This window comes from Lipophrys pholis (assembly GCF_963383615.2).
Source record: "Lipophrys pholis genome assembly, chromosome: 1".
NCBI classification, from domain to species: Eukaryota; Metazoa; Chordata; class Actinopteri; order Blenniiformes; family Blenniidae; genus Lipophrys; species Lipophrys pholis.
In genome coordinates this window covers 53,650,732-53,939,089 of record NC_137635.1, presented here as the reverse complement: position 1 = coordinate 53,939,089, position 288,358 = coordinate 53,650,732, and the positions used below count along the sequence as shown (strand labels likewise).

Sequence of the window (288,358 nt, the reverse complement as noted above, 5' to 3'; positions counted from 1 at the left end):
TGACCCCCAAACACACACACACACACACACACACACACACACACACACACACACACACACACACACACACACACACACACACACACACACCCTCCCTTACCAAAGTTGGACACACACACTTAAAATCAGGATTAAATGACCTAATACAATATTAATGCAGATTGAGGAACAGAGGGGAGATAAGTTGTACTGCAGTGCACCAAGGCTCTTTTGAGATTAAATGTTTTAATGGTAAATGTTTATTGCAGAGAGAGAGAGAGAGAGGGAGTGAGAGTGAGCGAGAGAGCTTTACTGCAGTGGAGGGAGGTATAGCTTTAGTGATTAAGAGCTACTCGGCTTGTATTGATGTCCCTCGGCACCGACGTCGTGAAGCTTTCCCTCTTTTCTGTTTCACTGGTTCTGTCTTGGTGCACAGATAACAAGCCAGTGGTGCAGCCCCCCCCCCCCCCCCCCCCCCCCCATAACGGACAGTCATGTCGTTTGACGGACGACAGCGAGGTCCACTCGAGTCCAACAGCCAGAATAATGAAGGATGAGGAGGCATGCAAGGCGGGGAGGGGGCAGCGACTGTCATCCAGACAGACGTATTAAATGAAATGTCTTGCAGCCTCACCAGACAAACAATATCAGCGCCAAAACGGTCAGAAAATTGCTCAGCCAGAAAAATAATAAGGGTGTGACTGTTGGTCAGGTAGGTACCCCCCGTCTATTGACACCAGAGAGCAGACAAGATGCCGTGTGTCCTCAGGTGATCGTCCTCACTATTTCCACACGTGATGCCTTGCCGTATATTTTCTCATGAACAGCCGATACATTGGAGAATTTAATGAATTCTGTCTGTTTAAAAGACTGTTGTTTTTCCTTCTGTCCTCCCCCCTTCGTAAGACGCTCCCTCGAAACCTCCACAGGTGTCCCATAAGGGCTGCAGGCTAGGTCAGTAGCTCAGCCTCCATCCGTGTGTGCTGTGTTTCTTCTCGTCTCCACCCCATCTCGCGTCCATGTCGACTCTCCCTCGGTCAGGGAGGGGGAGGGAGGGAGGGAGGGAGGGAAGGAAGGGGTGGGGCTGGGGGCTTCAGCACCTGTCTGAACAGCCGACGACCCTCTCCCTTGCTGATTTTCTTATTTTTCCTCTCATTCCCTCTTCTGTGTGGCTTTTAGTGGATTTCTTAAGCTTAATTTCTTCCCTGTTTCTCCCCCTATAGCTAAAGCCAGTGGTCTGTCGCTCGTCTGTTCTCTCCCCCTCTGCCTTTTTTTTACTCATTTTGTTCCTGCCTCATTCTCTCCGTCGGTCACTGTCGGATCAGTCTTGTATCTCCCGCCCCGTGTTCTGTGTCTGTAAACATGTGTCGTAGAGGTTTCTCCTTGATGTATATGGATATGACGTGTCACTTCCTGTCCAACACTTTATCAGCGCAGGTGATCATTCACCATCTCATTGGTCATGATGCCATTCGTCAACCTACCTAAATGTTTTGTCCTTCTGTATTGGTATGAAGTAAATCAATTGACGTTCTGAAGGCTCACACACACACACACACGCACACACACGCACGCACACACACACACACACACACACACACACACACACACACACACACACACACACACACACACACACACACACACACACACACACACACACACACACACAATGCTAAATGATTGGAACTGATGAGCCGTCAGGGATTGGCTGGCCCGTGCCGAGGCCTTAATTTATGGAAGTGTAGTTATCACATGTGATTTACTGATGTGTACACTCCCATGTGCTTACACACACACACACACACACACACACACACACACACACACACACACACACACACACACACACACACACACACACACACACACACACACACACACACACACACACACACACATCCTCCCTCCCTCCCTTGGCCCATGGTGAATGATGAAGGGGTAGGTGAGTTGGGGATTGATGGTCAGGATGATGTACAGCTGAGCAACGTGAACCCGCTCCCTCCCTCCCTCCCTCCCTCCCTCCCTCCCTCTCTCTCTCGGGGCTTCGCTCCTGAGCTCAGGTTTTATATTATCTCCCGTCTCAACGCACGGGTCGTGCATACAGTGTAAGTGAAGCTCGGGACAGTTATTGCAGTCGTCAGCATTCAAGCAAAATGCTTAGCATCTGTTGAAGAGCGACCTGGGTGGAATGTCCTTCCTCTCCTGGTGCCGAGAACGTTTTCTTCCTGCGAAGTCATGCGAAGTTTTATTGCTCCCGACTGGACTAAAACCCAGTAGCATGTCCTCCACGTCTGGTTCTGACCTTGGAGAAAGCACTGGGCTCACTACTTTATTCCGATCACATACATGACTTGTCTGAACTCGAAGGGCTGCGCCTGCAGCGCGAGCTTCTTCAGCTGTTTGCTCAGACACATGAAACGAGGCGCCGCACAAACTAAATTGTGGCAAAATGCATAATTTGTTTTCCTCTTGTCAGACTGAGAATAAACAAAAGGATTAGAACCATCCGACGTCCATGTCGCCGTCTGCTCTGTGAGCGGAGCTCGGTTCAGGAATCTGCCAAACATATTACTGTTTGGCTGCAGTTTCGTTATTCATTGTGAAACCTCAGAGAAATATGGCAAGTAGTTTTATCTAGTAAAGGTTTGCTGGAGTCTCAGGCCCAAACTCTCTTTTTTCTCCATTTTTAATGACGACACCATGAAAACTACGTTAAAAATTGTGTAGTACTAATGCCAGGCCTATAGGTGGCGCTGTAAGAATACAGAAATACAGCAAAAATGGAGAAGAAGACATGAAAAAAACAGAGAAATCGAGAAATCCACCACCTGGCCTCATTAAAGCGACGAGCATCAGTAGCTTCTGCAGCTTGATCTAGAGCAGGCAGTCGGCCATGTTGTTGCTCAGTGACGTTGTGGGGTTATCGGGTCGAGAGGTTGGGTGATGACATCACCGTTTTCGGCTAATGTGCTTCTTGTCTGTCCATACTTCGGAGCCGAGGCGGCGTTTTCAAATTTCTCCACTCTGGAAGCCATTTTCAGGCTCCTAAAACGCCGCGCCCCGTGGACGATGGCACAAAAACGATTCGGTTACATGTTTACACGACGTTTTAAGTGAAAGAAGGGTCGTTTTTGTTACAGAAAAGTTTCACGTCCAAACAACATTTAAAAAACAAAAAAAAAACCTGATATCCGTTTCCACGGAAACAGCAGAAACGCTGAAAACAAAGTAGTTTTCTGTTTCGCCATTAGTGGGTGCTGTTCGCAGAGAACAATGAGCTCTAAACATAAACAATGGGAGAACATGGACATGGTGGATTGTTATCACGGTGACTGTCAAATTAAAAAGTACCAAGTCCCTGGAGAGCATGTGCAAAACTACGAGTTACTCCGAGCACCATTGTCGCGTAAACGCTTCCATTTTCGCTTGAAATCGTCGGCGTGCAAACGGCCCCCCGAGTCTCGGTTATATCGTACGGTGCCATCGAACTTCGACAGACACCCTGGTCATTAGTTAAACACTGGCAGCTGTCTGTACATTTTCCCCGAGATAAACAGTTTTTTGAGATTTTCTACACACATCCTCTCTCTGGTGCCTCCGGAGGCTTCTTCGCCCGCAGCCAATCCTCGTTTCCACCTGCTGCCGTGAAGTGGAGCAGTTTGAACAGCGTGCTGGCCTCGCGCCAGGAGTCATACCCTCCAAAGCTGGAGGTGGATTCAGCGTTATCGCAAAAGTGTTTAAAAAAAAAAAAAAAAAAAAAAAAGGCCAATAAACAGCCGGTTGAAGTGATTTGATCTAATGCTGGTCACATTGTCATGATCACAGCATTGCTTCATACCAAATGAAGAAACCACTGGCATGTCAGTGTGTGTTAATGTGATGTTTTTTTAATTTAAAACTTTTTTTAATTTAAAGAAAGGTTTTCAATGCTGGAAAATCTGTCACTTTAACAACATTCTCATTGATTCCCTGTCACGGCGTGCTCACTATGAAGGCCCTCCAGTCCTTTACCTTTTTACAGGATTATGTGGCGCAACAGATGATTCACACTGTGTTTTTGATAACCAACGTCTGGTAAGAGTTAAGAAAAGACTGAAGAGTCTACGACTGTACGTTTCTTTTTGTTTATTTTTTACTCTAGTCTTTTTTGTTTATTTTTAAATTATCGGGCAGATGTGGAGGCTGGTTTGTGTCAAAAGAAAGAGATGTGTAAAAAAATGTATATCTTCTTGATTTAAGAAACCAATTTTTATCAAGAAATTATTGAATTGTAAATTATATCAAAACGAATTAACCCCTTATCAGGCATGCGGCCATGTTGTGGTCTTTACCTGTTTCTTTGAAACTGATAAAGGATCTTTGTTTGGTCATTGTTCTGGGTCAATAGTGGAAAGACTCGTTATTTTGACACCCGTTGCTTTATTGAAACGTGACTCCACTGCAACTGATTGATGCATTTCTTTAAATAATGTTGAAATAATTCAAAAAGACACTTAAATATATGCAATAATTCCATTAACACTGTTAAAACAAGCAGAACAATTTGCTCATTATTTTGTAGTGCAGAAGTTCTCATTACTGAATATTCAGATTTTATTGGAAGATGATAAGAAATTCTATGATTCTCTCATTTTCTAAAACATCACAGGGAAGACAAACACAGACTGTCGATGATTGAACCTTTTTCTTTTTTTGCGTTTTTGTTGCAGAAAAGTTTTGTGTTTTACACGGCAGTGTTTTGAAAACAATGTTTGTTTACATGAAATCGGCAGACACGCTGAAAACAATGTTGTTTTCACATTGGGCCACTAGTGGGTGCTGTTGATAGTTTTTATGATCAATCGACACACACAACATTATAACCATTAACATCCACAATCCCTATTTGTGGGAGGCAAACTGCACTAAACCTGCAAAAAAACACATTTATTTCCTATAAAGCCGTCCTATTCATGTCTTAATACAATATTGGCTGCAGTTATTACGTCTTATTTCAAATACTACTCCTTTATGTTGTAACTTAGTAGGGATTTATGACAAAAAAATCTGGTCAAATGTTCTATTTAACTATTGGCAAATTATTACATTATTGGGTTTATTAGATTCATAATCATTACATTATTGGCAGGTGTTACTTTAGTTTTCTTTTAGTTTTTTTGCGGCTAAATAGGATATGTCAATGGTAATAAAAGTTTTTAAGGTAGAATGACCACAAAATCGGTTCTTTTTAGTTCAAGATTGATAAAATCTTTACAGATAGTGTTATGTATTGACGTAAAACGCTATTTGCAAAGTCAATTAAAGAAAAAAAAAAGTAATTCAACTTGGTTGAAATCATATATTTCCAGTGATTCAAGGAGTGCCGTATAAAGGGTTAAGCAGTTTTAATACCGAGAGAGTTGAATTCTGCTGCCACACGCCACCGTCCACAGCCAACCTGCTGTATTGGAATTAAATCGACATTACATTCTGTGTTTGTGGAACATTGTCTGTGTGTCGGTTCAGAGGATAGCCTGGATTGAAGCGTAGAGAAACATCTCAGGTGTGTTGACGTCGTATGAGACTGCTGTTCTGTTCTGACACACTCTTGTTGGGGGTTGTGGGGCTGCGGCGTGGCCGGCGGCTCGTGTGTGTGTGTGTGTGTGTGTGTGGGTGTGCGTGTGTGTGTGTGTGTGTGTGTGTGTGTAATGTGTGTTTTCAGAGCCACAGCTGAAAGGCATCGTGACACGACTGTTCAGCCAGCAGGGCTTCTACCTGCAGATGCAGCCGGATGGAACCATCGACGGCAGCAAGGACGAGAACAGCGACAACAGTGAGTGGAGCGTCGCGGAGGCTTCGGCTTCCAGCATGAAACGTTTAAAACGGCTGTGAGTCAGTCCGTTATATAACATATCGGCACATTTCAGATGCTTTATCATTTTCCATTCTTATATAACCCGCGCTCCAAAATTAGTTAAAGATGCCCTCCACCAAATTGGATTATCTGAACATAAATGGTGAGGAACGGGGAACAATTCAGCAGCTTCCACGCAGCAGGATAACCTCCTTTCTGCTGCTGCTTACGCAACAATATGCACACATGTAACCGTCAAAACCTACTCAACTGTATTCTCAGATGGTCGCCGCACATTTTGTGTTTCACAGCGAAGGAGAAGCTGAACTCTCCAGTTATAGTGACGAAAAAAAAACAAATTCTGTTCGCAGTATTTCTGGAGCCTTTAGCAGGACAGTAGAATAATTTCTCCTGATGGCTGCGCTAAGTAAACCTGTTCTGCTGTGTACACGACGTGATTGTAAGTGTCGCCCGGTGTTGATTGATGTTCCCCCAGAGCTGGTGTGATTATCACAGCACAATTCCCTTCCCGGAAAAAAGGGAAAAAAACCATAGCCTGATACAACTGCAGCCCCTCCGCTTCACTTCCCAGAGCCACTTCAACGCCATATTTCACCTCCCATCGACTTTCCATACTGGACGACCAGCAGATAAATAGTCCCCGGGGTATAGTCTCTCTCAGGCCCCGCCCCCCCAGACACACAAAGATAAAACTTGAGTCCATACATGAATACGTAAGAGTTACAAGGAGGGGATATACGTCGGCGAAGAATGGCCGTCAAAGTGATAATGGTGACGCTCCCAGTGTGGAGAGGGGCCAGACAGGTAACCAATCACAACCTTTCTTCTCTAAAACATCCTGCCAGTCTCAGAGGAAGCCCGAGCCAAGGCCGCTGGACCGCAGTGAAAGGAATGCTCTCTCTCTCTCTCTCTCTCTCCCCCTCAGTCACTCCTCACTTTATTTATTTATTTTTTTCACGAGGAGATGTAACGTGACTCGAGGCATCAGGACAACAAGCGTGACAGAGGAGAAAGCCCAGTCTGTTTGAACACCGTGAACACACGGCGGTTCTTCTTCTCCTTCGTGCTCGGGAGGTTCTGGCTGGTTGTCGTATGTATGGCGAGGGTTTCCCCGCCTCGAGGTAATCCTCTGGTTAAAGCAGCCCCGCTGGCCCGGGCCATGGAGGAACTGCGGTGAATTATTCAGCCACTGCAAACTAAAAATACCACCTTTTCCGTTTGTACCCGATGAATAATTCTCTGTGTGTGAGGAGCCCGGGGCCCGGTCCGGAGGACGGCGCTGAGCGAGAGCGCCGGGCGTTGTGAGAGGAATGTGATGCGTTTTCAGGAGAAGATAAGCGACAGGAGGAGGAAAGCAAAAAAAAAAAAGACATTGGTATTCAGGTCCCTCACAGTATTGAAGTATTGATTACAGGGCTAGATTATTAGAATAATAGATCCCCCCCCCCCCCCCCTTGAACCAACGTCGCCCTCTGACCTGCAGCATGGCGAGCAGCGGCAGATGGATTTCTGTAATTTATTTTCAGGGGTGGTTCAGAGGAACCGATTGGGATTGAGCCGCGTGACGCCGCCTGCATGCAACATACGACCTGAGCGCACTCCACTTCTATATCTTTATTATTTACTATGTTGACCGAACAGAAAAAGTAATCTCGGACGTAAAAATATAAGATGCAGTATATATGCAAAAAGACGTGCGGCTCCAATGGGATCGGTTTTTTCAAACTGTGAATTCAATAGAAAGTCTCATTTTCAGCCTCGCGTGTACAATTACCTTCGGCTGCAAGCGCGACTGAGTGGTCGGGCCACGCTTTAGTAACCGGCGGGGCCGTGAAACAGCAATCCATTAATTAACGTTCGTGTTCAGATTTGAACAGTTATTAATTTGATTGTCATCAGTTGATCGCCTCCAGTAATTACCTGCACACTCCGGAGGCTCCGAGGAGAAACCGCCGGTTATGAGACACCTGCTGTATCAGACTCCATCTATCCTTCCTGCTCGGAATCTGATTGATGGGCTGAAGGAAGGAGTTTTACAAGCTGCAGCAGGGACGTCAAACACGTTTCAGTTCAGGGGCGACATGCAGCCCGATTTCCTCTTGAGTGGGCCGGACCGATAAAATAGTACTATAATAACCTTTAAAGGGGCCCTATTATCCAGCTGTTCACTATCACATGGTCTCACTGGTCCAAAAACGTTGCAAAATCCTGCTTTTCCTTGATTTTCCTCCATTTGAATATTGGATCATAGGAGCTGCATTCAGAATCTGCTGTGTCTATGTGAGCTGCACTGGCTCCGCCCACACATGCCCATCTTGGGAAGAGGAGGAAGTACTTCCTCTCGTGGCGCCATGTGCCAGAGCAGAGCTGCCTAATTGTGGGAGGAGTCAAAGGGAGGGTCTACCTTGATTGGGATTGGCTAAACCCCCGATGACACTATATAGGGTTTGATTTCTGATTGGCTGGTTGGAGCAACACACTTTTTAAAACCTGAAACAAGCCAGGGAGAGAGAGGACAGACTGTCTTCACTTCTGGGGCGTCAGTCCAGGTATGGGGACGATTAATACTGCTGGAGAACCTAGAAAGTGAATTTTGCATAATATTACTGCTTTAAATTATATTTTTGTTTGTTGTGACACAGAGTATACGTTAACGTCTATACTTTCACAAAAACAAACGATGACAACAGAAAATTGCTTTAATCTCAACAATAAAACCGTATCGTGCTTTTACATTCTCAAGCTTTTTACAAACTCTGACTCTTTACATGTTTTAAGTGAGAATGGATCATTTCCGCATTTTTGTTTCTGAAAAATCTTGCGTGTACACAGAAACATTCAGAAAAGAATGTAATAAACATGTTGGGCCACTAGTGGGTGCTGTTGTTTGTTTTGATAATGAACCCACACCGACATGAAGCAGAGAACAACACTCTATAAACATTAACACTGGGAGAACACCGACATTACACCGACAGAACAGACGACAGAAAACTTTATTTCACTGATTTTTTAATACCTTTTATTTTCTAAGGCGCAGTGAGGTAGAAGTCAGATGAAGACCAGATGATCCAGCAACACGTGCTAATGTGCGACTCTGGATTTGTGTCATCCGGGCGTGCAGACTCGCCCTTGGCATTTGAGTCGTGGCTTAATGTCTCCTTAAGCCCTCAGCGTGAGGTTTATTTCCCGCTGTGCCAGTCTTCCTCACATAAAACACACTTCCCTGAGCTTCACCTGCAGGATCTGCTCGCAGACGATTACCTCCACTCTGGAATACCTGTCGCTCAGAGGATTTTGCGTGATTGGCTCGTTTGAGCCTATTTCTCCCGGAAATCTCCGAACTCTGGGTGCCCCGGCTCGGCTGCTCGCTGTCCTCGGCGAGAGATAGGATTCAGGTTATTACGGAGGAGGAATTGCCTTCAGGACAGTCGTCAGGTAGTGTGGGAGCGGCCGCCGCGGCTGTAATTATGGACTCCATCAGCTGCTGCATCTCAAGATGGAAAAGCCGAACGTTTAAAAAGTAGCCTCGAATGACGGCTCCGATCAAAACTCAATTTATTTTTGGCCAGAAAACAAGATCACTGCCAGCATTTGGTAATTATAGTGAGATAGTGTAGTAGTGCCACATATTTTCTGTCCTTTTTTTTTTCTTTTCTCTTCCTTCTGACTTTTTAAGCTGTGGGTGGCAGCTGAGAGAGAGAGAGAGAGAGAGAGAGAGAGAGAGAGAGAGAGAGAGAGAGAGAGAGAGAGAGAGAGAGAGAGAGAGAGAGAGAGAGAGAGAGAGAGAGACTGAAAATGCAACTTTTCGAAAACGTTCTGTCTCCATGGAAACTGGGAAAAAGTCCACATTTTAAGAACACACCGACTCCGTCTCCATGGCAATGAGGAAATCACAACGTTTTGAAAATGCTGAAATGCTGCTACTGTACACCACGGCCACGATAACAATGTCTTCTGCACATGCTCAGTAGATGGACATGAGGACAAATGTCCGTTTACTCCCATTGTTTATGTTTATAGCATATTTTTCTCTCTACGGGCATGCGTGTATGGAAACAACAGCACCAACTAGTGGCCCGACATGAAAACTACATCATCTTCAGCGTTTCTGCCAATTTCGTGGAAAAGGACATGTTTTATTTCTTAAATTTTTTTTAAACATTGTGATGTAAACGGTGTCTCAGAAGGCGTCTTTCCTCTGTCGTGGAGTCGCCCGGTGTGTCTCGGCCTCGCCGGCGTCCTGGAGCCAGGTTTGGTCCATTGGCAGGCGAAAGCAGTACGTCGATATTTATTGAGTGAAATTGGATCTGCTGGGAGGACATGCCCGCGCTGGCATGTCCTCCTTTATCTGATCGTCCCCGTCGGCACTCGCGGAACAATCATCCCGGTGATGCATGTGGTTCGCACTCCACACGCTGTCCTCACCCTCGCAGCCACGAAAGTCACGACCGGAGTCGAACGTTAAAACGGCTCAGGCTTTGTTTGTTTTTAATTCAGAATTTCAATTTGGCCTCTTTCATTAGGGTCTTGATTAGTTTTCCAGCGCTCTCCTGCACAGATCAGGGTTCATTAATAACCGAATATCCCTGAAATCTCCCTTTATAGTGAAAGACGTTGATGGGTCCTTAGTATTACAACTTCTATTTGTCCCGATTATATCTTTGATTTTGAATTATCATGTTTTAGAGACGCGAGTACAGCGTTTTAGAAGCAATCAAAAAACATTTCTTGGCACTTTTAGGTCCAAATTAATAAAACATCTGAGTGTTCTTCTTTATGGGGCGTCTTCTTTAGATTCACGAGCAGCTGGAGGATGTTGAAGGTGCTCCGCCGTCATTCTGGTGAGCCTGAGAGTTTTGGAGTCCTACTTTAAATATTAATGTACCTCACAGTAAAGTGTGCCAGCGTTCCCTTCGTCCGTGTCCTGTACTCTTCACTTTTCTGCTGACGGACCCCCCCCCCCCCCCAAAATAAAAACCTAAAGAAACGCAGACCTGACACTGTTGTGTCTACGAGAGTTACGTGAAAACTCAGTCGTCCTATTCTGTCCTTTCGGTTGTGTGTCTCTGCCTCTTTGTAACTCTCTTTCTCTGTCTCTCTCTTTATCTCTCTTTCTCTCTCTCTCTCTCTCTCTCTCTCTCTCTCTCTCTCTCTCTCTCTCTCTCTCTCTCTCTCTCTCTCTCTTTCTCTCGCTCGCTCTCTCAGCCTTGTTTAATCTTATTCCTGTGGGTCTGAGAGTCGTGGCCATCCAGGGGGTGAAGAGTGGCTTCTACATTGCCATGAATGGCGAGGGAATGCTCTACAGCTCGGTAAGTAATCTGTAATCTGTAATCTTAGGTTGTGTGTGTGTGTGTGTGTGTGTGTGTGTGTGTGTGTGTGTGTGTGTGTGTGTTACCAAGGTACCGTCGTGTTTTCTTGTTTTAACGTCTCAGCCCGTCCAAACCCTTTCATCATTTCAAGAAGTCTTTCGAATGTCTTCTGCATCTCATCCCACACTTGCAGTTGCAGAAGCGTCACACGCGCGCTCGGCGTTTGACTTCAAGTCGAGTTCGACGCTCGTCTCTTTCCTCTTTACCTCCCGAAGCTCATCGTGATGCCGCTTCAAACACAAATCCCGTCTTTCCGTCGTTGCTTTGTTCGACTTTCATCCTCGTCTGTGTTAAAGAGTCCTGCTGTCATGAAAAAAATAAAATACTGACGCTGCTGTGAAAATTATCTTCCTGCAAATCACGGCAACGCAAGCTGTGAAAAGCTTTTTACTTTTGACACGTCAGACACATTTGGGAGTTCGGCTGCAGCCTTGATGAGGAGGAACGTTTCCCAGATCATTAGATGAAAAGGAATGAATCAATTCTCACTGTTGGTTCCGACCAGTGCATCACCTGACCCAATGTTAACGCAGTCGGTCTGAATCAGCTCCCAGTTTAAGAAACAACACAATCATCCATCCATCCATCCATCCATCCATCCATCCATCCATCCATCCATCCATCCATCCATCCATCCATCCGTCCAAAATGTCTATATTTTCACAAAGCCAAACATTTACACCTGATTAATCTCAACATAAAGCCAATTTGAATAAAACCTTCTGGCGCAAAATCCAGTGAAATGACCAGGAAACTTCTCCTGTAGCCGTTGCATTGTGGGTATTTTTTTACAAACTCAAGTCAAGTCGTTTTATTTGTCACAACCAATTATACACAGTATATTGCGACGTGAAATGTTTTTAGCACTTGTACCACACCGAAATGACAATTTTACTAATAGGAGTCAAAAAATTTAAATCTAAAGCATTCAGTCATGTTAATTATAATAATGAAAATTAAATCACATTTCATATATATATATGTATATATATATGTGTGTGTGTGTGTGTGTGTGTGTGTGTGTATATATATATATGTAGGTCAATCACTTACATTGTTGATCAGTATTTGGTGAAACTGCGCCTCCTCTGGACAATCTTTTATTAAAGATTATTTGCTGCATAAAGTTCAGGGCCCATTGTTAGTTTGTTGGCATAAACATATTTTAACATTATTACAGTTTATTATTATTTATTTGTACTGTTTTTTACTGGGGGGGGGGGGGCTCTATTGGGCCGGCCACCTATTGATGTGTGTGTGTGTGTGTGTGTGTGTGTGTGTGTGTGTGTGTGTGTGTGTGTGTGTGTGTGTGTGTGTGTGTGTGTGTGTGTGTTTTGACATGTTTACCATTTTCTTGGTGCGTTGGCCAGAATGAAGCCTCTGGCCGGCCGGTTTTGGCCCACGGGCCTTATGTTTGATACCCCTGATGCGAAAGTACCAAACTCATCACTGCTGCTCTGAAAATAAAGACGCGCTTCAGGGAAATGCTTCGGCAACAATAGATCCCAAGGGAAACGGTGAAAGAGCCAAAGAGAAACTGGGATGGAGGCTCGAGCCGGAGACACCGAAGCAGGACGAGATCCCAGCTTGACACGGTTACATAAACCTCTAGTTTTACGGTTTGTAATCCGGTTACAGATACCGCTACTGAGGGGAAAAAAAACAACTCCATAATCCATAAACCTGTGGTGAGGGAGGCGGTGAACGCTGCCAGAGATCCATCATGAATGAGCGGTCAGACTGCCCATCAAACTCTTCACACTCTCATAAAAGACTTGAAGGACGCAGCGGAGCCGCAGCCTGCTATAGTGCAGTATATATATATATATATATATATATGTATATATTTAAGGGAGTCCCTTTAGAGAGAGGACTGACAGATAAAAGGTGAACGCAGGTGAATTCAGTCTCATTATATTGGAGGGGAGAGGGAAAGAAAGCATCTTTATAAAAAACAGAAGTTGAACACGACTTCAGACGTGCGAGTTCAGAGAAGGAGCTTTAATAGACGCCGTGATGACTCAGCCAGGTGGACGGATCCATTCATAACACACACACACACACACACACACACACACACACACACACACACACACACACACACACACACACACACACACACACACTCCTCGTCAGCGTACGGGTTCGTTAATAATTTCAGGTGATTCAGCGTTTCGGGGTCAAGTGGCGCCTTTCAGCTTCACGACCGTCCTCGAATCGTTTAAACCGTCACGTTTATGAGCGCAGGAGCAAAGTTTCGACCTTCCAGTCGCAGGTGGAGCGAACGGAGTCGAGACGTTTCATCGGCCGCAACAGAGGAAGGAGCGTCTTCCTTTAACGCGGCGGGGGGAAACGCCCTCCCCGGCCATGTGGAGCAGGTCGTGGGGTTGAGCTCCGTCCCGGTGGAGGATCATAGATGGACTAAATGAACGTGAACGCCCGTCTCGCTCCATCACCCATTATTTACTCTTCTGAGCAGAAGATGTGTGACGGCCAATATGAGAAGACGGGATGTTTCTGCTCCTTATTCGCACTTTGCTGAGCGGCTCCCAGAGTGCAGCCACGTCTATGTAAAGCCTCTCGCTCCCAGCATTCACACTTTACTCACAGTTATGTTTGTGAATGTTATTTTCCTCCGCCTCCTTCCCTCCCTGTCTTCTTCTTCAAGATCTCCAGCATCTGTCTCTCTCTCTCTCTTTCTCTCTCTCGCCCCCCCGGGAGTTAATTACTGAGGGATGCCCTCCTACATCTCCATCGCTCCCTCCATCGCTCCCTCCATCGCTCCCTCCATCGCTCCCTCCATCGCTCCCTCCATCGCTCCCTCCTCTTTCTCTTCCTTCTTCACTCATTAGAGGAGAAACTGCAGCGAGCTTTATCTTTGTGGTGTTTGAGAAGTTGATATCCGGCTGATGTTCAGTGTTAAAGCTGATGTTCAGTGTTAAAGCTGATGTTCAGTGTTAAAGCTGATGTTCAGGCGGATGTTAAGTGTTAAGGCTGATGCTCAGTGTTTAGGCTGGTGTTCAGGCTGATGTTCAATGTTCAGGCTGATGTCCAGGCTGATGTTCAGAGTTAAGGCTGATGTTCAGGCGGATGTTAAGTGTTAAGGCTGATGTTCAGTGTTTAGGCTGGTGTTCAGGCTGATGTTCAGAGTTAAGGCTGATGTTAAGGCTGATGTTCAGGCTGATGTTAATGCTCATGTTCAGTGTTCAGGCTAATGTTAATGCTGGTGGTCAGGCTGGTGTTCAGTGTTCAGGCTGATGTTAATGCTGATGTTTGGAGGCTGAGCTGGCTGATAAAATGCTCCTGTGGCGTGTTTAGAGATAAAGTGTGTGGGGGAGCTGAGCTACAATGAAGAGTTCCCTCCATTATTTATAACACTCAATATGACCTACTTTACTGCACCGCAGCAACCACTGATCTATCTATCTATCTATCTATCTATCTATCTATCTATCTATCTATCTATCTATCTATCTATCTATCTATCTATCTATCTATCTATCTATCTATCTATCTATCTATCTATCTATCTATCTATCTATCTATCTATCTATCTATCTATCTATCTATCTATCTATCTATCTATCTATCTATCTATCTATCTATCTATCTATCTATCTATCTATCTATCTATCTATCTATCTGCAGAGGAAGAATTCTGCATTAATGGGATTTTGGACAATTACTAGTTGGGAAATTATTCACTTCCAACTTGGGAATTATGCGGTAGATAATCCAATCTGATAAAACTCTGCAGACTCTTGTTGCAATGAAAACCTAAAATAAGCTTCGAAATGTAAAAAAATCCAACACATTGTGTTTAAAGCCTGCAAATTAGGAACTGATGAATTTCAGCTTTTAGAATTAGTTTGTTAATGACCGGTTGAATAACTAAAAAAATAGGATTTCTTATGTGGATGCGCTAATGTTGTTTTAAAGTTTTTTTTTAAATGTCCCATCTTCAGAGTCGGCTGTATCTTCTCTACCTCCCAGTCCCTTTATGAACGCTTGATAAGAGACGTTCAGCTGGAGGTTCAGGTTTGTTGCTCACCGCTGACTTCTCGTGCAAAAAGAACACAGAAACAAAAGATGTGCGGGAAGTTTGCGGCCGGAAAGCGAGTATCTTAGTTTTAAGGATGTCTCGACGATCCCCGACCTGAATCTCTGCAGTGATGATATGTTAAGCAGCTCTGCCAGCGTCACACCAGCGGCTCACGTTTAATCCAGGTCCTCCCTTCATCCTCTCTGCCCGGGCGGAGGTTTCACCGCTGATTTGGATTCTGGAAGCGTTCAGCTTCCTTCTGTCTGCAACCTACTTTCACATCCATTACAGCTTGTTCCCCCCCTCTCTGTTCTGGATTTCACAATCCCAACAATAACCTGCACTCCGTCACATGGCAGCGCGAGATAGTCCCTTCAATTCAATGCACTTTAATTCAAGTCAGATTAATTCTGTTCTAAACATAAATCAGCGGAATGCACGTCAGACAAACCCAATTCGGTTTTGTTTTCGTTCAATTCAAACTCAATACAGTTCAGCTATATTCAGTTAAACCCGGTTTTCTTCCGTTCAATTAAATAGAGTTCTGGAATCGAGGACGTTTCATTTAGTTTTGTTCGATTTCATTCAATTCCAGAATTTCTGGTATTTCAAGCCCGTTTCATTCAGTTCAGTTTAGTTTCCATTTAATACAATTCTTGTGAGGATGTTGGGCTTTGTGTTCTCCTACAGCCTAAAAACATGTATGGGAGGTTAATTGGTGACCTTTAATTGGCTATAAGTGTGTGTGTGTGTGTGTGTGTGTATTTGGTTTTAGAAGATCAGAAAACAGCAACAGGTATTTTCTATTTTAATATATCACCGTTTGAGTTTATCCTATTCTTTTTCCAGACACTTTAGCCATAGTCTACAATCTAAAGCATTTCATTTGAATCTATATATTCAGCTTTATTCTTTATTTCATTTTATTTAACGTTCTTTTAACCAGGCAAGTCATTAAGAATGTTTACGATGATAACCAGAGAAACTGAAGACCTAATTCAGTTTCATTCATTACTAAGAATGAGTGAACTCAACTTTTGACCTCTGAGTCGTTTCCCAACGTCTCATTAATGGATAAATCCGTTTTACTCAATTTCACTCCTTCATTGTTGCCAATTATTTTAGGTAAAAACCACAATTCAAGCACCGAACCATCAGAGTCCACTAATCAACATCCTTGTTTCTGCAATCAAACACACATTTCAATGAAAAGCCCTTTTTTTTTTTTTGCCATGATGCAATAATGTCATTGAATCAGGTCACCTGCTCTTAAAAGACTCTCATCCAAGTGGATCCATCAGTTTATAGGCTGGCTCGTCTGATTGAATATCTTTGTAATATTTTCTTTGTGTTATCTTGGGAAGAGGAGGGAGTACTTCCTCTCGTGGTGCCATGTGCCAGAGCAGAGCTGCCTAATTGTGGGAGGAGTCAAAGCGAGGACCTGATTGGGATTGGCTAAACCCCCGATGACACTATATAGGGTTTGATTTCTGATTGGCTGCTTGGAGCAACACACTTTTTAAAACCTGAAACAAGCCAGGGAGAGAGAGGACAGACTGTCTTCACTTCTGGGGCGTCAGTCCAGGTATGGGGACGATTAGTACTGCTGGAGAACCTTCAGGAAGTGAATTTTGAATAATATGAGCCCTTTTAAATTTATTTTAAAATATATTAGTGTTTTTCTTTTCATTTAATATGGACATGTCTTCCATCTCTTGAAGTAGTCCCATGTGCACAGATTTACTCCAAGCCAAACTGCAATTACCTGGAAAAACTTTGCAATGGGGGAGATGGATGGATTCATACGAGCATCGGGATAAAACATTTTAGCACACATGCATAGTAATGCAGGATTGCATAATGCATGCAAGATTGATGGCAGAATAAAGTCAGGACAGGCCGCATTAATCCGTGACTTGTGGATGATGGATCACTGAGCCAATGAAGGATAAAAGTTTGTCGATGATGGCTGATAGTTTATAATATTGCATGCACGCGGCGGGCAGATGAGATAGAAGTACGATGGCTCGGTGGTAATGAGCAGCTTATGTTGGGCTACTGCAGGAAGATCAAGTGTCTGTGAGGCAGCAGCAGGGAGGAGAGCGTGGAGCGGGAAGGGAAGGAAGCCCGTGCCTCTGTGAGTTTGTGATGGGTTATGGTAATGGCGAACGATGTTATCACATCCATCAGCGCTGCTGGGCAAGAGGTCGAGCTTCATGGAAAGGAACCGAGAGAGGTTAACTGTATCCCCACACACACACACACACACACCTACACTGCATAATTACTGGCGGTGGCCACAGGCGACACGAGCGCTTCAAGTATAAACAACATAACTGGATATGAAGTGCAGAGCGGGGGAGAGGTGGACTGAGATGGTCGAGTGGCGGCGCGGCGCCGTCGAGGTGTCGCTGCCTCTATTTTCACCGGGAGGCACGAAGCAACGTTTTTACGTTTATTCTTCAGAAAAGAATGTTTTCCATTGAAAACGGCAGAAACACTGAAAACGATGTAGTCGGCATGTTGGGCCACTAGTTGGTGCTGTTATTTGTTTTTGTAATGAAGCCACACACACACACATGCAACATGGAACAATGAGCTCTGAACATTAACACTGGGAGAACGCGGACATTCTAGTGGACAGACCACCCAGTTGGATTGTTATTATGGTGACTGTCAAAATAAAAGTACTCAACTTTTTTTTTATTGTGCATTAAAAACAACCACAGCCGATCCAAGGCGCTGTACATAAGTAGACGTGAAAATCTAACAGCAGGAGGGGCCAAACGGTGAAAAACAATAAAATGGCAACAGATTAAACAGGAGCTGGGGAAAATGGGTCTTAAGATTAGTTTTAAAAATGGACACTGATGTGCAGTCGTAGTTCGTTCAGAAAAAGCTCCGTCCGCTCTGAGCTTCTGTTTGGACCTCGGTTCCTCCAGAAGCAGCTGATCAGCCGACCTGAGGCAGGGCGAGACCTTTCAAAGATCTAGAAACAAGTAAAAAGAACCTTAAAATGAATTCTAACGTGGGAGTTCAGTCAAGCAGCGTCGTTCGGGACACAACTGGACACGTGCGAGGGAGGACTGGCCGGCTCCGACTTAAAGTGCCGCTGCAGTAATCCAGCCCAGATGTAATCAAAGCATGAATTACTGTTTCAAAGTGCTGACGTGCCAGAATGGGCTTCAAGTGTGCCAAATCTAAACTACCAAGTCTCCTGGAGAAGACGTGCCGGAGGTCGTGACACTCTGGACGCAAGCATTCTTCTTGTTGTCCGTCTACTGAGCATGTGCAGAGGAAAGCGGTTACTGCGGCCGCTGTGACCAGGACCAGGAGCGGCGTTTCGGAGCGTTCTCATCGAGCTTCTGGTGGCGCCGAGCACCGTTGTCATGGAGACGGCAAAGCGTTTGATCCTTTTGGGGAAACCTGTTTGAAAACTGGCTTCACTCTGTCTCGAGTTTGAGCCGGATGATAAAACGAGGTAAAGACGGGACGCGTGTCCACCTCTCCGCCTCCCAGCAGGGGGTCGGCCGGGTGATTTCCGAACACGCCGCCTCCCGTTAAGCTGTTGATTCACTCGGGATTACAAGGAGACTCCGGCAACAAAGGCGTCCCGCTGGGCAGCCGGGGTCTATTAGCTTTGTGGAGTAATTTGGAGCAAAGCCCTCCGCAGCTTTTGTATGTGAAATCAATTCTACTTCCGACAGCAGGACAGTCAGGGAGTTCAGGTTGTGTGTGTGTGTATTATTTTTAGGGCTTGTAAGTATCGCAGGCAAGCGGCTTTAAGGAATAATTGGGAAGCCCCGCGGTGAGCCGTCGCTACACCCCGACAGGAGACGGTTTCCAGTTGTGAAATAATGAAAGTGTTGAGTTGTTTTTGTGCGTCGTTGAGGAAGCTGAAAGTGGCAGTTCGGTAACTGACATTCTCTTGCATGTGTCCCAGAGCGGCAGCCGCCTGATAGCCGTTATGAAATAATGTGTCACGGCAGAAGAGTTTTACAATGACGTTCTCACTCTGGTGGTGCAGTGGAGCCATTTCTCTTGCAGACGTTCCCCGTTCTGAATATTTATAGCACGTGCTCATGCATGTGGGAGACGTGAAGCACGGTCACGTGTTCCAGCGGGAGACGGGATCCGACAAACCACCTGCAATGTGCAAAATAAAAGCATTGACGTTTGATTTTGATAGAATAGTGGTTTGTTGGTACTCGTACGTGGACTCGTCTTTTGAAAATCCCACTGGTGACTAGTCTTCAAACGCTGTAGATAGCAGAAAAACTAATATTTGAAAGGAACTCCTAGGTCCTCTTAATTTCCCATTTTCACATCTGCAGGTCATCGATGTGGCGTTTTTGAGCTTCTTCTTTCTTGTGGGTTGAGTCACTAACACCGGTCTCGTTATATTTTATTCATTCTGTTTATTTGTCCACCTGTCACAAACAATCTGAGCTCACACAATTAAATGAGCTCAATTAACTGTACAATGAATACACTTAATGTTAAAGTACTGCCTCGGACATCACTGCGCCAGTTAGAATTGTGAGAAACAGTTAGAAGTGCACATTAGAATTGTATTTGGATTTTTTTTTTTTAACATTTTTGGCCGTTTAGTTTTTGGTGGAGTCAAATTAAAGTGTTTACGGGTGGTTAATTTACCGTATTTTCCCGAGTATTAGTCACACTTGAGTATAAGTTATATCTGTCAAAATGAATCATGAAGAGGGAAAAAAAAACCCATATGTAAATCACACTGATGTATATGATCTATTTATTTTTCCACCCTCGGATGTAACGGCGCCCTGGATAATCTTTGACTTGCCTAAATTTGTTCCTCCGGCTCAGATCGTCACACTTTTAGCTCACGATAAGCCTTCTTGTAGGTTTCTTCATCGCCCTTTCTCCAGTCGTTCATGAAGCTCTCACACACTCTGGACTTATTCTGCTGCAGATTTGATCGTCTCGACTTTAAGTTCTGCTTCGTAGATTCTTCTTTTTGCTGACGTTCTGTTTGCGCCATTCGTCCAGTACTGTGGTAATGGAGGATCCATATTGGCTCCAGACGTATAGGAGATAGATGAAGGGAATTATTGTGTCCCGAAACAGTTGAAATACAATATTCAGCCCGCGGTATAACGTCTGAGGTAAACCTTTTGTCTTTATTTGATCGTTGCTCTTTGTTTACATCTCTCACGGTGTCGTATGAGCGCTCTCGCATGCTGAATATCACCAACAAGTCTTTTCTCCTTCAGATTACCACAGAATATTAACAGGGTTCTCGGTAATTACTTTACTGTCGGAGCCTGTTCGCTTTGAAATGTGCCACAGCTTTAATAAAAACAAAAACATTAAACAGTTTTTTTGGGGCAGGAAAACCTTAAATTGATGGCGTAGTTTCCCAGCAGAGACGGTGTCGAGGGCAAAGCTGCTCGGGTGCATTTTAATGTGTGACAACGTGTGTGTGTGTGTGTGTGTGTGTTGCACAGAGTCTACGGTGCACATGTGCACACTTGCAAATGTGTATTTTTGCGCCCCCCCCCCCCCACACTGCCCGTGTGTTCCCCTCGGTTCATGCCCATTAAGGCGCCGCCATTAATCACAGGAGACTCCGACCCTGTCTCTTCACCTCCCATTTCTACTCAGTCATCCACAAACAAGGTGCTCCGTCAAAACACTTCAAAGTCACTTACATTCCACCCCTATCGTTCCCCGAGCCGCCGCCGGGCGCTCTCCAGACCGCCGCGAGCCTTTTCACGGACAGTAACAGAGTGTTGTCCTTGTGGAAAGGTTTGGAGGGGAGCGTACAACATGTCGGCGAGCCGGCATGGCTGCTGGTGAAGGGGGTGGGGGTCCCGGCGTGCAGCACGCTATTTCTGCAGGTGTTTACGTGGACCCTCCTTGATTTGAGGACAAACCCCTCTGCTGTGTGATCTATCACAGCCCCCCCCCCCCCCCCCCCCCCCCCCCCCCTTCACACACACACACACACACACACACACACACACACACACACACACACACACACACACACACACACACACACACACACACACACACACACACACACACAGACAGTCACACTGTGACCTCCAGTGACCCCCGCAGCCAGAGGACCGTCTTCGGTCTGACGTCCATTCAGCCGCAGAGCTCGTCCTCCCTCCCGCTGACCGCTACAACGTCCCTCACACGGGCGGCGGCCACGTGACCTCACCTTCCCCGAGTCCTTTACACAGCCTGCGAAGCACCGTGGGGTTTTATAAATGAGCGGCCGTACGCACACACACACACACACACACACACACACACACACACACACACACACACACACACACACACACACACACACACACACACACACACACACAGTGACTCACTTGGCAGGACCGTGGCGTTCCCTGCAAGCTGAGACGTCGAGACACACGCCATTTAACCAGAACACACACTGAGCCTCATTTCACGGGACTGCAGCTCCACATAACATCTCACCTTCCGTAAAGTGAGGCAACTTCATCAACTACAGTTTGGACATTTTACTTGGTGAACAATTTGTGACACTGCGTTTATCATTTGCTCTCCGTACTTACATTTGTTTGCAACTAGAAAAACATTTACGGGGCTTTTTTTTTTTAAATTGTAAAAAATACTATATATTGTAGGATTATATGACTTTACAGTGCAGAGAAAGGCAACATCCTCCTCTGATCACTGATTTGCTTAATCGTTACAGTGAAGGCAGAAAAATGTTTAGGAAATGTTTAACTTTAAAGTAGATTTAATTCTGACATCCTCAGAAGAGCAAAGCCTTTTTTTTAAAAAAAGGCACTTTTGTGTTTCTAAAAGGCTCCTGGACAACTGATATAGAGGTTGTGGGATCAGTCCACTGAGAATATCCTGTAAATTATTATGAACCCATATATTGTGTGATTTATTAAGGAGCGTCACATTCATTTATGATGGTCGGAATATTATTTCTGGTGACTCTTATGTCTGTCTTTATCACGGAATCTGTGATCTTATTCATGAATGAAACAAAAATCGTATCGCCTGTTGACGATTGTATGAATTCCAAGTTAGGTAGAGCAGAAAGAATTTCAGTTGATAAAAAGTAAATGCTAATTTAAAAACAAGTTTAGAGTTATTTTTTTTCTCAAGCTAAAATCTCGGTGCAGCAGACGAAAGGCATTTTTAAGTGAAAACGCAAAAGTTTCATAGAATTTTGGAGGCCCGATTACACAACAACGCGCTCAGCCACTGAAAACTCCATTTTCTGAGAACTCTCTGACTCCATGTCTGTGGAAACTGTGGAAACTCTGCTCCTGAGCCCGGTCACTGTGGCCATAGTAACGAGTAGTTCTGCACATGCTCAGTAGAGCCAATCAGAACAAAGTTTCCTACCAGTGTCATGGCTCTCAGTCCATGTTCTCCTGGGACTTGGTACTTTTATTTTGACAGTCACCGTCATAACAGTCTCACTTGGTCGTCTGTGTACGAACATTATTTATTTAGAGCAAATTGTTCTTTGCTGAATGTGTGTGTGACTTCATAAGAAAACAACAGAATTATCATGTAAACATGAAACTTTTCTAAAAACAAAAATGCAAAAATCGATGCGTTTTAACTTCAACATTTGTCTTGCGAAAGAAGTCCGAGTACTCAATCAACATTTAAACTTCTTATACTGTCAATCATCACTTCTAGCAGAAGGATCCAGGATGATTGGTTCCTCTCTAAGTTCAGCGTGAATCCAGCCGTAATCAGCTGTAATCAGCCGGCGCAGTAATCAGAGGTTATAGATCCATAGCAGCTCTAATCAGAGCTGAAGTGTCAGTCCTCAAAATGACGCCGCAGGCGGTGCTCTACTTGTGCAATCTCGCCCTGAAAAACAACCCCCCCCCCCCAAAAAAAAACAACAACACACGAGCGAGTGCTTCAGATTTGGCACAGAGGTTATCGATGCAAATCTGAGTTGGCGCAGTGGAGGACAATATCAGCCTCGGTGGACGGAGAGAACAACCTGTTTTCTTATCACAGCAAGAAACTTTTCTTCCAAAAGCCTAATAGGCGCAATTTCACTTTCATTGAAGACACATTGATGGATGTGAATCTGGAGGGATTATAGAGGTGAGAGTTTAGTGTAATTAAACATCCTGAGCACTAAAGGAAGAGTCTCCCTCTTCGTTATCTCGCCAGCAGAGAAACTTCCCAGTGTGACGATGATCAAAAGCACAGAGCGAAAAATCACTCATGATTTCCTGAAGGAGTAAAATGATGAAACCTACAGTCTCGCTTTAATACCGTAGAGCGTGACTGGAGGGAGCAGAAAGATCCAGATAGAGGGGAATAAAAAGAAAATGGCTTCAGAAACTGTAACACTGGTACTTTAAACAGTGAGCCTGAAGATGAAGACCGTCGGTGAATGGTGTTCAAACACAAAGCAGCTTCGCTTGGAATGCACATTTCAGCAACACTGCTGTTCAAAGTGCTTCACATTAACACGTATTTACAGGGAAATGGTGAATAAAACCACCCAGCAGGTTAGTGAGATGTGAATCAATCTGGAATGAAACGGCACTTTACTACGATAACGTCTGACACACATTCGATCTGCAGGTGACATTGTAGATTAGACGTTTTAGGTCAGGCTCCATAAACAGTCTGATTTCCAAATGAGTCGGTCGGACCAGGGAAATAGTGCAATAATAACCTTTAAATTTATGCTTTATCCAAAATAAATGAATCTTGAAGTTGTCATACTATCCAGCTTTTAAACATTTGGATGTTTCTAGCTCCTCCTTGATTTTCCTCCATTTGAATATTGGATCATAGGAGCTGCATTCAGACTCTGCTGTGTCTGTGTGAGCTGGACAGGCTCCGCCCACACATGCCCATCTTGGGAAGAGGAGGAAGTACTTACTCTCGTGGTGCCATGTGCCAGAGCAGAGCTGCCTGATTGTGGGCGGACCCTGGAAGTGATAGTAATGAATGAAATACAAAACACACACACACACACACACACACACACACACACACACACACACACACACACACACACACACACACACACACACACACACACACACACACACACACACACACACACACACACACACACACACACAGCTCCAGCATCCTCCTGACCAGCTGTTCGGCCTCCGCTGCGTCTGTTTTGGACGCTTGCGACGTTCCCGCCCTTGAAACTGACTGTTAATTTAGCATTCAGATGAGGAGGAGGAGGAGGAGGAGGAGGAAGAGCAAGGTCAAGGAGGTGAACATCCACCTTGTCAGTACACGCTTATCAGCACATCTGGTTCAATGAGTATAGATTTATTTTTTTTTCCAGAAGACGAGGAGCACGTTGGCCTCCCGGTTATGTCGCTGCCATTTTCCTCATTATTAAAATAGAGCAAATTACTGAAATCTGTAATGGATTAAAAACTGAAGAGCTTTGTTTCTCCTCTGTCACAGTGATAATCTGGCACTGGCCTCCGTCCCGACGCTGCTTCCAATCTCTGATTCATTCCATATTTTATTTTATTTTTTATTTTTTTCAGCTAACAGGCGTTTATTAATAAAATGTATTAATTCATAAATAATTCTGAAAGCATTCCATAAATCAACACATTCAAGTAGCAAATGAAATCCAACACGGAGATCTAATCTATTAAACAGCAAACACTATGTACAAAGTGTGTGTGTGTGTGTTCTGGAGGGGTGAGGGGGGTAATGACCTCGAACGTCCACCAGGTGGAGGTAGACGTCCGCGGGTCAATGGAGTGGGTGTAATGACCTTGAATGTCCGGTGGATGAGTTGGGATCCTCATCCAAGATGGCTGCTCTGCTGCGGTTTCAAAGAGCCAAAATGGCGGCCCAGTTGCGTTCCGCGGAGCAGCGTTACCGTGACGATTGGGAGACGCTTTTCGAGGTCACGTGACGACCGGACGACGCTGTCAGTCCGGTTCTGAGCTGGAGTTCTAACTTTATGTCGGAGTATGCAGTCAGAACTCTGGTGATCTGTTGTTAGCGGCACAAGTTAGCGGTTCGGATGCTAATGTGGTTATGTGTATTGAGCTTATCTGGAGCAGATAAGACGAGCAGCGAACGGGGTTAATGACAGAGAGAGAGAGAAAGAGGAGGAGAGAGGAGTTCTGGCGCGGTTCTGCTAACACGAGAGTCCAGCAATTATCAACAGGAGCTGGGTCAGCTGTTCAGACAGTCTCAGCTTCTGTTAGCTGCGGGATAGCTCCTGGATGCTCGTGGAGCACACGGTGATTTTCGTAAATGACTATCTACCAGCGGGCACAAACTGCTTGGAAACGGAGGAGGAGATCAGCATCCCAGAGTCTTACGAGCACAAAATGAAACACACAGCAATCTCAACATAACATCATTCTACCTATTCTGCCCAGACAAAAGCTCTTATTTGGTCAGAAGGTGGGTGGAACGAGCCTCCGTTATACATCAACGTGTGTGTGTGTGTGTGTGTGTGTGTGTGTGTGTGTGTGTGTGTGTGTGTGTAACCTTGGGATCAAAGCCATTAGATCCAATTTACACCCAGTGATGTCATCAAGCTTTGCTTTCAAGAGCAAAGTGGAATGTCTTCAAGATGAAAAGGTGATGTCATCACGTGATGTGTATATAAGAGGCCACGCCACATTGTATCAGCACAAACATTTCAACTGCGGACTTGGTTAGACATAGCACTAGTTGGTACAGTAGCCACCATATTAATAGTTTTATTTGAAAAAAGGTTTGAGAAATAACACTAGCTTGCACAGCAGCCACCACATTATTAGTTTTACTTTGAAAAGGTTTGAGAAATGGCACAGAGAGGCGGAAGCTGTGAAGGTTTTAACCAGGACGCTGCAATGGCTCCTACGCCTAAAGCTGCTCGTGAGATGATGGTGCTGCGCTGTGAAATCGGTGAACTCGAGAACGCACGTCAAGAATTATTCAAGGAGAAAAATCCTTTTAACAAACAGGAATTACGAAAAATTGAAGAAGAGCTGGACGTGAAAAAATCCAGACTGGGGCATCTCCGGATGACTGGTGGACTGTTGGAGGAAGACAACCAGAAGTCCCAGGCCTCCTCAAACAGCCAGTCACGGCAAACAAACAGTAACTTCCAAGGAAATGTGATCCAGCTGAAGGCGCATCGCATTGGAGCTGATAAAGGCATTGCTGAACTCCAGAAGGAGAATACGAGTCTCTTTGCAATGCTGCACACCACCTCAGGTTATCTGGATGAAATGCAAAGGGAGAGCCTCCAGAAAGAGAACAGGGGGACGGAGAAGCTCAAAGCTCTGGAGGAGAGGCTCCAGCAGGTGGTGGAGGAGAGAGACAGGCTCCTGGCTGAGAAGGAGACCCTGCTGGAGGGAAAGGAGACCCCGCTGGAGGGAAAGGAGACCCCACTGGAGGGAAAGGAGACCCTCCACAGTCAATACAAGACCCTGTTGGAGGAAAAAGAGACCCTCCACAGTCGATACAAGACCCTGTTGGAGGAAAAGGAGACCCTCCACAGTCAGTACAATACTGTGCTGGAGGAAAAGGAGTCCCTCCATCGTCAGTACAATACTGTGCTGAAGCAGGAGGGGTCCCTCCATAGTCAGTACAATACTGCGCTGGAGGAAAAGGAGTCCCTCCAAAGTCAGTACAATACTGTGCTGGAGGAAAAGGAGTCTCTCCACAGTCGGTACAATACCGTGTTGGAGGAAAAGGAGTCCAACCAAAGTCAGTACAATACTGTGCTGGAGGGAAAGGAGTCCCTCCAAAGTCAGTACAATACCGTGCTGGAGGAAAAGGAGTCCCTCCAAAGTCAGTACAATACCGTGCTGGAGGAAAAGGAGTCCAACCAAAGTCAGTACAATACTGTGCTGGAGGAAAAGGAGTCCCTCCAAAGTCGGTACAATACTGTGCTGGAGGAAAAGGAGTCCCTCCACAGTCGGTACAATATCGTGTTGGAGGAAAAGGAGTCCAACCAAAGTCAGTACAATACTGTGCTGGAGGAAAAGGAGTCCCTCCAAAGTCAGTACAATACCGTGCTGGAGGAAAAGGAGTCCCTCCAAAGTCGGTACAATACCGTGCTGGAGGAAAAGGAGTCCAACCAAAGTCAGTACAATACTGTGCTGGAGGAAAAGGAGTCCCTCCACAGTCTGTACAATACCGTGCTGGAGGAAAAGGAGTCCAACCAAAGTCAGTACAATACTGTGCTGGAGGAAAAGGAGTCCCTCCAAAGTCAGTACAATACCGTGCTGGAGGAAAAGGAGTCCCTCCAAAGTCAGTACAATACTGTGCTGGAGGAAAAGGAGTCCCTCCATCGTCAGTACAATACTGCGCTGGAGGAAAAGGAGTCCCTCCAAAGTCGGTACAATACTGTGCTGGAGGAAAAGGAGTCCCTCCACAGTCGGTACAATACCGTGTTGGAGGAAAAGGAGTCCAACCAAAGTCAGTACAATACTGTGCTGGAGGAAAAGGAGTCCCTCCAAAGTCGGTACAATACCGTGCTGGAGGAAAAGGAGTCCCTCCAAAGTCAGTACAATACTGTGCTGGAGGAAAAGGAGTCCCTCCAAAGTCGGTACAATACCGTGCTGGAGGAAAAGGAGTCCCTCCACAGTCGGTACAATACCGTGTTGGAGGAAAAGGAGTCCCTCCAAAGTCAGTACAATACTGTGCTGGAGGAAAAGGAGTCCCTCCACAGTCGGTACAATACCGTGTTGGAGGAAAAGGAGTCCCTCCACAGTCGGTACAATACCGTGTTGGAGGAAAAGGAGTCCCTCCAAAGTCAGTACAATACTGTGCTGGAGGAAAAGGAGTCCAACCAAAGACGTCACAAAACTGCGCTGGAGGAAAGGGAGTCCCTCCTCTTTGAAGTGGAGAAGCTCTGCAGTCAGTATAACACCCTGCTGGCTGAGAAGACCAGGCTCGAGGAAAAGAATAAAAGAGGCTTCTGGAGGCGGCTCTTCAAAAGGCACTGAACAACAACAACAGAGAGAAGAAGGCCAGAGAGACGATGGAAGAGGACAAGAAGATTTGAGGTCGAAGAACTCAAGGCAATGCAGATGGATAAGACCAGTGGTTAATTGGAAACATGACATGAGACACACAGGGGCAGACAGTCACAGAGACAGGGCATACACAGACAGAGACGGGGCAGACAGACACAGAGACGGGGGTAGACAGACACAGAGACGGGGCATACACAGACAGAGACTGGGGCAGACAGACACAGAGAATAAGGCAGACAGACACAGAGACTGGGGCAGACAGACACAGAGAATAAGGCAGACAGACACAGAGACTGCAGCAGACAGACACAGAGACTGGGGCAGACAGACACAGAGACTGCGGCAGACAGACACAGAGACTGCAGCAGACAGACACAGAGACTGGGGCAGACAGACACAGAGAATAAGGCAGACAGACACAGAGACTGGACACTGGTGAACTTATTCTGTTTGTTTAGTGAAATATATTTGGTTGTTGTGAATTAGTGAGTTTGATTTTTGATGTCATGCGCATATAGACTGGGGCAATGAAGGAGGAGACAGGTGTTGACCCCGGAAGGGCACACAGGTTTTTGACCGCTCTGGCGGAGTTTATCGGAATATGTTTGTGTTTTGTGTTCTGGTGAATTGAACTTGGATGTAATAAAACTTGCACTGAAATAAAGAGATTGTTTTGTATCTTACCGGATCGTTGGACTCAATTGATGGACACAAAGCAAAAAGGTAAACAATAGCCGCCTAGCGCGTCAGACCCACCTACCGAGGCAACAGCTCACCAGCCCAGTATTAGGCTGGCTGGTATACTACCTTCATTCAATATTTTTGAAGTGTCGCTCTTCCTCCTCCTCCTCTTCTGCTTCCTCCTGACTTTGGCTTATTGCTTTGATAATGATAATAAAAAAATAATATCCCCAATGTTTTCTAGCAAGACCATCCTTCTCATTAGTCGGAGATTGTGTGTGTGTGTGTGTGTGTGTGTGTGTGTGTGTGTGTGTGTGTGTGTGTGTGTGTGTGTGTGTGTGTGTGTGTGTGTGTGTGTGTGTGTGTGTGTGTGTGTGAGTGTGTCAATACCGTATGCTTACTGACCTTGGCAGCGTCCACAGGCTCGTAATCAGAGCCAATATTGGCAGAACAGAGCAGAATCGGTTTTCCTTTTTTTTACCTCAAGTGAGCCTCCATATAAATAATAATAATAATTTGTGTGTTTATTTGTTTCCGATGTTTTTTAAAATAAAAGATTTTTTCCCACATCGACTTGGATCCACTCGCATGTCCTTCCTTCAGTCGAACTTCATCTTCGTCCTCCGTGTGGTCTCCTTCGCAGGAGATGTTCACGCCAGAGTGCAAGTTCAAGGAGTCGGTTTTTGAGAACTACTATGTGATCTACTCGTCCACTGTGTACCGGCAGCAGGAGTCGGGCCGGGCCTGGTTCCTCGGCCTCACCAAGGAGGGCCAAGTCATGAAGGGGAACCGGGTCAAGAAGACCAAACCCTCGTCACACTTCGTTCCGAGGCCCATTGAAGGTACGACCAACCCAGACGTCTCTGTGTGTTCTGAGTGTGTCGCTACTGCAACTTCTGGAATTTTCAATTGACGTTCTTATAGAACATGTAGAATTTGCTTCATATTTACTGTGAATGCAAAGATGAACGACCCAACATGCAGGAAGTGTGTGTAAGATTTTCACCGTATTTTTGAAATTTGCAGCGGGCCTTGTGTCTGAGTTTACGCAACTCCAAACTTTCGTAGTGTTTCGTCCGTTTCCATGTCAACAGGGGGTCAGCGCCACTGAAAACACAACTTTTTGAAAGGTGGAACATTTTTTAAACATGCCCATGTAGATGCTGGAAACGCAGCTACCGCATATGTGCAAAACCAGTAGTAAACAGTTGTTCTGCACATGAAATGGAGCAATTTTCTGCAAATAATACTTTAATACAAATAGTAAGGTAGCTTTAAAATGACATGCTACTTCTTCAAAAGTTGTGATCACTGTTCCACGTCAGCGCTTTCAAACCTTTATCCACTAAACCACCCAAGTCTAAGAAAACTTCTCTGATCTCTGACTTCAAAACTTTACACACACACTCTCACAAACACGCAAAAACCTTCCAAAAGAAACCGAGAGGCGTTTCCAGTTCCCTGGCTCTGCTCTACATTCTGCCTCAGAGGCGGTTCACAGCAGCACGTAGCCTCCGCATATCGTTTGCGTTTAGACTTCGTGACATTTAACGTGCAGTCGCATCAGTACTCAGTATCTGCAAGTAGCTAAAGGTTAATACTCATACTTGTACTTGTCCTTTGAGAATAGTGGAATCGGTACATCCCTATAGGATGAATACAAGTTTGTAGTTTATAAACACAAATATCAACCTTCATGCTCCGGTTTCACCCACACTGCCTCATTCTTGCTGGAAGCGTTTGAGAATTTTAAAGCCGTTGTCAGAACCTTCTCAACGACCACCAAGTCATCGTTAATCTAGAGCTACACTCGGTAGAGCGCAGGCCGTTACCAATGCCACATTTGTTTGGAACCGAGTTAGCATCGCTAGCATGATAGCTGTTAGCTCACATTGATGCTAACTAGCCTCTCAGGTAGCTACGTCACTGTGTGAAACACTGAGCAGGGAGCGTCTCCATGGCAACAGACGCTGATCTCCTTTGATCTCCCCCATGAGGTGCCCCTCTCTTACGCTTTGTATGGGACATTTCACTCAGTTTTGTGGGATTTATTCAGAAACGATTAGCTGCTAACGTCCCAAAATTGGATCGACTCGTCCTTGGATGATGATAAATCATCCCTGACAAGTTCATGCAATTCGGGTGAGCAGTTCTTGTGAAAAGTTGTTCAAATACACACAAACAAAAACCTAGCCGTCCTCCAGTGTTGGTTGGTGAAGGTAATTATGTGTGTAATGAAGTTGTATAAACTCAGACTGCCTTCTGCATCGCCGAGCCAAACTCATTCCTCTGCTTCCAGCTCCTGTTGTGATGCAGAACTCAGCGCAACACCAGGAGCTGAATGACATTCAAACTTATTTCCCCCCCAAAAATAAACAAATAAAAAATCCCATCTAACTTGGTCTTTTAAAAAAATGTTGCGTAATATTTTCCTCTGCGTTTGAAAATTGTAAAGTTTTCAAACTATTGAATTCTGGCTCAACCCGTAACCTGATGCCCACATTACCAAGTGTGGGCGTGTGTTTTAGAAAAAAAAATTGGGCATTGATGAGACCAGGAGGGTTTTATCTATAAATAAAAGAAATATAGCGGAGCTGGGAAACAGTGCAGACGGATAGACAAAGACAGGATTACTTGTTTTCCGCTCTACCTCTCCAGGCTAACGTTTTCAACAAGGCATCACATTCAAAGTATATATTCATTAAAACATCCTTGAAGCTTTAAAAGAGGATTTTTTAGCTGTTGGATCAAGGTTTGTTTAAAATTCCACTTTTTAGATCTATCCAGTGCGAGCAGTCCTATAATATCTGATAAGTTTTTATCACCAAAAACTTGTGAAGCAGTGTGATTAAATAGAAAAAGTGCTGACATTGCCCTAATTCCCTTCGCTTCTCCCTCTCAGCCTGGTATAATTGTCCCGCCTCACACCTGACCTTGTCCTCCGTCTGCACATCCATCTCTCCAATCTGCTCTCCATTGTCCCGTCTCCGAGCTCCTCCCCCCTTCGTCCTCTCCCTCACCTCCTCCTCTTCTTCTTTCTGCATCAGTTTGTATGTACAGGGAGCCGTCGCTGCACGAGATCGAGGACAAGCACCGCTCCAGGAAGAGCTCAGGGACTCCCACCATGAACGGAGGGAAAGCTGTCAATCAGGACTCCACATAGCACCGGGGGCAGGGTCCTCCAGCCGGGCGGGGTGGGGTGGGGGTGGGGGGCCTCATCCTGACACTCAGGGGTGGGGGTCAAAGGTAAACTCACCCCTCCTCCCTGTTCGATATACGCCCCCCCTCCCCGTACCCTCTGGGGTAAAGCAGGAGGGCGATGATGAGGAGCTACAACAAAAAACTGAACTCTTGCCTGTGAAAACCTTTTAGATGAATTAAAACCAGAGGATATATATATATATATATATATATATATATATATATATATATATATATATATATATATATATATGGAAAAAATCATTTTCAATCAGGACTTGACCAACATTTTATGCAAAAAAAAGAGAAAAAAAAGCTGTGATAAACAAACGAATGGTGGTCTCCCTTCACAAATATCGGTCATTTCCAATTTATGCTGTGAAAAACAAGCTTTAATACATGTGAAATTTTCATACATAGTTTTTTTTTCTTTTCTTTTCTAAATGCTATTGCACTCTCATATGCATTATTGTGTTATTGCCGTCAGTAAGAACTATACCATCAGCATTATAACCATCAATACTAATCTGTTTATTCCATCATTCCAGTTACTTTTTAAACCTCACTTTGATTTTGAGACGAAAAACAAAAAAACTAAAGAAGTTTTGTTTTCTTTATAAAAAGAAGAAGAAAGAAAATATCAATTTTTTTCCTTGTGTTTGATCTTGAATGCACTGTTGCGCCGCTCGCTCCGTGTGAGGCGACGACTGAACGTATTAACGGTTCTCTGAGTTCGGACTTCACTGGGAACAGAGCGCTTTAGGGTGGGATGTAATTTACTCAGGTGTGTATCGTAAGTTAGACTTAAAAAAAAAAAAACTGACTCAAGCTTCCCTATGTTGTCCCGCTGTGACGGGATAAAAGCAATAGAAGACAAAGCGGTTTAGTATGTCTCCACGTGACGGTGTGTGCAGCCGACGGCACGTCAGAATAAAGACTGGCCACGAAAAGTTGTTAAAGGAGGAAAAAAAAGTCAGAGTGAAAGTTTTGATATGACTTCAGTGTGTGATCTTAATTTGGTTTTGAGCAAAGAGATGTCCAAACTTGTCAAAAATGACAAAAAAAAAAAAAAAAAAAAAAGAAGTTTTCTCTCCAAAAGCCGAGAGAGAAATAAAGACCAGCATCAGCACTACGAGCCATGGCCGGGGAAATGGCCACTTCCTGTTTGCGCCTCAACAAACAGATCGATTTCTCTACTGTTAACTCTATAAAATAAAACCACCAAATTTAAATCGTGAGATTATCTTTGGTTTAAAGGTGTTATTTTTATTAAATTTTTTTGGGATTCTAAGTAAAAGAAGGTTATGCAGGTTGTTTTAGCAGGTTTTTGGCCGTGAGGAGCTCTTCTAATTCGGTTTGTTTCATCGGGAATCGTTTGTTTTTCTCTTTTTATTCCAACACTGGTGGACAGGGTTCCTGACTGTTTAATCAACCACTGACCTGACATGGTAAAGTCACAATCATCAGCACTTCCCCGCCACAATGGAAGCACCATGTTTCATTGAGGAGCCAGTTGAACTGGATGGAGCCGTCTTGGTGGAGGCTGTCCACACACACACACACACACACACACACACACACACACACACACACACACACACACACACACACACACACACACACACACACACACACACACACACACACACACACACACACACACACACACACACACACACACACACACACACACACACACACACACACACACACACACACACACAGAAGCCTCCACCATCTGGTTTCGTGACCCATGAAATGAGCCATTTGCTGCGTTGTGGAGGGAAGGTTTTTCTTCTTTTTCAAAACTGACGGAGCAGAGTGTTGACAAGGCGACTTGACTGGCGCACCACCTCGGCGCTGCTGAGCTCGGTCCTAATCTCCAATCAGGCCCCGTTCGCACGACAACGTTCCAAGTTAAAATGCATCGTTTTATTGTTTGTGTTTTCGTTTCAGAAAAAGTTTTGAGAATGACGTCCGTTCACACGGCAACGGCAGAAAAATTTAAAACGATGTCGTTCTCATGTTGGGCCACTAGTGGGTGGTGTTGTTTGCTTTTGTAACGAAACCAACCTCGCATGCAGCAGAGAACAACGGGCTCGAAACATTAACAATGGGAGAACACGGATGTTCTGGTGGACAGACCACCAAGTTGGATTGTTGTTTCGGTGACTGTCAAAATAAAAGTACCAAGTCCCAGGAGAATATGGACTGGGAGTCATGACATAACAAATGTTATTGTCCAGCTACTCACGCCACTGTCGTCCAACTTCTCACCATTGTCGTGTGAACAGACCCTCAAAACACAATCAAAGTTTTGTGTCTTCACTTGAAATCGTTGCCGTGCCAACGGGCCATTAGTTCGTCTAACTCAGGAAGTCCTCCAGGCGTTTCCGCGGCTGGGGCCAGACGGGCCCGTTGTCCAGCACTCATTGCACAAAGGCTGGCACCGGTGTGGTTGTTCCTAAGTTTTATCATTACAGATGATATGCAGCAAAGCCGAGGAGGGCTGAGAAAACAGGAGGTGGATGAGGAGAAGCATGACCGCCGCATGACCGTAAAACTTACTGCAAGTGTGGACTGAGGCGAGATCCAGTAAGATTCCCTCAAATCTGAAGAGGATAGGTCCGAAAAACCTTGTTATGCAATGACCTAATCTGTATTTTAACCAGAGTTTGTACATCTCTTCTGTACCTGGTTGGAGATGGCGCGTTGGGTTGGTGGTATGGACAGTAAATAGCACACATTCCGTTGCACGAAATCATGGCGGCTCTTCGAGGGTTCTTCCACCGGCGACCTGCAGGAACTAACGCGGGATTAGTTCACCTTCCTCAGCATCAGCCAGTTTATTAGACACTGGACGTCAACAGGCAAGACCAGCGCATATAAATATCTTTTTATAGAGGTTTATATCAGTGCAAGTGAGGAACGTGTGGACTTAAAGCAATGCATGAAATTGGATGTTCTCGATGCCAACTGTTGACGGAGAAGTGGAAGGATTTGGGGGGGGGGGGGGGCAAAGAGGTGAAAATGAGCTGATGTGAGGAAGCAGTAAAGCACTTTTTCTTGGAGGTTATCGACATCTGAAAGGGTAAAGCTCTGATTGTATGAGGAATTGCATATGATTTAATATTTTTTATGTTTGCAGATGATTTCACTGCATTGGAACACGCTCATATATGCATTATGAATTGTGAGATGACATTAAAAATATGCATTGATTTAAAAAAAAAAAAAAAAAGAAAAAGAAAAAAAAAGAATGAAGTTAGTGATTGTTTAAGAATAAAGACTATGTTATCAAAAACTTTGAGCTGCGCAGTGACTGATTCAGTGTGTCGTCGATAACGGCTGAACGGGTGAATTGACATCGGGACGAGGAAGCCCGATCCAGCGTTTTGTGGTCGAGAATCAGAAAATCCAATCGGTTTCCCATCACTCACCAGGGGTGATTTATCGTCTCCCCGGCCCCTAAATACGATGTGTCATTTTGGGATGGCGCTCCTTCGCCCTTAATTCTCCAGTTGTCATGGAAACAGACCTTCAGTGCCGTCTGCAAGGAGAATGAGGAGGAGGAGGAGGAGGAGGAGGATGAAGGCTCCCCTGACTTTCAGGACGTGGCTTGTAATTCTCTCCTGCATCGTGGCTGCAGCACAGAACAGCAGCATTCGGCTTTTATTTTCTACTGACGGTACACACACACACACACCCACACACACAGCTGGGAGTGTAATCTCTTCACAATAAGACAGAAAATGATGAGAACAAAGGGACATATCGAAAGATGGTACATCAATTCTTCATTCTTCATCTAAATCTACTGCAAGAAACACCGAAACCCACAAACTGAACATTTCTCTGCCACTTTTCCTCTGTGCTGTTGACTCTTTTTTACTTCCGGGTATTTTTCACTTCAATTAAAGCTCCCCGGTATATCGTAATTGAAAAAGTGTTCCCTGGCAGCGTCCCGCCGTCGTGCCAGTGGCTCCATGAGGTTTCACAGTAAAGCAGCAGCAGAGCTTTGAGGTAATGAAGCTGCTTTATAGCAGAAGTCTTCAGCTTCAACACACGAGGCTGGTGATCACCTGCTTTTAACTTTCCTGGTACAATAAGTAATATTTATAAACCGATGTGAATATTTCATCAAGTAAAATATGTGTTGTACCCGTCGATGTCTTTCCTTTCAGAACGCTGAGGTTCTGACCCACTTCGGTAAAGTATTTTTAACATATCTCTGCCTCACTTTTAACTTGGACTGGTAAAATAGAGTCATAACACAATAAAACTTTAAAGTTTTTCCTCGTTGTGGGGCAGAGTATACGTGTTTTCACGCTTGTGAAGTCTGATTGAAAGGATGAGAACAGTTATGGATCCTAAATAAATGGATGAAATTGAAGGAAATCAAGTCAGATAAAAGTTATCTTAAAATTACAGAAAGAAATGGAAATTTAATTCATCTTATGAGACAAGTTCAATAATGACCTGCGTCACGCCAACAAACCCCCTATTGACCTTTGGCTAAGCCCCGCCCCCGGATGCAAACGAACCAATAGCATTGCACTTCCTGGAACTCGGACAAACATTCCTCAGCTTCAGAGCTGCAGACAAGCTTTCTGGGTGATTTAAGTCATTTTAGAAGCAATGAAATGGTGAAACGATGTGCCTGCGGCTCAAGCAACACCGATACGAGACGTCCTGAAGGGATCAACGACTCAACGCGACAACTGGAAACAAGGAACGTCTGCATTCGCTCCAAGGTGCCGGTAATGTCTGGGACCATTTGTTTGTTTTGTTAAATTGATTTTATTACAATTATCCCTATGACCAATTTTACCTAATGTCATTATCTGTTCCTGGCATTTTTGTTGGAAGGTACAGTTGTAAATGCATTGGTTTGAGATCTTTAACAACATAGTTGTTTTAGTGTGTTGGTGGGAACGTGCGCGTTTGAAATGGACATTTGGGTAATCAAATTGCTGGTTTTGGACTGATTTTGTTGACTGCAATTTTTTTGTCTCGTGAGGTTTGAGAGTTTCTTGCCTAAATTATCATTACTGATGCTGCTGCTACTATTAATAGTAACAATAGCAATTAGATCATCTGCACATAAATCACTAATGATTTGGGGAACCCTGAACTATATAGAGGCTTCACAAAAAGTGAAAATTCACCAAATCCACCCATAACTTCTCTTTCATCCCTCTAATCTACTACACATATATTGTATAAGGGACGAGTGCAATGGAATGTACTCTTGTGTGTGTATGAGTGATGAGTATCTGTTTGTTTTATCGCTCTATTTTTATATTTTAACATTTTGTATTCGTGCTTCTATTGATTTTATAATTCACTGATCGGTTGGTACTTTTTAATCCTGTTGTACTGGTGACAATGACAATAAAGCTTCCATTCTATTATACTTTTACACATTTAAAAAAAAAAAAAAAAAAACAGTAATCATTGTTTATCAGTAAAATCACAAATCCAATTATATTTTTCACCTTCCTACTTCAATACATTAACACAGATTTTGCATTAGCGTTCCTGCCAATTCCAGGCCTCAGTATAATAACCATGGGGATTATCCCAATAAAACAAAGGAAGACTTCAGGAAAAACAAAGTTTAATTAAATGTGACAACGAGACTCGTTTAATTCAGTCACCATGTATTTACGTGTAAGGTAAAAAATAAAAACCATAAATGCTGGTTCAACCTTCAGGTGTTGATTGAAGACAATGACATTTAGTTTTGACAATCAATTAACTGGAAATGTGTCATATAAACCAGGACAAAAACATTATAGTGAAACGTACTTTTCCTTCCATCCTGACGTGTCTGAGTTCTAAAACTGCTTCATCGCCATTAATATTCTCTCTTCATCTATAATTAATATTCTCTGTGAGCAGGAACAAGTGAAGGTCAGTTGTTTTGACGTCTGGTTCTCTGGTCAGGGTCACACAAGCAAGGCATTTCTTCTCCCACAAGTCTGTTTTCCTCCTCTCCTCCTCACCTTCAGCTTCAAAACAGCAAATAATTTACCTGAGAGAAAGAAAAATCGAACCTCTTTCGAAACACGACCACGAGCGAGCTGGAGAAGGTGAACAGAGTTCTGGATTTATGTCTCCATCACAATACTCTTGTATTTCTAAGACAAATAATAGATATCCAGCTGACTGGCTGCTGCCCAGAGCTGCACAGGAAACTGGATTATCCACAAAACTAAATGTTGATCATGGAGTTGTTTCCGTTTTGTAACCTTGACACACAAAAAACAAAACAAAACGAGAGCGCAAGTATTGTGAGGTCCAGAATGTGTTTTTCACTTTCATCATTTAAAATCAATTGAACATGTTGACTTTTACGTGATGAGATGAAGTTGACTCGTCTGGATGAAGGTCGCCATCATTTTAATGAGAATCTTAAACTCGTTTTCTGATCTCTGTATTAAACAGCTTTGCTTTGTCATTACAGACTTTTTAAAAATGTTTTTTTAGGCATCAGATTGAGCAATTTTTTACCTTCGCCGACAAAGACGAAGGTTATATTTCCCCCTTGTGTATTTGTATATCTATCGGTTTGTATGTATGTATTTTACCAACTTTACACAAAAAAAACATTGACCCGAATTGCGTGAAATCTTCGAGGATGATTTTTCTTTAACCAAGGATGATTTAAATTTCAAGAGTGATTGGGTCAAAGGTCAAAGTCAAGGTCATGAAAAGGTCAACGACGTATTTTCGTCATAACGCGGGCAGTTTTAATCCCATTGATGTAAGAGCAAAATGTTCAGTTTTCCTTATCCTCTCACTAACCATATGATGCAGTGACGTCATTACCCTGAGGGCGTTTTGATGATGGAAGCAGTGGAGTGGATCAAATAGCCTTGTAATCCTTTGGTTTCCATGGTGACAAGTGTGGCGTTGGCGAAGGTCTGCGCTCTCCTGCCCATTCTAGTTTGTCACATGTGACTGTGGGAACGAGCAGGAACAGGTTTAAAGGTGAAAATTGAGAACTGCTGATCACTTTCCTCTGTTATTTAGAAGAGAAATCTGTCGAGTTAATGAATTTAAAATAAACTAGAGTGGCTGAAATAAAGTCGCCTTTTTAATAAACACCCTGGATTCTTTTTAACAAGTGTGTAATTTTCTGAATATTCATGTACTTGTACTAAGTTTTTTCCAGAGCCAAGGCTGATGGGATAATAAAGTACTGGAAAGATTAACATTTAATTCCTATAATCACACTGGACTTAAATAAAACACAGTGTAATCAGTCATTGTTTTAGGACCATGTTTATTCTTCTTTAGCCTCGTTTCCAAAGTGCCCCTTGGCGCCGGTACGGGTCAGGTCGGAACCGGTTGTTGTGCGTTTCCACTGATTCAGAACCGTTAACAACCGGTACCATTGGTAACCATTTCTCGCTACCCCTCGCTACCCCTCCACTTGGGGTACCAGGCGCAACAGGCCGGCTATGAGGGGGAGGAGCTTCAACACTGCCGTCTGCTCATTGGTCCGTGACGACCGCTGTTCTCCCAGCAAGCAGCCATTTCCAATCAGTTCTTCTGCAGCAATCAGGAAACTTTTCTGAAAATGTCCACGTGTAATGGCGTCACATCCTGCGTGATTACGCAACCGTTCATAACCCCGCCTACATTTCAAACTGTTCCCCGTGTAATGGAAACGCGGCACTGATATGGGTCTGATTACGGATAGCCGACCCCACCCGACCAGCACCGGCACCAAGGGGCACTGTGGAAACGAGGCTATTGTTTTCTCTGATTTGACTCAAAAGGTTTTACTGAGTCAGCATCAAAACCTTTTAGAGTAGTTAAAAAAAAATATTGAGGAAAACGCCACATACTGTACATCTGCGTAATCTGTGTTTCTGCCTTTTCCTTTTCTGAAGTTATTTTTAAAAACGTTGCCGTGTAAAATTAAGTGTTTTCACTTGAAACGTGCGAGCGGCGCCTGAAGGCCCCTGTAGACTTCCATAAGAACAAGAAGAATAGTTGGGCTGTGATGTCAGCCAGCTGCCCAAAAATACGCTTGTTCGTCAGCAGAGTTCATATTCCGGGGAGAAACTGTCGAACTCTCAGGCCACGCCCCTTCACTGCAGGCCACGCCCCCTTACCGCAGCCACACGTCTGTGAGGCGGCGTTTTAACTTTTCAGTAGCACAGCTTATTTGTCTGCATGTTTTCAGAAATACATTTCGCTGAACTGTTTCAGTAATAAAAGAGAAAGTTTGTGTCCGAGCCGCCATGTTGGTTTTAACTGCAGGAGCTCACAGCCCTGAGTGATGCGTTCTGGGGCATCACTTAAACGTGTGCTACGTGCTAACAAGCTGCGGGGCTCACGCAGTAGCGCGGCTACATGCCAAACATGATTAAAATATGACTGATACAGTCATCAGCCAGCTGGAACTTGTGTGCAAAGAAGGGAGCTGGCCCAAAGAAAATGACGTCATTGTGACTCTAGATTGCCAAACGTTCTTCCTATGGAGTATGAATCGGCCTTTACTCTCCTGGTTTCCCTCGAACCGTTCAGGTGCTAACAGGCTGCAGATTTGTGGCAGAGCTATAAAGGTCACAGCTGTCACAGTTTACAACATCTCATCGACATAAAATCCCTTTCGCAGGGTTCTGTCTAATTAAATTCAGTTTGAGGTGTTATATTTCAGGGTTGAACTCCGTCCTCTGACACGGTGCACAACCATGAGACTTCCTGCTTGACGCAGGGATTCGCTGGGGTTTGCCTCTGTCTGGGGTAGAAGCACCTCCATGTGAATCTGGTGTGTGTTGTTATTTATCCTGTTTCCTGTTTGCCTTTTGCAGACTCGTGAGTGCAGCAGCGGCCTTTCTTCTTCTTGTCCCGTTGTTTTCATTCCCGCCGAGCCTCTGGGACTCCTCTCGCCTCTCTTCTCGTCCTCGCAGGGAGAGAACGAGGGAAGTCCTGCTCAGAAGTGGGACGTTCAGTACAGCTCATTAAAAATAATTGGTCCGTGTTCAATTAAAGCTCAGTGATGCTCCTTTGATCTCTCCGGTTCGTTTTTTTAATTTATTTTTTTAATCTCTTTGCCAGGGAGCGATAATAAATGTTTGAATGAAACGAACTTTGATGGTTGAAGCTACTGACTTCTGTCTTTGCCGCCGCCTCTTGAAGAAGAGGTCGCCGTCCCGAGATCGTGTCTACAGACGGCTTCACCTTTTGACCCGGCGACAATTTTTAAGTGATAACGCGAAGCTTTTGGACCTTTTTGGGTTTCCGTTTACACGACAACGGAAAACGAAACTTTTGGGAAAAGCTCGGACTCCTTCGCCATGTAAACGGGCGATAGTACGATTTTCTGGAAACGACTGAGACCCGTCTCCTTGTTGACGGATGTGCACCATCTCCTGGGACTTGTTGCTTTTATTTTGACAGTCACCGTAATAACAATCCAACTCGGTGGTCTGTCCCCTAGAATGTCTGTGTTCTCCCAGTGTTCATGTTTAGAGCTCATTGTTCTCTCCTGCTAGTTTCATTTTAAAAAAAACAACCAACAGCACCCACTCGTGGCTCAACATACTAACTACATTGTTTTCAGACTTTCTGACGTTGCCGTGTAAAATGGACATCAATTTAGAAATGTTGATGTCAATGGGAAACTTTTTTGAGACGAAATGCAAAAAATCATGTTTGAGTGTATCCTATAGTGACTTTAGAGAGTGTGGTGTTGTCAAATAGGCCTTTGTTTCACCTGACGTCTTTGTGTAGTCATCTCAAGTTTGTAATGGATTGATATTGATATTTTCTTGGATTTCATAAATTATTCCATCAACGGGTGTTGGTGTTTAAGTTGTGCGTAGAATCAACAGTTTGTCTGATATTTCATGTGCACTGACATCACTTAATAGAGAAAGTATGGGAAATAGGTGAGGTGTGAAGAACAAAACCTTTTAAAGTTGAATTTCTCAAAATGGTTTTTTTAAACTTTTTGTGAGGAATTGAAGGGGAGACCTTATACTTCATTGACTTTCAGATTTCTTGTTGCATATTTTTAACCCTGGACTTTGTTCGGGAGCAGTGTGTCCCCGAGAACGTGCTCTCATTGTGGCTTCATGACAAAAAGATAAGATAAGATAAGATATCCCTTTATTTATCTCGCATGTGGAGAAATCTGCAGTGGCACAGCAGGATTGTACAGAGAAGGAAGCACACATAGCAGGAACTAAAAAAAAAAAAAAAAAAAAAAAAAAAAAAAAGCAGATAAAAATACAATATAATAGAAAAATACGTACACGGTGCCTATAAGTGTGGAACCAAGCATACTAACTACATGGTTTTCAGTGTTTATCAACAGACATCATATTTCAAAGTGATGCTGTGCAAACGCATAACTTCTTTTCAAACAAAAAACGCAAAAAAAAACTTTTTTACTTTAAGGGTCATCATAGAAACGACGCGCTCTCTCTCTCTCTCTCGCTGCGATTCTCCTCCTCTCTGTGCAGGAATACTGTGATGAATCCTGCAAGCGCATGAAAAAGTTCATGGACATTGTACACATGCCGCCCCCCCCCCCCCCACACACACACACACACACACTTTGTATTTCTTACTGTCACACACTTTGAGGCCGCTCTGCAGCATGAGCATGCTAATGCGCTGGCAGTGGTTCCTGTGCTGTTGAATCTCAATGGCCTGGGGGACAGGAAGGATACAAAGCCGAGCTCCGACTGCAGTAACACTGTTACTTTAATGATTCTCTCTCTCATCCTCTTTACACCTCCCTCTCCCTCTCTCCTTTTTTCTCTTCTCTCTTTCCTAATCTCTATTCCCTGTCCAGCCGTCTTTCCAATTTGCTACACATCCTCAATCTAGCCCTCTTTTTCCAGCTTACCTGGATGTGGTTCACCACTTTATAAAACTCTCACCCAAATGTTCACACGCTTGCATAATTCAGGCCCAGTTGAGGGGGGGGGGGTCAATACATCTTTTAACAGAGGAGCCTATAGAAAATGCATTTCTGCTGAGCTACCTAAATGCACGATAGTCATTGCAATAACCATGATGTTACAAGACATCATTTATGCACCCCAGCAGACATACTGTAGGTGTGTGTGGGGAAATATGGAAAACTGATATGTGACTGGCATACTGGTGCAGATGCTTGGCGAGAAGCCAAAAACATCATTTGTCTCTGTGTTTAATTTCTTTTTTAAAAATTGACACTGATGTGATTCAATTAACGGAAAGATTCATGCAGGGAGACCGAAGCTGTACGAGAGACGTTTGGCTGTTTTGTTTTTATTGATTTGATGGATTTTTAATCAGAATTGCTTGGGAACAATAAAACAACAATTGATGACTAAATTAATCTGACAATATGTGGAACAGCCTCCTCTGCTGGATGGAAAACAGCAGAAAGATGCGACCAACAACACAAAATGACGTAAAAGTACGTTCAATTTTCTTAATGGAATTTTATTGTAAGAAATCTAATGAACAAACTAGATGCACGACTTCTTCCTGCAGGCCGCTGAAGATGGTCTCAATACAGGCCTGCAGAGTTTTGAACTGTAGTCTGGACCAATCAGACTCTGCAGCAGCGTCTCCATTGTGGCGGTTCATTCCCGGATCATTACATATATAATATTGACTGTCAGGCAGACGGGAACGAGGTTATTCAACTAACTGCAAGGATGAAAAGTGGCCGAGGTGCTTCTGAGTGGAACCGAGTGCTGAAGGCTTGAATAGATTCACATCCGAGAAACATCCGGGACATGAAGATTTAACGCGTAACACTGTGTACATTGTGCTTCCAATAGCGACATAAATTCTACTGGAACTTATGCAGACGATCAGTAGCGCCGCTCCGGGCGGAGTTTATTGGATAACGGTGCCACTGCGGCTCGAGGAGGGAGGAGTGAGACTGGGGAACGTTATTTACTGCAGTTAGTTTGAAGATCACGGCCTTTAGCGCACACTGAACCTCAGAGCTTTAATGTTGCAGTCAAACTTCAGCTGAGTTTCCAGTTCCATGTTGGTCAAGTTCAGCTGAAGTTACATCAGTTAGAGGAGGAAGATGCTCTGTAATCTGGATGTTAGAGGAGGAAGATGCTCTATAATCTGGATGTTAGGAGGAAGATGCTCTATAATCTGATGTACGGAGATGACCGCTATATCAACCGAGCTATGAAAAATGTCCCATACAAAGCGGATGAGAGAGGCACCTCGTGGAGGAGATCAGCGTCTGTTGCCATGGAGACGCTCTATGCTCAGTGTTTCACACGGTGATGTAGCTACATGACCTAGCTAGTTAGCTTCGATATGAGCTAACGGCTATCATGCTAGCCATCCTAACTCGGTTCCACAAACAAATGTGGTGTTGGCGAAGGTCTGCGCTCTACCGAGTGTAGCTCTAGTTTAAATAAGAATTCATCAGGCACTTCTTCTCCAAACATTTGCTCGTACCTACAGGAGCTTCCGTTAGTCGGTTCAGTTTGCAGGAGGGAGAGAGACGGCAGGATTACAGTTACAGCACACCGAGGAAACCAAATGCACGAGACCCTGACCCTTTTTAAACTTTTTAGTGAAACAGTGTCGTACATTAACAAAGTGTCACGTGAAAATAATAACTGTATGGAAAGATGCTCCTAAATCACTGGGATGGATTTTAATGACTGAAAGTTACTGACAAGGACGAAGGGTTTCAACAGGCACGTTCACAAATGGTTGAGGATTTTAAATAAATAGGTTTTTATCTAGAAGCTTCTGTGGCGGTCAGCAGGACGCCCGGGCTTTCCAGAAGAAGACCCTGCAGCTGGTTTTTCCTCTCTGGGTTGTGAAGCCGCTGCCGACTCCTCTTCGGCGCTCCTGTTTCTCCGGCTCGTTGGCTTCTTGGAAAACGTCTTTGTTTTTGGATTTGAGGAGTTTATAAAAAAGGTCCATTCTGCTCTTTGTCGGTTCCTGCGGAAGAAAACATTCATTAGTACCAAACAACGCTGCAGTAAATATCAGAAAATACAATATTTATCGTAATATGGCATTTTTTTCATCAATCTCGACGGGGAAAGCTGTGTTAGACACTCATCTCTTGGAAGCAGCTCAGAAACTGAACAAATCTGACAGGTTGAAATTAGCAGGTTTTTAGCAGGTGGGACTTTTTAACCCGTCGTTGGATTTCTTTTCTCCTCTTGCCTAAACCAGTAGGACCGTACACAGAGAATGATAAAGAGAGAAAATCTAGACATCTTACCTGTTTGTGTTCTGCTCCGTTGAACTGTGACCAGGAATCTTGCTGCAGGTTTTTAAAACCTCGCTCGGCCGCCGTGTGTTCCACGGCGCACAACGTCACACACAGAAGCAGCAAAATGCGTAAAACACACGCCATCACAGTCAGAGTCCACGCTCCCCGTCGTCTCTGCAGTCGGACCACAAAACTTCCACGACTGACGTGAAACACTGCGAGACGGGCCGTTTATAAGCCGAGGAGGAGGAGGAGGAGGAGGAGGAGGAGGAGGAGGAGGAGGAGGAGGGCGAGCGAGCGAGCTGGGTGTTTGAGTTTGGCTTTTTCCTTCCATCTGAGCACTGGAGCACGAACTCGATGATTTACAGCAGTGATGAGACGGGAAGTGTGAATACGACCAGTTTTCATCTGCTTCAAAGAATCAGATTCTGCCATTTGTGTAAGTTATAAATGACTTTTTGATCTTTTCCACTTCCGTTTTTATTGAGTTTTCTCATTATTTTTCAACACAAACAGACAGAACAGGACAATTTATCCTGAACAAATGTAATTTAAGTTCATAGGAGATATCAGAAAAAGAAAGAATGAAAGATAAAGAAAGAAAAGTCAACGCAAAAGGGAAAATAGAGGAAAAAGGGTCGTATCCTGTTGGGAGCTTCATTCTATTTTGTCAGTCTGTTGCACAGTTTTCGCTCATTAGTCTTTCAATTAGTCTGTCGCTATCCGGGTTCCTGAAGAGAAAAAAAAAGTTTATTTCTTCCACTTTTCTTCTTGTCGTCTTAGTTGATGCGTCAGTTTTTCCATTGTGTAGATTTCCTGTATTATGTCCATTGTTCCCCAGTTCCTTGTTCTAGCCTTTTTTCCAGCTATTAGTAATATTTCAACCAGATAACTATCCCCAGCCTGTATGTCGTTTTCCGTTAGGTCACCCAAATAAAGTACCACGCAGCAGGAATGTCGTATCTTAGTATATGTTGCAGTGTTATTTCTATATTTGTCCAAAACATCTGTATTTTCTGGCAATTCCAAAATATGTGTATTGACTATTCTACATTCTCTCCAGCCGATTTACGTTTGAGTATTTACTTTTGGTCTTGGGTGTAATAAAAATATCTGATCAGATTTTTCCATGAGAATTCCCTCCATGCCCGTGAATTGGCGGATATTCGGTGTACTTTCCACATATTTTGCCACTCTTTGTCTGAAATTTTAATATTGAGTTCCAATTCCCATTTTTTCTTTTATATAATCAGTTGAAGCTGCATCTTAAAGCAAGTCTGCGTGTGCTCATGTAACATAAACCATTAATGACATGACCATTAAAGGAAAACAACAGTTTAATTAACTCCGCAGTGCCATAAAGTGAAACCAGCGACAGCACAGAAACACGGGAGACATCCAGAGGCCAGAAAGGTCAACTCGCCATTTGTTGCAGCCCGGTGAGTTTATTCTGTGAATCTCCTTAATGAGATTTCCGCTCCGCTTCACATTACTGTCCCCCTGCATCTCAGTTTAAGGTGTATTTATCACAGACTGGAATGGGTCTGCAACGACACATGCTTCCAAATATCTGCAATTATTATTGATTTTACTCGTGGCCATAGTATTATCATCCAAATACATCTAGAGACAAAGTAAATTCAGATTTCAAGCAGGTTTCCAAAAAGGATCAAATGTTTAGGTGAAACGTCACGTTTACACGACATTTTCAAGTTCAAACTGAAAACTTCTGTCATGTTTTAGGTTGGAGCCACTGAAAATGCAACTTTTTGAAAAACGGCTCCCAAGGTGAAACTCCTCGAAACTCCTGAGAGAATGTGTGTTTTCTGGAAACTCTCCGTCTCCATGTAGACGTCGAGAACGCAGCTGCTCCACATGCGCACCGTGGTCGTAGTAGTTCTTCTGCACATGCTCAGTAGAGCCAATCAGAACAGAGTTTCCTCCGTGGTGTCAGGACTCCTGGGACTAGTTTTATTTTGACAGTCACCATAATAACAATCCAACTTGGTGGTCTGTCACCTAGAATGTCCGTGTTCTCCCAGTGTTAATGTTTATAGTGGCCACTAGTGGCCCAACATGAAACCTACATCATTTTCAGAATGTGGCTTTGTGAAGGCAAAACTTTTCAGAACTTTTCTTGTTTTTTTTTCCTCCCTCCTACAATCTCCAAACTTCTTTTATTTGAGGCGTCAACATTTAAATCTCACCTGTAACAACATGGAGAAAGAAGCACAAGGATTTGCCCTTCAGGGAAAGAAACAACCTTGAATGGTATCAACCTTTCAACAAATCGCCATTCTAACCCAATTATAGAGGTGTAGGAGCCTGATGTCGCTGCCTGAACAATTAGTAAGTGCACTGTCGGGAGCAGAATAATCCCATTAAGAAGGCGACAGAGAGCACTTTACAGCCGGAGTGTTTCTAACTGACTGTCTGCAACCAGGCCATGTACGATTTGGATAATTCAAGGTGGCACTCAAGGAGTGCTACAGCATATCGGAATGGACGTTTTTAATAAGCGCTTGATTAAAAATGTCAGGAATGATCCTCTGGAGTGTGGCAGGATTCACGCAAACATCCAGCCTCTCTCGTCTCGCTGTTCCTCGTGCTATCTGGGTTTCTTACGTAACCGTGAGAGGCTGTTTGTTATTTATGACTCCCGGCAAATCAATAGCATGAAAAATGTTGGCGCCGGAGAGCAGCAGTACGTTGGGGATCGTGTGCGTTCAGGACATCGCCGTGTCTTTCTTTCTTTGCATGTGGCTGCAGCCTCGGGGGGGGGGGGGTTTCTGTTGATCGCGGTGACAGATATGGGTGAGAGGGTTTGAAAGACGGCTCCCTCGGCACGTTTTTGCTCTGGTGATAATTTTCTGAGTGAATAGTGCAGAGAAATGAGACGCTGAAGTCACAAGCGGCCAGAGTGGAAAATGATGGACTATATTTTACCGGCATTTTGAAAATAGTCATTTCAAACCAGGGTAACATTTGGACTCACAGGGTATATCATCATTAAAAAAAATCATCTTCATTTGCATTTTATGTTAATATTTTTTTCCTCCACAGCCTTGCAGTACCGATAAGATGTTAATGTGCATCATGTCATGGCGACGGGACCACTTTAATTGCAGAGCACATTTAGAGATGGACTGGAAAGAGTTGCAGGCTGTATGAGTCACAGTTTAATCTTTTTCATGCACCATTTAACAGGATGAAATTCGAGGGAGGAGGGTAAAAAAATAAAAAAACACCTGTTCCAGAGTGAAAACGCAACAACACAACCATTCTGACGTGAGCGCGTCACATTTACACAGCGTAGGAACATGTGAGTGTTTTTTTACATTTTTTTTTATTGTGACTTCACGACTCTGACGACAGTTACTGACGAGAACTTCACCGGTTTTCTCCGGAGGATTAGTCAATGATTCCTCAGTGACTGGACACATTATAAAAGGTAGATTAAAAAAGAAAAATACGACACCTCCTTGCCTTTTTCTGTCAAGATTCATGTAAGCTGAGTCAAAATATCTCACCTTTTGCTCAATTTGTCATGATAAAGTTTTAGACATATACAGGTACTTCTCAAAAAATTTGCATATTGTGATAAAGTTCATTATTTTCCATAATGTAATGATAAAAATTTGACTTTGATTTATTTTAGATTCATTACACAAAACTGAAGTAGTTCAAGCCTTTTATTGTTTTAATATAGATGATTTTGGCAAAAAAGTAAAGAAAAACCAAAAATCAGCATATTTCATCTGACCAATAAAAGAAAAGTGTTTTTAATACAAAAAAAAGTCAACCTTCAAATAATTATGTTCAGTTATGCATTCAATACTTGGTCGGGAATCCTTTTGCAGAAATGACTGCTTCAATGCGGCGTGGCATGGAGTCAATCAGCCGGTGGCACTGCTCAGGTGTTCTGGAGGCCCAGGATGCTTTGATAGCGGCCTTAAGCTCATCCACAGTGTTGGTCTGGTGTCTCTCAACTTCCTCTTCACAATATCCCACATATTCTCAATGGGGTTCAGGTCAGGAGAGTTGGCGGGCCAATCGAGCACAGTAATACCATGGTCAGTAAACCATTTGCCAGTGGTTTTGGCACTGTGAGCAGGTGCCAGGTCATGCTGAAAAAGGAAATCTTCATCTCCATAAAGCTTTTCAGCAGATGGAAGCATGAAGTGCTCCAAAATCTCCTGATAGCTAGCTGCATTGACCCTGCCCTTGATAAAACAAAGTGGACCAACACCAGCAGCTGACATGGCACCCCAGACCATCACTGACTGTGGGTACTTGACACTGGACTTCAGGCATTTTGGCATGTCCTTCTCCCCAGTCTTCCTCCAGACTCTGGAACCTTTATTTCCGTATGACATGCAAAATTTGCTTTCATCCGAAAAAAGTACTTTGGACCAATGAGCAACAGTCCAGTGCTGCTTCTCTGTAGCCCAGGTCAGGCGCTTCTGCCGCTGTTTCTTGTTCAAAAGTGGCTTGACCTGGGGAATGCGGCACCTGTAGCCCATTTCCTGCACACGCCTGTGCACGGTGGCTCTGGATGTTTCCACTCCAGACTCAGTCCACTGCTTCCGCAGGTCCCCCAAGGTCTGGAATCGGTCCTTCTCCACAATCTTCCTCAGGGTCCGGTCACCTCTACTGGTTGTGCAGCGTTTTCTGCCACACTTTTCTCTTCCCACAGACTTCCCACTGAGGTGCCTTGATACAGCACTCTGGGAACAGCCTATTCGCTCAGAAATTTCTTTTTGTGTCTTACCCTCTTGCTTGAGGGTGTCAATGATGGCCTTCTGGGGATTTTTGGTTTTTCTTTACTTTTTTGCCAAAATCATCAATATTAAATCAATAAAAGGCTTGAACTACTTCAGTTGTGTGTAATGAATCTAAAATATATGAAAGTCAAATTTTTATCATTACATTATGGAAAATAATGAACTTTATCACAATATGCTAATTTTTTGAGAAGTACCTGTATGTATACATCACCCCACAGTCAGCCTGGACACTGAAAAGGTTAAAGCTGGATAGGAGGCGGATAAATTGATCACCAGGGGGGTCAAACAAAAGGCCTGTTGGCCAAAACCGGCCGACATGAAGTGGTCAAAAAGCAACATCGATAGGAATGTTTGTCTGCCACACACCAGTTATCGCTGTCCTAACTTTTCTGACACCTCCTGCTTAAAACTCCAAAAAGTCAGAAGGATCCTGAAGCTCCGCCTCCACTGTTTTCCTACTGAAAATCAAGATTGAGCGAGTCGTTCCGTTGAAATGACTCCGATCTCAACATAAAGTCAATTTTAATGAAAGCTTCTTGTTGCGGCTTCTTTAACCAACCTTATTAGCCGCTGAGAGTATGAGGTCGGGTCCTCGGGTTCGCCTGTTTGTGACGCGCTCGGAGGCTGTGGTGACAGATACGCTGAGATCCGAAGGTGGTTCTGGTGCATTTATTGATCCCAAACCGCACACACTTATTACAGCGTACACATGGATGAATGGAGAAATGAAAACCGCAGATTAAACGGGGAAAAGGGTGATGAATGAATGAATGGGTATCGTAGCTTAGCGTAGCTTAGCGGCGTGGTGGTGGAGCAGAGCGGTCAACATAAATTACGGCTATTACCAACCCTGACTCTCTCTCATCTGTGACAGGTGAGTGAGCACCTTTTACACACACACACACACACACACACACACACACACACACACACACTTCTTCATGTGGACACACCTACTCCGATGTGAAACCCCGCCTCTTGCAAAACACCCACTCAAACACACCGTGATCCTCATCTTCCTCCTGTATGTTTCCTACACTTCTGGCTCAAACTACAATGAAATATAACAACCAGGCAGCGAGCTTTCACTGCACAATCACTGAGATCTCATCTCGGGCCTCAGTCTCGTGTCGCTCTAAAGGGCTCATATTATGGAAAATTCACTCTCTACTGGTTTTCCAGCAGTACTAATCGTCCCCATACCTGGACTGACGTCCCAGAAGTGAAGACAGTCTGTCCTCTCTCTCCCTGGCTTGTTTCAGGTTTTAAAAAGTGTGTTGCTCCAACCAGCCAATCAGGAATCAAACCCTATATAGTGTCATCGGGGGTTTAGCCAATCCCAATCAAGGTAGGCCCTCCCTTTGACTCCTCCCACAATTAGGCAGCTCTGCTCTGGCACATGGCACCACGAGAGGAAGTACTTCCTCCTCTTCCCAAGATGGGCATGTGTGGGCGGAGCCAGTCCAGCTCACACAGACACAGCAGATTCTGAATGCAGCTCCTATGATCCAATATTCAAATGAGGAAAATCAAGGAGGAGCTAGAAACTTAGAATACTGAAGGTTTCTGGACCGACCAGACCAGGAGGAGGACCAGTTGAAATACTGGAAAATATGACCCCTTTAAAAAAATAAAAATAAAAATCAATGTTTTCTTTGATGTTTTTACAATTGTCCTAATGGTTTGGCCGGATTGGAGCCTCTTGCAAGCTGGTTTTAGCCAACAGGCCTTATCTTTGACACCCTGGTTTAAATCAAGACCTGCTCAAGGGAAAACTTCTAACAAGTGTCTGAGAGAAGAGTTTTATTTGTAGCACTTCATGCAAACATTCAAAGTCTAGGTTTGCCTTTGGAATATTGTGTTCAACATTTCAGAAAAGAAACATGAGAAACAGGAAAGAAGAGATGAGACAGTAGTTGACACATTTAAAATGTAGAAAATAAAACATGACTCTCTGATGCTGCAATAATTACACACTCGATGCACGCTACGGCCTGAAGATTTACTGCAGCGTGGATTATCATCAAATCCTCCAAAACAAACGAAATCAAGAAGATTGAGAGGCAATCAGGTTGAAGATGAACACAGACCAGCTTCCAATAAAAAAATACAAATGTACAACCGGCACGCTATCGGTGCATCTTTATCTCTCTGAGACGCATTAGAAAGTATCTCCACGCCCGTTGAATATGTGAACTCGATGTGGTTTGCTGCAGACTCGGCAGCGGCTGATGATGCTCTGCAGGGACGGTCCCTTCACGGTCCGAGGAACAGGTTTACTGTGGATGAGGTTAAAGACACACACAACCACACCTTTTAGAGGAAAAATATCAAAGTCTGAGGAACTGCGATTGTCAGATTATCAGACGAAAGAAAAGAGACCAAATCTGAAGAAACTCCCTGGATTTGATCCAGACATCCCAGCAGCTGTACCTGAACATGCTGTTGGGGTCGAGCGAGGCCAGCCAGAAGCTGTACGAATCCGGGTAGTAGTTACACGTCCCCTTGTCGTGGCACTCGATAAAGGGCACTTGGCGGAAATTTTCCAGACATGAGCCAGGAGAAATCAGAGGCTGAGAGGTTCCTTGTGCCCCGACACCCGTTTGCTAGAACAAATTGGGATAAATAGCAGAGCAATAACAGAACCCCCGAGTGGCCACGGAGGAAAAAAAACGCGTGAGAAGTCATTTGCTCAAGTTAATAATGTGAGAAAACGACTTATCTCGTTCCCTGGCATTATATTTTTTCACCAATGTCGCCGCCATCCCGGCTAATAATAATCTATTACCAGGGAATATACAACAATTGTTCAAAAATGATGAAGAGTCCTACAATCTAAGGAGGAAATGTAACTTTAAACAACCGAGATTTCGCACGACCAAAAAACGGTTTTGTCTCTCAGCATGCGGGGTGAGACGACTGAACGGGTTTAGTGTGGAACCAAAGCAATGTCCAAACATGAGACAGTTTAACATGCTATATAAAAATATAATTTTCAAAAGGTGTGAGGATGAAGAAGGTGTGGCCAAGCACGAGGCTATTTTTAGGAGCAAATGTCTCGTCATTTATTTTGGTTATTTATATTGTTCGTTTCTTTCCTTGCACTGTGGGCTCGTTTGTGGGTACAGGTGTTTATGTCTGTCTGTAGGTATATGAATGGACGTGTATGTATATATATTCTATGTGTTGCACAGGACGTGTGTGTGTGTGTGTGGGTGGGTGGGTGTGGGTGTAAGAGATGGAAGGAAGTAATTATAATATTTATTTGTGACAAGGGGTGAGAGTAAATAAGTTTTTACTTCTTCTCACTCCTTTTCGAATACTCTCTGACGATGTTTTTTCTTGATTTATTTTATTTTTGTTATTCATTTATTTATTATTTGAGAGGAAAACTTTGTTGTTAATTTTCTTTTCTTTTATTGTTTTCGTATTCGAAATAAACATTTCAATCAATCAATCAATCCCGTCAAATTTGCTGTTATGGACACTTTAACATCAAATGATGCGGACGACATTAGACATTGGTCTTCTCTAACTAAACCATGTGAATTACAGACATGTTAAACTCATCTTGGTCAGAGGATCTAATTCTCAGCAGCTCCGAATCATGTCTCCCCTCTTTACATTAGATGAATGAGCTCGGGGTTTATTTTTCAACATTTGGGCATTACAAGGTGAATTTCTGCTCCTTTGACTTTATTTCTGGACGTGTCTGAATCAAAAGCTTCAACATGGAGGAATGGAGGTGTAGAATGATAGAACGCTGCTCTACAGACTTTTATAATGACAACCTACGTAAACACTCTGATTAAAGTTCTCTTTCACGTGAAGCCATTAAAAGGCTCCTTTTATGTCTAAAAACTACAAGCTTTCGTTTGCAGTAGTGGGTAGTTTGTTTAGTAGTTACTGATGAACCAAAAGTCTGGCTTCATTATGAAGAAGTTCTGTGGGTAGAAAATAATATTGGAGCGTCTCATAGCGGAGCGCCCCCTGCAGACCTCAGCCTGCGGTCATAACGCCATACAAGACCTGGAAGTGAAGTGAGTTACAATGATGTCACCATGAAAAGCCTGAAAAAACCCACAATGGGAAACTGCTTCTAGATTCTAGATCCCACCAGCTGACTTCGTGTGACAGCAGGAGCTCTGCAGCTCGACAGCCACCGGCTCCGCCATCACTACAATATAACTCAAGGGAATTTATCTGTAGCCACGGATGAAATTATCTTGTTCCCTCGCTTTATTAACTTGAGGGAACAACTTACTATCTCATCCCTACGCGTTCTTTCTCAATAGCCACTCAGGTGCTCCGTAGTAATCCATGAATGACGTGATAAATAGTACCTACCATGACAAAGGAGTATCCGGTCCAGAGGGATTCCCAGCCTGGAGGACAGACTGGCACGAGGGTGGTCTGGCTGTGGACGGCCAGGACGTTGGAAGTGGTTTCACACACAGAACACCTGAACCAGGACACACACAGAGAGATTATTGTAACGTAGCATAATCAAATAAAAGGACTTTACGAAAAAAAAACATTTAAAAATGAGAATTTTTACGCAAAACGGAAAAGCTTTGATGGAAAACAAAAAAAGTGCAGCATTGTTGCATTTCGACTCATGAGAAATACATCAAAATGTATGTCTCCTATTTGCGGCCCAACTTGGTGGTCTGTCCACTAGAATTGTTAATGTTTAGAGCCCATTGTTCTCTGCTGCATGTGTGTGTGTGTGTGTGACAGAAACACTCAACAGCACCCACTAGTGGCCCAACAAACTACATTGGTTTCAATGTTTCTGCTGTTTCCGTGGCTATTAACGGCAAATAAACGAAAATGCTAAAATGCTGCGTTTTCACTTGAAACGTTGTTGTGTTAAAGGGGCCTAAGTTGCTGGCGTTAACCACTGAGCTCTTCGCGTTGGTTTCTGTTTCTTCTTAACATTCTGCTTTCATTAAAACGTGCGATCCCGTATAAATAAACTAGAGCTACACTCGGTAGAGCGCAGACCTTCGCCAATGCCACATTTGTTTGTGGAACCGAGTTTGCATCGCTACCGTGATAGCCATTAGCTCATATCGATGCTAACACAGGTAAACCACTACCCGGGTCAATGTGCTCACACCAGTGTTTCTGGATACTTGCCGAACCTAGATATTAGCCGTGAGCTCTGGAACGTCTCTATGGCAACGGGCGCTGATCTCCTCTGATCTCCTCCATGAGGTGCCTCTCCCATCCACTTTGTATGGGGCATTTAATTTCACAGTTTTTTGGGATTTACTCAGTTAACCATTCGCTTCCCAAAATCTAATCGATTGGTCATTAGATGATGACAAATCCAATAAAAACCAATAACTAAATAAATACATGTGGCCCATAGCACAACATTCCCACCTAACATTCGTTAGAATTCTCTCTTGGAAAATGTAAAGCTGATGGTTTTGGAAGGTCACCTTCGGCCCATATGTTTGAAAACCCTGCTCTACAGTAATAAAGTTGGGATTGTACTCGTGCATATCTGTTCCACCTGCTGATGTAAGAGGCCAGTCTGTCGCCTCTGATGGCGCTCATGTTCGCAGGCATCGGCTCGTCAGTGGACAGCCAGTAGGAGAAGTCATTGCGAGAAGCAAAGCGGCAGGTATTTTCAGTGTCGCAGAACAGGAAAGGAATGGTGGAAAAACGAGGGAGACAGCTGCCGGCGCTTCCTGGGAGACAGAGAAATATCACATCTTTACTTTACTGTGCCGAATATAGATTTTTTTTTTTTTTTTTTTCTGGGTAGGAGAGTCTAGTCTCACTCACCGAGGTCCTGACCGTGAGTTTTCTTATTTCCGTTTATATAGAGAAAAGAGTAACCAGAGAAGATGAAGTTGGTGCCGACGGGGCAGACGGGCATGTGGATGGACTGACTGTGTCTGGCTATCAGGAAGCTCTCCGAGTAAGTTTGAGAACCTCGGCCCGGTAAGCCTGGGAGACCCTTGAGGCCTGGATTTCCAGGTCTGCCGTCTGGACCTGCGATGAAAACAACATGATGTATGAAGAAGCACAGAGAGAATGAGGAATAGAGACAACTCAACATTCAAATCAATACTACAGCAGATGGCTAACAAGGTTTTCCCACTGCATGGCCAAATAGTAAACCGAGGGAAGAAGGTAAATGTCTATTGATGAGGGTCCGAAAACACGACCACATCACCCCCATTCTGAAATCCCTTCACTGGCTCCCTGTCCAACTCAGAATTGAGTACAATTGAGTACAAGGTCTCCCTCCTCACCCACCAATGCATCTACGGCCACACCCCCCCCCCCCCCCCCCCCCCCTTTACCTCCAAGAACTTCTCATCCCCCAGAACTCTGCTCGTACCCTCCGCTCTTCAGCCAAAAACTCCCTCCAAGTCCCCAGAACTAACCTCTGCACTATGGGGGATCGGGCCTTCTCCTCAGTTGCCCCAAAACTCTGGAACGCCCTCCCTGACCACCTGAGGGCTCAACAAACCACTGAATCTTTTAAACAAAAACTAAAATCCTATCTTTTTAAAAAAGTCTTTTTTTTAATGTTTTATGTGTCCCTTTTAAACTTTAACAGACTTTTCTCGCCCTGACCTACCTTTTCTTTTAACAATTTAAATTTTTTATTCTTTTATTTTCTATTTTTCTGTAGCACTTTGAGATTGCTTAAATGTAAAGTGCATTACAAATTCAATGTATTATTATTATTATCATTATTATTACTATTATTGTCATCATTATCGTCCATCCAATCGCACACGCTCACAACTAAGATCAATTTAGGCCTCGCTTACGCAACGTTTCAAGTGAAAGTGCATGGTTTTGGGGTTTTCATTTTGGAATAGTTTTGCATTTACACAGCAACATTTTGAAAACAATGTTGAAAAGCTGAAAACTTTGCAGTTTTCATTTTGAGCCACTAGTGGGTGCTGTTGAGTGCTTTTTGTAATGAAACCACATACAGTACACACACGTGCAGCAGAGAACAATTCGCTATTTCGCATGGACAGACCACCAAGTTAGATTGTTTTTACAGTGACTGTCAAAATAAAACTATCAAGTCCCAGGAGAATATGGATTGGAAGTCATGACACTCGCAGTCTTGACAAGGTCCTGATTGGGAGCTTTTGTTTATTTATTTATTTATTTACTTTTATGTAATAATCATTCCTAAAGTATATAAGACAGATGTTTATTTAAAAAAAACAAACCTGGAAGTCCTCCTCGTCCTTTCTCTCCTTTGTGTCCAGTGAAACCCGGCAGACCTGGCGGACTGAAACCATACGATCCTTTGAGGCCGGGCCGACCTGGGATGGAAAAATATGAAAAAGCACAAAAGTAGGCAAACAAACACTAATAAAAACTAAAAATACTTTTTTTTAAATTATAGAGAGCATATTTAGAAAATGATATTTATTTATTGACTGATGATTTTCAAACGTGATTTTAAAAGAGAATTGCTTTAAGGATATAAAACCTGAAGGGCCTGGTGGTCCCGGTGGACCAGAGCTCCCAGTCAGGCCTTGATATCCGGGGCCGCCAGGTGGGCCAGGAGAACCGGGTTGATAAATAACTTTCCCAATCGCTGAGTCTCCTTTGCGGCCTGCGCGTACAGACCAAGAACACTGTTTTATTAAATGGCTCACAAATTATTCATTCATATATCGTCAGAGAAAAATCCAACAATAATAAAAAAATCCTTGGAGAAAAACAGAAGCAAACTCAAATGTGGCGGCTGTCATGTTGTACCAGTTTGCCAAGGTGTTAAACATAAAGCCGGCGGGTGAAAACCGACACACAAGAAGCTTCAATCCTGCCAAATCGCCAAGAAAATTGTAAATAATACAATGAAAACATGGATTTAAAAGAAATACAATTTCTTAAGTGTAATGACAAAACAACATTTAGAGTGAAGCTGAGATATCGCTGATGCTCCCTCACTGTTATCACACTGGCCTTAAAGGCATGCTGTCAAGGGGAGTTTATAAAAACACCCAGAATGCAACAGCATTCTGCAAAGGATAGTTTTTTTTTAATGAATATTTCAATTAGCACCTAAATCCGTTTTTTTTATTTCAGAAAGCTTTTGGTTAAATTAATTTCCCACTTTATAAATTATATAAATTTCTTATGTTTATTTTTGTATTATTCCCATTTTATGTACAGAACTTTGTGATTTTTATCTGTGAAAAGCACTTTATGAATTAACTTCACTTACTTACACTGTATTCTGCATTATTAAAATTGGCTTCATGTTAATATTATAGTCATTTCAAGGCAAGGCGAGGCAAAGCAAATGTATCTGTAGAGCATCTTTTAAACACAATGCAATTCACATGGCTTTACAAAGAAATAAAAGAAAATAAAGAAATGAAAGAAACAGATTAATAATAGAAAGATATTAAAGCCTGAAAAAAAAATTTAAGAAATACATTAAAGCAAGAAATGAATCTTAATTTTCATCTCCAGATCTCGTTAAGTATTTTAGTGTTTCAGAAATGAAAGTTTTAGACAGACATTTTTATCACGTATGCTCTCCACCATAACAAATAAATACTTTAAAACTTGGATTTTAATGCAGCAACGCATGTAATGCAGCAACGCATGTAATGCAGCGTTTGTCTCCCAGCAGACTAAACCTACAGCAGCTTCACTAGAAATGGGTCCAGGGTCCTGCAGCAGCTCTACGCCAGCCTCCGCCACTGAAACTGGGATCTGGTCCCACCTGGGAGGAGCCTAACAACTCTAAGCTCCGCCTCCGTGTCTGCTGTTGGAAAACCGAGGGCTCACCAGAGAGCAGCACTCTGAGAACCAAGTGTTCTGCTGGGTATTATGGGACTAACAGCTCTTTAGGAAACGACGGAGTCTGGCGGTGAAAGTTTGAAATCAACAAAGGAGGGAATTTTTGCCACACCTGGTGGTCCAGGAAAACCTCTGGGCCCACGTGGCCCGGGAGGGCCTGCACTGTATCCGGGGTCACCCGGTACACCTAAAACACATAAAAAGATAATTTTAGTGACACGGACTCATCCTCACAAGCCACTGAATAAATTCTCCTCTTTTATATTTCTTTATAGGTAAAATAAATAGGTATCAATCAAATGATAAATCACCAGGGGGCCCTTGGTATCCAGGAAGACCAGGATCGCCTCTTGGTCCTGGGTCTCCGGGTGGACCTCCAGAACCCTAGCGAGGAAAGAAAAACAAAGCTTTAAAGATGATTCCTTCACATTCTAACAAGGTGGGAACATGAAATAACACCTTACCGGTTGTCCTGGAGAGCCTGGATCTCCTGGGGACCCGCGAAAACCTGGACTTCCTGGGCGACCTGGATCCCCCAGGTCTCCTTTGAACCCGCCCACTGTAGGTCCCGGAGGGCCGGGTAGACCAGGATAGCCTACAAAGATTCAGTGTGACGTTTATTAAAATTAGAAAGTAGATTCTTCCATCAACAAAGTCTAAACTTTACATTAAATGATAATTTGACTGAAACCTGCAGAAAACGTTCGATCTCATCCAGAGATTGTGAACTTTTATGAAAGAGACACAAAACTCCATCCTCACCACTGCTTCCGGGATTTCCAGGGTTTCCTGTATCTCCCTTCTGCCCAGGAACACAATAATTTCCTTGTCCTGTTTGTCCTCTTGCACCAGGGACACCAGGAGGACCAGGAACCCCCCTGTCCCCTGCTGGTCCAGAATCTCCTCTACCAGGAGGGCCGGGAGGACCGGAGTCTCCAAGAGGACCTGGAAAACGAAAGAATAACTAGAACGGGCACCCGGTAGAGCGCATACCTTCGCCAACGCCACATTAGTCACCATGGAAACCAATGGATTACAAGGTTATTTGATCAAACACTCCTTCACTTGTCCGGGTCGTTTGAATTGATTCGTGTTGTTGAAATGATGTCCTGCTGGTTCATATTCCTTTGTGTTACTTGTTAGAGTGAGTCGGCCTGTGATTGGCTGAGAGCGGAGTTAGCAGTGTGCTAGCAGACGGCTAACAGCAGCGTCAGCCCTGATGGACATACAAACTAACAAATAAACTAGAGCTACACTAGGTAGAGCGCAACGGTTCACCAACGCCACATTTGTTTGCGGATCCGAGTTAGCATTGCTAGCATGATAGGCGTTAGCTCATATCGATGCTAACTAACCTGTCAGGTAGCAACATCATTGTGTGAAACACTGAGCAGGGAGCGTCTCCATGGCAACACGTTCTTGACGTGCCTCTCTCATCTGCTTTGTATGGGAATTTGTTTTGCACTTTTTGGGGATTTATTGGGAAATCGTTTGCCGTTAACGTCCCAAAATCTAATGGATTGGTCCTTGGATGATGACAAATCATCCCTGAAGAGTTTATGCAATTCAGGGTGGGGAGTTGAAAAGTTGGTGAATTAAAGTTGGTGAAAAACATACAAGCACACATTACAAACCAAAAAATAAATAAACCAATACCGCAGACAAAAACATACCCTCCTCGGCCAACTTGGTTGTGCAAGATGGAGCATAATTTTAGATAAGTCAACGTAACATCTAACTTCATCTTTATTATCCGTGCATCCATAAGTCTTCTGTATCTTACATAAGGGCCTGAGCAGCAGTGATAAAATAAACTACATTCAGCTCACTTACAGCACACAATTAGAGCATAATAAACTATAAATACTGACAATTCTAACATCTCTCCTGACGTTTAATGCAAAGTAGTGTATAGAAATCTGTATGGAATTAATTCTAATGCTATTTTAAAGCTTAACCAATTTTCAATGCTGCACCACTGAGCTCTCTTAGGGCCTGATTTACTAAATCTCTACGCATGCTCATGCAGTTCATTACATTAGGTTAGATTCCACACAACTGTTATTGATCCCTTTGGGGCAAAGCCATCAAGGATATTAATATCCCAACAGCAATACAAGAGAGAATGGGCAATAAAGCACACAGTTGAAGGATAATATTTTGTGGATATCTTTTGGCTGATCATCAATAGAATAACATCATGAGAGACATCACGTACACACGTTAATATTCAAAAGAGGGCTTTGTGTGCATGAGGCCTTGCTAACATGAGAACGATTTGCTGGAGAACCAGCTGGCGAAATGCCTCTCTTCACAATAACACGTTATAAACAAACGCAATAATAAACAATGCAAACATTTTCCCATGTACTCTAAATCACATTGCTTGCCGTACATTGATCCATTATCCATGAATTTGTCACGGTATTTTCTCTTAAATCTGAAACGTGTATGTCCTGTTAGTCAATTTCATGCAGTTCTGGTGAGTAGTTGGTAAAATACATACACACAAAATAATAGATAAATAAAGCACATGCAGACGAAAACGTAACCTTCTCGGCCAACTTTGTTGGTGAACGTAATAAAAGTCTTTGATTACAGTTTTGAAAAACATCCTGCCGATGATCTCTGACTTACCTGTTGGACCTGGGTTACCTGGTCTCCCCGGAGTCCCGTGAGTTATGCCTGCAGAGGACGATAAAGGGATACGCAAGTTTTTATACGCAGCCATAATCGACATAAGCAGCTTCTCTCTCAAAGCAGGAACTGTTCAGCGGTACTGATCTTACTGGGCTCTCCTTTCTGCCCAGGTGGTCCCGGAATCCCATCCTGGCCTTGGTAGCCTTTGGGACCTGGATATCCACCGACACCTGGTGGCCCCAGGTTACCTGAACATGTCATGCAAACAGACTGTCAAGCCGAACTGAACTTACAAATACGAATTTCATGAATATCGTACAAATCTGGCAGTTACAAGTTCTACGTTACCTGGCGGTCCACTGGGTCCTGGGAACCCTTTGCCTCCTGGAGGACCATCTGCACCTTTTGGCCCTTGGTAGCCTGGAGGTCCTGGAATTACATGATGAGAACAGGCATTTTGGTGGAAAGTTGAAGGAAATTTAGTTTGTATTTGTCGCGATTTTTCAACCATTAGTTGCATTAACCATTTTGTCCACCACGTCCTGGGTCGCCTCTTGGTCCGTAGCCTCCTGGAAGACCCAGAGGGCCTGGATTACCAGGTTCTCCTTTCTGACCTTTCATCCTGGAAGTCTCGGTGAACCCTGGTTCACCCTGAAGACAGAGTGCAGATATAAAGGTAGATTTGTATGTCTATAGCACTTTATTAGATCTGAGCTTGACCAGCAGTTAGAAGATCACTACCTTTTGTCCCACTGGTCCAGGTGGGCCATATCCAGAGTAGTTTGGGTCTCCTGGAGCTCCTTTGGGACCGGTTCGACCTGGAATACCATCTGGACCAGTTCTTCCAGGACCTCCTGTGTCTCCTTTTACTCCCTTGTGCCCTGTGAGAATTTACCAAAGAAACAAGGTATATAAATACTTTTTATTGCTTTGACTTTGTTAACATAATGTCGATGTTCAATTTAAGCTTCGATACTCTTAAGAAACTGTTCTTACCTGTAGGACCTCGGGGTCCAGGGTCTCCTGGGGCTCCAGAACCTCCCGGGGCCCCTTTGGAAAACACTGATCCATCGAGACCTGGATTACCCGGAGGACCTGGGAACATAAACAACACAAACACAGCTCAAAGCATGAGCTCCAGGGATCTGAAACCTTATCATGAATATGACATTAGTGTTAAACCTCTTAGTCCAGGTCCTCCTGGTGCTCCATCCCTTCCTCTCCGTCCCTTAGCGCCATGATTTCCGGGGTCTCCAGGAGGACCAGTTGGTCCACGGTCACCTATGGTCCACAGAGTGCAAAAATCTCAAACATCACCCAAACTAGACTGTAGTAGACCGCATCAGCTCACTGTAAAATGTTTAGTATACCAGGATGGCCGTGGTCCCCTGGGGGCCCCAAAATTTTGTCTATTGGGGATGGAAGTCCTGGAGGTCCGAGGGGCCCTATGTCACCTGGTAAGCCTGGAGGTCCATAGGAATTTCTGGGTCCAGGTAGTCCAGGGTCACCTGAAAAGTTTTCATCACAACTGTGAACCAAATGTCCAAAGGTTCACGATTAAATGAAATGAGGAAACTTTCGCATTACCTCTTGGACCTGGAGGTCCAATGCTTCCAGGCAGTCCTGGTGATCCATATCCTGGTATCCCATCAGGTCCCGGGTCTCCTCTCAGTCCTACAAAAATAATTAGCTTTGATTGAGGTTGTAATTGACATGTAGAATTCCGGGACCTGAGCGCATTTCAAATGACACATTAACCTGGAGGAGAATCAAAGCCATACCTGCTGAACCAGGATACCCATTCTGTCCCTTGGCCCCCTTCGGTCCAGGAGGCCCCTGTGAACCTGGGCCTGAAGGCCCAGGGAGACCGGGCTCACCGGGAAGTCCAGGAGCTCCAGGTGTACCAAACCCAGGAAAACCCGGGTCCCCCTTTGGACCAGGAAAGCCATTAGGTCCTGGAAGAGGGCAGACAAAATGAAATATTCATCTTTTAACCAACAATGGATTATTTAGCACAGTGACGATATCGGCCATTAGAACAGACAGTAATGTAATCACATTACTTTGGTGTATACTGACCTGGTGGTCCTGGATTGCCGTCTGGTCCTGATGCTCCCTTTGGTCTACACCTATCCTCGCAAAAACCTTTTGTACCAGGTAGTCCTGTGGGGCCTGGTGGGCCTTTAACTCCTGAATGAAACAGAAAGTCCATAAACAGACATCAACCAAGCAACTGTTCTGTAGGATTAAAGTATGTGTACCTTTCTCTCCTGGAAACCCTGGTCTGCCAGAAGGTCCGGGGTTACCAGGCCGGCCAGAGAAACCAGGGTCACCTGCTGGCCCCGGTTCTCCATCTGAACCTTGACGGCCTGGGGAGCCTGGGGGGCCAGGATATCCAAGGCCGCCATCGCCCTGATTATGTAAAGACAAAGATTTACTGATTTAGTTAAGATGATTATTATATAAGATTGGTGGGCATGTGAAACTGAGGTGACGATTAAAAAATACAAATATCAAATCGACTATATGTATGAACACAACAGTATGTTTTGAGGATAACACAATGTGGAATGAACTAATGTTAATTCACTAAAGATGTTAAGAATCTAAGAGGTCTCATCCTGAAATGCAAGTGTATAATCTGTTGGGAGGTTAAAGGTCAGTGGTACTTAATATGGTACACAACATTCATATAGTAGCTGTTGTTTAACAGATTTCAAACCTTTTCACTAATGACTTCTGTTTAAGATCATATCAAAGAGAACCAATATAGAAATCCACTTCTTCCCTTTTGTTCTTGCAAAAATACTCCAGAGATCAAAATTGAACCAGATGCTTTTCAGTCACTTTAACTTTAATACCAGATGATGCAATATACCAGGTGACATGTAATGTAATGAAATGAATTTAGATTTCACTAATAAGGCGCTTTCGCACCACTTTAGCAACCGCCAAAGCGCTTCATACTGTTAATCACATTCACCCATTCACACAGACATTCACACACACCAACGGGTGTGGCGGCCTGGCAAGGTGCTCAGTCCATCCATTGGGAGCAGTTTGGGGTTCAGTGTCTCGCTCAAGGACACTGACATGTGGACAGAGGGTGAGGGGGAATCAAAGCTGCAACCCCCTGATTGAGAGACAACAATAGATCCCCGCCCCCCACCCCCAACCCTCCACCCACCCAATGTTGTTAGTGTATTAAGGGAAAAAAACAACCCAAAACTGTTGAGCTTCTGACCTTTGGTCCTTGAGAACTGGGACGGCCTTGAGGACCTGGCTGGCCTGGAAGACCCCTTCCTGGAGTTCCAGGGACACCCGGCTGCCCCTTATCGCCTGTATCACAACAAATACATCAAAATTACTTTTACTTGTTTTGTTATTTTAAACACTCAAAATGACCCTACGGTTAAGAAATCTTGATTCATTTCTTGGAGATATCTCATTGGATTACCTTTCTGTCCTGGTAACCTCTGCAATGGGGGAGACACATGACCTTTTTCTCCTTTCTGTCCATGAAAACCTGGTCCTCCAGGGACTCCTGGGGGCCCTTCATAACCTGGATGGTTGATAGCGAGTATGACAGATGTTTCTTTGAACCACGACCCTTTATATACAATCACCAGTTCAAGATTCTAATCAATCTGTCAGTCACATTTGCCTACCTGGGTTTCCCTTCAGGCCACGTTGACCCTTGAACCCAGGTGGTCCGGGCTGTCCTGGGATGTAACCGGAGCTGGGCTCTCCTTTTTGACCTACCAACCAGGGACAGGAGAAGGAACTGCCATTCAGCAGCAAGCAGTCTGATGCATATGACTAAGTTTGTCGAATAAGTCTCTCACCTGGAATCCCAGGCTGTCCTGGTAGGCCAGGTACCCCGACATGTCCTTTACTTCCTGGAAATCCAGCAGGTCCAAATCCACCTGGCCCAGGGTACCCAACAGGCCCTGGGCTGCCTAAAGGTCCTGGAAGACCTGGGAAACCCTGGTCTCCATGTGAACCAGGAAAAGGATACTGGAGAGTAGACAGATCACATGACTCTCACAAATGGAATACTTCTGTGAAATCAATTACCACCAAAAAGTTCATAGAGGTCAAAACCTGCTCACCGTGTCCCCTGGAGGTCCCTGTAGGCCTTTGCGACCTGGTATTCCGGGAGATCCAGGGACGCCGGAGAAACCAGGTCCACCAGACCGTCCAGGTTCTCCTTTAAATCCCTTTATTCCAGGAACATTGTAGGAATATGAATCTCCTTTTGGTCCTGGAGGGCCTGGATATCCTGCATCTCCTATAGGACCCTTTAGAATAGAAATACGATTGGGAGATTTAAAAAATAAATCAATGAAACATTAGAATAAAAGTTATTTATGTATTTATTTAGGACGTTTTTCCTTACAGGTGCTCCATGTAACCCTGGTTGTCCCTGGTAGCCCGGATCACCTTTCTCCCCCGGTCCTGAAGTACGGCCTGAGGGAGAAAGGGTCATATTTGTGCATATAGTACCACTGAAAGAACATTGAAATGTACAACTCAAGCTGGCAGTTTCTGAAGATTCTTATCTTCCAGGTCATGTTATATTGAATTTTATCCTGAAGGCAGCTTGGTTCACGTTCCTGTTGCCTCCAAGATATAATTAAATGAGTCAAGCGGAGAACAGAAACAGTCTGTGAGGTTGATGCAGTGAGGTGTACCTGGGGATCCTGGTGGACCACGGGGACCTGGTGGTCCAGACTGTCCTGGCAGTTCTATTCCAATGCAAGTATAACAAGGCTCCCCCTTCTCTCCTGCACAATGCAAAGACATTAGGATGTTTCCCTGCGCAGTCGATGTGCAACGGCTGATTTATCAATAACTTTTCTCCTCCCACCTTTCATTCCAAACACCCCGGAGTACCCCATGGGCCCCGTCGCACCCATTACCCCCTTCATTCCTGGGAGCCCCTTGGTGATCTTGTTTGCTGCAGGCAACAGAACAACAAAGTTAGTTTTCTAAAGAGGCACATGTTTTACTGACTTTCTTTTTTTTTTTTTTTAAACTAAGGGGTATATTTAGTTTTGACTTGATGTCAAATCAGATGCATCAACTGAAATCAGACAGAGCGAAACTGAAATGGTCAGAAATTCAGAAGCAAAACTCCACCGATGGCTCAAAGACAAAGAAAAATGAAGAGAAGAGGCTAAATAGGCTAATCTTGATTGACTGAACAAATCAAGATAGTATCATAATTGAGGGGCTGAGCACTTACATAAACGTCCCGATAACATCACAAAAGATTTTCATGGAACATTTTGGGGAGTTTGCAAAGCTGCTAAACTTCGAGATGATATATATTAATATTTAAAGTGTGTACAGTCTCAAAGGATCTCTGGTGGTAGATTTAAGAAGCTAAAGAGATTTATGTTTCATGAAGGAATAGTAAAGCTGTTGCAGTTAGTACACTTAAGTTATGTGTCTTTTTTTTGTCGATGGATAATCGTGTTCATAATTATTCATATCAAAACGGGCACTGGGTAGAGCGCAGATCTTCGCCAACGGCACATTTGTTTTCGGAGTCAAGTTAGCGTCACTAGCATGTTAGCCATTACCTCATATTGACAAACAAACAAACAATAAATAAACCCATAACCTTCCTTCAACATTCATTGATGAAGGTAAAAATCAATGAGCTCTGTTTCCTTTCAATAGGTGCTATTGTTAACCCTTTCACTACTCGATTACTTTAATGACTGTAGAAATGTAAATAAAAGAAAAAGTATGGCGGGTGAGGACTTCTTCAAGATAACCTCGCCGTTCAATGTCACTCTGTGTTCTGGGTGTTATGTTGAAGCTCCTGTTAGCGATGTGTGACACAGTGGTGAATATTGTCTGAGATTGGTTTGGTCGTTCTGTGAAATAGTGTAGGGGCCACCATAATGACGAGTACATAAATACTCTGGAGGTTATATGTATGGCTATGAGAAGTACGCATGTCAGCTGTGAAAGGGTATAAGGCATGTTTTGAGCTCAAGCTATTGATATAAGAATTCACAAAAAAGTGCAAGATTATACACTTTCAAGATGTTCACCTTGACAAGATGTTTGCTGAGCCCGTCAGGATGATGGAAAATGATTATCAGAGATACAAAAACATGTAATTATACTTCATGTATTCACGTACTCCTGTCCTCAGGGGGTCCAGGCGGTCCTGGATCACCAGCATATCCTGGATTTCCGGGATCCCCATCAGGACCAGGCAGTCCATTATAGTTCCCAGGCTCCCCAGAGTCCCCTTTGGGCCCGGGAAGGCCTTTGGGACCATATGGCGTTGTGGATGGGTAACCTGTGGAAGGTAAAGGGGAATTTTTTAGAAAGAAACCAACCCTCATGCACCACCAGGGGAAGAAATGAAAGATATGAAGCGGCGTGTCTTTTCCGCCCACCTGGAGGCCCGTCCGGTCCGGGAAATCCAATAACGCCTGTTTAAAAAAAAAGACAACTGGTGTTGGTGATTTGCTGGACATCAAACGGTTTTAGATGGTCAAGCTAAAAATCGACCTTGTAATCCAGGAGGTCCGCGAGGACCTGGTTGACCAGGATCACCCATATATCCTTTAAGTGGCTCAGTAATAATCCCATATATCTGTAAACAAGATTAGAAAAGGAAAATATCAGGATTCACTTCATCCTTTAAGAAAATACTTTTTTTATTTTTTATTTTTTTGCAGGATTGGCCTGCGTACGTCTCACAGAAAAATATTCTTGTAGTACAAATGGAAAATAAGTGTTAAGAAATGTGGAAAACTCACGTCTCCAGGTGGACCAGTTGGACCCTGATTCCCCTTTTCACCCTGAACAAATAAAGCATCAATAAGATACAGAAACATCTCAATGATATATATATATATATATATATAGAGAGAGAGAGAGAGACCTGCTGTCCTGGTGGTCCTTGATATCCCAGATCACCTCTGAGGCCAGGTTTTCCCTAAACACAACTATATTGTATTAAAAAGCCACAATATGAGTCAGACACACACACACACACACACACACACACACACACACACACACACACACACACACACACACACACACGTGCGCAGTGTGGCCTACCTGAAATCCAGGTTGACCCATATCACCGTCCTTTCCTGCTTTCCCCTGTAAAGATATTGAAATGTGCTTGAAATCTGGAGGATTCCAGAAGAAGCCAAATAAACTTCAGCTGGATGATTACCAATTCTCCATCACAAAGCAGAAACTCTCTAAAGAGGGAAGGCGGTCGTCGACAGCTGTCACTTGAGACAGAGCCTCATGGACAACAGATGAGCAAAGACTCTCTAAAGACCTCAACTCAAACCATAACCCGAAGAGGAACAGCCAGACACATAGACAGTGGACAGAGTGTCACCACTGCATTGGAGCTGGGTCAACCTGTGCACAATGTCAGTGTGTTGATCTGTTAGATCACGCAGATGTTCCAGAGATCATGTTGATTGATGTTAAAGTCAGAAATATCTTGCAAAAAATTGTCTAAAGCTCCAAGTTACTATTAGTAGATGTGAGTATATACTGGTACAAAGTACCAAAAGAACATCTCCAATAAATACATGACTTTGAAATAATAAATAAGAAAATAAATAGATGAGTAAAGGTTTTACAAGGAAGCTGTAAAAATCTCAATAATCAACCCTAATTCATCAAACCTCTGCACTTTATTTTTGTTTTGAAATCTAAAGTTATATTATTATGTTATATTTATAGTAATGTTAGTTTTAAAAACTTGTGGTGGTGCAGTGGTGACTACCTGCCCACTAACTCCTGTTAATTAATGTCCTGGTTTATAGCCCCGCCCCCTTTGAGACTCTTAGGATCCAGATGTTGCCTGAACTGATGCAGCTGCAGCTGATTGATGGTCACGGTTTGACACATGTTCGTTAAACAAGGACAGAGACTCACAGAAAATACGAAACTTTAAACTTTATTGTTAAATGTGGCTGAACTGCGCTCGTCTGGACAGCTCCAGACGTCAGTCGTTATCGAGTGAGTCGGTCGCCAGTTAACACGGAAACCAGTTAATCCAAAACACCAGCTCGCTTCCAGAGATCAGCTGATCACTCTCAGGGAAACTCTTTGTGTATATATTTATTCACTGTTTGGCTTGTAAATATTAATATTGCCTTGAAGTCATGAGTTAGCAGAATGGGTACAGCTCAACACAGAGAGCTGAGCTGGAATATCAGTGATGTTGGCATGAAAGCTAGCAAAGTAGCATTAGCCTCAAAGCCGTGCTAGCAGTCTGTAAAAATACCCAGAATGCAACAGCTGCAGAAGAAGGGGGTTTTTTTTGTTTGTTTTTTTTGATAGTCACCATATTTTGAATCATTAATGATTGGCTTTATGTTGAGATTATAGTCATTTTCCGTACTAATTGTTGAGATTTGTAAAACTATATATATTTTTTGTCATGTATACTCTGTAAATATACTGTGAAGTTTAAATTTAAAGGGTTTTTTTTGCTCTTTTTTACAATCTAGATGAAATTGGAGTGTATGTGGCCCCTGAATTAGTGTTCCTCTACCAGAATCCACCCGGGAAAAATGACATATTTAGGAGACAGTTTTAGTTGTTGATGTTCATCTCTAATACATTGTCGATACCTTTGTGAAGGAAATTACTCATTACACTCAGATAAACACATATTTCCAGCATTTATATTTTGCGAGAGGTACCAGAGTTTGTTGACGTTTTAGCGTCACAGAAACGCGACATCTGGATTCGCACGGGAAAAACGATTAATCATTTTCACAACATTTCAGACTATTCTTGTGGCTTGAAGCCTCTTTCTTTGAGAAAGTCGGATTTGTTTTCCGATGGATACAAATTCCGGTTTGGTTGTAAACAAATCGACTTCAGGGAACTGCGGGTTGGAAATTTGTGAAAATGAGTGGTAATGGTCTTGTTTTCACGTGTTGGTTTAATCTCAGAAGTGAGACCTTTATGGGAAATATATTTTAGATATACTTATCTATATTTAAGATATACTATATTTAAGATTTTTCTGGTAGAGTAACTTTATACAGCCCGACTTCATGTTCACTTTCTTGGACACACCGGTTTTCGCTCAAGTATCCGATATAATATAATGAAAAAGGGGCTCCATTAGCCCCCAGCAGAGGTAAATCCACCTGAGGCAGGAATCTTGAAGGGTATATTTACACCTGACACAGGATACAGTAGCCAATGTTTTAAAGCAGTGGTTTCAACATCTGGTTGGTGGAAATGGAGGCTTTCAATGGAGTAGTGGCAACACAAATTAATCACGATGGAAGACATTTAGCTGTTGCCGTTCTTGAATCTAAATGTGAAAACACTGATTGAAGATGATGATGATGGTGTTTTCTCCTCTTTAACAGTAAATGACAAGACGTTGAACGTAGCGTCACTGCCCTCTGCTGATCACACTTTTGCAGAAAGATGTGTTGCAGCCATCGGATGTCAGAACAGTTTTTGCAGTGAGCTTTGTCAAACAGGAAGAATTACGAGCTGGTGTTTTACCTCTGAGCCCGGCAGCCCTTTGTCTCCTTTTGGGCCGTAGCCAGAACCAGGGTCTCCCTATTAGGAGCAAGAGTCAGAAAAGAAGATTAATTCCATCTTGCGTTTAAAAAAAGTCCTACAATAAAATCTGCCAAAGGGGAACTTACTGGATCTCCCAGACACCCCTTCTCTCCAGCATCGCCTTTATCTCCTTTCCTACCCTGAATAGGAGATAAACCTTCAGATGAGATAATCAGATCAGAGCATTTAAGCCATATTCATTTCTGTAATTCTCCGACATTCACGGTCACACTGAAGCTCAATCGCCTCCGGCTGTAGGTGGATTTTGAGTTTGGATTCTGCTTTGGTAACATAAAGAACCGCTGTTGTGTTAATAAACCGTCCTGGAGTTAGTTTTGTCTGGTGGTGTTTCACCGTGACATTATGTTCCTTAAACAGGACAAAAGTCTGATGAGAAACCTAAACACACTGGCAGGCTGATTTAATCAAACTGCAGCGGGGCACAAAGGAGAGAAACTGGAACTTTATCTCATTACTCAATGTGATTGAATGTGCAAAAGGTGCAGGCCATATAAAATCACACCTCTGGCTTGTGAATATGATTGTTGTAGTATCTTTAATGAGATACGGCACGTGTTGTCTCACTGGATCAAGAAAAGGGATTTATCATTTATTGTTATTTCTTCTGTTTGCTCAACTCTAACCTCTCCAAGAAAGGCAAATATTTGAGCAAATGATCGTTGGTGGAGTGATTTACTATTTCGCCTCATGATTATTTACTTACGTTTCTTCCCACAGTGCATGAATCGTGCATTTGGTTCTTGTTGTTGACCTTTTTCTCATCTACTGTATATTTTTATGCTACACATTGTTGAAATCTAACACAAATGTATTTTGTAATACTGTAATACTGTACAGCTTGTAGATGAACTTCACCACAGTGAAATTTTGAGCAAGAAATTGTGTTTTACTATTTTTAATTTGTTTTTTATAGAAGGAAATATCAAAACAAATCTTATATATATATACAGTATATACACGTTTGTCAAAAATAAGCTTTTTCTTTTCTGAGACTATTATTTTAAAATATCCCAGCAGGTCTTTGGTTGCATCAAAGCTGTTGTATCCTAGAGTTTCGACCCCTAAAATAGACATTCTACATGTTTTCTAACCCGTCATTTGGTTTGATTTCTGCGTGTCAAACTAGAAACACGGTGAGAAATGTGTCTTTCAATGCGCCCGCTGAAAGCCCAGAGAGACTTTTCCTCAGAAACATCTCTGAACAATATTGATTACTACCCTCTCTGTACCTGTGAGAAGAAAATCCCCTGCAGGAACTGGCTAGCTCGGCCCGGTGGCCCCGGCGGGCCCCGTGGTCCTTCTGCCCCCTGCGTCACAGAAATCAGTGAAAAACCAAGACTCCGTGAAGAAATGTTAACATAGACAGCATCAAAGAAGAATTGACCTTATGTCACAATGCAATCTTTCATTTAGGTAAATGGAAGAACCCTACCTTTGGCCCCCGACGTCCTGGAGTGCCGCCGCCGCCTTCCTGACCCTGCGGGATGAATGTAAGTCTCTAAAATGTCGTTCACTAACTACTAACGACTAAATCTGAAAATAAAATGCCTTCCTCATCACTCTAAAGCCGCTGTAACCCTTTCTCTACTTCAGAGTTTTACATCACAACACAGTGACTAAAGAGCAGCTATGATTGATTTAACAGTTGGGAAATGTTTAGTCTTTCTCCACGTGGTATCTGTGTTCATCAGCAGACAGAAACAGACGAAAACCTCTGGCTGCAGCTTGAACCTTCAAATACTCAACAAATCCTTGTTATCTCCACACGGCACGCATAACATTCACACGCGCATCCAAAGAACGAGGAAGAGGCTTTACCTTGGAGCCTGGATCCCCTGGAAGTCCGTAAATCCCCTGTTGAAAAAGAATAGAGGCTTTTATTTCAAGCATCTTGAAGGGACTCTCTCAAAGTGTTCCGACGCGGCCTTACGTCAGACCCTCTGGGTCCAGGATCCCCCTGTAGTCCAGGTTGTCCAGGCAAACCGGGGTAACCCTGCAACGAAATGGGAGTTTGCACTTTGTGTTGGATGCAAACGACGGCTGAACTTACTATTGACCTAGAAACCTGAATAAATAAATTGAGCTCTGTCTCTAAAAACGGGCTGTCAAACACATTTTAGTTCTGGTTCCACGTTCAGATCAATTTCATCTTAACTGGTAAAATATGCCATAATAACCTCTTTTTCTTGGTTGTGGTGTGGTGGAGTATACGTGATAAAAATGTCTGTATTTTTGCAAAAATCAAACGATAACCGCCACGTTTAAGAAATTTGTTTAAAAAAAAAAAATCAGTTTTATTTGAAATTCTTGGAATCTACATGTTGGTTTGACCGGGTTGGAGCCACTTGCAGGCCGATTTTGGCCCACGGGCCTCATGTTTGACACCCTGTAGCACCGCATTATGTAGTAACAGTGCAATATGTGATCAAATAATACATTTTCAACTCATTATGTAATAACATCGCGTTTTGTAATAACTCTACTACAAAACGTGGGCTAAATGATTAAATGCACTCGGTGCTGTTAACAATCTGGTTTAACTTCTAAAAGAAATTAGAAATGGTAGGTGGAAACACTGATTGTCTTGTAACTTTAAAAATCTAATAGCAACAATGGCAGGCAACAACCTGATTTAGAGCCCCGCTTCTACCATCGCTATGTTGGCGGGCAAAAGCAAAGAATGATATATAATTCTAGTCCAACTGAATATTAGTGTTTTCTCATTATTAAACATAGAACCATGTCTAAAGGATAAAGGACAACATTTATTACATAAAGCACCAGATTATTACGTTTCAGAGAAAAGTGTAACACTTGCATTTCAATTTGTAACAAGTTATTACAAAATACGGCCTTATAACATAATGTGTTGAAAATGTATTACATTATTACATATTGCACCATTATTACATCATACGGCGCCACAGACTCCTCCTCTAAAGCTTTACCAAGGGTCCGTCGTTGCCAGGTGAACCTGGAGAACCCGACCGGCCCGGTGGATATGAACCGTTTGGAGAATCGCCCTGTAAAAAAAAAAAGCAAGATTCCTTCGTTGTTACACCACTCATTTTAATAAATCGAAATAGTATTAAATATCTTGGATTTCAATGTTTTTATGTGTTTCTAACAGACTTGACAGCAGTTTTAGAACCGTTTGAACTCAAGTCCCTTCAGGTTATTAAAGATTGACCTCAGGAAAGACAAAGGTCTGCAACCATCATTTAAAAATGTTTGTGTGAGAAACATAACAGTTCTTTTCCCCCCTCCTACGTTGTTCTGAGGATTAACACAGATCTAGTTGCTGATAAAGTGGAAGAAGAAAATTGATGAATGAGGAGAAAAACAAAGAAAAGTCCAGGAACAAGTTGTCGGTCTCACATGGATTAAGTTCAAAATGAGTTTGGGGAGTTTGGGGAAATAGGAAGGGCAGTTTGTTTTTGTGCAGCGTCATGATTTTTCTTTGTTTCGCGGTGCTGCCAGGCTTCTTAAACGACATGGCTGGGTAATTCTGCTGTTTCACCTTTATTCAGAATGTAAGAAGGGCTCCTGGGAGGCGCAACATATATTTTTATAAGTTTTTACCTTCGGCCCACGCAGACCTGGCGGACCCTGTGAAGCAAAAACAAAAGTTGAAATTAAAAGAAAAAAAAGAAACTTATTAAATCATGGCTGGTTACACGGATGTCAACCGATTTCAGTGATTTGTTTCCTACCTGATGACCATGAAGACCATTTTCTCCTGGAATACCAGGAAATCCATCTTCTCCCTGTGTATTCCCATGAGACAGTGGTCCAGGTTTCAAACACGACAACATTATAGCATCTATTTATTTATCTATTTCACCTTTTATTTTACCAGGTCGGTCCATTGAGAACCAGTTCTCATTTACAACCAAGAGGCAGCAAGGGGGTACGGTGAAAAAAATATACAAACAATAAATCTGTCACACAATCATAAAACAAAGTAATATGTACAGTGATATATATGAAGAAATAAATTGATAAAAGCTAAAAGCAGGTGCAGTGATCCTTCATTGTCAGTTGTGATGTTGTTTGTGGAATAAATGTAGAAAGAGAAATGAGGAGCGACCAAACGAATTCCAGGCTCTATGTGTGACCAGACTGAAGAATCCACCAGAACGCAGACTGAGGTTTGTGTTGTGAATATTGAGAAGGGACCGTTTTGTAAATTAAATAAAGCCAGGGAGTTTGCGTGCATGAGGAGAGGCCCCATCGTCTTTCTATGATGAAATTAGAAAAGATGTTGTTGATGTTAAAGTGTTTCCTCACATCGGTGCCGTTGCAACCTGGGCTCCCCGAGGCCCCTGGAGGCCCCTGCAACCCTGGTTGACCCTGGAGAGCATTAAAAGAACAGAAATATACAGCAATCAGAACATATATGCGACTTTTTCTATTCACTAGATGTGTTTTTGCTGCCCTCTGTTGGCCATGTATAGGTACAGCGATGTTTGTTGTCATAGTAACCGCATCACCGATCTGTGTAATTTTGTTTAAGTGTTGTAGAATAGTATATATTTAAAAAAAAAAAATGGCAATACATAATGATAACATGAAGTTTGTTTAATTCAGGATCATTCTCTAGTTTCCTCATTGCTCCTGTCAAAACTAATGCCACCACTGGAGGGCGCTGTAACACAGATGTTTTATCTTAGGAGTTTCGGACATAGCAAAAGAGAATGTGTCACAACTCACCGGTAAACCATGGTTCCCTTCACTTCCCTCTTTGCCTCGAGGTCCCTGTTCCAAAGCAGCAAATATCAGATTATTTTTTGAGGCGTTAAGACAGAATCAAACAGAAGCTTGGAGAACAGTTATATTACCAGGTCGCCTTTCAGTCCCTGAGGTCCATCAGGCCCAGTGTTTCCCTGTTAGGAAGTGCAGGCCGTGATTAATTTCACTGTCGAAGTGAGATCTGTCTGGATCCGTACAAGCAGGAAAGCTCAAAATGTCTGTGCAGCCAACACGGTGTAATCCATCACAGTGTGAGCAGGCGGCGGTGGCGGCGGTGGCGGCGGTGGCGGCGGTGGCGGCGCCGGCGGTGGCGGCGGTGGCGGCGGTGGCGGCGGCGCCGGCGCCGGCGCCAGGGGATCAGAAGAAGAAGAAGAAGAAGAATCATGAGAGCGTGGCTCAAGACTTACCTTTTGTCCCACCGGCCCGGCGTGACCATCTGGTCCCTGATGGCCCTCGAGCCCCAGGTCACCTGGAGGTCCTCGGAAACCTTTGTCTCCCTGTGTGTGTGTGTGTGTGTGTGTGTGTGTGTGTGTGTGTGTGTGTGTGTGTGTGTGTGTGTGTGTGTGTGTGTGTGTGTGTGTGTGTGTGTGTGTGTGTGTGTGTGTGTGTGTGTGTGTGTGTGTGTGTGTGTGTGTGTGTGTGTGTGTGTGTGTGTGTGTGTGTGTGTGTGCGCCAGACGAAGAAAGGAGGTAAACGATCACAGAAACATGGATGCAAACAACTTTTTAACATCTCAAATAATACCAAAAGATGCTTCTTGAAATGTTCGTGTTGACAGAGATTTGTTTCACTGTCGTGTTAAGATGTATTAATGGTAATATTATATATATATATATATATATATTTTTTTTTTGGTGGGGGGGGGTTAGGTGATCCTGGTTGAAGCTGCCAACACAGAGGTGTCAAACACATTTCACTTCAGGGGCCACATCCAGTCCAGTTTCATCCTGAGTAGACCAAACCGGTTAAATACTGGCTTAATAACCTTTAAATTTAAACTACAGAGTTATTTTTTCTTGTGTTGCAGAGTAATACTTGATGAAAATATCTATTTTCCACAAAAAGCAAATATTTACTCCAGAAAATGACCCCAACCTGAACATAAAGACAATCTTAATGAAACCTTTTGGTGTAATGCTGTTGCATTATGGGTGTTTTTACAAACTTCCCCTGACAGCATGGCTTTGAGGCTAAAGGCCTCTTCATACTCCATAAGAACAAGACGAAAGTTCGCCAGTGCGGGGTCCTGCCGAACAAAATGACGTCATTTCCTTCGGCCGGCTCCCTCTGGCCGAAGACATTTGTTTCGGCTGTGCCAACCACCCTGGCCGAACTATGTGGGTGCCGCACTGCCGAAACTTCTGCACTGCGCATGCGTGTTCCAGTTCGCTCATGACTATCAGTCATATTTCAATCATATTTAGCTTGTAACATCGCTACTGTACGAGCGCCGCAGCTCGTTAAAATGTCAAGGCTTTTACATGATGCACCTGAACGCATCACGAACAGCTGTCAGCTCCTGGAGTTAAAACCGGACCAACATGGCGCTCGGACAAAAACTCTCTTTTATTGCTGAAAAAGTTCAGAGAAATGTATTGAAAATGCAGTTGAAAAGTTTAAACGCCGCTTCACAGACCTGTGGCTGCTGCGAGGGGGCGTGGCCTGCGAGTTCGGCAGCTACTTATCGGAGTATGAACTGTCGCGCCGAAAAAGCTTTTTTTTCAGCAGCTGGCTGACGTCACTGACGAATTTTCTTCTTGTTCTTATGGGTTCAAAAAGGGAGGATGCAGGGGCCTTAATGCTAGTCTGCTGGCTTGAGTCTCAGAAAACTGCGATAAAAATGTGATGGTTTTATTGCAATTTTTCCAAGTTTCTTCGTGGTTTGGCCTGATCGGAGCCTCTTCTGAGCCTGTTTTGACCCACAGGCCTCATGTTTGACATCCCTGCTATTACAGGAACGTGCCTAAAACTAAAACTACAGCTACACAACCTTAAAACTAACTTATATTATATGATGTGCTACATAGATTCTTCAGCCACGCTGTAGTGGCTTCCTGAAGCTTTAACAAAATTACCTATAAATAAGGGTTTTATTTTATTTTTGTTTTATTTGCACACCAGTATTCTTATCTCTTGGCTAAATGGACTTTAATGAAAGTCACAGCAACTAGAAAGGGACAAATAACTAAAACCACAAGAAATGGGGGGGGAAACAACATGCAAAAAATGGAAGTGCAAAACTGCTAAAAGAGCTAAAATGGTTTTGTAAAGCTAAAATGTCAAAACAGTTTGAAAATGCTGAAAATGAAGTGAAATGTTTACCGTCCTGAACTGGAACTGAAACTACATAAATGCAATGAGAGCTTTTTTTTTATGTGCATCAAAATGACATTTGAAGCTTTCGAAGCTGCTTCAGCCTCAATTAAAGGTGTTTTACGGCTTCATTTGGTGGAAAGTCACAAAAATGACTTTTTTGGTCATAAAGTCTCCAGACGCCTGAGCTCCGGTAAGAGTTTGATAAATGTAGTTCATCTCAAAATGTTTATATTGTTAATTCTTTAACTTACATGATTCTGTTTTGTTGTTAGATATTTATCACTTTCATTATTCTAATGTATTATAGGTAACTTATATTATTATAACATTTATATAAACACATTTGAATGTTTGTCTTTCTGCAGGACGTGGAATAAAAAGTTCACTGCGGTTGAGTAAATATTCATATTGATCCGCTGTAGGTTTGCTGATAACATATATCGCCTGTGTTTATCTACATCACCAGATGTGTTAGGTGTTTGAGTTTAGGAGGAATGTACATACATGTGAGCTCCTCTCAGCAGCGTCATGTTTAATTTGGTCTGATCCAACATAAACAGTTTTACTAAGTATCGTCTAAACAGACACGGAAATGTTCGACACTTTCATTGATTCATCGACCTGCATGCAAAACAGGTGGGATAACCCACACTTTTATTTCTGAAGTAATTATTTGTGAATGTTAAAGTTAACACTATTCTTTAGATGTTCTTGTGGTGAACTGTGGAATCATCTAATATCTTACTTTGTAGGACTAAACTATTTTAATAAAAAACAATTGTGATTTAACCTTTTTATTATTTATTAAAATAAAAAAACCTTACCTTGCTGCCTTTCACTCCAGCACAGTGACATTTCGATTTCCCTGTGCACACACACTGGAAAGAAGACAAAAGTTATGTTTAAATGTGAAAGAATGATCAAATGTAAAAAGCTTGTTCCTGTAAATCCAACATAAAGGTTGGTCAGTTAATAATGACACTGCAAACAACCAGGAAAAACAAATTAAACCCGGATTACGCAGATGTGCCTCTTCATTATCGCACCGGCTCATTCGGATGTTAGGTGCCAGAGTTACTGAAGGTTTATTTAAAGCAGCTGAACTGCTGCACCTGCAATATGTTGATCGGTATAGTGAAACGGATTTATGGGAGCAATTTAAGCAGAATAACATGGTGGCCCGCAGGGTTGGGAACTTCTCCTCAGCACAGTGTCCTTTTTATTTAAAGGCAGAATAAAAATCTGATTAAAAAGAAACGGTGACAGAACGCAGCGAGTTCATGTGTCTACAGGACGAATCAAAGTCATTTCGGATGCATTACATCTCCGTGCTTAACGGGGTCGTTTATTACAGAAGCTGTAATGAATTCATCCTTTTTGTGTGGGAAATTATAATCATGCATGAGATTAATTGAACATCATCATTCTCCCGTAGATGTAGAAGATGCATTTCATTACTTCACCCCAGTCGATTTCTCCCAGCGTGAAAGTGGGAATTTTCCTCCTCACTGTTGACCTTTGACCTTAATGTAAGTGCTTTTATAATATTCTCATCTTTATAATTGTGCACGTGAGGCATCAATTGATTGCGGTGATGGAAGTGTTAACCAGCGCAGGAATGCCTTCGCCAACCTCTTCGCCTTGTTTACGTCTCTCCCTCACATTCCTGCCTGCTCCCCCCCCCCCCTACGATACGACCGCCCACCAACATCGTACTGAGGGACACATGTACGCACTGCGGTAAACACACAAACACACGGCGAATGAAGGTTGCATCTCCGCCGGATCCGAGATGTTCTCGGGTAAACACACAAGTTCCAAACACACTTACTAGCCTCGTGTATCTAGAGTAGAAGAGTAAACTCCGCTCCGTGTAAAAGCTGCCGGAATACACTCTGAAAATAACCAACTCTGTGGACTTCATTCATTAAATACAATGTTGAGTTAAAGCAGTTTTCCACACTGTGTCAGAAAACAGGCTGGAAAAGAAAAGAAGAAAAAAAAAAAAAAAGCACATTTGATTTAGCAGGTTTCTGGATAGAAGTTGTTCTTGCAGGCCAAAGTGACAGAAAAAAGACCAACAAGCATTCACAGGAAACTTTGTCCCAAACAGAAAGAGAGAGAGCGGTCGATATAAAGTGTTTGAATGAAGCCGGAACTTTTCCCTCCACCCAAAACACAAGAGACGTCTTACTTGTTTCCCCTCGGTCACCATCAGCGTGACGGCCAGCAGGACGAGAAACGCCACGAGCCCCAGACTTCCCATCGCGTCTCTTCAGCCTTCACAGATGCTCAGCATTATTACACAGCCATTAAATGTGTGACTCTGCGGTCGGCTCGCAGCTCTGGTGGAATCAGACTTTCCCGGTTGGAGACGGGACAGGCCAGACAGGTTGTTTAATCTGACCTTGAGGAGGTGGGCGGTCTGAACGAGGCGATGGTGTCAAGCCACTGAGCCTTCCTGCTCACTGACGGTGGCAGTTTGGATTCTAATTCACTTGAATCCCACCGGAGATGCTGCTATTTGGGACGCACTGAATCCTTCATGAACTTAATCTAAGCTCTGGAGTTGGGTGAGTTATGATTGTATTTCTTTTTTTTACTGATACCACGATTTGGATATGAATTTAGTTGCATTGTTATTCTCTGGGGAGCTTATTAAATTATTGTATATATTTTTTAAGCATCTCTGCTTGAGTTTAGTCATTCGGCACGTGCTATTGGATTGGAAATGGGTGCATGTTAACAGTTGTGTGTGTGTGTATGTGCTTCCTACTATTTCCCACAGGGGGCAGCACTGAAGCCGGCAGAGATAAAGGATGAAAGCCCCACTTATTGTTGTGACTTTGTGCCCCCTCTGGTGAGTCTCATTGCACAGAAACAATAGATTATTAGCAACAACAGAAATATTTTTCTGTATATTTGATTCGGACGTACAACAACATTTAGTTTTTAAGCTTCTTTGCGTCGCAGTAATTTGTGCTGCGCCTGGCACAGAACACTGCGACAACTTAACCAAGTTTCATTAATGTCATTAAAAGGCTAACTGTCACCGAGCATAACAGTAATAATGTTAAAAGTGTACAAATAGATACATGTATATGTACATAATTCAATGGATCAGGACCTATAATGTAGGAATACAGAAAAAAGTAGTTTTGGAGTAGTCTGCGCTCTGCTCTAATGCCTTCTCTTTTGATCAAGTATTAGTGTCAGTTAGAATTTGTCAATAATTTGTTAATATCTCTTTACAAACTATAACTAATAGTTTGGTAATTAGTTTAATTCCAGATTTCCGGTAGTGCCCCACAATTTGAATTAATCAACGAGAAATGTTCTTCAATTAATAATGTCAATTAAATTGCTTTTAATGATTTATTAACTTTATGTAATTAATTATTTGTGGTAATTATTAATGAGTGAATGACAATTTATTTTAAAAAGTTAATTACTGAAATGCCCAAAAAATTGTACCGAAAATTTTGACCATGCGAATGGAAAAAAAGGAAGAACAAAAAAATATGCAAATTAATGCTTCCAATTCTTCAAGATTTTTTTTTACTTTCAGTACTCTATTACTTAAAGTAATTTACTACTAATAACCAAACATACAAATCTCAACAGTGTCACACTGGATGCTGTTTTACTGACTCATCCACTACGGCAGCAGCCATTTTCATCTGATGTTAATGTTCTTGCAGGAGAAAGTATAAATCGACGACTCCACATGCCGTCCTTACCTTCTAATGAAACATTACTTGCATGCCAGTGTCGGTGTCCTCATCATGCATATAAAAAAAACTCATCTAAACTTGTTAGAATTGACATTCCATGCTGTTGGAGTGTATTTACCTGGAAGCAAACACACTTCCTGCATGTTTATTCAGATCTTCAACACATTCTGCATCCTCACACTCCAAACACGTAGACCTGCAGCACACAGCTGCCTGCATTCATAGGCTGAAGTGTCACCTGCACAGTGGTAACCGCTGCAGAACTTATCTGATTCATGGGCGTCCTTCTTCACGAGCTGAGGGTGATTTTATTTCCCATCGCTCCGTCCACAGGTGGATCCTCGCCCTGGCCTTCCTGCAGCGGCTCAGTGCAGTAAGACTCTCGTCTTTGTGTGTCCGTACGCATGTTCTTGGGTGGCCAAATGATCAGAACCATCTCAAATCCACTTAAGTGTCACTTGAAACTGCAGCAGCAATGACAAACATGTAGGTAGACTAAATAAACCGGTGTTTCTGTTTAGACAATTCGTGGAAAAACTGTTGGATTACACTGGATCAGACCAAATTAAACGTGACGCTTTTGAGAGGAGCTCACATGTATATGTACATTCCTCTTAAACTCAAACACTTAGGACATCTGGTGATGTAGATAAACACAGGCGATATATGTTATCAGCAAACCTACAGTGGATCAATATGAATATTTACTCAACAGCGGTAAACTATTTATTCCACATCATGCAGAAAGAGAAACATTCAAATCCAGATTAATTCTCTGCTCCAGTTGGTTATTAATGTCATGTGGTTCCCTAAATGTTTTAATAATATGAATTACCTATAATATCGTGACGATAGAAGTGATTGATAAATATTTAACAACAAGACAGGATTGTGTAAGATTAGGAATGAACAATATAAACATTTTTGTACAGGTTGTGTAGTCGTAGTTTTAGTTATATTACATCATTGTTTTATAGCAGGGGTGTTAAACAAGAGGCCGATCCGGCCAAACCACCAAGCAAATGCTGAGAGTTTAAATAAAACCATTGACCTTTTTAAGTGTTTTATTAAGATTAGCAGATAAAATTTAACTCTGAGACTCAAGCCTCGGCGTTAGTAGACGAGTATCAGCCTCAAAGCCATGCTGTCAAGGGAAGGTTTTATTTTTACTTTTATTTTTTTTTTTCATGAACTAAATACAATTACCATGGCTCATTCCATATGGCTTGCTACTTAAAAGTAAATAGATAAAATAAAATTATTTTTTTTAAATGTTAATTAATAGAAATGACAAAAATCGAAACAAATGTGTATATCTATATACAGATACCCACAAATAAACAGATGTATTCAAGTATGTGCACATTAGCAGAGATCCTGTTTAACATAGTTGTAATTACACCTCCATACTTTTCTCATGTAATCATGGTTGAGATGTATCTGCCCCATTTCTGTTGATATTTATGTACCTTATTCGTGCTCCTGTAAGACATATTTTCATAAGCAGCAACCTTTGCCAGTTCTGCAGTCCATTCATCAAAATGGGGGATTTCCAGGGTGAGCTTTTATTTTCAAAACGTGCATGTAAAAATCTTCAAAATGCAGAAGTTATCCAAGCTTTTTGACATTTGATTGCATTTTTTTGCGCCATTAAAATGTACTTCATGTCGAGGTTGTAGTAATTTTTCACCGTAATCGTGAAACATTTTGCAAAAAATAAACATTTTTCAACTCGACCAATTTAAAGGATATTAAAAGTGTATTTCACTGGTGTGGCTGTATGTGGCCCCTGAACTAAAATGAGTTTGACACCCTTGATTTATAGCAACATAAACAAATTTTAACTGGCAGTATAGTTCAGAATCCTAAAATATGTCAGAGAACTGATCGATCATCTTACAAATTGTCTGTATTTTAATATAAACTTTGCAAAAAAGTGAGGAAACTTGCGACCGCTGGACGACTTTTCCCAGCAAATAATACGTCTTGAATCTGACACCATTGGAAAGACTGATTTATTTTATAACTTTAGGGCCACATTTGTAAGGAATTTTAAGGTAACTGTGTTTTAAAGACACATCTATTATGTTTATTACTGTTTTGCATCAATTGGTGATTCCACAGAGACGTTAAACGTCTTTGTGATGGCGCGACGACTGTGGTTTTAAAGCTTACAGCCAGGTGGTTTATGGTTTACAGGCGGCGGTTGGATCTCCCATCTCGCCTTATCCAGATGTTGAAGTGTCTTTGGGCAAGACGCTGAACCCGCAGCTTCTCTTGGAGCACTGTGCATTAAAGCTGCGAGCGAGCGAGTGCTACCTTTACGTCTCCAGTGTGCTCACACCCGTGTAAACCCGTCCAAATATTTGGTAGGGCCTTGAGCGATGCTGAAAACATTGGCAAATGTTTGCGGCGAGGCTATCGCTCCGGCGTAACACTCTCAGAAGAGACGCACACTCCCACACACACACGTGTCGATGGGAATTTGTGGCATGGCTTCTTCAGACGGATGTCGTTCAAAGAGGCTCCGGTCAAGGTCGGAGCGCTCGGTGTTTACTCAGATCTCTGAGAACTTTCTAATCTGGATTGTTCTGTCTCCAACGTGCTGAATGAAACTAAACCCAAACATTTATGTTCCCACCTGCAGATGTTCTCACTTGTCTGCTCTTTGTTGTTGTTTTTTTGTCCAGGGGGGGGTTGAGGGTCCGTGTGAAGGCAGAGACTGCTCTACATGTCGCTGTATTCCTGCTAAAGGTGCTCGGGTAGGAATTCCTTGTTTTTTAATGAATTACCACTTCCTGAAGGACATATGTGATGATGAGCTGATGGTTATTTCAGGGTGTTTTCAGGGGAAGGGGGTGCATCAACAACAGAAAATAAGAATTTGGATTTTAAATGAATTTTCTATATATTATACATGTTTTTATATGCATTTAACACCACGTTATACTTGTCAGGTTAAAATACGACAGAAGACTTTCTGCTTTTTTAAATCAAATTTAACTCTTTAGTGTCTTCTTGAATTGTTTTCTTTTTACATTTTTATTTTGATCTGCATATTTTTGTCACATTTTCTAGTTCCAAACCTCTTTTTTTTCTTTTTAATTTTTCCTTGTTACATTTTTATTCAGATTTCTTAGGGTTGTGTTTAAATAATTAACAAGTAATTTGTTTAATAACCACACTTTAGCTGAAATTCTAAAAATAAATTATTAAGGGAGGAAGTAAATGAAGAAGTAACTAAGTAAGGAAGTAACTGAGTAAGGAAGTAAGTGAGTCAGAACAATTAAGTGAATAAGTAAGTGAATAATTTACAAAATAATCTTGGACAGTGTTGCTAACATTTATTCTATATTGATTATTGAATGTACATTCACTATTATAAATGTATTTTATCTTTTAATATAAAAAGCTAATAAATGAAAATAACAGTAATGTTACTCTCCACTGCTCTGCATGTGTTGTAGATTACTGAAGTTGACGAGCTCAACGTCCTCAGTCTGTCCATAGAAAGTCAGTTTAAAGAATAAACACAACAGATCTTTTTGTCATAATTTGAAAAAAAAAAAAGCCATTCAAAGGAGCTGGAATGAAGACAAGCTGAACTGTGACGACACCTCGCACACAAAAGTGTCTTTGTTTGAGACACTTCAGTCTGTGTCTTTTGTCTTTTCTGTCCTCTGTGCAGGGAGCTCCGGGGAGGCTCGGCCAGCAGGGTTCTCGGGGTCCGACGGGCCCTCTGGGTCACGAAGGATCAGCCGGGGAGAAAGGCAGGAGGGGAGCCGAGGGCCCGCCGGGGCCACAGGGGCCCAGCGGAGACAGTGTTAGTGTCTGCATGCGTGTGCATCTCCAGGGTTTCTGCTGCGTTTAAGACGGCGCCAGCAGTCTACGCCAAACGGCCAAAATAAGAACTAAGATTATTGTTGTTTCTCTATTCCAATGTTTTTCTCTTTGTCCCTTTAGGGGAAGCCTGGAGCTCCAGGTTTTCCTGGTAACGGAGGCTCTCCGGTGAGTAATCTGCTGTTTATCTATTCACCTGCGAATGTGGAAAAGACAAACGGCTTGTATTTTCAATAGTAATCCCTCAGATGAGGAGCGCTCCAGGGTACTCCTTATCTGGTGTCGGGCTCAGTGCAGAGCTGACACGTTCCTCCCTGATCTCTCCAGTCCTGCAGCTTCAGACACTCTTTGGTTTGTAAAGACGTCCTGCAGCGTTCCCCGGTGGAAACCTGTCCGCTTTCTGCATCCAAGATAAATGTTGCTCTTTAACTGGGCTGGAGCATGCTGCGCCCTCTAGTGGAGACACGTGAAGAACACTGCTGAGCTCTACATTCTCCCTTTTCATAACTCTGCCTCCTCATCCTCCTCAGGGTCACCCGGGAGCCGGAGGAGAGCCTGGTTCCCCCGGAGTGGACGGCTGTAACGGGACCAGAGGACTGCCAGGTTCCCCTGGGTTCCCTGGATTGAACAGTTTACCTGGAGCTCAGGTGAGTTATTCCATCCAGTGATGTTTCCTCACGAGCCGTGGTGTGTCATTCTCACGGCAGAGGATTAGTCATTTCTCACACCAAAACAAAGCTTTCATGCTGAAATCGACTCTTTGTCTCATAATGGATCCAGGAAACAAAAACGCACCGTTCAGAACTTTTTGTTTGTTTTGTTTCCATCGGATCTCCTCGAATTTCCAAAAGCTGTAGATCAGGGGTGTTAAACGCAGGGGCCCGTGTTGCCAAAGCTGGCGTGAAGGAGGCTCCAGTCTGGCCGAACCACCAAGCAAATTATAAATATTATAAAAAAAACAACAACAACATTTCTTCAGAGTGGATACAACAGAACACTGAGACCCGAGCTGAGGTATCGGTGATGCTGCCATGAAAGATACCGACATTGTTCATCAGCCTCGCCTCAAAGCCGAGCTTCCAGGGGGAGTTTGTGAAAACACCCAGAATGCAACAGGAGATGTTTTCTGGACGTCTGGATTTTGCACCAGAAGGTTTCATTAAAATTGGCTTTATGTTGAGATTTTGGTCATGGACCCTGTTTTTGTTTGTTGAATTAGAAGGAAAATTAATCACAATAGATTGAATATTAAATCTGTTTTTTGTTTTATTACCGTGGATAAAATGGTATCACAAGGTATATAAAATATCACATCAGAATCTGCTGTGTTTGCACTGAAGTGTGTGACATCCATTGTTTCGACTGGTAAATCCCACAGTGGACGAATCTGCTCTTTCATGTCACTTCCAGTTCTTTGCAGAATGACTAAGTTGAGGCTTCCCTCTGACTCTTTGTTAGGGATTACCGGGACCGAAAGGGATGAAAGGAGAACCTTTGAGCGGCGTCGTCCTTCCAGGACTTCCTGTAAGTTCTCTAAATCACTTTAGATTGGTTCAGATTTAAACTCCTCACTTTAATTATTCACGATACACAACTTTCATAAACGAATGTTTGACAGGGAGACGGTGGGAGAGATGGAGGACGTGGACTTCCTGTATGTTTTCTCTTCTTACAAAACCTGAATATAAAAATACTGAGTTGCTGTTGATATGTCACATAAAATTCTGATATTTGTCCCTTTTTTTTTCTTTTCTTCTTCTTTTCCAATAAGGGTAATCCTGGAAGCTTTGGCCCTAAAGGCCTCCCCGGCCCTCCTGGTCAACCAGGGCCTGAGGTAAACACCAGAATACAAAGAATAATCTCCTGTGTAATGCTGAACGTGCAGAAAATCTGAGTTTCTTCTGTTAATCAGGGTCATAGCGGAGCACGAGGTGTAAGAGGACCCCCGGTGAGCAAATTCTGGACAGTATTTTTCCGTGTACATGCTGTTAGAAATCGTATAGTGTCTGTCAGGATCCTTCCCGACGCTCCTCTGAAGCTTTCGTTTGTCTGGCAGGGCGATCCTGGAGGATCTCTGGAAGGAGATAAAGGCGAGGATGTAAGAGAGATTTTCATCTTGGAGGTTTATGTTTGGTTGGGGTGAGACGAAGTCAGTTACAAGCTCAAAGTTTTTATTCTCTTTCTTCTGGTAATCCAGGGTGAGCAGGGCCCCCCTGGTCCACAAGGACTAGCAGAAGTTGTAGAGCAACCTCCAGAGGTTCTTCCACCCAAAGGTTTTAAGGTGAATGCTCTTCTTCTACTGCAGAGAAATTGATGAAGACTACAGAGAAGTAGAAGCTTCCTGATCCCTGCTGACTTTTGAAATATTCTTGTGTTTCTCAGGGAGAGAAAGGTCGTCCTGGACCATGTGGACATAAGGGAAGACCTGTGAGTTTTATTGTCTGCTATTATTATTATTTTAAGTGAGTCTGAGAGATGGAGGAAAAGAAAAAGTCACTTTTTCCTTGCCAGGGTGGAAGAGGAGACTCCTACAGTTTTGGCATTAAAGGAGAACAAGGAATCATTGGATTTCCTGGAATTCGGGTAGTTACCCTCAGTCAGCATTGATAAAGTCTTTATGAAAACCTCTGAGATAATGTCTGATGTGTCTCTATCCAGGGTTTTCAAGGACGTCCTGGCAGGGACGGGACAGTCGGACCTCAGGTAGGCCTCTCAGACGATAAAACCTTCTTAAGCGATGTTTGGTAACTTTAAACAAATCATCAAGTTGTAAAATACATTTTCAGGGTCTTTATGGAGACAGAGGTTATCCAGGTCCAATTGGAGAAACTGGCTCAAAGGTGAGTCAGTAAATAAATCAAAAGTTTTATTTTGGAGTGACATCAGAAACGTGATGGAAACATGAATTTCTACCTTCAGATTGTGGAAACATGTTGCAGCTTCTCCCGCTGGTAGAAATACTTCACAGAAGTGGTTCAAAGCCATTTCCTGTGCTTGTCTTGATTACGTTTTCTCCATCTGCTCCTCTTTCACCAGGGTTTCCCCGGTGATCCAGGTTATCCCGGACCGCTGCTCTATCCGAATGGAACTGGTGTGAGAGGTGAGATAGATTCTACTGGCACAGTAAAGACCCTCAGCAGACCAGAAACACCCCCAACGATTCCGTCTTTCCAGGTGCTAAAGGTGAACCAGGCTATCCAGGATCACTTGGATTCCAAGGGGACATTGGGCCGATGGGCAGGCCTGGACCTCCGGGTCCACCAGGCTTAACAGGTCAGAGTTCAGCCTTTATTTCAGTTTGCAGGTTCAGACTCCTCTCTTCTTACTACAGCTGCAGGAGCCTGTGAGACATTCATAAGCAATTATATTCTGGGATTATTATGTAACACGGCTCATTACTGAATAGATAAACCACCAAACATCCTCGTTGGTGACTTTATCATTCAGGATGTTGCAGACGCTTCGGAGCAGCCCATTCTGCACGTGGGATCATAAAGTTTGTGTTTTGATGAAATACTGCACAACAGTTTGAAAAACATCCTTGATGAACCTCCGTCTGTCTGCGATGATATTCGTGTGTGAAGCCACATGTCTGAATGGACGTGGTTGAATATTCACTAACTGGATTTAGAAGTGTTTGAGTTGGTTTTAAGAGTTCTATTTCATGTCATGTTTCTGGTCTATAGCGTCTGTTCTGGTCACGTTGGCGTTTGTTTTAAAGGGCTCATATTAGGCAAAATCCACTTTCTAAAGGTTCTCCAGCAGTACTAATCGTCCCCATACCTGGACTGACGCCCCAGAAGTGAAGACAGTCTGTCCTCTCTCTCCCTGGCTTGTTTCAGGTTTTAAAAAGTGTGTTGCTCCAACCAGCCAATCAGAAATCAAACCCTATATAGTGTCTTTGGGGGTTTAGCCAATCCCAATCAAGGTAGGCCCCTCCCTTTGACTCCTCCCACAATTAGGCAGCTCTGCTCTGGCACATGGCACCACGAGAGGAAGTACTTCCTCCTCTTCCCAAGATGGGCATGTGTAGGCGGAGCCAGTCCAGCTCACACAGACACAGCAGATTCTGAATGCAGCTCCTATGATCCAATATTCAAATGAAGTAAAATCAAGGAGGGGCTAGAAACTTAGAATACTGAAGGTTTCTGGACCGACCGGACCAGGAGGAGGAGGTGAAACGCTGGCGAAAAAATGACTTTAAAATCAATTATTTGTACCAGTGTGTGTGTGATTGTCTCCACCTGTGTTCTTCTTCAACACCCTCTGAGCCCAAATTGGGTAAAACTGGATTCATAGATGTTCGTTTGTGCCTGAATTGTGTTTCTTCTACCAGCTCTGCTTCATATTTCATACTTTTTTTTTTTTAGCTTCACTTTTCTTCTGTCTGTATATGTCACATCTTCAGCGTTTCCAGTTGGACCCATCTTGTATGTTCTCCTATCCAGAACGTTTGGTTCCAGTGTTTCTTCATTTAATCATGGCTGCTTGTAGTTTCAACTTTCTGGAAGTGTCTTAGATCTTGTCTGGATTTAAGTCTCAACGCTACTCCGATTACACTGCAGTGAAATGTGTCCGCTGTGGTTGTGTCGTTCACCTCATGTTTCTTCTAGACGGATCCGGTGCTGTAGGACCAGTCGGTCCAAAAGGTTTTAAGGGAGAACCAGGAAGGTTTAATAGCTATGAAACCAATCCGATGCCGGGACCAAAGGGAGACAAAGGGATTCCAGGATCCAAAGGTGTTCTGGGTCTCCCCGGTCCTCCAGGTAAACCTGCGCCTCTTGATTACTGCACACATGTACTCTATATACGAATTATTTGATAGTGTTTTAACGAACTATGTGCTTTATTTAACTTTCCATGAATGTGCGGACATTTCTAACCCTCATAAGGCTGCGGAGGTAATTTATCTGAAGTTTTTATTTTTCATTCTCACAATATTTTCTCAATAAATCTTCATATCTCATGGCGGTGAAAATCTGTTTGATCCGGCAGACTACGACTGTGAACCTGGAAACCCGGGAGATCCAGGTGAGGGCGGTCTTAAAGGAGCAAAAGGAAGCAAGGGCCTCTACGGAATTAAAGGTGAGCCGGACCAGTTGGTTTATATCAGTTACACTCTGGGTTGGTGGGTGGGGCCCTGGATGTCTGTGTTGTGTGACTAGGTGTTCCTCCAGGAACTTACTTAGTGCTTTTGCCTATCTCTACGGTAGCACAGGAAGTCATCTGATCCTTCTATAGTTCTTCTATCTTTTCCTTTGTTTTGCTGACATTGAGGACCAAGTCGTGAAAATTCCACCAAATTCCACCAAATTCTTAATTTCTGTACTGAAGTTTTTCTCATTGCTGACCCTGACTGACGGGTCCAGGCAAGAAAAAAAAAAAAAAAAAATCCAAATTTCCAGTGAAGGTTTTCTCATTGGATTCTGGTACTTTGAGACATTCTCTTTAAAATAAGCTCTGGGGCCATCTTTTTGCCTCGATTTCAATATGGCCACCAAAATACTAAAAAGTTATCTCGAAGAACCCTGTCAGGTGATTTGCTGAATTATTATTATTTTTTTACTAATTTGGGTCAAAGTTCACTGGCCATCATCATCACAGTCGGCTGCAGTCAGCCATTGGCATTTAAATCCAATATGGCCGCCGGGCCCTCTATGCTATATCTCCTGGTCTGGTAGACATATGGCTATAGATCTGGTGTTTTTCCAGAGGTTATCAGTGGTGAGTATTTCAAATATGCCATCAGATTGAAAATTAATTTATGATTATACTGTAAAATCAAGATAAAAATAAGTAAATAACTTTTAAAACAAGCCAAATTATCAATCATGTATGAAAATAAGATTTGAAATCTCGGCTAGTGCCACATAATTTTTTTCTCGAGTGCCTGTCATCATGCTGCTTCATATTTCATTGTTATCTCCTGCAGGTTGTCCTGGGGATTGTAAATGCAGTCCAAATGTGGAGTACCCGGGCCCTGCTGGACCCCCCGGACCACTTGGTTTTCCAGGCCTTCCGGGTGGACCTGGAACCAAAGGCCTTCAGGGGAACCCGGGACGAAAAGGTGACGACGGTACAAGAGGACCTCAAGTAAGATCAGCAGAATTGGACCAGTCGAAACCGTTTCTGTTTCCTGAAGAGGAGCTTGTTCTTTGTGGTTCATGGCTTTCATTCAGTCGTCGCTTTCTTTCAGGGTTTTCAAGGAATATCCGGTTTAAATGGTCAAAAGGGTCAGAAAGGAGACGCTTTTAGTGTCGGCATTCCAGGTGAGAACCTATGAGCCAAACGGCTTTTGTGCTAAACTGAGGATCCAGATTTTAGTTTTAAATTGAGGTAATTTTGAAAACCAAGCTTTGAGCTCCACACGCTGTCTCATGGCGCTATCTCGATTTGTGAGCGTTCTTGTGATCGGGAACCTCGGCTGAGGAACCACAAAAATACCTGGTAGCGGGGACTAGCATGAAGTGGAAAAGCGTCAAAGGCGAGTTGAGTCGAGTAGGAACTCGTGGAAAAGCGCCATTAGTGTCACGTCATGTTCTGTGTGAGCGAAAAAAATAGGATTTTAATTATTACATGCCTCAAAGACATTCTCACATGTTTCTTTTCGGTCTCGGAAGGCACAAAGGGTGACGCAGGAGACCATGGGTTTCCCGGTCCTCGAGGAAGAACAGGTAATCCAGGGTCGGATGGTTTTGCCGGCCCGGTGGGAGACCCTGGACCCCCGGTAAGTGTCCATATGTATTTAAAATCCAGTTTTATCATTTCGATAAAGTCATCAACCTTTAATTTTACTGTGTTGTATGACGTATTTGCAGGGGGCAGGATATTCAGGGTCACGAGGTCCAAAAGGTGAACCAGGTTTACCTGGACCCATAGGCTTTCCAGGGCCTGCAGGTCCCCCCGGTCCAGATTTTCCAGGCCCTAAGGGGGCACCGGGGCCAAGGGGAGATGAGGGACTTCCTGGTGTGCCAGGAGTTCCAGGACGACCAGGTCCTCTAGGTGAGACTCACTCAGTGCTGAAACATTCAGCAATGCACGAAGCGACGAGTCACTGGGGGTCTGTCTCTGTCGTCAGGTGAATCTGAGAATTGCTGTGGTGATAACAATGGTCCGCCTGGTCAGAAGGGTGAGCAAGGTTCACCAGGTAAGTTTCACTTCATCGTCAATGTTTTTGGCTGCGTGTATTTTTCACTTATTTATTGGTTTGAATGTATGTATTTTACCAACTTTTGCTAAAAACTATTAACCCGCATTGCACGAAATCCTCAGAGATGATTTGTCATCATCCACAGACCAATCCATCAGATTCTGGGACGTTAACGGCTAACCGTTTCCTCATAAATCCCCCAAAAATTCCCATACAAAGCAGATGAGAGAGGCACCTCATGTAGGAGATCCAAGGAGGTCAGCGTCTGTTGCCATGGAGACGCTCCATGCTCAGTGTTTCACACAGTGATGTAGCTACCTGACAGGCTCGTTAGCATCGATATGAGCTAACGGCTATCCTGCTCAAATGTGGTGCTGGCGACGCCGTGCGCTCTACCGAGTGTAGCTCTAGTTTTCTTTTAGTTTTTCTAAGAGTTTTAAGAATCAACCCGACGTCTCGTTAAAACACAATTTTCATGAATAAAATGTGACGTTAGTCCATGTGTGGCTTCTTCAACCTTCAAAATGTTGTCATAAAAGTGGAGTATTTGATTTGCAGGATACCCAGGCGACACCGGAGGACCTGGTCGCCCCGGAGGACCCGGTTCTTTGGGCCAGAAGGGAATGAAAGGAGACGATGGGAGCAGTGTGATCGGACCGCCAGGTAACTGCTCGATTGATGAGCAACGATATGGAAAATGAAAGTATATGGCTGCTTCCATACCGACAGAACTCCTTGTTTCTTTGGTTCAAAATAGGAGTTCCAGGTTTACCCGGAGATCGGGGTGACCCCGGTGTCCCGGGACTAACTTTGGAAGGTCCTCCAGGCGCTCCCGGATTACCAGGATTCCCGGGCAGGAAGGGAGAACCGGGAGACGTTTATTCTGCCACACCGGGTGCTTCCGGTCCACCAGGCCGTACAGGTGCACCGGGAAAACACGGACCCCCTGGAGGTCCTGGAAGTCCTGGATCACCTGGTGAGAGTCGTCTTCGGTCACTGACCAACACTCCTCCAAACATGAATGAATGAATGAATGAATGAATGAATAACTGGCTTATTTGGGTTAGTTACAGTGCAAACATTTCAGTTCAAGGTGCGTAAAAGTTCACGCACTAATTTTTTTTCTTTTTTACACTTTCTGTAATTTACCGTGAACACCGGTGATACAAGAAAAAACAGACAGAAAAAATAAACGGAACTGAAGTAATACAAAAGAGAAACAACAAAAAAATCTGTAAAACATTACAGAAGTAACACAAGAGAAGAGAAACAAAACTTTAAGTTAATTTTCTGAATCATTTCTGATTTCAGTCATTTTCCATTGGAACCATTAATTATTTCACATTTCAGTGTTGTTTTTTTTTTTTTTTGGGACGCACAACAGAGATTTACACAATTTGAAGTTGTCCTAGTCTTCTAGTCTCGTGATTGCCTCAGTTCTTCTGTGTTACAGGCTCCCCGGGCCCACCTGGACACTCAGGCCCTAAAGGGGAGTGGGGACTCCACGGTGACCCAGGAGTAGATGGTCCACGTGGCCCCCCGTGTAATCCTTGTGATATTATTTGTCCCGTGGGCCCCCCAGGGTCTCCCGGTAATCCCGGTCGCAGAGGAGTTCCAGGTGGTTACGCCGGCCCTTTAAAAAAAATGCTCCTGATAAAGTCACAGAATCAAACCAAACTTCTCTATGAACCGTCTTCTGTTCAGGCTCCTTCGGGCAGAAAGGTTCCAGAGGAGACGTCGGCTCACCTGGCCCTGGACGGAAGGGGCCACAAGGCTTTCCGGGTCCTCCCGGCCCACCAGGAACCGGTGGACCACGAGGCAGACCAGGCCCCCCCGGAGATCCGGGGCGTAGCGGCTGGCCAGGACTGAAAGGTAAGTCTTTTTCTTCTTCTTTTTGTTTCCAGTCTGCAAACGTCTCAAGACTTTGACTTCACTGTCTGTAGGTGTGAGCGGGTTCCCCGGTCCTCCCGGGTTCAGGGCGCTACCCGGTCCTCCAGGACCTCCGGGACCAAGAGGGAAACAGGGAGAGAGAGGCTATGATGGTCCTCCAGGTGGGCCGGGGATTCCAGGACCTCCTGGTCTGAAAGGTGAGCATGTGTCAGATACATTGGCTGTGTTAATGTGTCTGCTGGTGTTAGGGATCATATCGGTCATATCAGAACATTACGAAAGGAAAAATCCCAGAATGAACTGGAACAAGGTCGGAGATCGTGGAGGCCAGGCAGCGAGGCCCGAGGACGATAAACTGGGACGACAGCAGGGGGCGTGGTCGAGCTATGGACAGCGACAGGTCGACCACGCCTCCGTTACACCAGCCGATATAATGTCACATCATCCGCAAACATCTGACGACGACGGGAGAACGAACGTCGTCAAAACGTGAAAGAGGTTTGATGGAAAAAGCCTTTTGAACAGAAGATTGGTTACGAAGGTTAATCGAGAATCGGTTCTCACGGCAGACACGCTCCAAAGTTTGGTTCCGTTTCAGGAGAAAAGACGACAGCATAACAACTTGCGAAGTGGATGTTTCATCAGAGGGAGGAACTAAGACCGACATGCAGAAACATTCTCACACGGCAGCGAGAACTTCGCATTTTCAATCTGCTCCGCATTGAATCTCAACCCAGCAGCAGCGTTAGCGCCCTCTGCTGGTCATACTGCAGGTTTCTTTTCCAAATAAGAATTGCTAAAGAACCGAATCGTCAGAATCGAAAATGGAATAAGAATTTTAAAAAACATCTCATTTCCCGTCTCGAAACTTGAATTCAGGAAAGAACGGATGATGAATTCAGTACATTTTAAATGGACGTAGCACATTTTGACTTAATGGAGAATGTTCCAGTTGGTAAATAAAAATAGCTGAAATAAGATTGAAAGAAATCGTCTTTCTATTGGCTGAGAATGAGGAATGAAGCAAAGTGCTCCTCTCTTCAGGAGGACCTGGACTCCGGGGATATCCAGGACAGTCGAACTTTCCCAATGTGACGAAAGGCCCCTCAGGTCTTCCAGGACAGCGAGGGCCGCCGGGCGGCCAAGGATTCGCAGGCAATGAACATTAAACTTCATTTACTCACCTTTTCTTTTTCCCCAGCATTTTTCTCCCCAAAAAATCCTAATAGTTAATTAGTTTTTCTCTATGAAGGTTTGAAGGGCGCTGTGGGACTGCCGGGTGACCCGGCGGGTGATGGATGGTCCGGTCCTCCTGGATACAAGGGCTTCCCTGGTTCTCCTGGCAGGACGGGAGTACCAGGATCTCCCGGGTATCCTGGACCTAAAGGGTTCCTGGGTGTGGAGGGATATCCAGGGCCTGTTGGGGATCCGGTGCGTCGTCAACTTAATTCATGGTCTTGATAGTTCCGTGACGGATCAATAGAGCTGCCACTCCAGACACTGTGGATAAATCTGTTCTGTTTCCCTCTGGGGAGTTCAATCACGTCGAATGATTCCCTCCGGTCATTTGTCACTGTCAGTGGAAGTTGCAGCATTGAGTCCATCACGCCTGATTTCATTGTTTGAATGTGTATGTTGAAGGGCGACCCGGGGCCGACGGGACACGACGGCGTCCCCGGATTGCCTGGATACCCAGGAGCCAAGGGTGAGTCGTCCGTGAGAGGCGTGTTTCGTTCTGTATTTCATTTTGTAGCAAAGACGATAAAGCTGTTTACTGTAATTACTGGACTATTGAGGAGCACCCACCAAAAAAAATGTATATTGTTGATATACAGTATATAGGCTGCAGAAGCTTTTTAACTGTTTTTATTATTATTGTTTATTTTTATTATCTTTTTTTTAAGTCTGTACTGTTGTGAGAGTGTTTAGTTATGGATGGCACACACTGGATGATGTTGGACATCTGAATTTCCCCAAGTGGGGATGAATAAAGTAAGACCTGTCCATCTATAAGCCGTCGGCGTCCAAATGTGCTTAAAAAAAGCCCTCCCCACGAGTTCACCACAGAAGGGCTCAACAAAACTGTCCGTTACTCCATATTTTGCGGCAGATCTGACAAGACCTGTGGGTGTGGTTCGATTTTTTTGATTTTAAAGAAAATAATGAGTTTTAAACACGGCGTCCGTGGTTTGGTGGTGGACAGCAAAGAGACTTACAGCTAAAATACACAAACACAGAAGGGTTTTATCTCGGTCGATGAGGTATTTTATCGGTTATTGTGATTCTGAGGAGGACGACTGGTCAGCCACGGAGCGCAGCAGTTCAGAGTTATGCGATGCACCTGATCACCCAATGAAAACAGTTTCAGAGGCGGCATGAAGCTCGTTAACCTGTGAGAATCTATAAAGCAGCCGCGTCATGGTTTAAGCTTCAGGGTTCAAAACGTGTGAAAAGAGGCTTCTACTGGTGAAATGACAGTAGTTACCATCATGGCGCCCGGCTTGTCTGGGTGTTTCTTTCAGTTTGACTAAATCTCATTCAGCCTGTCCAAATCTGTTCCAGGGGATCAGGGACCGTCTTACGGACAACCGGGTTCCCGAGGACCCAAAGGTTTGCAAGGAGACCCTGGAAAAACTGGTAAATGAAATCGATTTTTATTAAAAAAAAATTTGAAATGTCAGTTTTTAACATAAAACAACCAGTTTTCAACTTCTTTGAAAAACTGAGTCTCATCTCTCTTGCTCTCTTTTTTTTTTTACAGCCTTTATAGGACCTCCAGGAGATCTAGGTGACCCGGGGTTCAGTGGAAGGCCTGGGTATCCTGGACCTAAAGGGGAACCTGGAGAATCTAGAAGACCTGGAGGACCAGGTGAGTTTCACAATCATTGCAACGAAGCTGCAGATAAATATACAGTATCCTGCTCAGGCTGAACCCATGAAAATACTTTAAACTAACCTGCATTCACAATTATGCTGTACTTATTTGTTTATTTGCTCTTCTGGGTCTGTCCGTCTGTCTGCATAGATAAAATAAAAACACCTTAAGACGGATAATCGCCTCTCTGGACTTAAATCCCACAGTTTTGTTCTTGATTTGTTCCCATATTTAATGTCCGGGACGGTAAACATACTGTATGCTCACATCAGTCACTAAAAATCCTTCTTTGGTCTTTTTCTTCAATTTCAATGATAAAAATATTTAGTCAATTAATGTTGCACTATCTTTTGTTGTCCTGCTTGGTTTTACAATTAATTGGTAAAAGTTGGCAGAGAAGGTTTTGTTTTCATCTGCGTGTATTTATTTATTGGTTAGTATGTATTTTACCAACTTTTCGCAAAAACTATTAACCCGAATGGCATGACATCTTCAGGGATGATTTGTCATCACCCAAGGACCAATCCATTAGATTTTGAGACGTTAACGGCGAACCGTTTCCGAAGAAATCCCCCAAAACGGCGAAATAAAAGTCCCATACAAAGCATCAAGTTAGTTATGAACTAATGGCTAACATGCTAGTGATGCTAACTCGGTTCCACAAACAAATATGGCGCTGGTGTAGATCTACCGATTGTAGCTCTAGTTTTTTTTTTATAGATTCATCATATTTTAACAAATCGATGTTAGAATCACCTGATCTCTTGTTCAGCTCAGATTCCTTCCTATTAACAGATGCAACTAATATTAACTATATTTTTGTATCTTTCAACCTCAGTTTCAGAGGTTCTACCTTCCATCTGACTTGTCAATGTGTGTTTATTTGTCCAGGGTTGCCGGGTCCTCGTGGCCCCTCAGGCCTTCCAGGTTATCCAGGTCCATGTGGTGATCCTGGAGGGATTGGACCGCTGGGCCCACCGGGTCCAAACGGACCGCCAGGTACTGAAACAGCGTTCCCATTAGTGGACGGACATGGAGGACGTGCTCACTGTTCACCGCTCAGCCAGACTCTCTGGGTGCTTCTGAATAGTCCCTCCTATCTCCTTTCCTATCCACTTTTCCTTAGCCCCCTGGATGACGTCACAGGGTTAAGGAAAGGTGGTAGGAGCCTTCCGAAATGAGTGAAGGAAAAACGATCACATTGTTTTGACAATCAGACCTCCCTTCCACTAGGTGGCATAATAATAATCCGACGGGGAAGGTTAGTGACGTCTGTCGTGGTGAAAAAACTACAAATGTCAGAAAATGTACTACAAAGAGTGCATTTCTCTCACTTTCCCCTGAGGCTGTAACCACTGATATAATCTCAAATATCTGAAGGTTTGAATGTAAATCACAGGAAAGAGGAACTAAAGGGAAAACGGCTGCCAGGTGAATAAAGAACCAATCAGAGTGAGAACAGGCTGCACTAAAACTGGAATTCACTGTTTTGGTTCTACAACATCCAGAACATCCTAGTTGGGATCTGGGTTCTAGGTGATTTCAAGTTGTTCTAGGCAGATTGTTGCTTTGGTAACTTACATGATCTGCTCCTTTTTCAGTCATCCTGAGTTTCCCTGAACGCTCCGATGAGCGGGTTCCTTTAAATGTTGTCGCTGCAAGGAATTGTGGGGCAGCATGAGCTGGTCTCCTTTGGTAAAGGAAGCATCAGTGGTTCCTAGGCTAAAGGAGGTTCTAAAGGAAGCAACAGTGTTTCCTAGGCTAAAGGAGGTTCTAAAGGTAGCATTGAGCCCCCTTTCCTTAGCTTAGTGAGAATTCCAACGCTTCTTATCATGACCGCCACTCAATCACTTCCGGGGTTAAGGAGAAGTGGATAGGAAAGGAGAAAGGAGGGACTATTAACACACACCCATTGTTGCACGATGTAACTTCTCTGCTCGCTGTGGTCAATTGCCAGGATTCCCTGGACCGCCGGGACTGGATGGACTGAACGGGCTCCGAGGTCCGAGGGGGATGAAGGGAGCCAGCGGTAAGATGGATGAAACCTCCAGCCTTCGGTCTATCGTCCCGCTGGTTCAGTAACAACCAGACGTTGTTTTATTATCATGTAATAAAGGCAAAGACATCCCCGGACCACCCGGACCGCTAGGTTTTCCCGGCGCTAAAGGAGGTCAGGGCTACCTAGGACCTCCAGGATCCTCCTACCCTGGACCTAAAGGCCAGCAGGGTCCACCGGGCAGCAAAGGTACCAGGTCCTCTGTTCTGTTTCCTCCTGGGGAGCGAGCGCCAAGTTGCCTCCAGACACTTTCATTGTCCGTCTCACTTGTGTACTTGTCTTTGCTCAGGCTCCCCAGGCTACCCCGGAGAGCCTGGTTTTCCTGGGAAAGGCTGTGAGACGCCGATACCTGGACCCTACGGAGACCCAGGATATGAGGGACCTCCAGGACCGCCAGGTACGAAGGTCCCCGTTCATGATACTTTGTTTTTAAGTTCCTGTGGTGATATTTACATGTCGTATGTGTTTCAGGCCCTCCTGGACCCCCCGGGGCCCCCGGAAGCAGCATTTACTCCAAAGGAGATCCAGGGCGGAGTGGCTCCCTGGGGTCACCTGGCCAGAAGGGATATCTGGGCCCCCCGGGGCCTCCAGGACCTCCCGTTTCCCAGTACCGGCTCGGACGAAAAGGTACGCAAAAAAGATGACTGTTTGGTCAGATTCCCCCCGAGAAGCAGTTTGACTGAACGTCGCTTCACCTTCACAGGTGACAAAGGCGATTATGGCCGAATGGGCTTTCAGGGGGCCAAAGGTCAACCCGGTTTTCCCGGTCCCACCGGCAGGAAGGGGGACAAAGGCCCAGCTGGAGGCCAGGGTGAGTCGCTCTGTTGCCAGGAAGCAGGAACCCGTCTTTGTGCTGAGACGTTTCGCTGAGCGAGACGTCCGTGTTACTTTCAGGCGTCAAAGGAGCCGTCGGTGAATTCATCCACGAACCTTCTATCCCTGCCCCCCGTGGACTGCTTGGGCCGCCCGGCAGACCAGGACCAGCAGGCCTTCCCGGCGGCGCCGGCGCACCTGGAGCTACAGGACGGAAAGGTCAGAGTTTCGAAATGCTTGTTTTGTCCATCTCTGTGGTGGAGTTTGTTTTACTCTTGTGTTTGCTTGTTTGTTCCAGGGGACAAAGGTCCAACTGGGTCTGTTGGTCTTCCCGGCTACCCGGGTCCTCCTGGTCGTACCGGTCCACTTGGTGATCCAGGAGATGTTGGTGTGCAAGGTTTTATTGGACCACAAGGTGAATTATCAGTTTCTCATGATACGTTAGACGAGTGGCGACTGGTGGTAAAGTTCTTAGGTGGGTTCTTCATTAGTGTACCTCACAACAATTATGCCTTTTTTTAGATTGACAGAGCCCCCTAGTGGCGAAACATTATAGTTCTTTTAAACAAGCAAGTTAATAGAGAGCACTTATTAAGACTCTTCTATTAACATACTTGTAAACAAATTGGGGCTGGTTTACTGGAAATGACAGTCTGAGTCTGAGTTTAGGGAAAACAAAAAGTATATCAGGTATTTTTTCAAACAACACATCCATTCATTTTCAAAATGTTTTAGAATGCTTTGAAAGAAACCTAAAAGAATAAAGAAGTGCAAATGAAACTGCTTTTTCTCAGCTCTTTGATTTTCAGTCATTAATAAATATCATATCTGAACATTTATAAACATTAACTAACCTGGACACATTTGACAAATTCTGAATGCAATTTTGTTTGTTTGCATTTAAAAAATATCCATGATGGAGAAAGTTGAACCTGCAGCTTTTCAGCCAAATTTCTCCTTTCAAACAGGAAAATTAGAAGAGTTGTGACAGAGTTAATAATCAGGCACCCTGGCGCCCTCTGTTGGCCAGCCGCCACTTCGTTACAGTTTTTTTTCCCTACAAGAAATCCCATTGAAATGAGTGATGTTGATTAGATTAAACTTTTTTTTTTTTGCAATCACTATCACAAGTGACGTGCATGTAATTTATAAGCATTTCTAAATGAATACACTCTATTTCAATAGTGAAATCTTCTAATTAATGCTTTTTTATATGTGATGGATCTCAAGAAACAATGACAGAATAGTTTTACTGCGGACATCAGCGTTTCCACACATGACTTTAAATGCAGGCTTGTGATCTTTTAAATGTTAATAATTAAACTCCTGATGTCTGTGAGACACAACATTGTGTAGACAGGAAGAGTCCAGGACTTTGATAAAGTAAGTGACGCCTCTATGGGTGTCAAAAATGAGCCCCATGGGCCAAAACAAGAGGCTCCGATCAGGACAAACCACCAAGGAAATTGTTGGAGGTGGAAAGGGGTGGTGGTCCGAGGTCATCGAGGCCTAACACCACCACCCCGACGCCTGGCGGCCCCCCCCCCAGACCCGGTAAGGCCCCACCAGCAAACAACCTGGACTCGCCTCAAAGCCCTGCTGTCAGGGGGAGTTTGTAAAAACACCCAGGATGCAACAGTTTTATGGACATTTCACATGAGAAGGTTTAATTAAAATTGGCTTTATTTTTAAATTGAAGTCATTGTCAATAGTATTCATATGTTTTTTTGAGAAAATATTCATTTTCATCAGGTATACTTTTTTTGTCTTTTTCAATAATAAGAACAATACAAAAAAAAAATTGCCGACCCACAACTCTCAAACCTTTTCATTTACACTTGTGGTAAATAGAGCTTGTTGTGTTTATATTCTATAAGTTCATGTTACTACGAGGCTGGAATGACTCTCTTGTCTATTTGAACACTGACGTGACAGGACATCACGTATACTCTTACAAGAACAACAGAGTATGACACTATTCTACCTGTCCTTTGATTATCAACCTGTTTCCTGCAGGTTTCCCTGGTCCTGCAGGTGACCGGGGTCAGCCGGGCCGGGGGGTCCCGCTGAGGTCTGGATTCCTTGTGGTGATCCATAGCCAGTCGGTCGACGTCCCGCTGTGCCCGGCAGGAAGCAGCCGGCTCTGGTTCGGATACAGTCTGGTTTACCTGGAGGCACAGGAGAGCGCTCACACGCAGGATCTTGGTAGGAAGTTTTCCCTCTGAGGCCACGTTCACACGCATTTAAAGAAAAAACTGTGATATTTCTCTGCGTTTGGTGCCACGCATTTACACATAAAGGCAGCTCCCCATTTCAGGTCAGCCCCCATTTAATGAGACAGGAGCCCCCCCTTAAAATGTGATTTGTGAAATTTTGGGAACAGTTTTGTCAGGATCATGTGTAAAATCAAGCAATTTTTTAAATGTATTTTTATTAGTGCATGAGGGTGAATCTTCACTCTTTCACGTTAATAAAGTTGCCGGCCTGCATGCAATTCTTGTCTTCACCATTGAAGTGTGGGGGCGCTAGTCTTAAACTGTTGGATTGCCTAATAAAAATAATGTGGGGGGACTCTGAGGAGCAGCAACAGAAGCTGATCCAGGTCTGTGGAGACTTCTGTCTGAAGGTATTATTAATATTCAGCCCTGTGTTGTATATGGTGGTACTGAGGACTGGAGCTCTGGTAGTCGGGAACTTATTTTTTGATGGTCATGCGCGTTTGCTGTCAATTATTGGTTTGTTGATGCATGTTAAAGTATTTCAGAGGTTATTCGGTGCGTTGTTAATGTGGATTTGATTCCCGGTGGAGTTGCAGTTGGTGAACCTCCCCGGAAAGCCGCGGTATAGTTCGCACACTTGAGGGAAAAATCAGTTTTTGTAAAAACCCGGGTACGCGTCAACGCGGCCTGAAGTGATAGTTCAGCTTCTGGTTGGGCCTCCTCGCAGGTCAGCCCGGCTCCTGCCTCCCGACCTTCTCCACCATGCCCTTCTCCTACTGCAACACGGCCGCCTGCCACTACTCCAGCCGCAACGACAAGTCCTGCTGGCTCTCCACCACCGCCCCCATTCCCATGATGCCGCTGCTCGGCTCGGAGATCGTCCCCCACATCAGCCGCTGCGTGGTGTGCGAGACGGACTCGCCCGTGGCGGCGTTCCACAGCCAGGACCACACGGTGCCGGCGTGCCCCCCCGGCTGGAGGAGTCTGTGGACGGGCTTCTCCTTCCTCCTGGTGAGTGAAAGCTTCCCCGCAGAACATTCAACATTCACGAACTCGTCATGACTCTGCCGCCTCCTCCGGCTCTGCAGCACACGGCGTCGGGCGACCAGGGCGGCGGTCAGTCGCTCAGCTCCTCCGGAAGCTGCATGAAGGATTTCCGGACTCACCCGTTCGTGGAGTGTCAAGGTGCACGAGGTTCCTGCCACTACTTCGCCAACCTGTACAGCTACTGGCTGACCACCGTTCACCCCGCCGAGCAGTTCGTCACCAAACGCTCCCACACCATCAAGGCCCTCGACCAGCAGCGCCGCAAAACCAGCCAGTGTAACGTCTGCCTCCGGGATTAACCCTTTCAGTGGCGTTCAGAATCAAAGTACTCAGGGTTGTCCTGTCGCTTCGCTGTAAATAGAGAAACGTCTTTTTCTGCAAGATGCACTTCCTCCTGATGAAACGGCTCCGATTGTTGTGAAATAACTGAATTTTTCTTTAAAATCATTTTCACATGACAAATTCTTAGAAGATTGTTTATTTCGTGTCCAAGTTGTGTTGTACTCGATTAAAAAAAAAAAAAAAAAAACCAACATTTGAGTTTTAAGAGTGCAAGTCGTTGATCCATCCATCTGAGGTGATCGCAGTTTACTCTGGGTGCAGACGAGACATTCATGATTTTAACATCCATTCATCTTTAATGATTCAGATCATTTAGAAGGAAGTTCCAATCAGCTGATTGGCCTAAACCAGAATCCACCCCTGACACATTGACTTTAAATATTAATTCAAACACCCGCAGATCAGTGATTTACAACCTTCTTCTTACACCACCCAAATTTCTACCATTGTAAACTGTACATCCTGTACAAAGACAAACAAAATTCTAAATCACCAAAGGAGCCTCTTAACACTAAATATTCTGTAACGATGGGTTATCTTTCGCCGGGGATAAACTTCGGCTTCACCCTCTGGAGCCTCGTCGGCTTGAAGTATCAATCTTTGGTTAACCAATTTTATCCATTGCGTCCATGAAGCCACATCCTATGTAGGAAAAGAAAAACAAAACCCCCATGCAGTTTAGAAAAATCTAAAATCAAAGTGGAGCCCTCCTCCTCCTGGAAGCGTCCGTCTCTGGTCCATCCAGTCCAGCGTGTTTGACTGCTTCTATAACATGAAGTGGTGAAGCGATGCTTCACAACAGGCGTTTAGCTCATCAACAGTTCGGTTATCATCACTGTTGGACTTTGAGAAGACGGAGCAGCCTGCAGCTCTACGGGGGACAGCCACTGATCCCGGGTGCTTCTCAACTGTTTTATTACTAAACATTAAACTCAGACGTCTATAAGCAGTAAGCAACCCTACATAGTCAGAATTGTGTGATTTAATGTGATTATTTCGGCGAGCAAATGATGAGGGATGGACAGACGTCTCCAGTTTGCATTTAAAAAATAAAATTCAAAATCTTGACATTTATTTTCAACTTTATTTTTTTAAGTGCATGAATTGTTTTCTTTAGTGGCCCTGATACTCTAGGAGACACTTTGAATAAGAGTTTTGTGACACAAATTAATTATATACAGACTCACCAATTTGTGAAACGTTAAACAAAAATGTTAAACCCCTAAAATCCAGAGGGCTTCTCAACCCAAGGCCAGAATCCAACCAAACCCTCAGTGCTGATCTGGACTTTCATTTCTTTTCACGCCGACTTGATAATCTGTCGTGTTGTTTTGATTTCCCAGACTTGTGGTGAAATCCTCGTTAACTCGTTCATCTGGTCAGGAAGCGGGTCACCAGTTTAAAAAACCCCAAACCAACCTGCACATGCCCAGGAAGAACATGCAGACCAACCAACCACATCAAACCTTCAGAGCAGTTTTCAAGATCATATTTATTTATTTCTCTCAACGGAAACCCAAGTGACAATCAGAATACAGTACTTTTTTTAATCCTCAAACATTTTTTTTTTTTTTCCTTTTCTTTTTTTTCTTTTTTTAAATTTATTTACTCAAAACGAAGAGAACACTCAGTGCAATAAGACAGAGGACTGACGGTGCGGTGCTCTCTCTACCTTTTTCACAGTGCACGTTTATACACACAGAAAGATTGTACATCATCGTTATTACATTTCCGGCCTCCTCCCACCAACGACAGGGAAAAGTGAATGTCTTAAAACAATCATTTTTTTAATTTTTTTTTTTTTTAAAACTTGCATACAGTGTAGCTTGGCACACACACACTCACTCACACACTCACTCACACACACACTCACACACTCACACACACACACACAGCTCCCTCCCTCACACACACACACACAGGTACGACACACAGGGGTCTTCACCATTGATTCCCACTGAAAAGGGGCTACTGCACTTGCACTCTGCGGGCTCGCTCCTCCATTCAAACCCGTGCTATTTTGGCAATGCTGACATTGCATTTTAATGTGCAAAAGAGAACCGGATGGTGTGAGACGGAGGCTGAGGTAGAGGGAGAGAGCGGGGGAGGGGTGGGGGTGTGTGGGAGGGGGTGGGGTGGAGGGCATATGGAACCAGCCTGATTAGATGTGGTGGAAGATGATGGGTAGTGCAGATTCTGTTTGTTAGGGTTTTTTTTTTGACTTGTAGGCCCTTGTGCATCCCCCGTCGCTTCGACCGGGTTGAGCTGTTGCCATGTCATAGGTCCTTAAAAAAACTAAACAATTTGACTCAGAGGCGACCAATTACAGGCGACTGAACGTTGCACGCAGGCAGTGTCCTGAGGCGTCGCCTCCGGGGGTTGGCCGTTAAATGAAAAAAAAACAACAACAAAAAAAAAAAAAACGGTCCATGGCACAACTCACTACTCCCTAACAGTTTCCCCCCAAAAAATATATAAGCATAATCTTGACAGTTACGCAAGTGCATATGGCTATTATAATCTGCAGTTAAAATCAAGGAATCTTCTAAAAGCTCGGGTGTTGATTGTACGGGCTGGGCGTTGGCATCAAGTACTGACACTGTGTCGGCGCTCGCAGTGTGCATGGCAATGTAAGGGTGCTGGGACTCGCCAGCTATTGCCACTAACCCCGATTTGTTGGTTTTTGAAGCCATCCAAAGTGCAACCACACCCATATCGCGCTTTTTTTGTTTTTTTTTTCAACAGGCTTTGGCCGGAAATTATACTGTTTTAATAATGTATGTTCTAATTTACTACCTCCACCCCCCCCCCCCCAAACAACCCTCATAGCATCTCTTAGAAAACAGCTCACACTTCCTCAACAGAAAACCAGTCGAAGGCTTTTTGACGCAGTGACGACACAGTTTCTCACCGTTATAATATACAAACTGAAGAGTTTCCCCGTTTCTGTCTCGAGGGCCAACGTTGTACATTCTGCAACACCGCTGGACCCGGGGCGGCGTGGAGCAGCCCTGCGATCTCCTCCCACTCACGATACGACAGTGAGAATGTAAAGTATATAGACAAGAGTTGAATAGTCCGTTCGCTTAAGTGCATCTGAGCACAGAAAGAAGTCAGGAGGCATAAAGAAACTTATGCTACTACAGTACGAGTATCGATAGATTATGCTTTCAAATGTAAAATTAGATTAAAAGAAAAATAACATTAAAAACAAATATTAGATTGCATCTACATCTACTGTACATCATTTGAGCTGCTTTTTGATCCCATGTCATCTCATTTAGAAAATATCTATTCGTCATCAAATCTCTACTAATTATTTATTTGTATTTTTTTTACAAGAGTCCAGCCACAGGAAATAGAAAAATATCAAATATCACCAGTGATGATAAGAAAACATGACGACCTGAACGAGCAGATATATTGCTGTGGTGACCACGGTTTGTCCTTTGACATCAACGAGCGTCCGCCCTCCGGTCCAGTTCAGCCCTGCGGGGGGACGGAGGAGGAGGGGGGGTCAGATGGCTGTATCCCAGAACACGGTGGTCTGTGTGGGATACGGGGGAGGACGGATCTTCTTGGCGCCGCTGCTCTTCCCCCAGCCGGGGAGGACGGAGGCGCTCTCCGGCTTGCACTGGCCCCGCTCCGCTGGGTGGCGCTCCTCGCTCTTGCCCGGGGGTGGAGGCGGCGGCCGCTCGGCGCTCCTCTGCAGGTGGGGGTGCTGCCGGGAGCGGATCTCCATGCAGAGGGTGCGCTTCCTCTCGATCTGCTCCAGCATGGTGGTGTCGCCACATATCCAGGGCATCTGAGGCATCTGAGGGTCCAACAGAACACGTTAAGTTCAGGGATGAATCCTCCAAACCTCCATCACTCGATGGAGGAGGTTTTTACTGGCGCTCAAATCAGAAGGTCTCATGAAGCCGGGGGTCAAACGTCAGGCTCCCAAACAAATTGTTAGAATTTAAAAGAAAACTTAGATTTTTTTTAACAGCAGTAATAAGATAGCGAACTATCATCCTCCTAAAAGCCACGCTGCCGGCGGAGTTTGTAAAAACTCCCATAATGCAACAGTTAAAGAAGTTATCAGGACATTTCACTGTATTTTGCACCAGAATCTCATAAAATTGTTGTTGTAAGTTGTAAGGCCTTTTTTTCAGGATATCACAATTTTAATCCTTTATTTGATTCTATCAATTGTATAATCTCCATATATGCACTTAAAAAAAAAAAAATCTATTTCGGAAAGTCATTTTCGGTACTGTTATGTTTGATAACTAACTGCCACATGTTTTCAGATTTTAAAGAAGTTTTTCTTTGGCTACAAGAGGCTGACGCTGCCTGTCGGAGCCGCTCACTCATTGTCTGCCGGCTATTTCTTCAGACGTTTGTTGTTGTTGCATTATTTGGACACTTGGTGGCGGTAATCAGGCTCAGGTTGTGGAGGGCCAAGGTCACAGGAATGCAGTGGGACACTGCAGCAACATCTGCCTACCTGACTGTGGTGCGTCTCTGCGGCTCTCCTCTGCGGCGTTCCCATCGGAGAAGGATTAGCAGGCGTGGAAGGCGAGCGGCCATATTTAGACGGAGCTGTCACGTGGAGAGAAGACGCCATGTTAAAGTCAGAAGGCCTAAAACCGGCAGTTAGACGAGCTTCCCCAGCGTGTGATTCGCTGCTCTCACCGTTGCCCGTCCCGGCGGTGGTCGGAGGACTACCAGACGCCCTTCCGTGGTGAGTCGGCGTGGTGCCGGTGGAGTGCTGCCCGTTCCGGTCTTGTGCTTTGGACTGGTCCGGGTTGTGGTTGGCCCTGTTGTCTCGCCGCGGCGTGCCGTCCGGTCGGTATCCCCGCTCTTTGCCGTCGCTGGTTTTGGCGCCCTTGGCGTCGTGGTGATGCGGCTCCGAGCCGTTCAGGCTCCGGTCCTTGCTGTCCCGTCGCACCTCCAGACCCGTTTTGCTCATGTCCTTGCTGTCCTGCCGGGGCAGGGGGGGAGGGGCGAGGTCTCCATTGTGGCAGCTCCGATCTCTCCCCTCGTACTTGTACTCGGAGCTGGACCCGACCCGGTCCCGTTCCTTACTGCTTCTGCTGGTCTCCTGTCGGGGGAGGATCTCTGGCGGCTGGTCTATTCTACCTTCGTGTCTGTGCTCTACCTCATTTCTCTCTCGCTCTTTGCCCTCCTGGTGGACTGACGGATCGGGCCGGTGGTCTTTTCCGTCTTGCCGGTATTCCGGTCTGGTTCTGTCTTTGCTCTCCTGCCTGGGAAGCAGTTCGGGGGGTTTGGAGTCCACGCCGTTCCTGGCTCGCTCCTTGCTGTCCTGCCTCGGCAGCAGCTCGGGGGGCTGGTCCAGCAGCCGGTCTCTGTCCTTGCTGTCCTGCTTCAGCACGGACTCCATGCCGTGGCCTCCGCTCCGATCTTTGCTGTCCCTCCTCGGCAGCAGCTCACCGTTGCTGATGCCTCGGTCCTTGGAGTCTCTTCGTATCAACGGGACGGGTTCTAGGGAGATGCAGCCTCGGTCTTTGGAGTCCCGTCGGACCGGGCCAGGCTCCACGCTGCTGCAGCCCTGGTCCCGGCTGTCCCTGCGGGCCGGCGGCGTTTCTACAATGCTACAAGTGCGGTCTTTGCTGTTGCGTCTGTGTGACGGCGGCTCGACACCGCCGCCGCCTCTGTCCTTGTCTTTGTCTCTGTCCTTGTCTTTGTCTCTGTCCTTGTCTTTGTCTCTCCGGTGAGAAGAGTCTTTGCCGTGACGCTCCTTCGACTCGCGCTTCGACTCCTTGCTGTGGCCGTGACGCTCCTTCCCTTCTCGCTTGGACTCGCTGTGAGACTTGCTTTTAGACTCGGCTGCAAGAGAAAAATAATAAATAAATGAATAATTAATATCCATTAATATACATCCTTTGCAGAGAGTTTATGACAGATTATAGTCTTCGAGAATTCTGAGATAGCAGCACTACACAGAGGAGCCAACGTTTTCCTGAGGAGACCCAAGGCGGTCAGGACATGATGACATGTCTTTGAAATCTGTCGATTCAACATCTCAAAGTCTCATAACGGATCAAAACTGTCTTATATCTTATAAACTTGGTGAAAGAACTCAAAATGTAGACAAAGTTTCATAGAATCTCAAGAGAACAGTCAGTTTTTCCTCATTGGCTATACTGTAATTGTTTGAGGGTGCAATTCCCACAAGTGTCCACTAGATGGCACTCACCTCCCACCAAAGTGAAAGTTAAACCTGACGCTAGATGAATCAATATGTGGGATTTAAAAATCATGATTAATAAGAACTAACTTTTATCAGCTGATATTTTTTTTCTGATTTAGAAGAATCTTGTAAAAAAAAAAAAAAAAATTTAATAAATACAGATCGCCTCCATTATGACTATCATTCTCAACAGCAGTATAACGTAATATAATCTGCAATATTAAGGACGATAATCTGAACACTGTTCAGTTTTGTCGCCTCTCTCTATGAATTACAGTGTCATGATGCGCCCGCCGGTGTACGTAGAGTATTTGCGGCGTGTGCGTGCGTAGGGAATGCACATGGGGAAACCCTGTATGTATGTATGTCACCGACTCGAAGCCCAATAAAGACGTTATGGATCCAACAAAGAGAATATATCTGCGCTTGATCAATTCCCACCTCCTCTATATGGTTTCTCTATGGCTTCCATACGAGGTTTAACAAACCGTGCGCAAGCATCCGCTGTCATGCCCACGTGTGTCACACATGCCATGATGTGTGTGTGTGTGTGTGTGTGTGTGTGGTGATTAACCAGTTGGTAAGTGGGTCAGGCGAGCTGTTGCTGCCTCCATTGCTTCAGAAAGGGGGGGGTAAAAAAAAAAACTCTGTCTTTCTACAACCTCCATACTCATGACACCGTGTGTGTGTGTGTGTGTGTGTGTGTGTGTGTGTGTGTGTGTGTGTGTGTGTGTGTGTGTGTGTGTGCTTGTAGCCGGTTACAGATCAATGTACACAACCGGTGCTTGCATGTCAGACGAAGCCCCGTTGTGGTTCTCCTACGCAGGTGTTTGGTAACATGATGCATAATGTAAAAAGCTCCGTCTCCCCAGCTCGTCAAATGTAAAGCTAAACATGTGCAAACGTTGTTCTCGGCCACATGTTCCTGGAGGACGGGAGATCAGAACAAGTGTCACCTGACAGAAAATCACAACTGCATTGCTTTAAAAAAAAACAGCAGATGTGTGGAAACCAAAGTGGAAGGTTTATAGACGGTTTTACTGAAATCAGCTGAGAATGAATGTGATTCTCTCCACTTCCACTGCCTCCATCTGCGCCGCCGCCTGATTGGCCCCCGTCGAGTGTGAGGCGCATGCCGATTGGACGGGGGAGCGGCAAATTGTCAAATTCCTCTGATCAGGTGTAGATTTGAGTTCTCTTCGGCGTGCCCCGAGCCGTGATTGGCCGCATTACCCACAGGGAGGGAGTCTGCAAATAAGAAAGAGGGATTTCTCCTCCCTCCGCTGTTGCTATGTTGTAGTTGCTAAGAGCGATGACGGATGTGCGGATTCTTTGTAGTTCTTTCATGATTTATGATCTACTGAGATAAGCCTCTATTTTGCGGCGTTTAATGAAAGATTTTGGTCGTATTCGGCGGGACATCTCGGTGTGCGAGCAGGAGGGAACGCTGGAGTGGAATGAAGGTTTAAAATGCAGACGAAGCGTCTAATCCATTAAAAATTCCATATTAATCTACAAGCAATCCTTTTCAAATATGCATGACATGCCTCTGCATGCACGATAATGTCCTTCATGCATTTATGAAACGATTTTCTGCTTGTTCAGTTTGATGCCTGCTGTCATTTATTTTCTTTTTTTTTACATTAAGCAATCAATAATAAGCACAAGAGTGTCCGCTTGTGCACAAGTTTTGTATAATCTGGAGGGAAGGTGGTGTTCTCCTTGAGAGCTGCGCTGATTTTCACGGCTGCTTGAGAGAATATCTGTATTTAAATGTGATGTTTACATATTTAAAAGTAATGCATCCCGATGGCCTAATGCCATGAGTAGGTTTGAGAGGCCTGCTGTCCGCTTTAGCATTTAATCCCCTCAGATTAAATCATACGATCCGTTTCAGACTTGGCATGGTGGGCCCAGATTAAACAAATGGGAGGACGCTACTGCAAAACGCAGTGCCGCTACTGTAAGAGACGTGTTCTGTGCACCGCGAGACAAAATTAGCAGGTTAATGTCGTTAACCCAAAAACGGGGAGGAATTATACTGCCGCTGATTAGGGGAAGGAAAGCCTGTTTGTGTTTACGCCGAGGTATTAAGAGGCTCTTCCTTTTAATATTTTAGGATTTTTCATGTTATTTCTTTTTCGGTCTTAAATCAATCAGATTCTTGTGTTTCGTTCGTAGATTAGATTTCTGTCACACATTTATCAAACTGTAAAAACTGATCAGAAACCAGGGACGACCTGCCAGACGTCACATGGCCAGTGGGCCGCACGGTGGGGGTGCAGTGGTTTGCTGGTTCAAACACCCGCCGGGCCTTTATATGTGAGGTTAACTCGTGACCAAAATCAGGGATCTGTTATATCGCTTTAAAACAAATCAAGTTTAACTGGAGCCGCAAAACATGTTGAGCATTTAAAATGAGTTTCATATATAATTTTGATATATATAAAAAGAAACTGTCTTATGTTATTTTTATAAAGTTTCAATTACAATTTATTCCATTTCCATCTGTTGATTTGTACCTGATTCTAAGCATTTCTTTTATCCAATTACAACATTTAAGCTGTTTTAAACATTATGAAGCAGTTTTGTGAGTTTGTTTTACCCATTTTTAAACATATTTTCCTTTTAGAAACCCGAGTCACATTAGGTTGTTTCTTTAATTTAACCTGTTTTAGCAGTTCTTTTCCCATTTCTTGTGGTTTTATCTATTTTTCCCCAATTTTAGCCATTTCATTTGTGATTTTTTTTATAAAGCCCTTTTTAGCCCAGAGTTAAAAGTCCTTTTGAAAATGACTGTTTGCATAAATTAAATGAAAACAAGATAAAATGTTAATTTAGGTATAAGTTTGTGGAAGGTTGAGGGAGAAGTTACAAAAGAATGTGGAACAGTTCCCTTGTTCTGTTCTGTCACAATGACTTCCTGTCCTCTGAGGATAAACTCTTTGGGTTCATTCACAAGTTTTTCCGCACAAAAGATGAATTCAGCTCTAATTTTGTCCGTCGCTTCAATGAAGCCATATTTAATGTTAACAGTCTTTTTGATCTTTATCTTTAGCCCGACTCGCCGCTATTTTTTCCTCCCGCTGCTTCCTCCGGGAGCCCACCTTTGTGTTTATTAGAGACACTTTTAGTGTGAACGCTGAAGCTGTGACATAAGTGAATTAAATGCGGACTCATCTTAAAATCAACGGGGTCAGACCCCCCGGGTTGGGAACGACTGCTCTCGGCCATCACCGCCCAACAAGAGACGTCCTGTCGCTGCTTGTTATAAAAGTAATTTACTTCCAAAATAAAGTTTGGACTTGTCTTCACCTCTAATGCTGAAGCTGTGGGCGTTAAACCAGTTTTATTATGTTGAGGAATGGAGGAGAAAATCCACTGAGTGGGTTGACCTCTGCCCGGTACTCCAGACTAAATCCCCGAATGTGTGAAAGGACTCACTCTCTCCGGGCTCCTTGGACTTCCTGCCGCTGGCGTTCTTCTTCAGCATGTTCCTGCCGGTGGTGAACAGGTTGGTGAGTTCGTCCAGAGGGCTGGTGGGCGTCCGCGAACGCCCCGACGACACGTTCTGCATGGAGCCGTGGAGCCGCCCCACGCCGTCCTGGGGCGGCGAGCCCTTCCCGTGCGGGGTGGCGGAGGCGCTGCGCGGCAGCCCGCCGGGGAACGGCATGGGGGCGTCGAAGGGGGGCGTCCGCATGAGGCTGAGCGGCGTGAGGCAGCGGCCCATGCTGACCGGCGACGGGCAGGCGGAGTGGCTCCGCTGGTAGGAGGAGGAGGACGAGGACTTGTAGAGTGTGCAGGGCAGCGGCGGCGCCGAGGAGCGGCCGGACACGGTGAGGGTCGGCGTGGCGGTCAACTCCCTGCGGAGGTGCGCCGAGGTGGGGGGCTCGCTAGAGGAAGTGGGGGATTTGCTGTAGGACTGGTTCTCCAGCATGGGGAGTTTGGCCACGTCTAGAGGGGTGAGGGGGGATTCGTCCGAGTTGGGCGAACACTGCGCCGGCGCCGGCGGGAACACCAGCAGGGGGGGCCGATGAGTCAGCAGGTTGGGGAACGGCGCGGGAATGTCGCAGAGGGGAATGTTTCGGGGCGTGGAGCAGCGGCTGAGGGGCTCGGGGTCGTACGGCGCCGGCGTGGGGCACGCCGAGCGACACCCCACCGGGTCAGTGCGGTACTCCATGTCGTCCAGAGCCGGGTACTTCATCTCCTCGTACACCGACTCCCCCGGCTCCTCGTCCTCGCTCCTCAGGGGCTCCCGCGGCCTGACGTCGATCCCGCCCATCTCGATGTAGACGGGTTCGTCCTCGCAGTCGTCCGTGGGGCTGTCGTCGCTCTGCGGAGGCGAGGCGCTGTGGTCGCAGGGCGAGCTGACGTGGTGGAGGGGCCTGGGGGGGCAGACCCTGCTGCCCCCGTGGCTCTTGATGTAGGACTCGTCGAAGGAAACGCTGAGTTGGGTGTTGGGGTTCCTCCGGGGTTTGGGTGGAGGAACCCTCCTGCAGTCCTCGCTGCAGCCTTGAGCTGCTGGAGAGCGAAGAGACAAACTGTCAATACAAGTTTATGTCGAATTCATAATGTGCAAAAGTCTCAGGCAGGCATGACAAGATAAAATAACATGACTCCTTTTTTTTTTTATTAATTTTGAATTTCTGACATGTTGATTCGGAGGCAACGTTTACACGTACCCAGGTAACGGTGACATTTCTCTGCGTTTCTTGCATTTACACATAAACGCAGCTACGACGATGATTGTTGAAAATTCCGGCCACAATGGAGATCTGGATAAAATCTGTGTCTCCGGTTTTATCTAAAGGACGGGAGGCTGATAGTTACTGTACGTCACAACTTGTGACATCATGTTTTCTTCCAGGATTCTGATTGGCTATTATGGCTTCATGCTTCTTGTTACACTGCCCCCTGCAGGCCTGGCTGCTCATAGTAGCTCTGAATCAGGTGGATATGTGGGTCTGTGTCAATGAAGATTTATTTTTTTAAGGTAGAAGGGGAAATATCAGTTTTTGTAAAAACCCAGTTTTTGGCCTGAGTTGTCGTCTTCCCTGGCTGAGTGCTGGAGGTGAACCGGGCAAATGAGCTGCACCTCAATCAGATTCCACTGATTTCCTACAGCATAGCTCGGTTGGTAGGGTAGTCGTCTCCCAATCGGAAGGTTGCAGGTTTGATTCCAGTGTCCAAGTGTCCTTGGGCAAGACACTGAACCCCATTGCAGTGACAGCGCCTTGCACGGCTGCAGCCTCCAATGGTGTGTGACTGTGTGTGTGAATGGGTGAATGTGAAGCGCTTTGTCAGCTAAAAGGCGCTATATAAGTTAGTCCATTTACTCTTGATGTGACTTCAGGGCTGAAGGCATCACTTCCATTTGTCTCTCCTCGAGGTGAGTTTCTTTTTATTGTTTGGTTGTCATCCAGGGCAGGTTTACAGGTACCCAGGTTTTTACAAAAAACAACATTTTCCCCTCTACGTTTACAAATAAGTCTTCATTGGCACGTTCCTGCATTTACACCTGATTCAGAGCTGCTATGAGCAGCCAGACCTGCAGGGGGCAGTGTAACGAGAAGCATTAAGCCATGATAACCAATCAGAATCCTGGAACAAAACACATCACCAATTATGACGTAATTCTCTGCCTCCCTTCTTTAGATAAAGTTCAAATTCAGAGGTCATTGTGGCCCAATTTCACCAGTCGGACCCATTCAGGATAAAATTGGTCTGAAATGAGTTTGACACCCCCGGTGAGGCAGTATTTTCACTGGTATAGTCATAGTTCTGACAGATCCAAGTAGCGTCTCCCTTCGCAAGACAATCCACAATTTGATAGTTTTTTATTTTTTTGAATTATTAATGACAATCAAGAGAATCTTCAGCACTTTACAACAAGCCTCCTTCATTCATGAGGGTCAGCTGGAGGTCGTCACACATCGCTGAGAGCAGTACTTTGAGTCAGATATGTGGGAATAGTTACGGCATATGCATGTTTCTAGGTCACATATATGGCAGTGGAGCAGTATGTGAGTAGAGTATCTGGGTCACACACACACACACACACACACACACACACACACACACACACACACACACACACACACACACACACACACACACACACACACACACACTGTAGAGCTTCTTTTTGATAGTGGTGACGTAGCATTGCAGTGTGATTCTCTGTGGTTCGCAGTGCTTTACATATACAGTATATATAGAAACGCTACTGTACGATGCGGAAACGCGCTGACGGCTGACCGACGGCGGTCAGCGCTCTGAGAGAAGCTCAGAAGATTTCTAGGTCAAACCCGGAGATGTTTGGAAGGGAAGGGTCCTTCTTCCTCCGACCGGCAGCCGGAGATAAGTGAAGCTAAGAGCTGGACCATGTCTGAAATTTCCAAACTGCAGATTTTACACCTTTAATAATTTAGATGCCAGATGGCCCCCACACACACACACACACACACACACACACACACACACACACACACACACACACACACACACACACACACACACACACACACACACACACACTTCCCATCACTGTATGACTCACCAGCATCACTCCATACATACACACACACACACACACACACACACACACACACACACACACACACACACACACACTGCTCAAGCCTGCACATTCCGGGAGTGAAATTAGGGCACATACACATTTCTATGTGGACTATGAGGTCAATCGTTCCAAAAAAAGGAAAGTCAAACTATGTCAGTGTTCGTCTTGTTCGACTCCTTTGATTTACTGATTTTACTGTCATCAAGATTTTTTTTTTTTTTTTAACATTGGCCCAGAAAAGTCACAAACATGACGTAATGGGTAACTTGCATCTAAAAAAAGAAACAAACAAAAAAAATCCGATGACTTCATTTTCAGTATTTTTCCTGCTTCTCATTAAACCACCGGATGTGCTGCTGATTAGGTTAATTAAAAGTGAAATAACATCAGCAGTGGTTTTTTTCCCCCCACGTGCTTATAAGGTGCAAATAGGAGATTAGTTTCAGTCCAGATGTGCCGGCTGTATCCTGTGCGCAGTCTCTTTGTGTAAAACGATGGTGTGCACACATTAATGTAATTATTCCATTTCCTCACTACTGTCCGACCCAGCGTCACGCTAACAGGTTTTAATGGTGGATGCAGAGATCTGTTTCAGCTCTGATGATGAATCCACGCCTTCCAACATCTCTTACTCGCTGTCCTTTCTCCTCTCCTCTTTTCTACTGCCCCCCCCCCCCCCCCCCCCCCCCCCGTAGTGGATGTGTTTACCCGCAAAACCCTCCCCCCTCCCTCTCCTCCTGGGGAAAACGAATCTAGGTCAATCGCTCCTCCTGAATGAATTCTCCCCCGAACAGGCTCCTCCCCTTCCCGCTAAAACGCCAGCTACAGAGCACGCAACCCTCCCCTCCGTCAGGGACACCCCCACACTCCGCCTGCGATTGGCTGCCGGGGCCTCAGACTGCAGCATCCCTGCAGCCGCATTGGCTGCGCGTGCCGGGCGATGCCGTGATTGGCCGGGCTGCAGGGGGTCTTGTTTCTGTGGGATGGTTGCTGTGGTGCCCAGGAAGATCTGTGTTGCTCACAGAGAGATCCCCACCAATCTGAGCCGGGGCTGGCCGACTCCCGAAACATCACGCCGACAGCTCAGCTCCCCAAACACAAGTGGGAGTCAAAGCTTCCCGCCGCAGCTTGTTTTTTTTTTATTTTGGTTGTTTTGTTTTAAAGATTCTTTCCATCCAAATCACAGACATGTTTCTCCCCCTCATCATCAGCTTAACACCTGTAGAATTTACACGTGCTTGTTTGTGCAAACGTTTCCCTGATAGGATCCGATCAGGTCTGTTATTACACATGAACAAGGCTTTTTCTGTGACACATTAGCGTCTACTAGCTGTGCAATCAGAACAGATGTGACATTTCTGCAGGATTGGACTAAAATCTGCTAGAAAACATCCGTCGGATGTGAATTTACTCCAGCTGTTGAATGTTTCTACTGTAGAACGTGTGAATGCACCAGACTTGTATTGTTTACTCTGCAGGATCACTATTACATTATGTTAATAAGTGCAGGAAGGTTATTTTTTTTGTTTAATAAATGTGTTCCAAATTCACAGAGATCACAAAATTAAGGCTCTAATGAGTAACACAACACTTGATTTAGCTTTAGGGCATTGGCACACGTCCAAAATATGTTCTATAGGAGCTGAAGTTAAGACTATCGATCGTTATGAAATACGATTCCATTGCATTATTTATCTTCTTTGTCCTTGTAATTGAATGTTTGTTGCTCCGATGCTAACAACAGACGGAATGTCGTACAGATTCTCTCCGTCTCGCCATGTGTTGCTGGATCTCGTGTGTTGATGGTTGTTATTTGTTTTCTGGCCGATCCAGAGGGCTGTGATTACCTCGTTGTACCCATTTGCACCCGTCGGAGTGGATGAGTGGGTATTGAGCAGAATGTCATGTCATTGTGTTGAGGAGGGCACTGCAGAGAGCGGCTATATTTAGCTCGGCGGTTCGGTGTGAAGTGCCAACTCCACTCACCGTCACATCGCTCCCCGCGGCAGGTGGACACCGGGCTGTGGTCCACCGCCTCCGACGACATGCTCAGCTTGGTGGCCGGATCCCTCCGGGGCTTCGGCGGGGGCTGCTTCCTGGAGGTCGGGCTCCCCACCTCCTCCTCTCCCCCGCCCCCGCCATTCCCGCCGCCCACGGAGTGGAGGGACTGGGAGCGCACGGAGAAGCCCTGCCCCGCAGGCGATGGCGTGCAGGTGGGGCATGGGCATGCGTTCCTGAGGGTCCGGCATGGTAATGGAGCCCATGCGCAAGTGCTTTCCTTCAGTGGCGACGTCCTCGCCCGTTCTGAAGGAGCCGGAGAAGGAGGAGACAGATGGAAGAGGGTCAAAGGAGTCAAGACATCTGTGAAGCACTTTTTGGGCGTTTTGCACGATCTAGCGGTTATGCTACGCAAATAATGGTTCGGTCAATCATGTGGCCTAATGCTAACCCTTAGCGACCAATGGCAGCACCCTATGCTAACCGTAAACGTTAGTGCTGCATGATCGACCAATGGTTGCACCCTAATGCTAACCCTTAGCGCAAACCGATCGACCAATGGTTGCACCTCACGCTAACGCTAAACCCTTAGCGCTATGTAATCGACCTATGCTTGCGTCCTAACCCAAATGCTAACCCTAAGCCTTAGCACTCTGCGATTGGTCAATAAGTGCGCTATTTAAGGATCCATTATTTGCGCAGGGCCCGTCACCCAGAAGCAGCAGACATATTAATATTAAAGGAACGTATAAATCACAGCAACGCATTTTAATAAACTCGAAGAAATCAAAAAAAAGTGTGTGTGTGTGTGTGTGTGCGTGCACAATCAGCATAAATCATGAGAATGCCGGCACAGATGTGCCACTGCAGCTGATAACAGAGCAAAGCATTGATTTGTGTTTAACCCTCGAGATGACTGCTGTCCCTCACATAATGACACCATGGAGCCCAGCCCCCCGCTCCCCGCCTCCACCCCCCCCACCCCCGCCTGTACAGAATCAATCCCTTTAAATGGATGATTGGCCTGAATGGAGCGTTAATGATGTCTGAGTGGTGATTGGGGGGGGGGGGGGGTTACGAGCATTCATCTGTGTGTTCATCAGTGTGTCTGCTGCAGCTCAAGATCTGATGAGAGACGTGAAAATGTTGCATCGTTTATCAGCTTCATTTGTACATAGACAATGATAATTACCACCACAAATCTGAATTTGAATCTGAATTTGCATGTGACCCTCCACAGCTAACATGCATGGGAGCATGACCCCCCCCCCCCCTCCAGTGTGTGTGTGACTCTGCTGACTGTGACTCCCTGCAGGCCAGCTGCTGAACAGAAGGCGCTCGGCAGGTTGGCTTTGTTGGTCAGGGGCTTAACTTTGCCTAGCAACAGGCACAAACACCGGCTCCCGCCATGCAACCACCACTGATTCGTCATAAAACTTAATCATGTGTGCATAATGGGCAGAAAAAAGGATTTGTTAGGACACGACAAGTGGCGAATTTAAAGGTGCGTGTCCAACCTGTGGAGCGGCGTGGACGTAAACAATGAGGTGGGACGGTTTGGAAACACGACGTGATCCATTGAATATAAAAGTCTGTTGTTGTTGAATGGCACATCCATTGTTGGAAGCGTTCAGCCACAGGTGTGTGTTTCTCATGTGTGTGTGTGTTTCTCGTGTGCGTGTGTGTGTGTGTGTGTGTGAGTGTGTACGTCGGCTGGGACATGCACACGGCCGGCGTGTGACTGGAGTGGAAGTGACGGGGTTATTTATAGGATGTTTGCCCAGTGATTGGCTGCAGGACAGAACCACAGGTGCTCTCAGACCAGTCGGAGTTGACTTGTTGGTCGATTCGCACACTGTGACGTCACGTGACAGAAAAAAACAACAACACAAACACTGAATGAGGACTTTGGAGGAGGAAAAAGAAAAACAACCGGCCTGCATTTACGTGACGAGCGGGGGTGAAACCAGGAGAAGGAGTTCGTTGGGAATTTGCATTGATATGGAAATATAGGGAAATGACACTGTGTGTGTGTGTGTGTGTGTGTGTGTGTGTGTGTGTGTGTGTGTGTGTGTGTGTGTGTGTGTGTGTGTGTGTGTGTGTGTGTGTGTGTGTGTGTGTGTGTGTGTGTGTGTGTGTGTGTGTGTGTGTTTTTCCTCCTCTGACTGAACACAATAAAGGCGACCCGGAGTGAGCGAGCGGCGGGCAGGAAGGCCCGCCTCACTCAAACACAACGTGCAGATTTGATTGGCCTGTGGCTCCTCCAGCTGTCACCAGGCAGAACACATCTCCTGCAACCGAGCTCACACTTAATCTCCCTCTTACAGGTTTTTTTTTTTTCTTTCAACCCCCCCCCCCCCCCCCCCCCCCCCCCCCCCCTAACCTCTTCAACACACTTCCTCTAACAAGCTCTCTCTCCCTCACACACTCACACACTCACACAGGCCATTTGCTTCTCCTGACCCGAGCTCCTATATTCCTCATACGTGCCCGTGCATGTACACAAGCATGTGCAGGAATACAACCGTGCAGTTCTCACACTCATTCAGTTACTGTAAAATGGGTCGTGTCTTTGACCTACTTGTATATTTAAAAAAATTCTTCCTCTAGTGACTGAGTATTAATGTTTTAGTTTTGGCTACAAGACAGAGAAGGGAACAGGAGGACAGCAGATGGATGCCACTGTCCTCAGGCATCATCCCATTCACACAGTTACTGTAGGCGACTGCATCAGACTGCTGATTACACGAGGAGGAGTTGCATGAGATGAGTCTCTGTGATGGAGTCATTTTGCATGCATTATATTATCTGTATTCTCTATAATAACTCTCTGCAGACAGTCCCGGTGAGACAAAAACCAAAACTGCACTGCATGACCCCGTAACAGAAATGTGATGCGTTCAAAGCACATAAATAGGTCAAGAAGAAGCACATCTGGTGGCAAAACAAAAAAAACAAACCAAAAAAAAAAAAAGGCTCAGCTCCCAAAATTGCACGAGTGTAATTATTTCATGAACAGATCAAACTTCCAACAGCTGCTAAACTACTTTGTGCAGACGGACTGACAGAAAACAGATTATTTTTAGATTCCATGAAAACAGAGGATGACAACATCTCTCGCCCTCAGCCTCTCCGCTCGCTCAGCAGCGTCACAATAACTGTCGAAAACTGGCAGAAGTACTTCACTGCTGCTGTACTACTAATGAAATATACATTCAGTTCATTCGTGGAACAGGAAACAGAACCACTGCAGTTAATTTGACAGTGTTATTTGACATTTTACCTGCAGGTAATGTAGTTAGATTACACAGATGATTGTTCATTTTGTGAGTTAAGTTTGAAAGAATGAAACATGACTAAGGATCATCAGTTTATGAAGTTAAGGAAGGAAAACTTATTTCTGACGTGACTTGCTTTTAATTTTAACTCCGTGTTGTACTATCTTATTGAGATAAAGATGCAGAAACTGGCTTGTCCGGATGTTTTCACTGGAACATTTTAAATAAGTCTTTTTTTTTTTTTAATTTGTGAAAACAATTTCTCGCTGTTTAGTTGTAATTTTGAGGAAAACGGAATAGTAGAGGAAAAAAAGTACATTGTTTGTGGAAATTCAGAAAACATGAACGTGAATTAATTGTGAAATAGAAAATAATGTTTGTGCTTCTCGCTATAGGTTATGTCCACCTCGTCACACCCGCCTGATCCCAACCTGCCAACCCGTTTTCCCTCCTGAATGACGAGCAGACTCCACTGCGCTCATTCTACCACAACATGAACACGCTGCGGCCACGTGGAGTTTCCTCACGTTTTGGAGTCACGTTCGCCTCTTCCTCCGTCAAACAGTCGACACCGGCGCGTCGCTCCGGCGGCGTTTTCATCCCAACGTATGAAACGCTGCCGCCGGAGAAGAGATGTCGAGAGTGAGCTCGAGAACGACTTCCTGCTCGGCCGAGATCTCGGTTCCTCACCCTGACACGCTTACTCCCTTCATCCTACCGATGTGGAGCAGCGCTGACCTCCGCCCAAGGACAAGTCCCAGATCGGTCTTACGCTGGGAAATTAATTATCCTCCGCAGATCGCGGCGTGCGCTAGTCCACACTCGTAAACCCCGAAATAAAGCAGCCTGCCTCAGGGACCCTCTGGTCGCTCGTCCCACTTCCTGACAAGCTGATTAGAGAGTGAACCCGCTGACACGCTTTACAGGACAGAATCACTCCGACAGGTGCGCAGCCTTCACCTCTCCGCGGGCTCATACCTCCTTATGGCTTCCTCCTGTTTTCTCTTCTTGTCGTTTTTCTCCTGCAGGAATGTCCTATTCTTCTCATTCCTGGCGTGGTCCAGGTTCTGGGCTACCAGGCCGTTGTAGGCTCTCAGCCCGTTCTCCTCAACATACTGGAAAAAGCTGAGAGTTTCCTCCTCCTTGGAGCTCATCATTCTTCAAGTGTTTCCACTGCATCCTGACGAGGAGGGAGAAGACACGTTAGTCACAATAGAAACCACCGCCACGTCCCAACGTGCTCTGATAAGTGAGGATTCATGTCGGACACAAAGATTGCATTAAAGTGATTTGAAGGTTCGAAACTTGAATCGAGTCCGGAAGCATTTTCACACGACGATCTCTGTCATCGTGCGTAGAAACAGCAACACGCCGTATTTACACCAGCGCCCTCACGCGCATGTAAATACGGCTAATGGAAGCGACTGTCGAGCAGCAATTACTCATTGCCTTCTGTTTCGGTGTGAATGTGCAGCGGCTGCTCATTTTCTCAGTTGTGTTTGCACGTTCGCTGGCAGGAATCGCTGGCTCCAACGAAGTGAGCGAGGTGCTTTCATCTTCTGCTGTTGTAAACATGCGTTGGGCCTGACTGTGAAAACGGCGCTCCTGGGACCAATCGCCTCCGCTCAGATGACATGAAGCGGCCCTACTAGACTGAGATGTATGGCCCGGCGTGCCTGGCGACCATCGGTCTCATTCTGAAGATCAGAATTACTACAGACCTCCAAATGTTATCCGTATGAAAAAGATTATTCAGAGACGATCACGAGAAAAGGAAATGGATTTTGCATTCTGGGGTTTTGCTGCCACTCGCACAAAAACGAGGCTGATTCACTCGTCGAGCATGTGCGGGATGCAGCCGCCGACAAATCCATGCAACTGCCTGCAACATGGCACGGGCGGCGTGCAACAGCGCCGCGTGGAATTTGGGGGAGCAGAAGAAGACGGTCCATGCTTTTTTTATTTTTTTTTTTATGTAGGTCAATGTTTTCAGATCGGCCTAAGACTCATGCTTGTTTACGTGTGAGAGGAAGGGGGGAGGGGGCGCGTGGTAACTGTATGTTTGTGTGTGAGTTTAGGAAGGGAAGGGCAGCGGGGGGGGGGGAGCCAGATGGAGATTGCTTGGCTAACCGAGAGGCCGGCCATTGTCTGGCCACGCTCAGCCTCCCTGCACCGTGTGTCTGTCTATCAATAACTCCAGCATGTCGGCGAGGTCAGCAGGTTTATCCGCCGGCTCTGCTTCCCATGATGCGTTGGTTGACGACGGCGGTCTCAACAAACACAACCTGATGAGAGCCAGAAAGACAGAATCACCGCCTCAGAGTTCAAACCGGGGCACCGGAGCCTGATGTCAGGTGGTGTGAAGATTTCTCTCTCCTGATTATCACGTCTTATCACCGATGCACCAGCAGCCCCCCCCCCCCCCCCCCCCCCCAAAAAAAAAAAAAAGCACTCTGAGGGCCGTACAAAGGAAACGAATTGAGTTTTCTGGAGAGAAATTAGGTTCACCAGTTAGCTGTGCAGCGACGGGAAGACAGAGTTCAAACAGTGTTGGAGCTGAATTAAGCCTGTCTGCCTTAATCCTGTAAGCCTGCAGCAGCACTCTGCACTGGAATCAGCTTGTTTATCAGTGTTTTTCACCAACCGAGCCTTTCACAATGGATTGTCCTCCCTCGGCTCATCGATGGCAAATGTTATTTGCTCATCTCCATAAAAAACCCGACAATTCGGCTCCCAGGTTGTTTTTTTGTCAACCGAGCCCCATTTCCCCCCTCCCTTCACTTGATGCATTTTCTCTTTTTCCCCACCGCGCCCACACCTCACCCCCTGCCTCACCCCTTGACCGCGGCTGCAGCACATGAACGTGAAGGTTGCACTTTGCTCTCCAACTAAATGATGGTGACACTCCGTTTCTGTTTCCAGGCAACCGTGTCACCGGAGAGGGCCGGCGTGGAAGATTTGCGAGGTCGGGAGGGTGATGTGGTGGTTGGGGAGGGGGGGAGGGGGGGGGGGTAATGATGTGGTGGTGGGGAGGGGGGGGGGGGGGGGGGTACTGATGTGCACACACACACACACACACACACGTCAGTGCGTGGCAGTGGACCTCCACTCCGTACAGGTGCAACACATGTGGCAGGTTTCCACAAGGACTTGAGGGCGAGTGAGTCATGACGTGTAGAGAGAAGTTTTTGAACGTGGCTCCTGATAAGTGTGGATGAAATGTGGCGGTGCATACTTACAATGGGGTCGTGTCTTTGCTGGTTTGTGGACCAACGTGTCTCCCGTCTCCCCCCAACCAGTCCACTGTGTGCTGATGAACTCTGACCCACGCTGAAGTACCGCCGCACGATTCCACTTAAATCCACAGACACTGCCATCCATGGTACGGTCCAGACGGTCACCCTGCTAGAAGGAGTCCCGGTGACCCAGGGTGAGCGGGGGTGCTGCTGGAAGGGAGCCGTGCCATTGGGTGCCCAGCCCAAAGCTCCCTCTCCTGGGCAGAAAGAGCGGCTGCGACCCCCCCCCCCCCCCCCCCCCCCCCCCCCAATCCAGATGTTGCCCAACTCAAAGCCAGATGCTGCCTTCACTTCTCCACACATCTGCACATGTTAAAGATGGATGGAAATGGCAGTGTAGTGACAGACCGCACCCGCACATACACACACACACACCACACACACACACACTCACACACACGAAAAACTCTGCTTGCAGTTGGAGACCAAAGTCTCTCTGATGCTTTTATCCCAGAGTGCCTCTTCTTCTTCTTCTGGTGGTTTTCAAATGTCGCAATCCTCCTGCAGAAGGCTGAGATGAGGTAGAGCGATGTGATTTCCAGGTACGGCGTTCCCTGCCGGTTTCCTGCGCCCGGCTCCGCCGCCGCCCGGTCTGCTCAGTGGAGCTGTGCTTCAGCAGATGACACTGGGCTTCCCAGCGATAGATCACAACAACAAGAACACGCCCACCGCCGGCTGTATCCACCTTCCACTACCGCGTCATCCTCTCTCCCTCGCTCCACATCCTCCTCCTACCCGGCAATTATTTTGATTTTTTTTTTTTTACCCCCTTTCAAATTCATTTCAACCCAATTTCTTGAGAATCAAAGCCTGCTCCCCCTCCTGCACTTAGCCGCTACGAGCTGCTCGACTGTAACTGGAGCCTAAATGTGTTTTTCTGCTTTCAGCACCACGGAGAGCTCTCTGTCGAGGGGGGGGGGGGGGGCTTTGAGTGGGTGGGCACACTCATAGGGGGCCAAGTGGAAGGATGGAAGAGTGGAGGAGGAGGTCGAGTGGGAGGAGTCAATGGGTTGCCAGGGTGTGACCTCATTAGACACAACCTCCTCTTCCCCCAGCAACCACAGCATTACCTCCCTCCCTCCCTCCCTCCCTCCCTCCCTCCCTCCTTCCTTCTCTCCCTCCCTCCGTCCCTCCCTCCCCACTCCTCTTGCTGCTCGTAAACAAGACCACGACACAAAAACATTGGCGGTGTGTGTGTGTGTACACATCGGCCGGCTCTCCATGCACAGAGTGAAATTACACAGAAAGGGAGAACAATGCCGACACGTCGACACGCTGACGCAAGATTGGAATCTGTTTGCAGAGATAAACAAAGTGAGAGATGAAGGCGAGGACAGAGTTGAGTCTGAGTTGTGTTGCTCGTCTGTCTGGGGGATGAGTCTCAGTTTGTAGCCTGTTGTTTATGTGGTGGTGTGTATGGTGGGGGGGGGGGTGGGGGTGGGGGTGGGAGGATGGATTAACACCATCGACACAAAAGGATTAGGAAGCAGAGATCTGTTGTTTTCATCAACCCTTCCCTCCATTTCTCTTAACCCCCCCCCCCCCCACCACCACCACCACCACCACCACCACCACCTTCGTCTTACATTTAGAACTTTAAAAAAAAAAAAAAACTGGTGGGAAATTGGAAATAGACACAAACATGTTGGATAGAAGAAAAGGAGAGGATAGTTTTGTGACCAAATAAATAAATAAATAAATAGATAAAGCAGGAAAATACAAGGGAGGGGCAAAAAGAGCAATAACTGAGGCTTTTTAAGTGAAATATCGGTTTTGCATCAACGGTTCAGAAAACTCTTTCCAATAACACGGCAACATTCTGGAAACGATTTATTTTTTAATGTTGGGCCACTAGTGGGTGCTGTTGTCAGTATTAGTACTGAAAGCACACACCCCCACACGCGGCGGACAACAATCCGCTGTAAACATTAACAATGGGAGAACACGGACGTTCTAGTGGACAGAAGTTGGATTGTTTTTACAGTGACTGTCAAAATAAAAGTACCAAGTCCAGGAGAATATGGACTGGGAGTCATGACACCACGGAGGAAACTTTGTTTCTAAGAACCATGTACTGAGCATGTGCAGAACCACTAGTTACTACAGCCAGTAGCAACGATAGAGCCCGAGTGTTTTCGAAAAGTTCCACCTCGGGAGCAGTTTCCAAAATGTTTTGTGTGACTCTGAGCATCGTTGTCGTTTAAACGCGCCGCCCAAAAACACAAGTGAGGCTCCGTCCCGTCCAAACGGCGCAGATGTTTCCCGTGTGGCGACACGGCCAGGCCTCCAGGGGGCGCTGTAACGCTGCCACAGAAATACACCAAGATGGAGAGCTTGACAAATCCAACATTTGGCCTCATTAAATCATTAGTGGCTTCTGCAGCGCCACCTGTGGCAGGTACTCCAACAAGGTGTTGTTGTGTAGCGACGTCACGGAGAGGGAGGCGGGGTTAATGGTCGAGAGGCGGGGCCGTGACATCATCGTTTTTCAGCTTGTCTGTCCTCATGTCAAATCCGAGGTAGTGTTTTCAAAACACGTTTCAAAAAAAGAAAAAAAGAAACTTTTCAGGCTCCTACAACACGGCGCCGCGTGGACGATCGGAGGGGGGGGGGGGGGGCAAAGTTTTTGCATTTTCATTTGAGACTGTCGCCGTGCAAAGCGGCCCCCAGCGAGTTAAAATGTGCTGACATTCAATTTGACTACCAAAAGACGAGATGAGAAGGTGAAACGGGGTGAAGTTCACCGCCGCGTCACTTCACTCCTCGTGACGACACAAAGAGCCGATCGCTTCGATCTCACAAAGATTAAACGTTCTGTCAAAAGGTCGTCGCCCCCCCCCTTTTCTGCCCCCATTGTGAGGAGTGTGCTCGACTGGTCACCCACAAAGAAAGTTACTCTACACACACACACACACACACACACACACACACACACACACACACACACACACACACACACACACACACACACACACACACACACACACACACACACACACACACACACACACACACACGATCTCAAAGGGAGTATTTAGATCTGGTGGGACCTCAGTGCACACAGACTGAGCAGGTCTCGGGGGTGAAGGGGTTAAACCAATTCTTCAGCGATGTGCACAGCAGCACTTTTGTTTGGTGAACAGTGGAGGACGCTCCCTCTGGGGCTGAAATCAGACACCATTCCCTTTAACTCTCCGGTTCACGCACGCTTACAGACGCACAAAGACGACGCGTGCGGGGAGAAAAAGTTTGGGCCTGAATTGATTATCAGAGCGTCTCGGCGCGTGAAGGGAATCGGATCCGTCCAGATGATAATCCTGCAGAAAAGATATTGCTCAATCTGAAACATTTGATTTAATTAACCAGCATCCTTTATCTTTATGCTCATTTATTCAGCAATATTATAACTCTATTTATCTATTCATTTATTTATTTATTTATTTATTTATTTATTTATTTTCTCTCTTATTTTGAAAAAAGTAGTTTGTCAAGTTGGTGCAATAACAAAAAGACTAAAATCACTCATTGACTTTTATCACTGGTTTTTGAAGTTGTATTATATTGTTGCTTTAGCTCGTATGTTTTTTTTTAAATTTACCAAAGTAAAGTGCAATTCAAAATAAAATACATAATTATTATTATTATTATTTTTATAGAAATATTTTACAATTGAAGTATGAATCATAAGTTCATCAGTAAAGCTTCTTCCAGCTCAGAGTCGCAGCCGATCGCAGTGCGAACACATAGAAACAACCACACATTCTCACATACACACCCATTGGAAACGTAAAATGAGCAGTTAACCTTGAAACACAAGGTTTTTTCAGAATAACATTCAAACTCCACATGGAGAAAACTCCAACCCAGGAGTGTCAGACAAGCTATAGAACGGGGGGCCGCAAACAGCCCGCTGCGATTGTGCCATAATAACCTTGAAATTTTTACTTTAAAACGTTTTTCTTTGTCGTGGTGCAGAGTATACGTGATGAGACCCTCGATATTTTCACAAAAAAAACCAAATAATTACAACTCAAAATGACGACAATCGCAACCTAAAGCCAATTCTAATGAAATGTTGTGTGTTACAACCTGCTTAGATTAGATTAGAGCCTCTTGGTTTTGTTTGACACCCAGCGCCAACTAAATTGGTGACATTCTCACTGAGGTGAGCGTGTTGATGATCACACCAGCATGAAGCCCACGTGTGTGTAAGTTATGCAATGTGGAGACGGTCTAATTAAAGAAAACACAACAAAAGAAAAAAAAGCATGGAGACTTTTAGTTTCACTGATTTCCTCGCCGCTTGATGTGGATGTGAGGCACGAGATGATCTTCTGACTGTATTCTAAACGCATCGCGGTGAGATGGTGGGTCACTCTTCTCCAGCGTGAACGTTTCAGCTCGTCTGTGCAGAGAAACACTGCGACATTAATGACTGTGTACAAATAACAAGCCACTGAGCCTCGGAGCAGAAGCCCGCGACTCGCCTCAATCATGCATGTAATGACGTATTGATCCGATGCTGTAACGGGCTAATGAAGAGTCTTTAAAAGCCATTATACCAATCAATTACACGACACAGAGGAAAATACAGCCGTTTTAAATAGAGCGAGGTTTTATTAAGTGCAGCTTCCAGGTGTGCAGAGGAGCTGCTGCTGCTGCTGCTGCTTCCAGCAAAAGCTTTTGAGGTTCCATCCCGATTCTTTCAAAGCGCCAGTGACTGGCGAGTGGCGTTTTGTGTTTCCCTGCCCTCTCTGGGAGTGCCATGCAGGTGCAGACGAAGCCGCCGCAGAACGTGAGACGGCGGCACCGAAGATGTCAGACTCTCATTAAAGATGCAGGGAGGCTTACCTCCATCCCTCACATCTCCCACAGAGAAATGGAGCATGAAGGTTCACGCTCGGACCGGTGATACGAGCACATCTGACCACTCCCGTGCTGCATGTATGCATGGGCCTGCCTGCTGTGGAGATATGCACTCTTCCTATTTTAGGAATCCACTGGAATCGTACCCACGGGTTCGTGGGAGTTCAGCTGCACGGCGTGTGATGATGTTCGACTTAATCAAGTTCATTTACCACCACTTCCTCCCTCCAGAGATGTCAAGCTGAGACGTGCCTCTAACAACCACCCTGCACGTTTCCCGCTGTTCCACCAAGACACAGAGGTGAAAATAAGACACTGGAGACTGTAATCTCTCAAACGGGCGCTGGAGGGCTTCAATCTTGGGGCTTTAAGCCCCTTAAATCCCCAGTTTAGAAGGCCAGAACTGATGGGCTCAGGCCCCCACAGACTGTGGACTCCAACGCAGCGTGAGGAAAACCTCCACCGGCCTGCCGCAGTCTGCTCCATCCTCTGCAGCCGGCTGGAGGAACTTCACTGGTTTCACAGTTTAACTCCTAACCATCAAATGGGTAAAAGGAAGGAGGCAGCGTGAGGACAAACTGTGGGTTTTGTGCTGACAGAGATCATTCTGGAACATATTGTTCCTCCGTAAACAACAGCTGATGCTGTGTTTGTCCTGTTTAAAGTGAACCGTGAGCGTGCCAGAGCTCGCTGATGACTCACTGCTCACTATAAGAGGAGATTATCTCATTACAAATTAGGTTTTGCTGGGAGATAATACACATATCGCACGTAAAGGAAAAACAAAAACAGGCTTCTTATATAAAACCTGATTAACTTGATTGAATTATAATTTTTGGTGCCAAATAACCTTCTCATCTTTATGTTTATAATCACATTTAATGTAAATGAGCACTGGAGAATCTATATGACTGTGAAAATGAGGATACTTGGCGCCATCTGCTGGAGAAAACCATTACTACACCCTGACAGAGCACATCCACACGAGGACTCAGAAAAATGGAGATGACCACCACCTGGTGGACAAAATCATTACTACACACGTAACTTCTGCGGTCAACTACGGCTGCCTTACTTGTTTTCCAATAATAATAAAAACAAAGTCTGTCACACTCCATCCAGATGATCCTCAGCAGAACCGCCTCCGTCAGAACTCTCTGCACTGAAGCCAACAAATGTTTCTGTGGAAATAAAGTTCTGTCACTACGTCACAAGCAACCCTGAGAAATGAACCAGATCAATTTGGAATTCCAAATAATCACAGACAGGATCAATACAGAGGTTTTAACAACATTAGTAACGTCTGTACCGGTGTTTTCCTGCAACATAGTGAGTTTCCCCGAACCCGAACCCGAACGCTCAGGGCGTCTTAATGATTTTTGCACGCAAACACTTAATTGACGTCAGTTTTCTTGTTGCAGAAAAGCAACGCAGTATTTTCAGATTTTGGAGAACCGAACCCGTTGGTGAATAGGACTGGACTTAATGGGATTTTATAGGTTTAGAATTAAAAAAAAAAAGATGCAAAGAGTGAGACCTAACATATATAAGACTTTTAAAATCTGGCACAATCTTCAGGTTTACTGTGTTTTTGATGGAAAAAGTTCTTTTAAGATTCGACAAAGAAAGTAATTCCACCTGATAACCTCTTTTTTATGACCTCTTGTGTAACAGGAGCGATAACATAGTCAATTTAACATTAATATTGTTCGTAACATACCTGAGCTGAGTCGATGAAATCACTTTTATGGATCTTTAAAATAAACAAAATAAAAAAAAAAAAATCCTCCAGAGTGCAAAAATTGTTGTTCAATAACCCTGAGCCTCTGTGTAATGATTTAAATCATTTTAACGATTTTAATACGCTCAGTCTAATCCGTCCTACGGGGACGACGTGATGACGTCACTTGATTGCTGATTGAAAAGTCAGCCTCTCGTCACGTGGAAAAGTTTCACGAAACATTGAGGACCTTTTTCCAGTGGAAAGTTTGAAGAAGTCCCGCGCAGAGACTCGATGTGAGGAAAGAAGTTTGATTTTTTTTTTAATAATCTGAATGTGACACGTTGGTTTTAAAGTCTTTTAGTTCCTACTAATCTAATCTAATCTATTCTATTCAGACACTGTTTTAACCGTTTATTTAACCTTTATCAGCTGATCCTGAGATATCAGAAGTATATCGATAATTAGAAAAGATAAGACTGTCGATAAACTCTGCCTCCTGCTGGGGCTGAAAATGTAGTTTTTGCCGTTTTCTTCCACTAGAATATCACACATGGAACCAAGGACTCACCTGAGGCGGTAGATTGTGTTTTAAATCTCGACGTTCACTGTCACAACCAAAGTTTGTTTATTTGTCTCGAGATCTGCGTTAGTTTCCACAATTTCTTCCAGAAATTCATCCATTCATTACATGACACTGACAGATCAGTCATTAAATCCACCAACACAACCGGAACACAGAAACACGACCAGTACAGACATTCACAACCAAAACAGGAAAAAAGAAAAACTAGTTTTGATCAAAATAGATGCGACATAATTTCCTCTTTCATCCAGTTGTCTCTAGAGACCTGCTGTGCTGCTTCCTCCGGGGATTTGTGGAGGAACTGCTGGTCATTCCTGTGTGAAACAGCTGGATAGAAAACTGTTCTTCTGTAACAACAGCTGGAAGTCTGGTGTTGTGATCAGGTGTAGCTCAGTGGTACCAAATGGAACCCGGCTGATGGGGTTCTGGAGACTGTAAATACCACCTATCTAAAGGAACTTGTGGGTAATGAAACAATAAATGGCTTTTATTCATGAGTACAGCACCGTTTACTTAAGTACATTCACGTTGTTTAAATTATTCTTTAATATTTTATTATATTTATTATATTTTTTTGGGCAGTGTTGATTTGTGACTCGGTGGAATTAAAAACGGAAACTTTCTTCTTCAGCCTGCAGCTCTGTTTTATGTTCCTAAACAGTTTTATCTCTTTTCAATTCACACACCAGACTCCTTTTCAAAATGAATTTTCACTTTCATAAAGCAAAAAAAGGGCTTAAATTATATTTAAAAGGAAAATGGCTCCAAAAATGAACAATAAAATAGTTAAAACGGTTTTAAAAAAATGGCTAAACAGCTCAATTAAATATTTTAAACAGCTTAAATCACACATATAGAAGAACTGTTAAAACAACAACAAAAACTTAAGGTTACAAAGAAAGAAATCGGCTAAAACTGATTTAAAAACATTTTTTCAAAAGGTTGAAACCACTGAACAGCAACAAAGACTGAATAAAACTTCACAATATGTTTGTGTTTTTGGTCATTTTACAGGTTAAACTTGTTTTGTGGCTCCAGATGAATTTTATTTGTTTGAAACAGAAAAGAAATGGCTGCAGATATGATCAATTTAATTAATTCAAAAACAAACTTGACATCAAGCGTGCAAAAAGGTTAGACTATTTAAATTCTGAGCGTATTTGTCAGAGAGTTTCAAAAGTAATGAAGAAATTAAAGCCTGCAAATCTTTTTTAGGTGGAAGAAATAAGGAAAAAACAAAAAGAGAAAAGATATTTGGTCCAAAATGTTCTCAAAGTTTTTACAGTTCAGAGACGCAAAGATGTTTTTGTGAGTTATTTTATTCACTGATTAAATATTTTAAGTTTGTGCCTTTTCTCACAAAACCAACAGATTTATTAAAAAGAATATCTAGAAGTAAAGAGTTCACAGTAATTTCACGATGATAATGAGTCTTAGTGGTTTTCCTGTGTGGAGTTTGCGTGTTTTCTCTGGTTTTGTACCACAGAGTAAAATAAAACGTGCATTTTTGGCCCGATCACGTGACTCTAAATCATTTGTGTGAATATTGAATATGACGCTGACGAATCGAGGCGCTGTTGCACATTTTCACCAGAAGAGGGCAGCAGTGTAAATCGGAAGAGTTTTCCTCCTTCTTCCACAGAACTTTCTAATACAGTCAAATCAAATTCACCGAAGTATGATAGTCTGAAACCTAAATTAAAAGTATAACTTCATCTGTAAATAGGTCAGTCTCTGTAAGTTACTGACTTTTTTTTTTTTTTTTTTAGCAAGGTAGAGGAACATAGTAGTCTTAAATAATGTGATATTTTCTCCTTCTGTCAACACTGACAAGTAAAAAATAATATAAATGTACTTATTTCTAATATAGATTAAGGAAAATGTTAAATGATGTGAACTTTTATAAAGAAAAATACGCACGTTCCCGTCTTAATGAATAAATAAATGATATTATAAATCTATTTTAAAGTAATTACCTGTATTTTAAAAACAAGGATCGAGAGCCTGGGCTGATTCCAGGTCCCAGGAGGCATCATGTGGCAGCGGGGGCACTTAGCTGCGGTAAACAGAAAGGGAGGGCAGCGCGCGCCGCGCTCTGGAAACATGCGCGCAGCCGCGCACCGCCGCCTCTGACTGACTGCACCGTGTTGCGCGCGGGACGCACCACTTTCCACTTTCCCTCTGTCCACGAGAGGACCACCCGAACCTCCCCCGCGAGGTGCCCACTCTCATCCCGACCAATAATGTGAGAATGAGACGGAACGGGCCCGTCGGATGGTTGAACTAATCTCCGCTCCTGTTTCGTTGCGCGCCGTCTATTTGCAGCTCTGCCCCCGCGCTGCGCAGTCAGGTTCCAGGAGGAGATCCACGCGGGTACCTGGCGTGAGATGCGGCCATGTCCCGAGGAGTATGCCCTCGCGTGAACTCTTGCGGATGTCTCTGGGTTTTGGTGTTTGTTGCGGCGGCGGCGGCCCCGGCGGACGCGTACAGCTGCCATGAAGTGAGGACCGCGTTCCAGCTGCGGCAGGTCGGACCGCTGAGCCGCGTCCCGGAGACACCTGGCACAGGTGAGTGTGTCGCTCCGCAGGCGAATCCCCCCCCCCCCTCATCCAAAGTCAAACTTCTAATCAGCTGAGAGTTATCGATTGATATCCACGACGTGTTTAATCTCCTCCTGTCAACTCGTGAACCTTCAAATCCGACACTTTGACTTCTGTCTTCACTTTTCTGCACAGAGTCCGAATGAAGTGGAAGTGATTTCATTCTTTATTTAAAACGATACCTTAAGTCTCCCCGTGTACTTTTAATAAATCCACAATCATCGTGAAAGATATTGTAACTGGAGTTTGTGATGTTTTCTTTGGCCACGCGTCTTTCTGAACTTTTAATTAAAATAAATAATCCCTCAGATACTTTTTTTTGGTAAACGAGAGAAGAAGAAAAAAGATCTCAGAATGTTTCATGACAAAATAAATTGTTCAGTTGGAAGAAAAAGAAAGATTCCGCTTTACACCAGTTAACTCTTTGGTAAGCTGCAGATCATCTCCAACATGACAGCAGAGCAGCTTATCAAACAGCTTCTCCTTCAGCTGAAAGTATAAAATCGACATTAACGCAGAACAAAAGAAAAGTTTGTCGCCGTTTCGGTTTCTCATTTCACACAATCGGCGGGTAAAGATCGTGCAGTTGTTGAATCGAATGTTCATGTTGAGGCGGCAGACCGCTGGTGGTGTTACTGCAGCACATCGACCTGCAGCAGGTTGCATGCAGAGGATGAGGAGGAGACCTGCAGCAGGTGTGTGAAGAAGCACGGATCAACCAAACGGTCACGTCAATGTGCTGACTCAGCAGTAAAATAGCATGTGAAAAAAAAAAAACGATGGATAGACTAAAAGTCGGCGAGGAAATGTTTATATACAAAGAGAAAGAAGAAGAGTTGTGGAAGGTTTTCAGGGTGATGAAGGAGAATCTGGTTTCAGTGACGATCCGAAGCCGCTGTGGTTCGTTTCTTCCTCCTGAAGACGGTTTTGAGAATTAAAATGATCCGTTTCAGCGACGCGTCGCCCGCGGTTCCTCACGCGTCGCTTTCCCGTCGGGTCCTTTCAGCGGGGATGTTATTGAACCGGACACACTAAAGAGACATTCTGGACGGTTGCGGCTCCGCGGCTCCGTTCCATCGTCGTGTTTCCAAAACAATCCGAGGTTCGTCCAATTGTTGGAAAGTTAGAGGACTGTGCAGAAACGGTTTCCCCACAGCTTAGGAGCAGATTCCTGCTTACTCAGCATTATTTTTGAAATCCCACGATTGTTTGGAGTAAGTGACCGTCTACTGATGAGGCACAATTACACTCTGCGAAGTCGACCGGGGTCATGCAAGTGGAAGGGAGCCAAACATTTTCACTTTATTAAAAATGTCTAACTTTTAATGAAAAGTGACCTTTTCTGGGAACTCCATGACGTTTGTCTGACCCCCCCCCCCCATCCAACCAGACTGAACTTGTTGATATTCTCATGTGAAGTGGGAATGTGGAGAAGAAAGTCTGATTAAACCAAATAAATAACAAATATTAAATAGTGCATGTTGATGATCTGTTTATGCCGTAGAGTTTAATATTATACATTTATTTACATTTATTTACTATGAAGCAACAATGAAAAATGTAAAAGAAATTTTAAAAAATCTTTTTTTTTTTTTAAATGTTACCAGATTGGAAACTCTTAACTTCTTTAACTTCTTTAAAACTTTGTAATTATATAAAAAGGTCAAATTTTGCTATTCAATTAAACGGAGACCTTCAACAACGCATCACTTTAACAAGCGTTTTGTCTCATCCTGATTTTTTTGATTGTGTTTCCTGATTGTCAGCTGAGGTTATGTGGTTGTGCGACGCTGTGGCTTCCAGCCGTGTCCAGGGTTAAGTTAACCCTAACCTCACAGGGTTCACCCTAACCCCCTAACCCCACAGGGTTCACCCTAACTCCTTAACCCCACAGGGTTCACCCTAACCCCGCAGGGTTCACCCTAACCCCACAGGGTTCACCCTAACCTCACAGGGTTCACCCTAACGCCCTAACCCCACAGGGTTCACCCTAACCCCGCAGGGTTCACCCTAACCTCGCAGGGTTCACCCTAACTCCCTAACCCCACAGGGTTCACCCTAACCTCGCAGGGTTCACCCTAACCCCCTAACCCCACAGGGTTCACCCTAACCCCGCAGGGTTCACCCTAACTCCCTAACCCCGCAGGGTTCACCCTAACTCCCTAACCCCACAGGGTTCACCCTAACCTCACAGGGTTCACCCTAACCCCCTAACCTCACAGGGTTCACCCTAACCCCCTAACCCCACAGTGTTCACCCTAACCCCCTAATCTCACAGGGTTCACCCTAACCCCCTAACCCCACAGGGTTCACCCTAACTTCACAGGGTTCACCCTAACTCCCTAACCCCGCAGGGTTAACAGGAGCCCTGCAGACGGATCTCCGAGGGGGAAACATACCTGGAGGTGCATCCAAACCACTCGATATGTTTGTTTAGCAGGGTGTCACTACTGGCAACGCAGAATATCAGTTCCCCGGCGAGCAGCGGGCGCGTCGGTGTGCTAAGCAGGGAGCTTCTCAGCGTCTGCTGGTTTTCTTTAACCTGGAACTGAAAAAATAAACTTTCTAACTTTAAAGCCTCCAAATCTCTTATTCAGCTTCGACACTACATTTAAGGATCGAGACTCGTGTTTCCTTCACTCAGTGTTTCTTTTTCTGGTTCAGTCTTTTCTTCAAGTTGCTGACCAGCGAAGCGTCTATTTGGTATTTGCCTTAGGTGTGTGTGTGTGTGTGTGTGTGTGTGTGTGTGTGTGTGTGTGTGTGTGTGTGTGTGTGTGTGTGTGTGTGTGTGTGTGTGTGTGTGTGTGTGTGTGTGTGTGTGTGTGTGTGTGTGTGTGTGTGTGTGTGTGTGTGTGTGTGTGTGTGTGTGTGTGTGTGTGTGTGTGTGTGTGTGTGTGTGTGTGTGTGTGTGTGTGTGTGTGTGTGTGTGTGTGTGTGTGTGTGTGTGTGTGTGTGTGTGTGTGTGTGTGTGTGTGTGTGTCTCTGTGTCTGTGTCTGTGTCTGTGTCTGTGTGTGTGTGTGTGTGTGTGTGTGTGTGTGTGTGTGTGTGTGTGTGTGTGTGTGTGTGCGCGCACACACACACAATTATGCTTCTCTGCTTCGTGTCTCAGATCAAATGCCAACAAAAGCAAGTCTTAAAATTTGAAGTGGCAAGTCCTCGGCCCCTTTTCACAGCCTGATGTTTGTCCAAGGATACAGTGCAGCCGTTTCATGTGCGCCGGGATGGATTCTCACCTAAGTGGCGCGAGTGCGGCGGCCAGAGAACCGGTCGACTGCGATGCGAGCAAACATCCGTCAGTCCCTCCATCCATCTCCTGCACCACTTTAGCCAATTTCTGGTTGCAGTGGGGGGGTGGAGTCGATCCCGGGGGGTGGTGTGGGCTGGAGTTGATCCCGGGTGGAGTCGATCCCAGGGGGGGTGGGGGCTGGAGTCGATCCTTGGGGGGCTGGAGTCGATCCCGGGGGGGGGGGGCTGCAGGCGAAGTCAGGCCTTCGGGTGATTTTAGGTTCGGTTTACGCGACATGACGTGTTTTCGTTTCAGAAAAGGTTCACGTTGACATGTAGTTAGTATGTTGGGCCACTAGTGGGTGCTCTTTTCTTTTTTATAATGAAACCGCACACACACATGCAGCAAAGAACAACGAGCTCTAAACACTAACAATGGGAGAACACGGACATTCTAGTGGACAGAGGTTGGATTGTTATTACTCTGACTGTCAAAATAAAAGTACCAAGTCCAGGAGAAGATGGACTGGGAGTCGACGCCACAACGCATTGTTTTTTTAAACGGGTTCCAGAGTGGATAAATCTGAAAACGCTGCTTCGGCTGTGATGTGCAGACGGACAAGATTAGCTGAAAATGATGATGTCATCGCCCCTTCTCGGCGACGTCGCCCGACAACAATGGCGCACTACCTGCTCCAGGTCGAGCTGCAGAAACTCCTGATGCCAGATTTGTCACATACGAGGATTTTTACCTGCGTTTTCACTGACTGATCACCTTTGTGGTTGCTGGTTTAATCTGATCTATTCATTCATGTATCAGACTCTTTTTTTTTCATCTCACCACTTGGCTCTGATTCGCCGCGTCATTGGAGCCGCTTCAGAGTGAAAGGGAAAGTGTGTTCAATATAACACGACCGGGGCCACATGTTAATAGTGAGGGAATGAGAACACGGTGTGTTGTCACATGTCGCCACATCCTTAACCAGTTACAGCGTCAAAGGACTTGGCAGCCTCTCAAAGCTCGCAGTGGTCTTTGATTGGTCCGAGTTATTTTGATTCCCCTTTTAAACTTGGCCTCTCTGTCTCTGTCTCTGTCTCTGTCTCTGTCTCTGTCTCTGTGTGTGTGTGTGTGTGTGTGTGTGTGTGTGTGTGTGTGTGTGTGTGTGTGTGTGTGTGTGTGTGTGTGTGTGTGTGTGTGTGTGTGTGTGTGTGTGTGTGTGTGTGTGTGTGTGTGTGTGTGTGTGTGTGTGTGTGTGTGTGTGTGTGTGTGTGTGTGTGTGTGTGTGTGTGTGTGTGTGTGTGTGTGTGTGTGTGTGTGTGTGTGTGTGTGTGTGTGTGTGTGTGTGTGTAAAACACACATGGAGCACACCTTCCCATACAGCATCCGTGTTTTTTCACTGCTTTTCAGTTTAATAAAAGAAAACCACATATTTTGAAGGCGGTGAAAACAGGAGACGTTGTGGAGTCCATGGCTTTTCTTTGTCCTCTTAAAGACCCTCTTGAAGCTGATTACTGTGTCTGCTCTTCCTCCTCATCACATCTTATTGGCTTTCAACCGAAGCTTTTCTGCTGTTTCAGTTGATTCGGTGGCACCTCGTCCTTCCAGGCCCGTTTAAACGACAACGGAGCTCGGAATACTTTTATTTTGACAGTCACTGTGATAACAATCCAACTTGCTTGCCGAATGTCTGTGTACATCCATTGTTAATGTTTTTAACAATTTGTTCTCTCTGGAGATGTGCGTGTCATTTCTTTACAAAGACAAACAACGGCACCCACTAGTGGCACATCAGGAAAACTACTTAATCTTTCAGCTTTTCTGCTGTTTCCATGGAAACGGACAGTTTTCAAACCATTTTACACTTAAATCCGAAACGTTTCTGTAAAAAACGGTGAGGTTTCCCTTCGTTTGTTCGTTCGTTGCATTTTATTTTGAAGATAATATACAGCAAAAAAAGGAAAACGATAACGTGGGAAACTCAACATGTTCAAAAGGGGGGAAGGAAGAAGCAGAGCTCATTAAAACTTACCCCTCTCCAGTCTGTTTGCTTCTATTTGTTTTTTGAATCAATTACAAGCTCACGACCACAAAACTAGAGCTACACCCAGTAGAGCGCAGACCTTCACTAAACGCCACATTTGTTTGCGAAGGCTCATATCGATGCCAACTAGCCTGTCGGGTAGCTACATCGCTGTGTGAAACACTGAGCAGGGGGCGTCTCCATGGCAACAGACTCTGATCTCCTTTGAGCTCCTCCATGAGGTGCCTCTCCCATCCGCTTTGTATGGGAAATTTCTTCACAGTTTTATGGGATTTGTTCGGAAACGGTTAGCCGTTAAGGTCCCATAATCTGCTGGATTGGTCCTTGGGTGAAGAGGAGCCATCTCTTAAAGTTTCATGCAGTTCGGATGAGTAGTTTTTGCGAAAGGTTTGTAAAATACATACATCCAAACCAATAAATAAATACACGCAGATGTGAAGGGTAAACATTACAACCAGTCGTTCCTTTCTGTACTTGGTGAAAACCATTTGAAACGCTGTTCTGTAGATGCAGTGTTCCTGTATATACCTTAAACCTTAAGGAACTCTGTTGACTAAAGACTTTTATTGGACTAGAAGTCGTGTACGAGACAAGAACCTGGTTGAAGCGATTGTATGAGCTGCTTCCTGGTCTGTGGGTGAATGCTCCTCTGATATAAAGCTTCACCAGGTCGGCCTCTGTTTACCTGCCAGGCTCTCGCCAGCCGGCCGCTGCCCTCTGGTGTGGCTTTGGACCCGGTGCCAGCCACTGAAGGCGGTTCCAGTTTGGGGTCTTGGGGAAGACAAACATTCCTGCTGAGTTTCAAGGTAGTCCAAAAAAATGCAGGTATGCGGCAAAAGGGCCTTTTGAGATGTGTTTTCATTCAGCGCGGTCTGTCCAGAGCGCAGAGTAAACATCCTGTATGTTCAGAGGATCTCGCCCGTTTCAAAGGGAAGCGGCTTTCTGGGGGCAGGCGGCAGGTAACGGCCTCGGTGCCTGGCCTTTTGAACAACGTTATTCCTGTTCTCTGAGAGTATATCAAAAAAAACCCAGGCAGAATTAAGAAACCTCAAATCTCCGTCTCATCGCAGCATCGGCACAACCTTCATCACAACACCTGGAGGAGGTGTGAGTTCAAACCGTGCCGTCGCTGCCAGATCGGTTTTAAAATAAAAACAAACAAAAATAAAAATCCAGGCTGGTATTTTCTCATGAGTACAGTCGGCGCTTTGCTTGCAGAGCGATCTGCGAGAATTATCAGGTAATTACACAGTGGTATAGTTTCTCCTCTTCAAGGTTTCGACCAGCGAGTCACGGCTTCAATATGGCAAATTACTTCCGAGGTATTTGTCACCTGAAGGACAATTAAGGGAATCAGGACTGGGAGTTGACGTCCAGTCTGGGGGGCGTTGAGGCTTAGCCAGGCAGAAGGAGCAGCAAGTCGGACGGGGACTAATTAATCACACAGACTAACGGGGTTCAGTGTCCCACTGCAGGGTTTCCTCTGAATTTGTAGGAGTGACTTGTGCAGATGTGGATCTCATGTTCTAGATGGAACTTTCTGTAGCATATCGCTCTGTCTCACTCGACCATAAAGCTCTGGATGTGTGTTTTTCAGGTTTGTTAAATCAACAAGACTTTGTGTTTTTCCATTCAGCCCGTCCCGACACGTGCTAATGATTTAAAGACAAGGCTGTAACTAATCACGTTATGGTGTCATCGAAATGCAAAAGTATCTGGAAGGTCAAGCAAACACTGCAAACTTTCTAACAAGCTTACCGAGGTCTCAGCTGAGTGATCCAATCCTGCAAGTATGTTTCCGAGAAGAGCTGCACGCTAAACGATGTCACACAGGAAGTTTTCATCGGAGCCACATCGCGGAGTGATTGTTGCACGCACCGCAAACCAGCAGCTTCACATCAGATCGGAAAGGAAAAAGACTGAAGTGACACGTATCCAGTTTTCCTGCCAGTTAACGAGACGAATTCAGGCGCGGAAGCCTTGTGGGCGAGAGAAACCAAACCGATCTGTCCAATTAACAGTGGCGGCCGGTGATAAAGTTCCTGGGTGGGGCCTTTTTTTTATCATTAATCAATTTCAGACAACGTTAACTTCATTTAAATACAGTGCATTTATAAACCACATCCCAACAATCTTGCCTTATTTAGATTGAGAGAGCCCCCTAGTGGTGAAAACTATTGTACTTTTAAACAGCTAATGAACAGAGAGCACTTATTAAGACTCTTTTATCAACATGGAAACAAATACAAGCAGAAGCTTCATTAGTCCCTTTTAGAAAATGTGGTTTTTAGAATGTTTTTTTAAAATCTGTGTGTTTCATTACAAAAACAAACGGCACCCACTTGTGGCCGGGCATGAAATCTACAGTTTTCAGTGTTTTTTTTCCTGCTGTTTCCGTGTAAACATAGTTTAAAAACATTTCCGTATGAATGCAAACTTTTTCTGAAATGAAAATGCAACAGAGATGTTTTTACACTTATGCGGCCCTGGGTTGGCGTGAAAAAGAATCTGGAGATTCAATATGGTTTGATTACTGATGTTTGTAGAATTTCTTTAAAACGTGCAGAAGTGCAAGTCATAGAACAACTTTGGTGTCAAACATGAGGCTTGTGGGTCAACAGTGGTCTGTAATGTAATGGTCTCCAATCCCGCCAGACCACCAAGAAAATTGTGAAGATTTCACACAAAACATTTATTTATTTATTTATTTATTTATTTATTTATTTATTTATTTTAACAACACAGATCTTTACAAGCGAACTCGCACTTGCCTCAAAGTTGTGCTGCCAGGGTGAAGTTTGTAAAAACACCCATAATGCAACAGTTTTCTTCGTACGTTTGACTATTTTTCATCGGAAGGTTTCATTAAAATTGTCTTTATGTTGAGAATAAAGTAATTTTTTGTTGGTAATTGCTTAGTTTTATGAAAATATCAACATTTCCATCATATATATACTCTGCACCACAACAACAAAAAAAAAAACCAAATAATAAAATTTAAAAGTTTTTATGGCTCTATTTCACCGGTCTGCACCACTCTGGATGAAACTGGGCTGAATGTGGCCCCTGAATTAAAATGTTTAAAGAAAGTCGCGTTCGTGAAATTCCTACCGACACAATACTACCACTACCAACTAAATACTCTAGCTCATACTCGGCATTAGTTTGCTGTTTCAGAGCGGAGCAGTGACATGGCTCCTCACTGCAGAAAATGGCTCGGTGTATTTTGGACAGAGCCCGTCTACCCCGACCGCCGCGGCGGCTTTAACAGCCAAAGTCTCCCCGAGTATCACTTACTCTGTGCAGCAACTCGCGAGGGACGGAGAGGCCAGGCTGGATTCCACTGTGAGTCCCTGGATATTACTTTCATATCGCAGATAACAAACAAACACAAAGGAGGGAAGGAGCCAGCCGGCGGAGAGAACGGGGTCAGGGGCAGACGAGGGGGAGATAACTGACACTGCATAAGGGGAAATTAGAACCTCAAAATAGAATTAGGACCATATTTCACGCTCGGCGTTGATAAGAGGAACACCTTTCCCATGTGGCCGGCAGCATACGGCGCCGAGGAGCCGAACTCAAGCCTTATTACTTAATGAGGATAAGATGTGAAGCAGCAACATCCAGACGAAATCTTGCAGAGAGAAACGTGTTCGGGAATCAGCTGTTTGTGTCACGTTGTCACTGTGTGTAACTGCATGTTTACTCCATATCTGTGGCATAATGTAAAGCAGAAGTGGTGAAATCATTCGTAATAACATCTGATCTGTCTTCAGTGAGCCAGAAATTGAAAGTAAAATTATCTTTATATCCAGAAAAAAATAAAAATGATCCTGCAATCTATAACCCTATTAGAAATGAGGTCGGGAGCTGCATCGATGAGCCTGTTTACATGACAATATAACTCTAATAACTGGTAGTAATCAGACAATTTCAATCATCTGAGCGGACACTTTGTATTGTAAAAAATAAATAAATCTGGTTATCAAGTTACAGTCCATGACAGGATTACATACAAACATACAAACGAAGTGACGTAAGACACAAACTGTTTTCAAAACATCTGGTCTTGTCAAGTTTCCATTTCATTATTTAATTTCTCATGAGATTCACTCTGGATCTTCACCAACGTCCTGCTGCTGCAATTTTTGTTTATTGCCTTTTGTCTCCCACTGCCACTTCCTGAAGGTTTTCCAGCAGTACTAATCGTCTCCATACCTGGACTGACGTCCCAGAAGTGAAGACAGTCTGTCCTCTCTCTCCCTGGCTTGTTTCAGGTTTTAAAAAGTGTGTTGCTCCAACCAGCCAATCAGGAATCAAACCCTATATAGTGTCATCGGGGGTTTAGCCAATCCCAATCAAGGTAGGCCCCTCCCTTTGACTCCTCCCGCAATTAGGCAGCGCTGCTCTGGCACATTGCACCACGAGAGGAAGTACTTCCTCCTCTTCCCAAGATGGGCATGTGTGGGCGGAGCTAGTCCAGCTCACACAGACACAGCAGATTCTGACTGCAGCTCCTATGATCCAATATTCAAATGGAGGAAAATCAAGGAGGAGCTAGAAACTTAGAATACTGAAGGTTTCTGGACCGACCAGACCAGGAGGAGGAGATGAAACGCTGGATAATATGACCCCTTTAACACAACAGACTAAATCAGATAAAGGAGTAAACATGCACACACACATTATATTTGTTGCGTCTTGGTGGAAAAGCTGAGTGTGTTAAACTGATTCTTAGGACCCGTTTACATGTTTCAAATGAAATTTTTGCAATTTAGTTTCAGAAAAAGTTTCTTGTTTACATGGCAACGTGTGAAGCGATGTACGTTTACACGGAAAAGGCAGAACTTTCAAAAAGTTGTGTTTTCGAAGGCACTGAGCACCGCTAGCGTGTAAACAGCCCCCAAATTTAGCGTTTTCATTGAAAACTGTTAAACGGGGCCTTAATCATCAGCTCAATGCTGTTTCTATGATCACTTGAATAACCTGAAACGTTTTCAGAGTGCATAGAAAAGTTTCACCGAGCTTAACTCAATGGTTTGATCCCCTAGTGGTCAAATGTGGAACAGCAGTAGTTTTATTCATAGTTACTGCCTTGTTTATTATTATTACATTTAGCAGGGTCATCTTGCAGGTCTCATTAAATCCTCTTTTAGGCCACATTTCGGTCAGCAGGCCGCATGTTTGACACCCCTGATCTAAACGTTTTAATGTGAATGTAGATGAGCTTCTCTCTTATTCTTATTAGAACAGGAGTTGATTTTAAAAGGTCATGTTATTTAACACAATAAGGACCAATTTCCAGAACCAAATCTTTTTTTTTATGTGTATTTATTTGTTATAAGGTGGGAATTAGTAGCTGAAAGTGTACGATGGTGCTTATATGTACATTGGTCCTATATTACACGGCAGTGATAAGCGCAGTGATATTCCACCAGGCCGTAATAATTTAAATCAGAAACACACCGAATGGAGAAAAGAAACCCAGGACCAGTTGCGGCGCTGACGAGGAAACGGTGTCGAGCTAAAATGAGCCGAGCGCTCCAGGACGGAGATAATGAGCTGGAAGTGGCAGGACGGCCAGTTATGACTTCACTCCTCTGGCTCTGGGACGGGAACAAATGGAGCCTCGCTGGGTAATTAAGAGACATCCAGGCCTCACAAGGATATGCCAGGCGAACGGGAGAGAGGCAGCAGAAAGGGAAAGAGGGATTGAGAATGCAACCCTATTGTGTTTCATGGAGGGATTTGGACGGCGAGGCTCTGCTCCTGCGGTCCGTCCTAAGGCCGCGCTTTGGGCTCCGGTTACAACACCTGCCTGCAGCCGGCAGCGTCCGGCCCGTTCCTCGGGTTAATCACTTACATCAGACTTAAACGTTAGAGAAGCCTTTCTTTTTTTATGTATATGTCTAATCTTTGGTGTGAAGAAAGCGACGCTGCCCGCACGGGACCGACTTTCAGCCGATGTAAGCGAGCGTCATGTCGTTGTTTGGACCTGCAGTCTGAACCGGAGAGATGATTTCACACAATTCGCTCTCTCTCTGTGTGCACGTTTCCTCTTAAAGAAACATGCCGGTTACACGCATTTATGAACGCATAACCCAGGCGTGTGAACGATCGCATCGTATGAGGGAAAGATATTTAGCAGAGACGGTATTTATAGCCGGAAATGCGGACGGATTCTTGGTCTGCTTTTTCGCCCTCCCACGGTGCCTCTTCTGTCCCCCGGCGGAGTCGTGGCTCATCTATGTATATGCGTGCACTATATGTATACTGAGACATACTTGACCAGGGAAGAATCACATTCAGGTGGATGCAATATTTTTATTCTTTATTTCCCCTGTATATTTGTTTCTACCATACAGATAAAAACAACTCAAACTCACTCATCAAATCTTCATTTTTGAATTTGAAACTTTTTTTGAATTGTAAATTGTTTTATTTATTTTAGCTTTATAAGGAAGTGTCAGCCAGTTAAGTATTCATTTTATTGCAGATTAACACTTATTCTTGCACATTAACTCCCAAAAAGTTAAAAGATTCAACATGATGCTATTTAGAGGAAAGTTTTCCTCAATACAGGAATGAGGCTTCAGTTTTGATGCAAAGTTTGCAAAACAATATTGCTTGAACATGTAAACCAATCAGCTGTCAGAACAAGCTGCAGCCAGCTATTTTCCCATCATGCCCCGGGGCTGCACAGTTGACGGGGATCAGCGGTGGCGCCTGGCGCTAAAAATTGCAACCGCCTTGATCTTGTGAAGTTGCTGCTGCCGTTTGCATGATGTCAAAGCGGGACGGACAAAACGTCCATGAATCACAGAGGAACAATCTCATTCACTTTGTTTCATGTTGGAATCATTTCACACTCCTGAAGTCCACTCATTATTTAAGACGCCATGAGACGTGCAGTTTTTCTCTCAGCGGGTGAAACAGATACGCAGTCAGAATAAATGAAGTAATGTTGATTTAAAGCAACGTGTCTGCGTGTCCTTCTCAGATGTGGATCTGCTGGTTTGTAAGCACAAGGGTCCGTCGTGCTGCACCCGGAAGATGGAGGAGAGCTACCAGCTGGCCGTTAGACGAGAAACCATCCACAACATTTACTCCTACAGCTACGAGCTGGAGCACCTCCTCTCCGGCCACTCGGATGCCTTCCAGGGTAAGTTTTGTATTTTTCTAGCTGGGCCTGGTGGATTCGACTTGAGATGCTCAGTTATTGGGAACTAATCAGTCAAAGGGTCGTTTCAAGTGAAGATGCAACGTTTTTGTGTTTTGGTTTCAGAAAAGATTCACGTTGACTCGGCAGCGTTTTGAAAATAATGACTGTTGATGCGTTGCAAACAATGTTGTTTTCACATTGGGCCACTAGTGGGTGCTGTTGTTGGTTTACCTTTGTGGGCGACCAACGAAGTTGGCAGAGAAAGTTATGTTTTTGTCTGCGTGTATTTATTTATTGTTGTTATTATTGTATGTATGTATGTATTTTACCAACTATTCGCAAAAAACTACACTCCCAAATTGCATGAAATTTTCAGGGATGATTTGTCATCATGCAAGGACCAACTGATTTGATTCTGGGACAATATGATGTGATTGAGAACCTTCAGGAAGAGACATGGACTCTCCTCCTGTTGCTGCCTCTATTAGAAGTTGGCATGGCTGCCGTACACGACCGGGGGGGACGCTCAAAGAGAGAGAGAAGAGAGAAGATTGAGGGGCAGAGGGGGGGGGGTTAGGGGGATGGGTGGGGGATAACAAACAATACCCTTGTTCGTGCTACATATATTATTTGCAGTTATCACACTGATCCAAATACTTTCCAACTGTTATTAGATTAAATTAGATTAGATTTTTACATTTTCACTTAAAACTGTTGCCGTGTAAATCGATCTTTGAGTGTTTGGAACACGAGAACGTAGCGTCTGCAAAGAGGCCGGTCAGAAGGCTTGAATCCAACTTCCTGCTGATCTCTTCATATAGTTGAACCCAAAATCTCCAAACGTGGAGGATATGTGGACGAGCTCCATCGTGATTGTGGTTGCTGGCGTGTTGTCAAGTGCAACTCAGAGAGCCCAGCCCCCCCCCCCCCCCCCCCCCCCCCCCCCCCCCCCCCCCCACACACACACCCCCTGGATCCGGTCGGGATCACTCAGGGTAAATGGGAAAGAAGGGAAGAGGGTACAGAGGCTGTTTTCATCGCCTCCAGTGGAAGATGTTCTAGTTTGTTATGATCTGAGTCTGAACCCATTGTAGGAAAAGACTTACTGGAACCCAAATTCTGGTAGATTCAGAGCGTGGTGTTTGTTTATATTTTTCGTTGAGATTTTTTTATAACTTGGCTCAGTTTGTATTTCTGATTTTGCTTTAGATAAAATTCATCCTGCTTGTTAAAGGGCTCTTGCTACGCCCAGATGAACGACACCCCAGTCGCCCGACTTTGTCCTGCTTGTTCTAATTGCAGTGTCATTTAAACGTAAAAATAAAAATGCTGACGTTTTTTTTTCTGTTCCCACAACCTCCGGTCTAATTCCACAGCGGCAGCGTGCTTTCAGGAAGTTCAGTACCATTCAATTACTTTTATAAGACAATGCACTTCCTGAGCATGATGTCGGCCAAGTGTTATTTATGCCCGAGACGAGAGCACCACTGCTTCTCCTCTTCAATACAGAAAACTCTTAGAAGTTGAACCACTGAGGTCATAAAAAGTGTCTCTGATCGGGGTGTCGCTTTCATTTTTGTCCACATTCGGCCCGACTTGACCCAGAGTGGGCCGGAACACTGGAATAGGAGCATAAGTAAGTTTTTATAGACACATTTTTGTAAAGCTTGCCTTGTTTCCTTTAGTTTTTGTCATTGAAATGTTTAAATTTAATTAAGTCTGATTTCGCAAAACCTTAAACAGTTGATGTCAAAGCAATGCAAGCAGGTGAACTGGACTTTCTAACCCCTTTGATTAGGTTGGACCCTGATTACACCACAACGTATCGCATTTACACGGCAACGTTCTGAAAACGATGTGCATCTCCACAAAAATGTTTGTTGGGCCACTAATAATAAAATAATACAAACTGCTAATAATGGAGAGCAAAGATCAGCTCAGTGTTTCACAGTGATGTCGCTACCTGGCAAGCTAGTTAGCATCTATTTGAGCTAACATACTCGGGACGCTAACTCGGTTCCGCAAACAAATGTGGCATTGGCGAAGGTCTGCGATCTACCGAGTGTAGCTGTAGAATGTTTTTGACCTCTGCTCTAGCGGGCAGTTTTGTGTTTGACACCCCGGGGCTGAAGCAGCCGGAATGGAGACGTGATTTCCAGACGCCGCTGTCATGGAAGTCGGCGCTGTACTGTGTGACTTTTAAATGTCATGCGGACGGAGAACGCCGGTGTCACACGACTGAACTGACATGAATCTCTGGATCTTTCACACGTGACATGAGCTTCTCCCACAGCTGCTTCACCAACGGCTTCCAGTCAAAACTACTTCAAACACACGTCGCTGGTGGTTTTTCTCTCCCCTCTTCATCATCATTAAGATCTTTCTATTCTTACCTCATGTCTGAGCCGCACTCGGTGATGTGGATCAGGTGTTGTACATCTCCAGAAAAGGCCAAGATGGAAGAATAACAGTCGAATGTGGGGCTATGACGGCGCTTGGACTGATGATGTCACTTGCCCTGGATTTTCAAGGCCTTCTAAGGACAGTCTGTTTGCTGTCTGAGTGCCTCCACTGGAATGTAAAGTAGCAAGAGGCTCATGTACAGCATGAAGTAATGAGAGTATGATTTTGGCCAATGACACCGGTTCCGTTATTCACACGTCGGACTGTCAGAAATGGACAAGGAGTCATTTTAAACTCATTTGTTTAGTTTGCATTCTTGTTTGGAGTCTGATATATTCACGAGCCTTCTTTCCCTCCCAAAAATGAAATTTGTCAAGATTCACCTGTTCCCTTCAGACAGACGCTACAAGAACTTGAAGACTCAGAACAGCTTCTACCCCAGACGGAACGGCTCATTACAAGTGAAAAGAAAATTGTTTTATGAGTGTGTGTTTATAGGCATTTTATTGTTCTCTTTTAAACTTTCCACTTCCGTTTTCTATATTCGTACTGTGGCACAGGCACAGTTTATATGCATTTTATTGCCCTTTAAATGTTCTAACGCTTATATATTTAGTTGGTAGCTACTTTCTCGGCACATATCAAACAGTGAAAGCAAATCAAGGCTTTTGGTTTAGGTTTATCACAGTTGGATAACCACTGGCGCTGGTTGGAAAAAAATATTAACGTCATAGCAGATTGAATTATTAATGGTTATCACCTCGAGGTGCAACACACAGAATGAAAATAGATTTTATTCTTCATGTTGTTGACGCTGCAGGAACATCAGAGTCGATTGTTTTTGTCTGATAACTTTTCCATCATGTCGCCTCTATTACCTGCAGTGTCCAGGAGTTTATCAGTCATTTCAGAAATGCTATAGTGGGTCTGGTTTGTAGTTTTAATTAGATTTTCAAGAGATTGATGGTTAAAAAAACATTTTTAAATTTATTTTATTCTATTTTGTTCTTATATATTCTATTTTATTTTATGATGATTTCAAGTGCAAACGCAAAACCTTGTTTGCGTTCTGGGCGTCTGTTTACAGGACGACAGTGGATCCACTGAGAATGACACTTTTTGAAAACGTCACTTTACTGGAAATGCTCGGGCTCCGTCTCGTTGACGGCAGGAGGGCAGCTACTGCGCATGCACACCACAACTGTAATAAATGCGCGTGCAGATCAACAATAACAATGTTGACAGTTACCGTCGTCAGCTTGGTCGTCTGTTCACACGTGTCCTCCCATTCTTTGTGTTCGTGGTGTATTGTTCCCTGCTGCATGTGTGTGTTAAGTTTCATTATAAAAAACTAACAACAGCACCAACTAGTGGCCCGACAGAAAAACATTTCCGCATTCCTGCAATGTAAATGTGAATCTTTTCAGAAATGAAAGTGCAGAAACGTTGAGAGTCCTCAGTTGGGAGGAGGTGATGTGTAAGAGAAGTGCGTCTGCATGTATGTATGTTTGTGCTGGTCTGCCTTTGTTTTCACAGCCCGAACTGTCCCACTGTGCTTTGTCTTCTGTGGGCGTTGCCATGTCAAGAACATGACCCTCCAAACACAGAGGAGCTCTTTTCCCCGCAAAAGCTTCTGATACTTGATATTAAGGACGAGGCTCAGATCTTTTCCTGCAAAAACACCAATAATCTTTAAATCTCTTGAAGTCATCCAAATATCTCTCTTCTTCTTCTTTTTTTTTTAAACCCCGGAACCTGCCGCTCCCTGAATCCCACAGGCAGGTTGTGTCTTTTCACATAAGAAACATTTTCCCCCGTCGTCTTCGCCTCCGCTCCCCCCACCGCTCACAGATCCACCGCGGACTCCTCTTCTTGACCCCAGCACACCCAGACTCCTCTAATCCGTGTTGCCGTTTGATAAGTAATGAGCTGTGGGGCCCGATTGTGGGTAGGTGTCCAACACAGAGCCCGGTTTAAGCTGGGCCGGCTTTGAGCTGCCATCAAGAGCTTTGGCTTGTCAGCCAATCAGATCCGGCTTGGTCTGACTTCTGCTGGAAACCTGTGTGTGGCGTCCCCGTCGGCTGTGACAGTTTACAGGTGTGTGTTAGTTAGTGGCTTAAGTTGAACCAGTCCAATCAAAAATACTATGAACTACATATGACCTGATATCATGCAAAGCATTCTAGGAAGTATGTATGTATTAATGTCAAATATGAGGCCGCAAGAAGCTCCAATCCGGCCAAACCGCCAAGAAAATGGATAAAAACGTAAAAGAAAATATTGAATTTTTTTTTTTTTTAGCGGCACTGAGACCCGAGCTGAGCTATCGGTGACGCTGGCATGAAAACGAGATACCTAATTGCTATCAAACTAGCCTCAAAAACCCGTGCTGTGAAACAGGTAGAGGAGAAGTTTTCTGGACATTTCACTGTATTTTGCAGCGGAAGGTAGGGCTGGGCGATATGGCCTAAAAATACAATCTCAGATTTTCTCTCAAAAAACTTGATTTACGATTTTTTATTCCCCGAAAAACCCAAACCAATTCCAGACAACTGACGATACTATTCCTTTTTTGGGAATAAACCTCTCGCTGTCGTTAGTAGTAGCCATCTTGTGTTGGCAAGCAAGGGGAAGCTACAGAAGCTACAGAAGCTGCAGAAGCTACAAAAGCTACGGAAGCTACGGAAGCTACGGAAGCTACAGAAGCTACAGAAGCTACATAAGCTACAGAAGCTACAGAAGCTACAGAGCTAAGGAAGCTCCAGGGGAAAAAAGTGCACCATAGCAAGAGAAGAAAAAACTGCAATTTTGGTTGTAACGATTTCTAAACTTTTGGAAATAAAAATATAAAGGTTATTATGGCACTATTTTCCCAGTTTTTCCCTCTGGAGATGAGATTAGACTGCATGCGGCCTCTGAACTACAACGTGTTTGACATCCCTGGCTTAAAGTCTACTTCAGGCATCTGTTGAACATTAAAAGTAACATCAGACGGCTGATGAGCAGTTACTTCACTCAGTGTGTGTGTGTGTGTGTGTGTGTGTGTGTGTGTGTGTGTGTGTGTGTGTGTGTGTGTGTGTGTGTGTGTGTGTGTGTGTGTGTGTGTGTGTGTGTGTGTGTGTGTGCGTGTGCGTGTGCGTGTGTGTGTGTGAGTGAACGACAGGTGGGAACGATGAGCAAAGAGAGTCAGTCTCCGGATATAAAGTCGCTCCGCCGGGAGGCAAACGTTGAGAAACCGCTGACACTTTGGGTCACGGGTGTCACCGATACGAGGGGCTCGCAGCTAAAGGCCACGACATCTGCGGGCGAAACAGAAAATTTCGTACATGTGCGTCTCGACGGTTTGCGGGCGCCGAAGACATGCGAGCACGTCCGACATTTACCACCCGCTCCGGCCTCCGCCGCCACGTCCGGGCTCAAGTTGTCCTCGCAGGAGTTGAGAAATACTTTGGAGAAATGTCCTCCTCCTGGCCGCAATAGCTCTCTATCATCAATAAAATCCTGTTGCATTCGAAACACTCTGTCCTTCAGTGAAGGGACACGGAGTTCATTTCAGAGAGAGAGAGAGAGAGAGAGAGAGAGAGAGAGAGTTAAGAAGAGGCCACGACACGAAGGACACCTTTTCCTCACCAAAGTCACGTAATTAGCTGATCTTTGTTTCGTCATGCAGAAACTCTCCTGAGACTCTTTGTTTTCTCCTTCAAGTGGCGAGAGAAAAAAATGAAGCATTCTTAAGAGATGGAAATGCTCTTTCTCTCTGTGTGTGTGTGTGTGTGTGTGTGTGTGTGTGTGTGTGTGTGTGTGTGTGTGTACACGGTGGCCTATCTTTTCTTGTCTCCCAGTTGCTCGTCGCTCTGCCTCCATTGCGATCTCGGTCTGGAAGTCCTCCGCCGTCGTCCTGCCTGTGATCTCCTCGCTCACGTCATCATTCTTGTCCGCTCACTTCATGTCTGCGAGGATTCCTCTGCAGATGTTTTGACCGACGGCGTTATTGCTCCAGAGGCTGATGCTTGGACGGACCGGATCGCGCCGCACCATGAGCTCATGCTCAAATTAGGGAGGATATCCGGAATCCGTCCCGTCGAGTCACGCAGGGCGGAGGGACGACGTGTTTATGGACATAATAGAGGAGCAAATATATTGCATATTGCAGCGTGTGTGTGTGTGTGTGTGTGTGTGTGTGTGTGTGTGTGTGTGTGTGTGTGTGTGTGTGTGTGTGTGTGTGTGTTGGGAGCATGTTTGTGTTGTAACTATGCCTCTTGACTCTCCCGAGGAGACGTGACACATCGGGGCAGGATGCGCTTCCCTCGGTCCGGAGAAGTCGGGCTCGCCGGGGAAAAACCGGGAAACAACAAAAGAAACGAGGGAAAATCAAAACCCTCATAAAGTCACACAGATTTCCTAATTACCCCGGTGTTTCATTTGCCCCGCTCACCTCGGTATGTAGAGCAGGGGCAGCAAGCCGAGCCCACAAAAAGTGCAGTGTGCGTGTGCGTGTGCGTGTGCGTGTGCGTGTGCGTGTGTGTGTGTGTGTGTGTGTGTGTGTGTGTGTGTGGATTCTCTCTTTCTCTAATGAATCGTTTTTCTTCATGATTTGACTCTCAGGCCCGTTTACACGTGATTTTAAGTGAAAACACATCATTCTTGCCTTTTCCTTTCAGAAAAGTTTCATGTTCACACAACATTTTGAAGACGTCTGTTTCCATGGCAACGGCAGGAACACTGAATATCGTGTAGTTGGCATGCCAGGCCACAGGCGGCCGCTGTTGTTCGTTTTAGTACTGAAGCCACACGTCCCAGGAGAATATGGACCGGGGGTCATGACACCACGGAGGAAACTTTGTTCTTATACCCGGATATGGTTATTTATCTTGTGTGAAATGTGTGGACCTAGTATTTGCGTGTGGTTTGAAACGCCAAACACCAATACGGGGAAAAAGTGCAAAGTAAAGCTGATCTGTGCTTAAGCCCTGAACTTAACACAACCACTGACTGGCCAGTGAGAAATTAAGACACCATTTGTGACTTTATGGTGTAAATTGTTGTCAGTTGCTCCTTGAAACTGATGGACAGATTAATTTTCTAGCTGACGTAGTGAAGCCATAACGCTGCACAGGCGTGTCGCTCCTCTGCTCATGGAGGAATGTATTATTTCTATGTTGGATTCATAGTTTGCAGTGACGTGGGTGTCCTCTGACGAAGGGATGCATTTTTGTTTGTGGATGATTTGGGACAGCGGTAACCTTTTTTGAGCTTTCCTATTTTTTTTAATTATTCTATAATAGAGTGTTAAGCCTTTCCATTTACACCGGTGGTAAATTCTGTATGACATTTTGCTTTGATTTATATTGATTCATAACATAAACGACAACAGTCAACGTATTCAATAAAAATGAGTAAATTCCTATAACCTCTTATTCTGTATCTTTTGAAAGCCTGATCACTTTTTCCATTCCTCTTTCAAGTGTAAAGCCAAATGAACTTTTGGGAGAAGCGCAAATTAAAGTTGATCCGAAGGTTCTACCTGTTCTGACAGTGGACCGTACGGTCAGTGGTTGTAGGAAACACTTCATTCCTTGCTTTAATGTATTTCTTTTAAAGCTTTTATGGTTTTCTTTAATTTTACGAAGCACCGTGAATTGCCGTGTGTTTGAATGGTGCTCTATAGATGAATATTGTCCAGCTGCTGAGCCGTGCTCCGCGGGACCGGGAGCAGCGTCTCCCGTGTCCACGGCGACGGAGCCCGAGCGTTTTCGTTGGGGAAATTGCGTTTTCAGCGAGACCCACGACGCTAAAGTTTCTGCGTTCTGACTGGAAACGCGGTTGACCGCTCAGCGTCTGTGGCCGCTCAACAAGCCCACGCTGTGTCCTGCTGGTTTCGCCGCCGCCGCCGGCGTCCTGCCCGCTCGCCGCCGCCGCCGCCGCCGCCGCCGCCGCCGTGCGTGCTGCAGGGAACGCCTGCCTCTGGAAGATAACCCGGCTGCCAACCCCACAAAATGAAGCCACGAACGCGGATCCATCTTCTGCACCTCATAAGTCTTCTTTCATTTCTCCTCGTCGACCACAGTCTTACTTACCAGCCATTCATGCTTTCCAGTATTATATCTAAAGCCTAGACAAATACACGGTGTGTGTAGACTAGCGCGCTGCCAGACGCTGCTTCACGATTCAATATAAATACCCCCTTTTTCTATCACAACATCTCTGACACCACTTCAAACAACCCTCCCCACGCTGCCTCTCGGCCAGTTTCAACAAATGCCTTTTTCGTGTTGACAAAGCCTCATTAGTTTTACTATATCGTGAGCACAACGATCTGCATGTTCAGAACATTTCTGGGTAATCACACTAACTCCCAGGGATTTTTCCTCGTCCAAGAGAATTTGGCTTTTCTGGTTCTCAGTCCGTCTGGTTCGCTGTTGGGATTTGTCCTCCGCGGATGCTGATTGGTCTAAACACAGCTTTTTGTTTTTTCTCCCTGCTGCACCCGGGTTTCACTGACTGATCCCAGAAGCTATAAAGTGTGGGAGTGTACACACACACACACACACACATATATATATCTATATATATAGGGTCCACATGTACTGCAAATGTACGAGTATTGTCATGCACATTTCACCCCTATTATAACTCGCTTCTATTCCTCCTCTCCCATCTCTCACTACCAGATCACTTTATCACTCCCACGTTCAAGTTGACGTGCTTTTCCTCGTTACGTCCCGTGATGGACACTCCTCTGCACTTTCTCCTTTTGTTCACGGCTCTTTGGATCCTTGTGGACCGTTCAGGAGTCCCTGCGGTGCTCTTTAGTCATGGATCATCTAGTCCTCCATCCATTGTGTTCAGGAGAACGAGACGCAATAAATGACAAGAAAAAGAGACGACAAAACCGCCTTAAAAAAAAAAAAAAAACAGTGTTCCAACTCCAGCTCGTCTGCTGGTGTGATTTATGCTGGATTATATCTGCAGGACTTGTCGGTCACAATGAATACTGAGTCTTTTCTTTGGTAAACCACAAGGTGGTCTTTCATTGGTGAGACGTACGGAGGAATTTGTTCTTTACAAATATTGCTTTACATCTTGATAATTTTCATTTATTTATTAAAGTTCTATATAAAATGAAATGGCACAAGGGCCTATAAACCCTGATTCAAACACATAAGTGACCCTTGGTACACTGGATTCATAATAAAGCTGATAAATGAAAGCCGTGGCCACACCTGCTCAGGAAAAGTGGAAAATCCTTCATTAGAGCTCCTTTCATCTGGGATTCGTTCCACACCTCCGAGTCCCGTCAAGCGTCTGTTTCATGTTAATCCCATGTTAGCCTCAGTGTTTCCTTCTGCTTCAAAGTCACTTCTCCGTTTGTAGCCGACTCCAGTTCAGTCATCAGTTTTCACTTAAATGACGAGTTATTGCTTCAACACAGTTGATCCAAAACACCGATCCCATCAGATTCATAGTTTCACGTCTCAAGAAGATTTTTCTCAATTGCTTTCCTTTTTGTTTTGCAGGTTTTATATTTCTACAAACCGTAAAGTTGAATCATTCTGTGAAACATACAACTACTCAGTGAAGGGATGCCACTTGGCCTTTTGCACGATTGTCTTGTTCTGTATTGGAGGTAAATATGTTCTATACATCAGAGGTGTCAAAATCCTTTTAGCTCAGGGGCCACATGCAGCCCATTATCACCTTGAGTGGTCCGATAAAATACTGCCATAATAACCTTTCAATTTGAACTGTGAAGTTTTTATTTGTTGTGGGGCAGAGTATACATTAAGAAACTGTCTATATTTTATAATTACTGCAAACATTTACTAAAACCCTTAACATAAAGACAAATTTAATGGTGCAAAAAATCGGAAAGTCTGAAATTTCATTAAAAAAAAAAAAGAAATCTATGTTTTCTTTGATTTGAACCATTTGCTTGGTGGTTTGGCCGGATTGAAGCCTCTCGCGGGCCTTATGTCTGACACCCCTGATCTACACAGTCCTCCTGGTATTACTACTCAGCCTTTCCTTATATCCTTACATATTTTCAGTTTCATCTCACTTGTCTTTCATTCTTTGCTGTGCCATTTTTCTAAGCGATATGAGAAGTGTTTAAACTTCAACGGACCACCTGAACACTTCCGACTCCCTCTAGTCGTCTGGTCGTCGTGCAGCTCATGTCGGCACCACAGTGATGTGTGCAGCTGTTCCAGCTGCTGCTCAGGCAGCTGATGACTTTTCACCTTGTCCTGTTAAATAATGCAGTGCTTCAATCTGTCATATCTTGATTTTCATGGGATGATGATGATGATGATGCTTTAAGCACAACCAAAGCCAAACCTCAGAGCTGTGGTGCTCACCAATGGTACAATTATATAAGATGCTGTCAGATTTTTTTTCACTTTAATTCCCTTGAGGTTTTACTGTGGGGAGTGTATTTCCATATTATCAGGGTCTAAAGTGCATAGGACCCTATTGAAACCGTAGTTATTATTATGATGATTTTTATTTATTTGTCAGCCTGAACGGACGCATGCGAGGGCCTCAGCATACAGAACTTTTTGTGAAACTTTGCATAGTCGTCGGGTCCGACGAAAACTTCGATGATTTGGGAGAGTTACACGTGTGAGTTGCGAAATGGCTCGAGGGCGCCACCTGCAAAATTGGAGAAAGGTAGCCCCAGAATCCTGTTTCACTGAGAGCAACTAAATCGGCACACATATGTAACAGGCCAAGATGAACAAAATACCGTCTTACGGCCAAACTGAAAACTGAACGGGAAGTGGGATATTTTTGTACCGAGCCTGTTTCTGTGTATTCATTATTGAGATCAAGTGAGCTGAAAACAATAAGAATGTACATTTGAGTCGTCTGTTGTTTAAGAGGAATGAACAAAAGGGAAGTGAGGTGTAACTGTGAATCCCTTAATGCCCCATACGAGGGTTTCTGTCCATCAGCCCGTCTCCAGTCAGAACCCCGGCCGGCCCTCCACATTTCCCCTTTATGGTATCAGCCATTTGAACAGGCCTCTCTCCTCCTCCTCCTCCTCCTCCTCCTCCTCCTCCCTTCACCCTCACCTCCTCACCCACTCCTCTGTCCCTCTCATCTGCTCATTTCCTGGCCTTCGATCATGTTTCCCTACTTTGGCCACGTTCAGTCGCCATATCCGCCACATTATAGCCCGACGTGCCCCGAACGCAGCTGGTGTCTGTGGAATTGTTTGTGTTTGACAGTTTTCAAACGGCTTGACTGACTTTTTAATCACTGCAGTGCTGATGGAAAAATGAGAACCCCCCCCCCCCACACACACACACACACACACACACACACACACACACACACACACCGATCCCCCGATCCCATTATCCCACCTGTTGGTCTCTTGATCGGACAAGACAAGCAAATGAGGTCCTCTTTTTTTCTAGGAATGTGCACATAGTTCACACACACACGAGAAGTTTCCGGTCAGCGGCTCGTGAACTCGCTGTGTTCCTGGCATCAGCGCAGCTCCGCAGTTCTTGTAGGTCAAAAGTGTGCGAGTGTCACGTCTGCGCCTGTTGTTTGACGAATGAGTCATGTACCCGCTTTAGACTTCAGATGTGTGTATGATGAATCAACAGATTGATTCAAAGACTTATTAATAGTTTATTACCATTAAACTGGGAGATTGTATGACAGTGCAGCGCTCCCCCCTGTAACCCAAGATGACCAGCACTGCGTGGGAGAGGATGGCCCTATATACAGTATTTCTTCTAATTAAAACCAGGATATGTAATCTACACACGTGTCACTATGTCACATATCTGTAGGGTGACCCGTGTGAAACCCAAGCCGGTGGTGGGATTAAAATGCTTTGCCTGGGAAGATGGTTGGTCAGGTTCGCTCAGGACTGATTGCCCAGATGGGAATGGCCTACAGCTCCGTGGTATGAGAACAGTGTCTCCAATCTCATTATCACAATATTACCACATCTCCAAATACATGCAAACACTCCCACGTCTCCACACATACACTCCGATTCGGAGCCGAGTGGATGTACAGATTTATTCTCCTACTTAGGAAGTGTTATCAGGAATTTGTTGGTAAATGTTTCAGATTTCAAGTTGCGCAGTAATGGGCTCTCTCTGCAGAACCAAGGTCAGAGGTCGTGGTTTTTCCACCGCGCCAGTTGGCGGTTAGACTATTAAGAGAGAACAGGATGGTACACGAATAGAGAGCAAGTTCGGTTCTGCAGAATTCTCCTCCTCTGGGTCTGGTTCTGTAGTTCTGCAGCAGTCAGAGCGACTGCCTCTACTATATTTGTAATGTAAAATCAAAGAACTTCTCTGAAGACACCGAGTGTTAAACTATCTGAGGTAAATGTGTTTTCCCAGTTCTGGCACTTCAGGTCTTTATCCTCCACCTCAGATTTGAACTGTAGCCGAGGAATCGGGGGGCGCCGCATAGCAAACAGCAAAGGCGAGGGATTCTATAGCCGTGAGCTCAACCATACAGTTGGCATTGTGCTTATTTTGACTCTGTAATTATGGCAGCTTTGCCATAGAGACACTTTAGCTCTAATTGTGCCAGTTAAACACTGGGTTGCCATGCAGAATGTAAAGTGGAAATAGCCTCTTATGATTTAAACCCCAGTGATCTCAGAGACTGGCCTTGGCGTTGCATCGGTGGAAAGATATGGAATAATGTCCCATAGCAGGGTCATAAATACACGCTGGGTTCAAACCTCTGCAGGACAAAGTCCTCGTCTGCACGTCCACTGCTTTTCTGTCCATTTAACACCTTGTTTGTTTCAAACAGAGAACATGTCAGGTTAACTCCACGAGGCCACAGACGCATTTTAAACTGCAGTATTGAAAGTTAAAGGTGATTGTCATGTGAAACAGCCTCAGTCCAGCCAGACTTCATTTCCCAGGGAGGCTTACAGATGGGCGACGGTGACGTGGTGATGATACCCACCCACGAGTGTGTGTCTGAGTTGACTGTGGCCGGATCCAGATTTAGGCTCCATGGTCAGACGGAACAATCAGACGAGCGACTTTCATGCATCCTGAAAAAGCTGCCGTTGGTTTCTGCTGTTCTGTTCTCACCCTGTTTCCCAGCACTGGGACGTGCAGCCAAACCCACAACAACTAGAGTTGGTGAAAGATATTTTGGAGCGTGGGAGATGGAAGACGATTTTCAGTTATTTTTCAGAAAGAAAAAAAAAGCAGGATTGTGTACGGTGGATGAACTTGTTCGAACACGTCGTGTGCAGCGTGCCGAGCTCCTGCTGGTTGGCGACAACTCTGCTGGGCTCACCAGCTCGTGTTGACGAGTTTCTATTACGCCACGTCGGCAATGCTTCATGCGATGTGTGCTGAACGTAATACGGCAATTAGGAAATTTTCCATCTGACTCTGACCTCAGGAGTGCGTGCGAACCTTCTCAATCACTGATTCCTATGGAAGGTTCCACTTCCAGACTGTTTTGTGTACAGTTTGCATGTTCTCCCTGTGTTTATTTGTGTTTTCTCCAATTTCTAAATAACTATTCATACTTTATTAATCCCGTTGGGGAAATTCCTTACCTATTTACCCATGCAGTGGGCAGCCACATTCGGGTCGACCTGTCCGCAGTGAGAATTGAATGCGCAAACTTCTTTTTGGCAAGGCTGCTCAGGGTGAATCCTACCAATCATACAGGTTAGACTCTACTTCTCTTTGTGGTAGAAAATGTTGGCCGGTTGGAAGCGAAGCTCTGAAAGATCCATTCACAGTCCGAAGTGGAGGCTTGCGGAGGGAAAGCGTTCACTGCTGGTCATACAATTCTGAAAGTGAGTTGATTGAATTTCCTGTGTTTCCTCTTGGAATGTGCTTCTGGTGCCTTCATTGAACCGTTTGATCCTGTGAGTCTTATTTCACTCATTATGAAGCTAGTGCCTTCTCTTGGTGTTCTGCATTTTTACCGGATTACTTCTAATAGTTTGAAGGAGAGATTCCTTGACATTGTCTGTACTTCTGTTTAGGAAAGTAGGCGTTTTCCAATAATACCTTGTTTGACATGTCTCTGGTGTTCTCCCGTCTTCATTCGATGTTGGTGGATGAGCGTTCTTATATCAGCATGTGTCGTGGAGGCGCGGTCGACCTGTCGCCATTGATAAATGGGCCACGCCCCCTCACCCAACATGTCTGCTCACTCGTCCCTTGTCATCGTCCTCGGGGCCTCGCTTCCTGATCTCCACTGCCTCCATGGTCCAGTGCTTGTGGCGGTCCTCTTCAGTGTGAACAATTCTGACTTTTATATGCCTATTATATGATTTTATCTTTCGCAGTGATCTGATATGGCTGATGTCAGGTTTTCCTGCGTCTTGCTCTTGTTTGTTGTTGTTCCATTTTCTTCTGCACTGCTATTTATTTATTCTAGTATTGAATCGTCTTCCTGTTTCACCTAAAGTATGTGTTTTGTCACAGGACTACGGTGGCCCAGAAGGGCCAACAGCACAACACAACAGCAAAAAGCTACAATGGAAGTGTGCAGCGGTTGGAGAACAAGCTTTGTTTCCTGAGGACAATTTTCTCTGGCGACATTAATCACAATCATCATGCCGCAGCGTTTTACTTTGACTCATTCAACTCTCCGGAATCAAAATAGTCCCTTCCACTGTAGCTTTTTGCTGTTGTGTTGTAGCTTCTGGGCCACCGTACAGGACAATCGGTGTTGATGTCATATTGTTTTCATCGTTCTTTTGATGTGTTCAGTGACTATTCTGATATACGATGGTCACCGTCCTTTTGCGAGCATAACAGGGATGTTGGAAAAGAGAATACTTATAAATGACTGAAAGGCCATAGTGAATCTATTTGAAATGTGTCTTCATGGCAGATCTGCACTGAGATTCTAGCTTTATGTTTCCTGCCTGCGGGTTTGTTGTTGGACAATAGAAGAGTAAGTCGACGTTACGACTTCTGTTTGCTTGTTCAGAGGAAGAATCACTTCTCAGCTCGGTCTTGACCAGTTGACTCAATCAGTTGCGGCTTGTTTAAACAGGCTATTCAGATTTTCAACCTCAAAGACATGAATGGAGGTTTTCTGAGTCGGAACAAATTATGAATGTGCGGCACCTCATTCCTCTCTTTCAGACAGACGCACGTCATCCCCTCTCGTCTCTTGTTAGCGAGAGACGCAGCGAGTTGGGAGGAGGAAAGCTGGACTCTTGTCCTACTTCTATATATTGAGAGTAGGCCGTGTTTGCAGTAATAGCTACGGAGAGACAGGGAAGTGCTCTGGGCCCGGGGGCCAAATGAATCCAGATGTCAGAGCATGTTCTCAAGGTGGAGTCGACTTGTACAGTAGTTGTTTTTCCTTGTTAAAAAGTTCAGTTGCTTCTTTCGATTCCATTTTTTTTTCTTCCTGGCAGTCTCCCACTCTCTTCCCTTTTTCTCCTTTCATGTTCTCTCTCTCTCGCTCTGTCACTCTCTTGGCAAATGGAAACAAGCTTTTTTAACAAGTACGGAATGTCTTAAAGATTCAGTGATCCTGTCATAAACCCTCAGCAAGGTTTGGATCCTATTATGAGACCGTTGAGAAGGAGAAGATGAGAAGACTTCAGGAAGGGCTTCAGAGAGCTCGATGTGTACACGAGACGCTCTGTCTCACAGAGAGAAAGATTAACCCATGGTATTTCTGAGCATGATAATTTTATAATAACATTATGTAATGCTGTGTAACCCAAGCCTGTGGTTACATCTTGTGGCGTAAACGTCCTGCGGGTATTGAGCCGTCGCTGGCAGCCGAGCAGAGAGACCTCCCACTGGTACCGGTCCTGCAGCTCCAGGTTCTTTACGGACTGCGGACGGGACCAGAACCGCATCTCTGCAACTTCTAATGCTTCGTGCTTTACTGTCTTTTCCTCTGGAGCATCTTTTTTTTCCTCGTCTGTGGCTTGTTTGACATCCCTGGAGATCTCAGAGAAACTTTTGACCTGCTGTCAGACTACATGTCACCCGTGGCTCGATGAATATAATCCCAAACAGACCATTACTTTCCATGCCTGTCTGTTTCAGTTCTCCTTTTCAAACCCGTTCTTTAGCTTGGAAGTGTTCGCGGGAGCGACTCTGACGGCGGCTCATTGGGCCTTTTAGGCACTGGTGGGGAGTCCCCATGTGTCGGAGACAAGCGCTCATATTAGTGCAGCTGTTGAAGGGAGCATGGCTGTTGTTATCCTTCTGTCTGTGAGCAGGGAGGGGCCGGACACGCACAAGTAAACACAAGAAGACACACAACCTCTGGACCGAAATAGATTCATTACGGGAAGGACACACTGTCATGAATGAATTTGAAAGTGTTGATATTATAACTGCGGTGTACGTCCACCGTACACGAGCACGGCTGTTGAATATGCTGTCACTGTCCTGTGTGTGTGTGTGTGTGTGAGTGAGTGCGCGCCCTCGTCCTTCTGTCGCAGCTTTTCCTGCAGTTGCCGCTGCTCCTTCATGTCCCGTCATGCTTTCAAGCTGACATCACACCCCAGAGAAGTGTTGCACACACAAACCGCTCCACTTCAATATCAACACCAACGTGTGTACAGACACAGAGGTTCTGTGAGAGGGTGATGTAGAAGACAGGGAATAAGATAATAAGATGGTTTCACATCAGAGGTGATGACCTAAATCACCTCGGGGGCGTTTCTAAAAACACCCAGAATGCAACAGCGAGAGAAGATCACTGGGTTTTACACCAGAAGGTTTCATTAAAATCGACTTTATGTTTAGATTATAGTCATTTTAAGTAGTAATAGTTTTTTTTTTGGTGAAAATATCAACATTTTCAACAAATAAAAAGCGTACATTTTAAATGTGAAGGTCATCATGTCACTATTTGACCGGTCAAGGTGAAACTGGACTGTATGTGGCCCCTCAACTAAAATGTGTTTGACATCTCAGGCTAAAGTTGTCGTCTGTATGACACATTCGTGATTGTGATTTTAATATTCATGACGTGTTTGGATAAAAATTAAGTGTTTCAGTGATTGCAAGTGAAAATGCAAAACTTCCGTTGAGTTTTGGTTGTTTGTTTACATGACAATGGTGCTCGAAGTCACTGGTTTTATTTCAACAGAATGAACAAGCTCATGATGGTAACGACATCTATTTCTATTGCCTCTGCAACTTTACTACTATTATACTTTTGATGATTGATTCAGTGAGTTGTCCTTTTAATAGATAAAAAAATAAAAACTACTGTTTGAAAACGCTCCGAATCAGTCTCTGTGTAAACGGGTCAAAACGTCACTTTCTGGAAACGCTTGTGCTCCGTCTCCATGTAGACGGACTGCGACTGGTCATCACCACGACCGTAGTAACTAGTTGTTCTGCACACGCTCACTAGCTGGACAGTCAGTCCCAGGAGAGCATGGACTGGGAGTCATGACACCACATTGTTCTAAGTGCTTTTATTTTGACAGTCACTAGTCACTAGAATGTCCGTGTTCTCCCATTGTTAATGTTTTATAGCATATTGTTCTCTGCTGCATGTGTGTGTGTGGTTTCATTACAGAAACTACCAACAGTGCCAACTTGTGGCCAAACATGCTCACTACATAATTTTCATTGCTTCAGTCGTTACCGTGGAAACTTTTCTGAAATGAGTTTTTGCTCGAACGATGGCCTACATCAGTTTCTCTGTCCTTAAAAAAGAAAAAGTTTCTTCCTTCCCTCTGGACATCTGATACGGCTTCGCTCGATCACTTGAGAAGTCGCGCTGATCTGGACGATGCCGTCATCTCCTCAGACGGGCCAAACTGATTGTGGTTATCAACACGCTCTCGTTGTCTCATCTGTGTGCAGACGAGCAGAGACAGCCACCTTAAGATATGCTCACTGTGGTAATGACTTCATACATGATGATATCCAACCGCATCCATCAGCCCGACTCACCGATACACACCAGCCAAGCGCACCTGGTTCAACGCCAGGCTTCGGGTGTGTGTTTTCTGGTTTCAGGGAAAACTTGCAGATCACGTCTTTTATGATTTATTCATGGATGAAATAAAGATTCCTCTCCTTTGTCTCTCTCTCTCTCTCTGGTTTCTTGTTTCCAGACATGTTCCAGTACCTCCTGTCGTTCTCCCAAGGCCACCTGAGTTCCCTGTTGGAGGGAACGTACTCGTCGCTGTCCCGCCAGGCCCTGCCCCACGTCAACCAGCTCTTCTCCTCCCTCTCCCTCTACCTCCGCGGGGCGAACGTCTCCGTGGAGGCGTCAGTCCACCACTTCTTCAACAACGTCTTCCCGCTTGTCTACACGCGCCTCATCAACCCGGGCATGGAGGGCGGCATGATGGCGAGCAGTGAAATGACCGACTGCCTCCGCATGATCCGGCAGGACGTCAACCCCTTCGGGCCTCACCCGGCCGTCATGGCGCAGGAGCTCTCCGGGGCGCTGGGGGCCGGGCGGCAGCTGGGTCTGGCCCTGGAGGAAGGTCTGGAGGTCATGAACGCCACCGAACACGCCGGTCTGAGCAAAGAGTGTGTGAAGGGCCTGGTGAGGATGGTGTACTGCTCCCACTGCCGGGGCCTGACGCTCATCAAGCCCTGCGTGGGCTACTGCCTGAACGTGATGCGAGGCTGTCTGGCCAGCGTGTCGGAGCTGGATCAGCCCTGGAGGAGGTACACCGGCCTGCTGGAGCAGCTGACCCACGCCATGGCGGGACATCACAGCCTGGAGCTCGCTCTGCTGGGGGTCCGGGGACACGTTAACGAGGCCCTGCTCTACGCTCAGCTCCACGGTCCGCTCATTACCGCCACGGTGAGTACGCTCCGGTGGAACATCAATCACACCACTTTAATGACACATGCAAAACTCCCCAAACCCCGGGTTTTGTTCAGCATTGTTGTTTTACACATAAACCTTGGCACTGCTGAGTGTATTGATTGGAGCGCCTTCACAGGCTGCTTGTGGGTTATGGGCTGCTTTTTCCACATGAACTCTACATACTGCATTAATGTTTGTGCAATGTCGAAACCTTTCAGAGAAAAACAATATTTACACAGAAAAACCTTGAGTTTTCTTCACAGAGCTGCAGGCTGTTATTTAACTTCTGACTGCAGCACAGTATTACTTCAAGACGATGAAACTTTGAAAAGTGGATCAAATATTAATTGTGTGGCCATTCGGTCTCTTAGCTACGAACATGCATCATGTTATACAGTATGTGGTTTATAAAGATAATATCGTTCCCAACGTGGTGACAGTTCAGTGAAAAACGGCCAGACAGTTGTAATTAGAGCCACAGTGAAAATTGTTTTTCTTTTTAACAGTTTATCTTGGATTTAGACTCTTGTGTTCATAGGAACTATTATGGTTAGTACTTTTCAAGACACACACTCCCAAACCTTCGTATTGACTTTATTCTGTATTTTTGTTATATTAATTTACCAAAAACTCAGCAAAGACTATTTGGAGGTGACAGTTTATACCAACACTTGAAAATGCATTGTTTTTTTTGTGTTTGTCTCAGAAAGGTTTTGTGTTTACACTGCAATTTTTTGAAAACGATGTCTGTTTACATGGAAACAGCAGAAACACTGAAAACAGTGTAGTGTTCATGTTGGGCCACTAGTGGGTGCTGCTATTTTTTTGGGTAATGAAACTACACACACATCCATGTAGCGAATAATCCACTATAAACATTAACAATGGGAGAAAACATTCAGACATTCTAGTGGACAGACGACCAAGTTGGATTGTTATGATGATGACTGTCAAAATAATTCTTTTTTTTTTAATAATTCTGGAGGAAACATTGTTCTGATTGTCCAGAAGATTTATTTACTACACTCGTGGTCATTTTCATCACAACATGTAAAAATACAACATGCGTATCTTGTCCTGCCAGATTATACCACACTATGCAGCTAAACATTTCAACAGTTCCATTACACAGGATTCTAAGGTCCATGAAACTTATTTGGTACTTAATTTGTAAATCTGAAACACAAATTATTATTACAAAATGCGCATTCCACTAGGATTTAACTAGGATATAATTAGCCTCGCAGGCAGCAATGAATAGTTAAGTCCTTTATCACAAACAACAATTATACATAACACATATACATAATGTGCAATGAAATGCTTTGAGTACATGTACCGCACTGAAACAACTGTTTTTTCTTAGTTAGCCTCAAATAATCGCTTCCTGTGCAGAATGATTATGTATATATTTGTACATAAACAAAAACGCTATTCCCCAAAATAGAAATAATGATGAGATTAAAACACCATGCAATGACACACCATTTAGTGTCTATGTCGTGCTTTTAACCCAGCAGACACGCTGGATAGCAGTTTTTGTTAAATGTCATGCAACGGGTTAGGGGTTACCCTAACCCTAACCTTAACCTTAACCCATATCGTGACAGGGCAGGCAACAATACACCATTAACTGGCATGCCGTGCATTTCCACGTCGGAACAGTCCACATAATGCTTATTCTCACATTCAAATCCTTTGCCTGGAAGTTGCAGGCATTCATGTGGGTGTGAGGTTGTGTGAGTCACACACTGAGGAGCAAATGGTGACGGCAGAGATTTATATACATCATCAAGAGGCGCATAACTCAAGTCTCTGCTGAAGCTCTGTCAAGATCCATTCACCGTTATTAATGTGCAAGAGCACTCAGAAGTGATTCCCCCCTCACCGTGAGTGGGAGGCTCTTGGACGCCGTGTCGTTACGACGTCGACTGAGAGCAGCTGTAGGTTCTTCTTGTCCTCGTTCATCTCCAATAAGGACACTTTACACAGACGATCCTCACTAGAACCACATTCACCAATGGGTTTGACACCTTTACGGAGAGCACCCTCACGGCGGATCCAGTTTCAACGTGGAAGCGGTGCTCGACTTAATGCGCAGCTGCATTCCCCCGATGAGCCATCGTCTCAGATTAGCGGGCCACTGCGGTGGAGGAGAGAAACGACGGAGGACTAAATAGTTTGATAGCCAGGTTTACTCAGGAGGAGGAGTCAGTTGATTCCGGCTCTGTGAGCTGAAGACAGTCAGAAGTGACGGTTTCCTGTTGGCTGCTGGAGGAACTGCCTCGGCTTCACTGACATGTTAATGTTTCTGTTACTTTTGGTTCTTGAAGCTTTTACACGACAACGCCACAAGTGAAAGCGCCTCGGTTTTTTGCATTTCGTCTCAGAAAAGTTTACACGGCAACGTTAAATTATGTTGGAACTAGTGGGTGCTGTTTGTTTTTATAATGAAGCCACACCCACACACACACAGCAGAGAACAATGAGCTCTAAACATTAACGATAGGAGAACACCGACATGCTACTGAACAGACCACCAAGTTCGATTGTTGTTATGGTGACTGTCAAAATAAAACTACCAAGTCCCAGGAGACTATCTGCTGGGAGTCATGACACCACGGAGGAAACTTTGTTCTGATTGTCTCTACTGAGCATGTGCAGAACTACCACTTATCACTGCCATGGTGCACATGACCAGTAGACACTTTTTAAATAGTTGAAATAACACAGTTGGCCAAAGTGCTGTACACAGACAGGAGCAGATTAAAAAATAAATATATATATATATATAAAATTAACAACACAGAATAAAAACAATGTAGACTAATAAAAACAACTAAAAACATTAAAAACAATAAAAGTCAATCTCTCAGACTGAAAACACACTTTTTGTCTTTGGCTTTTAACTCAGAGAGGTTTTAAAAACAGGAAGTGACCTTAGTGTTGAAGTTGGTTTTTTTTGCAACCGTCAGCCACTCCTGACATGTTTGTAGTAGTAACCTGGGAGCCTCGCTAAGATGTGAGTCAGATACCAACAGTGGAAAGAGAAGACATAACGGCGAATAAGAAACAGCCGTTCAAGAAGTGTTCTGCACAGATTGTGTTCAAGTCACACTGGATTGTTTAACGTTACACAATTTAGTGAAAGGGCTCAATTATTCAAAATTCACTTTCTAAAGGTTCTCCAGCAGTACTAATCGTCCCCATACCTGGACTGACGTCCCAGAAGTGAAGACAGTCTGTCCTCTCTCTCCCTGGCTTGTTTCAGGTTTTAAAAAGTGTGTTGCTCCAACCAGCCAATCAGAAATCAAACCCTATAAAGTGTCATCGGGGGTTTAGCCAATCCTAATCAAGGTAGGCCCTCCCTTTGACTCCTCCCACAATTAGGCTGTTCTGCTCTGGCACATGGCACCACGAGAGGAAGTACTTCCTCCTCTTCCCAAGATGGGCATGTGTGGGCGGAGCCAGTCCAGCTCACACAGACACAGCAGATTCTGAATGCAGCTCCTATGATCCAATATTCAAATGGAGGAAAATCAATAAACATTGAACAAAACATTTCTGGACCAACGAGACCAAGAGGAGGAGTTGAACAGCTGCAGAATATGACTCCTTTAAATTCTTTGTAACTTTGTACCACAATTATCGTTGATGTAGTGCGACAGTCTTAATCTGAAGGGTTATATATTGGGCATTAGCATAAAAGTCACACACCAAGTGGATAACCACTGACCACACACACACACACACACACACACACACACACACACACACACACACACACACACACACACACACACAAAATACAAGCTGGGTTTCTCTCTGCATAGTTGTATTAGGTCAGTGTTTAAGCCTGGCAACCGCCCTTCGTGTGTGTGTGTGTGTGTGTGTGTGTGTGTGTGTGTGTGTGTGTGTGTGTGTGTGTGTGTGTGTGTGTGTGTGTGTGTGTGTGTGTGTGTGTGTGTGTGTGTGTGTGTGTGTGTGTGTGTGTGTGTGTGTGTGTGTGTGTGTGTGTGTGTGTGTGTGTGTGTGTGTGTGTGTGTGTGTGTGTGTGTGTGTGTGTGTGTGTGTGTGTGTGTGTGTGTGTGCGCTGCTTGGTATTCATTGGGTGGCAGGCAGGCCGGAGCAGGGAGCCCAGCGTTTGGACAAGTGGGAGAGAATTGAAAGAGTTCCAGCTAGGCCATACAAACTACACCCAGCCAGATGGGGGAAAAAGAAGGTCTAGGACAAAATAAAAAAAAAGGGAAGTGACTCCGAGTCGGGCGTTTGTGGCGCCGATTTTTCTGTGTTCTCACATGTTTACAAAGATCCACTCAGACCGAGTTGATTCTTCTGCAGACCGGAACACGATTCAAGTGACAATGCATCGTTTGTGTTTCCTTTTCAGAAGTTTTCTGTTTCAACTTCAATGTTCTGAAAACGATGATAAAAGCTGAAAATGATGTATTTTAGCATGTTGGACCACTAGGGGGTGCTGTAGTTTTTTTGTTCTTGTTCTTCTTTCTTCCTTCTTCTTCCTCTTCCTGCTCCTGTTCTCGTTCTCCATTGTTCTTATTGTCCGTCTACTGAGCATGTGCAGAACAATTAATTACCACGACGGTGTGTATGCATGCGCAGTACCAGCGTTTCCGCCAACAACACGGCGACGTCTAGCGTTTTTAAATAGTTGTGTTTTCATTGGCTCTCAAACAAACCCTCAAAACACAACAAAACTTTTCCGTTTTCACTTGAAAACATTTTCGCGGGCCACAGACTCGTACAGTAAAACACTGCAGTATTTCTAAGTTACCATCGAAACCCGAGTCCTTGTTAAATGTCATTTTTGTCACGCTACAATGGAAAGACCGTCGAGTCTCCTCTTACACAATAATGGGGTCATGTTTACGACCTTTAACCTCGTACGTCCATATTGGCCCCCGACCTTTAACTAATGTTTTAGTTACGTTACTGCAGAGAAAACTGCAAAATGTGCTTCAGCTCAAAGGCGTAACTCAGTCACAGTATAATGTAGAGTTGTTATTAAAGGAATTATTGTGACTGTGTGTGTGGGGGTTTTTTTTTTTGGGTTTTTACTGGGACGTTATCCCAAACCATTTTGTGGTCTCTCTCTCTCTCTCTCTCTCTCTCTCTCTCTCTCTCTCTCTCTACACAGACTCTCCACTATGCGCTGCTCTACGTCATCGGGTGTCAAATGGGTCACAACACATATACTGTAAATGCATACTAATATCACTTTTGTGGGTCTGCGAGGAGCCTCGCCGGTGTTTTGACACATTCCTGTTCCCGCTGAGATGAAGCGTGAAGGGTTAAGAGGAAGCGGTTGTGGATATTGGGCGAGCCCGGGGGGCTGGATTATGTTGAGTAGACACAATTAGGAGAAAATTGGGAAAATATCCAGTGAAAGTGGCTGCTGGTGTCGGGGCCCCAGTGCAAACGGACCCGAGGTTCCTTCTCAATGCTGCTGTGTTGAATTCGACATGAAGCTGCTGTTTATTGAGCCGCTCGTAAAAATGATCCGGTTCATTTGACCTGCAGGGAAACTTTATATACTTGGTAAAGATGAACAGCGTCGGGTCGTTCATCGACGCGCGGCAGCATTTCTTCCCGGTGCGTTCCTCGCCGTACGCTTCATGAGCGAATAATGAAAGTGGTGGAGATTAGGGCGGCTTATTCGCAGGTCTACCTTATCCGCTTGTTGGTTTTACCCCACCTTCTCATTACAGTCTTCTGGAGGAATGATAATAGCAGCCTGGGACTGTAGATAATGGAAACAGGGGCCAGTGGGATGATTGGGAGGTTTCCATTTACCACGGCGGCACCTCAATAGGCGGCATCGGGCGACTGTTCGAAAAGCAGTTTTTCCTTTTTACTGGAGACCACGGAGAGAAATGAGGGGAACATTATTGGTGTGAAAACAAACGTTATTATTCAAGCTTTCAGCTGAGGATTTGTCAATGTTATTGGTAATATGAAGTATGGCTGGATACATGCTGCAGAAGAAGAGTTACTCCAGTTACCTTTCAGTACTATACATTACAGCCATTTGTGGCTCTGGAAAAGTGTAAATATCAACATTTCCTTCACAGTTGTTCAATTTCTCTGTAATCCAGGCGTAGCTGTAGACCTCAAGCACAAGAAAAGTTCATATTTAGATGTTTTAATAAGGCGATTTCTGATCAGAGTCGAGAAATGAGCTTGAATTAGTAACAAATGCACGTTTTTATGTACATGCAAGTAATTCAATTACTTGGTTTAATTGGCAACAAATTGCTGTTCGCTCGTTGAGGAAAAGAAAAGTTAATTTGCATGTCAAAACATACAGATGTATACAAAAAGAAGAAAGTATGAATTAATGTCTATACACACACACACTTCATAAATCATCTATGCATATACAAAATATAATCTATACCCAGTGTACACACACACACATATGTAGACTTACAAATTTGATATGCCCAGGCATACATATACACAAATATACACATATATAAACCCCTTTTATGTGAATCTATATAAATCTATTTTCTGAATATACGTATACACAAGATATATAAACCTATACCCAATGTACACACACCGATCTATACATACACACTGTACTTACGCATAGAAATAAAAGTGGGAGGAAGAAGTAAAATGTGTTATTCATATTGACATGATCACGTTTCATCATAATCAAAGCTTTGATTAATGGTTGGAAATGTAGAACCTGAAGGTCGCCTCACATTAGACCGTCTTCGGCTCAGACCTGAGGTCTTTATTCGTTCCACACACACACACGGAATCCGTACGGATTTTCCTGCATCCGTTACTTCAGGCAGGACGGCAGCAAACTGCACTCTCGGCCAATTGATATGCTTAATTCATCGTTCTGAGCTGCGTGCGCCTTTGGCAGCCGGTCCAACCCTCCAGGCCGCCGACTTACTCAGCAGTCCATTAGCTAATGACGGAGGCTGCGGCGGATTTTCTCCTCCGTCACCCTCGCACATTAACCCCGCCCCCCTGTGCCTCGCAACGCTTCGCTGATTTGGTTCTTTTCCTCGCAACGACAAGTATCAGAAAATATTGAAATACTGCTACGGCATTAAATGGTGATCTAGATCGGTGATGTCAAATGATTTTAGTTCAGAGGACCAGAGACGATCCAGTTCCATCCCGAGTGGACCGGACCGGACTGGTAAAATAGAGCCATGCTGATCTTTACATTTAAACCTTAAAGCTTCTTTCATGGTTGTGGCGCAGAGTATACGTGATGAAAGAGCAAAACAATTAGTACTGAAAATGACTGCAATCTCAACAAAAAGCCAATTTCAATGAAACCCTCTGCAAAATACAGTGAAATGTCCGGAAAAGGTTCTTTATTTTTTTTTTATATGGCTTGTGTTTCTCTTTTGTATTCTACATCTTTGCCTAGTTCGACTTTATTTTTTTATTTAAATGGAGCCTCGTGGCTGGATACGTGACAAATAGATAATCTAATCTAATCTATAGAGATCAGCGGTGTCAAACATAAAGCCTGGAGGCCAGAATCATCCCGCAGAGAGGCTCCAATCCAGCCAAACCGACGAGCAAATTGTAAAAATGTCAAAGAAAACAGATTTTTAAACAAATATCTTTCATAGTAGCGACACAATACAACTCGGAGAGCCGAGCTGAGGTATGAGTGACGCTGCCATACAAGCTAGTTGATATCAAACTAGCCTCAAAGCCGAGCCCACACCCATAAAGCAGCACTTACAGAACCCACACTGTGTGAAAGTGAGGATAAGTGTCCACACAGAGAATGTGCAGTACTGCAGTACTCAGTACTGTACCCAGCCATGAACCCAAAGCAATTTTCCTGAGTGATTTTTTTATTTTTTTTTTCCCCAGTGACACACAATCTGGATTGATGAAGACATAAAATGAGGAAATTGTGTGAACGATCCCCCCATATTATGTAATCTCCACAGCCTGATGTCTGTTTCACACTGATGGCAAGAAAAAAAGAAAGTACAGAGTAAAAAGTACAATATTCAAGTTTCCATGTCAATATCCCAAAACAGAAACATCCCCAGATTGAACACGACGCTGTCTTGCTTGATCAGGGCAGCAGCTGCTGTGGAGTTAACACAAATGCATCTGTGTTAGGGTTTCAGCGGTAACTGCTGCTTCAGTGGAGGGCTTCAAATGGACACCTCCAAACTTTACTGACTCGCAGGCTTATTTTCCTTTCTCGTGTCTTCATATTGCAGACAAGATGAACTCGCTTCACCTTCCTCTATGGGTGTTTCTCCGCCCAGACCACAGCTCAGATCCAGCGGGACGACTTTGTGTCCCTGAAAGAGTATTCACGAAGAAACTTCACCATAACTCTCATATTTACATCAAGAACATCTCGGTTTTTGAGTGAGTGATTTAATCGACGTGGAGCTCTTTCCTTTATTGGAATCTGAAGGACGTTTTCCCGTGATGAACGAGCGACTGCATCTCTCTTTAATTAGCGCTGACATCAGTGGGATTAAAGAGGGAAAGTGGTGGGGAGGGCAGAAGTGACGGAAACGGGAAAAGGATGCACACGGTGTGATTGATAACGACAGAAGGCGATGGAAGTGAAAGGAGGAGCAGAGCCAATGTAAACAATCTGGACGTCCGTCACGGTTATCATCAGTTATCAGACGAGTTCAACCTCAGTCAGTTTAACTTAATGTCAAACGATGTTAAACAGACCTAGAACTGGACTTTGCTGCAGAATTGCTTTAACAACGTGATTCAAGTTCATTTCTGGGTTAAATGTCCTTAAAAGCGTCTTCCTCCCTTTTACCTGCGAAACTGCTGATTTATTCTCGTGCTGCCTTAATGGCAAGGCGTAAAGATTACTATCCTCGCTGGCTGTTTAATTATTATCAATATGGTCCCAGTGCATATTGAAACCGTAAGGATTATTATTAGTTTTATTTAAATGTCATTTAATTTAATCTAATTTAATGTCATTTTATTTTATTAAATTTTATTTAATACATTTTTTTTATTTTTTATTTATTTATTTCATTTTATTTTATTAATTTTTTTAATAAAATATTTTGTTTTTCTGCCTTTTTTTTCCATGAGTAACTAGTCCGGCACCGTTGGGAGCACGGACACAAAAATCACATAAACAATTTCAGAACATTAAAAAAAATCAGTTGCTTCAACTTTTGTTAACGATTTCGCTAAAAACTGTAATAAAATTTGAAGTCTGGTAAAGCTGAGCGGTCACCTCTGATTCTCTGTAAAGTCACACCGCACAAGTTTGAATCCCAAATCGCCTGTTTTTCTAAATTAGAAGATGAAGTCATCAATGAAAAACCTTTTCTAATCGGTGCTAATAAGATCTCTCTATATAACCCTGTGCTCAGACCTTTGTATTATTATCTTTCTGCACAATTTCTGTCACTCAAACTGAATATTTGAGCTTTAATGAAAAGAAAAGATATTTCTCTCAATGGCAGTGTCTTGGAATTGAAGTTCTTCTGATTTTGATTTGACTTTATTACTTTTCTTCTCTGAAACATTGTCGTTCAATAAACCCCCGATATGAGTTTTACTCTTTATTCTCTCGATATTCCTTCTAAAATTTCTCCTCATGAATAGCCATTGGCCTGGAGATTTATTAATCCCTTAACCCGCTCAGATTTTCCCCAGATGGTTTTTGGGTTTTGAACTGGCAACCGTCCAGCCACAGGCCGGCTCCCTTGGCCTCCAGGCCTCCTCCTCTGCACTGCAGAGTCCAGACAAAGGGCTTTTGTCCGGCTGGGTTTTTTTCTGCGTGATTGCAGAGACATTATAGATTCTCATCAGCTCCTGTGAATCTGCTGTTTGTTTTGGTCTTTTCAGTGGCAGATCTACCCAAACAAAACGCAGTTTCTAATGTATTGGCTCATCGTGTTTCAGTATATATTCGAAATGTCTCGTACATGTAGTGGACTTTCCCTTTCTACTTTCATATTTGTCACAATTAAGGATGGAAATGGTCTGTTTAAACACAATTACCATGCTACTCCATGGCCGAATTCCCCCTCATTTGAAACATAATTGATGCTCAGTCTTTTCTTTGGGGAAAATATAATAAACAACCGTGTTGCCAAAGTAACGATGGAAAAGAGAGTCGGCCGGTATTTCAACCAATTGCCTGTTGCATTCTCGCTGTCGTGCCAGCGCTCCACGAGCGCCTGTATTTTTCTAATTAGTTTCTCCTGAAGTTGGAAAAACCACACGTGAAGCCACTGCCAGATAAATACACGGAGTACAATCAGGCCTCTCGCCGTTTCCCAGCATGCTCGCTGCTGTCATGCCTCGCGTTCAGACGTTCATCCTGAACGATTCTGAGGTGCGGTTTTCCTCTTGTTGCTGTTTGTTGCATCCAGAAGGACTTTTTATTGTCAGTCTTTGAGAGCAGTGAAGGTTTTATAGCCACTTGCAGGATTGTGTTCTGGAATATTTGGTGAATATTTAGAATTTGAATGTTGGGAGTAGCGGTGGTTTAGAGCAGGGGTGTCAAACAAAAGGCCCGCGACACAAAAGAGGCTCCAATCTGGCCAAACTACCAACACAATTGTAAAAATATCAATGTTATCTTTGAAATTTTTACGAGTAGCGACACAACGCTTAATGCAACTAGGTTTTTTTTTTACAGTTCACTGTATTTTGCACCAGACGGTTTACAATCTCAAAATGAAGCCACATTTTAATTTGTTACTTTCCGTGGTAATTGTTTTGGTTTTGTGAAAATATAGATATTTTCATCACGTATAATCTGTGACACAACAAAGAAAAACTATTTAGATATTAAATTCAAGTGTTATTATTGCACGATTTTACCAGACTGGAGGTGAAACCAGGCTCCATCTGGCTCCTGAACTAAAATCTGTGTGTGATTGAGTGTTGACATGCCGGGGATGGTGGGTTTTAAAACGGCTGCTTCACCTCCACTCTCAAAATGTCCATTTCACTCCAGGCGTTTGCGCAGTTTGCACGTTCTCCCTGTACTCAAGGTTTATTGACGTCTCAAGAATAAGTACCAGTAGACGAGAGGACCTGTGGTGAACTGTCAGGCTGAGCAGGGTTAAAAAAGATGCAAACATCAGACGCTTTAGCCTTTTTATCGATATGAACAAATGAAACTGGCAATTTCAGGCTTGCAAGAGTAAAATTAACTTTTTTTTACACGTTTATTAGAAATACATACTTCTCAGAGTATGAGTGAATAATTAAGATACTGAAAACTACTCGCCAAAAGAAAGAAAAACTAAACGTGTTTATAATCCCGAGCCGTTTGCGTCGGGGCCGTTCACCTCGGTGATTCATAGCGGTGATAAATAAGTGCATATTGTGTTTGCTGTGGTCGGGATCTGGTAACAGCAGAATCTCGGTGTGAGAACGAGATTGGAGAACAGCCCCCTGCTCTCAGCCACTGTGACCATCCAAATCCAACTCAGGAAACACGTTTGTATGCATTTGTTGCAAATGGCACGACGTTAAACGGCCGTTCACTTGGGCAGACCGATAAATGGTATTGTTTCTGGAGTTAAACTGCATTGCACAAACAAAAGCTGTGTTTGTGTGCTCGTACTGAAGCTCGGGGTTGACTGACGGATCGTCCTACAATGCGGTGCGCTCTGGGTAAGGGTGGGGGGGGGGGGGTGCTGGGAAGGTTCTCTTGGCTTTACTGGGTAATCCCTCGATAAATAAACTGGGAAGAAAGACCACCGCTGCTATCTGTAAGCCAATACTCCCCGAGAGGAAGGATGGCCCTGGGCTCGGCTCGCACTGAGCAGATTCTCTCTCCACTCCGTTCGCATTCTTGCTTCAGGATGAAATGTTCATAAAGCAGATCCTTGAAAACATCTGCGAGGTAAAAATTAGGGATGCAACGATACCCAGAAGTACGAGTACTAACCTTCAGCTACTTGTCACTACTGAGGACCGATACGAGTACTTTTTAAATGCCATAAAGTCTAATTTAAACTTCACATGTGAAGGCTATGCGTCACGTCAAACCACCTCTGTGTCGACGCTACGCCACCGCCGACAGCCTCACAGTCGACAGTAGCATAGCGCAGTGCGTCGCTCACTGTTAATGAGTGTATCATTGTGAGCCTCAAAACTCTTTAGCATGTAGCATGTAGCTTGTAGCATCACTGGTGTGTGAGCTCCAGAACTCTTTAGCATGTAGCATGTAGCTTGTAGCATCACTGGTGTGTGAGCCCCAGAACTCTTTAGCATGTAGCATGTAGCCTGGAGTAAAATCCTCCAGATAAGCTAATGAGCGACGTCGCGCTGCTCGTCACACTTTGCTGCTGATTGAAGTTCCTCTACTAGAATCCACACAGGAAAAATTAAAGATGAAGGAGCCGGTTCTAGTTGTTGATGTACTTCTCTATTACGGCATCAATACCTTTCTGACGTATTTACAGCGTTTAAATTTCCCCGAGCATCCCCGGGTTTGTTGACGTCTTACCGTCGCGGAAACTCCCGAACATTCTCCAAGCAAAATCCCGTTTGTATACCCGTTTGTTATATCACACTGGAAATACGTTTAATAAAGACTTTCTTTGAGAAAATCTGGAGTTTTTTTCCGGCTAAATCAGTCAAATGTTGATATTTTCACTTGAGCTGCGGTGACGCCATCTTGGATATCCCAGAAACCCTTGCTGCGGGTTTTCCAAGATGACGTCAGTTAGCAAAACATAAACACAGTTTGATGGATACAAATTCCTTCGTAAACAAATCGACTTTGATGTGAACGATTTAGGAAACTACGCGTTGGAATTTAGTGGAAATCAGTGGCGATGGTCTTGTTTTTGTGTGTTGGTTTATTCTCTGTGCAGAAGTGAGTTCTTTTATGGGTATAAAAAAAAAGTATATTTTGAAGATTTTCTTTTCTGGTAGAGTAACATTAAGTTGCTGATCTTGTATAAATTGTCTTTCTCCTCTTGATATTTTGGCAGAATAATGTACAGGCTCTTATTTTTGTCATTCTTATAAATATTTAAAAAAATCTTCAGACCTCGGACGTCGCTCGTGCTCTGTCGTGTACCTGCAGTATTAAATCCGATACCGGATACTGGTATCGGTAGTGGTATTAGTGTTTGATGCTGGTATTAGTACTGGTATCGGTGTTTGATGCTGGTATCGGTACTGGTATTGGTGTTGGACACTGGTATCCGTACTGGTATCGATGTTTGATGCTGGTATCTGTATCATTGCCTCCTTGGATTAGTTTTTTTTTTCTTTCAATTTGATTTGTTGTGTTTGGTGCTATATTAAAAAAAAAAAAGATGAATTGATCTGAATTGGCCTGAATTGAATTTATCCCCTGGGTGTGTAAAACAATGAATCCATGCGTGCGTGCGCGATCCTTCCCGTGTGCAGCAGGAGAAATGACATTTCACCGGGCGGCTCAGGTTCACATAGAGCACATGCCTCGTATTTCCCCAAAGTCTCTCCACATAGAGAACATGCATCCCATCAATCTGCCCCCTCCATCGCTCTCTGTCCTCAGGCAATCACACCAGGAACGCTCCACAAAATAGCTGAAATTGTAGAGGTATAACAAGGACAAACAGGTGGTCACACACACACACACACACACACACACACACACACACACACACACACACACACACACACACACACACACACACACACACACACGCACACACGCACACACGCACACACGAGAAGTCATGCTGAGCCCAAACGGGATTTCCATTCTCACGCCATCATCAGGTCAGGAGATAATTGATTTATGAGCATGTTTTAGCGCATGTCGTTTCCCATGCCGTCGTCTGATTGGCCCTCGGGATCGTGCGGTCATCAGATCCAGCCTATGAGAGCCACACGTCTCTATTTCCCCGGAGGAGCCTCCAGAGGACAGTTTATTTTCCCTAAAGTGACTTTTTGCGATCTGTTTACATTGTTGTGTGTTTTCTTGGGCTCGAGATTGATTTTTGTGTTATCTTTTCTGTTTTGAAGCTCAGGCTTTTCCCTTTTCCCTTTTTCCTTTTTTTTTTTCCAAGGCCTCTTTAAAAGTGTTTCTGAGCCGTTTCGCTGTGGCTTGGCTGTAAAAATAACAGAGAAATGCAAACAGAACTGTGAGTGACCTCCTCTTCATGTCCATATTTTACACTTGTTTACATTTTTTTTTGTGGGGAAGAATAGCAAAGTGTCACACGAAGGCAGGTGAGAAACGGCGAAGGATTCAATACCTCACTGCAACTCTTGACACTTTTCTCCTCCTGGATTCAAACCAGGGACTTTAGTGCTAACCACAACCTTAATTACTATAACTTAGGAAAACATGTAGAGAGTTTCTCCTGGTAGACAAAAATCCCTGCATTTTACATATTTTGTCATGAGTTGTGGTATTTTTGTTCACTCACTGGTTTATCGGGGAGTCGAACACATTTCATTTCAGGGGTTATATACGGTCCAATTTCATCCTAAATGGGGCCGGACCGGTACAATAGAGCCATATTAACCTTTAAATTGAAACTTTAGAGTTTTTCTTTGTTGTGGCGCAGAGTATACGTGATGATAATGTCTATATTTTCACAATAAAACAATCTTATCACTTCAGAAAATGACTACAATCTCAAAACAAAGCCAGTTTTAATGAAACCTTCTGGTGCAAAATATAATGAAATGTCAAAAAACTTTTCCTGTAGCTGTTGCATTCTGGGTGTTTTTTACAAACTCCCCCTGCCAGGGTGGCTTTGAGGCTCCCTGAGGCCGTTCCTGCATCGTATCCCTCAGACGACAACCAGATTGCCAGAGCCTGTAATTTAAACATAATTAAGGCAAATTACCAACGTTTAATTAGCTGTAGAACAAAAGCATTGATGTCACAAGTCCAAGTTTCCCATCAACGTCGGAAACGTCTGTTTCCGTAGCAACTGCAGAAAAGCTGAAAACGATGTCGTCTTCATGTTCGGTCACTAGTGGGTGCTGTTTGTTTCTGTAATGAGAGCACAAACATGCAGCAGAGAACAAAGAGCTCTAAACATTAACACTGGGAGAACACAGTGGACAGACCACCAAGTTATATTGTTATTACGGTGACTGTCAAAACGAAAGTACCCAAAACACAATGAAAGTTTTGCGTTTTCACTGGAAAACGTTGTTGTGTAAACGAGCCCGTAGATACCCATGACTCCAGCAGCTGTGTTGTGAGTGACATTTCTTTATCACGTCTTAAAGGAGTCATATTATCCAGCTTTTCAAATCTTCCACTGTGGGTCTCAGTCTATATTAAAAGTATTCTATACATGGCCAGAGGGTGGACATATAGGAGTATATATACATTTTGCTTTATTTTGGTGGTGTGAGGTTCACATTTGCTGAAGTCCTGAAACACTTAGTCGCTCTACACTCATTCTCGTTAACCTATAGTGACATGCTCTTTGCCGTTCGTCTGTCTGGCCTGGTTCATCGTCATTAATCATGACACTTTCTTAAAATATAAATCAAAAAAACACCTTATGTCATGTCTGCGTGTTCCTTCCTGCACAGCCGCACAGTTTGAATGCTTTCAAACAAACACACATTAACGTCAGTCTTTTGCTCACTTCACTGGACGTGACATTGCCTGAACAGAATTTCCAGAAAACACTACTGAGCTAAGCTCAACCTGAGGCTTTAATCCAACATTAACCGAAACCTCAACCTTAGTCTGCCCTTGAAACGTGTCGTCACCTCAGAATGCAGCCCTCTACATCATAGGAACTTGGTGTGTGTGTCTATATATCAGACCAGTTCCTCATAATGTCACTGCGCTGACAGATTTAGGTACCCACAATGTTGGTAAAACACCACACACACACACACACACACACACACACACACACACACACACACACACACACACACACACACACACACACACACACACACACACACACACACACACACACACACACACACACACACACGGCTCTGGCGGTATGCTGTCATGCATTCCTTTAGCCTAACCTTAACCATCAGTTTAACCCGAACCCCTGACGATAACCCCGACCTGCACATCAGGTTAATTTTAAATATTAAAATGTGCAGAATGCGGTTGGATGTTCACACAGTCGATCAGACTCTCGCTGCTGCAGACCTCCCAGGCCCTGCAAGTCTGGACGTGACGTCATGTGGCTTTACGTTGTCATAAATATGTGTTGTGAATCTCAGGAATGTTTTGGGCTAAATAAAGGAACGGGCTTATGAGTCACTCAACAGTATATGCCACATGAGTATTCATACATTGGTTTTTTTCCTCGAAATTATTCAGACATTGCATTTCTGTCAAGGTCAAATCAAGTTTAAATGGGACTTTTTTTTGTTACTTTAAATTACCATTATGTTCTTGTGACTGGTAAAATCTAGACTCCAATAGAAATATTTTCATTTTGCAAACTTTGATACCTGAAAGTTTAAACCGTTGTAGCACATGCGTGCATTTGGCGTGTTTGTGTTGACGGCGTTTACGCGAACCAAACAGTTGCTACCTTCCGTCTTTTCCCACCGGCATAATGTGCCGCTGCATGTGGACGGGGGTGCGTGTTGCATGCGAGGCGCTGTGGGTCGTTCCACCACATGTGAGCGTGTTTTATGAGTCTGGAGGGAGTTAAGGTTAATGCAGTAAAACAACCTTCCGCGTGCCCAGCGTCTGCCTGAAGAGACGATTTAAGACCGGGGGTGGGGGGGGGGCAGAGGAAGGCCGCAGTGCAAAAAACACTGCAGCGATTAAAAAAAAAAAAGAAGTAAAAGGTAGTTGGTGAGGAAGCTATCTCGTGTTCTGGTGACGGTCTAATTGCTTAGAAATAACTATCTGTTAAGTAAAACCCTCCATGTACGTGGCATCGAAGATGAGGGAGCCGCCTGCCTCACCCCGGAGGGGAAAAGTGTATTTTTAGACACATTATGTGACGGTTAACACAGTTTTCAGCTGCTTCCAGACTAATTCAAACTCTTCCCAGCATGTGGACACTCCCCTCCGAGCAACACTTTAATGACACATGCTCCTTCCAGATGAAGTTTATGTGTTTGTTTGTGCTGAGAGGCTTCAGACGTGTCGGCCCACCGGTTTCACAGCAGGAGAAATACTTTTTATTCAGATGGTTCTACTTTTATTGGTGCTTGGAGAGGCGGCACAGGCGGAGTGCTGGAGACCGCCGGTGTGTTTTTTACTCATTGGAATTGTTAAATGCTCAATTTGATTTTTTTATTTATTTTTTGCTGTTACTTCCCTAACCCATCAGGATGCAAGACCATGGATTGAAATTGTCCGAGTCTGCATGTTCTCCCTGCACATTTCCTCCAGATATTCTGGTTTCATCCACTAAACAAAGCCATGCATGTTGGGTCCAATCGAGTCAAAGTGAGCTTCACTGTCGGTTCTGCTGTAAAGAAAAGAAACACGGTGGGATTGAAATTTCGTGACACTTGCCCATGTATCACATCAGTTAAAAAATCAAGAATAGAGAATGTAGACAAAATATGTCATCAAAAATATATTAAAAACTAGAGCTGCACTTGGTAGAGCGCAACCTTCGCCAATAGCCTTTAGCTCATATCAATGCTAACTAGCCTGTCATCACTGTGTGAGACACTGAGCAGGGAGCGTCTCCATGGCGACAGATGCTGATCTCCTTTGATGTCCATGAGCTGTCTCTCTCATCCACTTTGTATGGGACATTTTTTCGCGGTTTTGGGAAATGTATTCGGAAACAGTTTTTCTTTAACGTCCCAAATTCTAATGGATTGGTCCGTGGATGATGACAAATCATCCGTGAAGATTTCGTGCAATTCGGGTGGGTAGTTTTTGCAAAAAGTTGGTGAAATTCATACATATAAACCAAAAAATAGAAAAATAAATAAATACAAGCAGACCGAATCCCAACCTTCTAGGCCCAACTTTCGTTGGCGAAGGATTTAAGAAAATTGAGGAGAGTAAAGAGTGCAACAACATCAAAAAATAGAAGTTAAAAACTGAAATGTGCAATATGTAATAGAATTTACTGCCAAAATGTCCAATATTCAACGGCGTAGCCTCAGAATAAGCTGTACTACAGTTATGAATGTGCACAAGACGTCAAGAGGTCAGATGATCAGTGGGACTTGAAGCAGCGTCCACTGCAGTCACATCGTGACCTTAAATCGCCCTCAAAGCGTGAATGTGTGTGTGTGTGTTTCTTTGTCTTTGCCTCGTTGTCGACAGTGTTGGCTGGGATTGGCTCCAGCAGGTTCAGAAGATGGACGAGTGGATGGATTTAAAGGTCGGTTCAAAGTTGTAAAGTAGATGATAAAAGGAAATTAGTTAGGGAGACGATATTGTTCATTTGTTCTGGTAAAATGTATTTATTATGATTTACTGTATGTTGGAACTGCATTAATTTCCAACAATGAATTCGGGCATAATTACCACCACTTATTACAGTAAATCTTCCATTTCTGAATCCAAACGGGAAGTGAACGATGCTGCTGCCTTATTGGACACGAGAGTGACTCATCGCTGGAGACGCGGCGGCGTGCGCGTCCTGATGGCTGCATGCAGGAGCCATTACAGTCCGTCTCTCAGGCTAATTGAGAAGCACTTAATAACGCTGCCTGGAGGCTTTTAAGCCAACGAGATGTCATCGATTTTGCCTGTGGGTTTGAAGCGCCCCTCCCCCCAACCCCCCCCCCCCCACTTCCCTCCTCGCCGCTGCCGGCTTTAATTGCCCACAGGAGATACTCGCCAACCGTGCACACGTGCGTTCACCTCCATGAGGTAGTGGAAACGTTCTCCATTTACTGTCGGCCCTCCCGGCAGTAACTCACTCATCGCGCCGTTTTCTTTCATCGCTTCACACCCACCCTTTTCCCACGTTGTCCCGCTCCATAATTCTCCTCACCTCTCTTCACTCGCTAATCGCTCAGACACAAACGTAGGCATTCTTCTTCTGAGAGCGAGATGCCATCAATCTGACGGCGGGGGGTTCATTTTTCCGATAATGAATCCGCTCATAAACGCTCCCTCTCCTGTGGCTGTTTGGTTTGGAAGCGCCCCCCCCACCCCCCCACCCAGAACGTTTTATGAGCATTCTCAGCTTAACAGGTGTCTGTTTGCTCTCTTCTCTCTCACAGGTGGACAAAGTGTGTGGCCTTTCCACTAAGGAACCTACAGGCATGCAGCCTACAAGCGCAGAGGTCGTGACCTCCACCACGACCTCCGCCTCTCCGCCTCCATCTGCCGCCCCCTCCCGAGCTCTGCCGGAGCAGTGGCTGGGGCAGCTGGCTCACTTGAGGAGGTAAAACTCAAAATTTAAACTCAACCGACGTCAATTTAGTGGCATTTGCATGCTGATATTTTGCTGCAGGTTTTGGCTTTGTAACCAGGTCTTCTGGTAGGAAGTGAAATGAAAACAGGCGTCATACTTTCTTTGTAATGACAAGCTGTACACACACACATACACACACACACATATCCACGCACAGTAAAAGCAGCCGTGCCCTCCACCTGGCTCCGTCCCGTGCCCACAGCAGCTGGCAGGAAGGGCGAGTGTGGGGAAGATTAATCCTGACGGACCAACGATTTCCTGTTTATCCAGACGGCCATACCACCAACTCTGTTCACCAGCCGCTCCTGGCTTAAATAGCAGCACAGACAGAACACACACACACACACACACACACACACACACACACACACACACACACACACACACACACACACACACACACACACACACACACACACAGTTTTGCTTGCCTGAGCTCGAACCCAGACCATGAATCAGTGCAGTGAAGCCAGCCGAGCTGACAGGTTCTGGCCTGGCACCGCCACCGCCATTCATGGCAGCTCAGTCCAGCACCGTCCTGCTGCCAGCACTGACCGGAGCAACATGTGAGTGCCGACCACAGTGAACAGAGAGCAGCATGGCACTGAAAAATATCAAACTCCACAGGCGAGAGCAGAGGCGTCAAACACGAGGCCCGGGGGCCAAAACCGGCCGGCGAGAGGCTCCAATCCGTCCAAACCACTGAGAAAGAAAACTGATTTAGTAGTGCACACATTACAACATTAAGTCCCGTTCTGCTTTATCGATGAAGCTGCCATGAAAACCTGCTACCTGGTTGCTATCAAACTAGCCTCAAAGCAGTGCTGTCGGAGGGGAGTTTGTAAAAACTCCCAGAATGCAACAGCTATAGGAGAAGTTTTCTGGACATTTCACTGTATTTTACACCCGACGGTTTCATGAAAATCACCTTAATGTTGAGTCATTTTCTGTAGTAATGATTTAATATTTTGTGAAAAATATTGGCATTTTCATCACGTACCCTCGGCGCCAAATCAAAGTTTTAAAGATCATTATGGAACCTTTTTACGGGTCCGGTCCACTCCGGATAAATTTAGTCTGAATGTGGCCCCTGAACTGAAAAGTAATTGACGCCTCTGCTCTAGAAGCAATATTGTTTTAATGAAGAAAGAAACTGAATCAAGAATTTCAGCGGTGAATATTCAACCCTTTCACATGATGTTTTCTCGTCTCTTTGCTGAGTTAATGTACATGTTACATACCATTATGTGTTTCAGTGTTGGATTTGGTGTGGGGGGTGAATAAGGGGCATCGTGATGTGACTCTGCATGTGCATGATTAATCACTCTCTTCCAGGGTCAATTGACTGTCTTCTCTCCCTTTCCCTCCCCCTTGTGTCCTGTCATGTCGTCCTTTTGTTTCCTTTTTTTCTTTCTCTCAATCCCCGTTTCACCTTCCTGCATCCTCCCTGCTTGCACCAACCTCCCCCCTGGACTCCACCTCCCAATACTCCCAGCTCATTCCCACTGAAACCTTCCAAGAACAATAAACATAGTCTGAGAACGCTCTCGAGGTAAGCATGAACCCGGGGGACTCATTTGTCTCAATCCCTTTCACAGTTTGTTCAGAGATGATAGCCCACAGTGTTCAGTGACTTAGCTCAGGCTTCGTTTGGACGACAGCGTTTCAAATGAAAACTCATCGTTTTTGAGTACAAAAGAAATCAGAAGAAAAGTGCTTCTCCCACCTTATCTAAACATAATGTGAACAAATTAAAGTTACATGTTTCTAAAAAAAGATTTAAGTACTAACTTCATATCTAAAATCTAGGCCCAAAAAATTATAAGAGTCTGGGGTCTGCATTTTTCCTAGTTGCTCCGTCGGGTTGCTCTGTTGGATCCAGATTTTAATTTAATTTAATTTAATTTAATTTAATTTAATTTAATTTAATTTAATTTAATTTTATTTAATTTTATTTAATTTTATTTAATTTAATTTAATTTTATTTTATTTTATTTTATTTTATTTCATTTAATTTCATTTTATTTCATTTTATTTCATTTTATTTCAATTCAATTCAATTTATTTTATTTACAGCAACTAATTTTCAAAGTGACTGTAACAAAATACTGTATATCTGATAAGCTGTACTTTTGTTGTGAAAAGGTAGATACGTTTAGAGCGTTAGAACATTTCGCCTTTAATGCAGCAACATTGTCAAAAACGATGTCTGTTTCTAGGGAATGGCAGAAACGTTGAAAACGATGTAGTTTTCATGTTGGGACGCTAGTGGGTGCTGTTGGTTCTTTTCATAATGAAACCACAGACACACATGCAGCAGAGAACAGTACACTTTAAACATTAACAATGGGAGAACACAGACATACTAGTGGACAGACCACCAAGTTCGATTGTTATTACGGTGACTGTCAAAATAAAAGTACCCAAAACACAATGAAAGTTTTGCGTTTTCAATGGAAAACGTTGTCGCGTAAACGAGCCCGTAGATACCCACGACTCCAGCAGCTGTGTTGTGAGTGACATTTCTTTATCACGTCTTAAAGGAGTCATATTATCCAGCTTTTCAACTCTTCCACATGGTGTCGTTGGTCCAGAAACCTTGATTTTCCTTCATTTGAATATTGGATCACAGGAGCTGCATTCAGAATCTGCTGTGTCTGTGTGAGCTGGACTGGCTCCGCCCACACATGCCCATCTTGGGAAAAAGAGGAAGTACTTCCTCTCGTGGTGCCATGTGCCAGAGCAGAGCTGCCTAATTGTGGGAGGAGTCAAAGGGAGGGCCTACCTTGATTGGGATTGGCTAAACCCCCGATGACACTATATAGGGTTTGATTTCTGATTGGCTGGTTGGAGCAACACACTTTTTAAAACCTGAAACAAGCCAGGGAGAGAGAGGACAGACTGTCTTCACTTCTGGGACGTCGGTCCAGGTATGGGGACGATTAGTACTGCTGGAAAACCTAGAAAGTGAATTTTGCATAATCTGACTCCTTTAAGAAAACATATGACTTTTGAAGTGTGATTTCATCCTCTGCCACCATCAAATACCATCACGTGTATTGATTACATGCACCAGTTGTGAAGAAGAATACACACACAGTTTGTTGGTAGTCAGTGTTTTATTCCCACCGGCCACATTGAAAATGTTTCTTCGACCTTCCTCGGCCGTCTGTTTTCTAACATGCTGATTGGACCTGAGTGGTGTGACACTCACTCAGAAACCTGCACGGTTCTCTTTCAGGGAGTTCTTGATGTACCTGCAGCGCTACAAGTCTTTCTTCGCGGCCTTGCCAGAGATGTTGTGTGAAGGGGAGAACGTAGTGGACGACGCCACGTGTTGGAGCGGAGACGGCGTCGTCGAGAGGTAAAAGAAATCTGGACGCTGCTTCCAGCTTTATACTTTTTTTTTTTTTTTTTTTCTAATGTTTTTGCCGGTGGTTGTGTGTGTCTGCGGGAGGAAGGATTTATAGTTTATAATAAGAAAAGTTTTAAAGTATGTGTGAGTTTCCTCTAGAGCTGGGGTGTAATCAGTAAAGATTTAAGTGCCATGATCAATATTTTGTAGATAAATGTTTCCTGTGGGTTCTTATTCTCTTGTCATTTATTCAGAATATTACTTGAAAAAATTATCTTTTCAAGTTAAAATACAGGAAGTTCGGTAAAGTGATGAAAGGTGTGTGTGGTGGGAGGTTTCATTTGGTGGCTGTTCATCGGTTGGTCGAGCCGTCGGCCGTCGACAGGAAAGGGTGCAGGTTTGATGTGTGTGTGAATGGCTGAATGTGATTAACATTGCTGTGCTTTGGAGGCGGCTCAAGCGGTGGAAAGGTGCTATAGAATTGAAATCTATTTACAACCTAGAGCTACACTTGGTAGAGCGTAAACCTTCACCAACGACACATTTGTTTGTGGAACCGAGTTAGCATCACTAGCATGTTAGCCATTAGCTCATATCGACGCTAACTCGCCTGTCAGGTAGCTACATCACTGTGCAGGAAGCGTCTCCATGGAAACAGACGCTGATCTCCTTTGGTCTACCCCATGAGGTGCCACTCTCATCCGCTTTGTATGGGAAATTATTTTTGCAGTTTTTGTGGAGATTTTCAGAAACGGTGTATCGTTAACGTCCCAAAAGTCTAATCGATTCGTCGTTGGATGATGACAAACCATCCCTGAAGATTTCATGCAATTTGGGTACAAGGGTTTTTTTGAAAAGTTTGAAAAATACATACATACTTTACTGAGGCGAGGTGTCTGCTGTCGCTTTCACAAAGTATTTGTACTTTATTACTGGGGTTCAGTACTTTCTCATATCTGTACTCTCTCTCCCTTACATTCCTAAAACTTTGACTCAAAAGGTTGAATTATGTTTTGTGCCATTGTTTATCGACTAAGCTTGTAACAGTGTAATGGTCGGCTAGGTGTGTGTGTGTGTGTGTGTGTGTGTGTGTGTGTGTGTGTGTGTGTGTGTGTGTGTGTGTGTGTGTGTGTGTGTGTGTGTGTGTGTGTGTGTGTGTGTGTGTGTGTGTGTGTGTGTGTGTGTGTGTGTGTGGTCAAATATTTGGTAAATAAACAAAAGCTCCTGTTTCTATCCTGCATTGACTCTTGTACGATGATACTCGGGTCAGTGTGTGTGTACATTACATTCGCCTGTTGTTAATCACTGTGGAAATCAGGGAATCATTAAATCCATCGCCACACTGAGTGAACGCAGGCAGAACAAATAGCTGCATGGCATTCCTCTCCCCTCCCCTCCCCTCCTCTCCATTGTGCTGCACTCATTCAGACAATCTCTCCATTCTGTTTTCCTTCCAGTATTTATGAGGTTTGATTCTGCTGTGATTTACAGACGCGGCCTTGGAAGGCCTCATCCTGCTTTTGGTTTTGGGCTCATCGTTTAGAGACTGTCTGTCTGTCTCTGTGTGTGTGTGTGTGTGTGTGTGTGTGTGTGTGTGTGTGTGTGTGTGTGTGTGTGTGTGTGTGTGTGTGTGTGTGTGTGTGTGTGTGTGTGTGTGTGTGTGTGTGTGTGTGTGTGTGTGTGTGTGTGTGTGTGTGTGTGTGTGTGGTTCTGCAGTCAGTATGAGGTGAAGAAGAGACACGATGCAGATTACTGAGCCTCAGTAAATGGATTCCTCCTGCTGTATCTGTGTCTTCAAGGCTCCCGATACTCAGTCCACAACTATGATAAGGTTGCGCTCTCCCTCTCTCATGTGGTGACGTTGAACCGGCAACCTCGGCCCCTTGGCACTGCTAGTGTTGGCTTACGCAGAGAAAAACAAGTTTATGGGATGAATGTTCCCTGCGACTGTCCAATCACTCAGCTCTTCTCAGGATGAGTCTTGACATATGAGTACAGAATTGTGGGATTCTTAACATTTCTTTATTATTGTTCTCAGTGAGCAGAGTGAAAGTGAGGCATCTTCTCAGATTGTATCTCAGATTTTAGTTTCTCTTCTCTTCTACGTGACACCTTGACCTTTAAAGAAAATCGTTTCCACTGCAGCAGCAGACACACTGACCCCGATGTAGTTAGTCTGCCGGGCCACGGGAGGGCGCTGTTGCCTGTTTTTGAAATGAAACCGCACAGACATGTGTGCAGAGAACAATACGCTATAAACGTGAACAAAATCGAGAGAACCCAACATTCTAGTGGACTGATGAGGAATCGGATCCTATCAGGGGAGAATCTTAACTATTAAACTACCGATAGACGAGGATACGGAACACGAGTCAAACTACTACGGGTCGGCCATGTTTGTTTACAGGTCCATGAGCAGACGGAAGTATTTACAACCGGATGCACAGTGGCAGCGCTTCGCCGGAATCGTGACCGTGAAAGAATCTTTCCACTCTGGGACATAAAAACTTAACGGACGCAGTGGATCAGAACACCGGTGTCGTGTGAAGGAAGTTTTGCGGACACACTCGTATTACACTTTGTTGTCGTGTAATCGGGGCCTTAGTGACGCAGTAACGCGGCCTCGTCTTGTTACCTTAAGTGTGTCGTCCTACGGCGCTAATGGCTTGTAGCAGTGTGTTATCACACACTCCCCGGTGGGTGCCGGATCTCCGCTTGCGGTGTCGAGGGTTCTTGGTGTGAATAAGAAAACAGAACCCCGCTGAGACACTTGGCAGCAGTCATAAACTCTCCAGATCGGCCTGTGGCCACTCGGCTCACCTCTCTCACTGTATCTGACTCTGCTGGCGTGTTTTACTCCAAGAGGCGGAGAGAACGGGGCATGAAGAGCCGGTCCGGTGCCGTGATGCCCCTCGTGCCTCAGTGTGTCCCCGATGAGGGAAGCACGGTGGTGGTGGTGGTGGTGGAGGGGGGGTAGGGGGGGGGGGGTGGCGCTTGGCAGCATAAAGACCCATTGTGGAGTCAGAGGAGTGGGGCACAGCCCTGCCGTGGGGACCCCCAAAGCCTGGAGGGGGAACAAAGACCCTCCTATGAGGCTGCATGGGAAAGACTTGGACGTCGCTGCCGTTACCGCCGCCGACCGGACCGCGCCTGGGAACGTTGTATGAAAACACAAACGGCGACGAGAGAGAAGAAGACAAGGAGAGGAAAGAAGACGACGATGCTCAAGGGAGTTAGGAAGGGATGCTGTTTGTGTTGAGCCACATTTCCATGGCAACGTTTGCTGTATGTTTTTGTACTAAAATCACACACACACACACACACACACACACACACACACACACACACACACACACACACACACACACACACACACACACACACACACACACACACACACACACACACACACACACACACAGTGACTGTCAAAATAAAAGTACCAAGTCCCAGGAGAACATGGACTGGCAGTCATGACACCCTGGAGGTAACTTTGTTCTGATTGGCTCTACTGAGCATGTGCAGAAGAGCTAGTTAGTACGACCGCTGTGACGTTTTCAGTTCGGTTGTGTTGCAAATGGACAAACAAAACACAACAAAGGTTTTGCGTTCTGAGTTGAAAAGGCCGTGTAAACAGGGTCAAAGATTCATCTCGTGTTTGGACAGCTCACACACACACACACACAGGCACACGTATGTTCTAATACTTCAAAGTAAATCCGAGATAGCCGAATCCCTAATACAAATAAAAACGCTATTCCCGAATTTTCCGCACGTTTTGACGTGCTTTGTTTGTACGTGCTCCAAACTGCACTAGTTACTAGTTACTGCACTAGTTACTCGCAGAAAAAGTGGCAGAAGAGGAAGAAGATTAAAAAGAAGAAATAGAAACTCCATCCTGGGATTAGTAATCTTAGCGCCTCGTGTCTTGAAGAGGCAGGCGCAAGAATGAAAGAGCCAGTTGGCCTGTGTTCAAAGATCTCGGCACATCTACAGCGCCGCACACGCCGATACTTTACTCTTCCAGAAAGACACGAACGATCAAAACGACTCTTATTTAGTATCCGGTTAGTATCCGCTCTCGTCATCAGAGTAATACAGAATACAAATACAAATCTACACCAACTAATATACGGGAAGTGGGTAGACTGAGTGAGGATTATTGTAATATCAAATTCTTTGCTTGTAAGAACTAATAAGTGACTTTTCAGAGGAAGTGAATTACAGCCGGGGATTTTTCTATGAGGCCGATATCCCCGGCCCAGGAGAGAACCGTGAGTGGAGAATTGTCTTCTTGGCCGTAGTTAAACATCCAAATAGGATTTTTTTTCTAACGTGGTGTGATCTCTGAGAGCCTTACCCTGCCTTACCTTATTCCCCGAAGTCGGACACTGGAGGGCGAAAACACATGAAGCGTAATGGAAGTGTTTGTGTTTTCACTCGAAGACGAAGTGTAAACGGGCCCTGAGTGTGTATGAATGAAGACCTGTTTGATAATACAAGTAAAGATGAATAGAAACAGAGTAAATAAACCATGAAGTTCTGCTGTTTATTTCCAGCGGACGGTTTGAGACACGGCGTCCTCTGAGAGTCCGCAGGGATTGGCTTGTATCGAAGCTCATTTACATGCTCCGTGAGCAGGAGAATTTATGTCCGGTCGAGTGGAGAAGAAGCAAACGTCCGTCTCACAAGGCCGATTTCCCACTGCAGGCCTGATGCTCAATTTACACTTTCTGCTGAGATCAAGTTTTCTTTCCTCGTGGCGGCTCACGTTATAATTCAAATCCCGTCAGACTCCACAGTGAAGAGTTTAGGGCCTTGGAATGACCAGTAGCAGAATAGACTTGCTTCAGATGTTGATTTTAAAGTTGGTGTGCGATTAAAGGCAAGAAAACTATGGCCAATTATATACAGTATAATATGCAGTGAAATGTTTTAAGTACCTGTTCCACATCAAAACATCAGTTCTTATGGGATGGAAGAATAGAAATAAAAATCTAGAACACACATAATGAAAATAAAACAAACTCAAAATAGAACACTATATTGCATTGATAATGATTAATAGTAATAAAGAACATTAAGGCACTAGAGAAATGAAATATCCCCGATCACAGAGGCCTCCTCTCACTCCTCCCACTCCTCTCATCCTTCCATCACTCCTCTCATCCCTCCATCACTTCTTCCAGTTCCTCCCATCAGGCAGACGCTTCAAAGTTCCTCCGGCTGCAAAAACATCTACAAAAAATTCCTTCATCCTAAATGCAACAGCCACTCCGAACAGAATAAAATAAGAACCTGGACTGACTGCACATATATATCTATATTTTTCTTTTTTTTTTATCGTCCACTGTTTCTGTTTAACATTATCATTATAGATAAATAAATATGGGTCGACCCGGAGGAGATTAAATGGGAATGGAGCACAACAGACTGATGGAACATCGGCTGTGCATCACATTCAGGAGAACATATGAAAGTGTTTGTGATCGTTTTTTGAAAAAAGAAAATCTGTCATAAAAAGTCTGATATGGATCACATATGGGCAAAAAAAAAAGAAAAGTCTGATTTGGGGCCAAATTGGCCTCGGAGATGACTTCATCACTTCATCACTTCATCCCCTCATCCATCCATCCATCCATCCATCCATCCATCTGCTGCACAGCTTCACGAAACGTCAGAATGAGTGTGTGTTCGGCGCACGGTGTGTGTTCTGTAGGAGCAACGCAGAGCCAATAACTGGTCGTCATACTTAAGGGATGATCCCAGAGGGTTTTTTTTTTTGGGGGGGGGGGGGGGTGAGCCCAGGAGACGGTCGGCAGAGCGAGCGCTCCTCGCATTTTTATCAGGCTATGACAATCCGTTTTGTTTATCGTCTTGACATCTGGAACCGATTCCGTTAATGTGGTGAGAAACGGGGCAAAGCTCTCACCGCCTCGCTCTCCCGGGTCGGCCCGGCTTCGCCTGGAAAATGCAAGTGAACTGGATAATAATGAAAGTCTAGCGGAGGGGACAATAAATTAATTACTGTACACGGTAAAAAAATAAAAAGCTCTGAGCCGCTGAGGGCTGCAGATACATTCCTGAAGGCTTGTGCTGATTCTTCTGTGTCGCTGGAAATCAAGAGTGAGGTTTAACGTAGAGCAGACGAGGAGGAGGCGGGATGTCGTCATGGGAAAACCTGACATTTTGAACGGTTTCCATACGGTTTACGAATATTCCTTTTTTTTTTTTTCAAATGAAAATGCAAAACTTCCGAAGTGTTTCGGTTCCCGTTCACACGACAGCGACGCTCAGAAACACTGAAAATGTCTTTTTTCTGAAACGCTGCTCCACGGCTGAAGCTCACCCATCCTTAATGTTTAGAGCGTTTTGTTCTCCAAAAGCAGCAGCAGCACCCACTAGTGGCCCAACATGGAAACCGCCACGCAAATGTGAAACTTTACTAAAACAAAGTCAACAAAAAAAATAAAATAAAGCATTTTCCCTTGAATCGTCGTGTCAATGAGGTTAAACAAAGTATTTCTACTTTATTGCCGTTATAAGCGACAGTATTTCGGCACGTCGTCTCCACGACAACGCACACACCTAGAGTTTTCAATATTACTGGTAATATTGAAAAAGTATCAATAAAGTAACAGTAAAACAGGATCAATAAATTATGAGTACTTTATTGATCCTTTTGCACAATTACTGGTACTTTATTAATACTTTTTCAATATTACTAGTACCTTATTGATCCTTTTTCACCATTACTGTTATTTAATGGATCCTTTTTGACCGTTACTGTCACTTTATCGATACCTTTTTACTATTACTAGTACTTTATTGATCATTTTTCACCATTACTGTTACTTTATTGCTACTTTGGAACTATTGCTGGTACTTTGTTTTTTAATCCTTTTTAACTATTATCGTTATTTTAACAGTAATATATCTCTCTCTCAGACACACTCATACACTATGATAGACATTTTGCTATTTGAAGTTACTCAGCAGTGGCAGTATTGGTTGGATACAGTATTCAAGGTACTAGCAGGCAGCAAACAGCAGGTAGACTCAAAATTTCATGTAAAATTTTTGTAATTTAGTTTGTACTTCAAATTATGACACGAGTTGAATAATGATGGCTGTGATTGTTGTGTTTAAGCTGCATCACCGAAGGTTCTGTTTGTACGTACGTATTCATACAAGAATGTTCAGATCACCACCGTCATTCTTGAAAGACGCTTCAAGTTAAAATCTCAAGTTTTTTTTTACTTTTAAGTAAACAAACTGAACCAGCAGTATCTGTGTTTCTGCTTAAGTTCACCGCCGCTGCTAAACAGACATTATTTATTTTTTATTCCTCCCAGTTCTTTTTCTCTGTGTCCACCCACATTGTCACCTCTGTGGCTTGATGTCTGCGACCCTCGTGTTTCCTCCATCCCTCGCTCACTTCCTCTTCTCCAGTTGACTCGGTGACCCGTCTCTTTCCCATAACCCCCGGCTGCAGCGCGGGACCCCGGCCTGACCTGCTCCACGTCGACCTGACTCCCCTCTCCCTCTCTCTGGGCCGCATCTCGCTGAGAAACCAGAGAACAACAGCGGCCGTATTTCACTTTCTGAGTTATTTATTCTCTGTGCAGCAACGCCGGGATTGTTCGTTTAGATTTATGGAATTTCTCCAAAAAAAAAAAAAAAAAGAAGCGGGCGACGCGTTAAAAGGCTCTTTGTGTAGATCGTATGTAAGCAAATGAAGCCGTGTTGGCCCTGCGATATGATTATTTGCCAATATGGGACTTAACGTGTCTGTGAGTGAAGAGTGTTTATGTGTTTCAGCCTCTTCAAGTCCGTGTTTTATGATGTGCCTCGTGCACCGTGTGTGTGTGTTGGTGAAATTCCCTCCCAGCTCTTTTTTTGCTCTTATTATCATCAGTTTTATGGAAAGTTCACAGTTTTATAGCTTCTCCCTCATGCCCAGCGTCGGGCCAGCGCTGCGGGTTGAGCTAATATAATTAAAGTGCCACAATGGACTGGCATGTTTTAGTGGAGCAGCTCCGGCTGGGCGAGATAGACACGGTGCACTCGCTAACCTCCGCGTCTGCCCATTGGCAAGGCATCAAGCGCAAAATCAAAGGATGAGGAGGGAGGAAGTGTGAATGGGAAACAATGGCTAGAAGGAGAGAAGGACCCACGGACAGACGGGGGGAACAACAAAGGGATGTAGGTCAGCGGCAGCAGGAAGCACTGGCCTCAGCGGCGCGCTCCGTCTTTGTGCTTTAATTGCCGCCATGAGCAGCGTTTGAAGTCTCACCGCTGGCGTGTCTGGGCGCCGGCCAACGCCGGCCTGCATGTCATCGTCCGCTGCGTGCGTTGGAGAGGGTTGTGTTTTGCCTCTCGGATCGCGGCCGTTTCGGCTTTTGACACACACTCTGATGTAGCGGCGAAGCGAACCCGAGCGCCGCAGACGTCTGCAGAAACGACACATAAAGAACGCGGCGTCCTCCAGGACGAAGCCTTTTATTCACCTTTTATCTCCGCTCATAAAAGTGTCCTGGGAGATTTCACAGTGACGCAGTCAAACGCTTGTTCGCTCTGCGGGGCTCATCGTGCTGAATGTCAGAGCGCCTCTGCACGTCGGCTGCCGGGCGGATCCTGGAAAGGAAGCAGATTCCGTTACTCCGTTATTTTCTGACATCCACTTTTTAGCAACTTTTCTCCTCGTAAATCTCGTATTTGAGACAATCAGACCCCGTTTACACGTTTCAGGTGAAAACCTTTAGTTTCTCTGCTTGCAGCAGCCTCCAATGACAAACCGAAATGTCCCAAATGGTTTCTAGGAATTATTTCTATTCTTTTTTTATCCATCAAAGTGTAAACGTCCATCAATCAGTGTTTGTGTTTTTAAGTTATTTTGCATCAAACTAATTTATCCTAAAATCTAACCGTTGCCCTTTATTCCAATCGGTTTTTATTTTATCTTTTCAAATCCTCCACAGTAATCTGCATTTTATCATTCTAATTGTCAAATTAGTTTTTTTCTTTTCCTTTATATCTGATGATGTGACGTATTGGAGAAGAGATCAACATGTCAATGGGTTTTGTTTCTGCTTAGATAAATAAATAATAATAGAAATAATAAGTAAATAAAACGCATCATTTTTGTTTTTCTGCACAAAAAGTTCTCTGGACTTTTGGTCTAAATAGTCCTGTATGAAAAAATATTATTATACTTATATGTTTTATATCAGATTCATCCAACTTAAAGTCGCAGAAGAGGTCACCAGTCTCTCTCTCTCTCTCTCTCTCTCTCTCTCTCTCTCTCTCTCTCTCTCATTGAGAGTTAAAGTCCGGTTATAAACTCTTCAGATCACCTGGTGCAGTTTTCTTCATCTTTAACGTCCCAAAAAGTGTCAAATTATTTCACTCTTCTTTTTCTTCTTCTTCTTTTGGGTTCTTCATCTGCTGGTTCTATCTACATTGTTTCCCACCGCTCTCGTCATCCCTGATGACCGTTTTCCTCTCTCTCGCTTATCCGCAGCTGTTTTGTCCCTGATGACTGTTTCCCCTTCTTCTTCTTCTTCTTCTTCTTCACTTGGTTTCAACAACAGTTGGCATCCGTGAAGTTGAACTGCTGCCATCTACTGGTTCCAGCTAGTCCATACCACTCCCACCGCTCCCCCCCCAAAAAAAACCTCAATCGTTTTTATCAACTTCAAAACATTGAATTTAAAGTTAGTAAATAGAGTTTTTATTCTCCACTCAATCCTCTTTTTCTCCTGAATTATTGTAATAAATGACATAAAAAATCTATAAAACCGTTTCCATCATGATACTTTTCACAGTTGAGGCCAACGGGACACGTCTGATGGTTTTTGGTTTGAACGACGAACCTTCTTCGTATCGGCGACGCTCTTTCTGGCTCCTTCAGTTCAGTTTACATTTTAACGTCGAGCTCACAGTGTGTGGACACGGGATCACATTCATTCACACCATCACACTTTATCTGCGTTCCACACACTCTGACAAGGTTTGTATTCCCTTCCCTGCAGGATCATGCAGACTTTATCAACGTGGTTTAAAGCATGAAATCGGACTGCATATTGTAATGATGCAATGTTTACCTGAACAGTGCACCCGGCCATTCGGGGGGCACCGGACCCTTCAGACCAATATGAGATTAACTTTTCAACTTGTTGGTATTTACTATCGGAGTGAGAACCCCGAACAAGGCGTCTGGTTTTGAGTCCAATCGCAGAATTTTGAGCCGCCGTCCAAGTTGTTGTCCAACCCAGTGGAAAGGTATGCGAGTTTAAAATGAAAATGAACGACACGCACGGGAGGAGAGAGAGGGAAAGCCAACAAAACCAACTCTGTACAAACAACAAAAGTACAGTACACTACTGTGAAGGCCGCCGTGTGTGTGTGTGTGTGTGCGTGTGTGTGTGTGTGTGTGTGTGTGTGTGTGTGTGTGTGTGTGTGTGTGTGTGTGTGTGTGTGTGTGTGTGTGTGTGTGTGTGTGGTAACCTGAAACCACAGGGAAAACGTTCCTAGAATTCCGGGTGGGTTTGGTGTCGTGGCTCGCCGGAGCCCCCTGAGTGGTGCCGGGAATGCGGCCTCTACACGGAAGAGCTGCAGAAGGCAGGGAAAGTCCCGCCCTATTTTCATACATACACCCACACACACACACACACACACACACACACACACACACACACACACACACACACACACACACACACACACACACACACACACACACACACACACACACACACACACACACACACACACACATATATGCATTCCTCACCAGCTAACCAATTAAAGCATGTATAGATAAAACTTGGCATCGTGGAAGCACTCTGGATGATGTGTTCATGATCCATTCTTCCAAAAAAGCTTTTTTTTTTTTTTTCTCTCTCTAATCCACTAAAAGTGCTGCTCTGCCGTCGGCCACAAACCTGCATCTGTACACGTTTGGACTTCTGGGAGAATGGGCGTCTTGTTTAGAGTTCGGTCCCGGGAATGAGTGATGATGACTGGAATAACCCAATGTGACCTGGACCTGGTTCAGATTGAGCTGCCAGATTGGCCGGAGCCTTCCAGGGTGAGGACTTGGCCTGCGTGCGCGTCGAGTCCGACTCCACGCAGCAGCACAAATGTCAAAAGACAAATTCATCACACGGTTGTTGTTGCAAGATTGTTTATCAGAGAAGAGGCCATCAGACATTCTTCAACCTCACGTTTGAGCCAAGGCAGCTTCATGTTAAGAAAAGACAGATTAGGACCAGTTTGTTTGCCGGAGGCTGAAGATGCTAAACTTTCCTTGTGTTTTGGTGCTCGGAGCCGCGAGAAACCACTTTTTGAAAATGCCTCTTAACATGGAACTTTATGAGATTCCATAAAGTCTCGTCTGCTCGTCACCTACCGCCATAGTAACTACTCGCTCTGCACATGCTCAGTAGATGGACAATAAGAACAGTGTCATGACAAATGACGAATTTCGAATAAAACTTCCCTGTTAAATCTGCCAAAGTGTGGAAATCACGTCGGCCCGTCTAAACGTGCAATGCGAGTTTGCACCACAAGATGGTGCATCGAGTCACTTGCAGTAACAAGTGATAAGTAAAAGTAAAAGTACGTGCAATTTAGGTCGCATTTACACAACGATTTCAAGTGAAAATGGAAGACTTTTAAAACGCTCCATCGCTGTCTCCGTGGAAACGGGAAAACACTGCTGCGCGTGCTCGTCACGGCCGTAGTGTATAGTTCCACGTTCGCGAGTAAATGGGCAATAACAAACATGGCGGCTTCCCAAGTGACATGACTCCCAGTCCATATTCTCCTTGGTAGTTTTATTTTGACAGTCACCGTAATAACAATCCAACTTGGTCTGTCTGTTATATTCCCATTATCGTCTACAGTGGCCACTAGTGGCCTGACATGCTAACTACATAATTTCCATGTAAACACATTACAAAAAAAACAATGTGTTTTCACTTTAAACATCGTGTAAACGGGGCCTAAATTATACGACAAAACTCAACAACTCGGCACATGAAGCAGAAGACGAGGCTGAATGTGTATTTGTGAGAGACGCACATTATTTTTACGACTAAAACATGAAAATAACCTGTTTGTTCCTCATTCACTCGATAATTGTAAAATTTAATCATCTAAAGGTAAAAACTTTTACAATTTACTAAAGGTTCTAACCTGTTGCTGAACCACATTAAAAACATTCACAGACATATTGACATGTTTCCTAGTCATCGTTTGATCCAAGTACAAATTCTTCATGCTTGTCATTTGAATTGATGCAGCTTCAGTTTTCAAAGTTGAAGTGAAGGACGAAGGAAACGCCAGCGTCAACTGAGACAAGCAAAGTTTAACAAACAGATTCAAATCAAGTGAAACTGGAAGAATAAAGACTTTTCTGTCAAGATATTGTGAAATGAAATTTAAAAAGGAGAGACGAAGGGAGCTGGGGACCAGAAGAGAGTGCAGCTTTTAAATTCCAACACAAATGTGACGAAGGAAAACAATAGAAAGAATTTGAATAACTTGAAAGCAGCTTCACCTTGTCTGGCTCTGACTCCAGGCGTCGCTGGAAGTTCCCTCGCCGAGTTATTTATCTTCAAAAAAATCATATTTTTTCAAGCAAATCAGAAATGTGTTTTGGCCCCGTGTTTATTGAGTGATTTATAAACTGCCAGCAGCACTTTAAAATATATTCAGTGGGTAAACAGAGGCCAATATAAAGATTCAGCAGCTCTCCTGCTTCTCGTCAGGACTCTGGCTCAACTTCAGTGTCCTGATGGAACTCTGAGAAATGTTTATGTGACATTTCAAAGAGGTGATTTCAAGGCCACACTTAAAGCAAATATCTAGAATAAATACTTTGGGATTGTGACGTGTTTTTTTTTTTTTTTTTTTTAAACCTTCAAACTCTCTCTGGCTATCTATGTAGAAGAGAAACTGAATTCAATAATAAAGCTTATTTGAAATATTATATTCTATTGCAGAAAGAGAGAAGTGGGGTAAGTTTCCAAAAGACCTGGAAGGGAGGAAGAAAGGAGCAATAAATAAACAAGTATGAATATTTTTTAGTTTTAGTGAAAATTCTATTCCTCCCTGAGCTGTACAAAGTACTCAGTTTGTGAACTGGACGGAGGCAGGGAAGACAAGCAGACGCCACAAAACTTTACATTAGTCACTAAATGACAGTGTAGTATGTCTAGATAGGTGTGTGTGTGTAATGGGTATAGATCTATGTACTTTGTTATTAACTACTTATGTGTTGTGTGTGTGGATAGATAGATGGACAGATGAATAATATTAGTGTCGTGACTTTTTTTGTATGTACAGTATATGTATTTTGTATAAGTTTTGACGTATCTGGAATAAATTAATGATATAGAAAATTATCAAACCCTTTCAGAAAAGCCGACGACCGGCTAAAAGAAGTTACAGTAGAAGTGGAAGATGTTTTAAAAGAACTTTTTTTTTAATGTTATACTAGCACTCAAAAACTTAAAATAAAAATAAAGAACAATATGAGCGCCGTCTGCTCTGGAAGAGAAAAGTTAGTTTTAAGGCTTCGATCCAGCGCTCGCCATTTGGAGTTTTGTACGACGACACTGCTGAAGTTGTGAAAGAAAATAGTGTGTTTATATTCCTCAGATTGTTTCCAATCTGTGAAAATCTTTTTGGATATTCAGAGGACCATAATGACCCTCAGAGAGAAGAGCTGATTCAACTACGATCCGGACCTCTTCCAGGTCCACGTCGTCTTGATTTCATCCTCCAGACGGAGTTTCGGCGACTTGTTCGGCCTCCAACCTGCGGCTGATTGACAGATGAGGCTGCTCCTGACGAACATGGAAGTTCTGGCTGGGATTTCTGCCAGGAAGGCCATTTTGTCCATGTGTTTGTCAATGCGACTTCATTTGGATAACAGCTCCCTGACCTTTGGCCTTCGTCTTCCTGCCCTGCGATACAGTCACTCTCCCAGCTCTCCTCGACCCCGGCGGCAGTTTGCACAACATCGCAGCAGATAATCCCGTATATGTTATTCTGGTGTCGGATGGCCGCAGTTCCAGCTGAGTCATTATCTCTCCATCCACAAAATGATCTCGCATGTCCATGCGAGTGTGTGTCAGGGGATGGTTTCTGCTCGTGTGTGTGTGTGTGTGTGTGTGTGTGTGTGTGTGTGTGTGTGTGTGTGTGTGTGTGTGTGTGTGTGTGTGTGTGTGTGTGTGTGTGTGTGTGTGTGTGTGTGTGTGTGTGTGTGTGTGTGTGTGTGTGTGTGTGTGTGTGTGTGTGTGTGTGTCCATATTGCATGCATTGAATGTACTGTGTGTGTGTGTGTGTGTGTGTGTGTGTGTGTGTGTGTGTGTGTGTGTGTGTGTGTGTGTGTGTGTGTGTGTGTGTGTGCGTGTCATGACGGGCGGGCGTGCAGCAGTAGAGAATCTGACCTTTGACCTCCCTCACTCAACACCCTCATAAACCCTCTTTACTCTGTACGTGGGTCAGTCTCACGATGCTCTTGCACATTTGATGCCTTCATTTAAAAACTAGAGCTACACCCGGTAGAGCGCAGCCTGTCAGGTAGCCACATCACTGTGAAACACTCAGGAGGGGAGCGTCTCCATGGCAACAGAAGCTGATCTCCTTTGATCTCCTCCATGAGGTGCCTCTCTCATCCACTTTGCATGGGACATTCTTTCACAGATATTTGGGATTTATTCGGAAACAGTTGGCCGTTAACGTCCCAAAATCTAATGGATTTGGTCCTTGGATGATGACAAATCATCCCTGAAAGTTCAATGCAAACAAGTAGTTTTTGCGAAAAACTTTTTTTAAATACATACATACATACAAACTTATTAATAAATGTAAAAAAAGGCTGTTTGGTGTGTGTGAGGCCTCGTTTATGCGTTTCAGGTGAAAACACTTCATTTCAGAAAAGTTTCACCTTTTGCACGTCAACGTTTATGGAAGCATCGTCTGTTTCCTCAGCAACGGCAGAAATGTGGAAAACAATGTTGTTTTTCATGTTAAGCCACTCGTGGCGACTTAAACATTAACAAGGGGAGAACACGGACGTTCTACTGGACAGACCACCAAGTTGGATTGTTACCAAGGAGAATATGGACTGAGAGTCATGACACCGCAGAGAGAACTTTGCTCTGATTGTCTCTACTGAGCATGTGCAGAACTACTAGTTACTACGGTCGTGGTGACCAGGACCAGTAGCAGTGTCTCTGCCGTCAACAAGGAGATGGACCCGCAGAGTTTTACGGAATTTTTGTTTTCATTTACGCGTCTCCCTGTTTTTGAAAAGTTCCACCTTCTGAGACGTTTTCAAAAAGTTGCATCTTCAGTGGCTTATACTTGTGTGAACCGGCCCTGCAATTCGTTTCAGACTCCGTCCACACGAGGCCGAAACTATTTTTCTTTCTCCCCGTCGTTCTTTAAAAGTTTGCCGTCCACACGGCACCGTAAAGATCACTCAGAACGACGTTGCGCATATGCCAGGCCTGTAGGTGGCGCTGTAATGCTGCCACAGAAATACACCAAAAACAGAGAAGACGTGGAGCGTGTAAAAGTGATCCTAGAATTCTCGAAATTCATTTATTTAAAGAAACAGAAAACCTTTTCAGGCTCCAAAAACGCCGTTTGGCTGATCGGCCAAAAACGATTCGGTTACATGAAACGGCGCCGTGGTGTGTTCAGGGCCTCAGTAATATATCCTCCCCCCTCCCCTTGTCTGTGTGATAACTTATAAAAATATCTCCCAAACAACCAAATGACCATCAGATCATCGGTTCAATGCCAGACTTGTCTTTGACGTCACACTGGAGACGGCAGACTGCAGCAGGCCGCCGTGACCCGGATTAGACTGACAGACTAACAGGTGCTGGGATCTCAGGGCACTCCGCCCGTCTGCGCTTCAGGGCATGCTTCACCCTCCTGGATCTGCCCCTGCCTGCCCTTGTCTGCCACCCCCCCCCCCCCCCCCCCCCCCGCCCCCCCCCCAGACCTCTAACCTCAGCTATCTGTAACCTCCTCGGCATGTCGGCAGCATGTGGCAGGATGAGGGGACAGATTCATCACTTTATTTTATATAGTCGTAGAGTAATAGTTCATTTACTTGCCTACCTCATTTACATATATTTTTACTTTCCTTACTTCTCTGAGATAGACAGTTTCTCTCTCTCTCTCTCTCTCTCTCTCATATGAACTTGGAGCCCTGCTGTTTATCAGAGGAGTCTTGTGAAATATAAACTCAACAATGCCTCCACCTACTGGTGAATCGATGGAAGTGAAGACGCGACACGGAAAGTAAAAAGAAAAAAGTCTTGCACTGTGAAAAAGAGGAATTTTAACAAATGTTGTATTTAATAATTAGTCCCCCTGCGATATGTTGGGAATCTGCATGTTTTTAAACTGTGAGGAAACAAGGGTACCTGGAGAAAACCCTTCAGGAGAATGTGCAAACAAGTATTTAATTTTTTTTTTTGTAAAACATAAAGGTGCATGATGTTGTAAAAATGTTTAATTACACTCTAAACGGACAGAGGCAGCATTTGGAGAATATTGTCCACCTGATCATGTGACTCATTGCGTCATCTTTACCCTTCATGACGATGGACAGTGCTGCGTTTGTTAGTGTTGAAAATGGTGAACAAATCTGTCGGCCATTGTTATCCAGTGTTTAATCCTGCGTTCTGATGCTGACTGGTAGAATAGTGCCATAATAGCCTTAAAAATTAAACTTTAACATTTTGCATTGTTGTGTGTCTATTTTTGCAAAAACCAAATAAATCTGAAATTGACCACAAACTCAAAGTAAAGCCAATTTAACTGAAACCTCCTGGTGAAAAATACAGTGAAAAATCTGGAAACATGCCGCATTGTGTTGTCGACGACTCAAAAAAATCTGTTTTCTTTGAAACTTTTACAATTTCCTTGGTGGTTTGGCCAGTTGGAGCCGGTTTTGGCCCACCGGCCTCTTGTTTGACGCCCCCGATCTAAAGGCTCTGAGCTTCTTTAGACTTTAGAAGTGATCAGGAGGTTTTTTTGTTTTTTTTTAAATCATCCCTGTAGAACATAACACGAGCGTTTCCACATGTGATCACGCTGAAATAAATCAACCTCCCTGCTTTTGGACTCTTAAGAGACATGATAATGGGTGGTTAAGTCTCTGATTTAGGTCCGAAGCGGTTGTGTTGTCGCATGTTTGTGAAGAGAAGCCGGGTTGTGTGCAGTGCAGTAGCTCATACCAGAAGTACGTGGCTCGTCCGCATGTGATTTGAACACATCGTCCTCGTTCTCTCGGTCTCACGGGGCTGCGTCGCCCCCCCCCCCCCCACAGAGATCTGTGTGGTCTGTTGAGTCAGGCTGCAGCGCGGTGGCAGGCGACACATTGAGGTGGGGAGCGGTTACACCCACCGACAGACACAGTCCGGGCCTGGGAAGGTCCTCAAAGCAAAGCGCCTGCCAGTTACACTTGTAATCTGTGTAATTGCCACCAGAGGCTATTAAAGCTGCAAGCAATATAGCTGAGATGTATGTTTCCATTTGTCTGTCCCGGCCATTAAAGACAGACATTGATAAATGGCCCTTTCCTCGTTTTTGCAATTTGTTTGACTTTTATGGAGCCGAGAAGTCACATAAATTTGTATTTGTGGAATCGAAGCAGCTTTTCTCCGTCTGCAGAAAAGTTGGATTGAATTTTGTTTTCAAAATACCAGTGAAGATGAACTCTCATATATACCACTATCATTTATTTTTTGTTTATTTGCACAATGATTTGTTGTTTATACAAACCCGATTCTGCAGATCAGGATGATTTCAGTTCATATCATAAAAGACAGAACGTGAACACGCTCAAAGGGAGGATGATGTAAGGGATGCGTGCCTTTTCATTATCCCATGCATAAAAATAAGAAACTTTATTTGTCTGCCAACAAGCGGTGACACAAGTTTTTCTTTAACAAGGCCCCAAACAGTAAAATACAACGCACATTTAAGACACAAGTACAGACATAAAGGAAATATTAAACAGTGGCCGATAAAACGGGATGAATAGATATATATGTGAGAAGCCTAAAAGTGCAATAAAAAGGCAATGCAATTGTGACATTTTGGGCGTATGTTTACTGGAAATGCAACTTTTTGAAAGTCCTCCGTCCCCTTGTGGACGTGGAACGCGGCTGTAATAAATAGTTCCTCTGCACATCCTCAGTAGAACAACGATAAGAACAATGTTTCCTCCATGACTTCCAGGCCATATTCTCCTGGGACCCGGCAGTTTTGCTCTTCAGAGTCGCCATGATAGCAATCTGATGCATTTCCACTTGAGACCCTGTCGTGTAAACGGGGCCTGAGTCAGCTGGGATCGGCCTGAACTCCCCCACAACCTTCAGTTTAATAAACACTATAAAAGATGGGCTGACGGTAATGGAAGGCTTCCACATAAAAAGTAAATCCTTCTTTGAGACTTGCATCAAAAATAAATGAGCTGATCTTGTTAAAATCAGATTTACTTGCAGGGTGACTCCCAGCTTACTCTTAAATTGCACAAAATAACTTCCAGATGCTCTGAAGGAGCAGGTCGGCGAGGTTTCAGTACACCGAACCGGCCACAAGGGTGCAGTGTGGAAGCATCTTCTGTCAAACCACAAGGAGTCAAGGAAGCATTCACCGTGATGGGAAATGTAACTTTAAAGTTCCTCCTCTGATTGACAAAGTGGATTTTTTTCATTATTATTCAAGTATTTAAAGTTCCTGGTGGATGTGACGGCGGCCCACAGTGAGAAGCAGATCCATCGCTTTGTGCTCCGGCTCTGTTGTTTGCCAATGTCAGGATTTGCTTCCACAGAAAGAAGAAAGTGGAAGCGAGAGCAGTTTGCTGCCAAGAGGGAAGTCACTTAAACCGAATTAATTCAGCTGCGTGCAGTTTTGTCCCGATTGTGAGTTGAATCGATCGCCGTTCATTGGCGTGCGGGAGCTTCCAGAGAAAACAGGCCCCGGCTGTATGAAGGCAAATGATTCGTTAATGAGACAACCTGACGAGGGTTTGGCCTCGACGTGGAGAACGGCGCCGGCATTAAAGGTGATCGGAGCAGGTAATTATTCGGGTTTATGGAGTCTTGAGTCAATCGGGATGTGAATCACCGATTTCATCTTTGCTTTTTGTCTCTTAAAACCAAATATATTTTCCTCCTGCCCGGTCTCCGTTTCAGCTCCTTGACAGTCCTCGGCTTCGGCCCAGGTCACAGTGGCCAAGCCTGCATACCAAGACAGGAAAGGACTTGGGCTGAATCCAAAAGAAAGTATTTGTTGAGGCGGCCTTGATGCTGCTTTCTCTTTTCTTTTTTTTTCTTCTTTTTTTTGGGTGGACACATTGGAACACAGAATCCAGCTTTGTGGTTGTCATTCTTTTTTTTTTTTTTAAATCAATTTGTCCTCGCTCACGTATGGGATCCCAATCCTGCTGCAACCAAACCAACGGTCAGACGTCTTATCTTCACCCACCCAAAAGATCAGATCGGACATATTCAGTCGACAGCCAGCGAGTCAGCGGAGCGACTAGACAAACAGACACGGGGACAAGCAAACACGGCGTCGGCTGCGTTTCACCACATCGGGCTGCGAGCGCTGTGAAAACACAGAAACGCACGCGATCCAAACGAAAGGAAGTCCGCCTTAATGGGCGGGATGTGACGGCTAAATGGTCCCCGGGGTACTTGGAGAGCGTTGGCAAAGCGACATCATGATGACAGCAGGGCGCAGGACAAACATTGATGCTTGACCCGGGCCAGTGAAGGCTGCACCAGAAAACAAACGGTATGGCGGGGAGGCATGTAGAAGTGCAGTCGCAGCTTTTATAGCAGGTTTTAGTGCCATGAGTAATATGAGCCGTAGGTCCTGCAGCCGTGGCGCTCCAGCAGCACAAGCACTCAATAAAGCGCCTGGTCTTGGTGAAATCGCCCTGGGAGCTCTTAAGAAGTGGCAAAGCAGTCCAGACCAACATAGTGGTGTGTAATTCCAGCCCAACCACACGGCCATAAACAGAGAGGGGTTTTTTTTTTTTTCCATTGGTCCGGAGCTCCACGCAGACAGATATACTGCCCGCTCGGCGCAGGTGCCGCGCCTCAGGTAAAGTCCACCAAACAAACTTTAATGATTCATTAATGTAAATGTGCTTCATGCCGGCTGGAGTTACACAAACCCTCCGATCCACGTAACTGGAGTGTGGACGGTTAGTGATAGCGGAGCCGCAATGAAAGAATCAAAGAGTCCAGGCTGCACGGTGGAGCAGTGGACAGCACCGTCACCGCATAGGGGGAAGGTCCCCGGTTTGAGACCCGGCGGGGATCGGGGGGTCTTTCTGAGGCCCAGTTTACATGACAAAGGATTTTGGAGTCACTGAAAAACATATTTTGGAAACACTCCAACTCTGTCTGTGTAAACAAAATGCAACTTTGTGAAAATGCCAGAAACTTCTACTGCAGAGGTGCATCGCCGTAGTAACTAGTAGTTCTGCACATGCTCAGTAGAGACAAACAGGATAAAGTTTCCTCAGTGGTGTCATGACTCCCAGTCCATATTCTCCTGGACTTGGTACTTTTATTTTGACAGTCACCGTAATAACAATCCAACTTTGTCGTTTTATTTTGACAGTCACCGTAATAACAATCCAACTGTCGTTTTATTTTGACAGTCACCGTAATAACAATCCAACTTGGTGGTTTTATTTTGACAGTCACCGTAATAACAATCCAACTTGGTGGTTTTATTTTGACAGTCACCGTAATGACAATCCAACTTTGTCGTTTTATTTTGACAGTCACCGTAATAACAATCCAACTTGGTGGTTTTATTTTGACAGTCACCGTAATAACAATCCAACTTGGTGGTTTTATTTTGACAGTCACCGTAATGACAATCCAACTTTGTCGTTTCATTTTGACAGTCACCGTAATAACAATCCAACTTGGTGGTTTTATTTTGACAGTCACCGTAATGACAATCCAACTTTGTCGTTTTATTTTGACAGTCAACGTAATAACAATCCAACTTGGGGGTTTTATTTTGACAGTCAACGTAATAACAATCCAACTTGGGGGTTTTATTTTGACAGTCACCGTAATAACAATCCAACTTTGTTGTTTTATTTTGACAGTCACCGTAATAACAATCCAACTTGTAAACACCAAACTTTTCCGAAACGAAAACACAAAAATGATGCGTTTTCACTTTAGACTGTAAATGGAGCCTAACGAAAGTGGAAAAAGACTGATGGTTTAAGATTAAAAAATAATGTAAACAATACTTTCAAGACACATTTCACATATCCACGGAGAGGGATAGTTTTCAGAAAGTTGTGTTTTCACAGGTTTTGAGCATCGTTGTCATAAAGGGAAACGTTTCCCTGAAACATGTTTGTGTAAACGAGGCTTCGATCTTTTAAAAAGCTGCTTGTCGCTTTATTCATGGAAAGTCTCTTCAGCCTTTCTCATACCAAGTGACTCAGACTCCTTGAAAAAGTTGTTGCTTTGGGGGAAAAAAAGTATAAAAACAACTCCTACACTAAATCTGGCATATACTGGTATGTGTTGTAATATTTGCTTTTATGGTACATTTATCTGAAATATACTTGAGCTTCTGCTCAGGCTTGCATGAGAAACGTCGATATATAAAAAAAAAAAAAAAAAACCTGATGATTTTGCGTTTGGACTGGTTTCAGTCAGATGTGAAAGGACTGTGGGAAAATAACAAACAAAGTTTGGATGTATTATGTAGAGAAAACAAGTTTAGAGAGTTTCTCAGCGGATTAGTCACACAGACACAAGTAACGGCACGTATGTGTGAAATGATCTGAACGAATTCCAAGCAGCTTTAACACAATAAGACGAGGCGCGTCTCACTTCGTCCCCTTTTTAATTAAACCAGTTAAAGAAAATCAACATTCCTCTGCCACACGTTTCTATCAATAGGATAGATTTGAAGTATCTTTAGTCCGTCTATAACGTCTACTTCCCTCTTAAATACTCTCAACTTGGTGGTTACCGTCTTGGTGGCTGTGCTTGTGCAGTTCGGGTTGGTACGTGTTTATTTCTGATCCTGCGTGACATTGAAGTTGCTTTTACTCGACAACATTTCAAATGAAAACGTTTTTGCGTTTTCGTTTCAGAAAAGTTTTGTGTTTCCACGGCAACAGCACAAAGGCTGAAAACAATGGAGTTTTCCTGTACGGCCACTAGTGGGTGCTGTTGTTAGTTTTTGTAATGAAAACACGCGCACACGCGCACGCACGCACACACACACACACACACACACAGAAAGTGGTAGTAAGGCTTGTTTAGTCTCACAATGGTTGGGAAGTGTTTGGACCGGTGTGGTAACCGTAACCAGTATCTATATATTTGTTGTCCTTCACCCCGACCAGTCCTAACATCAAGTTTTCAGTGTTTACGTGACTGTTTCCCCTAAAAGCTACAGAGGTTTGGCGTTTTCGCTTTGCCGTGTGAACGAGGCCTGAGTCATCATCGGTCCCAGAGGTTTTCCAGGCTGCAGGGGGAAAAATGAAAAGCATGACGGAATTCCTCTGTGGGCTCTAAGCCACTTCCAGGAAATCACACTGCACTCTTAACTCTTGAAAAGATTAACTGAGCGCTTTGGAGACATAATTCGAAGTCTTGTTGCTGGAACCACAGTTGAGAAATGTTCCACTTCCCGCAGTGGAAACCATTAAATCAAATCTGGAATGAAACTGAACAGTTCCAGTTAAAAATTTGAGTTTTTTTTTTTTTTTTTTTTTTTTTTTTTTCAAGGAGTGGAAATCGGGGTAAGTTTTCTCAAAGTCAGAGCGTCTGAACATCGATTGGGTCTGTGCCTCACCGGGACGAGACTCACCGTGAAACTGCTTCATTTCAAATCCTGGGAGGAGGAGGAGGAGGAGGAGGAGGAGGAGGAGGAGGAGGAGGAGGAGGAAATAGAGCTGCTGGGATTAAATTTGTTGTTCAATACTCGGTTTGCTTTCAGCAGATCCATGTCAACAAACCACTCATTTTGAGGATTATAATCCTAAAGTAAAGAAACCAAACCATTTGACATGCACCAAGATTTAAAATCTTATTTTTTAGACCTGATCGATAATTTGGCTTGTTTTAACAGTTTACTCATTTTTAGACCTTGAGTTCACAGTAAAATCCAGTAAAGTTTTCTTTGTGCATGGACAGAAGATTGAAATATGTCTTAAGTAATTTTCTTCAACAATTTAGTGTTCTGCACCACGTAAAACTTGAAATGTAGTCTTTATATATGGTTGTGTGTACAACATACGTATATATATGTATACAAAATATAACTATTGAATAGTGGAGAAGGGTTAGGATTTGTTTACTTCTTCCTAACCTATTTCAGGTGTGTGCGTGCGTGCGTGCGTGCGTGCGTGCGTGCGTGCGTGCGTGCGTGCGTGCGTGCGTGCGTGCGTGCGTGCGTGCGTGCGTGCGTGCGTGCGTGCGTGCGTGCGTGCGTGCGTGCGTGCGTGCGTGTGTGCGTGTGTGGGTGTGTGTGTGTGGTTAGAGAATAAGAAGCTCAGTGTTTAAGCCGGCCTGGCCGACAGACGACCTCTGATGATGTCTCAGTGATCTCATGATTCCTCTGCTCATAAAGCTTCATTTCAAAACTAAACAAGCACATTTCTTAATGTTTGACATATTTGTTCCCAGTGTTTATGATTGTGTGTGTGTGTGTGTGTGTGTGTGTGTGTGTGTGTGTGTGTGTGTGTGTGTGTGTGTGTGTGTGTGTGTGTGTGTGTGTGTGTGTGTGTGTGTGTGTGTGTGTGTGTGTGTGTGTGTGTGTGTGTGCGTGCGTGCGTGTGCGTGTGCGTGTGCGTGCGCGTGCGCGCGCTCACATTGTGCAATCCCCCGCCTCATGTTTACCGTCCGATGGGCGAGCATGTGCTCGTGTCACGGTGATTAAATGTTGGAAAAGTGGCTTTTGACCGGTTGCCTGTTGGTGTCTCTTCGGTGTTTGTCGTACAGTGAATGGCTGCCGAGCTCACAGCGTGTGAGAACAGTCTGGCCTTTCAGAACAAAACAACCCGCCCGTTCGGAGTATTTCAACATGCTCGTAAAGCTCGCCGTCGACAAACACCCCCTCACACCCGCCATGACTCCCCCCAGTCACCTCACTGCCCGTTTCATGCAAGCAAATGTCGTCTTCCTTCCTTTGCCACCGTTACATGAACTTCAGGTTCGCAGTATTTATGGTACTTTAAGCAGATTTATCTCATTTCATAGAACTGTCAAATACCAAGCCATCGGACTGTTTGTCTGTAAATGTGTTAAAGTACAGAATTTAGTGTTATAACTATCTATTTTACTAATTCCGGCCACTTTTACTGGATTTTTATATCCGTTCAAACTTTTTTGTTTTCACTTGAAAAGTTAGTTTATTTATTTCGTTCATTATAAAAAAAAAAAAAAAAAAAAACTCAATTCAATACAGAAGAAAAGTTTTCAAAATAAATAATGAATATAAAGGAGCAGAAAGAAGATTGGCTTCTATCTTCTGCCCCTTTTATCTCAATAATACTTTCCATTGAAAATTCTAAGCAAATATCAAACAAAATGATAATAAAGTCCGGCGGCCTACAAAGCAACTCTCATTTATATCAGTTTTATTTCTCAAATAAAAGATTCTCTTATGTCATTTCTTTGTATTTTATTTAATAGTTACCTGATGTTTTTTTTATATGTTACCTAATCGTCTACCCGTTTTATCGCTATGCAGCGTTCCCATATGTTTCTCCTACATTTTGATCATTTGTTTGTCGGGGGGGGGGATTTCTGTTCATTTTAAGTTCCATGTTTTCGTGTCAACGTGGAACTTTTTTGAAGCTTTATTAATCATGAGGAACCTCCAGTTTGCCGCTCTGATCCAGCGGCGCCACCCACAGCCACAGGAATAAACGCTGAAAGTGCCTCGTCTCCTCTCGGTTATTAATCACTGACACTTTCCTCCTCCTCAGTTTACAGTGATTCAGCCTGATGTTTGTTTCAGAGGAATCATTCATCCACATCGAATAACCATAATAGGCAGGGGAGGCCGAGCGCCGGAGACCGAAATGTGTCTAGAGTCTATTTAAGGGTCGGTTTTTTTAATCAGATGGATAGAAAGGACTAGCAGGACTGGGCGAGACCTGATGGAGGTGTGAAGTATTGCAGAAGCCGGTGTGTTTCATCAGCAGCCAGTAGTTGAAGTCAGTGGCTCCTCTCGCGTCTGAACGCCGTTTTGATTTTAATCACCCGCCGCTGACAGACACAAGCATGCAGAGACAATGCTCAGGTATTCCTGAACCTTCCGTGTCGTCGCAGACCGCCTGGAGGCCCGTCTCCACTTTGGAGAGAAGACGTGAGAGTGTATCTTTGGTCTCTGTTATTCACTCTAGATATTAAATGTGCTTAACGTTACCGGTATGATCGATAAAGCTCAATAACAGGGGTGTGAAACATGAAGCCAAAACCGGCCAAACAACAAGAAAACTGTTAAAATTTCAAAGAAAATATTGTTGTTTTTTTTGACACATTTCCTTAAAGTCGTCCTGTCCTCCAGCGTTTCATCTCCTCCTCCTGGGCCGGTCGGTCCAGAAACCTTCAGTATTCTAAGTTTCTAGCTCCTCCTTGATTTTCCTCCATTTGAATATTGGATCATAGGAGCTGCATTCAGAATCTGCTGTGTCTGTGTGAGCTGGACTGGCTCCGCCCACACATGCCCATCTTGGGAAGAGGAGGAAGTACTTCCTCCTGTGGTGCCATGTGCCAGAGCAGAGCTGCCTAATTGTGGGAGGAGTCAAAGAGAGGAGCCTATCTTGATTGTGATTGGCTAAACCCCCGATGACACTATATAGGGTTTGATTTCTGATTGGCTGGTTGGAGCAACACACTTTTTAAAGGCTGAAACAAGCCAGGGAGAGAGAGGACAGACTGTCTTCACTTCTGGGACGTCAGTCCAGGTATGGGGATGATGAGTACTGCTGGAAAACCTTCAGGAAGTGGATTTAGTGTAATATGGCCCGTTTAAGAGTAGCAGACACGACACTGAGACCCGAGCTGAGCAAACTAACCTCAAAGCCATGCAGTTTGTAAAAACACCAATACTGTAACAGCTTGTTTTTCTACATTTCACTGTATTTTGCACCAGAAATCACCTTTAAAATTGGCTTTATGTTGAGATTGCAGTCATTATCTGCGCGACAGATCTTTAAAGTTTTAATTCAAAGGTTATAATGGCTGTAGTTTACCGGTCCGGTCCACTCCAGATGAAATTCTGCTCAAACTAAAATGTGTTTGACACTCCTGCCCTATAAGTTCAGCCTTTCACAATACCTCATAATATTCTGACTCACATGATTCATTTCAACCCAGAAGATGATGCTCTCAGTTAAATTACCTTTTCAGTGATCGATTGAAAAAAAACTGGAGGAAGATATCACAAAGAGTCCTCTTGCACTCATATTAGAGTCTAATTGATTCTGTTTGAAGTGACTGTTTACTACTGCTTTAAATTCCCTGAACAAAATGTCAGGCTCTCAGCGCGCCGTGCAGCACCGTCCGGGCTCATTAAATCTTCAGTGAATTTTCTTAAAATATCAACAAAACTGCATTTAATCATCTCTAGATGTGACGTATAAGAATTTCTCTCTTTGGCAGATCGTGTGAATAATCTCTTTAACCACTGGGATCCCTGACAAGGATCTCTGTAAGCTGTACAAATGTTATTAATCATCCAGATTAAACAAATGTAATGAAAGCGGCCTCCGGCTTGACGTTGGGAATCATTCACGGTGTGTCGGTGACCTTGTTTGAATCCAGGTTTTGTTTTTGTGTGGAGAGTTTGCATGTTGTCCTTGTGCATCAGTCGGTCTTTGCTGTGGCTGTAAGTTAAGTTAACTAGTGACTCTAAAGGCTTGTTAACCGTGCAGAGAAATGACACAGTTGGGATTTCCTGCTCACAGTGACTCACATCCAACCTCTTTTGTTTCCATGTCAAAGCTCCGATTGCGACGTTTCCCCACCAGACCCAGGCCTCCATCATATGTGGAACCAGCTCAATATGTTTCTAAATGCGACTGCTTAGTCCTTGACGTGTGACCCACGTCACGGAGAAGCGCCGGAGGAAGCGGCTCCGCCAGAATAAAAGCCCCTGCTCTCGTTTTTTTCCTCATTCTCCTTCTTTCCCTCCTCTTGTTGTCTCGATTCTGTCGACTCGTATTAACAACCAGTTGAAAGTAGATCTACAAGCTGACCTGCGTTGCCAGATTTGGCGGGTAGCCCCCATTTGTGGAGCAAAACTCTCTTACCTTTTAACTTTATTTATTTTGTGCATTTGTGTGTTTACGGTGGGATTTTTTACTACACATTATATTTTTATGGTTTTAACATGATTTCTACACAGGCTGAGGTTTGGGCTGGTTTTCATTCAGGTTTGTGGTCAGATCTGGCAACCCTGGTGCTGACCGGCTCGGCGTCCATATTTATGTGCATCAGCAGCGTCTTCTGCGCTCTGAGGTGCGAAACCGTGGGGTCTGGCTCACGTTCACGCGGCAGTCTGATAGAGCTCGCGTTTAAAATTCAACGTAAACGATCAGGCAAGAAAATTCGGATCTCAGCAAAAAATCTGAAGTGAGCATCATGACTTGCAGCCTCAGGCCCCGTTTACACGTTTCTGCTTTTACGCAGCAATGTTTTCAAAACCACGTGCGATAAATGATGTAGTTTTCATGTCGGGCCACTAGTAGGTGCTGTTCTTTGTTTTGGGACTTAAACTACACACACATGCATGCTCTAAAACATTAACAATGGGAGTACATGGACACATGTACTACATGTAGTACGCATGAATGTCTTTGCTCCAGATCCATGTAACCACAACTTGAATTAACCGGAAGGTGGACGTTAAAAAATAAATAAAAAACACAATCCAAAGAAAAAGAAGCTCCATGTTTCTCTAAAAAATGTGTGTGAGATCGAACGATGACCCTTGGCTGCAGTTTTTTTTTTAAAACACACATTTATGGAAATAATTGAATCCCAAGTGAGTGTTGTTTGCTTGTTAAAGCGTCCAGCTAGGCAGCACTGATTATTCAAAAACTGCACACACAGGAAATATAATGAAGTATCAGTTTTACCTGAGGCCAGTCTGTTGGTTCACCCCCCGCCCCCCCCCCCCCCCCCCCCCCCCCCCAAAAAAAAATACTGCAGCCTCTCATCAAATACTCATTACTGTGATGCAGTTCGTCCTATAGCCACTCACACAGGCATGTATGTGAGCGTGAGTACAGTCGGGATGTAAACAGCCTGTTTCGCTCAATTCCATTAAAATGAATAGTTTGTTTTTGTTTTTCTGGCCCAAACGCCGTCAGTGTTCCTGCCGGCTCTCCGGAGATCAACACGGGTCAGCTGTGAGATCGTCCCTTGGGAGGGGGGGGGAAAGGGGGCAGAGGTCACGGCTTGACTGTGCTCCAGGCATACAGGATAGATGCCGCCTTCATCAGTCGTGCATTCATCGGGGAATGAGTCAGTTCCTTAGAAAACCGTCACAGAGGCCTGAGCTATAAATACGAATAAGCCTCACTTGAAATATCTCTTCAGTCTGAATGGCTTTGGGGTGGGCGGCGGGGGGGGGGGGGGGGGGGGGGGGGGGGGCAGTAGCAATGAGTGCTGTTTGTGCACCAAGATCTACCTTTCTGGCCAAAGGGATCTTCATATGTTGATTTTGCATGTTATCCATGTGGTTTTTCTTTTTTTGGCGACTTGATGTCGTCTCATTTAGTCCACGTTTACACGTTTCAAGTGAAAACGCAAAGTTTTTGCATTTCTGTTTTAGAAAAGTTTCACATTTTACAAGGAAACATTTTGAAAACGATGTCTGTTTACACAGAGTTGGTAGAAAGTTTCCTGTCGGGCCACTAGGGGGTGCAGTTGTTTGATTTTGTAATGAAACCACACACACACGCAGCAGAGAACAATGCAGTATAAACATTAACAATAGAAGAACACGGACATTGTAGTGGACAGACGACCAAGTTGGATTGTTATTACGATCACTGTCAAAATAAAAGCACCAAGTCCCGGGAGAATATGGACTGGGAGTCACAACGCCAACGGAGGAAACTTTGTTCCGATTGGCTCTGCTGAGCATGTGCAGAAGATTTATTCTCTACAGTCACGCTCTGAATGCGCAGCAGCAGCATTTTCATAAAGTTGTGTTTTCCCACTTTCCACAGAGACTGAATATGAGCATTTTCAAAAAGTTCCACCTTGGGCGCCGTTCTCAAAAGGTTGTGTTTTCAGTGACTCAGAGCACCGTTGTAACCGAACACCCAAAACACAATGAAAGTTTACCACCATCACTTGAGAACTCTGTCATTTGTCAACTGCATGTACCTTCTTGTCGCCTGTCCTTCTTTACCTGAAGTGACTCAACACACCATCTTGTGGTGCAAACTTGCATCGCATGTCCAAACGGGCCGACGTGAGACAGATGATTTACCAACTTTACTGGTTAAGGAGCTTCATGTGGCAAATACCCGGGTGATGCGTTCAGGTGCCTCACGTAACTTTGCCCTTTTTTGGTTTGGTTTTGTTATATTTTTAAATTTGGTGGGTGTGGCTTATAGTCCTGTGCGCTCGATAGTGTTGGAAATAAGGGCAGGTGATTTATCCTTAAAGCTCACTACAAGCGGACCACAGCCTCTCGTCTGGTCACAGCAAAAACATTGACCTCATTGTCACTGAGGACTTTGAGAGTTGTCTCCTACACACTCATGTTAGGGATGGAGATACAGAAAATCACATAGATTTACTAGGTTACTAATTGACCGAACGAGCCCGAAGGGGTGAAGCTAGAAAAATCCACTCCAGCAGGGGGGGAACATGCAAACTGAAAAACTACAATTTGAATTAATTCCTTCTCATTCTCTGCTTCCATAATCGTTATTATCCTCAATCAACTGACCTCCTGCGAGTCCAGGAATTTACTTAAAGTGAAACAAGAAGCTCAATAAGTTTAAGGAAATAAAGAAAAAAAAATCATCTGGATGTGGAGTTAATGTGCGGCGTCAGACGGTTATTTATTTTTTTTGCATTTTTATAGGTCCGATGTGTAAAGTGCCGCCTCAGCGGGTGGAAGCAGCGGCGGCCTTATCGAGACGCCGCTTAGATCACAGGCCACAGATTCTCAGGTTCAGCACTTTTATGATTGCCTGCACTCACAATCACACCAAGACATACAAATGCACGCACACACACACACACACACACACACACACACACACACACACACACACACACACACACTTAAGCGGCCCATAATCACTTTATCAGCCGCGCACTGCCGGTGGGAGGATCCATTGATTTGATGCCAGTACATGTCATTCCTCTGCAGTGTCGTTAAATCCACAACATATGGGAGATTAGCATCAGTGTGGAACTCTTACTTTAATTTAGATTCTCTGGAATATGTTGGAGCGAAATGAAACCCCGTTTGGTTCGAGACAGGTAGGTGGTAGTTGTGTGAAGAAAAAGCTGGTTACATTAATAAAGAACATTTAACGACCATCAATATTTTGCATTATTTCAAAACTGATCGAAAGAACTGAATTATATATGAGCTCATACAATATGGAGGAGTAAATGTGCCAAAATTAATTAAATAAATATAAACACCATTAAACAATGAAATGTGTTCTCAATTAATTGAAATTAAGATTAAGTGATAAATTCATGAACCAGTGCAACACCAAACCATGAAATAATTGAATAGCGAAATGATTTTAATATATTTTACATCAAATGAATTGCTATTTTAATTAATGAATGACACATTTATATTTTGAATTCTAATTTTAATTAATGAATTACACATTATATGAATTATTAAATGGTATAGATATTTTTGGGGGCACTTTTAGTTCATAATATAAAGCTATATGACTTATTACCTGGTAGAGTCTACCTATAGTATATAGAAAATCACATTTGTTTATTCATTTATTTATTTATCTATTTATTTATTATAATATAAAAAAAAAACTAAATACAATACATGTTAATGCATTACCACTTCAATCCCAGTTCGATTTATTTACATTTTATTTGTATAGCGACAAATACAACGCAGTCATTTCAAGGCACTTTCTCAGAGAAAAACAATTCGACATTCAAGTAGGAAGAAATCCACAGAACCAGATTCAGTAAAACCACAAACTCCACCACTGAGTTCCTGACCTTTACCAGCAGTTTCCTTACTTAGTTCAGCGAACACAACGTTTCTTTCAACTTTTTCCCACCGAACTTCCTTCCTTCTGATTCGGTCCCGTTCGCCTCGCTGACGTCGCCTCAGACTAAACAGCTCCAATCCTCCACAAACCTCTTCCCCGCGTAGAGTCGGCTCGCCATCTCACTCCCTCTCCCTTTCACTCCGCCGTATTTTGAGAGAAAATATTTTCAGAAGAGGACGAAAAGCTGCATTAAGTGATTCCCGCCACGCTTGAGTGGAGGCTGATGCAGGAGATATTGCTTAATGGAGCTTTTTAATGATTCTGCCTGACAAACGAGAGCCTAATGGCTTTTAGTTTGTGTTGAGGAGGCCCAGTGGGCAGACTTTGGAATACAGTCACTGGTGTTTCCGTTTGGTTTTTGTGTAGTTTGATGGAAAAAAAACAATTCACCTATATCGATATATATAATGGGATGTATTAGTTGGACAGGTTGTCCTTTGTCACAGTTGAGGTATCCAGACTTTAAGTTTGGTTTTGGGGGTTTCTCTGTGTAAAGCTTTGAGCTATGTGTGAGGGTGTGTGTGTTTATTACCTACACCAGTGAATATTGGGGCAAAGGTTATGCTTTTGACTGACTGTATTTATTTATTTATTTTGTGGTTTGTATGTGTATATTTTACCAACTTTTCGCAAAAGAACTATTCACCCGAATGGCATGAAATCTTCAGGGATGTTTTGTCACCGTCCAAGAATCACTCCATTAGATTTTGGGGGCGTTAACGGCTTCGCATCTCCAAATAAATCCCTCAAAAACCGCGAAAAATGTTCCCATACAAAGCGGATGACAGAGGCGCCTCATGGAGGAGATCAAAGGAGATCAGCGTCTGTTGCCATGGAGACGTTGCCAAAACACATTTTCGTCATAACATAACATAGTCAGTTTTAATCCAATTGATGTCAAACCAAGGCCAAAATGTTCAGTCTCCCTATCCTCGGATATGCCACATGAAGCAGTGAGGTCATCACCCTGGTTAGCGGTTGGGGGGTCAAAGGTCAGGCGGGGTCACACGGAAAAAAATAAAATGTGTGTACAAACAGTGTCGAAGAGTGAAAACATGACGCGATTCAAATGATCATGACAGATGATGGAAGGAGTGGTGGATCAAATAACCTTGTAATCCACTGGTTTCCATGGTGACAAATGTGGCGTTGGTGAAGGTGCGCTCTACCGAGTGTAGTTCTAGTTTGCTTTGTGATGGAGTGTCGCCCTGTACATAGCGTACCCTGCCTCCACCTCAGCCTGATCGAATCTAAACATCCACGACCTGAGTTTGATCAAACCGTGTAGAAAACACATCTCTTCAACGTATAGGACGACGATACAATCTGTGATTTGGTGTCAAATACATTTTAGTTCAGAGAGCAGCCGATTTCAGCTCAAGTAGGCCAGATTGGTAAAATAGAGCCATATCGAACCTTTAAATTTAAACTTTCTTCCAGAGTATTCGTAATGAAAATGTCTATATTTCCACAAAACCCAAACATTTATTACTGAAAATGACTTCAATATCAACATAAAGTCCATTTTGATGAAACCTTGTGCTGCAAAATACATGAAATGTTAATGAAATTTGTGTTTGTTAGTTGTGATTTGTGTTGGGGGTTTTTAAGTTCATGTTCATCCGCCGTTCCCACCATCAGCATTTCAGAAACAGCAATTTGTTGTTTTTCGTAAATTTCTTCCTTCGTTGTTGTTCTCTTGACTTGATCAGTTATGAAATGATTCAGACCGTTTTCAGCAAATCTGTGACCTAAATGCAATTAAACACACTTTTCTTTCATATTTCGATTGCGTGGCGACATGATTTGCTGCAGTTTAGTGAATATCGGTGTGGATGTCGTTAAAAGCCGAGCGCCTGACTTCCCCTCTCTCTCGTCTTCACAGCTACACGGGCAGAGTGATGGGGAACGGCGTGCACGCCCAGAGGCAGAATCCAGAGGTCAAAGTTCGCAGCATGGACCCCGCTATGGCCGAGGTCAAGGAGAGGTTGGAGCGCTTCAACCAGGTAGGACGACCAGAACATATATCACTCATTATCCGATAGCAAATATTTAAGAAAATAAGAATATTGATAACAGTGCCAATAAAGCATTAATCTCTATTAATACAGTTTTCTTTTTACCTTCGCCAATGAATGTTGGGCGACCAACATAGGATGTGGCTGAGAATGTTTTTTGTTTTGTTTTTTTATCAGCGTGTATTTATTTATTTATTGGTTAATATGTATGATATTTTTTAAATTTTTCCCAAAAAACTACACACCCGGATTGCATGAAATCTTCAGAGATGATTTGTCATCATTCAAGGACCAGTCCGTTAGATTTTTGGACGTTAACGGCTAAACGTTTCCAAATAGATGATTTAAAAAAAAGTGTGGCAAAAAAACTCCCATACAAAGCGGATGAGAGAGGCTTCTCATAGAGATCAAAGGAGATCGGCGTCTGTTGCCATGGAGACGCTCCCTGCTCACACAGTGATGTAACTACGTGACAGGCTAGTTCGAATTGACTTGAGCTAACATGCTAGGATGCTAACTTGGTTACGCAAACAAATGTGGCGTTGGCGGGGGTCTGCGGTCTACCGAGTGTAGCTCTAGTTTTTTAAATCGTTAAACCTTAAATTAAAGTATTTTAGCTTCATATTTGTTCCATATTACATTGTGAATTATTGTTGACTGTGGATGCTTGTAACAAAGTCTTCATTGATCAGAATTCTTGTTTTTTTCCTCCTTATTAAGATCCATCAAACAATAAAACTCAAAAGTCAAAAGATCGACTGAAACGTCCTCGACTCCCTCCTCTGATCTAGGGGCTTGTTTGGAGCAAAGAGGCAGATATCAAAGATACATGAAAAGGCCTGCCGAAAGGGAGACAGTGACAGGAAAAAAAAAAAAAAAAAAAGTGACTTACTGTGCAAAGAGGGAAAAAAAAAAAGCGAGAGAAAAAAGAAAGATGAGAGGCGAGAGCAAAAGGTCAGGAATGAGTGACGGACGACACAAGCAGCTTCAAAGTGACACTGTTTGTCATGTAGATGGGCTTTAGGGCTGAAAAGGACCAAGAAGAAAAGGCCTATTTCAGACGGTCCCTAGAGGCCATTTGAGGAGACAAACGGAGCAGATCTGGTTCCCCTCCGCCTGCCTGCCCTTTTGTTACCCTGAAAATTATGCAGCCAAATCTCAATTTCTATCTCTCTCTCTCTCTCTTCCTCCTCTTTCTGAAACAATTCGATTGCTTCTGTTTCTATCTAATATATCACACAAACTCTTTCTTATTTGACTTTTACTCTTGGCTGATGTTTTCCTCCGTTGCTTCTATTTGGCATCATGTTCACATCTCGACACATTTTGAACAAATTCTCTTATTTAATCTTCTTTTCATGAAATATTTTCTCTTTCGCTGCTTTTGGGGAGAGACTGGCGCTTAATGTTGTGAGTGAGTGATGTTAACAGAGATCTCACCCTGAAGAGAAGGAGTCTGGTTTTCTACCTCGACGTCAAACTTTAATTCAGTGAACTCAGTTCGGTTTGAATGACGACAGAATAAATGTTAATATAGAGCAGGGGTCTGCAACCTTTATGGCCAAAAGAGACATTTGTGTGGCTTTCTACAAAAATCTAATTTAACTGGAGCCGCAAAGCACATTTAACCTTTAAAATGAGGCAGACGGAGCTTCTAACGTTTTGATCAGTGAACATAAACTGTGTCTCACGTTACTTTTAGGAGGTTTTAATTACAATTCAAGGCAAACATTTAATTACATTTTCAGCAGTTTTTGGACCTGATTTTAGAGCTTTTTTTTTTCAAAACGATTTTGACATTTGAGCTATTTTAATAATGTTGACTCTTTTTTTAAGTAATTCTGTGTTTTTCCCCTTTTTGAATTTTTTTTTCTGTTTTAATCCTCGTCGTTTTAGTTTTTTTTTTAAAGCTGTTTTAACAACTTTAAGCTAAATACCCTAATTTTATTTGTCCTTTTTTTTAAGCCATTTTAACCCAAAAGTTAAAAATAATTCTAAAAATGACTTTATGTGTGTAAATAAAACAAAAACAAAATCAAATGTTTAGTTTAGGTAAAAAATTTTGGAAAAGGTTTAGGGAGCCGCGTGCAGACCTCTGATATATATTAATCACTAAAATACTGTCTGAAAGGCCAAATTCTACCATTCTACTGCCTCAAACGCAAAAAGTTTAGGTCCGTTTGCGCGACATTTCAAGTGAAAACGCATCGTTTTGGAAAAGTTTGGCATTTACCCAACAATGAAAAACATGTACTTAGGATGCTGAGCCATGAGGTGGCGTCGTTGTTGTTTTGTTTAATGAAACCAGACACCCATGCAGCAGAGAAATATACGCTGTAAATAATAGCAATAGAAGTAAAAGTTCTATTTTCAGTGGCTCCGACCACCGTTTGTAAACGGATTCCTAAATCCGACAAACGTTTTTGCGTTTTTTGGGATTTATTCTGAAATGGTTAGTTGCTAACGTCTCGAAATCTTATGGATTGGTCCTTGTATGATGAGAAATCATTCCTGAAGATTTCATGCAATTTGGGTGAACAGTTTTTGTGAAAAGTTGGAAAAAATCCGTACATACAAACCAATAAATAATTAAATACACGCAGACTAAAACATAACCTTTAAAGCCAACATTGATGTTCGCCTAACTTTCATTGGCGAAGGTAAAAATTAAACAAAATCCATCACAATCATCAGTAAATTCAACAAAAAAATCTTAATTTGAAAGAAATGTGCTGGTGTTAAATGGCTAAAGTACTGAAACAAGATGAATACCACTTTGTAGTTCCATTGGCAGGCGGGTGGTTTGATGTGTTTGTCCGGAGAGTCTGAACAGAGCGACAGCGCGCCTGGTCTCCTTCGCCCGCACGTTGCCGCCCGCCCTCGTCTCCCCGCCGCCGCTGACCGATACACACCACAACATCCCGCCGTGCGCGGTGGCTGTCAAGTGCCTCGTTGTCATGGAAACCACGCGGAGTTTCGCGGGCGTCCTGTTGACATTCGCACGGTTGGGAAAAAAAAGCAGAGTCTGGAATCTCGGACCAGGCGGCTGAGCTTTGTGTGGCGGAGGATCGTGTTAAACGGGCAGATTGTCGAGGGAGGACGAGTTCACACAAAGAAAAAAAAAATAGTTTTTCAGCCTCCGTGGAGGTTCATCTCCTTTACCCAGACATCTCATCGTGGCCTCTGACAGGCGCCGATTTTCTCAGAAAATCTACAAAACTGCAGCTTTTCGTGGTCCGAGGGAGAGAAACCCCCGATTGATGGGTTCATGTGGGGGCGTAAGCGCTTCGGCCCGACAAACGAGTGACTCAAATATATCAAAGTTTTCACTGCATTGCTTCATATCCATGTTTATCACCTTGCTAATCCCAAACCACGGCTGCAAGCAGCAGCAACAGAGATCATCAGAACTCGCGGCGCGGCGCGCAACAAAGATGGTTCAGAAAAGAGGCGTTGACTTGTTCTTCCACTTCCAGATTTCTGGTCCAGAAGGTGGCGACATGGGGGGGGTCATAATGTTATGGCCGATACGTGTAAATCAAATGGATTTTGCTCAGAATCCAAATCTGAGTACGTTAATAACAAAAGACACAAAGACCCTCACGTGTAACAAACAATGACGGAATAACTTTCCACTAATGTGATAAAATGGCTAAATATTTTTGGGGCAATCAGGATTGCAATTATTATTATTATTATTATTATTATTATTATTATTATTATTATTATTATTATTGTTATTGTTATTGTTATTATTATTGTTATTATTATTATGATTATTATTGTTGTTATTGTCATTGTTATTATTATTATTATTATTATTATTATTATTATTATTATTATTATTATTATTATTAGTCGGCCCTAACAAATGTGTGTTTGAGGGCTGAAACGACAGACCCGGTGAAAAATGTGATAATTAGGGGCAATTTTACATGTGACTGGCAAAATTAGAAAAAGGATCCCGTTTCACCGAGCGCTACAAAAATTAGCACACATGTGTAACACCCCGTGACGCACAAAAAACTCTATTACGTACAAACTGAAAACTCAACAGGACGTTGGATACTTTGAGGAATAAGGTGGATTTTGGCAGATTTTTTTCCAGTTATATATTTAATGCTACTTCAATCACTGAACCGTATCGAGGAGTGCTCTGTGAAGTATCGACCCGATACTAGTATCGGTATCGGTATCTGTATCGGTGCAAACGGGGATAATCGTCTGCAGCTCGCCCCGTTCCTGCTGCAGATGTTCTCTCTAGACGCTGTTGTCCAGGAATCGTCCAGGTGGGGGCGTCGCTCCATAAAAGCAGTATATTTGCAGATTGATTGTGTCGAGCACATCTGGATCCTTTTGCCGACTTTACTGGACAGCCTGGTTTCCTTTCGGGCTGTAAAGTTGATTATCGGGAGGAGCTGCTCTGCAGATCGAGAACATTGTTCTGAGCACTTTAAATCCGACTCCGTATTGCGAAGCTCACAAAGCTGCATTTGTTGTTGGAATAATTGTTGACATGAGCCCCGTTAATAACAGTCGGTGTTTCTGTGAGCAGACCTCTCTGAGGCTTCAGAGGAAACACGGGATTCTCATGAAGACATCCAGTAAAGTGCTTGTTATTGATCTGGCAGACCTTCGAACTCCTGTTGACGTGCAATTATTATTTTCTCCAAAGAGCCGTTTAAGATGAGACAGATTTCATCTTTGAAATGCAATCAGAAGTGTAAAACAAGCTGTTATTAAACTGCAGGAAACTGAGGCCCAGTGTGGAAAAAGCTGAGAAGTATTGTTGGAAAAAAGAAAAAAGAAAAGGCTCTGCAGTGTGTCTGACGGATTCACATCGGGGGCCCGGTGCATTGTGGGAGCTTTCATCCTCCACACTGAGTGTTTGATGTGTGTCTGCGTCACTCTGCTCCGTCACACACTCACCTGATTGGGTTTAATCACAAGAAGCTCATAAACACACACAGTAGACCGATTTTACATTTTTTTTTTTTTTTTTACTGTTTTGACCTGCGAGGTATCTCAGGTATTTCAACGAATCTCTAATATGAGATTTTCTATATTTGAATAACCTCAATTTCTGGGATTAGCGGGTTTGAGACCCTCTAAAGAGGCTGCAGCACTAAGAGGATTGGAAAAGTACTTTAGATGTATCACAGAGTCTGACCCTTCATCCTGTGCGTGCGTGCGTGCGTGCGTGCGTGCGTGCGTGCGTGCGTGCGTGCATGCGTGCGTGTGAGATACAGAATCGTTACTAAAAACCTGATGGGAGACGACCGATAGTTTTTTTTATTTATTTTTTTATTCATTAATTTCAAACATTTTGTGCAATCACATACATAACTACTGTACACACACACACACACACACACACACACACACACCCACACACACACACACACACACACACACACACACACACACACACACACACACACACACACCCTCCTATAAGGACGTGAGTGGGCGGGTGTCCGTCCTCCTGTGTGTTTCTTCTTCCTCCTGCTGTAAATATTCCTCACGTGGACACTGAACGTCTCAGGGTGAGTTTTTGATTCGCGGCCACCGCCCAGCTGTTTTTGGGTGGAGACTCTCTGACAATGGCCCGTCTGTTTCTCTCTGAACTCCAGAATCGAGCCCAGGTCGTCTCTCAGCGCTGCAGTTTGCGCTCACGTGAAGGCAGAGTCGCTGGAAACGAGCAGGATTCTGCTTCTTAATGTCTTTATTTCTGGTTTTTTGTTTCTCTCACGGCGCTGCGCCCTCGTGCGCCGGCCGGATCTGGGTGGAGGTGGGACACTGGGTGGAGGTTTGGGAAAGCGCGGGGCAGTTGTGTGTCTGCGTGAGATGGATGAGCCTCGCTGCGTCTTGGTTTGGCTCGCGGCCCGGTCAAGTTCCACATCAGAAAGGCCACACTGGTGTTAAAACACGCACACTCAGCAGATTCCCTCCGTGGACGTCCAGCCTCTCCACTCTTTTGTCAGCGAGGGTCTAAGGAGGGTCTTTAAAAGCACAACGATTCCCATTTAAAAACTGGTTTTGGTGTTTTTTTCGCGGTGCCGTCGGGGGACGGAGAGGGTTTGTGCCGAGCTGGCGCCGCCTCACGAGGGAGGGGACAGATTGTTTCCAGTTGAAGGAGATGATGGAGTCCGTCTTCCCTGGAGCTCCGCTGCTTCTCGCCGCCGTCGCTGCCGTGGCAACGATACAAGCAACAAGTCTCCCTGCCCGGCGCCAAACGTCATCAACCCACACTCATTTTTAGCAGAACATTCTTTTACTCTCTCTCTCTCTCTTGCAACCACACTTCAATTCAAAGTTCATGAAAACTCAGTGAACTGACTCTTTTCTTTCCTTTCGGGTTGAAGAAAAGTCATTTTGGGCACGTCGAGGAAAAAAACGACCTGTTACTGTCACTGGCACGCAGTTATTTCAGAGTATTTGTATGAAGGTTATCTACAAGGCGGGTTTACAGCGACTCAGGCGTTTTTTTTTTCCTTTGTGAAATAATGTTGTTATTCCTCCCTGGATGACGGTTTGTGAAACTCTTGTTAATTACAGGGCTGGATGTTGCCACAGATTCAATTATGGTTCTGAAAATATCAATTTGAACCACTTTGGTTTGATTTGAATCAGCTCACGAGCACGATTACCATCAAATTAATGCTCGCATGTAAAAGTTACTAATGGAAATACCAAACAAGTGGATTTTCAGAAGATAGTCGTGGAAAAAGTGGGTCACGTTGTGTTTTTCCTGTGGAATTTGCCTTGGTGAAGTCATTTGCGCTGCAGAAGTATAAATCATCTAAAACAGAAGTTCTCAAACTTTTCACATTAAAGCACCTGAGAAAATCTCCAGCTCTCTACTTCCCACCATCATGGCTGATCTGAACACCCTGTTAGAGATGGTCAGGTCAAAGGTCATTCTCTTTTGTACTATTTTTGTTAATTTTATGTATTTAAAAAAAAAAGTTTTGACACAGAAACGACAGCAATGCTGACAACGATGTAGTTTTCATGTTCGGCCACTAGTTGGAGTTGTTGGTTGTTTCTGTAATGAAACCACATACACACACACACACATGCAGCAGAGAACAAAATAAAACTGTCAAAATAAAACCACCGAGTGGGATTGTTGTTAGAGTGACTGTCAAAATAAAACTAGCAAGTTGAATTGTTATTACGGTGACTGTCAAAATAAAAGTACCAAGTCCCAGGAGAATATGGAGTCATGACACCACGGAGGAAACTTGGTTCTGATTGTCTCTACTGAGCATGTGCAGAACTACTCGTTACTACGGTTGCATGACCGGCAGCAGCCGTTCAGAAAAGTTGTGTTTTGAGTCGTTTTCAATCGTCTGCATGACGACGGAGTCCGAGCGCGTTCGAAAAGTTCCACCTCGGGAGCTGTTCTCAAAAAGGTTCATTTTGACTCTCCGAGCAGCTTTGTCATTTACTTGAGTTTCACTTCGATTCTCCTAAATCATTTCTTTCTGTTTTTGGGTTTTCACGTACAGACATTGTTGTATAAACGAGGCCAACGTGGGATGAATGTTAGATAATAATAGACGTGTGACCGGAAGCTGTTTAGGTTCTGAGAGCCGCTGTGCAGGTGTCATGTGAATTTCTTCAAACACACACACACACACACACACACACACACACACACACACACACACACACACACACACACACACACACACACACACACACACACACACCTCACAGCTCTGTTGGAACATGAAGAGAAATCTGAGTCATGACTGTCGTACATTTTTCAGGAGCATTTCCATCAAGTTGAATGTTTTTGAGTGTGTGTGTGTGTGTGTGTGTGTGTGTGTGTGTGTGTGTGTGTGTGTGTGTGTGTGTGTGTGTGTGTGTGTGTGTGTGTGTGTGTGTGTGTGTGTGTGTGTGTGTGTGTGTGTGTGTGTGTGTGTGTGTGTGTGTGTGTGTGAGTCATGAGGGTTACATCACGGCCAATAAAGTGCGAGCTTGTTGTTAAGGTGTGTGTGTGTGCGTGTATATATGTGTGTGTGTGTGTGTGTGTGTGTGTCCTGTCAAAATCATCACTTTGGTTTTTTTGTGTGAAAGTAAAAATTCCATAATTTTCACTCCACTTAAATAATTTTTTCGGGGGGCAGGAATATCTAAATTCATCAACTATGCTTGTTTCCACTGGTTCAGAATAAAAACTTTCTCTCTTGCGTCTATTATTTCTGAAATCGGACCAAACTGAAAGGCTCGGTGTGTGTTGGTGTGTGTCTGTGTGTGTTGGTGTGTGTCGTGTGTGTCGGTGTGTGTTGGTGTGTGTCTGTGTGTGTCTGTGTGTGTCTGCGTGTGTTGGTGTGTGTCGGTGTGTGTCTGTGTGTGTCGATGTGTGTTGGTGTGTGTCGGTGTGTGTTGGTGTGGGTCTGTGTGTGTCGGTGTGTGTCTGTGTGTGTTGGTGTGTGTCGGTGTGTGTCTGTGTGCGTCGGTGTGTGTCGGTGTGTGTCGTGTGTGTTGGTGTGTGTCAGTGTGTGTCGGTGTGTGTCTGCGTGTGTTGGTGTGTGTCTGCGTGTGTTGGTGTGTGTCGGTGTGTGTTAGTGTGTGTTGGTGTGTGTCTGTGTGTGTCTGCGTGTGTCGGTGTGTGTCTGTGTGTGTTGGTGTGTATCGGTGTGTGTTGGTGTGTGTCGGTGTGTGTCTGTGTGTGTCTGTGTGTGTCGGTGTGTGTTGGTGTGTGTTGTTGTGTATCGGTGTGTGTCTGTGTGTGTTGGTGTATTGGTGTGTGTCGGTGTGTGTATTCTAGTGTGTCGGTGTGTGTCGGTGTGTGTTTGTGTGTGTCTGTGTGTGTTGGTGTGTATCGGTGTGTGTCTGTGTGTGTCGGTGTGTGTTGGTGTGTGTCTGCGTGTGTCGGTGTGTGTTGGTGTGTGTCTGCGTGTGTCTGTGTGTGTTGGTGTGGGTCTGTGTATGTCTGCGTGTGTTGGTGTGTGTCTGCGTGTGTTGGTGTGTGTCGGTGTGTGTTGGTGTGTGTCTGTGTGTGTTGGTGTGTGTGTCGTGTGTGTCTGTGTGTGTCTGCGTGTGTCTGTGTGTGTCTGTGTGTGTCTGCGTGTGTCGTGTGTGTTGGTGTGTATTCTAGTGTGTCTGTGTGTGTCGGTGTGTGTCGGTGTGTGTCGGTGTGTGTTTGTGTGTGTTGGTGTGTGTCTGTGTGTGTCGGTGTGTGTTGGTGTGTGTTTGTGTGTGTCTGTGTGTGTCTGCGTGTGTCTGTGTGTGTCTGTGTGTGTCTGTGTGTGTCGTGTGTGTCGGTGTGTGTTGGTGTGTATTCTAGTGTGTCTGTGTGTGTCGGTGTGTATCGGTGTGTGTCTGTGTGTGTCTGTGTGTGTCTGTGTGTGTCTGCGTGTGTCGTGTGTGTCGGTGTGTGTTGGTGTGTGTTTGTGTGTGTCTGTGTGTGTCTGTGTGTGTCTGTGTGTGTCTGTGTGTGTTGGTGTATTGGTGTGTGTTGGTGTGTGTCTGTGTGTGTCTGTTTGCTGGAAAAGTGCAACCAGATGCATGATGGGTAACTTTGATTTGTGTCATTTGGTTTGATTGCTAATGGACACGGTCTGGACGTTCCACCTGTTTTGGAAAGGAGGACGACAAAGTGGTTTATATTGACCTTTAATTGTGTTTTTGATTCAACATTCCTCTCCTCGTCTCTTTTATTATCCCAGAATTCCCTTTTTAAATCATGTCAAGCAGTCGAATGGATCCAGTGGTCTGAACTCTCCACCTCCGTCAGATTACCAGTCGGGATTAAGCAGATAGCTGTTGAACACGATGCAGCTCGGCCCGGCTGTCCTTAAAGCATGTTAATTAGAGAAGGAATCAATTAGAGTGCTGTTGCTGTGGAACGCGCCGTCGGTGTAACGGTTGCTTTGGTTGGCTGCCGTCCCGAGCCCCTTTTCTAGTTTTGATTATGTCACAGAAATATATAATCGCAGCTCCACTGCGGGCGATTTCAACGGCGGCGTGACGGGAACGTAAAGCGCTTTCCCAACGCGGCAGTGAAGAAACACATTTGTGACTCGGTGCAACAAGCAAGGAGAACTAAATACTCCAATAAGAGTTCTTTAAGAGCATAAATAAGCAGTGAATACTCTCCCTCTCGTCCCAGAACGTCTTTAACGGCGTCACAAATTGGCTTCTTTCTCTTTTTGCACGGCGGCAGGAGGCTTCCGGCACATCGGACACTGAAATCTCTCAATTCCTGCAACAATAAAAAACCATTTCTCACGCGTGAACGATTCTGCATGCGCAGACAGACAGCGGGTAACACAAATGATAATCCACTGAAGAAGAAAAAAAAAAAAAACGTCTCATCTGATCTGTCACCTGCGGCGAATGTGGACAATGGGAGGGAATATTTGAGCAGCAGCCGACTCTGATGTACAAAAGCTTTTCAGCCGACGGAGACGAGACGCTTCATAAACCTGTAGAGCAGTCCTGACTGTGAGTGGACGGCTGGATTAGATGAAGCTGCTCTGATTCAGTGAAACTTAACGACAGTGAGAGAGGAGAAGCTTCTCAAGTTAAAATAAATAAATACACTTTATGAAAATCTGGAGTCGGTTATTTAGAAAAGGAAAAAAAAAAAAAACTACTGAAGTGAAATTTATTTAGGTTTACTGTCAACAGAAGGTTTCTGACTGATTATAGAGCATCTTCCTTTGTTAACGTCCAGATTATAGAGCATCTTCCTCCTCTAATGTACAGATTATAGAGCATTGGCCTCCTGTAAAATCCAAATTATAGAGCATCGTCCTCATATAACATCCAGATTATAGAGCATCTTCCTCCTCCAACTTCCAGATTATAGAGCATCTTCCTTCTTTAACATCCAGATTATAGTGCATCTTCCTCATATAACAGTCAGATTATAGAGCACCTTCCTCCTCTAATGTACAGATTATAGAGCATCTCCCTCCCGTAACATCCAAATTATAGAGTATCTTCCTCCTACCAACATCTAGATTATAGAGCATCCTCCTTCTACCAACATCTAGATTATAGAGCACCCCTACCAATATCCAGATTATAGAGCAAATTCCTTCACTAACTTCCACATTATATTGCATCTTCCTCCTCTAACATCCAGATTATAGAGCAGCTTCCCCTCTATCCGATTATAGAGCAGCTCCCCCTCTATCAGATTATAGAGCATCTTCCTCCGCTAACATCCAGATTATAGAGCATCTTCCTCCTTTATCAGACTGTAGAACATCGTCCTCCTCTAACATCCAGATTATAGAGCATCTTCCTCCGCTAACATCCAGGTTATAGAGCATCTTCCTCACCTCACATCCAGATTATAGAGCATCTTCCCCTTCTAACTGATATTCCTTGAAATGTTCAATCAACATAATTTAATCCCTAATCCAAGTCAAATCTTTTTTTATCTCTTTAGTAACAACACATTGGAAATTAAGGATCGAAAATGTCGTGTGAATCTAGAACTGACAAAATTGACTGTTGATTGTACCAAGAAGTAAAAAGTGATAAAACGAAGTAGAATCTTCCAGAGAAAAGCAGAAGAATACTAGTTCGAGTCCAGAGTTCACGCAGGTGCACGGAGGAAGGATCTGACGTCGCACCGGGTCGAGAACAAAAAACAAGCCACTGCTCTTTTCCCTTTAAGGCTCGCCTTGAGATTACTCTGGCATCCACGGACAAATCAGGTATTCCCAGAAGGCTTTGGATAAAATCCCAAATCATGAAATGTTTTCTACCTTCTCCTCTCCAACAGTTCAGAAGCATTCCAGGGCCCGAGGATGACGAGGCAGGTCCCAGAGCATCGGGCGCTGAATTCCGGCATGAGTTCTCCTGCGCCTGAGTCACGCTAAAAAGAAAGTGTGCGAGCGAGCGTGCACGAGTGTGCACGTTAGAGAGGCTCCAGTTTAGTTTTTTTTTTTTTTTTTTTTTTTAATGTGGAAACACAAAATGTGGTTATGAAACATAAAAACGTGAAACACAGTCCCCCCCGGGGGACGGCGGGCGCATGAATACTGCGACTGCGCGTGTCGGTACAGATGCAATAAGTGGGATGTTATCGTCAAAGCAGTGAACCGGGATCAGGAGTCAGAACCTTTTTTAATTCCCACTTCTAGACACGTGAAACCAGATCAGCTGGTGGAGGGCAGCGCTGCTGAAACTGTTGACCCGAGGAAAAGAAGCCAGAAGAGAAGGAAGGAAGGACTGACAGTAAAGTCATCTAGGAACGTCTGCACAAGTTTTTTTTAAACCGCGCAGTTTGAGGTTTCCTTTATCGTCCCACTGGTGATGTTCAGAAACCGTAAACATCAGATGGGGAATAAGAAACTTTTCGATATTTCAGTGTGCCTGACCAACAAAAGAAGCCGCGGGAGGAAAAAAAAAAGAAAAAGAAAAAGAGAGAGCATAGCGGGAACAGACAGAAAACGGAGCATCTGAGGACGAGTGACAGCGTGCAAACAAAAGTAGCTGCAGATCTGCTCAAAGCAAATCACTGTTGACTCTGGAAGGAAAGAAGAAAAATACATTATTGGTCCGTTGGGGCCGGCCCGTCTCCAGACTTTACCTAATCAACCAGAAAGAAGCCTTTGACTGGCGGATCAGGTCGCTTCCGCGGGAATAATAAATGAGGTGGGCGAAAGATCGAAATGAAATGCCTTCAAACAGGTTTTTCAAAATCAAAACGCAGTATTTATTCAGCATCCGCTTTGAAAATGAAATCAAGAAAAAAGCCTTCATGTCACGATTGAGTTACAGAAACTAATGACGGCTTAATAAACTGCATTTAAAAGAAATAAAGTGAAAACGCATTGTTTTTGCATTTTCAAAAGTTTCACTTTTACATGGTAACGTTGTGAAAACGATGTTGGGCCACTAGGGGGTGCTGGTGTTTGTTTTCGTGATGAAAGCGCACACACTCCTGCAGCAGGGAACAATACACTGTAAACATTAACACTCGGAGAACACCGACGTTCTAATGGACTTATTACGGTGACTGTCAAAATAAAAGTATCAAGTCCCAGGAGAACATGGACTGGGAGTCACCACACTCTGGAGAAAACGTTGCTCTGATTGGCTCTACTGAGCATGTGCAGAACTACTAGTTACTGCGGCCGTGGAGCGCCAGACCAGCAGCAGCAGTTCAGAAAAGTTGCGTTTGGAGCCGTTCTCAGGAAGTCGTTTTCAGTCGCTCCGAGCATCGCTTACATCTATACAAAGATTTTTTTTTCATTTTCATTTGAAATCCATGAGGAAATGATCAAACACAATTTAATTCAGGGGCCGGTAAAATAGAATCCTTCAAATTTTAACTTTGAAGGTTTTTATTTGTTGTCGCAGAGTATTCGTGATGAGAATGTTGAACTCTAAAAGGAAACGTTAGTACAGAAAATTATTCCAATCTCCACATCAAGACATTTTTAATGAAACTTTGTGCTGCAAAATCGAGCGAAATGTTTCAAAAACTGTTGCATTCTGGGTGTTTTTTTTACAAAACTCCCCCAGGGTAGCTTCATGGCAGCATCACGATATCTCAGCTCACCGCTCTGTCTTGTGTTTTGTCGCTACTCTACAATGATTTCTTTTTTTTTTTTTTTTTTTTTTTTTAGAAACTCTGGAAACCTCCAGTCAGAGAAACGTTGTCGTGGGATAAAATGGGCGTATTAAGATTAGATGGAACCCGATAGAAGCTTGATACGTCGAAACAAATGTGATTTTACAGGAAGAGAAAGAGTGGGAGTTATGTGAACACTATTATGTATAACACTATCCAGACACTATCCAGTCTTTGAGCCTCTTAAACTTTTATTGGAATATCCAAATGTGTGCGTTTCCCCTGAAGTTTAATGTCAACACGTGTTGCATGAATTAGATCCTGACGAGAGACGATAAGACACGACAAGCTCTTCTTCCTTCAACACTGAAACCAGCTCAGGTAACGCGAGCCGACCCCCCCCCCCCCCCCCCAAAACCATAAAACACACAACTGTGACCAGCGTCCAGTATTCTTCGCATATTTTCCTCGTCATCCTGAAAAGCGACACCTCCAACTATTGTTCTGTGGCTCTAAGGTTTGTCGGCGGGCGTAGCGGCTCTGTTCGACCTGCAGCGGGGCTCGGTGTTGCAGCGGGTGGAGAAACATGACGGGTTTAATGAGCAACGGTATCAAATAATACCCAGTGTGCGTTTCGTCATCCGCTCGGAACGAGAAGCGTCCCGACATGCTCAGAAACGGCTCTTTTAATAAGCCCCGACTCTGAAATGGCCGCAGACGAAGATGAGGATGATTATTCCTCATTATGTACCTGGGTATTTCTCACCTGTCATTTTAAGAGCTTAACGATCACGGGAATTAGATTTATGGGTGTTTTAACGGGGCGTGGCTTGTGATCAAAGCAGCAGGGCTGCGATATGAAGGAATTCAAGTCTGTAATCAAGTTTACAGCTTCTCTGTTGCACAGACAGTAAAACATCTAAATATCCACAGCCACCTTTATTGCACAATATATCATCTATGTGCAACACAGAATTGCAGGATCCGACAAAACAGTAAACCTGAGATTTGGAAAAGCTGTATCCGCCACATTTATCACGTTCATGCAGACACATAGTCTAGTTTAATTTGACGTTTTTGTCTTCTGTCACACTGCATAAAGACTCATCAGGTCACGAAATCGGTAATTAACAAGACGTTAAACTCGTGGTTAGAAGCTGTAATTGCTCAAATTGTTGCTACGCGTGTCTTTGCGTGCAAACTTTATTTGGTGAGCGTAGTTTTACTCACGATACAACATTTTACTGCTTCAGGCAATTTCTGACTTGATAGACTCTACCTGCTGTACCAGCGGAGTATGTACAGCAGGTACTGTATCAGTGCACACCTGACCCAACGACTAGAAATATATATATATATATATATATATATATATATATATATATATATATATATATATATATATATATATATATATATATCGATATCTATCTATATATATCTATCTATATATATATATATATATATATATATATATATATATATATATATATAGATAGATATCGATATATATAGATATAGATATATAGATATCAATATATAGATATCGATATATATATAGATATATATAGATATAGATATATATATAGATATAGATAGATAGATATATCTATATATAGATATAGATAGATAGATATATCTATATATATATATATAAAAAAACACGATTTAAGTTTAAGCTCCAAATTTCTTCCAAATTGTCAAAATTTAGAAGAAAACTGATTTTTTTTTATTTTTTACACAATTTGTAAAAACACCCACAATGCAACATCAACAGTAGAATTTTGTTTTGTTTTGACATTTCACACCAGAAGGTTTCATTAAAATTGACTTTATGTTGAAATTGTTGTCGTTTAGCTCATATCGGTGCTATCACGGTAGCTCAGGCAGCTACATCACTGTGACACACTGAGCAGAGAGCGTCTCCACGGCAACGGACGCTGATCTTCTTTGATCTCCTCCATGAGGTGCCTCTCTCATCCGCTTTGTATGGGACTTTTTTTTTGGGGGGGGGAGTTTTGGGGTATTTATTCAGAAACTGTTAGCCGTTAACATCTAAAATCTTAAAATCTAATTGATTGGTCCTTGGATGATGACAAATCATCCCTGAAGATTTCATGCCATTTGGGTTAAAGTTGATAAAATCTATACATACAAACCAATTAATAAATGAATAACTAAAGGCTGAAAAAAAACAGATCCTTCCCCCTTGAACAACTGAGTGAGGAACACCTTTGCTGTTTGAGTGTTGCCGTGTCGGGGTGTGTGTGTGTGTGTGTGTGTGTGTGTGTGGGGGGGGGGGGGGGGGGGGGGGGGGGTTGCGGGGGGGGTGGGGGGGGTCCTGTCATTCACCAGTCAACACGTCTTCACTAGTCGTTCCTCCACCTAAAGGTCAGCTGTGCACCAGAAGTGATTGTGTTGGTTTTCTCATGCATAGTTAATTTTAGGTTTGCTCAGGTATGCATAGCAATGATGCAGTGTGTGTGTGTGTGTGTGTGTGTGTGTGTGTGTGTGTGTGTGTGTGTGTGTGTGTGTGTGTGTGTGTGTGTGTGTGTGTGTGTGTGTGTGTGTGTGTGTGTGTGTGTGTGTGTGTGTGTGTGTGGACACCTTCGCACACTTCTCAGATGCGGTGATCTGTAGAATAATCTGTTGTTTCTGTGGGGAGAGTTCCTGGTCAGACGTGTGAAGGAACCTGGATGACGGTGTTGTGGACAGAAGGAACGGCCAGCAGGTGATCCAATTAGTGGGCGCCATGCGGGGCGGGAAGGACGCCGTGAAGAGTCACGTTTCAAAGCTCCGGGCGAAGAAACTCTGTGTGATGTAACTCGGTTTCTCTCTGCCGGAGCGTTGATTTAAAGTTTAAGGGAATATTTGTCTTTATTTTTTTCTCTTCAACAACAGAAATGTGATTCGAAACCTTGGAACTCCATGAGAGTGTCAAATTCTCCTGGGACTTGGTACTTTTATTTTGACAGTCACCATAGTAACAATCCAACTTGGTGGTCTGTCCACTAGAATGTCCTTGTTCTTCCGTTGTTCATAACGGCTGGTTTTCTGCTTTGTGTGCGGTTTCATCACAAAAACAAACAGCAGCACCCACTAGTGGCAGAACATCGTTACTGTCATTGCCGTGACATTGTTTTCAAAGCATTTCCATGTAAGCGTGAAACTTTACATTTTATATTAGTTCTGGAGTTTTAAAATGTCCACTTTTTCTGTATTTTCACGGAAGCTTCTGAATCCAGATCAGGCAATATAACGAACTCAGGGTCGTATCGTGAATATAATTAAAGTCACGTGAGAAATAAATCATCACATAAAGTCCAAAATAACAACAAAGAAAAGAAACAACATAGTTTTTTTAGAAAACTCATTTACATTGACCTTGTCAGTTGCCATAGCAACAGAACTACTCCAGCTAATGACTCTCAACATGTCGCGGGAATGAACACATATGTTGCCTCTACCTCAGGAGAACAAAGGAAGAAGAATATTTATGCTTCATCGCCGGAGCAGGTTTTAATCCAGGAAGACGTGGGGTAAAAGTGTCAAATGTTTCTGCAGGAGACCCAAGACAAGTTTCCCAGACTGGGCCAGACGGAGGCCTGGGACGACCTGGGCAGCGGGGAGGCCGGGGAGGGCAGCGCCACCGAGTGTGACGACGAAGACGGTTGTCAAGCTTCAGGAGGCGGACAAGAAAAGAGCCGTGAGTCAAACACGCACACACACACACGCACACACGCACACACACACACACACACGCACACACGCACACACACACGCACACACACACGCACACACACACGCACACACACACACACACACAGTATCTGCGGATGCACCAATCTCAGTGTGGCTTCAGGCAGTAGGTCGATAGACGCCAGACATGAGACCAAGTCCCACCTGGAAGTCTCACCTCTTTATTTCTTTATTGGTTTGGATGTTTTTTACCAACTTTTTGCAAATACAATTCACCTGGATAGCATAGATTGTTCAGGGTTGACTTGTCCGTCTCCAAGAATAGTTCCATTAAATTTTGAGAGTCATTGGGTCAAAGGTCAAGGTCGAGGTCAGGTAAAGGTTAAAAAGGTTATCTTTGTCATAACGCAGTCAGTTTTAATCCGATTGATGTCAGACCAACACCACAATGTTTTTAATTCCATATCCACTGATGTGCCACATGATGCAGTGACGTCATCGCCCTGGTTAGCGGTCGGGGGTCAAAGGTCAAGAGATTTTCATCATAACGGGAGAGAATTGAAATCAATCGCATTAAAACTGACCGCGTTTCCGTGACCTTGGCCTTCGACCCAATCGTTCTCAGCATCCTCAGACAAGAACAAATCATCTCCTGAAAGTTTCATGCAGTTCGGGTAAAGAGTTTTTATGAAAAGTTAGTAGAATACATACTAACCGATAAATAAATTATTAAATACACACAGGCAAACCCATAACCTTAAATATAGCATAGCCTTCGCATACCATTTGCCGCTGGAGTTTAAATTATTTAATATATTATAATTTCATTGAAACATTCATTATAATATTATTTAATATGTACTGGTATCAGGTGTCCTGGAAAAAATCATTGGTGGATCCCCGTGTAATGGAATTGAAGCAGCTGACTGATAGATAGATAGATAGATAGATAGATAGATAGATAGATAGATAGATACTTTATTGAAGATGGCATCTTTCCTCTCCTCTTTGCTTCAGTGAGCCTCAAATAGTTTTGTCTCTTCCACTCGCCTCCCACCCGACAAGGGAAATTCACTTTGAATCACATCCTCACACTCCGAGGCTCAAACGAAGGTGGAGCGCAGGAGGTTCATCACATCCTGCGACAACACGCCGCTCCGCCGCAGCGTGTATGCCGATCTGAGGTAGGGGGGGGTTGCTGTGTCATCTTTGATGGCGCCCATTTGATCTCCTCTCGACTTTCCACATTAATCCTGCCTAATTTCCGCGGTTTGTTTTCTTCCCACACCGTCGCACAGAAGTGTGTCTTATTTGCATGTCGGCAGTCCAGAGGAACACAATAGAACAAAAAAAAGAAAAACTACAAACATGTTGTTGTAGACGATTCTCATTACACACACGGAGGCAGGGAGGCAAGCATACAGGCAGTAGAAAGAGGGGAAAGGCCCGGAGATGAGATCCCCTCTGAGTAAGCTGAGCCGGGCGGCTGAAATGCCAGATGCTGATTCAGCAGTTTGCTCACATGTAACTCGTCCCATGTTGACTCTCTGCAAATCGAATGCTCACAAGCTCACCGTGCACAATCTGGACATAAGGTCACTCTTTAGTTTTGGTCTGAAACTGCTTTAATTGGTAATAAGTCATATTATTGTCGATGTAACTTTAACCGACTGTTAGAAAAAAGAAAACTGCACGTCTTCATTTTGTCATATTATTGACAGTAACGCAGTCAAATCTCTTTGTTGGTCAAATATATTCTAAATCTGGAGTGTCAAGGTTCCGCATACAGTCCCATTTCTTCTTGAGTGTGCCGGACCGGTGAAATTGTACCATAAGAACCTTTTCTTTGTTTTGACTCGGAGTATTTGTGATGAAAATGTCTACCGTACTTTCTGGACTATAAGCTGCTGCTCTATTCACCCAGCGGCTTAAACAATGATTTAATGAGTTTAATTTATGAATTTTTACGGGTTTCCTGTTTTCTTTTTTTTTCTTTATGAATATCTGTTGGTGCGGCGTATATTCAGGTGCGCTATATAGTCTGGAAATTACAGTATATTTATGTCTAAAATGACTAAAATCTCAACATAAAGCCGATTTTAATCAAACCTTCCGGTGCAAAATACAGTGAAATGTCTATAAAACTTCCATAGCTGTTTCATTATGAGCGTTTTTACAAACTCACCCTGACAGCATGAATTTGAGTAAAAACTTGTTTTTAAAAAACCTTTTTCCTTAAAATCTTTACAATTTTCTTGGTGTTTTAGCCGGATTGGAGCCTCTTGCAGGCCAGTTTTGGTCCACGAGCCTCATGTTTGACACCCCTGCTCCAACATCATCGATTTAAATATTCATTACTTGATATAAAACCTCACAAGCACCACATTTGTCACTTCTGTGTCGTCCCTCACGTAACGTGTTCACATAACATACTGCTGATTGTGCGAAAACCAGCTGCATCAGTGGAATATAGAAACATGAATTCAGGTATTTCTAATCAGTGTTTTTCCTTTGATAAGTTGCACATCGATGTTGCGTTGCCTCACAGCAGGTTGTGCTACTTGGAATTCTCCAGTGGGGACTTGACATGTTCTCCCAGTGCCAGCTTCATGCGGCAAATCAGCAACGTGTGCGTGCGTGCGTGTGCGTGCGTGCGTGTGTGTGTGTGTGTGTGTGTTGGCCCTGTGACGGACTGGCAGCCCGTCCAGGCTGCAGCCTGTAAATCTCCCTGACTGAGCCGGGATGGCGTCCAACCACCAGCGAAGCTCACTGACAAAAAGTGGGAAGAGAAGACGAATGAAAAGACGCCAGCAGCTTGTTTGATAATCAAATTCTTTTTTTAATGCAACATAAACCACACTTGACACTTTGCCAACTGACTACTTCACTTGAAGCAATAGTGAAATATAATTAGGAAATATCCTCCCATGAATAACTGAAATAGCATCGTTTGTTAGCTGTGATTCGTGTGTTGTTGTTGTTTTACTTCCCGTGCATCTGCTGTTCACGAAATCGACATTTCAGTAAGAGCAGTTTGTTGATTTTGTTGTTTTTAGTCATTTTCCGTTCATTTCTGTGCTTTTGACTTCATCAGTTGCTCATAGTTAAGACTGTTTATAGCAAGCGTGCAAGTTTTCCGTTTATACTTAAAGTGCATGGAGACACAATGAAGTAATTATAATGATCATCTTTACCATTTTCTTGGCGTTTTGGTTGGATTGGAGCCTCTTGCGGGCCTTATATTTGACACTCCTGTCTCACGATTTGTCAAAATGTGAATGTTAGCCAGAGCTAGATCAATTCAACAGTGATTACATAATGTAGCCCTGAGGTACTCCTTCTCGCTGGGCATTTGTTTGGCGTTTCCGTGTGGCTGTGGCAGAGCTCCCGAGGTCCGTGTTAAAAAGGGGCATGACCGCCCACCGTTGTGCCGAGAGAGACTTCATTACCGAGCTAATGAACGGGGCTAATCTGCACGGAACAGACGCTCGCTCTCTGTCATCGTTCAGATGTGATGGGAGTCTTGCAGGGCAGATATGTTTCAGGCTTCCTGCTGGACGTAACTTCACATTTATGAATGCAAACGAAAGCGGTTTCTACACACATGAGAGCATAATGTCACTTATTATTTTAATAAAAGAAGGTCCGTGGGCTAAAAACGCCAAACCGCCAAGCAAATTATGAAACTTTCAAAGAAAACATAGATTTTTTATTTTTTTTTAATTTAAAATTCTGAAGAGTAGCAATGAAACACTGAGACCCGAGCTGAGTTATCAGTGATGCTGACCTGAAAACAACCTGGTTGCTTTCAAACTATTCTCCAAGCTATGCTGTTTGTAAAAACACCCATAATGCAACAACTATAGAAGTTTTTTACGACGTTTCACTGCATCATTAAAATTGTCCATGTTGAGATTGTACAAATTCTTAGTAGGGTTTTTTTATAAACATTTTCTTACCGTATGCTCTGCATCACAACAAAGAAAAAACTGCAAAGTTTAAATTTAAAGTTTATTATTGCATATTATGCAAAATTCACTTGAAGACAGTCTGTCCTCTCTGTCCCTGGCTTGTTTCAGGTTTTAAAAAAGTGTGTTGCTCCAACCAGCCAATCAGAAATCAACCCTATATAGTGTCATCGGGGGTTTAGCCAATCCCAATCAAGGTCGGCCCTCCCTTTGACTCCTCCCACAATTAGGCAGCTCTGCTCTGGCACATGGCGCCACGAGAGGAAGTACTTCCTCCTCTTCCCAAGATGGGCATGTGTGGACGGAGCCAGTCCAGCTCACACAGACACAGCAGATTCTGAATGCAGCTCCTATGATCCAATATTCAAATGGGGGAAAATCCATAAACTTTGAATAAAACGTTTCTGGACCAACCAGAGCAAGTGGAAGAGTTGAACTGCTGGAGGATATGACTCCTTTAAATGTCACTTTTTTTCCACACGCGTCATCCCAGCTGAAGGAAAGTCTGATTGCATGATGTAACGTCTGTTTGATCGCCGTTCAGATTTTTGCCCGGAGACATGCGGACGCGCTGTGTGTGCCAGCTCAACAAGGCCCGGTCGTGTACAAAGCGCCGCCGCCATGAACGGGAGAATAAATCAGCCGATCTTTAATGGACCATATTATCTGTGGCCCCTGCAGCTATGAGAGCCTCCTCTGTGGTCCACTTTGTTGCGTGGCCATGGCTTATTAACTGCATTAGCCCGGGAACACTTAGCGCCGCTTCTTCCAAAGGAGCTATTCATTTGTAGACTGCTCATTAACGGATTAATCTCTGAAATGCCCACATAAGACCGTTATCTCTCCATTAGGAAAAGACGGGGAAAATACCAAATGTCTGTGCATCAAAAGGTAAAACAGTAACTTATCTGTCTGTCTGAATCAAGCCTCAGTGTCTTTGTGTCTGAATCGGCAAAGTCTTTGCAAGTTGTCGAGTTGTCGTGAAATCTTGTGGACAGAACAAAATAAGAAAAAAGGAGAAACACACACACACATTCCCACAGGTTCACCTTTTATATCTGCAGATTGAAAGTCTGTTGTTGTCTGTGAGGAGTCATAAAGAAGAAAATGAGGGGAAAGCAGGTAATCCATCCCCGTCTCTCCACCAGAGGAGGAGAAGTAAATGCATGGCTAAACACTTCCTGTGATTGACCCGGAGGGATGAGCCGCAAAGAGGAAGGGAAAAAAAAAAAACCAGAAGTGTTGAATCGTAGAGCCTCGAATTCTCTATTGGTAACAAACACCATCTGCTAGAAGAACCAGTGAGCTCATCGCCAAGGTGCAAGAGACCGCCGGCGTCTTTTCACACACTCCGCAGCTCGGTAGCTAAATCTGTCTGACACCGGGCCGTCGGCAGTCATTGTTTTGCTTTGCCATAATGTCAGGGAAGATAATTATTGAAACATGACGAGACGGAGAGATTTAAGACTTCATGTCGTCCCTCCTTCAGTGCTTTCACACCAGAAGAAACAGGCTGTGTTTTAGATGTGTGCGTTAACCTGAGCCCCGGGGGATTCAGACTTCAAGTCAAATTTGAGGTTGTTTGTTTAGATATTTTTTGTTAAATGAATAAATACACTTGAGATACACCGATACCACTTTTTTTTAAAGGATGAGTACTAATCTTTAGCTACTTGCTGATACCGAGTACCGATACAAGTATGAATGAAATGCCATAAAAAACAATATGCGAAGGCTATGCGTTGCCACAATCCGCCTCCACACAGCCTCTGCACTGACGTTACGCACTCCTCCAAAAGCCTTGAGGCCAATTCATTCATACTCTCTGCTTTCATGTTGGTCCATGTGATTTAATATCGTCATCCACTCTGTGCATAAGGGTCTGTGATCGACTGCATGGACTAAACTGGTCCGTGCATTTGCAACGAACAATCCCCGTCTGTACAATCACAGTTTAAGAGAATATGAAGATAGCCCGATAGATCAGAAGTCCTCACGTGAAATTCTTTAGGGAAGGAGAATGCCACCATATCGTTATATTATGGAAGGCGTACTGACGTGAAACTTGAAATGTAATATGAATGGAACCGCGTGGACATCAGAGGTCTGCGCGCGGAGTCCAAAGCCGACTGCGGATGCACAATACAGAAAGAATGGAAGAGCTCCAGTCTACAGTGCGTAGCATCTATCTACACACTGTAGACGTTAGTCATCGATGTAGCATCGCTGGTGTGTGAGCCCTGATAATCTTTAGCATGTAGCATGTAGCACGATTTGGCGCAACTGGATCCACTGAGCAGCTGAACTAACGAATGACATCGGGCTAACGCTGCTAATTGATTAAGTTGCTGCTGTTGTACGAACGACCTTTGTCCTCTTCTTCATATTTCGACGGAACATAATTTAGTCTTATTTTCATTCTCGTCAATTTTAAAGAATCTCCAAATCGCGAGCATCGCTGGGCGACGTTAGGTAATACTCGCTGGTTGTATCGGACCAATACCTGACACTGGTATCGGTGCATCCCTAAAATGCACCGACTAAGTGCCTTTTTAATATGTTGTCGTCTTCCTGTTAATGTGTGTGTTTAAGCTTCACTGTCCGAAATGCATGGAGACGTCTGTGACTTTGACACTGTGGTTCACCTTCGACATGTCCGCCCGCTGCAGTTATTGGGTTGTTACTGTGTTTGTACCTGAATGTCAGAGGCATAAAGTGAACTTATCTTTAAAGCCTCTAAGGCCATAAAGGTGTGCAGCAGCTGTCGGCGCTCGCAGGCGAACGGCATTCCTGACGTGGACGGCTGCTCGGGCGGGATAAGCCCAACCCACACCGGCGTTAGCGAGATTACACCAGATCGACCCCCGAGCCCCGTTCAGGCTGCTGTTGCTCCAGACTCAGCACGCTCCTGCTTTTCATGTCAGGGAAAAGCAAGACGGCGGAGGAGAGCGGAGATTATGAGCCGAGTTGGAGGACTCGAGGTCGCCGCTGAAGGTGAAGGGGAAAGATAAAGGTCTCAAACTGTGAAAACAATCGAAGGGAGAAGATGGAGAGCTGTGATCCAATCTAACGTGAGAGATGAGGGTTACGAGGGTGGACATGGGATTTGGTGCTGGATGGAGAGAGCTGATCCGAGCCTCCATCTTCCCGTCCTGGCCTCTTGGGACTGGCGTGTGTCGGGTCTGGCTGGCTGGCTGGCCGGCAGATGTCCCGGTGCGGATATTACCAGTATGACTGCCATTTCCCCTCGGCCTTTCATCTGGAGCTCAAGGGGCTGAGCGAGAGCTCCGCGGGGCCGAGTGGGCTCGTAGGAGGAGGAACAGGAGGATCAGAACCGGCTTTGACTGGGCAGGAAGACGTTCTGGTTTCACGGTGGACGTGGGAGGAGTGAGTCACGTTTCCACTGAGATACGGAGAGTCGGATGCTTCTTGTGTCGCACACTGAGCGTTGCAAGATTTTAAAGTTCTATTGTGAAACGGACAAAAATTTGCTATGTCACTCGGTAGAGCGGCAGACCTTCGCCAACGCCACATTTGTTTGTGGAACCGAGTTAGCATCACTAGCATGATAGCCATTAGCTCATATCGATGCTAACTAGCCCGTCAGGTAGCTACATCACTGTGTGAAACACTGAGCAGGGAGCGTCTCCATGGCAACAGACGCTGATCTCCTTTGATCTCTCTCATCTGCTTTGTATGGGACTTTCTTTTGCAATTTTGGGGGATTTATTCGGAAACAGTTAACCACTAACTTCCAAAATAAGGTAATAAATCACAGTGTTCAATAAGGAGAAGGTCTTGAAAGGAACTATGGTAATGGAAATAAAGCACCTTAAGAATCATTTGTGCTCAGACTTAAGTTGACTTGAGTTTTGCTCAACAAGAGATTTTTCTTGATATAAATAAAATATATATTTTTTTCCACACACATTTATGAGCGACACTTTTTCTTTCCAAGTCATCGTCTCAAACTCCTGAATCATACATACCACTTCAGTCCATGAGTAAACACAAACATTTTATTAGTTCACAATCATTTTCTTCCACTGGGAAACACTAGTTATGTGAGTTAATAATGTAAAAATGACCCAAAATGTTAACAATTGTGGCCATTTTAGATGTACTAAAGCCTATAAAAAATGTAAATTTTCTTCGAGGATTTCTCCCCGAGGGCCGGTCAACCAGAGCTAAAGGGTCTCATGATGCCCACGGCTGATCTAAACTAACCCACAAGCTGTCTGCCTTCCTGGTATATTATAATTCAGTCATTATCGCCCCTCCTCAGTCATATTCAAGTGTCCTTTTGTGTTCAGACAATCCTCCACCTCTGCTTTCTGCCACCGTACCCTGGCATAATCTGGCCGGTAGTTTTTATAGAGCTTTGAGAGCATATTAGCTGGAAAGGCTCCCTGGGTGCCCGGTCATCAGAGGAGAATGGTTCTCATTAGCCAGCATCATCATTTCCTTGCTGAACAGTATCTGTTAGGCCTTTATGACCGAGTCTCTCCAGCACACCTTCGGGAGCCTGCGAGAGGAAACACCAGAAAATCCACCGCCATCCATCTAAATTAGTCCAAATTGTACGTGGATTCCAGCATTTAATGGCATTTATATATATATATATATATATATATACTGAAGGCCACATAAAAGCCTTAACTGGAGCACCAGAAGGAATTCTTATTCACCAATATAAGAAAAAGTCCTTACAACTCGCCGTAAACGGCCTTTTAAAGATGGTGTCCAGACTCGTGAAGGGCTTTTTATTGAAAGTTAGAATTCTATTAGATGTACTTCCAGGTTTTGCTGTGTACAAGACGCTTCCCTCCTCCTCAGTCTGGCTTAGGCCACAGTTAAACAACGTGTTGTTTCGTTGCATTTTGGATGTCCGTTTACACGCTAACCTTGCTCAGAGTCTTTCTGAAAACACTCGGGCTCAGTGGAAACTCTAATACTGGTCATGCGCACCAGTAAATAGTTGTTCTGCACATGCTCAGTAGAAGGACAATAACCTGGGAGTTTGTAGTTTTATAGTTGACAATCACTTTTATAACAATCCAACTTCATTGTCCATACAAATGTCTGTGTTCTCCCATTGTTAATGTTTATAGCGTATTTTCCTCTGCGTGTATTTGTGTGTGTGTGGTTTCATTTAAAAAAAAAAAAAAAAAAACAGCTCTCACTAGTGGCCCAACATGAAAACTACGTAGTACTGTTGTTTCCTTGTAACCGCAAAAGTTTGCTGGAATAAAATACCCAAAGAAACGTTACTGTTTAAACATGTTTTCAAAATTTTGCCATGTAAATACAAAAGGTTTTCCAAAAACGCAAAAAAAAACTCAATTCATTTTCACTTGAAATTTTTTCATGTAATCAGGGTCTTCAATTACCATAAATTCTACACTATAAGCCGCAGTTTTTTTCACAGGTTTTGAACCCTGTTTTTTAAACAGTGACACGGCTAATTTATGGCTTTTTAACGAGGTTCAAGTCACCGATACATGGGTGATGTGTTTAGTTTTTTGTTTTGTTTTTTAAATTCGGTAGGTGTGGCTTATATGCAGGTGCTCCCAATAGTCTGGAAATTACGGTAATCTTTTCTTATGCCATTGGGGCCAAATTTAAGATTTGATTCCTGATCAATTTATGGAAATATTCTGTTCCCTAACAGACAAATTGAGCTTTTCGTAATGCCGTTGAGGCTGGAACAGGGATTGGATGGAGGAAGGGTGGAGGTGTGTGGCAGGACTTGACCCCACCACCACCCCCACCCCCTGTCTTCCCTTGCCTGGAGCTCCACTTTGGCTACCAACACACACAGAAACTGACATTCCTGCTGTAACGCAGCACTGAGCAAATAAAGGCAGGCATTCCACTGATATTGAAAAATACAGTTGAGGGATAAGAGGGGATGAGTATGATCCTCTTCGTCTCATCTCGACCCGGTATGCGGGGGGAAATACCAACTTAGGTGAGGGCAGAAGGAAAGAAAGCACTTTGCTTGGGATTTTCCCTCTGCAGAGGCCGAGAGAGGTGATTCTATAGCGAAGTGAAAAGTGGCCAAACTTTTTATTTTAAAGCTAAATCGGTGTGTCTGTTTGAGACGTATTAGGGTTGCGTGGGTGGTTAGATAATGGCCGCAAGTCCATTTTTGTATTGACGACCTGCAGTGCAGGTCCCTGTGTGTAAGCATTAATGTACGTTTATGCACCGAAGAGACACTCATGCAAGACAAGTCGCTTCATTAAAGGCCGTTCTTATTGACCACTGCTGAGAGCAACAAAGGCCTTCTGCTCTGTCCATAACTAATGTGGCAATTAGAGCTGAACCTGGAGCAGACCGTCAGTCCTGGGGGGGGAGGGGGGGGGTACGTCGACCTCTCACTGATTCAGCTGATTACAGATTAGATCCGAAGGCCCCCTGATGGTGCACTTAGCACACAAACACACACACTCACACACTTCCAAGTAATTTGATTCCAAAACTGCAGTCTGTTACGCAAGCGATAGTTTACATCAAAGCGTCGGACTCGCCCGCCAAATCAAACATTCATAACATCGCGGCAACTGTTTTTTTTTTTTTCTTTCTTACCCACTTCAGATTTCTGCAAACACTTTGAAGTTGAGAGGCCAAGTATCACTTAAATCGCTTTAATTCAGAGGAGCTTTCTCGCGTGTGCCGACTGAAGGCTGCGCTTTACGCTCCGCGAGCGCTGCCGCCGCCGCCGCCACCGCTGCTCTACAGATCGCGGCTTAATGGCGGTTTGCGCTCGCTGACACCAGATTGTCCCCACGATGACTTAGTGTCACTTCAACGTCGCCAAAAAGTTCCACCTTGTGAGCTGTTTTTAAAAAGTTGCACTTTCAGCAGCTCTGAGCACCGTTGTCGTGTGAACGGACACGCAACAAAAGAACATTGTCACGTGAACGTTGTCGTGTCCTCACACAACTTCAATTCAACTTTATTTTTCCGTACGCGGCGCCAAATACAAGACAGTCATTCCAGGTCGCTTTTCCAGAGGAAAACCCAGCAAGTGCGTTCAGTTTTTATTATTGAACATTCGGAATCGCCCTGTAATTTCCTCCTCCGGTCTAAAATCAACAAACCTGCACTGACATCTTGAATCGATTTGAATATTACTTACTGCAGGTCAGTTAACTGTATTCTGACACAGAAGTTGACAAAGCGTTTGAATTATTGATTTTTATCCAATGATACGTCGACGGGAACAATTCCCCAGATCCCTGCCTGGATATAATATCATTTGTTTGTTGGTTCTTTTTCTTGATGCATAAACACAAACAGCCGAAGTGGAAGTCACGTGTCGCGTTTACGTGAAACGGTTTGGCCTTGAAGAAGCTCGGCGACAGAAAGCATTCATCCCGTCCCGCTCTGCGCCGGCTGTCTCGGTTCTGGCGGAGGAACGTTGCGTCAGTGACGGCGTCTCCTGAGCGGCGGCGGCGCCGCCTGATGGTAATGGATGGCGACGGAGTGTGTGCACGCATGTGTGAGAGAGTGAAAGGGAGAGAGAGAGAGAGAGAAACGAATGTGAGTTTATTTCCTGCGTCCTTCACGCTCTTCTGTCGACAAGGACGACCTGACACCTGCCAGCGCAATGAAGCATCTGGTGTTTGAGAGCACGCAGGTGTAGTGTGTGTGTGTGTGTGTGTGTGTGTGTGTGCGTGCGTGCGTGCGTGCGTGCGTGCGTGCGTGCGTGCGTGCGTGCGTGCGTGCGTGCGTGCGTGTGTGTGTGAGGAGCGGTATTAAGCTTTTGACTACCCTTTCCAAACGACTTTCCTACTAGGGATCCCCCCGTCCTGACCAGTGATGCTGGTAACACGTTAATTAGTAATGTGTTACTCTCATATCACCACTTTAAAATCTAACTTGTTACTATTTCCAAACCAGTAATCAGATTAACGTTACTTATCCAAGTCCCTGTGCGATACTATTGTAGTGTTACTATTGTAGCGTAATCTAACTTAGTTACTTTTATAAACAAGTAATCGGTAATGGGTTTTTTTTCCACTCAGCCCTTTTCAAAGGAGTAACTAGTCATCGGTGATCGGATTACTTTTTCGTGGTAACTGTGGCAACAGTGGTCCTGACGTTCTGTCACATTGAGTGGTGGAGGTCACTGTCCTCCCAGGGTCCTGTGTGTGTGTGTGTGTGTGTGTGTGTGTGTGTGTGTGTGTGTGTGTGTGTGTGTGTGTGTGTGTGTGTGTGTGTGTGTGTGTGTGTGTGTGTGTGTGTGTGTGTGTGTGTGTGTGTGTGTGTGTGTGTGTGTGTGTGTGTGTGTGTGTGTGTGTGTGTGTGTGTGTGTGTGTGTGTGTGTGTGTGTGTGTGTGAGAAGAGTGTAAATTTCAATCTCGCCAAGAAGCTTAACAGCCCAGTACAGCCAAGAGTGGCGCTGGATGAATTCCACCGCGCTGAGCCCCGCTCAGGAGTTGCTGCGCCTGTTGCTAGGTTAGCCGGTGGCTAAGACGTGTGCATCCCACTGGTGCCCCAACGTTCTGAACCCTTTAACCCTTTGCAGACACCCTCCCGCGCCGGTTCGGGTGTTGTCGTCCATGTTGGGCGATGGGAGCTCGTGTTTCAGTCACTTGGACAACAGAAGGGGGAGATTAGTCTGACGGGGGTTAGAAGCTCCGGCCCGACGTGCCGCCACATAAAGAGAAAGTCTTTTGACAAAAACAGGCCCAGAGATGGATGGCCAGTAATGAACTGTGTGAATTCACACACCCCCGCCCCCTTTCCCCTGCATCCTCAGTCCTCAGCCCTCTTTCTGAGAAAGCCGTGTGTGAAAAGAGATAAGAAAACGCTGTGTGAATGCGAGGCGGTGAAAGAGAGGCCTCGGGGACCGCGGTGACCCTCCGAGGTTTAGCATTCCGCGGCTGTTACAACAACAGTCAGGATGCTCACGATCCGTTGTCGCCAGGAGCCGCGGCGGGTGTTTCACCGCCGTCCGAAGGTCCGACCGTCAGCAGACTCACAGCTTCGATGTGGAAAACTCGTTTATACTTCACAGTGTTTTGTTGGCTCAACGTGCAATAATGTTGTGAGCGAGGATTAACAGAAGTAGCTTAAGGGATCGTTGATATGGTATGTGGGGACAACATGTACAACATGTACTCTGTTGAAAGTCCATTGTATGTACTTTCCAGTAGGGATGCCCCAATTCAAGTATCGGGCCCGGGTGCATGAGTACTCTGCTGCTGAAGATTCTATGAACTTTACCTCTGTTGTACATGAAAACAGTTGGAGAGTTACAGAGCTTTGACATACAGTTACTATTTACTAAACTCCTGTGTACCTCCCTCTGTGTAATGATTGACGACAGCACAATTGTCCTTGATGTTTACCGCTCAGGGTTTATTAAACTCCATAAACGCCAAAAGCCTACAGTAAGAACTACTGACACACAACAAATGCATGAGCAATTAAATTACTTAATACTTAACAACTAAACAATTACAAATTGCAAATAAACTCTTACTAATAATGCCCATGAAATCTCATTTTAACCTTAATTTATGCTATTCTAACACTTCTATACAATAAAATGGCTTGTATACTCTTATTTACAGAATAAGTTGGCTGTTATTATAGCCCTTATTTTAGCCCACTTTAGCCCTTTAACTTACTTTTAACAACACATTAAATAAATCTCTTGACTATATACACATGACATGAAGCCTTTTACAAGTGTATTTACAACAGAAATATTTTTAACTTATGCCTTTACATGCACTTGTAGCCACATTAGCACCGCTAGTATTAGCGCAGCTAGCATAGCACTGTTAGCATGTCAGGATAACGACAACAAAAACGGCAATATACTGACCTCATTGGCTGCATTACACAAACAAACTTAAGTTGGTCTTAAGTTTCTATAAAACGCTTTCAAACTTATAAACAGATATATTTTGGTGGGTCCACCTATTAAATGTGTCCTCCCGGAAACGACTGTTGACAGTTCCGCCTCGGATAGTGCTGTCTTTTGGGGGTAGGAACCAAAATTTAATGGTGTGACAAAATGAATAATGCACTGCTGACGTGATGAAGTTAGATTCTGTTTACTGGAATGGGACATGAATCTACACGTGGATCTGCAGCTGAAATTCCGATTTTAAAGCATCTTCCTCCAACTCGTCAAACTCAGTGAACGATGATGATCAGTGACGGCGCCGGCAGCTCAGCCGATGTGTTCCAGCAACACTCCAGTAAAGTGTTTTTGCTGACAGAGACAAAATAAATTACTTTCCTCAGACTCGTGTTATATTTTTAGCAACTAGTAGAATAGCCTTCTTAAGGAAGAAACCAAAAACAGTAATCAACTGCTAATTTCTGTTTACGTGTACAACACCGGCTTTAAGTAGAGAAAGTTTAGTCTACAAATGAAGCACGTTAAAAACCTGTTTGGCGATTCTCCTCTTTCGTCAGGAGAGACGGAGGGAAGGATTGACGGCAGGTGGCGAAGGTCACCCATCAGTTTTACTAATGTACAAATCATTTTTTACTCACTTTCACAGAAAGTCAATGAGCTGGTGCCCTTGTTTTAAGGAGTAAATGGATTTTACATGAAGATCGGACTTTACTGCGAATAAGGATTGGAGTAGAAAATAAACCTTGTCGTATTATTTCAGTAATGACCTGTGTTGTTTCTGATTCATTCTCAGTGAGAATACTGAGATAATCTCATTACTGTCCCTGATTCGGACGGCGTGTCGTGTGCCAGAGTACGTCTACCATGAGCGTAAATCTTTTGTGCATACTTACGTTTATGTGTCTGCCTGTTCGAGCGGTAAAATCTGTGTCGGAGGTTATTTCTGGTAATGAAACGTCTGCAGATCCTTGTTGGTACCGAGACCTTCCAACCGCTTTACAACAACCCCCCACCCCCCGCGCATCACTTCCTCTCATCACGCACCGAGCAGAGAGAAGAGCTGCAAGGGCAAAGCGGAGGTGTGAGGAAACAATGAGAATGAACGGGTGGAGGCAAGTTATTGACCCCCTCTCTTCCCCAAACACCACCACCCCCCACCCATCGACCCTCCTCCTGCACTGGCTCGATGAGCCATACCTCAAGCCTCCACCTTCTCCCAGGCAGACGAGTGAAAACTCATAATAAACAGGTTAAAGTCCTCTATTTATTATAAATGTAACTTGAGTAAAGTGGCATCACAGCCTGTAAATAGACTGACTCACGGCCCACCCAGCGAGGATTCGTTTTCAGGTAAACATGGAAAAATTTGTACAGAAATGTCAAGTTTACAAGGCAATGTTTTGAAAACGAGTACATCCAAACAGCAGAAATACTGAAAACGATGTAGTTGTCTTATTGGGCCACTAGTGGGTGCTGTTGTTTGTTTTTGTAATGAAACCACACACACATGCAGCAGAGAACGATGGGCTCTATACATTAACAACGGGAGAACACGGACGTTCTAGTGGACAGACCACCAGGGTGGATTGTTATTACAGTGACTGTCAAAATAAAAGCCCCAGGAGAATATGGACCGGGAGTCATGACACCACGGAGGAAACATTGTTCTTGTTGTCTCTACTGAGCATGTGCAGAACAAATAGTTACTATGGCCGTGGTGCACATGCACGGTCGCAGCGTTTTCAAAAAGTTGTGTTTTTCCTCATTTCCACGAAGACCGAGTCGGAGTTACAGCTTTTTCGAAAAGTTCCAGTTTCCATTTCTACCTGAATACACCATGTAAACGCGGCCTGATGTTCCTGCGGCATCGCACCTTGTTCTCCTTGTCTGATACATGAAACGGAAAAATGGATTTCACTCCACCGCTTCGGCAGTCGCCAAATTTCCAGAGCTAAGTTATTGGATTCCTCCCTTGATAGTCTCTTTTCTCTGTTAGGGAATTAGAACTCCCCTGCGCGAGTCTCCGCAGCCAAACACTGAGGAAAACATGGACTGCAGCTTATCAGCTGAAGGCAGAAAGAAAATAGTTTGAGAGCTGTTTTCTGTTTGTGGAAATATTCTGTGAAGCAAGAGGAACACGGACGGACAGGGAAAGAGGGAGAGATGTGCTGAGAAACAAGAAAGCTATGCCCATAAGCATTTCTGTCCCTCAGACTGGTTTCCAAAGAAATGTTGAGTTGTTGCTCGCAGACTCTGGTCTGCTTCTCCTCTGCACCTTCGTCCTCCCCCCTCGTCCTCGCCGCCGCCGCCACCGCCCGGCTTGTTTCAGGCAGCTGTTGCGCCTCTGTGGCCGGAGGGGAAACACCCAGGCTGCCCATCTGGGGAGGCGGTCGTGGCAAAAAGACACGACAAACCACTTCTCACACGTTTGGCCAACAGAAAGGTCAACAAGGCCGACCCACCAGGCCCAGAGCGACGGAGCTGATGGGAGCGTTTTATGTCTAATGATGGTTCTCAGGACTAATGACTTGTGAAATGTGGCGGTGATTTCTGGAATACATTTGAGGTTTTTGTAGCACCAAGCACAAAAGGGAGAAGCGGGCTTATGATACTCAGGGAAGATCTCAATATCTTAACTCTACAATGACTAAAATTATATTCATTTATTTAGATTTCACGGCAATAGAATTTCCAAACAATGCAAAATGGATCATTTAGCTTTTTCTAGGTTTGAATTCTTTGTTTACTCATGTTACACATGTGTGATGTTTTTATTAAGTTATTATATTTTATTTATGCTTTTACTATTAATGGTCTGAAACCTGTGACTGTGGAGCTCTTCACCTCCTCTATAGCGACAAAATTATGCGTTGATAAACAGCTTTTTTTTTTATATTTATTGGATTTTCACAACATATCGTCTTTAAAAAGCCTCAATATTTACTGAGTTTCATTCAACATGGACAACACATGTTTTACCGACCGTATTTCCCGGATTATAAGTCACATCTGAGTTGCAGCTAAGAAAAAATTGATCATGGAAGAGGAAAGAAAACACATAGAAGTCGCACGCTAATAGCAGACAGTTTAATTTTAACATCCCCAGATGTAACCGCACAATTAATACGCCATCTGACACCATCTGTAGATCTTCTCTAGTCTCTTAAAGTCTCTCTGAACTTTTATAATTTCATAAAAAATTTTGAATTTCTCGATTTTGGGAGACATTTTCTTGCCTTGTCAGTGAAAAACGGTAATAGAGGTTTTTTCTGTGTTACTGTAGCAGTTTTCTGTTGTCACATGGTGACATCTAGTGGTCACAGATGATATATATGGTATATTTTCTATATTAGTTACGTGACAAGCTGAATTCCCCCCCCCCCCCCCCAAAAAAAAGATTGTATGTGATAATGACTCAAATATCTACGGACGACTCGAAACGGTACTTAAATTACCCCCAAAAATCTTTAAAAAATTTTGGGAAAAAAATAACATTTACTTGTATAGGTAAAAGAGGAAAACAGCAGGAAGGTCTAAAAGACCTAGAATAGCGGACATTGCCATTTATAGATGTTTTTAGTTGATGTTTATGCAGTTTTTTTGTGAATAACAATCATTTATACAACTTTTGGAACCGTGTTGTCGCCATTTTGAAGGTTTGGTGTGTTCTGAAGATGAAGATGATTTTTATTCAGTGGAGAGTTGGTAAAAACCTTCGGTCGTGACCCGGATCTACTAGTTTGGCTCATGTGAGGAACACACGCTGAATCCTGTCTGCTTGCGTCGAGATCGGTTGTTATAACGCCGGAACTCTGACATGGAAGTTAGATCGACTTACAAAGTGGAACCGGGCCCATTCTCCTTCCCTCGATAATTCAGTTTCACGTCGAGCTTGACAGATGACAGCTACCACAACACACACACACACACACACACACACACACACACACACACACACACACACACACACGCAACACAATCATTTATCCACACACTTCCCAGGCATTAAATTCCAAGGTCCTGTTTCCCTCCGTCGCCGTCTGTTATGAAACTTTTTACAGCTGAAATCACATTTGTCTTTGACTGACGGAGAACAAACCGTGTCGACCCTTCGCTGTTGATCTTCCGGGAGAAGAAGCTCGCCTGCCGTGCCGCCGCGCGGCCTTGAAGTCGCCGTGAGCTGATTGATTCCATTTGTTCCGATACGAGTGACGACAGATATTCATCCTTCTTGCACCGAAAACGCTAAAACCAACACTTTTCGTCTTCTTTCACTCCCTCGTCTTGCTCATTGTCTCTCCTCTCCCCCCTCCAACTGTATCAGGGGGAATTTTCACCTGATCCAGATTATGAAGCATCTTAATCTTATAACTTTATCTCATTATGGCAAAAACGTCACATTAACTCATACACTTGCTCTCCTATTCATGGTACCCTGGCCAAAGAAGAACCACCAAAGTACCTGGGATCAGGTAGTGGAAAAGTGTGCCTCGAGTCGAGTCGGGCCGAGGAGGTACTAAAAAGCGCCATTATTGCGCATATTCACAAATCAACCGCTTACTACTGAGAAGGTAATTACATTGGAGGATTACACGTTTGCTCACTCGGTCCTTAAAACCAGAAATATGACAGCGCAATGCCACGCATTCTGGAATACCTGCTTCCTATGAAGGAGAGACTTTGAAGCAGTTGGCAGCTCATTTATTTACGTGGTAATTGGTCGCTCTGGCAGAGCCGCGCTCCATTAATTAGCCAGTCGCTTGGCCTGCAGCAGAGCAGCATCAGTGTTGTGTTGGCCCACTCAGACGCTGTTTTCTGACTTCCCCCTGATGAGATGCAGCCCATTTCCATTGAAACAATAACAGCAATCTGATTTGGGATAAATGATGTCTTTGTCTATTGTCTACTGGAACAACACAAACCACTGGCACGAGAATCGCTCCTCTCTCCAGAGCCTTGCCCGGCCCTGCGAACATGTGCACGCTAACAAACCCCCGAGCAGAGTCAGGGATGGGTCGATGTTTAATCCCGGCGTGACAAAAGACTGTATTTTTAGAAAAAGAGAATCTCATGGAATAACAGCTGCTGAAGAGATGTGATTTTTACATACGACGTGCAATAGCGTTGTTTATTTTGGTTTTTTTCTATTTTTGTTTTAGAATAATTGAAAATCACAGTTTTCATATTGGGCCACTAGTGGGTGCTGTTTCTTTTGTTGTTTAGTTTTTTTTGCCTCATTTTTGTATTTCCATTTCTGGAAAGTTTCACTTTTACATTTTGAAAACGATGTGTGGTTACATGGAAACGGCAGAAATGCTGAAAATCATTTTTATGTTGGGCCACTAGTGGGCGCTGTAGGTCAGTTATGTAATGAAAGTACACACATATGCAGCAGAGAACAATATACTAGAACATTTAACAACGGGAGAACACAGACATTCGAGTGGACCGACAACCAAGGTAGATTGTTTCTACGGTGACTGTCAAAATAAAAGCACCAAGTCCTGGTAGAATATGGACTGGGAGTCATGACGGAGGAAACATTGTTCTGATTAGTGCGACGTCTGTAGTGAGCATGTGCAGTATGTATGTTCTTTATTTTATTGCTATTAATTTTATTGTGGTTTTACTATTAAGTACTTTGTAACCCAGATTCGACAAATTATTTTGAAAAATAATTTTTACTTGGGTTGGAGCAGGAACGTTTCTTAAATTTGATGATTTGCCAGTTTTCTGTTTGTTTTGTTTTTTCCTATAAGTGCCATCTTGGTAGCCGTTCTCATAAAGTTGTGTTTTTGGTGGCTCCGAGCAACGCCGTTTAAACGGACCCCAAAACGCAAAGGCAAGTTTAGCGCTTTCAGCGTACGAACGAGATCTTCATAATCCCTCTGTGCTGCAATCAGCTCCTCACTTTCATGCGAGTGTGATAAGTGGCGGCTCGTCACACACCTGGATGTCAGGTTGGGTGACAGCCGAGTCGCCTCGCAGGAAACGCTGCCACTCTGTTCGATTAGACACGTGACGGATCAGTTTAACTCCACAGCAGGAGGAATCGCTGAAAACTGTGTGGCTGTGACAGTTTGAGGAAACGTCTGTCACAGAGTCCCTGGACCGCCGCTCTGCTAAGCGGCGCAGCTCTGCGAGAGTGTTGAGATCACGACACTAGAAACTCCACATGTCAACGCAAAAAATCTAAACATAATCTGTGTTGCCACAGTTACCTTGAAAAGGTTGTCCTATTACCGATTACTGGTTACTCCTTTAAAACTAACTCAGTAACTTTACTGATTTCTTTGTTTTTAAAAGTAACTATTTAAAAGTTACTTTTTAGTTACTTTCAGCAGCTGCCAACAACACCCTCCACCGTCTCAAAATTAAAATAACAACCAATTTTACCAAATCTCCGTTCTGAGCCCTGCCTGACCTCCTGCTGAGAATATTTAACCTTTGACCTTCTTTCTCTGTTGTATTTATATCCGATTTTTACTATTACTGGTATTTATTTAGCCGGTAATGTAGTTGTAGTCTGTTGTTGCACTACTATTTATTTATCTATTTGCACTGCCTGCTCTGTGCGACCTTTTAATTGCCCCCCCGGAGAACAAATAAAGTCATTTGTTGATTGAAAAAAGGGGCGGGGCTTCCTGCCAATACATCTTTTTCCTCAGGAAAATTACCAAAGTAGTGTAACATCTCTGCAGTTGTGTTGTTGCTGTAGTGATAAAGTTTAGTGATGATGTTTGTTGGTTCCAATTCTTTTGTGTCACCTTAACTCACCTTGAGAGCGAGTTGGCCTGTGATTGGCTGAGAGTGGAGAAGGGGGAAACCAGAAACTGGTCCTGCTGGACGCTACAATAGTAACACACAGCGACTTGGATAAGTAACTTTAATCTGATTACTTGTTTGGACATAGTAACGCGTTAAATTAGTTATTATTGGAAAAAAGTGGTCATATGAGAGTAGCGCGTTACTAATTAACGCTTTACCGGCATCACAGAACATCACTGAACATAACAGAAAGGCCCGGACTCAAACCGGGGACCCTGTTGCTGTGAGACGAGAGTGCTAACCACTGCAGCCCAGTATTACCAGGAGACGCTGCGGTGGTACGGCTACAGGAGTGTGAGCGGTGCACCTGTGGTAATCTGCCTCTGATTCGCTGACATACTGAACAGCGCCGGTTGGACTGAGCCTGGAAGCCGTGAAGAGGAGAGTCGGTAACGAGCAGGAGGAAAGCAGTTCCTGTCACTTTCGACACGCCAACAGGCTGTCACCACCCGGAGGGGGGGGGGGTGACGACACACCGGAGGAGTTCAGGAAAACTGAGAAATCAAGGCTTTGTGTGCCTTGAAACCTGAGAGGTCTTTTGTTTTGTCAAATATCAGCTCGGATATAATTCTTAACTGACGGAGAATCACAGGCAAACGTCTCTTATTGTGACATTGCAGCTTCTCTTCTCCACGATAATCCAGTGCGTGAAGAAGCACAGCAGCGTCGTGTTCAGATTATTGGCTCAGGTTGTGCTGTCGCTGCACAGAGTGAGAACATTTAACAAATATACTGCATTTATTCACGGATCCATCCATCTTCTGTGAAATGTTGCCTGACAGCCCGTCCGGAGCCAATAATCTCAACTTAAACGTTCCTTCACGAACTCGTTCACCATGAAGCTGCGGCGTCACAATAAGTGCCTGTGATTTTGAGTCCAGGTAAGAAGGTTGATTTAGCTGTTCGCAGCTCTTCTACAGCTATCAGGAGAAACACAGTTTGTGTGAAGAGTCGCACGAGATGTCGGTCACAGCTGTTTTTGGAAAGTCGGAGTTCGTCTGAAATGGAGAAAATAAATGTCTCACCTCAATAAATGAATTGTAGGAGGAGTGTGACTCGCTCCTCGTCACTCGTCTTCAGGAGGTTGATGGAAAGATGCTTCCTGCTAACGTCAGGCCCGACGCTTCATTACAAAGGAAGTGGCAACAAAACCGAGGTCTTTGTGATTCGTAGAGCTGAAGCTGAATTTAACAACTTTCACACCAGCTCCAGTCACTGAATACGCAACTTTTTGGAAATGCCTCCGTGAAGACGGCGGAAGATGGCGGAAACGCAGACCCTCGCCAACGCCACATTTGTTTGCAGAACCGAGAACCGGAGCCGTTAGCTCACATCAATGCTAACTAGCTAGGTCAGGTAACAACATCACTGTGTGAAACACTGAGCAGGGAGCGTCTCCATGGCAACAGACGCTGATCTCCTCCATGAGGTGCCTCTCCCATCCACCTTGTATGGGACATTTTTGGGCAGTTATTTGGGATTTATTATGAAAGTGTTACTCGTTAACGTCCTAAAGTCTGATCGGTTCGTCCGTGGATGATGATAAATCATCCCTGAAGATTTCATGCAGTTCGGGTAAATAGTTTATAGATACACACAGACAAAAACTTTTCTCCAACATCCGTTGGTGAACGTAACAAACAGCAGCACCCACTAGTGGCCCGACGTGCTCACTACATTGTTTTCATGTTTCCACGGAAACAGACCTCGTTTTCAAAACATTGCTGTATAAATGTGCAACTTTTCTGAAACAAAAACGCAACAATACGTTTTCACTGGAAACGTTGTCATGTAAACGACGCCTTAAGGCATTTTATATTTCTTTTTTACCATGTTTGCCTTATATTTTAGTTTAGCTCGTTTAAACCTGGAGCCATCATAGTAGCCAGCCATGCGAACTTCTTTCTGCTCCTGATATCTGAAGAACATTTGCAAACACTTAAATTTATCAATATTTTTTTCTTGCAAATCAACAATCGTCCTTTTAACAGATTTCTTCAGAGTAGCGACACGACACTGAGACCTGAGCTGAGATATCGGTGACGCTGCCGTGAAAGATAGTAAACTAGCATTAGCCTCAAAGCCGCGCTGTCAGGGGGAATTTGTAAAACACCCACAATGCAACAGTTCTGGACAGTTCACTGTATTTTGCACCTGAAGGTTTCAGTAAAATGTTAATTGTTATTAGTAATTGTTTGTTTTTTGCAAAGAATCATGACATTTTCTGCACCACAACAAAGAAAAAGGTTACAGTTTAAATCTAAAGGTTATTATCGTTTGCCGGTTCAGTCCGCTCATAACAAAACTGGTCTGTATGTTTCCCCTGAAATAAACTCTTTGACACCAGCGATCTAATAAACTACCTCATTATTTTCGGTAAATTGAGATAACATGCTATTATATCAGAATGAGAAGAAGTCAAACGTGATAGTTTCTAATTCCTTCCTATTAATGCCTCATCCAGGTAATATTGCTACTGCACAGTTACAGCTGCACCCTTCGAGGCAATATAATTATATGCGATTGTAATGGTGTATGGTACAGTATGTAATTTAAGATTTGATGGCGGTAGCTGAACAAAGACACGGCGGCACGGCGAAGGCAGTTGTGGAAATGTTTAGAGCCCTCGAGAAAGTAAATGATGGGGGGGTTTGGATGTGGGCGACCACAGAAAGGCCTCTTCTGGTGCGCACATGAACTCACTTTAACTGTAACAGACATAATCATACATCATTTTTATGTCTGACTGTTTCTGATAACTGTTGGAACGAAGTGTAGGAAACAGTGATTGGAGGATGACGAGCCCCTGGTACACGTTCTCCAGGCCCAAAGGACTCGGAGCATTACGGCAGATTATCCTGATTACAGTGGAGACCTCAAGCTATTTGTCTTGTTTTTCCCTCTTTCAGTGCATAAAGACGTCTCCAGCGAAGAACAGCCGAACGGGAGGAAGCTGGGAGGCGAAGGCCCTCACGAGAACCCGTCGAAGCCGCCGTCGGTCAAGGTGATCGGCGGCTCGCCGCGCGCCGCTGCCGCCGCCGCCGCCACCTGGAGCCTGGCGCTGCTGTTTGCCGGACTTTGCGGGCAGTGGATCCTGTTCTGATGTGGTCGGAATCACCGACCGTCCCCCGTAGGGCCCCGGCACGTAAACACTCCGATCACAAACACACACATCGCTCACCGAACGACTGACTTTGATCGCCGACGGACGGGTTTTTGAAGAGGAGGGGGAGCAAAGTGGACGAGCGTCCATTACAGGAACTTCAACTTCTCGCAGCGTCGTCGATGTGGACGGTTTGCACGAGACGATTCCGTTTTCGGGGTTGGACTTCGTGTGTGCACGCAGCCCTGCTGACGCCTCGCCTCGCCTCGCCTCGCCTCGCCTTGCATCGCTCACAGGAACACAGAATGGGACTGCATCGCTCCAACTTTACTTAAAAAAAAAACCTCTTACACTCACTTACACGCATTTTTGCATTTACCAGAACAGCTGTCGTTCTTTTTCTTTTTCTTTTCTTTTTTCTGCTGCTGCTGGTTTTACTTATCCTCTCAAGCTCCAAACCTCATCACAGAGCTGCACCATTCGCCAGCCAGGCAGAAGAAATCGGCCTCATTTGAAATCTCGACTCATTTCTTTCCCGAGGATTAAGGAATGCATGATGGACTGATAGATCAGTCGCGGGTGCCTGGCCCCCAGAACAGCAGATTTGATATCCTCTAATGACTGTGTACCTTGGCGGGGATTAGATCGTAATGAGTTCACAGGTACAGCGCAGGCTCACAGGCACGGCTGAACATATTGTGCAGATAAATTAGGTGTGTATAGTATGTAACTGTATATAAGGTGGAAAGACTTGATGAAGTGTACGAGGTCCTGATAAGAAGCTGCCTGATGAGTATTTCCTTTTTGTTTAGCTATGAATGCTCGTCGGCGCCACACCTCATAGAATTGCGATACAAAACAAAGCAGGAATGTGCATTAATTGTCATATGAAGACGATCTAAATGGACAGTCTTTCAACAGTTGGACAAAAAAAAAGTCTGTACATTGTTGATTTCACTAATGTTGATGGTGCATCTGGATTTAGAGTGTTTGCTCGTTGAATTGCACATTAATGCATGTACGGTGGAGTTATCAGGACGTTTAGGATGGATTTGGTCCCCGAAAGTCATTAATATTAAATAATCTACCCATAGTTTTTCATAAACGACATAATTCCCTCATTAAATGATGGTTAAGAATTAGAAAACTGTTTTAAGTTCGTAACACACCAAAAACGAAAATGAACCTCATATTTAACATCGGCATTGTTTTGGTTCCTCTTCTCGAACGATGTCACACATTTCAGACTGAACAGGATGAAACTAAAATAAGCTTCTGTGTGTTGAAAGTGATTCCAAGAGAGGATACTGCATAAGGTACAAACAAACACAAAACTCATTTATTTCTGCTTCATCTTCCTCTTTTTTTTTTCCCACGTGTGGATTATCTCTGCAGCTCGGCGGAGTGTCTGTGTGAAAGATGAACGTGTGGTCAGATGCACAAAAAAAAAAACAGCGGCCCGATCAAAGCTACACACATACAGCATCCAAGCTAAATATTCTTTTTATATATATATATATATATATATATATATATATATATAATATATCCATACATACAATCTCACATTGTCTCCCTGCACTCGATACAGGACTTGTGCAGTTTAAAGGTGTCATACTGTATTTTGTGTTGTTTTCTTTTTCCCTTCCTGTACGGTTTATTCCAGATTGCACCGACTGATCACTTACGGCCCTATACCGTCTCCGCATGTGTATAAATGTACATATTTTACATCACTCGTCATTTGTTTTGTGTTTCATTCTGTGTCTTTTTTGTTTCACTGCGATACGGTGTCGGTGAGTTCTGGTGCACATACCGACGGCCTTTGGTTGTTATGACTCATTAGTTGGGAGGTCTGTCCTTGATGGACACACATTATTCCTGTCAGAGCACAACAAGCACAACATCTGCTTGTTCTGTTGGCCAGTTAGATGATTTATCTAACTAGAGCTACACTCGGTAGAGCGGCAGACCTTCGCCAACGCCACATTTGTTTGCGGAACCGAGTTAGCATCACTAGCATGATAGCCATTAGCTCATATCGATGCTAACTAGCCCGTCAGGTAGCTACATCACTGTGTGAAACACTGAGCAGGGAGCGTCTCCATGGCAACAGACGCTGATCTCCTTTGATCGCCTCCATGAGTTGCCTCCCTCATCCGCTTTGGATGAGACTTTTTTTTGCAGTTTTTTGGGATTCATTCGTAAACAGTTTGCAGTGAAGAAAATTCAGTCCATATACATATATATATATATTTTTTGATCCTAAAGGCTGCAGACCTGAGATCTCGAGGAAGCAGAAGTGGAGCGTTTCACTGCCGCTGCTGCACTGAGTTATGAGGGCACGAGCAGGGTAAGCCGTCTCCGTCTGACCTTCTCTATTTGCATCGAGGAAGCCTCCTGCTAAACATATCGCTCTGTGTTTGCACCAGGAATAGAGGCGAGGGCGCGTGTGAGAGAGCGCAGGAGACGTGAATAGGTTTGGCAGCGGTCATGATGACAGGAGGTCGTCAGCTTAGCTCAGCTGATCTGCGCTCGCTGCGACGGGTGAACCCGCTGGACCCGTGTTCAGTCGTCCTGGATTTGTAGGAAGAAACACAAAACGAGGGTGTCGAGGAGCTCGGGGCCCGCGACAGTTTCAAGGGAAAAATGCAAAACTTTTATAGCGTTTTGAGTGTCTGTTTACTTGACAACGCTGCTCCGAGCCACTGAAAACACAACTTTTTATAAATCGCCCCCAAGGAGGAACTTTTGAAAAATTGCTCCGTTGTTGTGTAAACCGGGAAAAATGACAACTTCTGAAAATGCTTTGGGACCGTCTCCATGTAGACGCTGCTTACTGCGCATGCACACCACGACCGGAGTATATCCCTGTCCTGCACATGCTCAATAGGTGAACAATCGTAACACTGTTTCCTCCGTGGCGTCATGACTCCCAGTCCATAATCTCCTGAGACGTGGTAGTTTTATTTGGACAGCCACCATAATAATAATCCAACTTGGTGGTCTGTCCACTAGAATGTCTGTGTTGGCCCATTGTTAATGATTAGATCGTATTGTTCTCTGCATGAGTTGGGGTTTCATTTCAAACACAAAGGGCACCCACTAGTGGCCCAACATGAAAACTACATAGTTACCTTGGATGGATATGGTTTCATCTGCGTGTATTCATTTATTTATGCTTTGTATGTATGTATTTTACCAACTTTTCACAAAAACTATTAACCCAAATTGCATGAAATATTCAGGGATGATTTGTCATCTTCCAAGGACCAATCCATTACATTTTGGGACGTTAACAACAAACCATTTCTAAATAAATCCCCCAAAACCAGTGGAAAAAATGTCCCATACAAAGCGTATGAGCGAGGCACCTCATGGAGGACATCAAAGGGGATCAGCGTCCGTTGCCATGGAAACGCTCCCTGCTCAGTGTTTCACATGTTGCTACTTGACCTAGTTAGTTAGCATCGATACGAGCTAACGGCTAACATGCTGGCGATGCTAACTCGGTGGTGTTTGCGAAGGTCTGCTCTCTACCGAGTGTAGCTCTAGTTTTCACTGTTTCTGCCGTGTAATAGATTAGGTTCGATTTTTATATTTATCCCACAACGGGGGAATTCACTTCTTACAGCAACAATCAGGAGAAAAAGATGGACAGAATACAAAATGAAGATAAACACTCTAATATTAAACATTTTAACAATACACAATAAACTTAATACTGAGTTTTACATAATGAAACTTATCACCAAATCACAAAAAAACAATACATTTTCAGTTGAAACGTTCGGCCTAAATCACATAAAGCTATGGTGTGCACAGAAATGCGATGCCCCCGGAGCTCCAGATAGCGTGTGCTTGTAATCATTTGTACATCAGGCGTCGCTGCTGTTTTGCTGGTTTGTTCAGGAGTCGCATTAGTCACAACGGGATTTAGAAGTCATGGGTCTAATTGGTCCTCAGGGCCAGACTGGTCCTGTTTCCCTCCACAGGCATTTGATGGGGCTCTCCAAGCCTCACCCCTCGTCCCCGCTGTTTTATCCATCAGCACGGGGAGCACATCACAGCATTTTCCTGACTGGAGTACACAGTGTCACAACGTGCACAGAGAATCATCACGGACTCGGTGAGCTCACTCACACACCCCCCGTCACACTCGTACGCCTCCAGCCGCACGTCCTACTTGATCCTGGGAGCCTATTTCATGCTTGTTGCTGTGAGACTGAGTGTGGAGGGGGCGGAAGACGTCCGACGATGTCTTGTAATTGGGCCGCATCGCTCCCGCCTGACAAAACCAAAATCATCTGTCATCCTTTTGTGACCTTCAGAAACCGGTGGAGGAAACCATGAATGAGTCAGAAAACTAAAATAAAAAAAAAGAAATAGAATTAAGCGAGAAAATTATTTTGTACTGCGGATTGGTTTTTCCAGTTGGCAGTTTAATGTCTTTTAAATAGGATGTGGGTGATTCAGCGTATTGTACTGCAGGTATGGACCGTCGCATTTCAAGGAGCGGCGTGGTCAGCGAGTGTGACGGAGGGTCTGGGTGACCTGAGGTCACAGCTGCTCCGCTGTCTGTCCGTCTGTCTGGGCTATTTTAAACGGTAGCACACATCAGCGCTTCTGTCGCACTGGCTTAGCCGAGTCCACACCTAAACATCCTCTCACACACGCACACGCACACGCGCACACGCACACACACACACACACACACACACACACACACACACACACACACACACACACACACACACACACACACACACACACACACACACACACACACACACACACACAGAGCCTCGGCGCAGAGTCGATCTGAAACTAATTCACAGAGTCAGAGATGAACCGCAGTTACATCATAACACTGTGAGCGCGGCCTTGAGATGCAGAAGTCTGTTTTTCCCCTGAAGTCAAACACAGATTGTGCAATCGCGGGGCGAAAGTGGCACAAGCCCGAGACTGTCTCACCCTTTCAGCAGGAGCGTCGCACCGACAGGCTTGACTGGATGCAGGAAAAGTGGTGAAAATTGAAGTTTTTCGGGGGGGGAAAACACTCGTGGTCGTGTGAACTGAGGAAAATGAGACTCTGCAGAAACACTCAGGGCCTGTTTCCTTGTCCTTGCCCACCACGGCTGTGATAAATAGCTCTTCTGCACATGCTCAGTAGATGGACAATAACAAACACGGCGGCCTCCGGAGTTGCATGACTCCGAGTCCATATTGCTATTGTTTTATTGTTGACGGTTGCCTTGGATGGCATCTTCGTCGTCTGTCCATACAAATGTACTACCATTGTTAATGTTATTGTTAATTGTTATTGTTAATGAGCCCATTGTTCTCTGCTGCAATGAGCATGCAGAATTCTCCCGTGTGGATTCTGGTGCAGTACCGTAATTTCCGGAGTATACGCCACAACGTTTTTCACATGCTTTGAACCCTGCGGCTTTAATAGCTAATTTATGGATTTTTAACGAGCTTCATCTTGCTGATACATTGGTGATGCGTTCAGGTGCATCACGGAACTCAGAATGTTCTTTTCTTTTTTTTTTCTTGCGTGTGGCTCATATTCAGGCGCACTCAATAGTCCAGAAATTACGGTAACTTTAATATTTATACAGCATTGTTCTCAGGTGCATGTGTGCGTGGTTTCATTATAAAAACAACCAAGAGCGCCCTCTCATGGCTGGGCATGCTTACTGCATTGTTTTCCGAATGTCGCCACGTAAAACAGGAAACTTTTCTGAAATGGAAAAAAACGTCTTTACTTGAAACGTTGCCGTGTAAACGGGGCCTCGGTTAACTTTCTCCGTTCCCAGTTAACGTCTCAAAACAGACGTAGCGTGAATTTCCACCGCCTGTCGATCGGCTCCTCCAGCCAATCAGCATCATGCTCAGTTTTAATCTTTTCATTTGGCTCATTGAGTCCGATCCAACAAATCTCCAACATGATGGAGCATCAGGAGGAGCCTCGGCAACGCAGACACCGATCAACTCGGCCTCCCCTGTCAGATACGTTTCCCATCATCCACTGCTGCGCTGGCAGAGGCCGGGGAAAACAGCACTTGGTGGTGTCGCCCGTCCGGCAGCGTGTCGACAGTTCCTGTCTCACCAGGTCAAAGCTGTTGTGATGCAGCGTGCAGTTTGTTTCTGACCGGCGGAACACAACAAAGGGCGCTGAGATCATGAAAAACCTGCGGATCTCATCCTGCAATCAGCGGGTCGCTCCCCGACGGCGAGTCCCTCTGGTTACGTATGAACGGCATCAGATGTGAACGCTCGCTCAGCCGTGCCGCTGGAATCTTATCTTTGAAAAGTCGAGGCCGAGATCGACCACCGCAGGAGAAAACACCAACCGTTTTTCAAAAGGTGCCTGTGTGTTAGAATGATGGAATTTTAACAAGAAAAGTTCAAATGAAGCCCGAATAGGTTGGGATCGTGTGGAAGATGTGACTGAAAATGTGAGGATTGGAGCTGCACCACAGTCTGCCAAGGTTTTCTCTTCATGGCGGCCAAATGTTTTGTGTTGGCGAGACGTCTGGATCAGCGGCCGGCACCGAACATCACTTCTACCCTGGAGCCAAACTGTTGATTCTGTGTTTGGTCCAACATCATGTTGATGAAACTCACAGGGGCAGATGTTTAAATCGCCCTCACCACAAACCACCTGTCAGGCGGTCGAAGGGGATGATGGACAGATCCTGTGAGCAGATTTGAAGGTATTTAACAGATGAATAAATAAAAAAATAAAAAAACTGTTGGTGTTGAGGTGTTATGGTAATAGATTTAGTCTCAGTAAGGCAACACAGGAGGTGCCGATAATTAGTCAACAGGAAAGTCTGGCTGTTAACAAAACAGAGTAGCTACATGGCCGCTGAAACACGTCGTCAAGTGAAAACGGGAAAGATTAAACTGAGATGTTTGTTAAATGAAAATTTTAAACAAAAGTCAATTAATTAATTCAATTAGAATTAAAAAGTCACTGTAATACCAATTCAATTTGGTAGTTTTATTTTGACAGTCACCGTAATAACAATCCAACTTGGTAGTTTTATTCTGACAGTCACTGTAATAACAATCCAACTTGGTAGTTTTATTTTGACAGTCACTGTAATAACAATCCAACTTGGTAGTTTTATTTTGACAGTCACTGTAATAACGATCCAACTTGGTAGTTTTATTCTGACAGTCACCGTAATAACAATCCAACTTGGTAGTTTTATTTTGACAGTCACTGTAATAACAATCCAACTTGGTAGTTTTATTTTCACAACTCACCGTAATAACAATCCAACTTGGTAGTTTTATTCTGACAGTCACTGTAATAACAATCTAACTTGGTAATTTTATTTTGACAGTCACTGTAATAACAATCCAACTTGGTAGTTTTATTTTGACAGTCACTGTAATAACAATCCAACTTGGTAGTTTTATTCTGACAGTCACTGTAATAACGATCCAACTTGGTAGTTTTATTCTGACAGTCACTGTAATAACAATCCATCTCGGTGGTCTGTCCACTAGAATGTCCGTGTTCTCTGCTGCATGTGTGTGTGTGTGTGCTTTCATTACAAAAACAAACCAACAGCACCAACTAGTGGCCCGACATGAAGAACGGACGTCATTTTCAAAACATTGGCGCGTTTAAATGTGAATCTTTCCTGAGACAAAAAGTTGAACACTGTGTTTTCACTTGAAACGCTGTCGTGCAAAATGAAGCCTGTGCCTTCGCACGACGGCGGCCAACAAGCATGAGTGCCCATTTCAATTAGACCAGTGTGTGTGTGTGTGTGTGTGTGTGTGTGTGTGTGTGTGTGTGTGTGTGTGTGTGTGTGTGTGTGTGTGTGTGTGTCATATATGTTCAAGGTTGGCCTTCATCTCATGCAGAATCCTCTCTCAGGCTCTCTGCTTGTCATGCTGCAGGCAGCCTCCCTCCTCATGTCCCGGAGATGGATGAGCACCAGTGTGAATGTTCCACCGCTCCCCTGGGTGCCATTCCACCTTTCCAACTCTCTCCTCTTTTCTCTCCGTCTCTGCCGGGATGGAGCCGGAAGCCGCATGACTGCTGTATTAGTCCTGGGTGGATTTTGCCTGGTTGCCCTCGTGCTGTATGCAGCGCGAGGAGTCATGAATGTTAATGGGGTAACTTGTGATGTAAGCAGGGCGTCAGTGTGCAGCCGCCATGATGAACACTGGAACATCATTGACTGGCTCTGATTACAGATTCAGAGATCTGCTCGGCTCTTTACACATTCCTGTTGCTGCCTGATTCTGCCGGGTTGAAGAAATAAATAAATCAATGTGTCCTGCACACCACAGCTTCACCCTGGAACTCATAACACGTCTCTGCTCTCTGACACACGACACGGTTTGAGTTTCATATAATACATTTTTAAAGAAGACAGATGGAATTCATTTCTATCCTGTTTATGATTTCTTTTGTTTTTTTGGCAGAACTTCAATTAAAGTCTCTCACTTTTTAATCCCAATCGCCGTTGATCTTATTTAAACAATGTTTTATGACTTCAAACAGGTTTATTGGAGAAAAGTTCCTTTCTTGGCTGGTCCTGTTCAGAAAAACTGAAAACAAGAGTTTAATAAAAAAAATGTTTTTGTAAATGTCTTTAATATAGAATAATAATGCCATTATTTTGGTCTTTTCATATTAAATAAAGCCAATAACGTTAGAACTTTAGTGTGAAAGGATATTTGAGCATTTATCTTAATCACATTTTGCCAATCGTCTAATTAGTTCTCATATTCAAAAGTAGCTAATATTGTGATATTACATAAATATGACTGTATTTCCAGGTTTCATATTAACTATAAGGAAGTTCATTGTGTATCTTCTGTCACATTTCTGTGTTGAAACATCAAATCTGGATATTTGTATTCCCATCGGTTGAAACTATACCGGCAGGATTGATATAATCTCATTTCTGATTGAAATTATTGGTAATTTTAAGTCACAAACGATGATTCCTGAAAACCTGGATAAACTCTGTCTCCGGTTGCACCTTAAGGAGGGGCGGCGGATATTTACGTCACAATTCGTGATGTTTTTTTCAAGGATTCCGATTGGCTGTCATGGCTTCATGCTTCCCGTTACACTGCCCCCTACAGGTCTGGCTGCTCATAGCCGCTCTGAACCAGGTGTGTATACGGGTCAGTGTCACTAAAGTTGTTGTTTTGTTTGTTTTTTAACATAAAGGGGGGAAAATCTGTTTTTTGTAAAAACCCGGGTGTGTAAACGCGGCCTGGTGGCTGCAGTGTGCGTCTGAGCTTCAGTGTCCTCTAGGTTCCAGCCTTTCCAATATTTCTTTGTATGTTTCTTGTTTTAAGTTTTGGGGATTTTTGCCCTAATGTATCTGTATCGTCATACCTTTACCGCCCATTTCAAAGAAGCTGTTGATTATTATTGTAGTATTGTGAAGCCACAACTTCAGGCAGTATAAACTTCTAGATCACTCTTAGAAAATCAATAAGGTAATTACAGTTACTGATACGACTTTGGGCTTGTTACTTTTGTTGTACATGAAAACAGACAAGAGACTCTGACCCGAGGCGAAGTTGACAAATCTACTCACATTCTTCACTTGGTACATAAGACGCTGTCTTCGTTGAGGCATCTTCAATGGTTTTTTTCCTGGTGACAGAAGAGGTTATATCCACAAATACATAATAACTATTGTTAATGGAAGACAATGTAAATCATAACTGATCGTGACTCAGTTCATTTCCCCGGCTCAGATAATAGAAACATTTTTTTCTGGAGCGCCGAATAAAAGTCAGTCCTCTCGAGATACTTTTACTGAGAAAAACCAACAATTCCACATGAGCGAGCAGAGAAGACGGTAGGAAGGAAAAACTCACTTTAAACGGGAAGAAACCTGCAGAACCAGACTCAGAGGTGGAAGAGATATTCACATTAAAATGTAGGTTACAGGTTAAGTCGTAATAAAGAATAAAGACTCAGATGAAGCATCACGTCCACTTAATTATAAGATGAGTCATGACTTACAAGCTCTCCTTTTAAAGAGGTCATATCATCCAGCTTTTCAACACTTTCACTTGGTCTTATTGGTCCCAAAATTTTCCCCCATTTGAATATTGGATCATAGGAGCTACATTCAGAATCTGCTGTGTCTGTGTGAGCTGGACTGGCTCCGCCCACACATGCCCATCTTGGAAAGAGGAGGAAGTACTTCCTCTCGTGGTGCCATGTGCCAGAGCAGAGCTGCCTAATTGTGGGAGGAGTCAAAGGGAGGAGCCTACCTTGATTGGGATTGGCTAAACCCCGATGACACTATATAGGGTTTGATTTCTGATTGGCTGGTTGGAGCAACACACTTTTTAAAACCTGAAACAAGTCAGGGAGAGAGAGGACAGACTGTCTTCACTTCTGGGACGTCAGTCCAGGTATGGGGACGATTAGTACTGCTGGAGAACCTTTAGAAAGTGAATTTTGGATAATATGACCCTTCAAGCAGTCCAAGGCCTCGTTTACTATTTAAGTGAAAACAAAAAGTGTTCAGTCTGTTTACCCAAAGCCACTGAAAAACTAACGATTTTCTCTTCATGCACCCTGACAAGTAGCTACTTTGTCCAACACTGCTCAGTAAGACCAGTCAAATGTGCTTTTAATAAAAATGTCCACATTATTTTATCGTCCCTTCATGGCAAAGAATAACTTACTCTCACATTTTCATTTAATACAGGAAGCAGCAGGAGGCAGACTTATCTCGTGTGGAAATACTAAAATGAGATCAAGAAGCCAAGAAACTCCCGGTGAGACGGTAAAACATCGACACAGCTAAATTAAAAAGTGTAAAGCTGCAGCTACATTTCACAACGTTACATAAGGTGGACATAATATTATTAATAAGCAGAAATCATTCAGACGCGGCTCACTTAGCTCAATGACATTCATCAATCTGGCTTAAACCTATATCATAATGTTGTGATGAAAGCCTCCTTACTTTATTATGGGGTCGTGGTCAGTGTTAATTATTACCACCGTTTTATTTCAAAAGTCACACACATTACTGCCTGAGACGTGTGACTGAGTGTGAGCAGACTTTTAATGCTCTCATCAGAGAAAACAGCCATGAATCCATTCATAAATGAAACTGATAAAAAAAAGAAGAAAAAAAAAACGAGTACGTTAGTTAACTGAATCAGTGTTTTGCTGTCTGGCGATGGAAAGCAGCCGCCGCGACAGGAAACCTTGTGAAACACGAACGTGTGCGCCGCCGATCGCGACACGTTAAGCCAGCTTGTCGCTGCGCCGCCGCTAAAAAAGGAGGTTTTCCATCAGCGACGGGCCGGCCTGCTGCAGGAAACACACACACACATGGAAGCAGCAGACAGACCTATAGGAGACTTTTGTTTCATAATGTCATAAGAGCGAACAATAGCTCCGAGATGGAAATTCCTCATTAGCAGCTGAGACGAGCCGTCGACAAAGTGAGAAGAAAGATCTTCGTGAATGAGAAAGAAAAAAGCGCCGGTGAAGAATCAGCACTCGACCCGCTCGCTGCTCGGACCTGCTGCATTCCTCTTTTTATGCAGGCTCACTCGTTAAAAACAAATTGGGAAAATGAGAGTTGGAGCGATGAAGTGCCTTCAGCGCAGGGGAGGGCCGAGGAATGCCGGAGGAATCCTGGAGTCCTTGTGGGAAACTAATGTGGGACCCTAACGGGGGGCTGAGAACCACACGGAGAGGCTGACCCCCCGCCGCCTCCGAGCCCGCCGCCCAGAGATCACCGCTTGACAACCGAGGTCACCGGCAAGGTTGCTCTCGGGAGTGGCATCGGCCAGGCTTTGATTATTTAATTTATTTTTTATTGTTTTTATAAGGAAGTATGAGACAAAAAAAACTGACAATGAAACAAACACACACCCAAACAACAAAGTGCATCAAGCAAAATGACAGTGTCCACAGTCCTATCGTTAAATAAAGCAGTTTACACACACACACACACACACACACAAACAGCCGCTGACCCTTTAGCCAATATAGGCAAACACTAAGGGAGCCATGGCCTCCAGGGGGCGCCACAAAATCAGGACAAAATCCACCTTCACTATAATTATAACACTCGTGATTTATTATTATCATTATTATTATTATTATTATTATTATTATTATTATTAGTAGTAGTAGTAGTAGTAGTAGTAGTAGTAGTAGTAATAATAAACTTAACTAAAGAAAAGTATTCTAGCTCTAAAAATACAGTTTACTGCTCCTTTGCATCAACAGTTCAATGTAATGACAATAAAGTTGTATATAATGTAATATGCACAGCAGAGAAAAAATCCATAGTACTTTATATCCCTATGCATAGTAGACAAAATGTATTTATTATTTTTGCCGTTTTTTTCTTGGAATCGTCATTTTTATGTTGATGTTTATATGTTATTTAAGCATGTAATTTACAGATTAAAGACGAGGGATGGGAATTGATAAGATTTTTCCGATTCCGATTCCATTTTCGATTCTGTTTAACGATTCAATTCTTTATCGATTCTCTTATCAATTTATTTTTATTTTTTTCTATTATTATTATTATTTTTTTTAAAAAGGAGAATTAACAGGTAGATAACTATGAGTGGGAATTGATAAGATTTTATCAATTCTTCTAACAATTCCTGAGTATTGTTTTGAGGGGGAAAAAGATAGTTTTACAGTCTTCTGCACCAAAAGGAACAATTAAATTTTTTCCTTAGATGAAACTTGAATTATAATTTGTCCCTTAAAAAAGAACAGTCAAATGTTTATTTGCCTTCATTGTTTGCCCCCTGGATTTGACACTTTTTCAAATTTTGCGCTGTTGACAAGCTAACCCTCTCTGGGAGGCGGAGCCTGCAGGGAATGAGGAAGTGACGTAGCAGGAGGAACGAGTTCTCTCGGTCTGCAGGGAATGCTGTTTTCATATTGTGTTGATGCTTTTTGTGAAAGGATTTTCAACACTAAATGATCTAATACATAGACATACAGTAGTAGACCGCTACTAGATTGTGTATGTCTACACAGTAGACCTACTCTAGTAGAGCGTTTTAAAACTCACACATATAGTGAAGTTCTACTTGCATATGTCTACGCTGTCGGCTCGTTGGAGCAGACATTCACTACACGGGACAGTTTGACGGCAGAGTTCATTTTTTTAAAAGTCCCTCATTAGTAGGAGAGAACACGGAGAGAACATGGAGAGAACATGAAGAGAACACGGAGAGAACATGGAGAGAACATGGAGAGAACATGAAACCTCCACACAGAAAGGCTCCTGCCGGGATTTGCACCGAGACTTTTTTTTTTTTTTTTTTTACTTGGACCTTGTGGCTGTGAGGCGAGAGGCTGTGGACTCTGTGGATTCAGGACGTGGTGAGTGAAACATGTATTAACGTATTATTTAGTCGTTTATCGTCTCCCACTTCAGACCTTCTTCCTCCATGTTGTCTCCTGGTTGGAGGAGCTCTGCGTCGCAGAGTGTGTGACGTCATGCAACGTACCGCAACGCGACTTGACGTCGTGCTGGAAAATGAATCGTTCAGAAGAATTAAACACATATAAGGTGTACGATTCCGATGGAATTGATCAATCGGAACCGGTCTAAGTCAGAACCGGTTTTCGATTCGATTAAAGACACTGGTAAAAATGGTAAAAACAATGTGTTTGTAACTTGGCAATGGGGAGGTGCCGTTTAAAATCTCACCCCAACCGGAAGTGCCCGCTCTGCGTACAGACATCCAGACACAGAGCCACAGAAAAGGGCTATCATTTTATAATTGCAAAAAAAAAAACCCCAAACCAGATCTTATCAAACAGATTTCCTCTGTCATCATTATAAAATCTCAGTCTCATTATCACACGCGGTATCCAGTTACGCCTTCACAGAATTAATTTCTTTGCAAACTCCTTCCCAAGCAAAATTGAATTTTTTTTTTCTTTCTTGTCCTTTTTAGCAGAAAAAGACGAACGTCTGACGGTGGATCTCAACGTCTCCTGAATGAGAGATGCCTTTCCAGTGAAGTTTACTGCATGAGCACTATTGGAATACTAACTGCATTTTAACATCGATTACAAACAGTAGAAACCTCAGAAATGGACAGTGGAGTCTACGTATTGACTTGAATTGAACCAGACGTCCTGACATTAACCGAGCAACCATGGAATCAATCCCAGAACCAAGACCCACCATGCTTATATTCCTATATATGAGCTTAACTAAGTATTATTATAGCTTCTGGTAGAACCGTCTTGATGTTTTGACATGAAACTTAATTTAGTCCAAACTGTCCCGACAGGTCGTCTTCGTCCTCCAGTCCTGTCATGTCTCCACGTGACTTTATGAGTTTTCACAGCATGACGTGGATGAAAGAAGCAGTTAATTCATTTCTAACGGACGTGTGACACATCGAGGAGGTTAATATGGGAACAGCATGCAGGTAAATGAAGGGAGTAACTCGATGAGGGGACGAGGATCCGCTGCTGCCGGCCGGCCGGAGACCGTTTGAGAGACGCTTTATCTCACTATTGGAAAAAATAAATAAATCACTCTGCTGGTTTTTTTTCTCGCTAAATGACTTCATAAGAAACTGTACATGAGCACACTTTAACAAACGAAACAAACGTGCTCGGTGACCACTACGGAGGTGTTAGTGGTGTGTCCATGCCTTCTGCTCCATCCTGGGGTAATTCTGAACAAAGTACTTTCTGAACTGCTTCTTTTCATTGTGGCGCCCGAGACTTCATGTGCACGTGGAAGCAAATGTGCTGAGATTTCTGAGCCAGGATGCCCACAGAGACGCACAAAAGCACAACGCAACACCCCACAGGGGGTCAAGAGGGGGGATTTCACATCCACCACAATGCCTGTTTGCAAGACCCCCCCCCCCCCCCCCCCCCCCCACCTTCAGAATTTAAGAACCCTGCTGGACATTTGTTCTTTTCACTTAATTTCAACCATTTTTCTTTCCTTGCACTCCTTCCAACTTCTCTCCGTCACCCTTCGTCTCGCCTCGTGAACCCCCCCATGCCTCCATTTCTTTCTCCATTTGTCATCTTTCCCTACAATATCATCCGTCTACCCTTTTCGCTCTCGCCGTCAACGTTTCTCCCGTTTCGTGACGTCTTGTTTCTATCTGTGCCAGCCGAGGGGGGGGGGGGGGGGCTCTGCGTGTGCAGATGGGCCACATCCTCTGTTTGTGAAGGCTGTTTGCACAGAGCGACGCCGGGTAAATGTGATCAAGGGACAATATAACATAACAGTGCAGGTGGTGAAGAAGAAGAGAAGCATCGGGTTTCGTGCAAAACTGCTTTTCAACAGGCAAGAATGTGGGTGTTGGTATATTCTCGTGAGAAGAGACAGAGAGAAAGAAAAAAAACAAAACAGCTAAGAACGAAATAAATGAAATGGGCTCGAGAGAGGAGACAATGAGTAAGAATTGAGAAAAGGTGGCGCGACGGGCTCGGTGAGTAATGCGGATACACTCGAGCGTTCAAGCGAATGCGCCGAACTCCCGGCTAATGGCCGACATAAAACCCAGAGAGGATGCAGAATCGATGCTATCTGCAAGAGGCCGGGACGAGGGGGATTTTAGTGAGAGGACACGATGATCTGCCTCTAAAGGCTGATTACATCTGTTGAAACGACACACTGACATTTACATAGAGACCCTGCTGAGGCCCCGCGGTGATCCCTGTACAGCAGCCAATCTTCACTGTGTGTGTGTGTGTGTGTGTGTGTGTGTGTGTGTGTGTGTGTGTGTGTGTGTGTGTGTGTGTGTGTGTGTGTGTGTGTGTGTGCGTCCGCGTCCTATCAGATCTGACTGCACTCCGCTCATTTTGTCTTTAATGTCTTCATGACAAAGTATATTTGTGGGCGTGATGGAAGCACTTTGTACTTGTGCATTTCATTACCACATTATTAAAAGGATAAAAAGACTAAAGCGTCTTTGTGACGTCCTCCTGTGCCGCATCTAAACACTGACCTTCAGGGAAAAAATATATATTATTGCCTCTATGTATGTAATGAAAATTAAAATGCGTAAAAATAACAAACTGAGTGGTTCTATGGACATAAACTTTTGTTGGGTTTCATGTTTGGTGATATTTTCTTTTCTGCGCTTTGGCCGGATTTTTCAGATGGCGCCCTCTATTGACCAGCCGCCACTGTATATAGGTATTTTCTATTATATTGTATTGGATCTTCTCCTGTCTGTCTGTTTGAGCGTTCCTCGTGCTCCAGACTTTTCTCTCCGTTTGCATTTTTTGATTTTTGTCTCGACGGCATGGCTCTGTTGGCTGCTTGCTCCACCTCCCTTCTCCCAGTGCTTCCGATCCATAATGTGACTTAAACGACAGTCTATGGACTCCCTCCTCGTCAGCCTTGATCCACGACGACTTCAAGCACTTAAAGTGAAAAGAGTCACGCTGCATTAAACTAGTGCGCCTGGCTGCTGTAACACCAGCACTTCTATATCTGTCGAAGAAATGCCAGCAAATTTAAATCATCTCAACCATTTTGTTTGATTTATCTGCACAGTTTTGCGGGACTGATCAGGCAAGTCGGTAGTGGGAATTTCCCAACTGGTAACTTTCTGTGTTTCCTACTTTCTGCCTGCAATACAACATGAAGAATAATGCAAGAACACCTGATGATGGATAAGAGATCATTTTCTATCCATTTCATGTCAAAGCATAAGAAAGTGAAATATGTTCTTATTATATCTCATGTGAGCCACGTCGTTCAGATGGAAGAGATGAGAATGAGAAACGTTCAATAGGTGTTGATATTCATCATGACAGAACCTTAATAACATTAATACATGAGGGTGTTTTCTTCCTCCTGGACCATTTTCTAGTGAAGCTGCTGAAGGTTTAGATCTTTATTACACTGAACATGTTACCATGACCTGATCACTGAAAATCACTTTCTCTCTTTTCTTTCTGTTCTGTGTCTTCCTGCAGGATCTCTGCAGGTTCCGTCACGTAAAAGGGAGTTTTCCCTCCGCACCGTCTTTCTCGTGTGGATTGTTGTGTTTTTATCCATAAAAGTACAACGAGATGCCTATAATGCTTTTGCTGCTGCCTGTACATAATGGAAGTGAATTTACTGTGGTTGTCCATCAGATTGAAATGGGAAAATAAATACGTACGATTCAGTGATGACAAAGAAACACGCAGTAAAACCCCTGTGTAGCTGAGCAACAATCTCTTTATGGTTTAGAAGTTGCAGTATTTGTGTTGTTGGAGGAAGAAAACAAATGATTAAAGAAATAAATCATCGTTTTTATTTTTACTGCTGCCAGCCAATAAAGAGCGTCAGTGTAACTGCTCCTATAAAAACTGAAACCGTCTCAAGGTCATGTGTTGGACTGAATATAAGAACGGCTGTAATTACCTAATGTGCCACACGGACGTGTAGTATTTAATACTTTAGTAGAATCCCGAGTTTGAGTACAGGTTTAGAGGCTTTAGCTTGCGTGTGTGTGTGTGTCGCTCTAGCGTCCCGCAGCCCTGAGACGGATAAAGCAATGTAGAGGATCAATTAATAAATGGACACGAAGCTACATGGTGATACGATAGGAAGTGTTCAAATAGAAAAAGATTAAATAAATACCTTTCAGCTATTCCTCCATGTCTTATTACAGCCACTGAAACTGTACAAAAACTATATATATATATATATATATATATATTCTTCAAGAATTCCATGTGTTAAAAATGTTAATACTTTTAAATATACATATTAAGGCTGTCATCTAATATAGAATGTGTATTTTACAAATTAAATTTTAGTTTTACATTCATACCCTCATGCACAGTGCACACACGTACACACACCTACACAAAAGTATTCAATCACAAACCCACGTCCAGTCCTATTTACAGTATTTAAGACACCCATTCAAATTCAGATATCTATAAAGATATCTTATGTGTAAAAGTAATGCGACTATATGGAAGTGTAGTGCATAAGTGTCCTTATGCATTTTGGTTATTTTTATTTAATGCTGCTCAAAATTAAATCTCCAAAGCAAAAACCTCGCATGCTGACGATCGACCATAATTCCTCTCACCTTCCCAGAGGTTTGATGGACAATCTCTTGTCTGTTGTGATGTGAAGTTAATCTCCATGTACAGTAATCCTCCCCGTCTTAAGTTGTGCAACGTTAAAATGAAACGTATTGTCGAATCAGCCTGTTTTTCCTCATTTCTCCAGGAGAAGTTCGTCTCATTAACATTTCAAAAACGGGCAGGTTTCTTTCTATTTCTGGAAAAGGAGCCGAGGCGGCTGAAAACCTGTTTTGCTGTGTACTTACTCGAGGATCTACAGTATTTCTGTACGGATGCAATATAATTTTCACAGGAAGACCTCATCACGCCCTGGAACTGCTCACCACATAATTGCTGCACATGTACGCTAAAGTGAGTGCTGCTTAATTGTGTGGCCTCTCACCCCGTTCTCTCCTCGTTCCGAGCTTCCATTCTGCTTCCCGTCTCTCCGCGGTCTCCTGAACTTCCCCCGGCATCCTGCTCCTCATTAGGAGCTCTTTCATGGTCAGAGCCAATAAAACTTCAATGGGAGGCAGCCTGAAGAAAACATGGCTGTTTTGTGGCTTTTGCCGAGCATTAATTACACGATTTCCATCGCAGACAGCGGAGGGCCAATCGGATCAGCAGCAGCAGCGTCGACCTTTGGCCACATGTGTTGCAGAGGCAGACACATAAACTCGTGTCGCACACCAGAAAGGTCACACACACACACACACAAAACCCCATACATAACGGCGACTGACATATTGTCACCCGGGAGCTTTGAAGGCCTCCAGACGTATTAACCTCTGGCCACGTGTGCTTTAATGTCGCCCTCGCGGCAACAAGGAAAGTATCGCACATCATTAGAAAGCGGCTTCTGTTCGCTGCTGTGGCACAGTCGCGCGTTTTCCTCCGCCGCTGCAGATCCAGCCGCCCGCAGACCGACGCTACACTTGACACTGGGGAACGGAGGTGTGATTGACGCCCACTCGTCTCGGGGCTGTAATAATAGGAAGTGAGCGCAGCCGTTTGTCAGTTGTTGTTTTTTTTCGCGATACGAGAGACGCTGGCCTCTGTTTGGATTCCGGCAGGAACGGAGGCATCACAGCGTAATGTATTCATAAACACTGTCTGTCTTTGTAAATAGTGATTCGAAATAATAGTGAGGCAGGAAATGGTGCGCTCCATCTCTTTCTCTTACCTTTTCACGTTTTATTTTGTTTTGTCTGTCATGTTGTCTCCGGGGCTTTTTCTTTTATTTGTTTTCAGAGCGATTATATAGGGTGGCGTCTCTGCCCACAAACACTTCTTGAAAAGCATCTCCCTCTGGAGTGACACCATCAAACACTGTCAGCTTCGATTCCACGCACTGGAAGGACTAATGAGATATTATTTCAAAAGGAATAACTTTGTTGAAATTAGACAGAGACTCACTTTAATATTCCTCAGGTAGTTTGATGTTGAACATATGGATGCTGCCTGTTAACGGCTTCAATCGGCAGGTTTGTAGTTTTCAATCCTGAATTCTTAAACAGACCTTTGAGTCAAACTGTTAACTCTTTCATGCATTCATGTTCTCTACCTGCTGTTTCCAGGTGAGGATTACAAGGCGTCGCCGACTGCGGCTGGGAGGCAGGTGACGTTCTGGGCAGGTTGCCGGTTCATCGTTTACAGATCGGAGTCGCCATGAATAACAAGCGTTGCTGGAGCGCTCATACCACAATGTTTCCTCGTCTTCACTTCTTCATAACAAACAAGTCAACAAACAAGCAACTTGCTATAAAATCCAACTATCAAATGACAAATGAGAAACTAAAATGACAGCGCATCTTTTTTGTTCCAGAAAAGTTTCGCATTTAATGTGACAACATTCTGAAAATGATGTAGTTGGCACACTGGGCCACTAGTGGGTGCTGTCGTTTCTTTTGGTAATGAAAGCACACTGAAACTACCAAGTCCCAGGAGAACATGGACTGGGAGTCATGACACGACGGAGGCCACCATGTTTGTTATAGTCCATCTGCTGAGCGTGTGCAGTCGCAGCATTTCTGTCGCACGGCACCGTTGTCATGGAGTCGGACCCCTGAGTGGAGGGATGAACGTTGACTCCTACTCAGTTCTGCACAGGATGAATATATCTTCTGTTATTAGTTTGTATTATTATAAAGTATTATTATAAGGTATGATCTATAAGGTTGGTGCTCTGCTATGAAAAGATTTTCTTGACCGAAATTTGAAATATTCAAATCTTTCAATACATCAGAGATTGTTAAAGCCACCCACAACCATGACCTACACACGATGGATCCATGGATTAAAATATACCTATGCTTGATTTTCATTTGCTTTATAATGACGCAAACTCCACATAAAGACAAACCAATAAAACCCACCATGGAATCTCTTTCTCAGTCTTCCCTATGAAAGAGAGCCGGGGAAAAAACAGGTTTTCGGTTTACTGGAATGCTGGGGATTGTAAGTCATTGATCCTATTAGAGGTAATTAAGAAACTGAGAGAAAAAAAAAACCTGTTCAAAGTACAGCTTCCTCTGTAAACAAAGTGTTTGAAATGGAGGACAAAATGTTAATTTAGAGAACTTCAAAACATTAGGAAACTGCAGACGTGCCGAAATAATCACAACACAGTGAGAACCGATTTGGAAAAAGCTCAGATTCTTTATCGACACATAATTTTCAGATAAAATGTAGTAAAAATTGATGTTTTGACACTGTAAACGTCCTCATTGAGGATGTGTTCTTAGTAAATCGACTTACAGTGAGGTTGTGGGTTCAAGTCTAGGCCTTTTTCTTTGTGGAACCTGCATGTTCTCTCTGGAGGCGACCTGGGAGAACCTTGTTCTTGGTGGGTGTGCATGTGAACCGCCATGTTTGGCCTCATTATGATGCTTTTGGCAAATCAGAAATGATGATAGCAGGATCCCCTGTTGATCCAGTCGGTGAGGGATTACATAACTTTTGTAGCCTGAAACAAAGGTGCGAGCTTTCTCACGCTGAGGTGGAACATGTTTTCTGCTTTCGTCGAGGAGCACCGACAGAAACTGAAGATATTAAATGACATTCAGCAGGTGACAGGTAAATTGGCAGGAGCACCTGACGGGTATCGGCTTGTTGGCGGGTTAATTGCACCTTGAGGAGTGATCTGGAGATACGCGGTGCAGGACTGGCCTGCACCGCGGGCGATTACCTGTGCCAGAGGACACGCCCACAGCTCACCTGGGACACCTGGACGGTGGCCGATCAAGCTGTCAGGATGGGACATTCCTCACCTGGAAACTAGACTCGCCGCCAGGCTCAACACTTTCCCAAAGTGGATCAAATCTGCGAGGTGGTAATAATATTCTGACACATGCGTAAAAATAGGTGGCGCATGATGAATGGAAGCAGCCCCCCCCCCCCCCCCCCCTCCCTCCCTCCTCCCCCCTCCTCCCCCCTCTCTCTCTGCCCGCCTCCCTCTCACTCCACAGTGTGGCAGCGCTGCCATCGCATCGTCCAGAGAAGCGTCCGAGCTGCGGCGTGTCTCTCCTCTGCGCACCTCCCGGACCCAGAGCCCTCCGGTAGGCGTGAGTCAACAGGGCTGCCAGCACGCGGCTATTTTCTGACATGACTTAAAATATTTCAGCTGCAGACGCGTAACCTAATTCTTTCATCTCTCTGCTTCCCCCCATATAGGTGCGTCAAACACCAGCGGCGGCGGACGCACGAGCAGGAGCGCTGCGCTTCTTTTTTTTTCTTCTTCTTCTTACCGAGTGTCCCGCATGAGAAGATTAATAATTTGTGAGAGACATTGAAGCTCCTGTCCTGTTTGTCAGGAGTGGGAGGGAACGGGACCTCTGCGTTGTGATCCACTGAAAGGACAGAGGAGAGAGAGAAAGAGAGAGAGAGCGAGAGAGAGAGAGAGAGAAAGGGAGGTGGAGGATATTTTACGCACAGCGGCGCAGACTAACCCCCGTTCGCCAGTATCTGGGAGTCTCCTGCTGAGTGTGAGACTTGCTCTGATTTGCACTTGCCCCAGTCAGCAGTCGGTGGTCGTCCGGAATGGATTCCTTCATCATAGCAGCTCTGGCGGTGTGCTCTCTCTGGGCTCCAGCCTCTGGAGACAAATGGAACAGCAAAGCGCGGAGTTGTTCGGATATCAGGCAGTTTTACGGAGGAAAAGGATTCGCGCTGGATGTTGTTCCTCAGTCTGAGATATCAGGTAAGCTCTTCTCTCCCTGTGTACTCTACTTTTTATTTTCAATTAATCCTCGTGCAAAGAATGCGAATCATCCACTTTTTATTTTCCATATCTTCCCACGGATGTCTATATAAGTTGCACATTACCCTTTAATTACGTTTGCATATCGGATATGTCATTATTAAGTGGCCGATTGTCGGTTTGTATCTCAACGGTTCTGGAACTCTTGGGTGTTTTTTTTAATTTGCTGTGAGACAGCAGAGAAGCCATCCATGTTTCTACCTCTGAGACCTGTTGTCTCACTCATATCATGTCACATGGGGAAGCACAAGAGCGGACCTCCTCCTCTGGGTATTTCTCAAGATGAATCACTGCTTTGAAAAGATATTAAGACACTGCAGACGTGCCTCTGCTCATCTGGAGTTTTTTGATTTCTGATCAAAACTATGGAGAAAGTCCCTCCGAATTTGGAATTTTTATGAAGCCCTTCATCAGAAGGTGCTAAACTTTTCCTCCTGTCCTCCCCCTCTCAGTGTGTGTGTGTGTGTGTGTGTGTGTGTGGGGGGGGGGGGGGGGGGGGGGGGGGGTTGCCAGACGGTCACTTGACCATGTGTCCTGTGCTGTAGCCATGCAAATATGATGTTGCTCAGTGTCATTCATGGTCTGATGTCAGACAGTCACAAACCCATTTGCAGTGCAGATGATTACATGTTTGCCTTCCTTGGAATTCAGTGCTTTCAGGAGCACACACACACACACACACACACACACACACACACACACACACAGTTTACTGCGACTACTACAGTTACAGTACTTTACATGCATGGACAAGACACAAGACTGGGACTAATGCATGCTCACGCAGTCACTTCTCTGTCAACGGATTCAATTATTTCATTGTCCTAAAACTGTAGGCCTTTAAGTAAAATTACATCCTTTATCAAAACAAGAAGTGTATAGATGTCCTCAATGTATATTTGGGTTTTACTCTGATACCAAGTTGTTGTTTTTTTTCCCTCTCGGTCAGATAACCTTTCTTTTAAAAGTCATACAGACGAACTCTGAATCAGGGGGCCTTTTCCTATTTCCCACAGTGTGATGCTCTGAGATGACAGTGGCTGAACTGTGTGAAGTCTGGAGATGTTGGTCGAATGGCCGTGAGACTTAAAATGGTGACTTCTGCAGTTTTTTCCTAAAGGTCACACATTCAGGATGCTTCTAGCAGCAGCAGGAAAGAAAACCAACTAAACGGTTAAACACACTGCAGTGTGGTCGCAAAAATAAGGCCTCATCACAAATCTTATACAGTCCAGCTCACCGTTATCAACACCACTGAACCTGGCCAAGAGCGACACCATTGCTTATGAAAAGACATTAAAAGACCATCTGGGAAAATGTTTTGTGGACAGGTGAAACAGAAATGAAGCTTTTTGACAACGCACATCAACGGTTCATTTACATATAGAATACTCTACCAATAGTTTAGCATGGTGGTGGTACCATCATGCTGTGAGGCTGCATCTGGTGTTAGAGGCCTCACAGGAATCATGAAATTGGAGAATTATTAAAGGCGTCATATTATCCAAAATTCACTTCCTAAAGGTTTTACAACAGTACTAATCGTCCCCATACCTGGACTGACGCCCCAGAAGTGAAGACAGTCTGTCCTCTCTCTCCCTGGCTTGTTTCAGGTTTTAAAAAGTGTGTTGCTCCAACCAGCCAATCAGAAATCAAACCCTATATAGTGTCATCGGGGGTTTAGCCAATCCCAATCAAGGTAGGCTCCTCCCTTTGACTCCTCCCACAATTAGGCAGCTCTGCTCTGGCACATGGCACCACGAGAAGAAGTACTTCCTCCTCTTCCCAAGATGTGTGGGCGGAGCCAGTCCAGCTCACACAGACACAGCAGATTCTGAATGCAGCTCCTATGATCCAATATTCAAATGGTGGAAAGTCAAACTTTGAATAAAACATTTTCGGACCAACCAGACCATGTGAAAGTGTTGAAAAGCTGCAGAATATGACTCCTTTAAGATGTTTTAG

At 44.1% G+C, this 288,358-nt stretch overlaps 6 protein-coding genes across 10 annotated transcripts in view; 4 read left to right on the top strand and 2 right to left on the bottom strand.

Moving 5' to 3' along the window:
* fgf12a (fibroblast growth factor 12a) overlaps positions 1-32,092 on the top strand; it is a gene marked incomplete at both ends in the record, with an annotated part of 37,953 nt that extends 5,861 nt beyond the window's left edge. For 2 of the 3 annotated variants that reach the window (XM_080458952.1, XM_080458951.1), the window contains 4 exons: positions 5,684-5,794; positions 11,045-11,148; positions 29,573-29,771; positions 31,977-32,092. In XM_080458952.1, coding sequence (XP_080315078.1) covers positions 5,684-5,794; positions 11,045-11,148; positions 29,573-29,771; positions 31,977-32,092 — 530 coding nt within the window. Of the gene's footprint in view, positions 1-885; positions 934-5,683; positions 5,795-11,044; positions 11,149-29,572; positions 29,772-31,976 lie in introns of all 3 variants that reach the window. The other variant, XM_080458950.1, reaches the window with a different exon arrangement.
* Positions 32,093-52,303: 20,211 nt separating this feature from the next.
* LOC308115456 (uncharacterized protein) lies at positions 52,304-80,542 on the bottom strand (the record flags this gene model as incomplete). Its single annotated transcript, XM_080472991.1, has 29 exons — positions 52,304-52,421; positions 52,576-52,748; positions 54,490-54,604; positions 55,667-55,844; positions 55,942-56,151; positions 57,360-57,455; positions 58,837-58,915; positions 59,063-59,137; positions 59,262-59,334; positions 59,415-59,545; positions 59,713-59,895; positions 61,740-61,838; positions 61,939-62,019; positions 62,587-62,685; positions 63,045-63,098; positions 63,372-63,545; positions 63,670-63,780; positions 63,852-64,002; positions 64,835-64,929; positions 65,048-65,152; positions 65,436-65,549; positions 65,703-65,737; positions 66,461-66,550; positions 67,747-67,912; positions 71,128-71,184; positions 71,274-71,327; positions 72,438-72,515; positions 73,139-73,201; positions 80,471-80,542. The coding sequence occupies 29 exons, from the start codon at positions 80,540-80,542 to the stop codon at positions 52,304-52,306; spliced, it is 3,129 nt and encodes a 1,042-aa protein (XP_080329117.1).
* A 3,977-nt stretch (positions 80,543-84,519) lies between these two features.
* Positions 84,520-104,199, top strand: LOC308115390 (uncharacterized protein; the record flags this gene model as incomplete). The annotated part of the gene is made up of 40 exons (XM_080472850.1): positions 84,520-84,546; positions 84,701-84,772; positions 85,699-85,833; positions 85,974-86,018; positions 86,381-86,497; positions 87,309-87,374; positions 87,907-87,948; positions 88,048-88,131; positions 88,233-88,277; positions 88,362-88,433; positions 88,509-88,553; positions 88,887-88,950; positions 89,025-89,123; positions 90,464-90,616; positions 90,846-90,935; positions 91,808-91,926; positions 92,047-92,119; positions 92,471-92,577; positions 92,669-92,852; positions 93,559-93,663; positions 93,758-93,976; positions 94,454-94,507; positions 94,583-94,858; positions 94,944-95,087; positions 95,935-96,045; positions 96,143-96,321; positions 96,532-96,595; positions 97,453-97,527; positions 97,652-97,759; positions 98,657-98,764; positions 99,723-99,794; positions 99,882-100,010; positions 100,111-100,218; positions 100,293-100,448; positions 100,525-100,632; positions 100,716-100,853; positions 100,933-101,049; positions 102,651-102,839; positions 103,581-103,864; positions 103,942-104,199. 40 exons carry the CDS (start codon positions 84,520-84,522, stop codon positions 104,197-104,199), a joined length of 4,641 nt encoding a protein of 1,546 aa, XP_080328976.1.
* A 1,848-nt stretch (positions 104,200-106,047) lies between these two features.
* nyap2b (neuronal tyrosine-phosphorylated phosphoinositide-3-kinase adaptor 2b) lies at positions 106,048-123,454 on the bottom strand (the record flags this gene model as incomplete). The annotated part of the gene is given in 7 exon segments (XM_080472734.1): positions 106,048-108,056; positions 108,735-108,829; positions 108,923-110,077; positions 113,886-114,962; positions 119,008-119,239; positions 119,241-119,325; positions 123,276-123,454. Coding segments are annotated over 7 exon segments (3,120 nt in total). The 3' UTR covers positions 106,048-107,759.
* Positions 123,455-134,896: 11,442 nt separating this feature from the next.
* On the top strand, positions 134,897-265,512 carry LOC308114414 (glypican-5-like). Of its 2 annotated transcripts, XM_080471282.1 has the most exons (9): positions 134,903-135,332; positions 147,634-147,795; positions 166,274-166,977; positions 186,121-186,284; positions 187,810-187,866; positions 189,556-189,678; positions 222,903-223,023; positions 240,152-240,293; positions 263,878-265,512. In XM_080471282.1, exons 1-9 carry the CDS (start codon positions 135,161-135,163, stop codon positions 264,069-264,071), a joined length of 1,839 nt encoding a protein of 612 aa, XP_080327408.1. In that variant the 5' UTR covers positions 134,903-135,160; the 3' UTR covers positions 264,072-265,512. The 2 variants fall into 2 exon arrangements, with proteins under 2 accessions (XP_080327409.1, XP_080327408.1); XM_080471283.1 differs by lacking the exon at positions 187,810-187,866 and having other exon boundaries at positions 134,897-135,332.
* A 20,081-nt stretch (positions 265,513-285,593) lies between these two features.
* LOC308107020 (glypican-1-like) overlaps positions 285,594-288,358 on the top strand; it is an 84,667-nt gene continuing 81,902 nt past the window's right edge. Inside the window, exons 1-2 of one of the 2 annotated variants that reach the window (XM_080459109.1) lie at positions 285,594-285,692; positions 285,808-286,333. In XM_080459109.1, the coding sequence (XP_080315235.1) occupies positions 286,174-286,333 (160 nt within the window). In that variant the 5' untranslated portion in view covers positions 285,594-285,692; positions 285,808-286,173. Of the gene's footprint in view, positions 285,699-285,807; positions 286,334-288,358 lie in introns of both variants that reach the window. The other variant, XM_080459110.1, reaches the window with a different exon arrangement.

Bases quoted from the DNA above. Each gene is read 5' to 3' on its own strand.
- LOC308114414 (XM_080471282.1), top strand. From the start codon at position 135,161: ATGTCCCGAGGAGTATGCCCTCGCGTGAACTCTTGCGGATGTCTCTGG. The intron at 166,978-186,120 runs GTGAGTACGCTC...TCTCTCTCACAG, and splicing joins GTCCGCTCATTACCGCCACG to GTGGACAAAGTGTGTGGCCT. The intron at 189,679-222,902 runs GTAAAAGAAATC...TCGTCTTCACAG, and splicing joins GGAGACGGCGTCGTCGAGAG to CTACACGGGCAGAGTGATGG.